This window comes from Homo sapiens, chromosome 14, assembly GCF_000001405.40.
Source record: "Homo sapiens chromosome 14, GRCh38.p14 Primary Assembly".
In the NCBI taxonomy this organism is placed as follows: Eukaryota; Metazoa; Chordata; class Mammalia; order Primates; family Hominidae; genus Homo; species Homo sapiens.
Window position 1 is genome coordinate 91,955,481 of NC_000014.9, and position 287,686 is coordinate 92,243,166.

The 287,686-nt window shown below is 41.5% G+C and overlaps 4 protein-coding genes, 1 long non-coding RNA gene and 1 pseudogene across 45 annotated transcripts, besides 17 other annotated features; 3 read left to right on the forward strand and 3 right to left on the reverse strand.

Annotated features, from left to right (window-relative positions):
• TRIP11 (thyroid hormone receptor interactor 11) lies at nucleotides 10,511–84,579 on the reverse strand. 5 transcript variants are annotated; one of them, NM_001321851.1, is made up of 21 exons: nucleotides 84,067–84,579; nucleotides 77,712–77,770; nucleotides 69,830–69,940; nucleotides 66,076–66,351; nucleotides 62,202–62,270; nucleotides 60,216–60,381; nucleotides 58,735–59,097; nucleotides 56,275–56,315; nucleotides 55,506–55,592; nucleotides 52,160–52,372; nucleotides 47,939–50,968; nucleotides 44,488–44,628; nucleotides 43,760–43,953; nucleotides 39,872–40,035; nucleotides 38,329–38,432; nucleotides 32,804–32,903; nucleotides 20,628–20,709; nucleotides 19,692–19,806; nucleotides 19,147–19,263; nucleotides 17,237–17,381; nucleotides 10,511–14,413 (listed from the first exon to the last, which is right to left on the reverse strand). In NM_001321851.1, exons 1-21 carry the CDS (start codon nucleotides 84,203–84,205, stop codon nucleotides 14,193–14,195), a joined length of 5,937 nt encoding a protein of 1,978 aa, NP_001308780.1. In that variant the 5' UTR covers nucleotides 84,206–84,579; the 3' UTR covers nucleotides 10,511–14,192. The 5 variants fall into 5 exon arrangements, 3 of the variants coding, with proteins under 3 accessions (NP_001308780.1, NP_004230.2, XP_047287891.1); NM_004239.4 differs by having other exon boundaries at nucleotides 77,712–77,773; XR_943560.3 differs by lacking the exons at nucleotides 10,511–14,413; nucleotides 17,237–17,381; nucleotides 19,147–19,263; nucleotides 19,692–19,806 and adding an exon at nucleotides 21,646–21,768 and having other exon boundaries at nucleotides 20,673–20,709; nucleotides 77,712–77,773.
• On the forward strand, nucleotides 70,942–72,087 carry PTMAP7 (prothymosin alpha pseudogene 7; annotated as a pseudogene).
• Nucleotides 84,321–84,630: an enhancer, noted in NCBI's record as "active region_8926". NCBI's record gives its function as "activates an Ori minimal core promoter by ATAC-STARR-seq in GM12878 lymphoblastoid cells {active_cell/tissue: GM12878}" and the evidence as "EXISTENCE:reporter gene assay evidence [ECO:0000049][PMID:35858748]".
• Nucleotides 84,321–85,366: a biological region, named in NCBI's record as "NANOG-H3K27ac-H3K4me1 hESC enhancer GRCh37_chr14:92506403-92507190".
• Nucleotides 84,579–85,366: an enhancer, noted in NCBI's record as "NANOG-H3K27ac-H3K4me1 hESC enhancer chr14:92506403-92507190 (GRCh37/hg19 assembly coordinates)". NCBI's record gives its function as "activates a minimal SCP1, AML or CMV promoter by ChIP-STARR-seq in primed H9 embryonic stem cells {active_cell/tissue: H9 hESC(primed)}" and the evidence as "EXISTENCE:reporter gene assay evidence [ECO:0000049][PMID:30033119]".
• On the forward strand, nucleotides 84,684–107,884 carry LOC124903363 (uncharacterized). The gene is made up of 2 exons (XR_007064308.1): nucleotides 84,684–84,823; nucleotides 107,751–107,884. It is a non-coding gene; the product is annotated as an uncharacterized LOC124903363 (long non-coding RNA).
• ATXN3 (ataxin 3) lies at nucleotides 89,295–151,102 on the reverse strand. 33 transcript variants are annotated; one of them, NR_187584.1, is made up of 14 exons: nucleotides 151,049–151,102; nucleotides 141,194–141,358; nucleotides 140,613–140,657; nucleotides 138,266–138,351; nucleotides 137,772–137,838; nucleotides 133,250–133,337; nucleotides 127,646–127,778; nucleotides 126,820–126,986; nucleotides 125,485–125,581; nucleotides 115,455–115,573; nucleotides 102,839–103,035; nucleotides 94,861–95,056; nucleotides 94,123–94,334; nucleotides 89,295–89,478 (listed from the first exon to the last, which is right to left on the reverse strand). NR_187584.1 is itself a non-coding variant. In NM_004993.6 (11 exons), exons 1-11 carry the CDS (start codon nucleotides 151,070–151,072, stop codon nucleotides 108,840–108,842), a joined length of 1,086 nt encoding a protein of 361 aa, NP_004984.2. In that variant the 5' UTR covers nucleotides 151,073–151,102; the 3' UTR covers nucleotides 103,072–108,839. The 33 variants fall into 33 exon arrangements, 12 of the variants coding, with proteins under 12 accessions (NP_004984.2, NP_109376.1, NP_001121168.1 ...); NR_187583.1 differs by lacking the exon at nucleotides 141,194–141,358; NR_028457.2 differs by lacking the exons at nucleotides 89,295–89,478; nucleotides 94,123–94,334; nucleotides 94,861–95,056; nucleotides 102,839–103,035; nucleotides 138,266–138,351 and adding exons at nucleotides 103,072–108,934; nucleotides 123,935–123,988; nucleotides 127,933–128,023.
• Nucleotides 90,512–90,712: a silencer, noted in NCBI's record as "peak2235 fragment used in MPRA reporter construct". NCBI's record gives its function as "represses an SCP1 promoter by STARR-seq MPRAs in K562 erythroleukemia cells {active_cell/tissue: K562}" and the evidence as "EXISTENCE:reporter gene assay evidence [ECO:0000049][PMID:32103011]".
• Nucleotides 98,831–99,031: a silencer, noted in NCBI's record as "peak2236 fragment used in MPRA reporter construct". NCBI's record gives its function as "represses an SCP1 promoter by STARR-seq MPRAs in K562 erythroleukemia cells {active_cell/tissue: K562}" and the evidence as "EXISTENCE:reporter gene assay evidence [ECO:0000049][PMID:32103011]".
• Nucleotides 115,531–115,572: a tandem repeat, named in NCBI's record as "ataxin 3 repeat instability region".
• Nucleotides 115,531–115,572: a repeat instability region, noted in NCBI's record as "repeat instability region; expansion of the (CAG)n trinucleotide repeat (CTG relative to the plus strand of the reference genome) is associated with spinocerebellar ataxia type 3". NCBI's record gives the evidence for it as "EXISTENCE:polymerase chain reaction evidence [ECO:0000082][PMID:7874163]".
• Nucleotides 138,042–138,111: a silencer, noted in NCBI's record as "silent region_6031". NCBI's record gives its function as "represses an Ori minimal core promoter by ATAC-STARR-seq in GM12878 lymphoblastoid cells {active_cell/tissue: GM12878}" and the evidence as "EXISTENCE:reporter gene assay evidence [ECO:0000049][PMID:35858748]".
• Nucleotides 144,317–144,853: an enhancer, noted in NCBI's record as "NANOG hESC enhancer chr14:92566141-92566677 (GRCh37/hg19 assembly coordinates)". NCBI's record gives its function as "activates a minimal SCP1, AML or CMV promoter by ChIP-STARR-seq in naive H9 embryonic stem cells {active_cell/tissue: H9 hESC(naive)}" and the evidence as "EXISTENCE:reporter gene assay evidence [ECO:0000049][PMID:30033119]".
• Nucleotides 150,391–151,325: an enhancer, noted in NCBI's record as "H3K27ac-H3K4me1 hESC enhancer chr14:92572215-92573149 (GRCh37/hg19 assembly coordinates)". NCBI's record gives its function as "activates a minimal SCP1, AML or CMV promoter by ChIP-STARR-seq in naive H9 embryonic stem cells {active_cell/tissue: H9 hESC(naive)}" and the evidence as "EXISTENCE:reporter gene assay evidence [ECO:0000049][PMID:30033119]".
• Nucleotides 150,742–151,201: a silencer, noted in NCBI's record as "silent region_6032". NCBI's record gives its function as "represses an Ori minimal core promoter by ATAC-STARR-seq in GM12878 lymphoblastoid cells {active_cell/tissue: GM12878}" and the evidence as "EXISTENCE:reporter gene assay evidence [ECO:0000049][PMID:35858748]".
• Nucleotides 152,530–153,340: an enhancer, noted in NCBI's record as "OCT4-NANOG-H3K27ac hESC enhancer chr14:92574354-92575164 (GRCh37/hg19 assembly coordinates)". NCBI's record gives its function as "activates a minimal SCP1, AML or CMV promoter by ChIP-STARR-seq in naive H9 embryonic stem cells {active_cell/tissue: H9 hESC(naive)}" and the evidence as "EXISTENCE:reporter gene assay evidence [ECO:0000049][PMID:30033119]".
• Nucleotides 160,643–166,226, reverse strand: NDUFB1 (NADH:ubiquinone oxidoreductase subunit B1). 2 transcript variants are annotated; one of them, XM_047431421.1, is made up of 4 exons: nucleotides 166,162–166,226; nucleotides 165,716–165,919; nucleotides 162,018–162,162; nucleotides 160,643–160,749 (listed from the first exon to the last, which is right to left on the reverse strand). In XM_047431421.1, the coding sequence occupies exons 3-4, from the start codon at nucleotides 162,155–162,157 to the stop codon at nucleotides 160,713–160,715; spliced, it is 177 nt and encodes a 58-aa protein (XP_047287377.1). In that variant the 5' UTR covers nucleotides 162,158–162,162; nucleotides 165,716–165,919; nucleotides 166,162–166,226; the 3' UTR covers nucleotides 160,643–160,712. The 2 variants fall into 2 exon arrangements, with proteins under 2 accessions (XP_047287377.1, NP_004536.3); NM_004545.4 differs by lacking the exon at nucleotides 165,716–165,919.
• Nucleotides 164,657–165,646: an enhancer, noted in NCBI's record as "H3K27ac-H3K4me1 hESC enhancer chr14:92586481-92587470 (GRCh37/hg19 assembly coordinates)". NCBI's record gives its function as "activates a minimal SCP1, AML or CMV promoter by ChIP-STARR-seq in naive H9 embryonic stem cells {active_cell/tissue: H9 hESC(naive)}" and the evidence as "EXISTENCE:reporter gene assay evidence [ECO:0000049][PMID:30033119]".
• Nucleotides 166,227–166,586: an enhancer, noted in NCBI's record as "active region_8927". NCBI's record gives its function as "activates an Ori minimal core promoter by ATAC-STARR-seq in GM12878 lymphoblastoid cells {active_cell/tissue: GM12878}" and the evidence as "EXISTENCE:reporter gene assay evidence [ECO:0000049][PMID:35858748]".
• Nucleotides 166,489–216,665, forward strand: CPSF2 (cleavage and polyadenylation specific factor 2). 4 transcript variants are annotated; one of them, NM_001322272.2, is made up of 16 exons: nucleotides 166,489–166,871; nucleotides 170,642–170,700; nucleotides 175,471–175,653; nucleotides 178,531–178,690; nucleotides 178,770–178,875; nucleotides 179,887–180,016; nucleotides 182,752–182,867; nucleotides 186,684–186,871; nucleotides 187,524–187,814; nucleotides 198,878–198,978; nucleotides 199,643–199,843; nucleotides 200,999–201,151; nucleotides 202,179–202,404; nucleotides 203,503–203,802; nucleotides 205,632–205,766; nucleotides 206,172–216,665. In NM_001322272.2, the coding sequence occupies exons 3-16, from the start codon at nucleotides 175,505–175,507 to the stop codon at nucleotides 206,262–206,264; spliced, it is 2,349 nt and encodes a 782-aa protein (NP_001309201.1). In that variant the 5' UTR covers nucleotides 166,489–166,871; nucleotides 170,642–170,700; nucleotides 175,471–175,504; the 3' UTR covers nucleotides 206,265–216,665. The 4 variants fall into 4 exon arrangements, with proteins under 4 accessions (NP_001309201.1, NP_059133.1, NP_001309199.1 ...); NM_017437.3 differs by having other exon boundaries at nucleotides 166,489–166,648; NM_001322270.2 differs by lacking the exon at nucleotides 200,999–201,151 and having other exon boundaries at nucleotides 166,489–166,648.
• Nucleotides 202,220–202,421: a silencer, noted in NCBI's record as "fragment chr14:92624044-92624245 (GRCh37/hg19 assembly coordinates)". NCBI's record gives its function as "represses an EF-1alpha promoter that drives an FKBP-Casp9 reporter gene in an ReSE screen in phorbol 12-myristate 13-acetate-treated (for megakaryocytic differentiation) K562 erythroleukemia cells {active_cell/tissue: K562(+PMA)}" and the evidence as "EXISTENCE:reporter gene assay evidence [ECO:0000049][PMID:32094911]".
• Nucleotides 251,266–251,872: an enhancer, noted in NCBI's record as "H3K4me1 hESC enhancer chr14:92673090-92673696 (GRCh37/hg19 assembly coordinates)". NCBI's record gives its function as "activates a minimal SCP1, AML or CMV promoter by ChIP-STARR-seq in naive H9 embryonic stem cells {active_cell/tissue: H9 hESC(naive)}" and the evidence as "EXISTENCE:reporter gene assay evidence [ECO:0000049][PMID:30033119]".
• Nucleotides 251,873–252,479: an enhancer, noted in NCBI's record as "H3K4me1 hESC enhancer chr14:92673697-92674303 (GRCh37/hg19 assembly coordinates)". NCBI's record gives its function as "activates a minimal SCP1, AML or CMV promoter by ChIP-STARR-seq in primed H9 embryonic stem cells {active_cell/tissue: H9 hESC(primed)}" and the evidence as "EXISTENCE:reporter gene assay evidence [ECO:0000049][PMID:30033119]".

Here is a 287,686-nt window from a genome sequence, read left to right on the forward strand (position 1 = left end):
CAGGATCTCATATCTTGAATGTTTGGTCTTGAAGACAGTTAAGGCTGTCTTAAAACCGAGGTTTCAAATGACAGAGTGCAACAGAGTCATCTGAGAGCTTGTTAAAATTAATAAACTAGGCCTTACACCCTGAGATTAAAGGGGTGTGGGGGTGAGGAATCTGTGTTTTACAAACACCCTCAGGTGATTCTGAGGAGAAATTGTTACTTTCTCAGCAGCTCTGAATGATTTTTAAGGAACAAGTTCTCCCAACACAAGCCTTCTCTATAAGTATTCTTGCCTAAAAGTATTGAACTTGAATTTAATCAAGTTTCTAGAATGGCAACGTCAAGCTGAACTTTCTGCCATGCTGGAAATGTTCTGTATCTGCCCTGTCCAATGTGACAGTGACTAACCACTGTGCCCACTGAGCACTTGAAATGCGGCCAGTGCAAATTTTTTGTTTCATTTAACTAATTTAAGTTTACTTTTTTTTTTTTTTTGATACGGAGTTTTGCTCTTGTTACCCAGGCTGGAGTGCAATGGCAAAATTTCGTTCACTGCAACCTCTGCCTCCCAGGTTCAAGTGATTCTCTTGCCTAAGCCTCCTGAGTAGCTGGGATTACAGGTGCCCACCTCCACGCCCAGCAAATTTTTGTATTTTTATTAGAGACGGGGTTTCACCATGGTGGCCAGGCTGGTCTCGAACTCCTGACCTCAAGTGATCCACCTGTCTCAGCCTCCCAAAGTGCTGGGATTACAGGCGTGAGCCACTGCGCCCAGCCTAAGTTGACATTTAAATAACCACATGTGGCTGGTGGCTCTCATATTGCCCAGCATGGCTCTCGATCTGACATGACTGCCAGTTTGCAAGAAGTATAGAGAATAGAGGAAAAAATTAAAAGACCCTCGAGGAAGAAACAATAGCAAAAAAGAATAAAAAAAGGGAGAGAGGGTGTAAAGAAATAGAAAGGAGGGGAAAAGCCTTTGTCATTCAGGACCTGTCCAGGAAAAAATAGCCTGTACCAGGTAGTTTGGCAGAGGAATTTAACACAGCGAACTAGTTTCAAAAGAGCTGAAAGAGCTGAAAAGCCAAATGGAATGTTGAGGCAACCCAGATCTATGCTCCTTCAGAAAGCCACCACCTCCCCTAGAGCTGGAAGGACTAAGGAAGAAGGAGATGATGCCACCAGAACCCAGGAGTGGGGGCTACCTACAAGAATTGAATCAGGTGGAGGTTGCTGGAGGGCTAGAGAAGTGGTCACTGTCAAGAGGCAGAGGCTGGAAGAAATGCCCTGGCTTTTTCCCTCCTCCCATCCTTTGAGTCTCCTCCGTGTACTTCCCATTGGCTGAAATCAACACGAAGCCAGTGGCAAAGAAGCTTGAGAAGAAAAATGTGCAGGGAACCAGCAGAACAAGTTGGAGACAGGACAGTTAATGGATCCAAGAGCAGAGGCAAATGACTGGTACTGAAACAGAACAAGCAAATGCAACATTTGCATGGCGTTTGGGTCCTGATTTGCGTTAACCAAGTGTGTGTAAAGACGCACCTTTGATACAATGAGAGAATTTGAATATAGACTAGGTATCAGAGAATAAAGAATTATTGTTAATTTTGTAAGATCTGTTAATTTCTAATGTATCTTTATCACTTAGAAAGGCCTACTAAATTAATGGAGCATAAATGAAATGAGATCAGCAAAACCGTGTTAACTATCAAAGCTGGAATATGGGTTCATGGACGTGTATTAACTCCTCTTTCGAGTTTTCTGTTTGTGAAGAATTATGTAACAATTTAAAAATGAGTGTCAATAGATTTTTTTCCACTTTATCATGTGTGATAAAAGTCTGACTTTCTTTTTTTCCCCTCTCCCTTAACCCATTCTCCTTTCCTTCAGGATACCTGTGAAAATTATCAGTAATACTTACAGGCATGGTGAGTTTTTTCACATTATCCTCCTTAATCTATGGACATGATCTCTAATTACTCCTGGGACTCCTCTAACAAACATTCTATTGTAAAATCTCAAATCTAAAGCTGCATTGGACATTGGTTTAGAATGAGAAATTGTGACAGCAAAAGTATGATAATTTAATTTCGAATTAGACTTTTTTGAGTCTACGATGAGACAACAGTCTTGAAACACAGGCTTTGCTAGAAGAAACGTTTCCTAAGGTCATAGGGTAGAGAAATTTAATGATACCAGAACAGCTTTTCTGTACCCAGGAAAATAAATGTGGGGCAGAAGTCAGGAAGTAGAGAGGATCAGAAGATGAAAGCAGAGTAAGAAACTCCCTGGGTTCAACCCAGGAGGTGAAGGTTGAGACTGTAGGATCGTGTAAGAGCCCTAGATAAGCTGAAGGAGAATCAGAGAACACCTGGGCTCCACTTCCCTGCAGCATCCAACTTAGCACCAAAAGAATGGGATGAGTGGTGAGAGGAGCCTCTGGAGATGGCTGGAGTGACGCCATTGTCCTACTGCCCTGAGCTTTGCACGTGACAGGTGCACAAGTTCCTGCATTCCTCTAGGGCAGTGTGGACACTGATCAAATAGCAGTTCACTTCAGGGCAAAGAGGGTGCAAAGTACAGAGGCCCCGGCTCAGGTCACAACCACAGAGGGTAGCACAGGGTCCAGGATCCGTCAGGAGACCCCTCACACCCTAACTGGCCCAAAGCCATGTAAACTTCTCTGTGTATACCGATGGAATGTCAGATTTCAATAACATTCCTGTACCAGGCCAGATACGGTGGCTTACACCTGTAGTCCTAGCACTTTGGGAGGCCCAGTCAGGAGGATTGCATGGACCGAGGAGTCTGAGGCTACGGTAAGCTATGATCGCACCATTGCACTCCAGCCCGGGTGACAGAGACCCTGTCTCTAAGGGAAAAAAAATTATATAAGTAATTTTAAACAATTGGTCTTAATTTAAATTATAGGTTGGGCACAGTGGCTCACGCCTGTAATCCAAGCGCTTTGGGAGGCCAAGACGGGCGGATCACTTGAGCTCAGGAGTTTGAGACCAGCCTGGACAACATGGAGAAACCCTGTCTCTACCAAAAATACAAAAAATTATCCCGGTGTGGTGGTGTATGCCTGTGATTCCAGCTACTCGGGAGAATGAGGTGGGAGAATTGCTTGAGCCCAGGAGGCAGAGGCTGCAGTGAGCCGAGATGACATCACTGCACTCCAGCCTGGGCGACAGAGTGAAACCCCCCATCTCAAAAATAAATAAATAAATAAATTATAAAGGCATTTTTCTTTTTTTGGCCCATGAAGTCCTACATATCATTTACATCTCCAATAAAGGTATTAAAATATCTAGGAATTTTTAAAAATCTACTTATGCAAAGAGTATGACTAGAAAGAAAAGTTTTTGTACACACGTGAAAATTTCTCGTGATTTAGTCTTTGAGCCATTGTAGGTTTGGTAGAAAATCAGTGCCATTTAAACTTCTCTCAAACATTATTCCATTTTGAAAAATGAATGAAAATACTGAACATATTTTAGGTAGATTAATTTACATACAGTTGGGTTTCATTTATAGTTCTGAGTTTTGAGAAAATCTGGATGAATTGAAAATAAATGGAGAATTTTTTCCTTTTTTTTTTTTTTTTTTTATAGATGGGGTGTTGCCCCGTATTGCCCAAGCTGGAGTGCAGTGGCTATTCAGAGGTGCCATCATAGTGCACTACGGTAGTCTTGAACTTCTGGCCTCAAGTCATCCTGCCTCAGCCTCCTGAGTAGCTGGAACTACTGGTGCACACCACCATGCCTGTCTTCTTTTTCCGTTTGACTTACATATATACAGACTAACAGACCGTGCTTTTTTTTTCAGTAAGCTGTGCGTCTAGGTTTGTCAGTTTTGTTAGCTATTTCATTATTAATATTCTATTTTGTTCTCCCTTACACTTTAGTAATAACAGCTTCATTTCTTTTGCCTTTTTTTTTTTTTTTTTGAGACCGCATCTTACTCTGTCCTCCAGGCTGGAGTGCAGTGGCGCGATCTCAGCTCACTGCAATCTCCACCTCCCAGGTTCAAATGATTCTCCTGCCTCAGCCTCCCAAGTAGCTGGGATTATAGGCATGCACCACCGCACCTGGCTAATTTTTGTATTTTTAGTAGAGACGGGGTTTTACCATGTTAGCCAGGCTAGTCTCGAGCTCCTGACCTCAAGTGATCCACCTACCTCAGCCTCCCAAAGTGCTGAGATTATAGGCGTAAGTCACCGTGCCCAGCCTTTTTCTGGTTTTTAATTTCTTAGACATAAACAGTTTTTAAGCCATGCTATACAGATGATGCTAGCATGGGTCCCTCTAGACTCTTTTAGCCTAGTATTTTCCAACATTTAAGAAGACAGATCAAATGGCACCTCCTCTATGAGATTATTAGAGACCTCCAAAATTGGACCTCCCAATTTTTTCCCATGGTGTCTTGACTCTGCCTCCATTTTATAACACATTTTATAATGCTGTGTCTCTTTCAGTAAACAGTGAATTCCTCAAAAGCACTGACAGTCCTCTTCACCATTATAACTATGTGCACGGCCTGACGAGTACTCAGTAATATCTGCTGAATAAAGACTGATTTTTCCTGGTAGATGTTATATCCTAATGAAATTACTTCAGCAAGTATTATCACTATAGGATAATATTTAAGCACGTTATTAAATATAAATCACATGAACAGTGTAGAGCAAGCTTGTCTGATTCCTGGCATGTGACCCAGGATGGCTCTGAGTGTGGCCCAACACACATTCGTAAACTTTCTTAAAATATTATGTTTTTTTTGGGATTTTTTTTTTTTTTAGCTCATCAGCTATCGTTAGTGTATTTTATGTGTGGTCCAAGACAATTCTTCTTCCAGTGTGGCCCAGGGAAGCCTAAAGATTGGACACCCCTGGTGCAGAGCGTCGTTTATCCGGCATATCTCAAGAATTAGACTGTAGAGGAATTCTGTTTTCCTAGATCAAATTTCAAATTAATTTTATAATAAATAATTGTGATCTACACACACACACACACACACGAGCTGAACATGTAACCTCCTTCCAACAGCACGGTCCCACGATCATTTTTAAGGGGCTGTTGGGGAAGTAATCGACCCTTTGGCTAATTTTTCTCAGGAGCAACAACTCATATCACTAATGATCAAAACAAAATTTTTGTTTTTGACAAATGTCACCAAACACCTAGATAGACTGATACATTAGTGCTTTAATAACCTAGGGGGGCATGTTTTACAGTCTGCTGTAGAAACAACAGTAGCTCTGACAATTTGGTTATGGGTAACTTCTTTCCTCCTTTGTGAAATGGGATCATAATACTAGTCTCACAGGTATGGTTTTTAATATATACAAAATGTTTATTTTAGCTTTATTTATACTGTCAAAATCTTAAACCAAACTGAAGGTCCAACTGGAAAGGAATAGTTGAATAAAATGGCTACACTCCTGAAAAACAAACCAAACCCAAAACAAACCCAAAAACATTCCTAAGAGTTCAGGACAGGAGAGACAGACATCATTTGATCATCTACATTGTCCTAAAAAGAATAACAAGATTTGTTACTCCTTATTTATTTGCTCCTTATGATAGTTTTAAGATGTTATGTAAAAATCCTTTCAAAATTTTAAAAAAGGAAGTAGGTAGGGACCCAAGATGAAATAAGAGTTGATAAGCTTGGGGCCAGGCATGGTGGCTCACGCCTGTAATCCCAGCACTTTGGGAGGCTGAGGTGGGCAGATCACCTGAAGTCGGGAGTTGGCAACCAGCCTGACCAACACAGAGAAACCCTGTCTCTACTAAAAATACAAAATTAGCTGGGTGTGGTGGTGCATGCCTGTAATCCCTGCTACTCGGGAGGCTGAGACAGGAGAATCGCTTGAACCCAGGAGGCGGAGGTTGCAGTGAGCCGAGATCATGCCATTGCACTCCAGCCTGGGCAACAAGAGCGAAACTCCATCTCAAAAAAAAAAAAAAAAAAAAAGAGAGTTGATAAGCTTGAATGGATAATTGTTGAGGCTGGTGATGAGTACACGGAATCACTATGTTACTCACTCTACTTTCATGTCTGTGTTCAAAGTTTTAAACAAAAGTATTTTTTAAATTCTTTAGAAAATATGGCATCCTGTTTGGTTGAAAATATGGCATCCTGATTTGATAAAGCTAGGGAATGAGTACGTTAGTGTTAATGTCTTACTCTGTGTTCTTTAGACATATGTTCCTTTAATACTTCATATTTACAGTTGCTGCTTTGAAGTTTTTATGGGTTAAATCCAACTTCTAGGCCCACACAGTTTCTTTGGACTGCTTGTTTCCTGAGTATGGGCCTCACTTTCTTGTCTTGCTCATAATTTCTGATTGAAAACTAGACGATTTAGCAAGTATTGATTCTGACATAGTTTCATGGTTTTTTTTTTTAAAGCTTGATTGAATGTAACTGCAGAATCTGTCTCCCACACAAGAGAATGTAGCTGCTGATGTCTCTGCTTACAGTCTTTTTTACAGTCTGTTTTACAGTCTTTTTATCTTTTGGTCTGGCTTCCCCAGGGTCACTCCTGCATAGCTAAATGTCAGAGGAGGCTGTGCTAGTTAAACACCTCGAGCCTCTCGGAGGGCTTCTATGCACCGCGGGTGGATCTGAGTGTAGGCTAAGCAGCTCACTCAATGGCCAGTCTCATGTTTGTCTAGGCTTTTCCGTCCCATGGGGCGCTCTCAAGTCTCAGCCATGGCCCTTCTATGCCTCTCTGTTTCAGGAGGTCAGCATTAAATTTCTGCTGACCACCACCTGTCCTATCTGGAATTGCAATCTCAGGCTAGCAAAACGGAGTTTTCTCCGTTTGTTTCCTTCCAAGCTCACCACTTTTAGTTGACATCATGGGTTCTGCACCACCTAACCTCCACCATTGTTCACCACCTCAGGCAACAAAGCTGCTGGTTTTCATACCAGCTCAGGGCTAGAAAAGCCAGGAGGTTTGAGGGGTGACAGAAGCCCCAGGTAGGAAGGCCACAGACTCCAGGTTCCCACCCAAAGCTCTAGAAGCTTTTCAAAAATAACCCAATTTCTTCTCTGCCTTTGGTCAATTTCTAGAGACCCCAAATGGTTGGTTTTGACAACTTTAGTTTTATACTTGTTTCTTGCAAGGAGAATTGGCTGACCTCTTCACATCATCATAGCCGGATGTCCCTCCTAATATCCAATTGTCTCCTTTGTATGTGTTTTAAACTTTTGACACATACACATGCATACACACAAATTAAAGAATGACATCAGGGCCAGGCACGGTGGCTCATGCCTGTAATCCCAGAACTTTGGGAGGCCGAGGTGGGCGGATCACTTGAGGTCAGGAGTTCGAGACCAGCCTGGCCAACATAGTGAAACCCCGTCTCTACTAAAAATACAAAAATTAGCCAGGCATGGTGGTGCACACCTGTAATCCCAGCTACTTGGAGGCTGAGACAGGAGAATCTCTTGAGCCCAGGAGGCAGAGCTTGCAGTGAGCCGAGATAGCGCCACTGCACTCCAGCCTGGGCAAAAGAGTCAGACTCCGTCTCAAAAAAAAAAAAAAAAAAAAAAAAAGACATTGGGGTGAAATTTATTTTCAGCAAGTAACGCTGATGTCTAAATGGGGGAAAAAAAGTGGAAAGACTCAGAAAAAAGTCTTAATTCCTCAAGTAGCAATTTTATGAAGAATTGATTTTTACGGTCATCATATTTTTCAACACAGGAGTTACCAAGCTGCTGAGCGCAATGCTGACGAGAGCAGTACAGGTTGAATGCAGGCAGCTGAGACTACCCTCGGAGTACATGTGCATGTGGCATGGAAACGCTTTAGGGAGAAGACTTTAAAATGATTCCAAAAAATTTCAAAAACTAAGCAGTCCATATAAATTTTCAAAAATAAAACTTACCTCATTAGATCTTGTAAGTTTATCACCACCACCGTCTTTTTACTCCGAGAGTGTCTGAACATACCTTTAGTAAAGTGATCCTTAGGTAAAAGGGATTTATGTGTTGACTCACAGATGATACCACAGTTTTTAAAATACATCTAAACAGATGAAGAGGAAATAAGAAGCAAATATATATTTTCTAATTCTTAAAAAATTCATGTCTCCCTTCACCATCTGGGGGTGGGAAACTTGTCCTTTGGGAAACGTACACATTTCGAGTACAGTACGTTCCCGTTTACACATGGGTTACCAAGGACTTGAGACTGACTCATCGTGTGAGGAAAACTCACAGGATGATATCCTTCAACATCTAAGTGCCTTACATTTTACAGAAAGAAATGATGTATCTTACCTTTTTAAGAGTCCATGGACACTTACAAAACAACTTTACCAAACTCTTATATTAAGTTCGCAAATATTTCCAAATCATTGAGATTTAATTTTTAAGGTCAAAAATAATTCAATGAAGTCAAAGAATGTTAGAGCTGAAAAGATTACTCTTGTAAAAATAGTCACAGCTGAAAATTATCACAGTTAAAATATCACTACAGTGCAAATTATTACTCTTAACCCCAGAAAGGCTAAAAGACTGATATACAGGAAGATTCCATTTTAGGAGCTAAGACACAAACCAACTAAAGGTTCAAATATTTGCCCTAAGTGATCCATTTTTTAAACATTTTTACATTTTTCTCTCAGGGACGTTTTTGAATTTTTCTTTATCTTCAAGACAAATATTGTTATAATTATAGTGGATTATTAATTTACTGGATGTACTAAATTATGACAATAACATGCTATAAAACCCTCAGCTATACCATTATTCACATGACCTAAGTCCCAAGGGCAGGAAAACAAGGTTCTGATTAGTGACATTTTGTATTCCAGTAGAATTGGTTAGGGCAAGAACCACTAGGCTTTTATGTGACATTTCATTTCCTAGCTTGCTAAGTGCTCAAACACTGTTTCTTTCAAGATTTGCTGAACAACCACTCCCCCTCCTCCCATCGGTCTGCCAGGCCCAACTCAGGGCCCCTAGTGCTTGGCATGAGCCCCCCCAAGCATTTCTCGTACTTCTTTAGTCATCTGGACATGTGTCTGTCTCTCCCTCCTGTGAATTTCTCAAGCCCCAAGCCCTACTCCCCTTGTTTTTAGCAGATAAGCTCCCCTTCAACTGCAGAGAAAAATTCCCGCAACTTCTCCCACCCAAATCCCCCCACATCTACATCTCCCCTCTCTTCCATAGTGCCAGCCCCAATAAAGGGGTCCTTCCCATCTAAGGCCAATCCCTTCAAAACTGTGCTCCGATCCTGTTTCCCTTTCTCAGGAACTCTTCTCTGTATACTCTCTTCAGCCTCTCCATCTAATCATGTCCTCACCATAAGAATTTACCATAAGCTCAAGTCTCTAAGCTTCAAACAACTCTCCTTCCACCCCCACTTGCCTCTCCTACTCATGCCCTCTTCCCCCTCTGCAATCTGGTTTCTCAGCAGAGTTGCCTACAAACACTATCTCCACTTGCTCCCTGCCCACTCAACAATGAGGCTTTGTTCCTACCACTGCATCTACACGGATCTAGTCAAAGGCAACAACCACCTTCTGGTCCTCGAGTCCGTACAGTCTTCTTAAAACTTACCTCTCCAGCCCTCGCAGCAGCAGGCACTTCATGCATTGACCTCTCCTTACCTTTTGGAAAGAACTCTTGGCTTCAGTAACTCCCTGACATTCTTATCTACCCTTCGACAGTGATAAACTTTTAACATCTGCATAGAATTTTGGACTTTAGAAGGCATTTCTGTAAGTGGCACATTTATTCGTTAATAAACATTGCAAATGAATGTGTCATTTGATCCTAACAACCCCATGGGATTTACTAGGTAGGTGTCAGCTCATTGCAGAGACGAGAAAAATAAGACCCATAGTCAAGGTAATTCTGTGACAGGTCACACAGAAAGGGTCAAAATCAGTACTCGAATCATGCTGTCAACTTTAAAAGCCATGATCCCTCCAGTATTGCCATCATATGAGCCACTAGAAGCACTCAAGATCCGCATCTAAGAAAAAATGAAGACATACTGATTATCTTGCAAAAGGACCAGAGGCCAATGATGTACAATACCCTCTGAAGGAAAAAAAAAAAAAAAGGCTGGTTAAAACCGCTCAGATCCTCTTTTTTTTCATCTTTTTTTTGGGATAAAGAGTCTCCCTCTATCACCCAGGCTGGAGTGCAATGGCGCGATCTCGGCTTAATGCAACCCCCACCTCCCAGGTTCAAGCAATGCTTCTACCTCAGCCTCCCGAGTAGCTGGGATTACAGGCACGTGCCACCACGCCTGGCTAATTTTTGTATTTTTGTAGAGACGAGGTTATGCTTGAGATTATGTATGAAAATCTTCTTTTCATATTCATACATAATCTCAAGCATCTTTTAAATTGTTCATGCTTAAAATTTCCAAGGCTCAAATAGTATCCTAATAGCAGACATCCGGTGAATAAAGACAGTAGCTTCAGTAGTTAATCAACTACTGCTACAAACAACATGTGTAAATCATTTCTAAAGAAAAAGTCAGCAGCTGTTTGCTAAAAATTTTTTTTATTGTGACTGAAGACATTGCCAACTTACATATATCATTTTTATTTGGAGTATTTTTTTGCCTTGCAGTGCTCCTGAGAAATTCAAAAATGCATTAACTTTAGCTCTATAAATAACACAACCTAATATTAAGGTTGCGTTGGAAATTTCCCACGTTTAGATATTTCCCTAAAAATCAAAAGACAATTTAAATTGTTTTACATAGAGAAACCTTAATAAGTATTTAACTTTTTAATAAGTTAAAAAGTAAAGACTGGCAAATAATCACAAATGTCAGAACATTAAAGTAGCATTTTTTCCATAGGAATATATAAAATAAATATCATCTATACTTACTTGATATTTACAAAACTTAAAGATAAATTTTTGTGGATGGAAGATGTCTTGAATACTTCAATATGTGGAAAACTTCATTATCTTTAAATATCAGGTCCAAATGCTTTTAAGTTTGATGGATAATAGTGTTTTCTAAAAAATTCTCATCACTCTACTGTCCCTGAAGACATAGCTTTTCCCCCCATTGATTGGATAAGTATTTTGATAGTTTCTGTACTCTTTTCAATTAACCATTAAGAGGTTAAAAGAAACCTAAGGCTTTATTTGGGGAGATACTGGACGTTTTAATTGACTAGTTGGAAAGAAGCCATTCTTTTCCTAGGGTTTTGTTGTTTAGTTTTGTTTCATTTTTTAAAAATCAAAAATGACAGGAATGAAAATTCAAACAATTTGATCCAGTATTATGCTAAAATTAAATTCAGTAGTTAGATGAATTTTCTACTACAGTATAGAGGTTGAAAACCATTAGGAATGTGGTAAAAAACTATGGCAGCGAAGGTGGAATTCAACCACAAATTCTACTGAGTGGATAGAGAAATAAACAGAAAAATTACTGTAGTTAAAATATTGCAGTTAAACGCACTGTTAGCAATGTCCTATTGCCAACATTAGAATTATATGCTTCATCACTGGTTACTAAGACGGTTCAGTGAGCAGGTGGTTCATCTCTGACACAACTAAGTTTCAGAAAAGTCAATGACTTATATCTGGTTTAGATCAACGAACACTTAGTATACATACCAGTCAGCTATAGTTTCAATGACACAATGAAAACATTAGGTACTATAGCTTTTTTTTTTTTTTTTTTTTTTTTGAGACAGAGTCTCGCTCTGTCGCTCAGGCTGGAGTGCAGTGGAGTGGTTGCTAACTGCAACCTCCACTTCCCGGGGTCAAGCAATTCTCCTGCCTCAGCCTCCTGAGTAGCTGGGATTATAGGCGCCTGCCACCATGCCCAGCTAATTTTTGTATTTTTAGTAGAGATGGGGTTTCACCATGTTGGCCAGGCTGGTCTTGAACTCCTGACCTCAGGTGATCCACCCACCTCACCCTCCCAAAGTTCTGGGATTACAGGCGTGAGCCACTGTGCCCGGCCAGTATTATAGCTTTAGGACAAGGTCACATATTTATTTAAATAGCAGCCATTTAATATCATGCTCTGTGATGTTTAGCTATGCAATCCACCCACAACAGCTTTTAAACTTACGTTAAACCATGGGATGAGAGGCGGACAAGTTGTTTTGGTCAGAGAAGGAAATACTCAAAAATGTCACAAAAGGCATTTCAAATATGATGACATACTACTTAAATACCAACCATGCATCTCTTTTTCAAATTAAAAGAGAAAACTTTTTACATATTCTATTTCTTAAAAATAAAGGACCATGTGTCTTTTTTAACTTAGAAACTAGTATTTCATTTCTCCACACTGAAATGAAATTTCAATGGCAAGCAGCAAATAATGTAGGATAGTCAGTGAAAGTATCTTTGTTAGGAGCATATAAAAACCAAGGAGTAACAACTCACAGAGAAATAATAATAGGCAAAAACCAAGAGGCAGTTTGACAGTTCTAATATAGAACTTGCATGACAACTTCCTTTAAAGTATAGTAAATAAAGAATGGCAATATAAATTAGTTATCTAAGGAGATACAAGACATTCTGAAGCAGCATTTTCAGTTACTTCATTTTTCAGAAAAACAAGTTTCACCCATCAACATGGAATTAAGACTTCCAGTCTTCCAAATACATTAGAAAGTACAGTTAATCACAGTAAAACTTGCAAATAACCAAATTTAGTTCTGGCCTCAGCCAGGACTATTCACATATTTGAATTTGTTTTATTTTCATCCTTCCTTGTTATACAAATGTTTCTATTTTAAAAGCATATAGAAATTTACAAAATTTGCAAGAAATATCTTTTTAAATGTACAACTTCAACAACTAATAAAAATATGAACATCCAGATACAGTTAAGTTTCAAGTCGGGATTTTTTTTTTATGATGGGTTTATGAAAAATTAAAGAAATACTTTCTTAAGTTTCAAACATCTGGGTACTGGTGCTATCAAAGTGATTTCACTGCCCTCAGTGGCCACCGTGATAACAGTTGACTCTCGGATTGCTGTACCTCATATGTCAACACCGCAGACGGAGGCAGGAAGTGGCATGTTCAGTGATTTTGCTAATTATACTTACGTAGATGCAGCTGTATGGTTTAATGCTTATATGAAAGTTGCATGAATTTGTGTAACATTTAGTTTTAAGATGGTATCTTTAAATAGATACCTTAGCTGTTAAAACTAAGTGATATATCTGCACTATATGCTCAACAATAAAAAGGAACAAACTAGTGATACATCCAAAGCCTTGGATGGATCTCAAGGGAATTATGCTGAGTGAAAAAAAGCCAGTCTCAAGAGGGTATATATTGATTCCATTTATATAACATTCTCAAAATAACAAAATGACTGAGATGGAGAACAGTAAGTGGTTGTCAGGGATTAAGGAGAGGGCCAGGGAGAGAGGTGGCAATGATTATGAGAGGGCAACACAGGGGGATGCTTGTAATGGAAGTCTTCCGTGTCTTGCCTGTGGTGGTAGTCACATGAATTTACACACAGGGCCAGGCGCAGTGGCTCATGCCTTAATCCCAGCACTTTGGGAGGCTGAGGTGGGAGGATCACTTGAGCCCAGGAGTTTGAGGCCAGCCTGGCAACATAGTGAGACCCCATCTCTATTTAAAACAAACAAAAAAAGAATCTACACACATGATAATATTGCACAGGACCAAATACATACTTCACCTCAGGGAACCTATGACCTTCCAGCAACAATCTTGTTGGCCTGTCTCCACAAAGTCCTCTAAAGATGATCAATATATGCTTCAAATCAACTTTCTGCACTATGCAGAGAAGCCACTACTAGTATTTTTTTATTCTTCGTTTAAAAAAAAAAAACACTCTCTTGATAAACCACAATCTCTAGCTTAAATGAGCTTGGAAATCACAAAAGGAAATAAAAAGCTGCCATATAGCTACTAGTATTTTTGTCTGTCTGTATTTTTGTAAATTAAGGTAAAAGATAAATTAAATGTTCCTAGCTTAAATTAGGTCAAATCAGAAGGAATAAAGCAGATTATATAGCAAACACTTGCTCCTGACACCTGCAGTTTCTAAAAGCATTAGGAATATTTTTATTAAATTCAGAGAAAGCATAATTGCGAACAAATACATGACTTTCTCCCCAAAGGCCACTTTGTGATAAAGTACATACATATAGTGTTCATGGTTTCTTTAAAGTGCTAGATTGTCTCTGGCTTGAGAATCATCTATTGCTTTAAAAGGTCTTTCAGCACAACCCCAGCACTGTTGTCAGGTAACGCTGGCAAAGGTGTAAATGTGGGCAAAACATCTGAGATGGGTTTCAGAAGAAGATGCCCGGGCCCACCAGGTCCAAGTCCAGCTGGGTTAATAAGAGGTACAGCTGCCGAGCGAGGAGCCAAAAACGGATTTACATCTGTTCTTCTACCAGACCTGGATTCTGCTGTATCTAAAGAATAAAATATGGATTTAGTCTCCTATCTTTCACAAAGAAGTCAAAATGAAATAACTCTGAATGTAATAGCATAAAGTTATCTGTGTAATATTGTTAAATTGATTAGCATAGATAAATAAAAATAATCAATGTATCACTTATCAACTTAAAAATTCTCCCTTGACGGTAATAACACTGGCATCCAGCACATCTTTTTGGACTGGTCTTTATTCAAAATGAAAACGCAGCCAGGCGCGGTGGCTCATGCCTGTAACCCCAGCACTTTGGGAGGCTGAGGTGGGCGGATCACCTGAGGTCAGGAGTTTGAGACCAGCCTGGCCAACATGGTGAAACGCCGTCTCTACTAAAAACACAAAATAAAAAATTAGCTGGGCATGGTGGCGGGCGCCTGTAATCCCAGCTACTTGGGAGGCTGAGGCTGGAGAATCACTTGAACCTAGGAGGTGGAGGTTGCAGTGACTGGAGATCGCACCACTGCACTCCAGCCTGGGTGGCAAGAGCAAAGCTCCATCTCAAAAACAAAAAATTAAAATTAAAAAAAAAAATGAAAGCACAAACAGGCCTCAATTCCTAAACACAAATACTAATTTGTATGGCTAAAATCTGACTAATGTTCACTCTTGGTAATTCAAAACATTTTCTGATAAAAAAACAATGCTATACATGTGTTTTAAGTTCCCAGATTTGGCCCCCAAGTAAATTTAATTCATATGCTGCGGGGTTCTGGATCCCACAAGCAAGGTCTATGAAATACAGGAGGATGAAAGAGGATAAGGAATAAGAGGAACGAATAGGGAAAGAAAAGGCAAGAGAAGAATATTTGTATGCTTATCTAATACCTTATTAAACACATTACAGCTCTTGTTTTATACTTAAATACCAGTTATGTAACTGATGAACTTCATTTACCATAACAACAGCTTTTTAAATGGTGTCATCTATGTTGCAAGGCAAACTCTTTACTTACCCATCTGAATAATGAAAGGCTTAAGGAGTTACGTTCTCCCCAAATAATTACAATAAAGAAAAACAAACCCATATTACAATGATAACAGTTGAATTAATATTTGCCAGAAGAAAAAACAATATATACATACCTTACCTGATCATCTTTTAGGCAGTCAAAGGTTTGAAAACAATCTTGATTAGATTATTTTTCTATGAAGTTGGGCTAATACAATTCCTTTTTATTGGAATAGGTAAATTCCTAATGTCTTAGTGGACAGATTCTGCTTTAATGCCCAAGACCTCTGACAACTTCAATGGTAACAGACAAGCAATCCTTTGAAGGTGCCTACTTCAGCAATGGGAAACTCAAATAAAAAAGACCTCCTAAAGCAAAGAAAGCACTAAGACAAATTTGTCAAATCTGCTTATCATTGAGCACTCTTAGGGTTCCCAAGCCGTACTTTCCTATGAATGACAACTTTCCGAACTCTGGGCAAGCTTCTGGTGTTACCTAGTGAGCTCTGACACACTTCCAAATTCAAGATTAAAGATTAAGCTTGCTTTGTTCATGCAAAGCCTATATCAACCCAAGCCATCACCAGCTTTTGTATCCTATCAATACAAATCAGGCTGGGCACTGGACTTGATACAAGAAAGGGGAAAGGTAGGAAAGAGGAAGAAAAGTGAGAGAAAAGAAGGGGAAAGGAGGGAGAGGGAGGGAGAATAAAGAAGGAGAAGGGAAGAAAAGGGAAAGGAAGGGTGGGAAAAGAAGGGGAAGGGAAGAGAGGAAGGGAAAGAGCCTGCCATAATGAATTTGGGAATCTGTTTCAAGATGCTACAACCTAGTGTAAAAGAAAAACTGTTTTCAGTATAGCCTACACCTCTTAGATAAAGTTATGACTTTTCACAAAATTTAGCAGGCAAAACTACTTACTACCTAAAGGACTGATAAATTTTACTACTTTCCCTTCCTATACAAGTTCAGAAAAATAGAAATATTTGTCTAAACGACAGAAGTTTCAAAAATTTCAGAATATAAATTCTTTATTATTTTATCCAAATTTAAGCATCTGATGTGTGATATGAGTATATAACATATACCTTTACAGTCCAATTAGTAAACATATTAGTCTATTAAAATATGAAGATTTCAGAAGAGCTCTTCCAATAAAGAATTTGTTTATAGTCCAACAGATTATAATTCAATTTCAATTGATAAATTTTCTTGCGTGCCAGTATATATGATATGAACATAAATAAAACCCTTACAATTTAGTGAGACAGAAAAATATGTACACGTTAACCACCACCAACCGTCCGCTCTAGGCAGATCTTTCAACATAAAAGAGTGCTTTCTACATTCTTGGAGTCTCAAGTCAGTTTGTTAAACTGCGCTTATATATATTAACATGCCAATGTTTGGTTACTGAGTGTAGCACTTAAATTTTCAAAGGAGAAAAACCCTTCTCAAACTATAAACTACACATCTAACTCGGATTAGCAAGAACCACCATTAGTGAGAAAGCAAAGCAGGTGGCCAAGAAAGATGTAACCAATTCCCCATCACTTCCAGAGGAATAATTCATAGCTGGTTAGGCAGACAGAGAAGAATTATTCTGATATACAAAGGGAATATATTTCTTACCATTTAAATTAATCTAAGTCAATTAAATATCAGATTGCTACAAGAATATATGAAGCAAAAGCCTGATGCCTTATTGGAAAAGCCTGATGCCTTATTGGAATTCTGGAAGTCCTGATTACACATTTCCAAAAATACTAAAAATTTAGTTAATATCACTGTGAAACATAATCATACATTAAACATTCAATTTTCAAATTATAGAAAAATTAAATCTCTAGTTTTACCTTTAAAACTTTCTGGTGCATTTGTATCTCTTTTTCTTCTTCCTGGTGAATCCAGAGGTTTCATATCATGAACAGAAAGCTTTGGTGGTGGAATGGATGGATGAGATTCTGTTTCTAGAAATTTAACAAAAAGTTCTGAAAAAGACTAAGAAAAAATATTTTGGTTATATTAGGCTAGATAATTAAGTTATATTCACTACAACTAAGGAAATGTACCAGCTTTTCTAATTAAATATTAAAAATTAATCATGCCACTTGAATAATTTTTTTTTACAAATCAGCTTTATGAACAATTGAAAATACTGGCACTTTTTTTTTTTTTTTTTTGAGACGGTGTCTTGCTCTGTCGCCCAGGCTGGAGTGCAATGGCACTATCTCGGCTCACTGCAACCTCCGCCTCCCAGGTTCAAGTGATTCTCCTGCCTCAGCCATCTAAGTAGCTAGGATTACAGGTGCACGCCACCACGCCCGGCTAATTTTTGCATTTTTAGCAGAGACGGGGTTTCACCATGTTGGTTAGGCTGGTCTCAAACTCCTGACCCTGTGATCCGCCCACCTCGGCCTCCCAAAGTGCGGGGATTACAGGCGTGAGCCACCACACCTGGCCTAAAATACTAGCACTTTAGATAGATGATCATCATTACAAAAATTTAACAATTTAATCAATAGTCTGATGGTAACACTCACTTCTAACACCTCATGGTCAGAATTAGCCAACTGATAATACTTATTTTTCTTGCCATCAATGAATAGCACTTAATGAATCTGATCATTTTAATAACTATTAACACAAACATAAAAAATTATATGAAAGGAAAACACACATTAGACATAATTTTCTAGTCAGGTCTAACCAATGAATATAATAACAAAAGATCACAAATAACATTGTCAGATTAAAATAATGTAGTGTAGACCTTTCCTTTAAATTAAATTTTATGCCAGCCAAGTAAAATAGGGTTTTATCTTTAACCAGCTCTGGGTAAATCACCTATCCTTCGTGTCCTCTTTATTAAAAAACTAAGAGAGGCCGGGCACAGTGGCTCACGCCTGTAACCCCAGTGCTTTGGGAGGCTGAGGTGGGCGGACCACGAGGTCAGGAGTTCAAGACCAGCCTGGCCAACATGGTGAAACCCAGTCTCCACTAAAAATACAAAAACTAGCTGGGCGTGGTGGTGGTGGGCGCCTGTTATCCCAGCTACTCGGGAGACTGAGGCAGGAGAACTGCCTGAACCCAGGAGGCTGAGGCTGCAGTGAGCCAAGATCGCACCACTGCACTCCAGCCTGGGCGACAGAGCGAGACTCTGTCTCAAAAAACAAAACAAAACAAAAGCTAAGAGAAAGAAACTCCACATTCTAACTGATACTACTACTCAATTCAATTAATATTCATCTAGAGCCTACAACATACCAGGCACTGTGTTTTCATGTTTATTAACTGCTTCCTCCTTCGAGAATCTAAGTTTTATGAGGGCAGGCGCCGTTTCTATCCAGTTTGCAGCTGCATCCTCAATGCTTAGAACAGTCTAGTTCACAGCAGGTACTCAGTAAGTATTCACTGGCTCAACGATTTGGAACATACATAGACGAATAAAATAAATCCTCTATCTTGCTACTATAATTTAGTAGCAAGACTGCCTATGGCAGCATGATCAAGTACAAAGGAAAAGTTAATATTTTGAAAAATAAAAGCACCATATAGAGTTAAAATAAAACCTATATGCAATAAAGTTATGAAAACTGGCTTGTTATCCTTAAGCTTAATCACCTCTCTGGAACTCAGTTTCTGCAACTTCAAAATAAAAGGGTTGTATAAAATAATTTTAAAAAAAAATCTGATTCTTTGCAAATGAATGTAATATACAGTCATTTTACTATTCACCTTAAGCAAGAATAAAATTGTTTCTTACACTATTAACCACAGATTGCTGATTTGGTCTCAAAGGTGTGTTGGGAACACTTTTTGATCCTCCTCCAAGCCACCCAGTCATCCACCTGGTAACACCGCCCTGATCGTCATGAAACAACTGAAAGATTATTTTAAAACAGACAAATATTATCAGTACAAGAAAAAAAAAAAAACAAGGACCACTTTTATATAATTTCTGATAGTTGTAAAGCATGCTTTTCAAGTTCAAGTCCTAGTAAATGTTTCCTACTGATAGAGTCTACAAATACAATAAAATGCCATCCCAAGCACCATCTCAAATGAAAGTCTGGGGATATTTCAACATTTCAGCATCCTGATATGAGTAGTTTGTAAGTTACAAAACATTTAAACTAATATCATACATATTGAACAAATCTGCCTCTTCAATGTTGTATGAAGTAATTCCATTTCCACACTGAGAAAATTACACTCAGTAAAAGTTACATACAGTAAAAGGAAGTAATTGTCTACAAAGCCACTATCTGGATTATGAATGTGTTCAGATGGCTTTCATCGTCCAGTCACCTGCTCCATCTCCTCCCTTCTGACGCCCAGGATGCTCCCCATTAACCGTAACACTTCATGACGCTGATTTTTCGGTGTGTGGAAATGACCAATGAAGAGGTTTCTCATTAGGACTCTATGAAAATAAAGGCAGAAACAGCTCAAGTGAACTCAACATTAAGTACACTCAAACACTAAGCATAGAAATATTTAATTATATTAAACAATTAAATATTTACTTATAAAAAAGTCTAAACAAAATATTTTAAAGTGTCTTTAAAAAATCTTGACAAGTCTAATATTTCAAAAAAAATAAAATAAAAAAGAATATTTCAAACATCCCAAAATGTGTATCTTTTAAAATCTCACTTACTAGCCACCCACTTTATTCAACCCAGTTACTGACCGAGGTGGCGCCTCCTTAGTAATTCCAAGCTCCTGACTGGGCTAATGTTCACCTGAAGCAGAAACTTAAATGGTGATGACTGTTGTGTTTAATGTTATGCTTATATTTCCCCATCCAAATGTATTAAAAATTTACTAATAATATATACATTTAAAAAATATTAAATGAGCTACTGTTGCATATATACTGAGGTTTCAGATCTAATACATTTGAGCAAGATTATGTTCATTTAAGGACAGTAAAAGAAGCAAAAAAGAATGGTAAAAATAAATTTTTTATTTTCTAAGTACTTCTTACTGAGGTGATATTTTAGCTCTTCTATATGGTTTTAAGAAAAAGAATGAGCTGGAAAAAAATCCACATTAAAAATAAAAGAAGGTAAGTGATTCTGCTGACTCCTCATTAAAGCTGCATCCTTCCTCACTAAGAGTGAGGGGAAAAAAGGCTTTTGAAAAATTTAATCACATATAAACATCTACATTTAGAAGTTTTTTTTTAACCATAAAAGTGATTTCCACAAAATATACAAACATTAAAAGCAAAAAGCATACTTGTCTACTTTTCCTTCTGAGCTGTTTGCTAAGCTCATCAATTTCTTTTGTACATCATCCAGCATTTCTTGTCGGAGCTCATCTGTTGTAAAATATGTGAATAAAGATAGCCATTAACTGATTAAAATAGTCTGGATGACTATATAATGAAATTTATGAGATCTTTATTATAACCTCTGAATATATACACTTATTCTAATTGGGAATATTCAATAACTTCTATCTCTTCTTTGGTCCAGGGAACTAGGCTCTCATATAGAAATCCTCTAAAAGCCAGAGTGCATTAATTCACATGGTTTACTCCCAAGAAAGTAATCAACTTTGTAATACAATACTGAAAAACCAAGAAACGTTTTCATCCTCTTTAAAAACTTAATAGCAAAGAAGAGATTTTCATCACTGCCTCCTTGCATGAAACATTTCCAGAGCCACTCTTATTAACAGGAGGAAGTAGAAAGGACTTTAATATTTTCCTTTTTCTATTTTCCTGGCCAGACTCTGTTTTTGGTGAGCTGACTAAGAAGCGTATCTAACACAACTAAGACCATGGCTCAGGATGCAGTGGATAGGACAAACTATTATGGGGGTAAGGAAATTGCAAAATATAATTCAGGTAATCGGCTCTAATATACAAATCAAGATACTATAGCTTATGACTGACTTAGAAGGATGCCTGGACTATTTTATTTTTAAATTATTATTTAAAAAGGAAGCAAAATCCATAAAATCTTGGTGGAATAGTTGGAATTTAAGCAGTATTAAAGGCAAAGTCTAGAATTACAACAGGAGATACCCTGTTCCTAAATTCAGCCATGCCACAGGGCAAGGATTTCTGGACTAAGGAACTCTCAGTCAAACAGAGTTTACACCTGTTCTGTTATGCCAGAAACGAATAGTTTGAGCTGAAAGAGATGCTCAGTAATTTTAAGCTAGATTATAAGTTTTTGTTCTGAAAGAAATAAAGAGGAGAGCTCTATCTAGAAACATTCACATCCAAACGCTAGACTCTGCCACAAACCTTTTCCTTTGAATTATGCTGCATTTTCCTAGTAGTAGCTGGATACAAGTTCCGTTATCAGATATGATTTACAAACATGTTTTCCCCATTCTGTGAGTTGTCATCTCACTTTCTTGATGATATCTTTTGAAACACAAAAGTTTTCAATTTTTATGAAGTCCAATGTACTTTTTCTTTTGTTGCTTGTGCTTTTGGTTTCATATCTAAGAAACTATACCTAACCCAACACCTGTTTTAAGCGTTTTATAGTTTTAATTCTAAAATTTAGGTCTACCAGCCATTTTGAGTTAATTTTTGTGCATGGTGTGAGGTAGGGGTCCAACTTCATTCTTTTGCACATGGATATCCACTTGTTCCAGCATTATATGGTGAAGAAACTATTCTTTTGGCAACCTTGTTGGAAATCAATTGACCATAAATGTATGGTATATTTCTAGACTCTAAATTCCCACTGTAAGAATTCTGCAAATGTTTTGTCATTCTTTTCTTTTTTTTTTTTTCCTGCCTGGAAAGCTCTTTTCCATCAGGACTGCCCTCACCTTTCATGTCTCTGTTTCCAACTCACTTTCTTAAAGAATTTTCCTTTGAGCCTTACAGATTAGGCCAGGTCTGTTTGCTTTATGTTTTCATTCTGCTCTGTACAATGCTTCTGCACAATGCCCAAAATTCCGATTTATGGTACTAAATTCGTATATAAAATGTCTCGTTTAACTGTTTACGATGGCTTGTGGTTTTCCTAAATTGCAAAAATCTAACTTGCAAAATGTCATTCATATAATAGGCCAATTTTACCAAAATAGAGATGGTTGCCATAACCATATTATAAAAGCAAGGTTTGTATTTGGAAAATCTACTACGAACTTTTCCTTTCCTGTCTTTCCAGTAAGGAATTTAAACTTGGACGAGAGAGGGAGAGAGAGAAGGGGAGAGAGAGGGCGAAAAGGTGGGGGTGGACAGGACTATTATTAAAGTCTGAGTCAGTAAAAGACACTTTAGATTCCTAATGTGCACATGTATACTACTAGCACATGGTGTTATCTGGGCCTTTTCTAGCACTATATTCTGAATGTAAATAGAACTCAGCAAATAAGTTAATCTCTCGTCACTGTTTTGACTTAACCGTCCCACTCACAAACTAAAGTAGGAGACAGAGTAAAGATGGGCATGGTCTTCTCCTCCTTCCTCCTCCATTCCTCCCCAAGGCTACAGAAAGATAGCAGAAAAACAGAGGTCAAGCTTAGCTAACCTACCTCCAACCCCCACCTTCCCTTTCCCTGAGACTTCCCTTCTCCTACCTACTTTCCTCTAAAATTAGTAATTTGTATATTGATTACATGTCTATATAATAATTTGGTTATACTGGGTTATATATAAAATATATATGTGTGTATATATATTTGAGACAGGGTCTTGCTCTGTTGCCCAGGCTGTGGCATGATCACAGCTCACTGCAGCCTCAAACTCCTGGGGTCAAGCCATCCTCCTGCCTCAGCCTCAGGAAATAGTTGAGATTACCAGTGTGCACCACCACAACCAGCTAATTTCTAATTTTTTGTAGAGATGGGGTCTCACGATATTGCCTGGGCTGATCTCAAACTCCTGCGTTCAAGTAATTCTCCTGCCATAGCCTTCCAAAATGTTGGGATTACAAGTGTGAGCCACTGTGCCTGTCCCTATATAAAACATATTATCAAACAATTTCACCTATAGCTTTTTACTGTTTTAACATGGCCACTAAAAAATTTAAAATTGCACGTGGCTCACAGTATATTCCTACTGGACAGTACTGCTTTTAGAACATAACCAGGATATAACACTACTCTATACTATCTCTTATTTTAAAAAGAGAGGCTGGGCGCAGTGGCTCACGCTTGTAATCCCAGTGCTTTGCGAGGCCGAGGTAAGCATATTGCTTGAGCTCAGGAGTTTGAGACCAGCCTGGGCAACATAGCAGAACCCTGTCTCTACAAGAAATACAAAAATTAGTCGGGTGTGGCGGCATGAACCTGTAATTCCAGCTACTTAGGAGGCTGAGGCGGGAGGATCGCCTGAGCCCAGGAGGCAGATATTGCAGTGACCTCAGATTGTGCCACTGCACTCCGGCCTGGACAACAGAGCGAGACCCTGTCTCCAAAAAAAAAAAAAAAAGAGAGAGAGAGAGAGAAAGTGAAATGACAGACATCTTCAGAGTAAAATTCACAAAGCAGAGCTGAGCCTGATAAAAATTTTAGTAAAATAAAGTAGAAAATTTTAACTTTGCTCTATGAAAAACTGATCAAGAAATCAAACTGCGTAGAAGTCCAAATCAAAAATACTTTCTTGATGAAAACTTACTAAGATTGGTATGGTTTTTATTAAAGTCTCTGTATTCAGAAAGGTAGAGTCAAAACATCCTTAAGGCGAAAATGACAGGGTTAAAATTTCCTAAACTCACTATCAGAACATACAGTTTGTCCCTGAGCTAATGTGATGTGGAATGCAAAGGGCTGTTGCAAACTCAAGCAGTAGTTAGAATGTACTCTGATATTTGAGTCTAGGGGGAAAAACTCAGAATTTAAGGGACGGTGCTAGAAGGATGGTATTAACTATGAGGGGTTTGGAAAGGAAAAGAAAGTCAAACACCTACTACAAAGGTCCCTACAGATGCCTCTTTTTCTTCAAGCACCCTTATTTTCCTCCCATCAGAGATTCTGAATATTTCTCTACAAAAACTGAACCCTAATTCAAACCACAATTTGAAATCAGAACTGTATTTATATGGGCAGGGAAAATATGGTTATTCAGAAATGAGTTTTAAGCCAAATAAAATATTTCTGTGAAATAATCTCACATGCCAAAATAATTTTTTGGAAGTTAAAAAAAAAAAAAGGTGGAGGGGGGAACTTTAAAAGTTCAGCAATAAAGCAACTGAGATTTAGTCTAGTTTGGAGAAAGAGTTACTCTACATCTGTGACATAGTAAAACTTGCCATATCAGAGTCTCTTCTCTGGAACACCTAGACATGGTGCCATGGTCTTCAACATTTGGTTTAAAATAAAAATTGAACATAAAATGTAATTGATTGCAACAAATTGGCACATCATAATTTTACATTTCATTTGTAATTAATGACAGTACACTACAATGCTGCCTTCAGAGAACATCTTAAAATGAATCATACTACATCTTAAAATGAATCATACTGCTTACAAAGTCATTTGGATATTTCATGAGTAAGCTCCTGTAGGCAAGATCCAAGTCAGATTTACTGAACAGTCACCTGACTGAGAAAAAAAAGGAACACAGAACTTGAGAGTCAGAAGTGGATATGAATCATGGTCCTATCACCAGGGCCAGACTTTGTTGCCTATTTTGTAAAATGAACATGCTTATCTCAAAGAATTTGATAGAATCAACTGAATGATCAAATGTGACTTTTCTAAATAGTAAAGTGCTACATAAAGCATTAGTACTTATCATCCAATTTCTTAAAATAACTAAAAAGTTCATATTTCAATCTAGCCTGAATCAGTATCACATATATTACTCTGTTTAATGTTAATATTTTGTGAGGTTTTCCCCCCTCCATTTTGCATGTTTGTCATCTTTGAGGCCAAGGAGTCAACAGAAGGAAGAAAAAAATGTTAGAAAGATGATTTCACATACATATATATATGTCAATAAATAAATTGCATCTGGTGTCTTATCTGCATCTGGATACCTTAAAACTAAATTTAAATCTGATACAATATTAAACCTAATAAGGAAATTTAACCTCTTCATTTAATTAAATATAATCAAAGCAAAAGCTAGAAATTAGATCTTTTTTATTACAGAATTTCAAGTTATACAAGATCACTTTTAACATCAAATTTTATATGTATATTATATATATATATATATATATATTTTTTTTTTTTTTTTTTTTTTTTGAGACAGAGTCTTACTCTGTCACCCAGACTGGAGTACAGTGGCGCCCCAGCTCACTGCAACCTCCACCTCCCAGGTTCAAGCAATTCTCCTGCCTCGGTCTCGCGAGTAGCTGGGATAACAAGCGCCTGCCACCACGCCTGGCTAATTTTTGTATTTTTAGTAGAGACGGGGTTTCTCCATGTTGGCCAGGCTGGTCTTGAACTCCTGACCTCAAGTGATCCACCCACCTCAGCCTCCCAAAGTGCTGGGATTACGAGTGTGAACCACCGCACCCGGCCCAAATAATATATTTTTAAAAGATATTATACTATTTGCAATTTGAGGTTAAGCTTTACAAGCATCTGTTTTGTCTTTTTTGTTGTTGTTTTTTTAGACAGAGTCTCGCTCTGTCACCCAGGCTGTAGTGCAGTGGCACACCCTCTGCTCACTGCAACCTCTGCCTCCCAAGGTTCAAGCGTTTCTTGCACCTCAGCCTGCTGAGTAGCTGGGATCACAGGCATGTGCCACCACACCTGGCCAATTTTTTTGTATTTTTAGTAGAGACAGGCTTTCACCATGTTGGCCAAGCTGGTCTCCAACTCCTGACCTCAAGTGATCCATCTGCCTCAGCCTCCCAAAGTGCTGGGATTACAGGCATGGGCCACCGTGCCCAGCCCTGCTTTGTCTTTTAACTCAATTATTTTCAACTGTATCCAACACAGAATTTGAAGGTCTAGAGTATATGGTAAATGTTTTGTTGTCCCATAATCATAATTGTTCACTGCTGAGTGAAAAGTATCTTTTAAAATTCTAGGCCAGGCCCAGTTGCTCATGCCTCTTGTAATCCTAGCACTTTGGGAAGCCAAGGCAGAAGGATCATTTGATGCCAGGAGTTCAAGACCAGCCTGAGCAACATAGACAAACCGTCTCCACAAAAAAAAAAAAATAAGATCCTGCCTCTTAAAAATAAAAATAAACTTCTACTTCTTAGCAATGAACTCACAGGAAAAGAATTATATTAATACAGTATAACTTCATTAATCTGAATTCCACTAGATCAGAATCTGTGATTGGTTGAGGTCTACTGGATTATTTGTAGACCAAATTTGGATTATTCACCAGAGTTACTATGTACACTTGATTTTATATAAATATTTTTAATATAACCAAATCAAATTTATTTTTCCTCACCATTCTCTTCCTTTAACCCTTTATTATGAATTCAGATAATCTGAACTATATTTCTCCATATTGAAACAGAACTAATTTTTTAAAAAGAGTAAATATTATGAGTGGTTATATACTTGTTACTCCTCTGGCATGTGAGACAGAATATATATTTAATTTTAAAAGTGTTACAAACTTTCTTACTTTCAGGCGGGAGCCACACATTGGGTACATACGGACATAAAGATGGGAACAGCAGACACTGGAGATACCAGAGGGGGAAAAGGGAGAGGGGGAGAAGGGCTGAAAAACAACCTAATGGGTACTATGCTCACTACCTGAGTGACAAGATCATTTGTACCCCAAACCTCAGTGTCAAGCAGTAATAAACCTATACAAGTAACCCTGTACAGGTACCCTTGAATCCACAAGTTGAAATTAATTTTTTAATGAGATATTTCATGAAAAAATTGCAGATATCCAGGGTCTCTTCAAAGATCTGAAGACATGGCAACACTGGGCCCACATTCCTGCATGGCAGCAGCTGGGCGGAGCTGAGAATCTGCTGCCTCCATAAGAAACACTTCAAATGATCAGTCTTTACCTAGTTTCATGTGCTCTTTTATATTATCATCATAGCCTCAGTTTACAATTTGTGTTTGTGATCCATACTAAGAGATTCTTATTTCCACACGGCAACCCACTTCTACCTCCACCTTTTCAGCACTCCACTCCAACACATGCATGTGCACACATACCCACCACCCTTGGTCATTACTAGTCAACTGTATCTTCAGCCAGTTTCCAGATTATGACACACAGTTTCACAGGAATTCCTCCCTCTGTCTAGAACACTTTTCCCCAACTTTCTGCCTTCTTAGCTATACCTATTCACCATTCAAGTAATTTCAAGTGAGCCCTTCACTAACCTTGTCTACCCTTCCATGCTACCAACACCAAGTACAAAGGATAGCTCTTTCCTTTCTAAACCATTTGTTTCATGTATTTGATGCATGTCATCTTCCCTTCCTGCCTGACTGTAAACCTCCTGAAGGCAGGACCCTTGTCTCCTGTCTTTATTTATATCTTTAGTTCTACTGCAGTGCTTAGCACACAGCAAATAAACAATGAATATTTGAGAAGTAAGTCAAATAATGATTGATTTTCTCTGGGAAAAGAGAATATCTGCAAAGAACAGAACACTGGACAAAAAGAACAATTTATGTTCTGAATTATGAACTCATCCATACATAAAGAAATAAGGGCAAGGACACAAAACACATTAACTCAAAACATTCTTATTGCTATATCATTTACTTTTCCCTTTAAACTTAGAGGAATTTTTTTAAACTGCAATTTCTAAAATACAGTTCAGTTGAAAAAGGTTTAATTATTTACCTAATTGACATACACTTTTTTCTTAACTCATATTTTGGCATTGTCTAGTATACCCAGATGTTTATATCATCAAAATAATTTTTTAACCATTTATGGCAACTCAGAAAACTGCATCTGGTACTTCTTATATGTTTCCTCTAAAATCACCACTTCTGCCAAAAACATCTATAAAGAAATCTCTCAAAAGGTTTGGGTAACAAAGCGTCTGGGAATGTATTTGGCCTGTGTTCAACAGGACATTATATGTTTTCTTGTATAAATCATGTCCTGGAAAACGGAATGTCTTTATTTAAAATAAAAACTTTACCATCCAGCACCGTAAAGGTAGTTCCACGAAAAATATTTTAAGCTTCTTTTATATCTGTAGCTTTAAAACATGTTTTTATGCTTCATATTACAGTAAGTTTTACTGGGACTCATTTTATACATTCTTCTAGATTTTCTTTTAAAAAATGGTCCAAGGAAATTTTCCATTCTCAACTCTTAGGAGACTTTTAAAAGTAGTCATTCAACCTTCTTAAAAAAAAAATCAGTTATGCTGCCCTTTCAGATACAGGTATAAACTAGCAGACAGACCAAAAGATCTTCCTGATGTTAGAACTAAATTTGTATTGCTTATGAAAACTCACTTTTCTTTGCACACCATAAAATTCACCACCTTTCTGAATCATAGTTATCAAAATAACAATATCTTGTGCTTTTTATTTCAATTTATCCAATCATTTTTTTTCTTTTCTTTTTTTTTTTTTTTTGGGACCAAGTTTCACTCTGTTGCCCAGGCTGGAGTGCAGTGGCGTGATCTCAACTCACCGCAACCTCCACCTCCCAGGTTCAGGCAATTCTTGTGGCTCAGCCTCCCAAGAAGCTGGGACTACAGGCATGAGCCACCATGCCTGGCTAATTTTTATATTTTTAGTAGAGATGGGGTATCACCATGTTGGCTAGGCTGGTCTCAAACTCCTGACCTCAGGTGATCCACCCACCTTGGCCTCTCAAAGTGCTGGGATTACAGGTGTGAGCCACCACGTCCGGCCAAATCATTTTCAATTAGCAGGAATTTATGTCAAGGATGATGGCAGAGAACAAGAAGGAAAGGAAAATGTCAAATTTGACCATAAATATAGCAAGATAATGCATTTTAATGGTTCAGTCACAGGTGTATAATTTCTCATCAATAGCAATTCCATGGAATTCTGAACTCTGATCAGCTCAGAGTAGTTAATGAAAACCACTGTCATATGTGCTTCATAGGCCACTCTACTGAGTTTGGATATGGGATGGCATGTGAAGTCTTTGGAACTGTATTGAAGAACACTTTCAGGTAAAATGCTGAAAGAATAATTTTTTAAAAGGAAGGATAGCAGTAATTCTTTTAACAGCCAACACTGTCTATTAAACTATAGTACTTAGGATCGTAGGATTTATTTTCTTCGTTACTTTCCCGGGAAGAGGGATAGAGGGGGAGGGAGACAGGGAGAAATATTTAAACAGTTCCCTACTGCTGGTTTATGTCTCTACTCAAGTTCCTTTTCTCCATGGAATGCTGCCTGACCCTTAATGGGATTCTGGAGGAACTAAATATGCCCTGTCTTATGATCACTGTTGTGCATCACTGTCTTCAATTACTAACCTACGGGGTATCTACACGATGTGTCATTTCCTTAGCTAAACTCCTTGGAAAAGGGATACTATCTAGTATCTCATATAGCACCTAATGGGAAGCCAAGTAGTTGGTTCTCATTAAATATTTAGTGCCTGATAAGCATCTGTCTTCATACTTTTCACACAAGGCCCAAAAATACTCTTAATTCATAAGCACAGATGCACATACATACTCTTAAGAAATGACTGAAATTATCAACAGTCTACTGTTTCAATATTGGCATTATTTGCAACAGCTCTCTTTTTCATATGTTTGACCAGACTGAATCATCTCATCTCTGGTAGCAATGATATAATCAACCATTTGGAATAAAATACTTTTAAAAGTGAGCTTCCTAATATTGTTTAAATGCTGAAACTGTGTATCAATTAATCATTAGTCTACAGATGCTTAGAAGTAACCAATACTTTGCCTTTACGATTCAAGTCTCCATGTACTTTCTTCCAACAAAAGGCAATCTGTCTTTTTCAAAATTGTTTCTCCTGGCAAATATTTTTGCTGTCTGGCCAAGTTTTGTGTTAAAAATAAAGTACAGTATTACAACATCAATCAACATTTAAAGTACTTAATGATCTAGGAGAGAAAATATACAGCGATTCTTTTGAAACAAGTGAGCTAATCAAAGTTTTGTTTACATTATCAAATCAAGAGTGCAGCTTTGAGAAAATAAAATTGCATTTGTATTTAGAGATATAAAAGTGATATTAAAGCACTTAGGTAATATAAGAAAACAGATTGTTAAGAAGAGCTGTAAATGGCAAGAATGACTTACAGACATAACAGAACCAACTGTCTCTTTACACCCCTTCCTGTTTGTGCAACACTGGCCTCTTGCCTGCCCTTTCAAATACCAGTTATACAAGCATAATCAGAGCTTTCTCTGTAGCTAATATTGATTCCACAAAATGAATCCAAAGTTCGTATACGTTTACAATGAATATTAGTATTTTCCACCTAAGCTTTATCATCTATAATCAAGAACATCTGAAAATATTCTACTAGTGGGGGCTTAAATGAGTGTCTGAAAAAGTACTAAATACAGGTTGAGTATCCCTTACCCAAAATGCTTGGAACCAGAAGTGTTTCAGATTTTGGATTTTTCAGACTTTGGAATATCTACATTATAGTACTACTGGCTGAGCATCCCTAATCCAAAAATCCAAAATCCAAAATGCTCCAATAAGCATTTCATTTGAGCATCATGTCACCTTTCAAAAAGTTTTAGACTTTGGAGCATTTCAGACTTTGGATTAGGGATGCTCAACCTGTATTTCAAGAACTCTGATAATATTTATTAACTACAATAAATCTTAGAATTTTAAATTTACCATCAACTATTGGGAATTACTTAGGTAGGTGTCTAAAAGAGGATGTGGCCTTAGATATTATAGTAGCATAACATATAGCACTGAGTTGTCACAAAGCAATGAGCTGGTTCACAACACTGCTGTTTCACCTCCATTAGTCTAGCCCAACCCGAAGATTATCAATTCCCAGTGTGTCTCCTCTCAGTTGCCCATATGTCTTCCAGATAATGTTGTAGTTGCACTGGCCTTCGATCTAACTAGACTGTTTTCTAAATAAATACTGCTCTTGGTAAAGGCAACCATTTCAACGTTAGGGCACAATACAGAAGATGCTACCATATTTTCAGGGGAAACTGGAGATATACAGAACAAAATACAAGTCAGACTATAAATAACCATTTTCCTGATAGGGCTACAATAACATGAAAAGACCACGAATTATGGTAATAGTTAAAAAGATCGGAGTTCAAATCTTGCCTCTTTAATCTATAAAATGGATAATACCACTTATTTTAGAGATGCTTATAAAAAGTAAATGATGAGAAGACTAAATACATAAATGTTATGTCAAATGTCCATAATAGACACTCAATACATAATTGTTTCCTTGCTGCCCATTTTCAGGCCCTCTACTAGATTTAGAGATCCTAGCCTGGTCAAGACTTACAAGGTAGAAGACTTTTGGTTTGGCAGTAACTTGCCTCAGAATCAAGTCATTTTGAGGACAATTACTTCACATCTATCTTTTTTTCTCTGTATTCCTAAAAATCTCCCCTGTCCTGTCTCCTGCTGGATTTAGGCCAGCTTACTTTGGCTTGTCCTTTGGTCTCCATGCGTCAGTGGTTCCTGCCGGCTTGCCTCCCTAGTGTCTAAGTCACTGCTTCTGTTGTTGACAGCTCCTCTGCTGTACCATCTCCTTCTATTTTTGCTTATTTCTAATTTCATGTTAGGTGGTATGTATTTCTTAACTACATGCCTTGTTACTATTGTGCCTAACCTAGACATCTAAAGTTGATGCATTTCTAGGCTCCGTTATCACCTTTCCAATAACCCTGAATCATTACCTACTAAATGCAGCCCTAGAATAGTTTTGACTTCCTGGTTGCCTCTAAATCAGAGATGAAATGAGGATATGCCATCTTTGTCAGCTGTTGGATTCAACAAAGCCCTGTAAGCCACCTGATCACTGAACCAATTAATAATCCTAAGCATAGGACATACCTTAGGGTATGGACAGGGCATATGAGGCACCTTATAAACATCAAAAAATACATGATGCACCTGTGGTAAAACACCATCTACAATCATAAAAATCTAGCTATACCCAGACATTCATTCTACAGAAAGTTGCTCTTTTATTTGAGAATTCTGCCTTCTCTAACAGATCAGATGGCCTTAGGCAAGATGCACGTGAACTGATAAGGGAGAAATCATATCCATAAAAAGTCAAATCAGTCCAATCAACCCCTCTGATGGTCAACAGGGTGACAGCCAATGCAATGGCATTGCCTCAACATCCAGGAAAACTAACTGGACAGCCAGGGCCAACTTAATGACTCTGGTTTCACTAGGACCATACTTAAATTGAAGCAAGTCAGTCAGGGAAGATACAAATGGAAGTCACACATCAATGAAGTTGGTCTCACTCAACTATGCCAATTTATGACAGAAGACTACATTTGATTTAATATCAGTATTGTAGTGGGGGAAAAATGAAAAGAAAAAAACCTACTTTGTCTTTTAAGTTCTTCAATTTGTTCTTCTTTTACATCTAACTGTTCTGTAAGTCTTGATGCTGAATCCAATGCAGCATTTGCTTCATCCAAACATTCCTGAGAAAGAAAACTTTATTAAAAAAAAGTATGCAAAAATTATTTCACAAACTATAAGGCTGAGAGACATCTTAGAGTCAACCTCTACATTTCAGCTGGTGAAGCTGCACCTCTATGACCTTGGGCAAATGTATCCAACCAATAAGTATCAAAGGCAGAACCCACATTCTTTTCAATACAATACTGCCTCATTTAGAGGAACTAAATAAAAAGAGCAGATGCCACTGAAAGACAACATGATGACAGAAGTAAAAAAAAAAAAAAAAAAAAGTAACAACATAAACTACAAAAAAACAAAGATACAGGAAGTCCAGAAATATAGCAACAAATGTTCTCTTTTTCATTTTTGAAAGTCTAATAAAGTGATGTTGATTATGACTTTGTTACTTTAAATTTTATTTCCCTGACCACTACTAGTGAATTTGAGCATTACTTTTCATGTTTACAGGGCAAGCTGGATCTGTCCTTCTGTGAAAACCTCTTTGCATACATTGCCCAAGATTCTACTGAGTTCTATTTCTCCTGTCCATCTGTAAGAGCACCTTGTATAGCAGATATGAAGCTTTTTCACCTGTGCTAAGCAAATACCGTTACCATATCTGCCATTTTTCTACTGACTCTATAATATCTTTTGTCATGTAAACATTTTAAATACTATATAGTCAAACATGTTCTACTTTGCTTTTACAGCTTCTTAAGTTTTAGTCTTGGTTAGGATCCTCCTTGCCCTTAGAATGTAAATGTAGTCTTCCAGATTTTATTACAAGATATTTTGTAATATAGTTAAATCTTTAACACAGTGTTTCTTAATGGGAGTGGCTTTGGCATTCCTTGCCCAATAAATGCCATCTATCCCCAGATAATCAGCACCACTCCCAGTTGAAAATCCCTGCTTTAATACAATTAGACTTTACTTTTGTTTATGATGTAAGGTGAGGGTCTGTTGTTTTTTTTTCCTTCCTTCCTATGGACAGCTGGTTTTATCAACATCATTAATTAGATAAGCTATCCTTTTTCTCATTAAATTAGTTTAGGTTTTAGTTTCAAATTCTCAAATATATCCTGGGCTCTATTTCTGGATTCTCCTTAATCCACTAATCTAGTCAATATTGTATCGATTTATGGCTCTATTATGACATCTAGTAGGCAGGTCTCTCCTCACTGCATTATTTCTCATAATTTTCTTGGCTATTCTCAAGTATTCTCCCATGTAAATTTAAGGTCAAGTTTTGCCATCTTCAATCAGTGTGATAGCCTTTTTACTGTGTCATCCTGGATAGGTCACAGTCCCCAGTTATTCAATCAAATATGATCTAGATGTTGCTGTGAAGGTATTCTGCAAATGTAATCAAAGTCCTTAATCAGTTGAATTTAAGAAAGGCACATTATTCTGGATAATTTGGGTGGGCCCGACTGAACCAGTTTTAAAGTTCTTAAAAGCCAGGGTTTAGCCTTCCCCCTAAAAAAGAAGAAATTCCTTCTTTGGACCGCAGGTTCCGCCTATGCCTATGGAGTTCCATCCTGCTTGTGACTTTCCTTTCCTGGCTGCCTGTGGACAACAGCTTTGGCCCATGCCTGCTGAGTTCCAGCCTGCCTTTGATGTGGGCTTCCCATCTTGACTGCCAACCCTACAAATTTCAGACTTGCTTATCCAGCGGCTGCAATCTTGTAGCCAATTCCTTGTAATAAATTGCATGTGTGTATCCATATATATCAATATATAAATTTGACACATATACATACACACCCTACTGATCCTGCTTTTAGGGGCTGAAACCTGATTGATATATAGAGGGAATGAAATTGAAAATTTTAAATAAAATATTTACTATTCAAAAATCCACAAAACTAAATTTAGTGTGAAGGAAATGTAAACTTTCAAATGATTTTTTTAACCCACACCATTTGTACTTATGAAGTTATTAAAGCTTAAATCTACGCTTAGATTTTTTCCAAAATCAGCATTTAGATTTTGTTATTCTTTCTACCAGTTGTTTGGTTTTTATTTCATTAATTACAGCTTTTATTTTTATTAATTCCCTCAATTTCTTCTCATTTATTTTGTTCTTCTTTTAAATGTATATTACACTTTAAATTTTAAAAAATAAAACTAGTTTTAAAAGAAGATTTGGCTGGGTGCTGTGACACATGCCTATAGTCCCAGCTAGTCAAAAGGCTGAGGCAGGAGGATTGCTTGAGTCCAGAAATGCAAGGCTGTAGTGCACTATTATGATCACACTGGTGAAGAGCCACTGCATTCCAGCCTGGGAAACATAGCAAGATTTCATCTCTAATTAAAATAAGAAAAAAATGCCAGGCATAGAGGCTCACGCCTGTAATTCCAACATTTTGTGAGGTCAAGACAGGAGGACTGTTTGAGCCCAGGAGTTTGAGACCAGCCTGGACAACAAAGCAAGACTCTGTCTCTAAGAAAAAAGAGAAGAAGATCTGGACTTCCATTCTAGCAGTTCCACAGACTGTATACTCTGGATCCACTAGAAACCACTAAGAGTATTAGATAAAATACATCTTTTAAATGTATTAATGAGCTGACAAGAAAGTAAGTATAAATGGTCAATAAACATATTAAAAGATGCTTGACCTCACTGGTAATTAGGGAAGTGCAAATTAAAACCACAGGAAGACAGCCCTTCTGCTATGGCTTGAATGTATACCCACAAGTTCATTTGCTGAAAACCTGATTCCCAATGTGGCAGTATTGGGAGGTAGGGCCTGATGGGAGGTGTTTGGTTCATGGGGGCACCACCCTCATGAATAGATTAATGTCCTTATTGTGGGAGTGGGTTCATAATCAAGGAAGTAGGTTCCTTGCAAGAGGAGGAGTTTGGCTCCCTCTTGTTCTCTCACCTTACCCTCTCTTTGCCACAGGATGATGTAGCAAGGAGGTTTACCAGTTGCTGGCACCTTAATCTTGGATTTCCCAGCTTCCAGAACCCATGAGCTACTAAGTTTCTGTTCATTATAAATAAACCAGTCTGTGGTATTCTATTGTATCAGCACAAAATGGACTAAGACACTTCCTACCCATCAGATTGTCAAAAACTTTGAAAGTCTGATAATGTCAAGTGTTGACAAGGATGTAGAACAAGAAGTCATGTGCCTGCTAGTGGGAGTAAATTAGCACAACCACTTCAGAAAACAATTAATCATCTAATAAAGCTGAAGTTGACCATATATGTCCTATAACTCAGCAATTCCAATCAAGATATACATCTAAAAAAACTCTTGTATGTTTAGAAGATATCTGAAATACCCTTTATTAATAAAATGGGTAAATTATATATTAATGCAATGCATACAGAAGTGAAAATAACAAATCGCCTATATACAGTAACACACAGTAATATGACTGAATCTCATAAACACTATGGTAAGTTTTTTAAAAAAGCAAGTCTCAGCCGGGTGCGGTGGCTCACGCCTGTAATCCCAGCACTTTGGGAGGCTGATGTGGATGGATCACCTGAAGTCAGGAGTTCAACAACAGCCTGGCCAACATGGTGAAACCCTGTCTCTACTAAAAATACAAAAATTAGCCAGGCGTGATGGTGTGTGCCTGTAATCTCAGCTACTTGGGAGGCTGAGGCAGGAGAATCACTTGAACCCAGGGCAAAGGTTGTAGTGAGCTGAGATCACGCCCTTGCACTCCAGCCTGAGCAAAGAGCGAAACGCCGTCTCAAAAAAAAAAAAAAAAAAAAAAAAGCAAGTCTCAGAAAAATTACTGAATTTACATATAGTTCAAATTCCATTTACATAGACTTCAAAAATATGCAAAACCAAACAATGGATTGTTTGGAGCGTCAAACCTATGTGATAAGAACCATAAAGAAAACAAGCAGAAAAAGAAAAAAGAAAACCAAACAAAATAAGGAAGTAATAAACATAACATTTTGGAATAGTGGTTGCCTAAGAGGTGGAAGATGAGAATGGGATGTGAAGGGGTGCATAAGGAACTTCAAAGGATGAAGTTTTATTTCTTACACTGGGTGGTGACAGTGTGGGTATTTGCTGCATTGTTAGTCTTATATTTTATACATATTATCTAAATTGTTTTGCAGCCATTTAATACTTAATTAAAATGTTAAAACTTTATTAGGAAGTATATCTTCACTTACTTGGGACGTTAATGTTCCTGAAGAACAGCATAATTACCTCCACTAATGTCAGGTAAATGAATTTTATCATTTTCTACCAGTTATTGACAGTCTATTTATGACATAGAAAAGCTTCTCCTAGGCCGGGCATGGTGGGTAATCCCAGCACTTTGGGAGGCCAAGGCGGGCGGATCACGAGGTCAGGAGATCGAGACTATCCTGGCTAACATGGTGAAACCTCGTCTCTACTAAAAATACAAAAAATTAGCCGGGTGTGGTGGCGGGCACCTGTAGTCCCAGCTACTTGGAAGGCTGAGGCAGGAGAAAGGCGTGAACCCAGGAGGGGGAGTTTGCAGTGAGCCGAGATCGCGCTACTGCACTCCAGCATGGGCAACAGAGCGAGACTCCGTCTCAAAAAAAAAAAAAAAAAAAAAAAAAAAAAAAAGACAAGTTTCTCCTAAATCTAAAAGCACGTTGTTTTGGTGTCCTATCTCTTCATAGGGGTTCATTTTTATATATTCCTTATATATAATTTTTGTCCTATGTGTGAAATATAGATGGAATAGAAAAATATTTTAAAGGATGTTATTATACAAAAAAAAAAAGATTTAATGGGATAATATATATTGTTTTAATCCATGTGAAATGAGTGCTCACAGAGGTACAAATTTAAAATTTTGTTGAAAAAAGAAAATTACACGCCAGGCGCAGTGGCTCTCACCTGTAATCCCAGCACTTTGGGAGGCTGAGGTGGGCAGATCACCTGAGGTCAGGAGTTCGAGACCAGCCTGACCAACATGGTGAAACCCCATCTCTATTAAAAATACAAAATTAGCTGGGTATGATGGTGCACGCCTGTAATCCCAGCTACTTGGGAGGCTGAGGCAGGAGAATTGCTTGAACCCGGAAGGCAGAGGTTGCGGTGGGTCGAGATCACGCCATTGCACTCCAGCCTGGGTAACAAGAGTGAAACTCGGTCTCAAAAAAAAAAAAAAAAAAAAAAAGAGAGAAAATTATAAAGTTAAATTATAGATTAATTTGGGTGTTTTTTCCCCGGAGACCTCTAAAATACCTCTATGTGCCAAAAAAATTTAAATGTCCTGTCATCTTACATTTGCCGTGTCTACTCTAAACTATGACACCTTAGGGAAATCCTGGGTATCTTGTTCACTGTCAGGCTACAGCAGAGGGCTGGATTCAGGGTAGAAAATTTACTAAATGAACAGTTTAGGAGATTATTTCCAAGACAAAGACTCTACAAGTAACTGTTCCATGAATAATAAAACCTACAAGAGAAAACTATTTTGTCCTACCTGTAATGATATCACTTTTCCTTCCAGATTTTCTGCGTTTTTCTTCCATTCAGCTATAAGCTGTTTTTGCTTTTCGAGTTCAGCAGAATACATAGCTTTTTCCTCTAAAGAGAAAAGAAAGTTAACATTAGTATTTTGCAATCGTGTGTTAAGTTAGAATGTTAAGCCATTTTAAATTTTAATAATCCAACGAAAACAGTTCAAATGTCTCAAACAGAAAAGAATATATGCCTTAGTGATAATGTTAAGCGGTACTAAACTAATGAGATCACTTTCCTCTGCCTAAACACTTCTCCATCTTGTCTATCTTGCAGATTCTTCTCTCCCTTCGTAACTCTTCTCAAATATTTCCTCTTTGGCAACACTTTCTCTACAGTCTCAGTTCCACACTGCTTTGTATACATACCCACTCTAATAATTACATTATACTGTAAAGTAGACCTCAAAAACTTTTTTTTTTTTTTTTTTTTGAGACAGAGTCTCACTCTGTCACCCAGGCTGGAGTGCAGTGGTGTCATCTCGGCTCACTCACTGCAACCTCCTCCTCCAGGGTTCAAGCCGAGTAGCTGGGATTACAGGCATCTTCCACCACACCTGGCTAATTTGTGTATTTTTAGTAGAGATGGGGTTTCACCACATTGGCCAGGCTGGTCTTGAACTCCTGACCTCAGGTGATCTGCCCGCCTTGGCCTCCCAAAGTGCTGGGATTACAGGCATGAGCCACCGTGCCCGGCAAGAATTCTTATATCTAAAATTTAAGATTTCAACCCTGAAGTAACACAGAGGTACAAATTTAAAGTTTTGCTTAGGCATAAAACTACAAGTCCTTGTTACTTCCTCATTCTCATATCCCCTAATCACCTCCGACAACTAGCAGTTAATTTACTGTCAATAATTACTGAATGCATGAATAAACAAATGGATGGATGAATGATCTAAAGTGAATAAATGTAAGGATAGGAGGTAGAATGTGAAAAGGTATATTTGTTTCTCAGGGTAGAACTGCTCTGGTTACTATTATTGTGTCTCCAAAAAAGCACCTTCCATATGGACTAGAAAATGTAGTTACCTCAAAGCATAGATGAATAGCTATGAACATGTGAATCACCATTTCAAAGAACAATAATTAATGATGATTATCTGAAGTAGGTTCAACCTCCAGCCCTTATCTTAAAACCTAACTATTCTTTGTATGTGCGTATCTCTCTTTCTTTGTATTCTCCTCTTCATTACTTGATCATCTTTCCTTGTATTCTCCTCTTTATTACTTGATCATCTTTCCTTGTATTTCCTCAACTCTCATCTCTCACTGGTAATAGGATACTAAAACAAATTTTTAATAATTACTAAATAAAGTTTATTTTCTCGTCTTAATTGTAAAAGGAGTCTAAATTAACTTTTTGATGGCTACTCACCCTTCCCCTCTACCAGTGGGTAACCTTTCAGAGATTTCCCCGTGCCTCATCTAAAATAGCTCTCAAATTAGGCAAAATTACCAATAACTACAATTTTTCTTCATTGAAAGAGTGACCGTAGAGCTTACCTTGTTGGAAATGCTCTAGTACCATCTGCAGGTTGGCCAGTGACAGAGCATACTGCTTTACTTGTTCCTGAGAGACAGAAAGCTGCAGCGCAGTTTCATCCCTTTGCTTGGAAACTACATTCAACTGTTCTTGCAATGACTCTACCTGCACACTGGCTTGATGGCTTCAAACAAAAAGAATAAAAGTCAAACTGCTTCATCTATTTAGATACTTTAACAAGAAGAAGCCACCTTCCCTACATCTTATTACTTTATTTTATTTTATTTCTTTTTTTTTTTTTTGAGACAGAGTCTCGCTCTGTCACCCAGGCTGGAGTGCAGTGGCACAATCTCAGCTCACTGCAACCTCCACCTCCTAGGTTCCAGCGATTCTCCTGCCTCAGCCTCCTGAGTAGCTGGGGTTATAGGCGTGCACAACCATGCCTGGCTAATTTTTGTATTTTTAGTAAAGATGGTGTTTTACCATGTTGGCCAGGCTGGTCTCAAACTCCTGACCTCAGGTAATCCACCCACCTTGGCCTCCCAAAGTGCTGGGATTACAGGCATGAGCCACCGCCCCTGGCCTCTTATTGCTTTAAATTCAAGTTAGATTTCAAAGTATTTAGATACTTTAATAAGATGAAACATCCTACATTTTTTATTATGGTAAAATATACATAAAATTTACCATTTTAACCAGTTTTAAGTGTACAGTTCAGTGGCACTAAGTACATTCACACTGTTGTACAACCACCACCACCATCCATCTCCAGAACTTTTCTCACCTTCTCAAACTGAAACTCCATACCCATTAAATAGTAATTCCCCTTTCCCTTGAAAACTACCATCCTACTATCTATCTCTGTTAATGTGATCTTTCCTACACTTTATTGCATTAAATTCAAGTTAAATTTCAAAGAAACTTGAAGAGTTCTTCTGGTACCTGTTGCCCTGTTTTTGTAAATTCAATCACTCTTCCTGTGAAAGTGACTTTGAACAAATGGCAGTCCTTTTAAAGACTAAGAATTAAGTTAAATAAGAAAAGTCAGCAAAATAAAAATGTAGTCCAGGTGAGGCGGCTCTCACATGTAATCCCAGCCCTTTGAGAGGCCAAGGCAAAAGGACTGTTTGAGCCCAGGAGCTTGAGGCTGCACTGAACTATGATCACACCACTGTACTCTAGCCTGGGCGACAGAGTGAGATCCTGTCTCTAAAAACTACAAATAAAAGAAAAAGGTACAAATGAATAGCCTGCAATTTTTGTGCTTCCAGGCTAAAACTCTAAGATGTAATTTATCATAAAATGTTTTGTAAGGAACCCTGGAAGTCATTTTGTCCAGCTCCCAATTTAATACAAAATGGATTCTATGACACTCCCTTGCCTTTGACCCCCTTGTATTCATGGTGAATTCACAACTTTCCAAAGGCTATCCCACTGATGAACTGCTCTGAATATTAGTTATCTTTTACTATCATCTTTCTGCCTATATTAAACACAATAACCTCTATCTCTGACTCCAGAGAGTCCTAAGAGGTAGATATAGATAAAGCACCTATCTAGGCTTATGTCACTGGTGTACTTCCTTAATGTATAATGATTACATTCAAAATACTGCAATAGTCTCCCAGGGGTTTTAATTTCCGGTTAAATTCTTATTCAAGAGCAGCCCATTAAAGCTCATTAGGATCAACTCATTTTGAAGAGACTTTACCCATTAGCACCCTCTTGTGGAAAGAGCACAAGTTGGTAATCAGAAGATCTAAATTCAGCTCCCAAATATCTCTGGACCTTGTTCAACTTTGTTGGTTAGCAATCACTCAGTGGGTGATTGTAGGAATGAAATGAGCTATGATGGCACTCTAGAAGTTAATAAATACCAGGTGTTACTATTGTTAAGTAAGGGCTCACACCACCATAATCCGGTTTGTAGATCTGAGTTACTCATACAACAAGTATTTACTGAATAGCTATTAAACTCTGTGTAATATATGCTATGTGATAGGTAGAAAATGAATGAGCCCATTCCTACCTCCCAGTGACTTTACATTTCATTGGGTGGGAGGCAGTATAGGACACGTCGACAATTACCTGTACCCTAAATTAAAATATAAGTGCCCTCAAACTATAAGACTCAAACTAAATATTATGCAAGTTCAAAGGAAAAACATCACACCAGGAAGATTTGTTTTTGGATATGACAAGTGGGGTGCTAAATAAAGCACCCTTTAGGAAGAAAATGGAATTGAAGAATAGGCAAGATTCATAGAACAACTTGCAGGGGATCAGGTTCACCCTTCAGGCAGAAGAAGGCATATGAAAAGAAAAAGCAGAAGAAAAAGAAACAGGAAAACAGTGGCTCTGAGAAAGTGAGTAATACAGTTTGGCTGGATGTAGCTGATAACATGAAATAAGGCTAAGGTGGTAGGAGCCTGGGACCATCCTTGAGTCAAGACCAGTTTTTGAAAAAAGGAGTAAAAAGATCACACCTCTATGTAAGGAAGGTTATTCTCAAAGTTATTATGAAAAATAAATGAAAAGTGCAGAGACTAGAAACTATTTTAATTAAGAGAAAATAAGGGCTTGAAAAGTGCAAAAAAAGAGTGAGAATACAGAATGTTACAGCATTTCTGCCAAACTGAAACATATAGCCAAATGATCACTCATTGTTTTAATCCCCGTTTTAAACAAGTTTTCCAGCTGAGTCTGAAGGTATAATAATATACTCTGCAAAGGTGGGGTAGGGGTTAATTCGCAGGAATATTGTCTCTACTAGCCTATAATTTATTTGCAGACAGATAGAAATGATTATCTCATTTTATCTCCCTTTGTGTCATAAATAGTAAAAAGATAAATACAAAGATGCATATACAACTAATAGGAATACAAATGGACACAATTTTTTGTGAAATAATTTGGCAGTATAATCTCAGAAGTTTTAAAATGCTTCTTGATCTAGAAGTTCCGTTTCTCAAAACTTACCCTAAGGATATAATCTGTCATCAACACAAAAATACATGTCTTGGGATATCATGTCAACACTCAGTGATTTTGAAAAGTTAAAACACATAATAAATGACTGCGTTAATCATGGCAAATCCAAATAATGGCATATTATGTAGCCACAAAATATTGCAAACATACATGGCTTAACATGTACTGACATTCATATTATTGATAGAAACAGATTACAAAACAGTATGAATATTATAATCTCAGTTTTGCTTTAAAAAGGGTATATAATGTATACACACAGACATAAAAGTATAAAAAGGCACACAAAAAGATTATCTCTGGGCATGTGGGGCTCTGTGTGATTTGTGTGATTTTCCTAAACATGAAAAATATAACCTTTTTACAACTAAAAAAAAAAAAACAAGAAAAAAGTTTTCTTGAGAGAAATAAAAATCTAAAATATATAAACAGGGACCGGGTCACTCAAGAGTGCTAATAAACCCAGTTAATTCTTCATACTGACCTTGGTCTCTACTCTGCTACTTCCTTTACTCTCTTCCTGCTAACATCCACATCCTGTTCAACTTAAGATCATTTGATGAAAAATACAACCACATAAATAGTTATTTTGGAGTTGAACAGAGCCAATTAAAATCAGTCAGAATTTCAAACTATACTCCTAAAATGGTAAGAGGCAGTGATCTAGGGTGATGGTCAAAACACAGACAGTTTGAATGCCAGATCTAAAGAGTCACAGACTCAAATGTGAAACCCCCACACACACTCTGAGTGCCTACCTTGGGCAGGTTATTTAATCTCTTTACCTTCAGTTTCTTCATCCATAAAATACAGATAATGAATTTTGCAAGGATGAGCTAACATACAAAAAATACTTACTGAGTCTGATATTTAAGAAGTGTTCAGTTAAAGTTAATGCAAAAAAATGAAAAAATTACCTTGCATTTTCCATTGCATTAGAGGATGAAACTAGCTTTTCCTCCAATACTGTGACTTTCTTTCTTAGTTTAGCCTCTCTATCTTCTGCAGCCAAAGCTTCACGGGTATAAGAATCTTCTGATTCTAAAAGATGATTACGCAATCTCTCTAGCTCTTGGTTTGAACGAAATTCTTTGTCACGTAAACGTTGAACCTAGGTAGAGGACATTATTTTTCTTTTACAAAATGCTCCCTTTCCACTGCTACAAACCATTTTGTTATCAAATCTTTTTCCCATTATTGAAGATATTAATTGTATACCAATTTCTCATACTGCAAAATGTATTTATGCTAGGAAAAAATTATCTTGAAATCATCTTGAATATGCATCTGGAAGCTTTACTTCCCAGAATCTTATTCCCCTGTGGCTATAATGGAAAATGGAATTATAAAATTCATTCTGTATAAAGTACTCTTTGTGACAGGCCACTTTTTCAGCAAATCTCATTTTTTTCACACTTTATGGGTGGGCAATTTTTCTTATATCCGAGATATGCCATGATTTTCACTTTTGAAGACTGAAATAAAATGCACCATGGGAGATTAAAATTTTACTACTGCACAGCAGAGGAAGAATAAGAAAAATCACCTAACAGAGAAATTCATTTTCACTGATCACCTTTCCAGTTCTCTTAATAGTTATTAAACTTATTGTTTGATTCATAATTCTTTTAAAGTGAAAGTATACCTCATTCTGTAGGGCAGTATTTTCCATTTGTTTTTGTTTCAGGGCCAACATGACTTGGTCTCTCTCCTGTTGAAACACAACTGTCTTCTCCTGCATTGATTTAACTGCATTTAAAAGCTGATTTAACTCTCCAGTCTTGCCCTTTTGGAAAGAAAAAATTTTAGCTTTAAAAAACACACACACACACATATTTTAAAAGAGACATTTTCTTCACTCAATTATTAATTCATTTAATTTTTAAATAGGGCAGCCTCCCGATTTACTCTCTGAGTAGGCTCAGAGAGACTCCTAGTTAATTTAAAAACGTAGTTAACTATGTCAAAGTCATGAAAAACCAAAAAAGTCAGAGAATCTGTCACAATCTAGAGAAGCCTATGGAGCCATGACATCTAAATATAATGAATATAAAGCGGTATCCTGCCGGTACAGGAAAAGGACATTTAGTAAACATTAAGGAATTCGAGTCAAGTATGAACTTTAGTTCAGTAACACCTCAATATTGGTTCATTAGCTGTGGCAAATACCTCATAACAATGTAAGATGTTAACAAGGAAAACTCAGTATGAGGTCTATGAGACCTATCTTTGCAAATTTTCTATAAATTTAAAACTATTCTAAAAGAATAAGTTTATTAGAAATGTTTTAAAAGGAACCCAAAGGACAAAAATGTCTTCAAATTTACCCTATACAACAAAGTATTCAGAACCCCCAAATCAACAAAAAGTGTACGTGTGTGCACACGTATGTGCGTGCTGTCCATTCATAAAGTATCCACAATTGTTATGAGAGAAAGTAACTTCACTGCAAAAGTAGGGCCACAAGTTTCAGACAATAGCTGAAATTCTAAAAAGCACAAAAACGTGTCAGGCTGCTTTACAGCCACTTTCTTTTTTTTTCTTTTTTTTTTTTTTGAGACGGAGTCTTGCTCTGTTGCCCAGGCTGGAGTGCAGTGGCGCGATCTCGGTTCACTGCAACCTCCGCCTCCTGGGTTCAAGCAGTTCTCGTGCCTCAGCCTCCCAAGTAGCTGGGATTACAGGCATGCACCACCACGTCTGGCTAATTTTTGTATTTTTAGTAAAGACAGGGTTACACCATGTTGGCCAGGCTGATCTCGAACTCCTGTCCTCAGGGGATCCACCCACCTCAGCCTCCCAAAGTGCTGGGATTACATGTGTGAGCCACCATGCCCGGTCTACAGCCGTTTCTTTTCTCCATTTTAAATATGCATATCTTATGAACCTATTTACAGTTTAGTATATTTTTAGTTTTCATGTAAACTTTCCACTTCTTTAAGAATATGTAATGTATCCCCCAGGATAAATCATTATAACCAAAATATAAAACAATCTGTTCCTTTAATATTAACACTTCTGGATAGGGAGGCCAATATTTTCCAAATAGTTTTTCAGTTTTTTTTTTTTTTCACACTACAAAGAAAGAGCAAATGCTTGAGAAATTAAATAGATCTGAATATCTCCTATTGAGAACATCCTTTTCTCCCTAAAAAAAGATGTTACTCATTATATTCAAGATATAATCTAAAGGTACTTTTATATTATATACAGAGTATTGGAAGAAATTAGTTTACACTAATTACCCTCAAGTAATACAATAGTTAAGTACCACTTAGCTAACTTAGGGAAGCTTCCTAAAAGTGAGGAGAGTGTTAATAATATCTGCACACTTTAGATCTGCAAAGGTCAATGAAATAGAACTAAATTGTACAAAACGCTAAAACTCCAAAATATCTATAAATGACAGAAGACATCATTGTACTTTATTCCTCTGTTCTACTCTTATAACCTTAAGAAGCTAGAGCCAATTTGGGCTAGTGAACAATAGGAAGCTCTAGCCTCTAGGACTCTCTTCACATCAATTATAGACCAGTACCATTAAAGCTAAGAAGTTATCTCAGAAGAACACCTTAACACTGATAATCAGTGTGCCTACTTCATCAGATGACAAAGGAAAAAATGAAGTTTTCACAACTTTAATCCAAGACTCTAAGAGGGAACCTAACTGGCAAATGAAGTTGAATCACTTTGTATCTTATGCCTGGCAGCAAGTAATGCTCAAGAAGTGCTAGTTGAATATTTTATTGTTTTGCCTATCATCTCTTTTCAAAATTTCTGCTACTAAAAGCATAGAAATCACAGTAAAAAGGCACTACTAAACAAACCCTACACAGCACCCTATACACTGCCAAACAAGCCCTACACTATACTATCATATAGTACAGTATAGTATACAGTGTAACAGGAAATCCTCAATAATTCTTACTAAAATGAATTGCATATAAAAATTTAAATATTATCAAAAGCTACTGGCACTATCCATATAACTGCTATGAACTCCTGTTTTATAGCTGAATAAACCAATAAGGTCAAAACATACCCAAAATCACATCAGTGACAGAACTGGGATTAGAATATTTACTGAGCCTACTATGAGAAAAGTATTACTCATGGCTAATACTTTTCAAATTCCAGGTTGTGACTAATCAATACATAAAAATCAATTTAATGAGTCACTCAGCACATTTTCTTATTATTTTAAAAAAATTTCTAACCCAAGTCACTCTACCTGAATAACACATTCTTTTTTTTTTTTTCTTTTTCTTTTTTATTGAGACAGAGTCTTGTTCTGTCACCCAGGCAGGAGTGTAATGGCATGATCTCGGCTCACTGCAACCTCTGCCTCCTGGGTTCAAATGATTCTCCTGCCTCAGCCTCCCAAGTAGCTAGGATTACAGGCACCCACCACCATGCCTGGCTAATTTTTTGTATTTTTTTTAGTAGAGTCGGGGTTTCACTATGTTGGTCAGGCTGGTCTCAAACTCCTGACCTCAGGTGATCCACCCACCTTGGCCTCCCAAACTGCTGAGATTACAGGCATGAGCCACCGCGCCCAGCCAGCACATTCTTTTTCAAACAGAGTATCACACGTAATAAGAGCAATTTCTGGTTCCTCAAACTTTTCAGTTAGACACACACGCACACACACATACATACTCTTACTGTGTCACAACGTGAAATGTATTTCTTACTGCAGATGGTTAAAGACATATGTGTATTTTACAGTGCTTTCCTTATATATAAGAATCTCTAAAATGTTAACAGCTACTGTAATACCTAAAATTTGATTAAATTGAAGTAACTTCAAAATTCTCTCATGAGACACATCTGTTTCCTAAAGAAAAATATTAAGTACTACTTAGCAATCTGTAAAAAATTAATTTACTACCAAAAGCATTTGGAAATATCTAACAATTTGAGGGAGAACTTCCAGATGTCTCTGAGGAAAATTTACTTAGAATGAATCACACCTTGAAATAAATATTTCTAAATGAACAAATGCACAGTCCCCTTCAAAGACAATATAAATGAAATAACATTAAAAAAAGTCTCCTCCACCCCCAACTTCCTTCTACAATACTCCATCCAGAACACACCTGTTCTTTCTCTTTCAATAGCTGTTCAAAAGCAAGAGCCTTCTCCTTCATTGAGTGGCACTCAAACTCTTTTTCTCGCAGCATCATAGAAAACTTCATGTTAGTCTCTTGTAACGCTTGATATTCTGTTTCCTTTCCCCTGTATGTTTCCACTATTTTTTCATTTTCTCCTTTTAGTTTGCCAATGTCCATCTCTAGAATTAATATTCTCTCCTTCAGGTTTGTTACTGCCTGCCTCAAAAGTTCGTTTTCATTTACTTTGTTAGTGAAATTTTCATTGGAAGAAAGTAGTTGATCACTTTTGGCTTTGATTAAGAGGTCTTTTTCCTTAAGTAACTTTTGCAAAACATCTTGTTTCTCCTTTAGCTGCTTGATTTCTGAATCGGTTTGTTCGTGTTCTTTTCTTTCTAGCTCTGAGGTGGCAGCAATCGAATCAGACAATCTGTGGTTATTTTCCTGGAGAGTTCTAATTGTTGCATCTTTTTCCTGTAGTGATTTTCTTAGCTCTTCTAACTCTTGCTGAAGCAATTCAGAAGATTCACTCAATACTTCAGACTTACTTGCTCTAAGACACTCTGCAGACTGGGGAGTAAGCAATGATGCAGAAGACAGCTGGGGTGAAATAATATCAAGTTTTCCTAAAAGAAGATCCTTGGTATTGCAAAGCTGCCCAATGCTGTGCTGAACTTGTGCTAATTCCTGCCCAAAATTTTTGAGTTTGGTTTCATTCTGCTCATAACTTTGGATCAGGCCAGTATAGTCCACTTGTAATTTAGAATTATTATCACTGTCAACCAAAACCTGTGCTTGAAGTTGGTGAAGCTCTTCCTGAAGCTGGGCTGACTCGTGTTGCATATTTTGTACTGTGGTCATCACCTGCTGCTTCCACTCTTCCATTTTCTTTACTTGCTGTTTTAACTTGTCACGTTCCTGTAGAAGCTCCTCAAATTGATTACTATTAACACCTCCAGCCTCATTACCAGTGCTGGATGTTTGTAAAACTGCCAATAAAGTCTGACATTTCTGACTTAGTGCATCTATTTCGATGTCTTTTTCTCGAATGATACGTGATAAATTCTGAATAGTTTCTCTAAACATATCTTGGCCACTACTTTCAAATCTAGTGGACAATTTTTTATTTTCATCTTGCAGTTTGATAAGAGCTGCTTCCTTGGCAGCAACAATATCCATCATTTTGTGATATTCTGTTTTTAGATGGCTATTTTCCCTAGTCTTCTCATTCAAAACAGCAAATACCTTTTCTCTTTCCATAGCATAAGCCTGCAGTTGCTGTTGAAGGTAAACAACATCTTGAGTATGGGAAGTTGAAGAAATTCTAGCATGAAGAGCTTGTATCTCCAAATCTTTCTGCTGAATAATCTGAGTTAGTTTACCAACTTCATCTTTGGACAACTGATCAATCTGTTTAGTTAAAGATATATTCTTTTCATTTAGAAGTTTAATCTCCAGTTCTCGCTCTTTTATTCCTTTCACTAATCTTTCCGTTTCAGCTTTAGATAAATCATGCTTTTCACTTCCATTTTCTATATTAAGGCTCTGAACTTTTGTTTCTTGAAAAATATCAGAGTTATCTGTTTGAATGTCCTGTCTTTCTTCATGCAACTGGGTTTTGATTTGTTCAATTGTTTTTTGCAAACTCTTAATTTCCTCATCCTTCTCTAAAAAGAGCTGGGTGTGTGTGGCGTTCATTTGCTCATGCTGGTATCTAAACTCATCCATTTCCTTCTTTTGCTCTTGTAAAGACTGAAGTAGTTGCATCTTACTCTGGTTTTGATCTTCAATTATCTTTTGATGATGTTTAATTTCCTCTTCAAGATGTTCCTTGATCGTGTTCAGTTGAGATACCTCAGATGCTAGTTCAGTAACACTATCAAGGGTTTTAGGGTCAGCCACAGGTGCGGTTCGACTCTGCTCTTCCCTGAGTCGTTCCAATTCTTCTTGCAGATGATTATTTTCCTCTTTCATGGATCCAAGACTTCGGTCTTTTTCCTCTATGGTCTGTCTTAAAATTTCATTTTTTCTTAAGGCCTGAGAATATTTATCCAATTCCTCCTGCAGCTTTGAACTTCTTTCTTTAAGCTTTTCAATAAAAATTTCTTTCTTGTTTATAAGTTGTGTCAACTGCTTCTGCTCTTCTAAACTAGATGACAAAACGTCCTTAGTTTCTTTATGGTCAGTATCCATTTGTTCAATATTCTTTTTGAGTTCTGCTATTTCCATGTCTTTCTTTTGATTGAGTTTAATTAAATGCTCATGTTCCAGCTGTAAGGCAGAGGTATTCAAATTACGTGCATTTGACAGTTCTTCAATGGTTTTCTCATACTTGTTTGCTTCTTCCAACAGCCTCTTTTTAGCCCAACACAATTCTGCCTCTATCTCTCCTTTTTCCATTTTTAGAGTCTCCACAATAGTGTTTTTTTCCAGAGAAAGCTGATTGTTACCAGCAAGACATTCTTCTAACTGATGCCTCACATCTTCACATGCTAAAACTAACTTTTCATTTTCCATTTTGACATCAAAAGCAACTTTCTTTAAATTTTCATTGAGCTGTTCTAATTCTGAAAGATTTTGCTTTAAGTTTCTAACTTCAGCTTCTCTTTCTTTAAGTAAGGTATCCTTAAAATTACTATTAGAGTCTTGATTTAGAGACTGCATTAACTCATTCCTTATTCTAGAAAGCTCCTCCTCATTTTGTCTAATATGCTCCTTAAGTTCTAAATTCTCCTTCTGGATGCTTACATTACTTTCTTGTGATTTATTTAGCTGATCTACTAAATTTTCTACTTTGTCCTCAAGTTTCTGCTTGGTTAAATGTAAATCATTTAGGGCCACTTCACTTTGAATTAGCTTTTCTTTCTGTACATCTAACTCTTTAGTAATGTCCATTTTATCATCTTCAAGTTGATGAACTCTCTTTTTTTCATCATTTAGATCTTGTTTCAGTTTACTGATGATGCTATCTCCTTCATTTTGTTGTTTTGATAGCTGATCTTTTATCAAAATCATGTGCTGAAAGAAAAATTTGCATGGTGACTTTACAACATGTTCTCATTTTAGTACTCAAAGAAAATTTTATAAAATCTCATACATAATAGAAAATAATCCTCAAATATTTCTAATCCTTCTTAAAAACATTGTTTTTCTATCAAAAACACCCACTACAAAATTACTTATTATTATTTTACAGCAAACCCATCTTGTCTTTTTTGTTTTTTGAGACGGAGTTTCGCTCTTGTTGCCCAGGCTGGAGTGCAATGGCACAATCTCGGCTCGGCGCAATCTCGGCTCACCGCAACCTCCGCCTCCACCTCTTGAACCTCCCAGGTTCAAGCAATTCTCCTGCCTCAACCTCCCGAGTAGCTGGGATTACAGGCATGCGCCACCACACCCGGCTAATTTTGTATTTTTAGTAGAGATGGGGTTTCTCCATGTTGGTCAGGCTGGTCTCAAACTTCCAACCTCGGGTGATCTGCCTGCCTCAGCCTCCCAAAGTGTTGGGATTACAGGCATGAGCCACTGTGCCTGGCCCCATCTTGTCATTTCTTAAAGCATTTTAGGGATAAGAATTTAAAACCAAAGATGGTAAATAGTATTTTTTTTTTTTTTGAGACAGAGTCGCTCTGTTGCCCAGGCTGGAGTGCAGTGGCATGATCTCGGCTCACTGTAACCTCTGCCTCCTGGGTTCAAGCAATTCTCTGCCTCAGCCTCCCGAGTAGCTGGGATTACAGGCACCTGCCACCACGGCCGGCTAATTTTTTGTATTTTTAGTAGAGACGGGGTTTCACCATCTTGACCAGGCTGGTCTTGAACTCCTGACCTCGTGATCCACCCGTCTCTGCCTCCCAAAGTGCTAGGATGACAGGCATGAGCCACTGCGCCCGGCATGTTGTTTATTTTTAACTCTACACTAGAGTAAGAGTCAACGAACTATAGCCATTGGCCAACTCAGGGATGCTGCCTGTTTTGTAAATAAAATTTTGTTGAAACATGGTCACACTCATTTGTTGGTATCACAACAACAGAGTTGAGTAGACTGAGACAATATGGCCTACAAGGCCAATGATATTTACTATCTAGCACTTTACCAAAAAGGTTTGTCAATCTCTATGAACTAAAATATTAATTAAATCACACCCACCATTTCTGTGTTTAGTTTACTTAGTAGAATGTGCTGCCTTACTGTATTTAATACAGTGTTACCTTTGTAGCTTCTTGATTCTGTCTGTCCAATTCTTCTATCTCAGCTATCAGTGTTTCCTTTTCACTAATACTCTGATTGAGTTCTTGTTCCTTTGCCTCCAAATTAAGTCTTAAGTCATGTAATTCTGAATCCAAACTTATGTCTCTTGTAGCTGTACTTTTAATTACTTCATATTCATTGTTCAATTTTAAAAGTGACATCTGAAGTTCTTCCTGAAATGATAAAAGGAAAAAAGCAACACATACTTTCAATTGGAGACACCAAAAGATTAAAAACATACATAGAAGCAAAACTTGGGATTCTATTTAAGTGCTCTATATTGGAAATAATATTGAACAATACCTCAATAATTGTATGTGAAATTCAACAAACCACATCCTTCATTCATGTGCAATTTTACTTGTAGCTTCAAGCAAAACATTTCTATAACCCTAGACAGATGCAGCGACTGTAAGTTTGTCCTCTAGCACCAAGTTCTTCTTTATAAAAAACGTTCCCATTTGAGAGCCTCTCCTATCCTGCTCCACCGTGGCTACCCTTTATCCATCCCCTGGCCCCACCTACCATACATACATACTTTCCAAAATGTCCGCAAGTCTTTCTGCCTTCCTCACTTCCATTCTCTAACATCCAGTCATCAACAGCCTCAGACTAAATAAAAATATAAAAAATCAACACTCCTTCACCCAAATGTTTAGCCTCTCTAATTAGAAAATAAAAGGTTTCTTTTCTCTTACTAAAGGAATTTCCCTTATTACTTTTGCTTCTGTTAGAACATGGAACTTTTTCTTGACCCTAGAAAGAATCCTCCTTCCTTCCTTTACCTTTTAACCAGACTAGGTTCCCCTCTGTCACACCTGACATTCCTAAAGATAGTATATATACATTTTATAGTCTACTACCTGGTATTTAATGCTTTCTCCAAAATCTCAGAAGTGGGACAGTTCTCTATGCTTCAACATTATTTCAGTCTCTAGTTATGATGTTTGTAATAAACTATATATTAAAGCCTTCTTTCATTGACAGATTTTTAAAAATCAAACCCATATGGAATCTACTTTAAATAGAGTATTGAACCAGGCATGATGGCATTTATCTATAGTCCCAGGAGGCTACTTAGGTGGCTGAGGCAGAAGGATTACTTGAGCCAAGGAGTTCAAGGCTGTAGTGCACTATGATCATGCCATGATCAGCCACAGCACTCTAACCTGGGCAATACAGCAAGACTCTCTCTCTCTAAAAAATAAAATTAAAAAAATAAGAATCTCAAATTCCTTCAAAGAAACAGCCTAATATAAACCTTATAAAAGAAACTCAACATTGCTATGGAGAGTTGGTTGAAAAAACAGAGATCCGATAAAAGCTATACTAGAGTATCTGTATCACAATTCTTATTTCCTTCTAATTCAAAAATTTATTCTAACTACAGCTGAAAGATGGAAACAGCATTCTCTTAAGTCTTTCTAAAGTTATCTGTTCAAATTAGGAGAATCACAGACATTTTCTTTAGGTAGATCTTAAAAGCACACACAGCCTCATAGGTACTTTTTAAAAAAATTATTTAGTGTTTTTTTGTAGATATGGTGTCTCACTATGTTGCCCAGGCTGGTCTCGAACTCCTGGCCTTGAGCAATCATCCCACCTTGGCCTCCCAAAGTGCTGAGATTACAGCGTGAGCCACCACACTCGGCCCTCATAGGCACTTTTGGTATTCTTAATCAGTAAGCAGACACAACTCAAGGAAGAGTTACAATGGACTACTTTAACATCAAAAGAAAGGAGAAACAGCTATCAGGACAAGCTACAGAAACCAAACACATCATGAAAAGGTTACAGGCCCTGCCAGGTAAGTGCAGAGAGTTCTGCAAACTACAAACGACTAGGTCAGTCAGGTAAAGAGCAGAATACAATGGGAGCAAAAACAGGAAAGATAAAATATATATAATATAGTAATTTTTAAAACGACTGGGAGATACTGCTGGCACATAGTGGGTAGAAAGAGTGGCAGCAAGAATCCCACAATACACAGTGTAGTGCCCACAACTAAGAATTTTCCTGCTTAAATGCCAATAGCAGTCCCTTTGAGAAACACTGCATATATACTAATGTGGAAAGATGTTGGAAATATGGTATGTAAAAAGGATATTTATAATATGCTGACATTTGTATTTTTTAAAGCTACTGATACATACAATCATACATGCATAGACATAGTCCAGAAAGAAACACTAGAAATTGGTAACAGAGACTGCCTCTGGGAAAGAGGCCAAGCCACAGAGGTACAAAAGATACTCTACTTGTACTATCCGAAGGTTTTCAGTATGTATGTTTTCTGAACACATATATCAGAAAATATGCATCACTTTTTAAAATTAGGAATTTAAATTAAGACACTGGCCTTTAACTTAATAATACTAGCTTACAACTCTCCTATATTTAAGCACCTGCCTTAGCCAAGAAATTTCCCCAAAGTGGTTCAAACATAAAAATACTTCTAAATACCTTTCCCTTTCAGAATCTTATTCCTTCCTTGCTATGAATACATACAATAAAGCCCTTCTTTCTACCACTGAAACTGTTGCTCTGTACCCCTATAAAGACCTTCTTTCACCAGGCGTGGTGGCTCACGCCTATAATCTCAACACTTTGGGAGGCCGAGGTGGGCAGATCACCTGAGGTCGGGAGTTTGAGACCACCCTGACCAACATGGAGAAACCCCGTCTCCACTAAAAATACAAAATTAGCTGGGTGTGGTGGCTGGCGCCTGTAATCCCAGCAACTCAGGAGGTTGAGGCAGGAGAATCGCTTGAACCCGGGAGGCGGAGGTTGCGGTGACCCGAGATTGCGCCACTGCACTACAGCCTGGGCAACAAGAGCGAAACTCCATCTCATTAAAAAAAAAAATAGAACTTCTTTCTACCACTGAAACTGTTGCTCTTTATGCCTCACCACTAAGAAAGTACTGTCCACCAAAATGGACACATTCTGAAGCACACAAGCAGCATATACAGTTATTACAGTATGCTACTCCAGACCTCCTGACCTACCTGTGTATGTTCCTGCTGTCAGGACATCATCAGAAACCAAAACAGGACCTCCACCTATCTTTTCTGCTTGATTCTGTGTGCCTACTAGCTTATTTCTAAATACGAACTCAAGCCAGCCACTTATACTCTGAACTTTACCCAGGTACTTCCACCTAGCCTGAAAAGCATCAGTGAGATCAGCTTTATTCTAAGGACTTGAGCTCAATTACTCAACATTCCATTTGGATATCAACTGGCCCTTGGCTGTGACCTGTTACACATACCATTTTAATTCTGCCCCCATTTTTACAGCACCCACCTTTTCTTGACTCAGTAATGACTTCTCTTTTTCTAAAACTTCGATACGCATTTTAAGTTTCAGATTGTCTTCAGCAAGACTGTTATCCTACAAAAATGTTAAAGCAGTGTTTTCAGGTAACAAGAAATTTCCAGTTTATAAAAAAGCTGGCAATCTATACAATTGTGTGTTTCTATTCAGTATTTCTTTAATGATATGTAGTAATTATAAGAATGCAATACTTGGCCAGACACGGTGGCTCATGCCTGTTAATCCCAGCACTTTGGGAGGCTGAGGCAGGCAGATCACAAGGTCAGGAAATCAAGACCATCCTGGCTAACACAGTGAAACCCCGTCTCTACTAAAAATACAAAAAATTAGCCGGGTGTGGTGGCACGCTCCTATCATCCCAGCTACTCGGGAGGCTGAGGCAGGAGAATCGCTTGAACCTGGGAGGTGGAGGTTGCGGAGAGCCGAGATCGCGACTCCAGCCTGGGTGACAGAGCAAGACTCCGTCTCAAAAAAAAAAAAAAAAAAAAAAAAAAGAATGCAACACTTATAAAAGTGTCTAAAACGAATGAAACCAGTCATGCATTTTCGACACTCTTACAGAAGACTTCCTTATTATGCTTGGAAAAATATAAAAATATATTTACAAAATAACTTCTAATTATTAGAAAAAGAAACAACTCTTTGAATCTCTTAAGGAAAATTAAAACTCATTTCTCACTTGGTATAGGATCTGCTTCCACTGTCTCTATGCACATAACATTTGTCAAAATTAATTTACCTGGTTTAAACTACTCAATCTCATTATTTCATTTTCGGCATCTGTAAAAACAGCAAATGAACTTGACATTAAAATTATTTAGAGTAACTTATTATCTTCAATATTAAACTCAGAAATGCAACCCAATTAAAGTGTATATAAGCACCACTGGCAAGCAGTAACAGTTCTGAGTGAAACATATATTTGTATTCCTGTTTTGTCATATCAAATAAATCATAATGTAAATGCCAGTTAAAAACCACATTAAAATCCAAGTCTATGGATAAGCATAAGAAAAAATTGAAATTGTATTGTAGATGAGTCACAAGTTATTGCCTTGATAAAAATGCTAATGACAACCAGGTTTCAAAATGAATTGATTCATTTGAGAAGCAGGAAATAGTACATGGTTTAAGATTGGAGGAAAACAATTTAAAAGTAGTATTTTATTATGTATATTTAAACCACCACAATACCATAATCTCTCAATTATCTAACGTGATTTAGATATGAATGCTGAGAAAAAGACCATTCAATTTGGTATTATAGATAGATCTATAAAAAGAAGAGGGTACACAAAAAAACACAGCTGAAATCATTGATTCAACATTCACTCAGGAAATATTTAGCATTTACTATGAGGCCAGGTGCTAGACAAAAAGCTGGTAAAATTTAGCCCTTGCTCTCGAAGAGCTTACAATTCAGAGAGGAAGAAAAACTAGTAAGCACAGGATTATAACATAGTATGACAGAGCAAGCACGAGGTGCTATGAGAACAAACAGGGTAAACACCTAATCTAGATTAGGAGGAGCAAATGGGGCCAAGAAGTGGCAGTGCTAGGTACTTCTCAGTGGAGGTTAATACCTGCACTGAATCAATATACTGAGAGTCGGCTAAAAGAGCCATAGAGACACTCCACACAGAGAAAGCAGAAAATGCAAGGGTAACAGAGTGAAGAGGTAACATTGCTGCTTTAAGGAGCTATAGAAAATTCAATATGGTTCAAGTTTAGAATGTCAGGAGCATGGGAATAGTTGAAACTGAAGAGATAGGCAGGAACTAGATCATGAGAGACATTATCATGTCTAACTAAGAAATTTAAACATCATCCCGAAGTTCACAGGCAGCTATAAAGTACTAAATGCAGGGGAGTAACCTGCTTTGCATTTCTGACAAATTATTCTGGCTGCAGAATGAAAAAAATAGATTGAAGGAATCATGGAGAACAGAGAATTTTAAAAGCTAACTCTTCAGCTGGGGGCGGTGGCTCACGCCTGTAATCCCAGCACTTTGGGTGGCCAAGGTGGGCAGATCATGAGGTCAAGAGATCGAGATCATCCTGGCCAACATGGTGAAACCCTGTCTCTACTAAAAATACAAAAATTAGCTGGGCGTGGTGACACATGCTTGTAGTCCCAGCTACTTGGGAGGCTGAGGGAGGAGCATCACTTGAACCCGGGAGGTGGAGGTTGCAGTGAACCGAGATCGTGCCACTGCACTCCAGTCTGAGCTACAGAGCGAGACTCTGTCTCAAAAAAACAAACAAAAAAAAAGCTAACTCTTCAACATTTACTATTGGCTAGACACTATCCTAAAGAGCGGCAGAAAGTAACTCATATAATCCTCATTACTAAAACTACAAGGAAGATACCATTATTATCCCAACCCTATAGATGAAATAACCAATGCATAGAGATGTTAACCTGTCCAAGGTCAGCTAATTAGTGATAGAGCTCGATTCCAACCCAGTCATGTCCTTAACCACTACGCTATTCTGCTCCATTCAGAGAGCTGCCATAGTTAACATAGGCAAAAAGCAATTATGACTGGCTGAAGTAATTCTGTGTCAATGGAATAGAAAAAAGAGGAAGGACTAAGGCAGTGGGTTTGTCTTTTAAGCACATAAACTCATCTGGATCACCCAATATGATAAGTAAGTAAATGTATTAGTCTTATGTAAGTAAATTTATTTTTTAAATAAGTAAACTTATTTTTTAAAACGTAAGTACAATTACTTTAAAATTTATTTTATTTACTGGTGTTTGGCCTATTTCATTTAGTACTAATTTTCTGTAACACAGAATACTGGTACAGTAACTAAATATCATCATGAGCATAGAAAATGGTGGAAGACCTATGGCTCTAAGCACTCAGGGCTTTGCTTGGATATAGGAGATCGTTTCAAACAGGTAACAACTGACTTTGAAGAAGAAAGGCTGTATTCCCTAACTGGAGGATGTGGGCTGTGATGAGTTACAGAAAGTATAGCAATACCTAATCCTTTTTAATAGGAAATTCCTATTTGCAATCTATTAACTCTTACACTGAATCCAAACCACACAATTCTACCCAAATGACACACAGTCATTTCCAGGAATATGCCATTTCCACTAAGTATTCAGTTAGTGAAGCATCTGTCTCTAAAAACAACTACTATGCAATGAAACAGCAATCTGAAATAAGTTCCAAAGACTGTATACCAGACAGTGCTTGTTGTAGTCTGAACACTTCTTCCACTGATGCACTCTGGGCAAGAATTCTTTCCTTTTCTGTCATAGTATCACTTTGCTTCACAGCAGAAGGCTGCAATTTACTACATTCCAATTTCAAGTTTTCACATTCTTCCATTATTTGTCTCTTTTCCACATTTAGCTGTTCTTGTTCTCTCCTCAAAATATCTCTGTCATTTTCTGCAGAAGATAATTTTTTATTTATATCTTTTATTTTATCCTCAAGTTGTTCCATTTTTTTGGTAGACTCCACTTTTTCTATTTGTAGAACTTGAATAGTTTTTTGCATCTCATAGATTTTAGAGAGATCAGTTTCTATAACTCCAGAGCCACCTAGAACATAAACACAAAACAATGACATCAAATGTCAAGTACCAAGAAATAAACGGTTTGCTATATACAACTAAGAGATATAAGACAGTTCAGAATTTGGAAAGCTTAAAAGTTAAATTACTATAATAAACTAAGTGTTTTAAAATAAATAAGTTGGGGGAAAATATTTGAATCAACTACATAAAGGCCTATGTATCTTAGTTTGAAAGAAAGTGATAATATCTCTAATCATTTATTACCAAAGTATCATCACCAAACAATGCAAAGAAATCTATAAATTATAACTATTTACCACAAAGGTAAAAAGGACATTTCCATTTTCACAGAATTTTTTTTTTTTTTTTGAGATGGAGTCTCACTCTGTTGCCCAGGCTGGAGGGCAGTGGTGCCATCTCGGCTCACTGCAACCTCTGCCTCCTGGGCTCAAGTGATCCTCCCACCTCAGCCTCCTGAGTAGCTGGGACCACAGGCGAGCACCACCACGTCCAGCTAATTTTTGTATTTTTAGTAGAGACGGGATTTCGCCATGTTGGCCAGGCTGGTCTCAAACTCCTGGCCTCAAGTGATCCACACACCTTGGCCTCCCAAAATGCTGGGGTTATAGCCATAAGCCACCACTCCCGGCCACAGAATCTTAAAAGCAGAGGTGCCACTGCAAATTTCTGGCAGATAAGCAGAACTAGTCATTTACACTTCCTTATAACTTAGGGCAAGTTTACAGCACTGTCCTGGTCTTAGAATGCTAGGTCTATCATTTAGTTATGTCATCTAATATGTTAAATTAATAAAACTATCAACTGGCCAGGTGCAGTGGCTCATGCCTGTAATCCTAGCACTTTGGGAGGCCGAGGTGGGTGGACCACCCGAGATCACGAGTTTGGGACCAGCCTGGCCAATATGGCGAAACCCTATTGCTACTAAAAATACAAAAATTAGCTGGGCATGGTGGCAGGCACCTGTAATCCAGCTACTTGGGAGGCTGATGCAGGAGAATCGCTTGAACCCGGGGGGCGGAGGTTGCAGTGAGCCGAGATCGCGCCAGTGCACTCCAGCCTGGGCAACAGATGGAGACTCCATCTCAAAAAAAATAATAATAATAAAGAAATAAAACTAATAACCTTGTTGTAACAGATTTTCAAGTTCTTCAATTCGTTCTTCATAGTCACTTAATTCTTCTCGATGTCGTCGACTTATTTCTGTCAATTTCTGTTGGTGTGCATTCTGCAGTACTGACATTTCATGTTGATGGTCATCAATTTCCTGACTTCGGTTCTGTTTTAGTTCCTTAAAAAATAAAAACAAAGTTATTCACATTTATAATCAATAAATTTATGTAAGCTATATATTTAACTGTTGTCCAAAAGTGTGCATTATTAAAAAGAATTCTCAGAACATGTTAAGGCTGAAAAGAATTTAAACACAGACCCAAAATTAGGACTATTCTGAACAACTTCACCCTTTCCTTTCTTAGGTCTCAAAAACAGTTTTTCTACTTCTAATGAGGGAACATCAGCAAGAAAAGGCTAAAACAAACGATAAGTAAAAATGTCTTTTCCTTAATATCTGTGACCATGAACTTCTCCTTTTCCTAATGACACTTTCTGCCAATACCAGTGTCACCCCTCTGACCAATCTGTACCTGCTGTTCCACTACTTCCATCCTCTCACTCAGCCTTTCCTTTCACCAGTCTTATTGGGACTCCCAAACTGTCAACCTGGCGCCTTCCTACCCAAGTTGAGCCCACTGTGTCTCTCGCAGGAACCTGGATCTTGAGCTGAGTCCATCGACTAGGGAAACTGGTTTGACGGGAAGCACCAGGACAGGTGCCCTCTCAAGAGTCTGTCCACTGGGTCCCGCCACCCAGATTCCTAACACTCTTCCCACTCCTATCCAACCTGAGGCCAAAACATTCAACTCCTCCTTCAATCCTGCGGATGGACTACCCTGGGTTCTTCCAGTAAATCCTCTTTTGCTTTACTTGGCCAGAGATGGTTTTTGTTGCTTGTAACCAAGAATCCTAATCTACAGAAAAATTGATGCTCTTATGGAAAAAAGAAAAAAAAAGATCCTAATCTATAAATTAACTTCTTACTTATGTGCCACCACTGGGCTAAGAGCTTTACATTTAAACCTCAAAACAATCCTACAAGATAGGTATTATCATGGTCTCCATTGATAATAAAACAGAAGTAACTTGCCCGAGATTAGCATAGCATGTAAATAATACAGCCAGGATTCAAACACAGGTCTGATCCGGATTCTATCCACTCTAGTATTGTAATAATAATGAACCCAAAACTAAAAATTCTATATCTGACAATAATTTTAACACTAAAAATAATTCACTGCCACAATAATATATGCAACTAAGACTTTTCTTTAAAGAAATAATAATTGACACAAACTAGCGAAATTCTACCGCTAAGGTAAAATAAGTATTTCCAATGCATGATATTAGTATTTTATTTTGTCCATATCCTTTAACTCTAAACCTTGAAACTTCAGCAACCCTGCAATTAGGTTTTAATAAAGACGGTTTTACAAGATACAATAGAGTATAGAGACTTACGAAAGATAAGCTCCGTAATAAATGTTCAAAACCAAATGATTCTGGAAAGACAGAGATTTTTATATACTTTACATAAATAATAAAGAATATTAAAAAAAAATATTTTTAAATGGACCAGGCGCGTTGGCTCATGCCTGGAATCCCAGCGTTGTGGGAGGCTGAAGCAGGAGGATGGCTTGAGGCTAGAAGTTCCAGACCAGCCTGGGCACCATTAGCAAACCCCATCTATACAAAAAAAATCAGAAAAAATTAGCCAGGCATGGTGGCATGTGTGCCTGTAGTCCCAGTTACATGGGAAGCTGAGGCAGGAGGATCACCTGAACCCAGGAGTATGAGGCTGCAGTGACCTGATCATGCCACTGCACTCCAGCCAGGGCAACACAGTGAGATCCTATCTCTAAAAGAAAAAGAAGTACCATAATCTATATAATGATAATGACTTTTATAACTGAGACTTTTACTAATTCAGGCCTATGCTTTTAATAAGCAGATTTAGATGTATAACTCCCATCATCAATCAACAATTTGACTTACCTTAATGATATTTTGTAGTTTACATATTTCACTTTGATCAGAGTTATCTGTTCCTTGTGCTTTGGAAGTCTAGATCAGAAAAAGAGAATTAGTAAATAATTATACTGATTTTCTTGTCAACAGAAAGTCACAAACTAACTTCATTACAAGAATACTTTTGTAAAAAGGGGGATTTTCACAGATTCCGACTAAAGAATGCCATGGACCTTTTAAAGAACCTAGTCTAATAGTGAATAATACACAATAAATAAAAGATATCATATTTAAGAATGTATTAACTAATGGGGGGGACAACAGTTTTACAAAATAACTAAAGTTAAGGTAGAAAAATTTATAGAATATTTTACTTAGCTTGACAAAATGTAAGGGTAAAGATAATTGAGCAGCTTTCTAAAAGGAAATTTCTTTTTCCTTTCTTTTTTTTTTTTTTTGAGACAGGGTCTTTCTCTGTCACTCAGGCTGGAATGCAGTGGTGTGATCATGGCTCACTGCAGCCTCCACCTCCTGGGTTCAGGCAATCCTCCCACCTCAGCCTTCCAAGTAGCTGGGACTACAAGCACATGCCAGCATGCTTAGCTAATTTTTTTTTTGTAGAGATGGGATCTCACTATGTTGCCCAGGCTGGTCTCGAGCTCCTGGCTGCAAGTAATCCTCCTGCCTTGGCCTCCCAAAGTGCTGGGATTAGACATGAACCACCATGCCTGGCAAAATCAAATGATTTTACCCAGAAGATCTCTACCCAATAGAGAATAATCTTTGGTTTAATAAATAAATAAAACAACTTTTGGATTCTTCTCATTCAAAGCTGTATGTTGTTCATTTATCTTTATTAATATTACTATGTAGCATTTTAATGAACCAAAAGCTACTCTAGGACTGAAAGAAAGAATAAAGTATAATAGAAAAAATACAGGATTTAGTCAAAACACGTGTGTTTGAATCATAACTTAACCACTGTGGCAATGGATTATATGACTTAAACTTTTAGTTTCCTAGGGCTGGGCACAGTGGCTCATGCCTATAATCCCAACACTTTGGGAGGCAAGGCCGCTGGATCACAAGGGCAAGAGATCAAGACCATCCTGGCCAACAGGTGAAACCCCGTCACTATTAAAAATACAAAAAAAAAATTAGCTGGGAGTGGTGGCGGGTGCCCGTAGTCCCAGCTACTTGGGTGGCTGAGGCAGGAGAATTGCTTGAACCTGGGAGGCAGAGGTTGCAGTGAGCCGAGATCCCACCACTGCACTCCAGCCTGGTAGACAGAGCAAGACTCCATCTCAAAAAAAAAAAAAAAAAACAAAAAAAAAACTTTCAGTTTCCTTATTTATAAAATAGAGGTAATACATCTATCTCATAATTATTAACATAATAATATATTGGGATAATACATATGGAAACATAAAATGTAATGCAAATATTAATTTTTATTACGTCTTGCTAGAAAATTAAGTCCTCTGAACGGTCCCAATTATGCCTTTTTCAACTTTATAGTCTAGTACAGGTCTGTCATGGAGTAGGCATTCAAGATATGCTGAAATGAACACACCAAAAACCATTCTCTTCCCTATGAAATCTTACTCTAACAATGTTTCTTAAAATGTGTTCCTTAGGTTATCAGAATCACCAGGGCTATTTGTTTAAATGCAGTTTAAGGCCCTAAAACTGGCTAACAAATTGATATCCCTGAAGGTACCACAGAAGATCTACAATACTGCCAAGTTCTCCAGGTCATTTCTTATACATAGAAAGTTTACTGCTTTTTGGAGATAAGATGGACAAACAGATCATCCTCTCTAAAGCTTATTTTGGGTACTGAGAATGTCTAGCAACTTGTGAAAGAAGGAGATAATTTTAAGTGGGAAGATTTCTCCTTTACATAACTAGATTACATTCATAAAAACACAAAAAATAATCTCTTTACTCATGTAATTTTTTTTTACATTGATGAAATTAAATCCAAATAAACAGTGTTCCAGTTTACTCCAGGTCTCATGTCTACAATTTCCATAGTATACAGGTTGAGAATCCCTAATTCAAAAATCCAAAATCTGAAATGCTCCAAAATCTGAAACATTTGAGTGCCAACATGATGCCACAAGTGGAAAATTCCACACATAAATATTTAACGCAAATTTTGGTTCACACACAAGTTATATAATATTACTTAAAATAGTGTATAAAATTACCTTCACAAGTACCTATGGGTATAAAGTTTATATGTAACATAAATGAATTCCATGTTTAGACCTGGGTCCCATCCTCAAGATATCTCATTATGTTTATGAAAATATTCCAAAATCTGGCCGGATGAAGTGGCTCATGTCTGTAATCCCAACACTTTGGGCGGCCTGAGGTCAAGAGTTTGAGACCAGCCTGGGTAACATGGTGAAACCCCATCTCTACTAAAAGTACAAAAAAACATTAGCCCGGTGTGGTGGCGGGCGCCTGTAATCCCAGCTACTCAGAAGGCTGAGGCAGGAGAATTGCTTGAACCCGGGTGGCAGAGGTTGCAGTGAGCTGAGATGGTGCCACTGCACTCCAGTTTGGGCAACAGACTGAGACTCTCTCTCAAAAAAAAAAAGAAAAGAAAGAACAAGAAAAGATTCCAAAATCCAAAATCTGAAACACTTCTAGTCTCAAGCATTTCGGATAAGAGATATTCATCCTGTATAAAATCTGATATATAAGACAAAAAAGGGCTCCTTGGAAGAAAGTTTACAGCCCCAAATAGCAAAATATTAATTTCTAGTGCATGAGAAACAACACAAAATGGTTTATCATATTTTATAATATCAATTACCAGATTTTCATTTTACATGTAACTAGAGCTAGCAGAAACCTCAGACAACATCTAAGCAAGCGGTTTCAAACATGGTGCCTCGGAGTCCTGGTGTTTACACCAGAGGAGTCTCAGGGACTCCAGAAGAGAAGGTTCTTGGTTCAACCACAGCAACTCAATTTTTTTCCTCTCATGTTTTATTAAAAAAAAAAAAAAGGATCTGTTGCTTTTTTTTGAAAATTTTTTCCAAATAGTGTACAGAAAGGGAAACTCAGACTAGGAGAGAAAGATGACAGGACCAAAATCACTTAGAAAGTCATTGGCAGAGAGGCCAGGCGCAGTGGCTCATGCCTGTAATCCCAGCACTTTGGGAGGCCAAGGCGGGCAGATCACGAGGTTAGGAGTTTGAGACCAGCCTGGCCAACATAGTGAAACCCCATCTCTACTAAAAATACAAAAATTAGCCAGGCATGGTGGCACGCACCTATAATCCCAGCTACTTGGGAGGTTGAGACGGGAGAATCATTTGAACCCGGGAGGCGGAGGTTGCAGTGAGCCAATACTGTGCCACTGCATTCCAGCCTCGGTGACAGAGTAAGACTCTGTCTCAAAAAAAAAAAAAAAAAGAAAGAAAGAAAGTCACTGGCAGAGGCCAGGCGCAGTGGCTCACACTTGTTATCCCAACACTTTGGGAGGCCGAGGTGGGCAGATCACCTAAGGTCAGGAGTTCGAGACTAGCCTGGCCAAAATGGTGAAACCCCATCTCTACTAAAGATACAAAAACTAGGCATAGTGGCGTGTGCCTATAATCCCAGCTACTCAGGAGGCTGAGGCAGGAGAATCACTGGAACCCAGGAGGCCGAGGCTGCAGTGAGCCAAGATCACGCTACTACACTCTAGCATGGGAGACAGAGCAAGATTCTGTCTCAAAAAAAAAAAAAAAAAGAAAGAAAGTCACTGACGGAATTAGAATACACCTTTTCTATTTCCTAGTCCAGGGTTCTTTCTGATATCAAAAGCTCTACATACAGTTTTTTATATTACACCAGTAATTTTACTCAAAGTTTTCAAAAACTCTAAAAAATTTTTATCTACCTGAGCAATATGCCTCCAATGGCCAACTTCAGACTCAAGTCTTGAAACTTCATTTGAGAGTCGGTTTATTTCTTGTTGGGATGAAATTATATCACCAAAGTCCATGTCATCGTCATGGAAAGCTGAAGGATGATGACTAATCCCATAAGCGAATGAAGATGATGCAGTGGTTGCTGGTACACCAGCTCCTGAAGGTACTGACTGAGCAGCTGACTGCAGTTTCAGCAACTGATCCTGGAGTGCAATCTGTCTGGCTTTAAGATGGCTGATTTCTACCTATATATTTATAATCCAAGTTTTAGAGAAGGTACTTTAAAACAATCATATTGACTTTTTATAGATTTGTATTAAAAGACACAATACAATAATTTGTCTAAGATTATCCAATGATGGTCCTCTATCAACTGAATCTAAGTCTTATATAACATTCTAACCATAACATTTTTATTTAAAACACACTCACAATTAAAGCATAAATAATGTTACAAATAGTAGAAATATCAGAATTTTGTATGTTAACTAAAGCAATGAATTTCTCAGTTAAACATGGGTTTGCTATCTTCTCTGCATGGAGTAGTATAGGCAATTTCTTAGGGTTCTGTTTGTGATTACCAAATCTTAAATGATGAGAAAATGAAAGCTGTGTCCGTCTATGCACTGGAAATTTTCTTAGAATATCTCCTGTTACAAGGGTGTTGTGTAACTGATTATGGCTGGATGTAGGCTTAAAATGCACCATGAATCTGAGGTAACTTTGTATTGACCTGCACAACACAGCTGGAAGAATGCTTTGATTTATAAATCCAATCTTTTTAGATAAGATAACAGTGAAACAGTGAGCCCATGGTTATTAGCCCATGAATCTTAAAAAGAAATAATATACTGAAAGTGGTCTTAGCTTTAGATTTGGCAAAGAGGAGCCAGCGAAAATCTGACCTATTTAGGAAGAGAACAGTTCTGAAGTTCTGAAATTACCAGCAGTTTTGACTAAAGGCGGGTAAGTCATAGCGCAAAAGAAATTATAAACACAGGACCTACCAAAATGCCACATCCATTCTTGTAAAAGATTATTCAAAACACAAAATCAAACAATATAGACAGAACTGAAAAAAGTTTTCTATAAAGTAGAGTAGTCCAGAAGACACTGCCACAACTGAGGAAAATTTGATATTAGGAAGACAGCCAACAAGTAACAGTATTTCTATATGCATAAAGTTAAGCAAGTAGACAAAAACCAAACACATTTATGTTGTATGTCATAACAAACAAGTTTTTCATATTGGAGCCCCTTCTCAAATGGAAATTTATAGTACTGTACAAATTTCATTCATTTTCCCACAAATGACATGAGATAAATTCCATCTTGGAGAATATGAACATCACAATGAGGGCCGCACATAGATTCAGGAAATAACAGATCTATATAATCATATATTTCATCCTCGTAAAAAGTACTAAAATCCACATCTTTTTCAAATGTAGCTATATTTAAAAAGCTATCATTATATGATATTTATATCAACTTGTAGTTATACAAGTGCAAGCTGTAATAACAGATATTTCCAAACCTGAATGCTTAATGTGCCCTCTAATATCGATAGTTAAGTAGAACATAAAATACCAAAATTTTCCCCACCAGTGTTTTCAACTGTGAGGTAGGCATCAGAATAACCTGTGGAGCTTTTGAAAATGACCAATACAGGTTGAGTATCCTTATCCGAATGCTTGGGACTAGAAGGGTTTCACATTTCAGGTATTTTCCAATTTGAGAACATTCTCATAAATGTAATGAGATATCTTGGGGATGGGACCCATGTCTAAACACAAAATTCATTTATGTTTCATATACACCTTATACCCACAGGTACGTGTGAAAGTAATTTTATAAAATGCTTTTAACAATTTTGTGCATAAAACAAAGCTTGTGTTCAGTACTTATTTGTGGAATTTTCTACTTGTGGCATCAAACTGGCACTCAAAGTTTTGGATTTTGGAGCATTTCGAATTTTGGTAGGAATGCTCAACCTGCACCAGGGCCTCTTTCCAGTACACTAAGTTAGAATCTCCTAGGTGGTGTAAACATGTATATGCTTTTAAAGTGTCATAATGACACAGCTGTAAACCCCTGGGTAGGAGGAACTACTGTTCTATCATAATGTTTATAACTCAATGCTACTCAAAATGTGGTCCACAGACGAATGCAGTTGAATGCTCACTACCAGTCCAGAGCAAGTATAGCAATGTGAAAAGTAAGGTTTAAGACTTTTAAAGCAATTTAGTAGTAATTTTATATCTGCTGAACTTTTTTTTTTTTTTTTGAGACGGAGTCTCGTTCTGTGACCCAGGCTAGAATGCAGTGGCGTGATCTCAGCTCACTACAACCACCGCCTCCCAGGTTCAAGCAATTCTCCTGTCTCAGCCTCCCAAGTAGCTGAGACTATAGGCATACGCCACCACGTCCGGCTAATTTTTGTATTATTAGTAGAGATGGGGAATCAAGAAAAAAAAAAAGTAGCCTTGTAACTTTAAGTTGAACTTGAGGACAGGCACGGTGGCTCACGCCTGTAATCCCAACACTTTGGGAGGCCAAGGCGGGCAGATCACCTGAGGTCAGGAGTTCAAGACCAGCCTGGCCAACGTGGTGAAACCCCATCTCTAATAAAAATTCAAAAATTAGCCAGGCGTGGTAGTGCATGCCTGTAATCCCAGCTACTCAGGCGGCACGAGAATTGCTTGAACCGGGATGCAGAGGTTGCAGTGAGCCGAGATTGCACCACTGCACTTCAGCCTGGGCGACAGAGCAAGACTCTGTCTCAAAAAAAAAAAAAAAAATTATTTGAACTTGCAACTTTGCCTTTTTTAGTATTCATTTTATTTTTATAGTAATTCATTTTGTATTGTATTTTATGAAATTATCACTTCCCAACAAATTGGAAATTTAAGCACTACTTTCAAAACCTATGTATATCTTTAACGTGCTATACTTTTATCTTTCACCTTAGCATGTCACTAAAGGAACTAGAAAGCATAGGAATTAGAAAGCATGACACCTAAATTTTAAAAACCCAAATATAAAGTTATGGTAGAAATGAACACTTAGTCAACAAACTGAAAAACATCCAAATGATCTGGACAATATAACAGGAAATGGTTCCATTCAATGTAAGTATTTATTGGGGGCCACTTAGGTACTAAACACTAAAGAGAATTCAGTAACAGCATGACACATGAGGACACAGACTGTATTTTAAGGATTCAGAGTAACATTAAATTATATAATATCTACTACCAGCACTGTAAAGCAAAGATAAATCAATTCCAAAGCAGCCATTTCAAACTAAAAAACCCAAAAACATTTATAAAGCAATTATATGTAAATTATCATATATTTAATAGTTTTTCCATGGAAAATCAAGCACATGCCAATACAACAAATATTAGGCTTCATAAAATCAGAAATTATAAGCAACAGATCCCTAAAGATATTTTATACAAAAACTTTTTCTTCTTCTTTGGAAAGAAAAAAATTATACTTCACACAGGTTGGTTTATATATGTAAACTTAATAAAGTTTACATTACCTTACAAAGTTCTTATTAAATAAGGGATATCAAACTGAGTCGAAAATCATTAAATTCATCACCTTTTCATATTTTTACAGATCTGAATATACCTCGATTTATATTCTAACTCTAAAAACATACCTAAATACATTACAGTGAAGTACATATGAAGTAACTGTGATAACATTTACCTCTTTTTGTTGAAGTTGATTTCGGTAACTTGTAGATTGCTGCTTTATTTGAATCTCTGATGCTTCATGTTTCTCTTCTAGATCAGTACAAAGTTTCTTAAGCCTTTCATTCTAGAAAAAAAAAGTATTTTCAACAAAAAGACTGCAAGTAAAACATGTAATTAGTTATGTGCACAGCATTATGAAAAACGTACTGCTTTCCCCCCCCAAAAATGTCAAATATAAAAGGTCTCGGACAGAATTCTGGACTTTAAAATATGCTTTTAAATTAAAGTTAAAAATGCACTGACCAGCCGGGCACTGTGGCTCACGCCTGTAATCCCAGCACTTTGGGAGGCCAAGGCAGATCATGAGGTCAGGAGATCGAGACCATCCTGGCCAACATAGGGAAACCCCATCTCTACTAAAATACAAAAAAAAATTAGACGGGCGTGGTGGCGTGTGCCCGTAATCCCAGCTACTCGCGAGGCTGAGGCAGGGGAATTGCTTGAACCCGGGAGGCGGAGGTTGCAGTGAGCCGAGATCATGCCATTGCATTCCAGCCTGGTGACAGAGCGAGACTCCGTCTCAAAAAAAAAAAAAAAAAGCACTGACCATGTTTATACAGACAGAATATGCATAATTCTAAACCAAACAGTGAAATATTAACATTTTGCTCAGATTGATTTTCTGCTAAGAAAAGGCCACGAATCAATGTTTCCCCATCTTTGTATACCCAGTTCTAGCACACAGCAGTCAATACATGTCTAGTAAATAAATGGATTACATGTTTGAACTTTTGTTTTCTTCCCCAAACAGAACTTTTTTTAAAAAGAAATCTTTCTGGTTGAAGTACAGGGAGGAGGCTAAAATCTCACATAATTTGCTTGTCTTTCAGGGTCCCTGAAGGACCTCGGAAAAAATCCAATTTGAAAACCACTACTAGAACTGTTTGAAAAAAGTTAAAAGTACACAAAATAGCCTAATTCAATGAACCTAGACATTACACACTGTCTTTTAAGATGTTGAAAAACATGAAAAAAATTACTCAAATTGTATGTACCTAAATATTAAATTATCTTAACCTATTATCATTCCTTATTTGAATGAAATAATAAGAACATAATGGGGCGCCCCACTGGCTGCTCTGAAAAGCCATCTTTGCATTGTTCCTCGTCCGCCTCCTTGCTCGCCGCAGCCGGCAGCTTTATCGCCAGAGTCCCTGAACTCTCGCTTTCTTTTTAATCCCCTGCATCGGATCACTGGCGTGCCCTACCATGTCAGACGCAGCCGTGGACACCAGCTCCGAAATCACCACCAAGGACTTAAAGGAGAAGAAGGAAGTTGTGGAAGAGGCGGAAAATGGAAGAGACGCCCCTGCTGACGAGGAAAATGGGGAGCAAGAGGCTGACAATGAAGTAGATGAAGAACAGGAAGAAGGTGGGGAGGAAGAGGAGGAGGAAGAAGAAGGTGAGGGTGAGGAAGAAGGATGGAGATGAAGATGAGGAAGCTGAGTCAGCTACCGGCAAGTGGGCAGCTGAAGATGATGAGGATGACGATGTTGATACCAAGAAGCAGAAGACCGACGAGGATGACTAGACAGCAAAAAAGGAAAAGTTAAACTAAAAAAAAGGCCGCCGCGACCTATTCACCCTCCACTTCCCCTCTCAGAATCTAAACGTGGTCACCTTCAAGTAGAGAGGCCCGCCCGCCCACCGTGGGCAGTGCCACCAGCAGATGACACGCGCTCTCCACCACGCAACCCAAACCATGAGAATTTGCAACAGGGGAGGAAAAAGAACCAAAACTTCCAAGGCCCTGCTTTTTTTCTTAAAAGTATTTTAAAAAGGAAATTTGTATTTTTTATTTTCATTTTATATTTTTGTACATATTGTTAGGGTCAGCCATTTTTAATGATCTCGGATGACCAAACCAGCCTTCGGAGTGTTCTTTGTCCTACTTCTGACTTTACTTGTGGTGTGACCATATTCATTATAATCTCAAAGCAGAAAAAAAACCTTGTAAAAAAAGCAAAAACGACAACAGAAAAACAATCTTATTCCGAGCATTCCAATAACTTTTTTGTGTATGTACTTAGCTGTACTATAAGTAGTTGGTTTGTATGAGATGGTTAAAAAGGCCAAAAATAAAAGGTTTCTTTTTTTTCCTTTTTTGTCTATGAAGTTGCTGTTTATTTTTTTTGGCCTGTCTGATGTATGTGTGAGACAATGTTGTCCAACAATAAACAGGAATTTTGTTTTGCTGAGTTGTTCTAACAACAACAACAAAAAGAACATAATGGGGCAAAAGAAATGGACACTAAAACTCTCTACAAAAAAGAATTTACAAATAATTGCAGATAACAATTTACTAAGCATTCTACTAATATACCCACAAACACGGTTTAACAACAATGAATGAGAAAAAGAAGACTGATAGTGAGAAAGAAAGCTCTTGCTAAAAGGTGAAGACTTTTTCACTTTGGGGATGTCATTTGTTTTCTTCTTAGATTCTAGGAACTTCTGATGTCAACAGATGTGAAAATAATGATCCAGGAAGATTACATAAATTCCCAGAGAAAACCAATGGAATAATCAAAGGAATAATTACAGCATCCACAAATCCTAGTTTGGGACTCTATCCCCAGAAATCTAACACAGACCTTAATTATCCTGAAGAACTAGTAGTAAGAAACAGGACCAATGGTCCCAACAGCTGATTACCTTCTATTCTACTGGCTGCTTTTGCATGACTTTCTGTAAGCTGTTTATATGAAAAACACCATACATAACTCAGCGATATAATATACTGAAGTCAAACCCTGGTTATAAAAGTTCACTTCAGGTTTTTTTTCACACAAAAATACCTAAGGTTATTTATTTAACTCTGATTAATAAATAGAACTGTGAAACTTTGAATATGGTCAATATCTACTTGGTTGTCTGCCCTCATCTCCATAGCCATATGAGAGTCAGAAAGATTGAGAAAGGGCTAGGCGTGGTGGCTCATGCCTGTAATCTCAGCACTTTGGGAGGCTGAGGCAGGAGGATCACTTGAGCCCAGGAGTTCAAGACCAGCCTGGGCAACATAAGGAACAAAAAATACAAATACAAAATTAGCTGGGCATGTTGGCTTGCACCCATAGTCCCAGCTACTCAGGAGGCTGAGGAGGGAAGACTGCTTGAACCTGAGAGGTCAAGGCTGCAGGGGAGCCATGATCACACCACTGCACTCCAACTTGGGTGACAGAGCAAGACCCTGTCTCAAAACAAAAAGAAAGGCTGAGAGAGCAAATGAAGGACAGTTTCTCTTCATGTGGCCGAACCCATAAAATATGAAAAGAGTTGCCAGAGATAATATTTTCTATTATATGGAATATTGAACAGAGGGGGCTGGTCTGAAAGGAGAAAAGAATAAATGCATAGAAAGAAGAAAAGAGAGTACAAATGAAAAGAGAGACAGACTCCTGATGGCCTCCAGTTCTAGCTGCAGTCCTTCTAAAGTCAGACTACATTTCTGCTATTGAAATCCATAGGACACTCACATCTTAAAATATTCCGTCCTGCTTAATCTTTGGTTATACCATTAGGGTCCACTGAAATCAACTTAATTTCTTTTTTAGGCAGTCCTAACTATTCGTAAAACTTGATATTTATGATTTTTATTCTTTCTGAGGGGTCTACCAACAAAGAGAAAATTTACCTATTTTCAAAAATAGAATAAAACATTCTATCTTACAATTACCATAGGGTACCGTGGATCTTTTTATAAATCTAAGAAAAATCATGGGAGCAAAATCAACTTGTATTTTCTGTATCTTAAAACATTTGGCTCTTTTACTATCATGGGAATTTTAAAAAATCATTTAAAAAATTATTCCCAACTATTTTAAAAATGACAATAACAAGAAAACGGAAAACTTATGAAATCACCTAGGAGAATGATGCAATGGTAAAATAACCAGTTTTCTGACTGCATTGCCCAAAGTATTATTTTTTTTTTTTTTTTTTTTTTTTTTTTTTTTTGAGATGGAGTCTCACTCTGTCACCCAGGCTGGAGTTTACTGGCACAATCTCGGCTCACTGCAACCTCTGCCTCCCAGGTTCAAGCAATTCTCCTGCCTCAGCCTCCTGAATAGCTGGGATTACAGGCACGTGCTACCACACCCGGCTAATTTTTGTATTTTTTGTAGAGATGGGGTTTCACCATGTCGGTCAGGCTGGTCTCGAACTCCTGACCTCATGATCCGCCCACTTCAGCCTCCCAAAGTTTACAGGCATGAGCCTGTAATCATGGATTACAGGCGTGAGCCACCATGCCTGGCCTATATCATCTTTTTAAAAGAAAACAGCTGTCTACAGACACCACTTTTTGTAGTTTTGTTTTTTCTCTTTCATCGAACACAGTTAAAAACTCAGAATTTTTAATTATTTGATGAAGAGAAGAAAACTGACAAAGGAAAACATTCACAATTATTAGACAACTTAGAAGATTAATGCAGAGACAGAAAGCAGCATCCTAGAGTCTAATGGTTATGGTGAAACTGACTGTAGAAGTGAAATCTTACACAAATCTTCAGATGGCAATATCCTGGAAGAATTTTCTAAAAGTCAAGAATTGATGAGTGGGCCGGGCGCGGTGGCTCACGCCTGTAATCCCAGCACTTTGGGAGGCCGAGGCGGGCGGATCACGAGGTCAGGAGATCGAGACCATCCCGGCTAAAACGGTGAAACCCCGTCTCTACTAAAAATACAAAATATTAGCCGGGCGTAGTGGCGGGCGCCTGTAGTCCCAGCTACTTGGGAGGCTGAGGCAGGAGAATGGCGTGAACCCGGGAGGCGGAGCTTGCAGTGAGCCTAGATCCCGCCACTGCACTCTGCACTCCAGCCTGGGCGACAGAGCGAGACTCCGTCTCAAAAAAAAAAAAAAAAAAAAAAGAATTGATGAGTGAATAATATATTTTTAAGAACAAAAAAGAAATATGGCTTTCAGATCAATTAGTCATTCAACAGGAAAATACTTCACTCTGCATTATTTTGTGACAAGGACTTAAACCATTTCATTTTGCTAAGCAGATACATGACAGTATTCTTTTTTTATTTTTATTTTTTATTTTTTTTGAGAGTCTCGCTCTTGTTGCCCAGGCTGGAGTGCAATGGTGGGATCTTGGCTCACCGCAACCTCTACCTCCCAGGTTCAAGTGATTCTCCTGCCTCAGCCTCCCAAGTAGCTGGGATTACAGGCATGTGCCACCACGCCCAGCGAATTTTGTATTTTTAGTAGAGACAGGGTTTCTCCATGTTGGTCAGGCTGGTCTCGAACTCAGGTGATCCACCCACCTCGGCCTCCCAAAGTGCTGGGATTACAGGCGTGAGCCACCATGCCTGGCCATGTGACAGTATTCTTTCATCATGTATATTTGTACACCAACATTTACTTGATATGTTCATATGTAGAAGGCTGAAAGCAGGTGTGTACACAAAGGCAACTGGGAGGAAACAGATGACACAGAAATGAAAAAAACTCAGTGGACTGATCATTCTAATTGGCATTTATAAATCTAAGAATAAACATGCTTTTGAAATTATAGAGCAAAGATGACAGCCATCATCTCTTCAATAAAATCATGAGCCATTAAAATTTTCAAAAGTATTGCTTTTAATGACACAATCAAGAACCAGGCTGGGCATGTGGCTCATGCCTGTAATCCCAGCACTTTCAGAGGCCAAGGTGGAAAGACTGCTTGAAGCCAGGAGTTTGAGACCAGCCTGGGCAACAGAGCAAGACATCGTCTCTACAAAAAATTTTATTTATTTATTTATTTTTTTATTTACTTACTTACTTACTTATTTATTGGAGATGGAGTCTTGCTTAGGCTGGAGTGCAATGGTACGATCTTGGCTCACTGCAACCTCCACATCCCGGGTTCAAGTGATTCTCCTGCCTCAGCCTCCCAAGTAGCTGGGATTACAGGCGCCCACCACCATATCCAGCTAATTTTTGTATTTTTAGTAGAGACAGGGTTTCACCATGTTGACCAAGCTGACCTCAAGTGATCTGCCCACCTCAGCCTCCCAAAGTGCTGGGATTACAGGCATGAGCCACCGTGCCTGGCCTATTACAAAAAAATCTTTAAAAATTAGCTGGGTGCGGTGTTGCATGCCTGTGGTACCAGCTACTCAAGAGGCTGAAGCAGAAGGATCACTTGAGCCCAGAAGTTCAAGGTTGCAGTGAGCTATGACTGTGCCACTGTATTCCAGCCTGGGCAAAAAAGCAAGACCATGTCTCAAAGCAACAACCACAACGAAAAGAACTAGAAGTAATAATAACCTGAAATCTATTAGAGAGGTAACTGAACTTTGGAATCAATATTTTACAAGATAAAGATATTCCAGGTTATACAATTAAGGGTTAAAAAGCAGTTCACTGAATTCAAAGAACATTGCTTATTTTGAGTCTTTATGCTTTCAAAACCAGAAAAAAATTAAATAAAAATTTGGATTTGCTGTATTTAAATTATTAAAATGTCTTTTTCTTTTTTTGATACAAGGTCTCACTCTGTTGCCCGGGCTGGAATACAGTGGCAGGATCACAGCTCACCGCAGCCTTGACTTCCTGGGCCCTAAGATCAGGTGATCCTCCCACCTCAGCCTCACAAGTAGCTGGGACTACAGACACCCACCACCACACCTTGACTAATTTTTTTATCTTTATTTTTTGTAACCGGTCTCAAACTCCTGGCCTCAAGCCATCCTCCCACCTCCACCTCCCAAAGCGCTGAGATTACAGGCATGAGCCACTGCGCCCAATCTAGACCCTAATAATGAATAAAACATTAAAATTAATTTGCTATTCCTGTATCCTTTTTTTCTTTTTTTGGATGGAGTTTTTCTCTGTCACTCAGGCTGGAATGCAATGGCGTGATCTCGGCTCAGTGCAACCTCCGCCTCCCAGTTTCCAGCAAGTCTCCTGCCTCAGCCTCCTGAGTAGCTGGGATTACAGGTGTGCACCACCACATCCAGCTAATTTTTTTGTATTTTTAGTTAGAGATGGGGTTTCACCATGTTGTCCAGGCTTGTCTCAAACTCCTGATCTCAAGTGATCCACCCACCTCGGCTTCCCAAAGTGCTCAGATTACAGACATGAGCCACTGTGCCTGGCTGCTATTCCTATATTCTTAACTTTTTTGTATCCAAATATTATTATCATTTTAGTGTTTAAAAAGCTCCAGGTTAAACAGAATTGCATTCTTAATATTATACTTAGCTGGGCGTGGTGGCTCACGCCTGTAATCCCAGCACTTTGGGAGGCTAAGGCGGGTGAATCACGAGGTCAGGAGTTTGAGACCAGCCTGGCCAATGTGGTGAAACCCTGTCTCTACTAAAAATACAAAAATTAGCTGGGTGTGGTAGCGTGCACCTGTAGTCCCAGCTACTCGGGGGGCTGAGGCAGAAGAATTGCTTGAACCCAGGAGGTGGAGGTTGTAGTGAGCCAAGATAGTGCCACTGCACTCCAGCCTGGGTGACAGAGTGAGACCCCGTTTCAAAAAAAAAAAAAAAAAATTATTCTTAAATAAATGTGCCACTGCAATTTAGTATGCTGTTAGAACACAGTAAACTCTGGATTATGATAAATTATTGATACTATTATTTCTACATTTGGCAGTTTTCCTACTTATACAGAAATAGAGATGGGAATATTAAAGAATAGCAAACTGCAGTAACAGGTAAATATATTTTTCATCTACAGAAGGTTGATAAAAGCTCAAAAAACAATCAAAATTAAACAAGAAGAGAAAAAAAGTGCTAAGCAGTACATTTAAAAAGAAAGGATCAAAGTAATGTTTGAGTAACCTTCATGACTTCAAAAAAGAAAAATCTAAGTAGTCTTTGATTTTTCTTACCTCTGATCTCAAGATTGCATGAATGGCTTCAATTTCCTTTGTCCTAGAATCAGGTAATTCTGCTACAAGAGAAATAACAAATATTGAATATTTAATCAATACCATATGAAGTAATAAATAGGTATTTTCAAGAAAATATATTTCACTGAGTTTACACAGAATAGTAGGCTGATATGAAAGCATTCAGAAGAAACAAATCGCTTTATTTCCATAACAACTTTTCACTGACACTAATGTTCTTCATTGTCATAAAAGTCATTCTTTTTGCCTATGCCCTGTATCTTAGGATGTCTACCTTTACCCCTTAGAAATGTTCATTAGAATTTTGTTGTGGGAAATTAAGCTTTAGAAATTAAAACTATTTCTCTGTGGGCTAATGCTGCTATAATTTTAGATGAAGCTTACTCAACTGGGGCTTTAGGCCTTATTTCTAACTGTAAGAATTAAAGAAAGAGGAGAGAAACACAAAGGGTGGCTTGCCAGTTAAGACAGGTTTATTTTAGAGAAAACAAACCTGAGAGGGGTGTTCGGCTGAGTTAGGTTAGAGGCACACTCTTTTCCAGACTAAGAGTTTTTAAGGATTTAGGGTGGGAGAATTTATTAGAGGCTTAGACTGCTTCTGTGTTTTTTTGTAGTGCTTATCTGGGAGGGAGAGTTGTGTATTTGTTCCATTTATTCTAGAGCTGCAGGCATACCCCCCGAGTCTGCTTTAGCTTCCCTATTTTAGTGCACCTGAAGGGAAAGGAATGTGCTTTCTAAGGCCCACTGCTTTACTGGGGCCCACTGTATGAGAGTGAAGTTTGGCAGTTACCCAAGAGACTTTACCCCCACCTCCCTTTGTGCCCGAGCACTCCCTCTGTATGTGTTTTACTGTCTGCTTTTTCTGGCTGCTTGTAGTTAGAAGAGAAGTGACTTCCTTGAAATGCATGAGGCTAGAAAGGGAGCTGGAGGTCAGGTACGGTGGCTCACCGCCTGTAATCCCAGCACTTTGGGAGGCCAAGGTGGGCGGATCACGTGAGATCGGGAGTTTGAGACCAGCCTGGCCAACAGGTAAAACCTCGTCTCTACTAAAAATACAAAAATTAGCCGGGTGTGGTGGCACACGCCTGTAATCCCAGCTACTCAGGAGGCTGAGGCAGGAGAATTGCTTGAACCTGGGAGGTGGAGGTTGCAGTGAGCCGACACTGTGCTACTGCACTCCAGCCTGGGTTACAGAGTGAGACTCTTGTCTCCAAAAAAAAAAAAGGAAAGGGAGCTGGAACTTAAAGTGGCACTGTTTGTCTGAGATAACAACAGTGCTCCTGCTCTGTCACTAACTTCTGCTCTCAATACTATCAAATAATAAGTGACCTATAAACGAAGAAAAATACACTGAGAACACTTATTTAAAGTAACATAGACACAATTTATTAAAAATGGGAATGAGCTCAGTCTGGTTTTCTACATTTTCATCTTTATTTTTTAATTTTCTTGGAAAGGGTCTCACTTCACTCTGCCACCTAGGCTGGAGTATAGTGGTGTGATCATGGCTCACTGTAGCCTCAAACTCTCTCGCTTCAGCCTTCCAAGTAGTTGGAACTACAGGCACATGCGACCACACCTACCTAATTTTTTTACTTTTTTGGAGAGATGAGGTTTCACTGTGTTGCCCAGGCAGGTCTCGAACTCCTAGCCTTAGGGAATCCTCCACACTCAGCCTCCCAAAGTGCTGGGATTACAAGTGTAAGTCACCATGCATGGCCCTTGGTTTTGTACATTTTCATTTAAAAGTAGAGTGAGAGCCCAGCAGTGTCAACATGGCACCACTAATGCTGTTAGAAAATCATCATCTGGCTGGTCTCGGTGGCTCATGCCTGTAATCCCAGCACTTTGGGAGGCCAAGGCAGGTGGATCACTTGAGGTCAGGAGTTCAAGACAACCCTGGCCAATATGGCAAAACTCCATCTCTACTAAAAATACAAAAAAAAAAAAACTGGCCAGTCATGGTGGTAGGTGCCTATAATCTGTAATCCCACCTACTTAGGAGGCTGAGGCAGGAGAAATTGCTTGAACTGGGGAGGCAGAAGCTGCAGTGAGCCAAGATCGTGCCACTGCACTCCAGCCTGGGCGACAGAGCAAGACTCGGTCTCAAAAAAAAGAAAAGAAAAGAAAATCATCATCCAGAGTTAGATTTTTTTTCTAAGTACTAGTATTTTTTTCATTACTCACAGCTCTTTAATATAAAAATAACTTATCTGGACTACAGTTTATTAGGAGTGTCCAATCTTTTGGCTTCCCTGGGCCATACTGGAAGAACTGTCTTGGGCCATACATAAAATACACTAACAATCGCTAATGAGCTTTAAAAAAAAAAAAATCGCAAAAAACCTCATTTTTTATTTATTTATTTATTTATTTTTTTTTTGAGACAGAGTCTCGCTCTGTCGCCCAGGCTGGAGTGTAGTGGCACAATCTCAGCTCGCTGCAACCTCTGCCTCCTGGGTTCAAGTGATTCTCCCACCTCAGCCTCCCCAGTAGCTGGGACTATAGGCCTGCGCCACCATGCCCGGCTAATTTTTGTATTTTTTAGTAAAGAGACGAGGTTTCACCATGTTGGCCAGGCTGGCCTTAAACTCTTGACCTCAGGTGATCCTGAGGCCCTCCTCAAAGTGCTCCCAAAGGGCTGGGATTACAGGTGTGAGCCACCGCGCCCAGCCAGAAAAACTCATAACATTTTAAGCACGTTTATGAATTTGTGTTGGGTCTCATTCAAAACCCATCCTGGGCCACATGTGGCCTGCAGACCACAGGTTGGACAAGCTTGGTTTAAATCAAAAGAAGCATGCAGTAATTACAGTGACAAACACTCTTGTTTAGAAAATCACCAGGTAGGGTTACATCTGTGGTTGGTTGTACATCTTGCTTGAAACTATGAAAGGACTGTTTAATTGCTACTCTGAAGAGGACAAGTTATAATCTAATTTGTTTAGGAAGGTAATTGTTAAAAGCAGCAACTATTTTAAAGAGGGATTTTACAAGTCCATGCAAACTCCACACCTCCCCCAACAAGAAAAACTTGGCCTTTTTAAGTACAAAGGGGAGATATTATGCAGACAAAAATATTCTGACTTTGTCAATAAGGGCAAATATGACATTTACCATTCATTAATGTTTACGATTCGGTAGACACAATTCCAGGCATTTTACACTCATGATTTCATTTAATCCTCTCAACCTCACAATAGGTATGATTATCCCTATTCAACATATAAGGAAACTGTGCTTTTGGAGGTTAATTTCTAATAATTTGCCAAAAATCCCACAACTTGTAATGCACAAAAGCAGAATTTCAACCCATGTCTCTCTGATTTAAAAGCCCAAGCTCCTAACCTTGAATAAATCAGTAGTGTTAGGTAAAACTGCAACCTTCTGATATTGTAAATATGGATGGCTTTCAAGTTGTCCACATAGTGCTATTTTGGAACTGTTTTATTTTTCATTACTGACACAGGGTAAACACTAATAAATACTTGTTCAATGAATAAAAGAACTGTACTCTGACCCTCCATTCCCTTTATTTTTTTAGACAGGGTCGTCTCTGTCACCCAGGCTGGAGTTCAGTGGTGCAATCGCAGCTCACTGGAGCCTTTAACTACTGGGCTCAAGCAAACCTCCCATTTCAGCCTCCCAAGTAGGTGAGACTACAGGCACATGCAGCCATGCCCAGCTAAAAACTTTTTGTAGAGATGAGATCTCCCTATGTTGCCCAGGCTAGTCCTCAACTCCTGGCTTTAAGCTATCCTCCCACTTTAGCCTCCCAAAATGCTGAGATTACAGGTATGAACCACACCTGGCCAGACCCCTATTTTTAAAAATTTACAAAATCAATAAATTAGGTGTTAAGCAAGTCCGATTGAAATACAAAGGGGAAAGAATAAAGGCATTAAGCAACTTTGCAGATTTCTAATCACGCACTTGTGCCATTTTTATTGAGCATCTACTATGTGCCAAAAGGAAGGTGTCACATATTTGGTAATATAAGGAGCAAAAAAATTCAGTCCTCACGCTGGGCATCAGGAAAACAGATAAATTATAACTCAACATGTTAAATGCTGTCAGGGAGAGATCCACAAAGTTCTGTTAGAACACAGATCACCAACATTCAACTCAACAACTCAACCTGTGTGGGAGTCAGAATGGTTCACCAAGTACTTAAGTACCTGACATATGAGCAGGGTTGTACAGGAGAATTGTTTTCTGGGTGAAGGAGGAAATAGAGAAGAAAGGGCTTTCCATGTAGAGGCTTGAAGTTGTGTAAGTGCCTGACAAAATCCCACACGACAGAAGCTGTGCGTACAAGCAAGCATATATATGTGCACATGTACAGCAACTGGTATGGCAACTAGAAAAGGTACATTGAAGGTCGGGTGCGGTGGCTCACGCCTGTAATCCCAGCACTCTGGGAGGCCAAGGCAGGAGGATCACCTGCGGTCTCAGGAGTTCGAGATCAGCCTGGCCAACATGGCGAAACCCCATCTCTACTAAAAATACAAAAATTAGCCAGGTGTGGTGGCACACGCCTGTAATCCCAGCTACTTGGGAGGCTGAGGCAGGAGAATTGCTTGAACCCGGGAGGCGAAGGTTGCAGCGAGCCGAGATCGCGCCACTGCATCCAGCCTACGCAACAGAGTGAGACTCAGTCCAAAACTAAGAGGTTTGGATTTTATTCTGTAACAGGGTCAAGAAATTTTTACGCAGGTTTGTTTTTAGAAAGTAACTGACAATACAATAGAAAATGGACTGGGGTAGGGAGAAATGGGTGACAGGACATGAAAGAGGAATAGTCCCTGGGAAAGATTATAGGGATCTAAAGAATAAGGAGTAATAAAGCAAAGGACAATTCTGGCATAGGATAAACAAGATATCATGACCAACTGGAAGTAGGAGATGAAAAAAGACATAAAACAAGGACACGAAGATTTACAGTTTAGGAAACTGAGAGTGAAGCTATTAAGAATGAGAAAACAGCACATTTGGCAGGAGAACAAAATGAACACCACCTTAAACCTGGAAGACATCCAGGTTGAGGGATGCATATTCTCTGGCTTAGGGTCTAAGGAACAGCCAACCGTTTTCCCCTATCTAGGATACAAGGAGCGACCAGTCATTTCCCATAGTTATCCAGCCCTTCTGTGCTTCTGACTGCCCTCAAGGTCCCATGCTTTCCCCCACACATAAAGAAGCCCTTTCATTTCTATCCCCAAAGCTGTCTCACTGATGCACCTTTATGGCATGGGGAACGTAAAGCGGTAAAATGGATTTCGGTAGCTCCCCAGTCTATTCTTCCTTCCATCTAAATAGACCCCACAGAAATTCAAAACATAAGCATTATCTTTCTATCAAACAATCTTTCCCGATTTCTACCAAATAAATATGAAGGATCTGTTAAATTAGCAATTAAAAAAAAAAACTAAGCCAGAATACTAATTTATTAAATTTATTTATAAGAAATACAATTGTCAAAGCAGCAGCTCTCACCCAAAAGAACAGCCCATTATCTCCCTGGAGCAGACTTAGATTGAAACTTAAAAACTGTTTTGATCCAAACATTGCTTACTAAAATGCCAAGAAATCAAAATAGTAATTAATGGATAGTAACTAATGTAGCCATTGATTACCATGTAACTCTGGGTCACTATTCATTAGTAAAACGAGATTGAGGACTTCAAAAATGAGTGAAGATTGCTAAGGGTACCTTAAGAATAGGGTTGTCTTCCCTATTCTACTGTCGAAATATGGGCGAAATGGGCGATTATACACAAAAATACATTCTCAGCTGGAACGCTATAATGTATCATCACAATAAGGAAAAGTAAAAAATAATTAAATAGAAAAACATGGCCGTGTTTCATAACATACTCAAGACAGAAAAGAGCAAAACTCACCAAGTGTTTAAATTATGAGTTATTTCAACTGTTACAAAAATAGAAAACAGATATACAATTCTTTAAACTGGGTCAGAATACAGGAAGATGTTAAGAATGAGATCAGCCCCCAAACTGAGGGCAAAGTGGTGGGCGTGGATCAACCAAACGAAAATAAACTCGACTTAACGTAGGAGCAGTTTCACTCTACTGTACTTTGAGATATCCAGAATATTTAAAGAGAGGAGAACCAGGACTCTTCCCCTGGCCCCCAGTGGTCTTTCATCATAGAAAATCTGTTGAGAAGAGGCAAGAGGAGGTGTGTGAAGAAAAAAGGGAGGAGCAGCATTCCTTTGCGACCTGTCCGCGTCTCCTGACTGATGGAAGTAGGGACCAAACGGACGTTCCCAGGGTCTTAGAAAAGCCCTCCCTTCCCTCGCTCCAGCTGTTACCTTCCACTTCCTCCGTGCCCTCCATCAGCATATCCTTTGTAAAGTTTGATATCTGGCCAGTGAGGGAAGCCAGGCTGCCCCCGACTTGACCCAGAGACTGGCCCAATCCGGAGCCGAGGCCCCCAAGCCAGGACGACATCGCGGCGAGTTTAGAGAACGACCCGGTCCGCTCGGAAAAAAGAAAACGTTTAGCGCCGCCGGGCGATCCGACCAAATATCCTTGAACGCCTGCCTTCGCGAGACAGGATACGATAACACAAAGCTGGGTTCTCAGGCAAGGCCGACTCCAGGTTCTGCCTAGAAACGCAGAGGCCTGGCCTGGAATTTTACCAGGGGCCCGCCTCTAGTGACACAGTCACCTACGGAGGGCCTTCTGCTCATTCCCACGAATTCCCACCGTCCAGATTGGGCCACTTCTTTCTCAGCTCTAATGACTTTCCTCAGTTCCGTGGGTTACTCCTGCCAACTCGACGCCGGCCGCCATGACACTCGCTCGGAAAGCGGCAGCGGATCATAGAAAAGCGCCGCGGTGGCGTAGACAGGCCCCGCGAAGCCGCCGGACGTGTCCTTGGCGCAAGGGAGGCTGGGATCGCGGAGGACCGAGCGCGGGCTGGATTAACCGCAGCCAGTGCCTAGCGCAAGGTTAGGTGCATGCAGGCGGCCAGCTTCGGCCGGGGAAGGAATGGCCTGGATAACTGGGGCATCGCGGCGCTCCTCGGCCTCCTGCAGCTGCGTTTCAAAGCAGAGCCGACCCTTGGTGGGTAGTCCGGGGACCCTGCGGACCCTCCTTGTGTTGTTGAAACCTAGTGTTTTAATTGGGACTACACCCAGCAGTGCCGGGAGACTTGGCGGGGACGTTCCACTGCGCAGGAAGTGGCTTCAAATAACTTACACGCGTCACTGTGTCGATTAGCTGCTCCGTGACAGGCACTATGGTAGGAGCTGAGGCTACAAAGATAGAACGGATGGGTTGCAAAAAAAAAAAAGGAAAAAGGAAAAAAGAAAGGATGGGTTGCAAATTCAGGTGTCCAAGCAGGAAACACACCTTCCTTCTATAGGAGAAATCTCCTCTGGTGGCTTTATAGCTCACAATTGAAACCCTACCTTCTTTAACATACGATGAGCTTTTTTCATGAAGCTGCCCTCACCCAAGTAGTTGAAAAACGGACAACCGTTTTTCAAAATGACTCGTTAGAAGACAGCAGGGCAACTTAATAGAGAAGTGCCGTTTAGTGTCAACGCTCCTATGGTATTGGCGGCACTAGCTATGCAAGTGCCCACACCTCCCTCAGTCCTTAGTTACCCACACTGGCTGTAACACACAGAGTCCTACCTTGCTTGCTTCCTTCCCTAAAGGAAGAAAGGTTGTCATGTGACTTTCAAGCAATTGGTGCAGGATACGTGGACACACAGCATCTAGCCAGGGAGACTTCCACATTTTTTGGTTTCAAAAGGATATGATAGATCTGCAGTTCTTTTAAGCATAGCAATAAGTATACTGGCATCTTTCACTTTGATTATATTCACAAGAGGGGCTATCACAGATTGCACAGTTTGTGAACAGAACATTGGGAATGCCTCCAGTATTTGGGATCTGATGGCACCAGGCAGTAGTAATTCTCCGTGAAAGCTGAATTTTTTTTTTTTAAATTTTATTTTTTGAGATGGAGCCTCGCTCTGTGGCCCAGGCTGGAGTGCAATGGCGGGACCTAGGCTCACTGCAACCTCGTCTCCCGGGTTAAAGCGATTCTCCTGCCTCAGGCTCCCAAGTAGCTGGGACTACAGGCGCCCATTCTTCATTTTACTAATGAGAAACCAGTGCCCAGAAATGTTAAGTAACCCATCCAAGGTCATACAGCTAGTAAGTGACAGACCCAGGCAGTCAGGCGTTGGAGTCTGCACATCTAACCGCTGGGCTGTGATGTTCACATGAATGCAGGGACAGCATTTAATAAACACTTCCAGAATGAGATGTGAATTTTATTTTAAGCACATTCAGATATCCAGTGTGACTCCGGGATGTAAAAAAAAAAAAAAAAAAAAAAAACAGGGCCGGGTGCAGGGGCTTACGCCTGTAATCTCAGCACTTTGGAAGGCCGAGGCAGGTGGATCACCTGAGGTCAGGCGTTCAAGACCAGCCTGGCCAACATGGTGAAACCCCATCTCTACTAAAAATACAAAAATTAGTGGGATGTGGTGGCAGGCACTTGTCACGGGCATCCGTGTGAAGAGACCTCCAAACAGGCTTTGTGTGAGCAATAAAGCTGTTTATTTCACCTGGGTGCAGGTGGGCTGAGTCCCAAAAGAGAGTCAGCAAAGGGTGTTAGGGGTGGGGCAGTTTTATAGGATTTGGGTGGGTAGTGGAAAACTACAGTCAAAGGGGGTTGTTCTCTGGCAGGCAGGGGCGGGGGGGTCACAAGGTGCTTGGTGGGGGAGCTTCTGAGCCAGGAGAAGGAATTTCACAGGGTAATGTCATCAGTTAAGGCAGGAATCAGCCATTTTCACTTCTTTTGTGATTCTTCAGTTCCTTCAGGCCATCTGGATGTATACATGCAGGCCTTGGCTCAGAGGCCAGACATTCCTGTCTTCTTATATTAATAAGAAAAATAAAACAAAATAGTGTTGAAGTGTTGGAGTGGTGAAAATTTTGGGGGGTAGTATGGAGAGATAATGGGCGATGTTCCTCAGGGCTGCTTCGAGCGGTATTAGGGGTGGTGTGGGAACCTAGAGTGGGAGAGATTAAGCTGAAGGAAGATTTTGTGGTAAGGAGTGATACTGTGGGGTTGTTAGAAGGAGCATTTGTCATATAGAATGATTGGTGATGGCCTGGATATGGTTTTGGATGAACTGAGAAACCAAACGGAAGACACAAGGTCCAAATAAGAGAAGGAGAAAAACAGGTATTAAAGGACTAAGAATTGGGAGGACCCAGGACATCCGATTAGAGAGTGCCCAAGGGGGTTCAGCATAATTACTTGCTTGGTTGGCAAGTTTTTGGACTCTGTCCTTGAGTTTTTTTATATTGTCATACACCAGGCCAGATTGATTTAGGTAAAAAGAACACTCTTCATTTAAAAATATACAGAGCCCGGCCGGGCGCAGTGGCCCACGCCTATAACCCCAGCACTTTGGGAGGCCGAGGCAGGCGGATCATGAGGTCAGGAGATCGAGACCATCCTGGCTAACATGGTGAAACCCTGTCTGTACTAAAAAAATACAAAAAATTAGCCGGGCGTGGTGGCAGGCGCCTATAGTCCCAGCTACTTGGGAGGCTGAGGCAGGAGAATGGCATGAACCCAGGAGGTGGAGCTTGCAGTGAGCAGTGAGCCGAGATGCGCCACTGCCTGGGTGACAGAGCAAGACTCCGTCTCAAAAAAAAAAAAAAAAAAAAAAAAAAAAAATATATATATATATATATATATATATATATACACACACACATACACACAGCGCCTTCCTTTTTCAGCAGTGAGTAAGTCAAGGCCTTGGCAGTTTTGGAGGACAACTGCAGCCAGAGAGTCAACTTGGGCCTGAAGTACTGATAAAGTTTAAGATATGTCTGTGATGCTAGTGGAGAAGTCATTAGAGAGGCTATGGAAGGTTGTGACAGAGGTTGAAATGCCTTCTATTCCAGTACCGAGAGCAATAGAGGAGGCAGAAAGTCCTAAACCGACAAGCAAGGGAATTAGTGGAATAACCCTTTTTTGTCATGTCGGTGTCATGAGAGGAACAGGAAGCTCTTTGGTCCCATTTGCAAATTGAATTTTGGGATTAAGGAAAATGAGTGTGCATGTGCCTGTCCAGTTAGCAGGTAGACACATGTAGGTAGAGGATCCACAGAGGAAGAAGAGAGCTTGTGCCAGGCAAAACTGGAAATGCAAAGTAAAAAGATGAGAAGGAGTGCTGAAAGGGGTGTCTTGTACCCAGACTCCTAGGGATCCAGCTAGGGCGGCAGCCGTCAGAGGTTGTAATGGGGACTGATGGGGTAACTGTGTAGAGGGAGAGGTTCAATTTTCATGGTGTATGAGAAAACGTCGAGTGTCTATGAGCAACCTTTCACTGTTATTTACGGGGCTGGGTATAACAAGAAGGCCTGGGAGGAGGGTCTGACGAGCAAGGGGAAGGTAGCCAAGGATGGAGTGAAATACAGGGTGTCTTCCTAAGCAATAATTACTTCTAATGTTTTTAAGTTTGCCTGTATTGATAAAAGGCTTATCTGTAATACGGAGCTGGAAGGCTCCAGTTGTTTCAGTGATGTGTGTAGTTGGGCTTTGGAGATGAAGAGTGAATGAACATCAAGAAGGTGAAAGGTTACCCAGGGGAATTCCAGTGGGTCTTTGCTGAGAGATACATAAAGGAGCAGCCACAGGAAAAGTAGTTTGTGTTGTGAGGGATCCAAATGTGGGGGGAGTAGAGTTGATATAAGGAGAAAGGTTTTTTAAGTAAGTGTGGAGGAGGGCGGCAGCTTGCTGATGTGAAATGTCTGGGGAGGCCTTGCTGGACCTGTCTAGAAAGTGAAGAAGTTCTTCAGGAGGGTAAAGATGAGGGCTGTTAAAGGAAATTTGGAGGTGTAGGGAGACAGGAGATGTTGCCCAGTCTGTATATAAGGCGGGGGCAGCTGTGTAGGTGCAGGAAGAAAGGGAAATGCAAAGCCAGCAATTATTCGCTAAGGAGGGATTAGAAACGGCTAGGAGAGAGTAAGATTGATAGTGTGGTGGAGATAGCTGGGGAGAGGTAGAGGGTGGCATAAGAATGGGAATGAGAATAAGAGTGAGTATAAAAGTAAAGAATAGAACTTCATCAGAGTGAAAATATTGGAGGTTGCCCTGCCAGCAAATATCATCTATCCACTCTAAGAGGGAGTTAAGAGTGGCGGTTTGGGGATAGCACCAGGAGATACCAGCTGTGATGGCTTAGAGAAACAGTGTAAACAGGCAATGTAAACAAGATTAGGGCATTTATGAGTAGTTGAGAATAGTGAATGGGAGTATGAGTAAACAGAAGATAGTAGGGATGACAAGTTTTTGGGGTTCAGTCCAAGTAGGGGGGGTGACTGTGTAAAGCCCTGTTGCAAAAAGTAGGGTAAGGATGAATAGAGCTAATAGAATGAAGGGATGTATTAGGCTCATAAGGGTTATTACTGTTCTTCAGAAATGAGAGTGACTTTAAGGGAAGTAGTGGGGAGTACTTGTGACTTCCAGGAGGAAGAAGAGAGATTAGGCTGGTTGTCCGATGGGCACAGCTTTATTCTGGAACGGTGAACCCAGTGGGGAGGATCCTGCAGGCGGACGGCAGTTGGGGTACTATAGATGACTAAGTAGGGTCCAGTCCATCGAGGTTGTAGAGTTTGAGGGGTCAGGTTCTTAATAAGAACTGATCGTCCAGCTAGGGTGTCTTCATATAGTTGGGAATCTGGAGTAGACAAGAGAAGATTAGCAGCCTGGTGGATTTCCTGTCTAGCCTGCCAGAGGACTGGAAGATAGTCGCCTAGAGGGCTGGTGTCTGGAACGAGGTTGGGGCTGAGCAAGAAAGTGCGTCCATATAAAAGTTCAAATGGACTGTACCCTGTAGCTTCTCGAGGACGGGCTCTAATTCTGTGAAGGGCAAGAGGTAAAAATACTGTCCAGTCCTTTTTAAGTTGGAGGCTGAGCTTGGTGAGATGTCTTTAAAAGACCATTAGTCCGTTCTACCTTTCCTGAAGATTGAGGACGGTAAGGGGTATGAAGGTTCCACTGAATACCAAGAGCCTGAGAAACTGCTTGGGTGATTTGACTAGTAAAGGCCAGTCCGTTATCGGACTGTATAAAGGTGGGAAGGCCAAACCGAGAAATTATTTCTGACAGAAGGGAAGAAATGACTGTGGTGGCCTTCTCAGACCCTGTGGGAAAGGCCTCTACCCATCCAGTGAAAGTGTCTTCCCAGACCAAGAGGTATTTTAGTTTCCTAACTCAGGGCATGTGAATAGAGTCAATTTGCTAGTCCTGGGTGGGGGCAAATCCCTGAACTTGATGTATAGGGTAGGGAGGGGGCCTGAATAATCCCTGAGGGGTAGTAGAATAGCAGATGGAACACTGAGAAGTGATTTCCTTGAGGATAGATTTCCATGATGGAAAGGAAATGAGAGGTTCTAAGAGGTGGGCTAGTGGCTTGTAACCTACATGGAAGAGGTTATGAAATGACAACAGAATAGAATGGGCCTGTGAGGCTGGAAGGAGATATTTTCCTTGGTCTAAGAACCATTTGCCTTGTGTGAGAAGAGATTGATAGGTGGAAGTTTCAGTCGGTGAATAGGTGGGAGTGACTGATGAGAAGAAGAAAAACTGGCCGTGAGGGACAGAAGTTAGAAAGCTAGCAGCTTCTTTAGCTACCTTATCAGCATAAGCATTGCCCTGAGCGATGGGATCTGATGCCTTTTGATGGCCCTTGCAGTGAATGACTCCAGCTTCCTTTGGAAGTAAAGCGGCCTTGAGAAGAGTTTTTATTAAGGAGGCAATAATGATGGAGGACCTTTGCGTACTGAGGAAACCTCTTTCTGCCCATATAACAGCATTGTGGTGCAGGATATGGAAGGCATATTTAGAGTCAGTATAAATATTGACATGTAGTCCTTTTGCAAGAGCGAGGGCTCGAGTTAAGGCAATGAGTTCAGCTTGCTGAGAGGTAGTGGAGGGGGGCAGAGCGGTAGCTTCAAGGATAGATGTGGAAGATACTACTATAGCATAGCCCACCTTTGCTGGTGAATGGCGATTAGGCCAGGTGGAACTGCCATCAATAAACCAAGTGTGATCAGGGTGAGGAATAGGAAAGAAGGAAGTATGGGGAAATGGAGTGAATGCCAGGTGGATTAGAGAGATACAGTCATGGGGGTCAGGTGTGGTATCAGGAATAATGTGGGGGCTAGCCTAAAACAGTAAGGTCAAGTTGTTTGGACAGAAAGGCTACAGGGCATGGTCCTGGCTCTTGTGTAAGAATTCCAACTGCACAGCCCTGCATTTCAGCTGTGTGTAATGAAAAAAGGGTTGGGATGAGTTAGGGAGAGCTAGTGTGGGAGCAGCTTTTAGGGCTGTTTTTTAAGGAATGGAAAGGGGAGTGGGGAAAGGATTTAGGATTTATGAGGTCAGCTAGGTTTGCTTTTGTGAGTTTATATAATGGTTTTGTTAGGATGGCAAAACCAGGTATCCAAAGGCAAAGGTATCCAACCATGCCCAGGAAGGAAAGGAGTTGTTGTTTTGTAGAAGGTGTTGGGGTTTGAGAGATCAGTCAGACATGATCAGCAGGGAGAGCACATGTGTTTTTATGAAGAATTATACTGAGGTAGGTAACGGATGGAGAAGAAATTTGAGCTTTGGAGGGGGACATCCGATATCCCTTGGAGAATAAATGTTGAAAAGTATCTTGTTGAGAAGATTCAAAGGAGGGGCTACAAAGTAGAAGGTCATCAATATATTGAATAAGGTGAGAAGCGAAGGGATGGAAAGAAAGTATATCATGAGAAAGAGCTTGGCTGAAGTAATGAGGGCTGTCCCTGAAGCCTTGCGGCAGTACAGCCCAGGTAAGCTGCTGGGACTGATGGGTGTCAGGGTCAGTCCAGGTAAAAGCAAAAGAGGCTGGGATGAGTGGTGTAGGGAATAGTGAAAAAAGCATCTGTGAGATCAAGAACGGAATAGTGAGTTGTGGAGGAAGGTATTGAGGACAAACAAGTGTATGGGTTGGGCACCACAGGGTGGATAGGCAAAACAATTTGGTTGATAAGATCCAGATCCTGAGGTAACCTGTAAGACTTGTCCGGTTTTTGAACAGGTAAAATGGGAGAATTGTAAGAAGAGTTTATAGGTTTTAGAAGCCCATGCTGTAGCAGGCGAGTGATAACAGGCTTCAGTCCTCTTAAAGCCAGTTGTGGGATGGAATAGTGGCATTGAGCCAGGTAAGGGTGATTAGGTTTTAATGGGATAGTAATGGGTGTTTGATCGGTTGCCAGGGAGGGAGTGGAGGTGTCCCATACTTGTGGGTTAAGGTTGGGGGATACGAGAGGAAGAGGCGAAGGAGGCTTTGGGTTGGGAAGAAGGGTGGCAATGAGATGTGGCTGTAGTCCAGGAATAATCAGGGAAGCAGATAATTTGGTTAAAATGTCTTGGCCTAATAAGGGAACTGGGCAGGTGGGGATAACTAAAAAAGAGTACATAAAAGAATGTTGTCCAAGTTGGTGCCAGAGTGGGGGAGTTTTAAGGGGTTTAGAATCCTGGCCATCAATACCCACAACAGTTATAGGGGCAAAGGAAACAGGCCCTTGAAAAGAAGGTAATGTGGAGTGGGTAGCTCCCATATCGATTAAACAGGGGATGGACCTACCCTCTACTGTAAGAGTTATCCAAAGCTCAGCATCCGTAATGGTCCAGGGGGCTTCCAAGGCGATCAGGCAGCATCAGTCTTCAGCTGCTAAGCTGAGAAGATCTGGGAAGGAGTCAGTCAGAGAGCCTTTGGCCAGAGTTCTAGGGGCCCTGGGAGTGGCTGCCGGGTTGGACAGTCCGATTTCCAGTGGGGTCCTGCACAGATGGGACATGGCTTAGGAGGAATCCTGGGCTGGGGGCATTCCTTGGCCCAGTGGCCAGATTTCCGGCACTTGAAGCAAGATCCTGGGGTAGGCAGTCCTGGAGGAATGCCTGGCCGCTGCAGTTCAGGCATTTGGAAGGTCTTGTGTGCTGGAGATGTGGCTGGGGTTTGTCTCACAGTGGAGGCAAGGAATTGCAACTCAGAAATACGTTACTACTTGGCTGCCTCTACTCTATTATTGTACACCTTGAAGGTGATGTTAATTAAGTCCTGTTGTGGGGTTTGAGGGCCGGAATCTAATTTTTGGAGCTTTTTCTAATGTCGGGAGTGGGTTGGGTAATAAAATGCATGTTGAGAATAAGACGGCCTTCTGGCCATTCTGGGTCTAGGGCGGTAAAGTGTCCAAGGGTTGTTGCCAAACAGGCCATGAACTGGGTTGAGTTTTTATATTTGATGAAAAAGAGCCTAAACGCTAACTGATTTGGGAGAGGTCAGATAAAGAAAAAGGAGCATTACCCTTGGCTATGCCTTCAGCTCCAGCCACCTCTTTAAGAAGAAATTGTTGGGCAGGTAGGGGAGGGCTAGTCACAGAAAGAAACTGTAAGCCAGACACGGTGTGAGGAGGGGGTGATAAAAGGATTATAGGGTGGGGGACCGGAGGCTGAGGAAGAATTGGGACCTGGCTCAGCCTGGTGAGGAGCAGCCTGGGGAAGAGGGGAGAGGTCAGATGAGTCCATAGAAAAGGAGGATTCAAAGGACTCGGAGCTTGGGGTGGAGACTGAAGGAACAGACAGGAGAGAAAGAAGAAAGATTTGGGATGAGTCGCACTGGGAGCAGAGACTAGGGAGGGACCAGTGTGTAAAAGAATGCCTGGATCTGAGGCACCTCAGACCATTTGCCCATTTTTCAACAAAAATTATCTAGATCCTGTAGGACAGACAAATCCAAAGTGCTATTCTCTGGCCACTTGGAACTACTGTTGAGTTTGTATTGGGGCCAAGCGGTATTGCAGAAGAAAATAAGGCTTTTAGGTTTTAGGTCAGGTGTGAGTTGAAGAGGTTTTAAGTTCTTGAGAACACAGGCTAAGGGAGTAGAAGGGGGAATGGAGGACGGAATGTTGCCCATAGTGAAGGAAGTAAGTTTAAAGAGAAAGGTAGAGACACGGAGAAGGGGGTGGGTGAGCAGCCAAAGCAGGCGTCCCCGCAATTGACTTGCCACCAAGGGAATGTGGGTGAATGACCAAGACAGGCACCCCCACGGTGATCAGACACCAATGGAGTGTGGGTGAATAATCAGGCAGTCGTCCCTGCAGTGATTAAACACCAAGAGAAGACTGTCTTCTTGAGTCCGTGACCAGCGCCGGAATTTTGGGTCCACGGATAAAATGTGTCTCCTTTGTCTCTACTAGAGAGGAAAAAGAACTGGAATTGGAAGGACAGGGAGATTGAAGGGTAGCGAGAGAGGGAGATTGAAGGGTAGCAAGAGAGGATGGAAAAGACCGCTTACCCGATTTGAAATTCATGAGATGTTCCTTGGGCTGGTTGGTCTGAGGACCCGAGGTCGTAGGTGGATCTCCTCACGGAGTGAGGGCAAGGACAGGGGACCCGTCTCCTGAAGGAGTCCTCCTGTCCCGGGTCTTCAGCACCAAATGTCACACGCGTCCATGTGAAGAGACTACCAAACAGGCTTTGTGTGAGCAACAACGCTGTTTATTTCACCTGGGTGAAAAAGAATGAGACATGTAAGTATCTGCGAAAGAGCAATCCAGGCAGAAAGAAACAAATACCTTGAGGCAGCAGAATCCTTGGCAGGTTAGAAAATTAGAAGGAAGGTAAGGATAGCTAGTGCAGAAAATTAGAAGGCAGGCAAGGATGGCTAGTGCAGAAATTAAGTAATTAACATAAAAGCTATGTCCTAAAAGTTTCTCATGGGGGATTTCTTTCTGTGAGATGGACTGTGACTGAAGAAACTTAATAAATAATGTGATAAATAATGTGATGTGATGTCTTGGATGTGCTTCAAAATAATGGAAGTTGACTTTGCTCTCGTGTGTGTGTGTGTGTGTGTGTGTGTGGTGTCTGTGTGTTTGTATGTGTGTATAATAGAGGTGGGATAGGTGAAACAAGAATTGTCAGGAACTGATAATTGTTGAAACTGGGTGGTGGGTACATAAGGTTCATTAAACTAGTCTTTTGCTTTTGCATATGTTTGAAATTTTTTATAATAAAAAGTTAAAAGACATACAAGTTTGATAGCATTTGAGCTGAAGACATCTCTTCCTTTTTCTGCAAAATATCTCAGTAGCTAATATGTTGCTCTTCATCACTCAATAAGCAGCAAAACCAACCCAGCACAATCTAACACAACACCTCAAACAGAGCCTGTGAACCTCAGTGGCTACAGGTGGTGGGATCGAAGCTGCCCAGCTGAAATTCCAAACCTAGGACAGTGGATAGAACAGGAAAAAAGACAAAAAATAACTATCAGCTGCAAGCTGGTTTCCATTACTCAAGCAGTGGGATCATCAATATTCCTCAAAGGAAAACAGTTCATCTGTTCTTTGTGTTTTTTTGAGACGGAGTCTCACTGTGTCACCCAGGCTGGAGTGCAGTCGTTCCATCTTGGCTCACTGCAACCTCCGCCTCCCAGGTTCAAGCGATTCTCCTGCCTCAGCCTCCTGAGTAGCTGGTATTACAAACGTGCACCACCACACCCGGCTAATTTTTTGGCTGGTCTCAAACTCCTGACTTGAAGTGAGCCATCGGCCTTGGCCTCCCAAAGTGCTAAGATTACAGGCATGAACCACCGCACCCAGCCAGTTCATCTGTTCTGAGAAAACCATCAAAATGAATTTATTTATGCAACTATAAAGCAAAGACTCAGTTTAAAGTAGACTTTAAAATTTAGTCTGATACTTTTCTGAATTTCTAAGCATTAGGCTTATGGTTGCCATTTTCTTATTAATTTTAGACATTACCAACTTATTGAAAAATAAAAGATTTAGCACTCTTGTATTTCCCTTTATTTCCCTTCCTTCTGGGCTTTCAATATGATGATATCATAATTTTTGGTAAAGTAAGTAATCAGTGTTTACCTTCTATGACTATGTAAGTCTTATTCATTGCAGCTAAGTCAAATGTTGTACCAAGATTATATTGCCTTGATTTTTCTACCTTTTGTTCTTCCTGAAGTTAACAGATTCCATTTTTTAAATTTGTACAATTTTCCATTACTACAGAATCTTTCTAAAACTTACCAAGAGAATTGTAAAGTGCTTCTGTTTTCAACAAAACATCAAGAATTCTATCGATTGGCTAGGCTCAGTTCGCTCTACCCAGGACTCTGTTTTCCTGCTCTACTCTACTCTGATTATTCTCTATGCCTTGTTTTCTTCCAAGAAGCTTGTCAGATCTTCTCTTTATTTCTGATGCTCTGAAATTAATAATGGTGTGCTTTGATGTGGGTTTGCTTTTGTTTCATACATTAAGCTGGGTACCCTGAGCCCTTTCAAAAAGGGCTTTTACTTCTGCGATTTATTTTAATTTTTTTTTTTTTTTTTAGTGATGAATGTCTCCTCTCTAGGGAATCTGCTGTTTCTTTTTTCTTTTCTTCTTTTCCTTTCTTTTTTTTTTTTTTTTTTTTTTTTTTTGAGATGGGATCTCTCTCTGTCGCCTGGGCTGGAGTCCAATGGCATGATCTCGGCTCACTGCAACCTTCGCCTCCCAGGTTCAAGCGGTTCTCCTGCCTTAGCCTCCTTAGTAGCTGGGATTACAGGCATGCGCCACCATGCCCGGCTAATTTTTGTATTTTTAGTAGAGACGGGGTTTCACATGTTGGTCAGGCTGGTCTCGAACTCCTGACCTCATGATGCACCCGCCTTGGCCTCCCAAAGTGCTGGGATTATGTGAGCCACCGCACCCAGCCTCTTTCAAAGAGTTTTAACCACACCTCCTGATTTCAGTCTACATCTAACCCCCACCTCTCAGGATACTTGTTGCTTTCCTTTCCTGCATATTGCTAGGAACTCTTTAACACTCAGTATTCAGCCTCCTGGTTCTGCTCATTCCTGCATCAACTTGTCATCCTCCAAAAAACAAAAAAAATGTTCGCATCTCTCGCCGGGTGCGGTGGTTCACGCCTGTAATCCCAGCACTTTGGGAGGCTGAGGCGGGCGGATCACCTGAGGTTGGGAGTTTGAGACCACCCTGACCAACATGGAGAAACCCCGTCTCTACTAAAAATACAAAATTAGCTGGGTGTGGTGGCCTGTAATCTCAGCTGCTCGGGAGGCTGAGGCAGGAGAATCACTTGAACCCAGGAGGCGGAGGTTGCGGTGAGCTGGATATAGCGCCATTGCACTCCAGCCTGGGCAACAAGAGCGAAACTCCATCTCAAAGAAAAAAAAAAAAATTAGCATTTCTCTTCTGTTGTTGTCTCACCTGGAAATGACTGCTAATTGTTCCCCAAAGTCTGTTCTCCCCTTCATATATAGTAATTGAGCCTCCACTTTTTACCTGGATGCATGACAGCCAAGATGCCAGTGCCCATATTGCACTCCCTCATCCCTTTACCACTTTTGTGCACACCAGCCAGCAGTCAGCAGACTGCCTCCAGGTTACTGGAGCCCATACTTTCCAGGTGCCCAGAGAGCTGAAATGCAACCTTATTCAGCCAGAGTTGAAAATTATGCAGCTTGCCTGTTCTGTTTTGGACAACTCTAAGATGTGAATATCCTGCCTCCAGACTGTCTGCAGGACTGAGGCTTTGCTTGATAGGCTCCTCTTGCTTGGCTTCCTTCTTTTCCTATTTCCACTTTCTTACTCCCCTATGCCCTTTCCATTTCCTCCTGGAACACTTTTAAAAAATCATTTTCAGCCAGGCACAGTGGCTCACGCCTGTAATCCCAGCACTTTGGGAGGCCGAGGCAGGCAGATCACCTGAGGTCAGGAGTTCGAGATCAGCCTGGCCAACATAGTGAAACCCCGTCTCTACTAAAAATACAAAAAAGCTGGGCATGGTGGCGCATGCCTGTAGTCCCAGCTACTCGGGAGACTGAAGCAGGAGAATTGCTTGAACCTGGGAGGCAGAGGTTGCAGTGAGCCGAGATCACGCCACTGATCTCCAGCCTGGGTGACAGAGTGAGACTCCATCTCAAAATAAATTAATTAAATAAGTAAATAATCATTTTCATAGGAATCATTATCTCAGGACCTGTAGGGTACTTAAGCTAAGATGCATGGCAACCCAGAATAAAAACCACCTTGTAGCTAGTAGTTGTCATGTTAAGTTCTGGCCAATGTAATGTAAACGGAAGTAGTATGCACAACTTTGAGAAGGTAACCCGAAAGAAAAGGTACATAGCCTTTTTCTGCTCTCCTTTTTTTTTTCTTTCTTTCTTTTTTTTTTTTTTAATTATTTGAGATGGGGTCTCACTCTGTTGCCCAGGCTGGAGTGCAGTGGTGCGATCATAGCTCACTGCAGCCTCAAACCTCCAGGCTCAAGGTATCCTCTCACCTCAGCCTCCCGAATAGCTGGGACCACAGGTGCATGCCACCATACCCAACTAATTTATTTTTATTTCTTGTAGAGATGAGGTCTCCCTGTGTTGCTCAAGCTGGTCTCAAACTCATGGGCTCATGTGATCCTCCCGCCTTGGCCTCCCGAAATGCTGGGATGACAGGTGTAAGCCACCAAACCCAGCCTCCTTTCTCTTTCTGATTGCTGGGCTGCAACATGAGCACCAACACAGCCATATTAGATCTATGAGCTGACCCTAGCCATGGAAGCCATGTACATAAAGCCATTATGTCAGAGGCCTGTAAACCAGAGCAACTCCATTTTGGTTTTTTTTTCCCCCGAGACGGAGTCTTGCTCTGTCATCCAGGCTGGAGTGCATGGCGCGATATCTGCTTACTGCAACCTCCGCCTCCCAGATCCAAGTGATTCTCCTGCATCAGCCTCCCAAGTAGCTGGCATAATAGGCGCACACCAACCACGCCTGGCTAATTTTTGTATTTTTAGTAGAGATGGGGTTTTGCCATGTTGGCCAGGCTGGTCTTGAACTCTTGACCTTGTGATCCACCCGCCTCAACCTCCCAAAGTGCTGGGATTACAGGCATGAACCACCGTGCCCGGCTGCAACTCCATCTTGAATAGGAGCTGGGTAAAATGAGGCTGAAACCTACTGGGCTGCATTCCCAGATGGTTAAGGCATTCTAAGTCACAGGATGAGATACAAGGTCAACACAAAATACAGGTCATAAAGTCCTTGCCGATAAAACAGGTTGCAGTAAAGGAGCTGGCCAAAACCCACCAAAACCACAAAGGCCACAAGAGTGACCTCTGGTCCTCCTTGGTGCTACGCCCCCACCAGCACCATGACAGTTTGCAAATGCCATGGCAACATCAGGAAGTTACCCTATATGGTCTAAAAAGGGGAGGCATGAATAATCCACCCCTTGTTTAGCATATCATCAAGAAATAACCATAAAAATGGGCAACCAGCAGCCCTCAGGGCTGCTCTGTCTATGGAGTAGCGATTTTTTTATTCCTTTACTTTCTTAGTAAACTTGCTTTCACTTTGCACTGTGGACTTGCCCTGAATTCAAGAACCCTCTCTTGGGGTCTGGATCCGGACCCCTTTCCTGTAACAATTATACAGAAAGAGCAGATTCCTGACACTGTGATGCTGTATCATCCCCGGACTGGCAGTCTCCACATTTCTTGAAGATGAGAGGAGAAAAAAAACCCATAGCATGTAAAGTCACTGTTATATTAGTTTGTTTTTGTTTTTGTTTTTGTTTGAGATGGAGTCTTGTTCTGTCACCTAATCTGGAGTGCAGTGGCGTGATCTCGGCTCACTGCAACCTCCGCCTCCCGGGTTCAAGCAATTCTCCTGTCTCAGCCACTTCAGTAGCTGGGATTACAGGCGTACGCCACCACACCCGGCTAATTTTTGTATTTTTAGTAGAGATGAGGTTTCACCATGTTGGTCAGGCTGGTCTCAAACTCGTGACCTCGTGATCCGCCTGCCTCAGCCTCCCAAAGTGCTGGGATTACAAGGTGTGAGCCACCGTGCCGGGGAGGATTTTTTGTTTTTTTTACAACCAAACGTAATCCAATGAATGCATCTCCTCTCCTGGTCCCTGTGTTCTTGTGGGTTTATATATTTTTCTTTACTTTAACCTAGGTGAGATTTTGGAAGGGAGCAAATATAGTGATCAATCCTCTATATTTTTTATTGTGATAAGATATATATAACACAAAATTTTGTAACCATTTTCAGTTGTTAAATGGTTATACGGTTCACCGGCATTAAGTACATTCACGTTGTTGTGCAGCCATTACAACTGTCCATCTCCAGAACTTTTTTCATCTTCCCAAACTGAAACTCCATACTCGTTAAACAACTCCTAATTTTCCCCTCAACCATCCCCCGGCAACCACCATTCTACTTTCTGTCTCTATGAGTTTGACTATTCCAAAGATCTTATGTAAATGGAATTATACACTATTAATCCTCTGCATTTGACTAGAAGCTCCTGGAAGATGTGTGAGACGGTGGCTCAAAGCAGTTAAATCTGGCCAGGTTAGGTGGCTCATGCCTGTCATCCCAGAACTTTGGGAGGCCGAGGCGGGTGGATCACCTGAGCTCAGAAGTTCTAGACCAGCCTGGGCAACATGGCAAAACTGCGTCTCTACTAAAAATACAAAACTTAGCTGGATGTGGTGGCCTGCGCCTATAATCCCAGCTATTCGGGTGGCTGAGGCAGGAGAATTGCTTGAGCCCAGGAGGCAGAGGTTGCCGTGAGCCAAGATCGTGCCACTGCACTCCAGCTTAGGTGACAGAACGAGGCCCTGTCTCAAAAAAAAAGGCAGTTAAATCTTCTCTGGGTCTGGCAAAAGGGGTTTCAGTGTTGGAGACAGAGATGCCCCTGTGCAGAATTCAAACACAGCTTTTGGAAAAAATGGATCTGGAGAAGGCACGGAAGCAATGGAGGTGGCATAGAATCTGCTCCCTCCTGGCCTCCTACGCTAGTTTGAGCCACTTTAGAGGGGTGAAGAACGAGCCTTAGCAGGACTCTGGGCACAAGAGCTCCTTGGGGCCCATGTAGTGACATGTGGCTCAGGGCTGAGACAAGGGCCATTCCTCTCTGCTCAGCTTGGATTATAGTACCTGTCTGGTATTCAAGAATTTGACATTTTCGGGCTTGGTATTTTCCATCTTATTTTTTTAACCAGGTTACTGCCGGTATGTAAAAAAGCTACTGGTTTTCTTTGATGGATAAATGAATAAGCAAAATGTGCATATATCATACAATGGAATATTATTCAGTTTTTAAAAAGAAGAAAATTTGGACGTATGCTACAACATGGATGAACCTTGACATGCTAAGTGAAATACACTAGTCACAAAAAAACCCTACAAATACTGAATGATTCCACTTATAGGAGATACTTAGAATCATAGAGACAAAGTAGAATGGTAGTTGTCAGGGGCTGGGGAAGGGAGGAAGGATAGGGAGCCATACTGACTGACTGAGCTCCTCTCTACCCTAATACAAGAGACTCTCATAGGCAGGAATATCATCACCCCTATTCAGCCTGAAGAATACAGAAGATGGATCTTCATCCCTCTGCAACCCTTAGGATTAAGGGTTTTCTTATAAAAGGGAGTAGGGAAATATCAGAGGCATTTGAACCAGAGCAACTCCATCTTGAATAGGGGGTTGGTAAAATGAGGCCAAGACCTACTAGGCTGCATTCCCAGATGGTTAAGGCATTCTAAGTCACAGGATGAGATAGAAGGTCTGCACAAGATACAGATCATAAAAACCTTGCTGATAAAACAGGTTGCAGTAAAGAAGCCGGCTGAAAAAGCCAAAATGGTGATGAAAGTGACCTCTGGTCCTCCTCACTGCTACACTCCCATTGGCACCATGACAGTTGACAAATGCCATGGCAATGCCGGGAAGTTACCCTAAATGGTCTAAAAAGGGCAGGCATGAATAATCCACCCCTTGTTTAGCATATCATCAAGAAATAACCAGCCAGGCGAGGTGGCTCATCCCAGCACTTTGGGAGGCCAAGGCGGGTGGATCACGAAGTCAAGAGATTGAGACCTTCCTGGCCAACATGGTGAAACCGCATCTCTACTAAAAATACAAAAATTAGCTGGGCGTGGTGGTGCACGCCTGTAGTCCCAGCTACTCAGGAGGCTGAGGCAGGAGAATTGCTTGAACGCGGGAGGCAGAGGTTGCAGTGAGCTATCATGCCACTGCACTCCAGCCTGATGACACAGCGAAGCTCTGTCTTAAACAACAACAACAAAGCGGGGGGAGGGGGCGCGGGGGTGGACATGGCAACCAGCAGCCCTCAGGGCTGCTCTACCTATGGGGTAGCCATTCTTTTATTCCTCTACTTTCTTAATGAACTAGCTTTCAATTTATGGACTTGCCCTGAATTCATTCTTGCACAAGATCCAAGAACCCTCTCTTGGGGTCTGGATCGGGCCCCGGTCCTGTAATGTTATTATGTTTCAAAATTTGTGCCCAATCCTAATTAAAGTTAAAATGAATAGTCAACCCTCATAAAATTTGAGGACAATATATTCCTCAATCAGTCTAGGTGGATTCCAATCACTACATTTGGATTCTGGTGTCCAGAGTTGGATAAAATGAGGAAAAGCAGCACTTAAAAATTTGATGTGCTTTGTTTGGCCCTCAGTATTAAAAATCAGTTGAGCAAACATTTATTTGACTTTTTTAAGGCAGCATTGTCTCTATTTTTTTTTAATAGAGATGGGGTCTCTTTATGTTGCCCAGGCTGGTCTCAAACTCCTGGGGTCAAGTGATCCTTCCACCTCGGCCTCTCAAAGTGCTAGGATTAAAGGCATGAGCCACTGGCACTGGGCCAGTTGAACAAACATTTAAAAAATATATTTCAAATAAAAATTTGGAATTCTTAGCTTCTCTTGGAAAAGACTGAGGATCCAGTAATAATGGACCTTTTGGCAGGCAGTAAGCTGGAATAGAATATCAATGGACTGTGCTGGCCTGCGTTATTCATATTCATCACTGCAGCTGGTTAAGAACAATCCACACAACAGCGCTTCTCAAGCTTCACTCTATACTTTAGTGTCCTGGGGATCTTGTAAAAAGTGCAAGTTCTGATTCAGTAGGTCCGAGTGTAGCCTGAAACTCTGCATTTCTGAAAGACTCACAGGTGATACAGATGCTGCTGGTCCTCCATCCATACTTTTTTCCTGTTTTGTCGCCCAGGCTAGAATTCAGTGGCAGGATCATAGCTCACTGCAGCCTCGAACTCCTAGGCTCAAGCAATCCTCCTGCTTCTGCCTCCTGGGTAGCTGGAACTGTAGATGCAAGCCACCAAGCCCAGCTCTAATCACACTTTGAATAGCTATGAATTAACAATAAACACAAATTCAAAAGGAAATAGAAAAGCAAACATTATCTTTATTTAATAATCTTTGATATTTAAAATACAACTCATTGAACATCCACACTAACAACAGAATCCTGTGTTCAACAGTGCTTTGGAAGCCCGGCTTTTCTAACGACCAGACAGGAAGGCCTGTGTGTGTAATAACAGCAAATGAACTTAACGAGGGAGCACACACAGAAGGGCTGCAGGGCTGGGTCCTGAGCAAGCGGCACTGCCACAGTGCACTTGTATCATGGCCAAACAACAATGCTTTTTGTTTCAGATATTTTCTGTACTTGAATTTCAAATATTTATACAGAACAGTAATTTTTAAAAAGTTATTCCTAATAGCCCAGTGTTGTAAAAATTAGATAATCACATTTAAAAATGTATGTTTTCCTCTTTCAAAAAAAAAAAAAGCATTAAAAAAATTCAGAAAACATTCCTTGAACTATGCAAGAGACAATTGAGAGCTTCCTAAATGCATCAGGAATATCCATTTATATTTTACTAATGTTTCTCATTGCTTTGTCTATGAATCCACAGGCTTAAAATGTTTTTTGATATGCTATTAAACATGCCAATTACGACAAATTTAGAAGTTACGTTATTAGCACTAATTCTTAAAATGCCAGACCACTTGGAAAAAATAATAATAGCAAAGATTTTCTTCAAATTAAAAAACAAAATCAAAATTCTAGAATTTACCAACGATGTCAATAATCTTCACTCATGAAAGCAAATTAGAACAAAAATATTTTTATTATGTTTAAGACTAAAAAAATACAAAGCCAGGTCATTTTTTAAAGCAAAAAGATGCTGGTTATAAAGGGGCCAGAAATAAAAGAAAGTTTTTATTTTGAATATGAAAAATAAAGTTATTTACATTGCTGACATGATTAGTTGATCCAATCTGGTAGTTCTTAATTAGGGTCACATATATATCCATACTTAAGGACTCGATACAACAAACAATTCACTTTGAAAACAGTGGCCCAAGGCCGGGTGTGGTGGCCTGCACCTGTAATCCCAGCACTTTGGGAGGCCAAGGCAGGCAGATCACCTGAGGTCAGGAGTTTGAGACCAGCCTAACATGGTAAAAGCCCGTCTCTACTAAAAAAAACAAATATTCGCCAGGTGTAGTGGCAGGTGCCTGTAATCCCAGGTACTTGGGAGGCTGAGGCAGGAGAATCGCTTGAACCCAGGAGGTGGAGGTTGCAGTGAGCCAACATCGTGTCATTGTACTCCAGCCTGGGCAGCAGAGCTAGACTCCGTCTCAGAAAAAAAAAAAAAGAAAGAAAGAAAGAAAGAAAAAGAAAATAGCGGCCCAACGCCTCTTCGTTTCCGGATTAAAAAAAAACAAACAAACCTTTAAGATGGAGTTTTACTCTTGTTGCCCAGGCTAGAGTGCAATGGCACGATCTCAGCTCACTGCAACCTCCACCTCCTGGGTTTAAACGATTCTCCTGCCTCAGCCTCCCAAGTAACTGGGATTACAGGTGCCCGCCACCATACCTGGCTTAAGTTTTGTATTTTTAGTAGAGATGGGGTTTCACCATGTTGGCCAGGCTGGTCTCAAACTCCGGACTTCAGGTGATCCACCTGCCTCAGCCTCCCAAAGTGTTGGGATTACAGGCGTGAGCCACTGCCCCCGACTGGGATAAAGTTTTTAATAGGAAGTCATATATATATACATATATATATACACACATATATATATATATATATATATTTTTTTTTTTCAGAAACAGTGTCTCACTCTGTTGGGCAGGCTGGAATGCAGTGGTGAGCCCTTGGCACTCTGCAACCTCTGCCTCCTAGGCTCATGCGATTCTTAGCCTCCTGAGTAGCTGGGATTACAAGTGTGTGCAACCACGCCCGGCTAATTTTTGTATTTTTAGTAGAAACGAGGTTTCACCATGTTGCCCAGACTGGTCTTGAACTCCTGGCCTGAAGTGATTCGCCCACCTCAGCCTCCAGAACTGCTGGGATTACAGGCGTGAGCCACTGCACCCAGCCGGGAGATCATCAATATTAACTATTGAATCCTCGTAAGAATTTAAAACATCAAGATTTATTTTTCTACTTAAGATTTTAAAATTATCATATTTTGATTATGCACTGAATCTATTTTTTATCTGTACAGGTCCAATGGGCCGGTTTTAAGAATTTAGTAGCTCTTGGCACTAGCATGATTTTTTTTTTTTTTTTGAGACAGAGTCTCACTCTGTCGCCCAGTCTGGAGTACAGTGGCACCATCTTGGCTCACTGCATCCTCTGTCGCCAGGGTTCAAGCAATTCTCCTGCCTCAGACTCCCAGGTAGCTGGGATTACAGGCACCTGCCACCGCGCCCAGCTAATTTTTGTAGTTTTTAGTACAGATGGGGTTTCACCATTTTGGCCAAGCTGGTCTCGAACTCCCGACCTCGTGATCCACCCACTTCGGCCTCCCAAAATGCTGGGATTACAGGCGTGAGCTACCACGCCCAGCCGCCACTAGCATGATTTTAAAAATAGTATCAAAAATTCAGACAATCAAAATGTGATTTAGGCTCTGACTGAAATAAAATTTATTTTATTCAACTTAATATTAAACAATATGGACTACTGGTAGTTTTGTCTGCAATGATACTCAACTGGTTTTGAGTTTTTTTCCTCATTTACTTTGGCATCATGAATAAAGTTAAGAAAAATCAAGTTTTAAGGACAAAAAAAAAAAGCACCACCTTAAATAAAATATTCTGTGAATTGTAAATTATTTGGCCAAGATCCTAGTATAGAGTTTACCTGCAGCAGCCTTTTCAAACAGTTTATATTACTGAAATATTTACATGATTACCGTAAAAAACATAGATTGATGGTTTTAGATCAGAGATTAACTATTCTGAATTTTAAAAACATAAATTACTCATTAAATCCATGACATCTGAAAATATGAAAGTGGTATTTCCAAGGCTTAAACTTCTACTAGCATCACCACTGTACATACTTGATCCCAGTAATACAAATTATACATTAGAAAAATGATACCAATAGTTTAAATATTAAACATTAAGATGTTCCCAATTAGTAAAACAAAATGGAAATCTTTAATACACTTCTTAGCAGGACAGTTCTTGTGAATTTAGTTGTTCCTGACTTTCTTGCAGGTGGTTTACAGTAAATGGCAGTACCTGATGTATAAACTATAGCTTTGAATAATTTTTAACTTTTTTGATACTATGGTTACTTGCACTGGCATCTTTTCATACTGGCCAATCAATTAAGAAATGGAATCTAAACAGTCAATTAAATTTAAGCCAACCCCACCAAGATGACAGTTCACTAGTGCTTCTGGATCTGCCTGCTAAATGTAACAATTTCACAACAAACTACACAAACACATTCAAACGCATCCAGTGTGTGCTCAGCTCTGCTTTAAAAACTCTCTAGCTGGCCAGGCGCAGTGGCTCATGCCTGTAATCCCAACACTTTGGGAGGCCAAGGCAGGCGGATCACCTGAGGTCAGGAGTTCGAGACCAGCCTGGCCAAACATGATGAAACCGCGTCTCTACCAAAAATACAAAAATCTGCCGGGTGTGGTGGTGGGCGCCTGTAATCCCAGCTACTCTGGAGGCTGAGGCAGGAGAATTGCTTGAACCCGGGAGGTGGAAGTTGTAGTGAGCCGAGATCATGCCACTGCCCTCCAGCCTGGGAGACATAGCAAGACTCCGTCTCAAAAAAAAACAAAAACAAAAACAAAAACTCTCTAGGAACTAAAAGTCAAACATGCCATATTTTCTTAAGTGCTTTAACTAGGGTATATATGAACTTTATAAACTCTAAAGTTAAAACTTTAAAATGCATATTGGTTTTCTCATTTTTATATTAGGTAGCTCATCAATTCAAGTGTATGAAAAGTTTAATGTAACTTTTCAATGGAAAAAGGTAATGAACAAATATCCATGGAAAATATGACAAACACACTGGTAATAATTAACATAAATGTTCAGTCTTAAAATATTTAGCTTTTTAAATCTTGAGGGAGTAGTACTAAACTCCAACATCCCTTGCAGTTTTAAAGTTTTATAATTCTTCTGAAACATTTTTAACTATTAAAAGAAACTTTAGATTTTAAAATAAAGCTATCCTTTTGTGTAAGGGAAACTTCAGAAAACTGATTGGCACAAAATAATGACTTAAAAAATCTGTTATATCGAAGAAAAAGCTATTTTATAATCATAAATAAAAGATATTTTTTCTTCTCTTTTCAGTTAGTTAGCAATAAATCCTAGATCAAAAAACTTTCCCTGATAAAATGTGTGCAGCCACACACCAGGAGGGCAATATACCATATTATAATTTTCGAAGTTGTCAGCTGAAATTTCTTGGATTTTAGCTTATGAACAATTCAACATTCAAAAGAGCTTCAAAAGGAGATGGAGAATGAGGGATAGGGAACACTGAAACTAAAACATCAATTTCAGAGACATGGTTTTCACCAAAATGATACTATCCTATTGACCCAGCAAGAAACTCTCTGTACATCTCAATTAAAGAGAATATTTATCAAAACTATGGACTTTCTTATTTATAGATCCACTAAGTACTGTGACTTCCATTGTTCTTAAGCTATCTAAACATGATGCAAGTGTCAAATCACAGTATAAATTTAAACATATTTTCATTAGTAAATTATTTTCATGTTCCAGATCACCATCTTTGACAAGCTATACCTACTAAAAGATGTGAAGCAGACACCTACATTCCATGACTCAACTGTAAAGAGAACACAAAGCTCCAGTCATAGGAGAAAAAATAAAATAAAACTGCTATTAAAATTGAAGGCCAAATTTCATGTATCATACATTCATGGTGGGTACGTATGTTTAGTCTTCTAACAGAAGGAGACTTGCCTGCATACTATGCTTCTCCTAGTTTTCTCAATTGGAGAAGAAAGGAAAAAATAAGGCGCAGGAAGAAGGGGTTGCAACAAAGCTGTAAGGTTTTGATATAAGTGAAAAGACATTCATAAAGCATCTGGGAAAGCACATGCTCACACATTTTAAAAAATGCTCATTTATTCTCAAGTACTTGTGCAAGGCTGATTTCAGAGTTTAGGAACGCACCAGTCATGAAATAATGATCCCATCGTAGGGCTTAAAACGCTAAACCTCAGAAAAGATTACCATCTTTCAAAAGAATTGTGGGAAAATAATGAAAACCAGGTAGCAGAAAAGTTGTGATCAGAGAAAACAACACAAGAAAACACTGGAGCACACGGTATACAGTTGAAGGGAGAACTGTTCATCCTTCTAGAACCATTACTATTATCAACATCAGGAAAGTAGAGATACTTTCCTGAAAGGTTAATTTGGTTAATAAGAAATGAAAGCCACTATTACATGATGTGAGCCAACTTACCTACAAGACAGAAAAAGAAAACAAACTATATGGAAAAAGCCTGAGGCGAGAGCTAATTAGCTAGTCTGCAAAAAGATCCAAGAAAAATGCCCTAACTTTAGACATGTTACATATTGCACACTCAAAAAAGAAAAAGAAACATTTAGAAAACTATTTTAAATGTCTTTAATTGCTGAATGCCTCTTTGGCTAATATTTGGAAGATCATTATTTAGTCCTACAACCGACGCATTGTTCCACTTTCCCATCATTTTGTTTGCAAACCGCTAAAAGTCTTATTTCCTCATCTCTTTGACACATTACCAAAGTGGACCCTATGCTGTAATCACACAGGATAATGTTGGAAAGTATGAATATCTAAATTATTTTTTAAAGGTATTATTTTTTTCCTTCTGTTTTCAAATCATTTCTGACAGTTTCTAAAGACATGGTCACAGCTGCCTGAAGCATGTCTTCTTCACTCATAGCATCACCTGTTGGGAAACAAAACCACATTTCTTTAAAATTTCCAGAAAATTCTCAAAGTCATCAAAAGGCAAGTTCTCAGAAAATGTATTTCTATTTGAGCACGAGTTTCTTTTTTTGATTTAATACATATAAAGCAAAATTTACTTTTATAGTTCTATATATTTTGACAAATACACCATCAAGATACACAACCATTCCATTGCCCCAGAAAATTCCCCCATGCTGCCCCTTTGTGGTCGATCCCCATTTCCTAATCCCAGATAGCCACCAGTATATTCTCTGTCCTACAGTTTTATCTTTTCCTGCACGTCATATAAAAGGCATCAGTAGGTATGTAGCCTTTTGAATATGGCTTCTTTCACGTAGCATAATGCATTTGAGATTTGTTGTGTATATCAACAATTCATGTATTTACAAAAACCCAACTTTCTATTTTGAAAAACTGTCAATTCAAAGGAAGTTGTAAAGATATTTAAGAGAGGTTTCGTGTACTCTTTTGCCCAATTTCACCCAATAGTTACATCTTATGTAACTAAAGATCAAACTAAAACCTAGATATTGACATTGGCACAACGTTATATGTAGTTCTACATGGCATTTTATCACACGTGTATTCATGTAACCACCACCACTACAATCAAGACATAGAAGTGTTATAATACCACAAAGATCTCCCTGCTATCGATTTATATTCCCACCCACCTATCTTTTACCCACTTTCTCTAACTAGTGGAAACCACTAATATGTTCTCTATCTCTATACAGCTGTCATTTTTAGTTGAACAAGTGGAATCATACAGTGTAAGACCCTTTGAGGCTTTTTTGCACTCAGCATAATGCCCCTGAGATCCAGCCACGGTGCTGCCTGTGCCAACAGTGGGTTTCTTTTTAATCCTGACAGTAGAGTATTACATGCTATGGATGTACTACAGTTTGTTTCACTGTAGGACATTTTGGTTGTTTCCAGTTTTTGATTATGACAAGTAAAGCTGCTATAAACATTCATGTACATGTTTTTGTGAGAATATAAATTTCTATTTTTGGCTGGGCACAGTGGCTCAAGCCTGTAATACTAGCACTTAGGGAGGCCGAGGCAGGCAGATTGCTTGAGCCCAGGAGTTCAAGACCAGCCTGGGCAATTGCGTCAGTGGAACAATGTGTCAGTTGTAGGACTAAATAATGATCTTCCAGGCTGGGCACAGTGGCTCACGCCTGTAATCCCAGCATTTTGGGAAGCCGAGGTGGGCGGATCACGAGGTTAGGAGATGGAGACCATCCTGACTAACATAGTGAAACCCCATCTCTACTAAAAACACAAAAAATTAGCCGGGCATGGTGGCACACGCCTGTAGTCCCAGCTACTCGGGAGGCTGAGGCAGGAGAATGGCGTGAACCCGGGAGGCAGAGGTTGCAGTAAGCCGAGATGGCGCCACTGCACTCCAGCCTCAGTGACAGAGCAAGACTCTGCCTAAAAAAGAAAAATAATAATAATGATCTTCCAAATATTAGCCAAAGAGGCATTCAGCAATTAAAGACTTTTAAAATAGTTTTCTAAATGTTTGTTTTTCTTTTTTGACTGTGCAGCATTGCCCAGGCTGGTCTTGAACTCCTGGGCTCAAGCAATCTGCTTGCCTCAGCCTCCCTAAGTGCTAGTATTACAGCACTTACGGAGTGTAATACTAAAAAAAAAATAAATAAATTTCTGTTTCTCTGGGATAAATGCCCAGGAGTATAGATGCTATGTCATATGGTCAGGGTATGTTCAGTTTTTAAACAAATAGTGAAATTATTTTCCAAAGTGCCTGCATCAGTACAAAAGAAATATAGAAAGGTTACCTCCCTTTATATCCTTTGACCCTCCTTCATCTGTAACATAATGCCTTAAATATTTCCAATATATATACTGAAAACCAAATCAGTGCTATAATTCTTGCTTCAACCATCATACAATTTAGAAAATTCAAAAGGAGGGGAAAGTCTATTGTGTTTACCCATATTTTACTCTTTTTATTGTTCTTTCTTCCTTCCTGATGTTCCAAAATTACTTCTTTTATCATTTCTTTTCTGTTTAGAGAAATTCCTTTAGCCATTCTTTTAGGGTAGGTCTCCTGAAGACAAATCGTTAATTTTCCCTTCACTCCTGAAGGATATTTCACTGGATATGTAACTCTGGGTTTAGAGTTTTTTTCTTGTTTTTTTTTTTTTTTTTTTTTTTTGAGACAAGGTCTCGCTCTGTCACCCAGGCTGGAGTACAGTGGCATGAGCTTGGCTCACTGCAACCTCCACCTCCTGGGTTCAACCAATTCTCTTGCCTCAGCCTCCCAAGTAGCTGGGACTATAGGCGCCCACCACCAAGCCTGGATAATTTTTTTTTTTTTGAGATGGAGTCTCGCTCAACTGCCCAGGCTGGAGTGCAGTGGCGCGACCTTGGCTCACTGCAACCGTCGCCTCCCAGGTTCAAGCGATTCCCCTGCCTCAGCCTCCCAAGTAGCTAGGATTATAGGTGCGTGCCACCACACCTGGCTAATTTTTGTATTTTTAGTAGAGACAGGGTTTCCCCATGTTGGCCAGGCTGGTCTCGAACTCCTGACTTCAGGTGATCTGCCTGCCTCAGCCTCCAAAAGTGCTGGGATTACAGGTGTGTGCCACCGTGCCCAGCCTAGAGTTTTTGTCTTTCAGCACTAGAAAAAATGTTGTATGTACCCCTTCCTTCTGGCCTTTATGATCTCTGATGGGAAATCTGCTGTCATTCAAATTGCTTAGGTAAGGTCATTTCTTGCTAATTTCGAGATCTTCATTTTTTGTCTGCAGTGTTCAGAAATCTGACTGTGATGTGTCTCTGTGTGAACTTCTTTGAGTTTATCATATTTGAGCTTCATTCAGCTTTTTCAATCTGTAGGTTTCTGACTTTTGCCAAATTTGGGAAATTTTCAGCCATGACTTCTTCCTCAATTTTTTTCAGCCCCACCCTTTCTCATCTCCTTCTGGGAATCCTGACACAAATTTAGATGGAGTCTTGCTCTGTTGCCCAGGCTGCAGTACACTAGTGCGATCTTGGATCACTGCAACCTCCGTCTCCCAGGTTCCAGTGATTTTCCTGCCTTAGCCTTCCCAGTAGCTGGGATTACAGGCATGTGCCACCACGCCCAGCTAATTTTTGTATTTTTAGTAGAGACAGGGTTTCACCATGCTGGCCAGGCTGGTCTTGAATTCCTGACCTTAAGTGTTTGGCCCACCTTGGCCTCCCAAAGTGCTGGGATTACAGGTGTGAGCCACCATGCCCAGCTTAGTGATTTTCAATTAAATCCTGAAAATTTGGGGTATTATGTTATGAGAATGTGAATCTTATTTACATCTTCCAATTTAGCAAGCCTCCACTGACACAGCACTGGCAACAGGGAAAAGGGAGTGCCACCTCGCTACAACCAGAGGGGAGTGAAAGTCCAGGTTTCTTCAAGGCCTGTGATGTCAAGGAGTGGCGGTCATGGGGATTACTGCTGAACGCACATGGGAGTTCTAGCCCCCTAGTCCTCCACTGACATCTCTCTGACTGGGAGGGAGAGCAGTGCCTTGTTACTGATCTCCACATGGCCTCCACGGACATTGTGGAGGTGTCCTTGTTACTGCTGGGTGTCAGCAACAGTCTGGATTCTCTACTCGGCCTCTTCTCCAACATCACCCATATAGGAGCCAGAGAGATGCCTATGTATTACTGGGTGGAAGTTCAGCCTCCCTGTGACCACTGACACCATGTGAAAGGAGTGTTATCACCTCCTGGAGGGAATGAGAATCCCAGCTCCCCAGTCAGCCTTCTCTAACACCACCTTGGCTGGGAAAGGGGAGAAGTGTACCTTATGACTTCCAGGTTGGGGTACATATCTTGGCTCCCACTTGGCCTTTGCTGACAGGGGTGAATGGGGCCAGTTTATTCTGTTTTGTTTGACTGGAGTCAAGTGCTTATTATCTAAAGGTTTTTATCTTGCTAGGTTGCCTCTTTTGGCTAGAGAGAGCAGGCTTTTCATGGGGTTTTCTCTTGGTCTGAACCCATAGCTTCTCCAGCACCAAGTCCAGGATAAATGAGGCAAAAAGAAAATCCAGTCCACTCCCCACCACACTGCTCCTCTGGTTCCAAGGTCCCTAGCCAGTCTGTCTTCTCTCTGCCTTTGAGATTCAGCTGAATGGTTTTTTTTTTCTTTTTGAGACAGAGTTTTGCTCTTGTTGCCCAGGCTGGAGTGCAATGGTGCAATCTCAGCTTACTGCAACCTTCGCTTCCCGGGATCAAGCAATTCTCCTGCCTCAGCCTCCCAAGAAGCTGGGATTACAGGCATGCGCCACCATGCCCGACTAATCTTGTATTTTTAGTTGAGACAGGGTTTCTCCATGTTGGTCAGACCGGTCTTGAACTCCCAACCTTAGGTGATCCACCCGCCTCAGCCTCCCAAAGTGCTGGGATTACACGTGTGAGCCACCGCACCCAGCCCAGCTCATGTTTTATACAAATGTTGAGGTGTTTTGGCTGTACTTAAACAGGAGGAATAGAAAAAAGTACCAGTTCATTCCTTTTTTTATTCAATTGTTTGGATATACCACAGTTTGTGCATTCATTAACTAAATGAAGGTCTACATTTAGGCAGTTTGTAATTTTGGGCAATGATGAATAAAGATGCTATAATCTTTTTTTTTTTTGAGAAGGAGTTTTGGTCTTGTCACCCAGGCTGGAGTTCAATGGCACAATCTTGGCTCACTGCAATCTCCGCCTCCCGGGTTCAAGTGATTCTCCTGCCTCAGCCTCCTGGGATTACAGGTGCCCACCACCATGCCCAGCAAATTTTTGTATTTTTAGTAGAGATGGGGTTTCACCATGTTGGCCAGGCTGGTCTTGAACTCCTGACCTCAGGTGATCCATCAGCCTTGGCCTCCCAAAGTGCCGGGATAACAGGCGTAAGCCACCGTGTCCAGCCCTTTTTTTTTTTTTTTTTTTTGAGACAGAGTTTTGCTCTGTCACCCAGGCTGGAGTATAGTGGCACGATCTCGGCTCACTGCAACCTCTGCCTCCCGGGTTCACGTGATTCTCCTGCCTCAGCCTCCTGAATAGCTGGACTACAGGTGCCTGCCATCACGCCTGGCTAATTTTTGTATTTTAAGTAGAGACAGGGTTTTGCCATGTTGGCCAGGCTGGTCTCGAACACTTGACTTCAGGTATCTGCCAACCTCGGCCTCCCAAAGTGCTGGGATTATAGGCATGGGCCACCATGCCTGGTCAGCTATAAGCATTTGATATAAGTTTTTATGTGAACCTAAGTTTTCTTTTCTTTTGGTTATATATACATGATTGGGACTGCTGGATCACATGGCTAAGTATACATTTATCAAAAAAATGCCAAACTGTTTTCCAAAGCTGTACACTTTTACATTCCCATTAACAGTATATGAGTCTCAGCTGCTTGGATCCTTGCCAACACTTGGTATTGTCAGTTTTATTTCTTCATTAAAGCCATACCTACAGGGGTGCCATGGTGTCTCACTGTGGTTTTATCGTGCATTTCCCTGTGACTAGTGATGCTGAGAGTCTTTTCATGTGCTTATTTGTCATCCCTATGTCTTATTTGGTGAAATATCTTTTCAAATCCTTCACCTTTTTATTGAGTTGTTTTCTGATTATTCAGTTTTAAGAGTTCTTTATATATTCTGCTTATAATTTCTTTGTCAGATAGTTACTTTTTCTCTCAACTTCTACTACTAATTGGCCAAAGTTTAAGACATATTTAAACCGAGACCTGGAAAGTAACTCTGCACTTCCCATTGTTATTTAGATTATACTCAAGTATTTTTCATTTTCCAGGTGGTAAAATGTGTTTATTTTTCACCTACTAATATTCATGATTTCTGGCCGGACGTGATGGCTCACGCCTGTAATCCCAGCACTTTGGGAGGCCGAGGCGGGCGGATCATGAGGTCAGGAGATTGAGACCATCCTGGCTAACATGGTGAAACCCTGTCTCTACTAAAAATACAAAAAATTAGCCAGGCGATGTGGCGGGCGCCTGTAGTCCCAGCTACTCAGGAGGCTGAGGCAGGAGAATGCCATGAACCCAGGAAGCAGAGCTTGCAGTGAGCCGAGATCGCGACACTGCACTCCAGCCTGGGTGACAGAGCAAGACTCCATCTCAAAAAAAGAAAAATATCCATGATGTCTAAGGAATTTTTGGAGACTGTACAAATTACTGTGAAGTTTAAATTATTATGTTAAAGTATTCATTAAATGTTCTAGCAATCCTCTCCTGCCTTGGTTTCCCAAAGTGCTGGGATTACAGATGTGAGCCACCACATCTAGCTTTTTTTTTTTTTTTTCTTTTGGTAACTGCTCCTTAATCCAGGGAAATTTAGTAGATTACAAATTTACTTAAGATTCTTAATATGATTAAAGAGGGAATGAAGAATAATGTAAAGCAAAAATCACATGGAGCTCGTATGTCAGATAAAGTGTGAAGGTAGCGAACATGATGAATGGTGAGCAGGCCTTACCTAGATCACTCCCAAGTGCTCCTGAACTGGTGGCTGGCCTTTCACATGGATGTGAACTCTGTCCTGATAGGTCCCCCTGCTGCTGCTGCTGCTGCTGCTGTTGCTGCTTTTGCTGCTGTCTGAAACATTCAAAAGTGAAGTATATTTAAAAAACAAAACTTAAAAGAATAAATACACCATGAGAAAAACTATTCATAAGGAAAATACATTGTTTCACGAATCAAAGTAGTCACTGGTATTAAAAGAATGCAAGAGCAGTTAGTCTGATACAGATTACTTTAAAATATGGAAGTGCTGATCTTAGGAAATCTAGACATAAAATTTAAATTTATCAGACAAATTAAGAGGTAGGTATTTTCATCACAAAATAACCTATCATGGCCAGGAGTGGTGGCTCACACCTGTAATCCCAGCACTTTGGGAGGCCGAGGCGGGTGGATGGCTTGAGGTCAGAAGTTTGACACGAGCCTGGACAACACGGTGAAACCCCATCTCTACTAAAAATACAAAAATTAGCCAGGCGTGGTGGCAGGCACCTGTAATCCCAGCTACTTTGGGAGGCTGAGGCAGGAGAATCACTTGAACCGGGGAGGTAGAGGTTGCAGTGAGCCAAGATCGCGCCACTGCACTCCAGCCTGGGCGACAGAGCGAGACTCTGTCTCAAAAAAACAACAAACAAAAAACCTATCATACAAAAAGATTCACTGGTAGTTATTCTTATGCAAATGAGTGTTGGTTTATAGACCCTTAATATTGTTGAAAGTCACCAAAAATAAGTACCTTTGATCAGATAAAGCATTTCAAACTACCATGTGAGTTAACATAATGTTTCCATGGCTGGCTCATTCTTTTCACTCAGGTCTGAGCTTAAAATTTATCTCCCCAGAGATGCCTTTCCTGACCATCCCACCAAAAGTAGCCACCTGACATTCCCATTATTTCATCACTTCATTTTAATTCTCAGCATAAACTTATCATCATCTGGTGTTCTCTTTATTTCCCTCTTTATGGCATGTAAGCTAATGAAAGTGCAAATCTTATCTTACTCATCTATTTCCCCAGTGCTGATAACTGTGCTGTTACATAGTAAGCATTCACTGAACACCTGATAAATGAAATAAATGAAAACTACTATTTAACACACATTATCAGATTTTAAGTAATACTGATTGCATTAAGCTCCTCTGTAATTTTTTCAAAAAGAGAAACAATGTAATACAAATCCCCATTTTAAAATGTTTAAACATGACGGTTATCATGTAAATATGTAGGAATATATTCTTGTACTTAGAAAATATACACTGAACAACTGAGACATAATGGAAAATCATATCTGCATATTATTCCCAAATGGTTCAGAAAGGCCAATAATTGGGGAATCTGGGTGAAGGATATAAGGAGCTCTGTGTACTATTTCTGCTTTTATGTAAATCTGAAATTACAGGTCAAGCATCCTAAATCCGAGAATCAGAAATCCAAATGCTCCAAAATCAGAAACTTTTTGAGCACCAACATGATACTCAAAAGAGGTGCTCAGTGGAACACTTCAGATTTGAAATTTTGGATTTGGAATGCTTAACTGGTAAGTATAGTGCAAATATTCACAAATCCTAAAAAACCCCAAATCTAAAACACTTCCAGTCTTAAGCATTTTGGATAAGGGATACTCAATCTGTATTTCATATATGTAAATACAAACACAGAAAACCAAAAACCAAAACTTACAAACAGCTGACAATCTCAGTGAGAAGCTATAGGTTAAAAAAAAAAAAAAAAAAAAAAAAGATTGCTTCTCGGTCTTTTGGCTAAGATCAAGTGTTTAAAAAAAAAAGGTATATAAGAATTTGAAAAGGAACAAGGATTTTTAAATTACCAGCAACAATTATTAATAGAATGGCACATTTTTTATAGAGTTCCTCTCAATTTTGTGTTTTAAAACTGTGAACAATAAAGAAAGTTCAACTAATGAGAACTGCAATTTCTCCCTGTTGGTCTCTGAGCCAGAATACTGACCTGTGTGTAGGTGTAAGACCTTAGTGTGCATGGCTAATGATGCACGTAAGGGCAGTATCCTCCCATTAGCAAATCCTGATGCTGCAACATAGCACAAGAGGGACGGACTGAGTTATGGAGAATTCCTGGCACATCTGCTATCACTCCATGCCCTCTGCCCCTCCACTCAAGAAGGTATGTGAGAATGCAAGGGAGTGACAGGTGAGATAGCAATTTTAGAGGAATAGCCTTTATTCTACTTTTAGTTTATGAAAAATGAGAAGTAAATCAATTGTCCACCTTGAAACAATGTAGACACCTTCCAGCTGTGAAGACACTGAGGTGGAACATGTTCAAGTGGTACTCAGCATCCACTCCCACTGTGCCATCAATATTATAGAGGTTACAAAGCTAAAAGCTACATGTCTTAGATTATTTTACAAGTAGGATTCTGGTTACAAATTAAGTGCTCACATGAGCTTTAAAAAGCAGAAACGGGTCAGGCACAGTGGCTTGCGCCTGTAATCCCAGCACTTTGGGAGGCCAAGGCAGGCGGATCACCTGAGGTGAGGAGTTCAAGACCAGCCTGGCCAACATGGCAAAACTGTCTCTACTAAAAATACAAACCTTGTCTGGGCACGGTGGCTCATGCCTGTAATCCCAGCACTTTGGGAGGCCGAGGCGGGCGGATCACGAGGTCAGGAGTTCGAGACCAGCCTGGCCAACATGGTGAAACCCCATCTCTATTAAAAATACAAAAAAATTAGCCAGGTGTGTTGGCGCACACCTGTAATCCCAGCTACTCTGGAGGCTGAGGCAGGAGAATTGCTTGAACCCGGGAGGCGGAGGTTGTAGTGAGCCCAGATCATGCCACTACACTCCAGCCTGGGTGACAGAGTGAGACTCTGTCTCAAAAAAAACAAAACAAAAACAAAAATTAGCCAGGTGTGGTGCTACACACCTGTAGTCCCAGCTACTCAGGAGGCTGAAGCAGAAGAATTGCTTGAAACTGGGAGGCAGAGGTTGCAATGCGCCAAGATTGCACCACTGCACTCCAGTCTGGGCAACAGAGTGAGACTCCACCTCAAAAAAAAAAAAAAAAAAAAAAGGGAGAAATGGGCCAGGCATGGTGGCTCATACCTGTAATCACAACACTTTGGGAGGCTGAGGCGGGCAGATCACCTGAGGTCAGGAGTTCAAGACCAGCCTGGCCAACGTGGCAAAACCCCACCTCTACTAAAAATAAGAAAATTGGCTGGGCACAGTGGCGGGTGCCTGTAATCCCAGCTACTCAGGAGGCTGAGGCAGGAGAATTGTTTGAAGCTGGGAGGCGGAGGCTGCAGTGAGCCGAGATCACACTACTGCACTCCAGCCTGGGCGACAGACAAGACTCCGTCTCAAAAAATAAAATAAAATAGGCAGAAATGAGGCCTAGCCATCTCCCTCCACTTTGGTTGTTCTCTGGTGGCAAGCAAAGCCATTTGGGAGATGCCAGTCCCAAAATTCTGCTTCACTGCTGTTGCAATGGGGGCCAGACTTCATGTTCCCATCTCTAGGCAATTGTGGTGGCAGCTTTCTATGCCAAGGATCATTGCTATAGCAGTATGTTCTTAAATTTAATATCCTCATTACCCATTGTCCCAACTGGGGCAGTGGTTACAGCTCTTCCTGCAAGTTGGTTTGTGGTACTGTGGAGGCCTGGCTAAGAGCTGCACCTTCATCCTTTCTTAAGATTATGTAAACCCCTAATTTCTATATTAAGTATTTTCCTCTTTAAAACATCCCCAGTAGTTTCTGTTTCTCAACACTGTTTGATAAATTATACCATATCACTGAAGTGGTGGCTCAAGTATTAGGCAATCAAACACTCATAGCAATCCATGTCCATGAAGATATTTGTGTCTCTCCTTGTTATAGAACATTTGCAACTTATGTTTTTTGTAACAGAAAGCATCTGCATCCATTTCAAAGCCACACCTAGAGAAGACATTAATAACTGCCAACATGTATGTATGGAATACTTTACAGTTTATAAAATAGTTTCACACACATTGCTTAATTTCATGCTTCTGTGAGTTAAGGCAGGTTTTACAGTGACACAGCTGATGTAGTAGAGTTTTGCTTGGGGTTTTATGATGGTAAAACAGATTTAGAGACTACTGCTGGAAAAAATGTCATGGCTTGAAAATATTATTTAATGACTCATAAATTATGAATCTGTAATAGGGAGTTTTTTTTTTTTTTTTTTTTTTTTTGAGATGGAGTCTTGCTCTTGTCGCCTAGGCTGTAGTGCAATGGCACAACCTCGGCTCACTGCAACCTCTGCCTCCCAGGTTCAAGTGATTCTCCTGCCTCAGCCTGCCAAATAGCTAGGATTACAGGCGCCCGCCACCATACTCGGCTAATTTTTTTGTATTTTTAGTAGAGAAGAGGTTTCGCCATGTTGGCCAGGCTAGTCTCGAACTCCTGACCTCAGATGATTCGCCTGCCTTGGCCTCCGAAAGTGCTGGGATTACAAGCGTGAGCCATAGCGCCCAGCCAAAACTAGTTTTTTTAATGCATGAAAACTATGATTACTTTATGCATTTATGCAATTACTTTATGATTTTCTTTATGCATGAATACTATGATTACTATATTCAGTATGAAGCTTCAAATACTCAAAAAGGGAAAAGAAAAACTAGAAAATCGTATGAATAACAAATCAGCACCAGGGTCAATTTGGGAAGGGTGAGAGGGAAGAAAGAGTTAGCTTGATAACCTTAGACCCAAGCTCCCAAAGACAGAACCTAGAGAGACAACGAACTACCTAGGCTAAGTAATCAGGAATTTTAGTGAAAGGCAAATATTAGCTTCTTAGCTCCTACTAATGAGCTCTACAAGGTTTTGAATGCAAGCCATTGTTAAAAATGAACATCAAGAAGTTAGTTCTTAACTCTTCTCAGCAACATGTGACTATGTAAGATATTCTCAAGCTCTTTCCAAATTCTCACCAGTATTTGCAAAGTCAAGCCAAGAGGCTGAAGCTGGTAACCATCACTGCACACTTTCCTCCTCAATCAATCCTCCACCAAGTAGGAAGGAGGTATATCGATATTCGAACATTTTTAAAAGGGTACAAGGTTGCCTGACCCTGTTTACTAAAAAGCACTAGTTATTGCTGACATTGTACTTGTTATAACTTACTTAGTCATTATTGGACATTACTGAATTATCGTTACTACTATAAAAAGTTCAGGCCGAGTGCAGTGGCTCATGCCTGTAATCCCAGCATGTTGGGAGACCCAGGCTGGCAGATTGCCTGAGATCAGGAGTTCGAGACCAGTCTGGCCAACATGGTGAAACCCCCTCTCTACTAAAAATACAAAAAAATTAGCCCGACGTGGTGGCATGCGCCTGTAATCCCAGCTACTTGGGAGGCTGAGGCAGGGGAATTGCTTGAACCAGGGAGGTGGAGGTTGCAGTGAGCCGAGATCGCGCCACTGCACTCCAGACTGGGTGACAAAAGCGAGACCTCGTCTCAAAAAAGAAAAAAAAAAAAAAAAAAGCTCAATTTGTTGGAAGTTTCATATTTTTAATCCAGTTTTTAAAAAATTTTAAGTAAAAGAGCAGTTTATTTTTATGCTTTAAATATACTTTTCTTTTCTTAGATATACCTGTAAATTTTGTATTATAGTTTCTCTATGATGTATGTCTTTAGACCATTTTATTTTGACAAAAAAGACTCTGATGGCTGGGCGCGGTGGTGCACGCCTGTAATCCCAGAACTTTGGGAGGCCGAGGTAGGCAGATTGCCTGAGCTCAGGAGTTCGAAACCAGCCTGGGCAACATGGTGAAACCCCATGTCTACAAAAGACACAAAAATTAGCCAGGCATGGAGGCACTTGCCTGTAACCGCAGCTACTTGGGAGGCTGAGGCAGAATAATCGCTTAAACTCAGGAGGCGGAGGTTGCAGTGAGCCGAGATCATGCCACTACACTCCAGCCTGGGTGACAGAGTGAGATTTCGTCTCAAAAAAAAAAAAAAAAAAAAGTCTGAAATAAACATGGTGAAAGTATCACATGGGAATTATTCTGGAAAGCAATTTAGAAATCTGTTCCAAGGCCTTAAAAATGTTCATATCCTTTAACCCAATAATCTGACATCCTCAGAAAAACTAGAAGAAATGATAAGACATTTGAGGTGTAGAGGCAATATAAGAATTGTTCATTGCAATATTAATTATAATAGCAGAATTCAAAAGGCTCACATATAAATTATGCCACATCCATTCATTTTATGAAATATCATGCAGCCTGTTACAAAGACTATTTACTGTCATAGGAAATGAGTACAACACTTACAAGGTAAGTGTGTATATGTCACAGAAAAAGAATGTGCCAAAATACTAACATCAGTCACTGAAGGAGGTGAGAGTATGCTTTCTTTTTTTTTTTTGAGACAGAGCCTCGCTCTGTCGCCCAGACTGGAGTGCAGTGGTGTGATCTCTGCTCACTGCAAGCTCCACCTCCCGGGTTCATGCCATTCTCCTGCCTCAGCCTCCAGAGTAGCTGGGACTACAGGTGCCTGCCACCACACCCAGCTAATTTTTGTGTATTTTTTAGTAGAGACGGGGTTTCACTGTATTAGCCAGGATGGTCTCCATCTCCTGACTTCGTAATCTGCCTGCCTCGGCCTCCCAAAGTGCTGGGATTGCAGGCATGAACTACCGCGCCCAGCCTTTTTTTTTTCTTTTTGAGACAGTATCTCGCTCTGTCACCCAGGATAGAGTGCAGTGGCACAATCTCGGCTCACTGCAACCTCCACCTCTGGGTTCAAACGATTCTCCTGCCTCAGCCTCCAAAGTAGCTGTGATTACAGGTGTGCACCACCATGCCCAACTAATTTTTTTGTATTTTTAGTAGAGACAGGCTTTCGCCATGTTGGCCAGGTTGGTCTTGAACTCATGGCCTCAAGTGATCTGCCTGCCTCAGCCTCCCAAAGTGCTGGGATTACAGACATGAGCCACTACGCCTGGCCATGTATGCTTTAATTTCTATATTTCTTTTCTCTTTTTTTTTTTTTTGAGGCGGAGTTTCACTCTGTCACCCAGGCTGGAGTGCAGTGGGGTGATCTCAGCTCACTGCAACCTCTACCTCCTGGGTTCAAGCGATTCTTCTGTCTCAGCCTCCTGAGTAGCTGGGATTACAGGTGCCCATCATCATGCCTGGCTAATTTTTGTATTTTTAGTGGAGACAGGGTTTCGCCATGTTGGCCAGGCTGGTCTTGTACTCCTGACCCTCCTGACCTCAGGTGATCCGCCCACCTCAGCCTTCCAAAGTGCAGGGATTAGAGGCGTGAGCCACCGTGCCCAGCCAATTTTGATATTTCTTAAAATAAAATTTTTAGAATGTTAGTTTTTCTAATTAAGTAGATTTAAGTTATTTTTTATTATTTATTTATTTATTTATTTGAGATGGAGTTTCACTCTTTTTGCCCAGGCTAGAGTGCAATGGCACGATCTCGGCTCACCGCAACCTCGCCTCCCGGGTTCAAGTGATTCTCCTGCCTCAGCCTCTCAAGTAGCTGGGATTACAAGCATGCGCCACCACGCCTGGCTAATTTTTTGTATTTTTAGTAGAGATGGGGTTTCTCCATGTTGGTCAGGCTGGTCTTGAACTCCTGATCTCAGGTGATCTGCCCACCTCAGCCTCCCAAAGTGCTGGGATTACAGGTGTGAGCCACCGCGCCTGGCCTTAGATTTATTTTTTACATTAACTAGATAATTGATGATATAGAATTACAATTAATTATTATGATTATTATTTTATGACAATAGCATTTAACTATGTTAAAAATAAAGCTAATATATTTTAGAGACACATATTAAAATGGTTATAGAATAATATGATGATTGAGATTTGTTACAAAATAATCCAAACTTGCAGGTGGGACAGTGGAAAGAATGGGAGATGGGAGTATTATAAAACGAGATTGGGCCGGGCTCAGTGGCTCATGCCTGTAATCCCAGCACTCTGGGAGGCCGAGGCAGGTGGATCACTTGAGGTCAGGAGTTTAAGGCCAGCCTGGACGACATGGTGAAATCCCGTGTCTACTAAAAATACAAGAATTAGCCAGGCATGGTGGTGTGTACCTGTAATCCCAGCTACTTGGGAGGCTGAAGTGGGAGAATCGCTTGAACTCAGGAGGCAGAGGTTGCAGTGAGCAGAAATTGTGCCATTGCACTCCAGCCTGGGCAACAGAGCAAGACTCCATCTCAAAAAAAAAAAAAAAAAAAAGCAAGATTGGCCGTGTGCTAGTATTTGTTGAATCTGGGTCATAAACAGGAGTATGCTAGTTTTTCTACTTTTGTATAAATTTGGAGTTTATTATAATAAAAAAGTTAATTTTGAAACTTAAAAGTAAAAAGCACTAATAAGCACTACTTTGAAATTTAACATATAATTAGCCATTAATCTATACTGAATAAAGACTAGAAATATCTCACATTAAGAGGATGTCAGCTGATCAGAATTTTCCTTCATCTACTTCTGAGTTGTGACTTAAAAACAAAACAGAAAAAAAGGTAAATATTTTCTTCATTATACCATCAAATGTAAAATGAGCCAATATTTATAGGTGCTGCTAATATACTGTCAATTATGACTGTAAGATGCTTCTCAATTTCAGAGACATTGAAATGTGAAACTATGTGCATCTCAGAATGGATGAAATACAGCAAATAGTAAGTCAGATTGAGCTATGACTCTGTTTTCTGACCTAGGATCAGTGGGTCTGATTATTTATCTTGTAATCTTTAACATGAAGTTTTCTTTCTCTTTTTTTTTGAGACGAAGTCTCGCTCTTGTCCCCCAGGCTGGAGTGCAATGGCGTTATCTCAGCTCACTGCAACTTCTGCCTCCCAGATTCAAGCGATTCTCCTGTCTGAGCCTCCCAAGTAGCTGGGATTACAGGCACCCACCACCATGCCCGGCTAATTTTTGTATTTTTAGTAGAGATGAGGTTTCACCATGTTGGTCAGGCTGGTCTTGAATTCCTGACCTCAGGTGATCCACCTGCCTTGGCCTCCTAAAATGGTGGGATTACAGACGTAAGCCACCGTGCCCAGCCTTTTATTTTTCTTTAAAAAAAAAAAGTGGGGGACAAAAGTCTGAATGATAGTTACTTGAAAAGAATGTATTTTCATATGGTGGAATTCCTATTTAGCAAGCACTTACAAGGCTGGGCACAAGGTAAGGTTTTAGGAGTTGATCCAGATTTATGGTTTGCATCCATTCCCCTGATGCTAACAGGCTTACAGGACTGCCTGAAGCGGCCATGAGCAGCTAAATGAACTACCACGTCTATTTGGGAATGCGCTCCCATACCTCCAAAGCTGTTTTTCGTACTGATTGGTAGAGGAATTTTGCAGGGTTAATCAGGTAAGCAAGAAGTACATCCAAAGGATCAATTGGCATTCTTCTTGTCTTGTCCTAATTTCATTTTTCTTTTAATAAATGAAATTTTATAAGGTTTCCTTCACTCAGTTTAAAAAATTTATCCAGTATTGGGGCAAGGTTTTTTTGTTTCATGTTATTTGCCGTAAATTTTTATTTTTATTTATATATATATACATATATTTTTGGAGACGGAGTCTCACTCTGTCACCCAGTCTGGAGGGCAGTGGTGCGATCTCGGCTCACTGCAACCTCCACGTCCCGGGTTCAAGCAATTCTCCTGGCTCAGCCTCCCAAGCAGCTGGGACTACAGGCGCACGCTTCCATGCCCAGCTGATTCTTTTGTATTTTTAGTAGAGATGGGGTTTCACTGTGTTGCCCAGGCTGGTCTCGAACTCCTGACCTCAGGCAATCTGCCCGCCTTGGCCTCCCAAACTGCTAGCATCACAGGCGTAAGCCACCGTGCCCGTCCTATTTGCTGTAAATTTTTAAAAAATACATTCAAATATTCACAGGATTCAGGCAGTAACCATTTACAAATAGACAAAATAGCCAAAGCAAATATTAAACATGCTACTTTAACTTGTACCAACTACTTTACTTTTCAAAGTAGGCTTCTCGTCTCTTCCGAAGCTCTTCTGAAGTAAGATTTGTACCTGATGTCTGTGTCATATCTTGAGATATGTTTCTGGAACTACCTGAAAACAAAACACAACACAACAAAAACCAATCACTGTATTTACCAATTCAAGCAACAATATGTTTGTTTATACTCATTTGAGTAAGCCTTTAAAACGTTTTCTCTTTAAGAATATTCTACTCTTCTGGCTGGGCGTGGTGGCTCACACATGTAATCCCAGCACTTTGGGAGGCCAAGGCAGGTGGATCACCTGAGGTCAGGAGTTCAAGACCAGCCTGGCCAAAAGGGCAAAACCCTATCTCTACTAAAAGTACAAAAAATTAGCTGGGCGTGGTGGTAGGCGCCTGTAGTCCCAGCTACTCAGGAGGCTGAGGCAGGAGAATCGCTTGAACCTCGGAGGCAGGGGTTGCAGTGAGCCAAGATCACTGCACTCCAGGCTGGGCGACAGTGAGACTCTGACTCAAAAAAAAAAAAAAAAAAAAAGAAAGAAAAAAAAAAAAGAAAGAAATCTAAAGCTGATTTCTGTCCCTGCTAATCCAGCAGGACTCTATTAATCAAAAATGGGATTGCACACCATATGGAGTACTCAGAGGCATGCATAGAGGCAAGAAAAGTTCAGGATAAAAATAATCTTCCCATTAATGAAATTTCAATTTTATTTAGATATCTAAGGAAATCAACTGATAAATAATTTCATTAGAAAGTAGAAGCAAATACATATGAGTTAGAAAAAAATAAAACAAAAAACCCACTTCAAACTTTTAATTAAGCTACTTTGAGCTATGTCTTAACATTTTTCTTTGCCTAGATTGTCTAGGGGATATGTTTTCGCTTTTCTCTATTGATAGTTTATATCACTAAAAAACTGGGCCCACCAAAGTGGGCTTACGGTTTAAGTTGCATAGCCAATAAATGTTGGGTTTTTGTAAAATCAGTTTATATTCCCTGTCCAGGCCCTTCCATAGTGTCTAATGGCACATATTTATGTAACAGCTGATTTGGATAAGGGTCAACTGATACCCACAAAGATTAAAACCACAATTTACTATTGTGTTAGTACAGTGTTGAAACCAAATAAAATAACCAGGAGTAAAAATATAACTACTCCTAATAAAATATAGGTTGTAAAAAGTGATTTCCATTATAAGAAATCTAAAGGGAAAGCCCACTATATAGCTATTGCTTCTGCAGTAATTGTCAAAACACCTCTAAGAGTACATTAACTTCCATGAAATCTAAGAATAATTGGAATCAATTCTTCAGCAATGAATACAACACACATCAGAATGTCTTTACCTTGCATACTTAGCTGAATAGCCCTGCGGAGATCTGCTTCCTCATCTTCCATGTCAATTTCTTGGCGACTTAGTGCCAGAGCCCTCTGCAAATCCTCCTCATCTTCGTCTAACATTCCTGAGCCATCATTTGCTTCTAACACTCGTTCCAGGTCTGTTTTATGGACTCTAAAGAACAAAAGCACTGGTAATAACTGCAACCAATCTTCTATTTTAGACATAACATAAAGGCATTTGTAATGTAAAGGCTTTAAGTAAGTCAAAACTTAAAATGTTTTCTGGCAAATAAGCTCTAGTAATATAATGATTGTGTTGCAATTTGAATCCAACTAAGTTTTTTTTTTCCGTTTCTTTTTTTTTTTTTTTTTGAGACAGGGTCTGACTCTCTCGACCAGGCTGGAGTGCGGTAGTGTGATTATGGCTCACTGTAGTCTCTACCTCCCCAGTTTCAGGTGATCCTTCTTCCTCTGCCTCCCAAGTAGCTGGGACTATAGGCATACACCACCACATCTGGCTAATTTTTGTACTATTTGTAGAGATGAGGTTTTGCCATGTTGCCCAGGCTGGTCTCGAACTCCTGGGTTGAAGCAATCAGCCTGCCTCAGCCTCCCGAAGTGCTAGGAATATACCATACCAGCTAACTAAGTTAATATATTTAAGTATTTCAAAGAGTTGATTCAAGTTTAAACTAATAAACTTCACTAAAATATAAGGTCCAAAATAGAGTCGCCAACAACACAAGGACCACATATTCAATCTAAGCATGAAAATTTAATTCTCATAATGAAATACTACCATATATTCCATACTGCAGGCCTCATTTTTACCTTTGCTCTTTTAGTTGTGCTAATTCTTCTCCAATAAGTTTTGGTCGATGCATCTGTTGGACCCTAATCATCTGCAGGAGTTGGTCAGCTTCGCAATCTGGCAGATCACCCTTAACGACAAATATAGAATAACCTAAAAAAAAAAGGCAAAAATCAACCTAACCAGTTAGTAAAGAGATTCAAAATTGATGTAAAACACTAGTAGATAAAAAGGCAGCACAGAACACTGGAAAAAAATACAAGCTGAGGATTCAGAAAGACTTTAGTCCAAATAATGATTCTTATACTTACTAGTAAAGTCGTCTAAGGTAAGTTACTTAAAGTCTCTGAGCCTCACTTTCTCCATTGTAAGACTGGAAGAGCCGTCTCATTGAGTGACTGTGAGAAATAAATATGTCTGTAAAGGGCCCTACTAATATAGTACTTGACTGAGCAGGCTACTCACTTACTGTTGTCAGAGTGGGTAACAGCAACTGATTTAGAATCAGACTGCCTGCATCTGATCCCAGTTCTCCCACTTCCTAGCTGCATTTGTCTTGGTTTCTACTGTTAAACATATGATACTAGTACCTTCCTGTGATGGTTAATATTATCAACTTGATTGGATTGAAGGCTACAAATTATTGTTTCTGGGTGTGTCTGCGAGGGTGTTGCCAAAGGAGATTAACATTTAAGCCAGTGAACTGGGAGAGGTAGACCCACCCTCAAACTGGGTGGTCACCATCTAATCAGCTGCCAGCTCAGCTAGAATAAAGCAGGCAGAAATAAGAGTGTGGAAGTACTAGACTTGCTGAGCCTTCATCTTTCTCCCATGCTGGATGCTTCCTGCCCTCAAACATCAGACTCCAAGTTCTTCATCTTTTGGACTCTTGAACTTACACCAGTGGTTTGCCAGGGGCTCTCAGGCCTTTTGCCACAGACTGAAGGCTGCACTGTCAGCTTCCCTACTTTTGAGGTTTTGGGACTTGGACTGGCTTCCTGGTTCCTCAGCCTGCAGAGAGCCTATTGTGGGACTTCACCTTGTGATCATACGAGTCGATACTCCTTAATACATTACCCTTCATATATACATCTACCTTATTAGTTCTGTCCCTCTAGAGAACCCTAATACACTTACTCACAGGGCTGCTGTGAGGACACAGATAATGTGTGCAATAACTAGTAACATGGCTAAAACTAATCATCTGCGGAAAGAGCTACCCCCACCCTGACCCACACATGTACACCCCTTGTAACTAAAAATAGGGGCTGGGAAGCCAAATACCTAAAAGCTATTTAAGGTGTCAAACGTGTGGTTTGCATCCCAAAAGAATTACATTAGTCTAGTGTGACTGTGTCTAAATATGATTCCAGAAATCCAGGGTTTCCCCAAGCTAGATGCTACACACAAAAACCAAGGATGGGCTATACCTAAAACAATCTAACTGATTTAAGTTTCTCTATCATTAATTTTTTTTTTTTTTTAATTTGAGATGGAGTCTCACTCTGTCACCCAGGCTGGAGTGCAGTGGTGCAATATTAGCTCACTGCAACCTCTGCCTCCCAGGAGGTTCAAGCGATTCTCCTGCCTCAGCCTCCTGAGTAGCTGGGATTACAGGCACCCACCACCACACCCAGTTAATGTTTGTATTTTTAGGAGAGGCAGGGTTTCACCATGTTGGCTGGGCTGGTCTCGAACTCCTGACCTCAGGTGATCTGCCCACCTCGGCCTCCCAAAGTGCTGGGATTACAGGTGTGAGCCACCGCGCCTAGCACATTTTTCTTAAACTTTGGTGTTTGTTATTGGATATCCTTTGTTGGATTAACACATAATGGGACAAAGATTATAAGAACTATTAATGGAAAACCTCAAAATAGTATGTTGAACATTTTTTATGAGGACAACTGTATTCAGAGTTTAGACGGTTTAATGTGTTTTCTGCCAGTAAAATTGTTTCTGTATTGTATAATAAATATGCCAGCTCACCATGGTATTCTATGAAGAGTGTCTGAAGAATGGATACTCTGCCCTGTTCAGGGGCCATGGTAAAGATCTTGGGTTTTATTCAAGACTTCACATATTTTTTTTTTTTAATTTTTTTTTGAGAGTCTCGTTCTGTCACCCAGGCTGGAGTGCAGTGGTATGATCTTGGCTCGCTGTAACCTCTGCCTCCCGGGTTCAAGTGATTCTCCTATCTCAGCCTCCCGAGTAGCTGGGACTACAGGTGCACAACACCACACCCAGTTAATTTTTGTATTTTTTGGTAGAGACAGGGTTTCACCATGTTGGCCAGGCTGGTCTCATCAACTCCTGACCTCAAGTGATCTGCCCCCTCATCCTCCCAAAGTGCTGGGATTGCAGGCATGAGCCACCAAGCCCGGCCTAAGACTTCAGATTTTATTCTAAGTGTGCTGGGAAGCCACTGAAGGACAAAGAGTGAGGGTGGGACATAACAGGCCTTACACTGGTTAAGAAGCACTCTGGGCTGCTCTGTCGGTATAATATATAGGAACCAGAGTACAAGAGTCACCCTTATGGAAATGGAAAACCTGATGGATAGCATGGATAGAGAGAAAAAAATAAGTCTTTCATAGACATGTTCAGTTTGAAACACTTTTTGGATTTCCAAGTGGAGATGCCAAAGCTAGGAGTTAGTCAAAGCTAGGTGTTCAGGGTAGATGTCAAGACTAAAGATAAAAGTTTGGTAATTATTGACACATAGATCTTATTTACAGATGATATTTAAGATCCATGAAAGGAATCTGAAAAGTGCAGGCAGCAAGTTAGGAAAACCACAGCATGGTGGGCTGAAGGCCAAAGGTAGACAGGGTTTCTAAGAAGGGATATCATCAGGAACCAAGGTTTTAAATATAAAAGAAAAAAGATACAAGTATCTAAAATCAAAGAATTAAAAACCCTATATTCCTAAATGTGAATTCACAATAACTACATAACAAACCCAGCAGCAATAAGCATGCCAGCACTCAAATTGTGATCTCCAAATACCATTACTAAAAGATGGCTAGGCAAGGTGACTCACGCCTGTAATCCCAGCACTTTGGGAGGCTGAGGCAGGTGGATCACTCGAGGCCAGGAATTCGAGACCAACCTGGCCAATATGGTGAAACCCTGTCTCTACTAAAAATACAAAAAAAAAAAAAAAAAATTTAGCCGGGGCCAGGCGCAGTGGCTCATGCCTGTAATCCCAGCACTTTAGGGGGCCGAGGTGGGCGGCTCACCTGAGGTCAGGAGTTGGAGACCAGCCTAACAAACATGGAGAAACCCCTTCCATCTCTACTAAAATACAAAATTAGCCAGGCATGGTGGCACATGCCTGTAAATCCAGCTACTCGGGAGGCTGAGGCAAGAAAATCGCTTGAACCCAGGAGGCAGAAGTTACGGTGAGCCGAGATCACGCCATTGCACTCCAGCCGGAGCAACAAGAGGGAAACTCCATCTCAAAAAAAAAAAAAAAAAATTAGCCGGTCATGGTGGTGCACGCCTGTAATCCCAGCTACTCGGGAGGTTGAGGCAGGAGAATCGCTTGAACCCAGGAGGCAGAGTTCAAGAAAAGGAGAAGGCACACTAGAGACAATCCTAAGGAAAAAATAAAAATGGGGAGGCAGCTGGAGTTTCATGGAATTAAGAGAGGATTTTTATTTTTAATCAATGGAAATAAAAAGCTTATTTTACTGCTTATAGGAATATTACAAAAAAAGGGGGGGGGAACTGATTATATAAGAGAGTGGAGAGATGAAAGCAGGAACATCTTGAGTAGGTGAGAAGAGCTGGGATCCAGCCCACAAGTGAGGGACTGGTTTTGGTTAGAGGTAGGGGACCATTCATCTATTTAAATAGGCTCAAAGCACAGGTGAAGATATAAGCAAATTGATAAATTTGCTGGTAGAAAGAACATAATTTTAATTGCTTCTATGTTCTCAGCAGAATGTAACGGAAAGCCACAAGGAAGGTGTGTAAGGGAGAGGAAAGTGCTTAAAGGTTTAAAGACATAAGCTGTGAAATTAGTCACCTTGGAGGGTGGCACATTATTTTTTATAAACTTCTTGGAGAGTGGTACATAATTTTTTATAAACACCTTGGAGGGTGGTACATCACTAAGAAAACATAGTAGAAATATCAGACAGCACTAAAGGCTCATCTGAATTTTGTGATTATAATAAATTTAAAGTAAAACCTTAGCTAGGTGTGGTAGCACAAGCCTGTAGTCCCAGCTACTCAACAGGCTAAGGCAAGAGAATCACTTGAGCCCAGGAGTTTGGAGCTGCAATGAGCTGTGATTATGCTGCTGCACTCCAGCCTGGGCTTCAGAAATAGGCCTAGTCACTTTGATAGATGGATGGGTGAATGGATGGATAGATCATTTAAGAAAAAAGTAAAACCAATCATCATGTTTTATGTTATTTTTTAGCCACGTCCAGCTACTCTGGTACAGGAATGGACAAGGCCAAGATGTGGTTTAACCAGGGTTGAGATTTTTGTCATTCAAGTATGATGGAGGGAGAGAGGGGAAACACGTTGAAGAATGCAATGGAGTGATTATGATGACGGATTACAGAAAATAAGCAGTAGAAGAAAGGAAGAATGCGTATAAAGGAAATGCTTGGGCCCCACAGTAGGGTTTAAAGAATGGCTGGAATAAAAAAACAGACAAAACATGGTTTAAAGATAGGAGGTGGTAGTTAAAGAGTAATATGCTTGCAATTGAGATTTGACAGTGGTTATGATTACTGGTAATAGCTAAGCAAGAGTAAGTGATTTTGAAACTAAGAGGCAGGTACTGGATTGATTGACGATACAGAAATAATTAAGAATGATAAAAGTAGTTGAAGTAGAGAAAAAGACAACGAGTCAGATCCTAAAATCACTGATGAAAAGAGACTTGTGGATGAGTGCAAAAGGACAAGGGATAGTTTAATCTAGGGGCATGTATTTCTTTTTTTTTTCTTTTCTTTTTTTTTTTGAGACGGAGTCTCGCTCTGTCGCCCAGGCTGGAGGGCAGTGGCGCGATCTCAGCTCACTGCAAGCTCCGCCTCCTGGGTTCACGCCATTCTCCTGCCTCAGCCTCCCGAGTAGCTCGGACTACAGGCGTCCGCCACCACACCCCGGCTAATTTTTTGTTATTTTTAGTAGAGACAGGATTTCACCGTGTTAGCCAGGATGGTCTCGATCTCCTGACATCGTGATCCGCCTGCCTCAGCCTCCCAAAGTGCTGGGATTACAGGCGTGAGCCACCGTGCCCAGCCGTTAGGGGCATGTATTTCAAAGAAACTGGAGTTTATAAGGAAGAACAGTGGCCTAGAAGAGGCAAAGAAGAAAAACATCTATCCCTCCTCTCAGCCGTGTGATATGTGATGTATAAAAGAAAAAGCCATTACTTAGAAGGGCTGCAAAGAAAGCAGCATCCTCAGAAGAGGAAGGGCCAGGTGTCAGTGAGAACTCTAACTGAACAGCGTCACCCAAATCACAGCCTATCACCACGTCAAAACTAAAGATTGTTTCACTGCCACTGCCAGAAAAACAGTTTTATCACACTGTCATCTAATGTGCCTGGTTATTTAACTACTTCGAAAGGTAACATTACAAAATGTTCAGCCGTTACTTACCTTCCTGTTGTAATTGAGCCAAGAAAAGTGCAAGATATGTATCTGATATTAATTCTGGACCCGTCAAGAGAGAATTCAAGTTAAACCACTGGAAAAAAATTGTCAATATTTAAGTTAGTGTATATTATAGGTAATAAGGAAGTTTCACATGTTAAGAATAGATACAACCCATCAAAGCTTAGTAAGATTGTTTAAACTCTGGAAATATTTCAAGTTGAGCTCTTTTCTTTGACTGAATAATATGATCTTAAAAACTACAAGAGAATACTGCAGATTTATCACTATTAAATACTTTTTTTTTTTTTTGAGAAGAGTCTCACTCTGTAACCCAGGCTGGAGTGCAGTGGCATGATCTCGGATCACTGCAACCTCTGCCTCCCAGGTTCAAGTGATTCTCCTGCCTCAGCCTCCCAAGTAGCTGGGACTACAGGTCTGCACCACCACACCCAGCTAATTTTTGTATTTTTAGTTAGAGACAGCACATTTGCCACATTGGCCAGGCTGGTCTCAAACTCCTGACCTCAAATGATCCGCCCGCCTCAGCCTCCCAAAGTTCTGGGATTACAAACATGAGCCACTGCACCTGGCCTCTGCTAAATACTCTTTTTTTTTTTTTTTTTTTTTTTTTAGACAGAGTATTGCTCTGTCGCCCAGGCTGGAGTGCAGTGGCGCGATCTCGGCTCACTGCAAGCTCCGCCTCCCGGGTTCATGCCATCCTCCTGCCTCAGCCTCCCGAGTAGCTGGGACTACAGGCGCACGCCGCCACACCCAGCTATTTTTTTGTATTTTTAGTAGAGACAGGGTTTCACCATGTTAGCCAGGATGGTCTTGATCTCTTGACCTTGTGATCCGCCCGCCTAGGCCTCCCAAAGTGCTGGGATTACAGGTGTGAGCCACCGCGCCCGGCCCTGTTAGATACTTTTTTAAAAACAACAGTTTGCTTTAAACTATAAACATTAAACCCTCCCAAAAGAATAAAAATGCATAGTCAGTAGTTTAAATGTCTTTATTAATAGCTATAATTAAATCTTTTTTCAAAATATCAGTCCAACATAACTCCAATCATATCTATCACACTGATGGGAGGAAAAATGACAACTACACAAAGTTTTCCCATTACTGATAATTTTTGTCAAAAGATTCCAATTGTGAGAAAGTCAGAAGTTCCAGGAAGAGAATTTATAATTACCAGCTCAGTTTTTAAAAATCACTAAATTAGCTGGGCATGCAGCTCATGCCTATAATCCGAGCACTTTGGGAGGTTAGCTAAGGTGGGAGGATTGCTTGAGCCCAGGAATTTGAGACCAGCCTGGGCTGTAACATAGTGAGACCCTGTCTCTATAATTTAAAAATGTTTTTAAAAAGCACTATCACATATAACATATAAACACATTTTTTTAAAAGAGATGGTCATCTAGTCTGGAGTGCAGTGGTGCAATCATAGCTCACTGCAGCCTCGAACACCTGGGCTTAAGTGATTCTCTCGCTTCATCCTCCCAAGCAGCTGGGACTACAGGTGTGCACCAAGATGCTTGACAAATTTTCTAATTTTTTTGTGTGGAGAAGGGGTCTTACACTATGTTGTACAGGCTGGTCTCAAACTCCTGGATTCAAGACATCCTCCCACCTCAGCCTCCCTACATGCTGGAATTACAGGTGTTAGCCACTGCACTCGGCCCTAATTAACATCATTTATCACTACCACATAGTAATCCTAATTTAACCCACAAGATACAAAAAGTTTCTAAAGTTAACGATCAATATCATGACCAACTACTTTTCCTGGATTTTGACAATGTTAATACTTTTTCCAGCCTTCTTTTTCATTATACAGGGACCTCGAGAGACAGAAAGAGTCTATAGTGAAAAATATAGTTTTAAACAAAAATATAAATTAGAACCAAAGAAAATAAACCAAAATTTGACATCTTCTGTATTTGTCAAAGATAACGTAATTCAAAATGTGAAAATGCAATTTTGAAGAACTAAAATTTTTTAAATCTCTCAAAATAATAAGATAGACATTTATTTGCAAATTAATACAACCTTAAAAATTCAGTGCTTACTTTATACAAAAAAAAGTAAAAAATACTGGATCATAATTTTTAAAAACACATAAATAAAACCCAGAGGTTAAATAATCTCAGCAGTACGCTACACTGGTTTTTACCTAGAGGTGATTCCCACTCGCATCAGCCTCTACTGCTGTAAGCTGCCTTTTTTTTTTTTTTTTTTTGTAGAGACAAGGTGTCACTGTGTTGGGCCAAGCTGCTCTCAAGCTCCTGGCCTCAGTGATCTCCCTGCCTCAGCCTCCTAAAGTGCTGGGATTACAGGCGTGAACCACTGCACCCAGCTAGCCTCCACTGTAAGCTTCTAGGTTACATCTCCTTAACTTGCTCTTGGCTCCTCAGGAAGAACTTTAAGAAAGAACCAACTTAGGGCTCGGCATGGTGGCTCACGCCTGTAACCCCAGCACTTTGAGAGGCAGAGACGGACGGATCACCTGAGGTCAGGAGTTCAAGACCAGCCTGACCAACATGGCGAAACCCCGTCTCTACTAAAAATACAAAAATTAGCTGGGTGTGGTGGTGCGTGGCTGTAGACACAGCTATTTGGGAGGCTGAGACAAGAGAATTGCTTGAACCCAGGTGGCGGAGGTTGCAGGGAGCCAAGATCCCGCCACTGCAATCCAGCCTGGGCGATAGAGCAAGAATCCGTCTCAAAAGAAGGAAAGAAAGAAAGAAAGAACCAACTTAGGATGAAGCTAAGTAGGTGACTTTTCCCAAATTTGATTTGGGTGACTTAAAAGATAACAATAGGGTTTTTGTTTTTGAATTATCTCTTACAGATTTAATTCAATATATTTTCTTGACTTATACCTTTTTTGGCTTGTATTTACATTTTAAAAAAAACAGATTTATTGGGGTATAAGTGACATATAATAAACTGCACATATTTAAAGTGTATAATTTGAAACTTTTTTTTTGAGACAGGATCTCCTTCTGTCACCCAAGCTGGAGTGCAGTAGCACGATCATGATTCACTGCAGGCTTGACCTCTGTGCTCCCTCCTCAGCCTCCCTAGCACCTGGGACTACGGCCATGCATCACCACGCCTAGCCAATTTTTTTTTCTTTCATTTTTTTTTTAGAGATGGGGTCTTGTGCCATTGCCCAGGCTGGTCCTGAACTCCTTGAGCTCAAGCAATCCTCCTGCCTTGGCCTCCAAAAGTGCTGGGATTACAGGCATGAGCCACTGCATCTGGCCTCTGAAATGTTTTCACATTTGTATACTGTACTCCCATGAAACCATTACTACAACCAAGATAGTGAACACATTCCTCATTGCCATGTTTCCCGTGCCTCTCTGTAACCCTCCCCTCTCACTCCTCCATAGCCTTCTCGTCCCCAGGCAACCGCTGGTCAATCTGCTTTCCATCACTACAGATGAATCTGCACTTTTCTAGACTTTTAATAAATGATACCATACAGCAGGTAGTATTTTGTTTGTGGGTTATTCTTTCAGCATAATTATTTTGAGATTCATCCATATTGCTGCATGTATCACTAGTTTATTCTTTTTTACTGTCCTAGCTGGTTTTCAATAACCCTCTTTCAAAGATTCAAAATTCTAATAACAAGGACGTTAAATGATTGTTTCTTAAAATAGCTTGCTCAAGACATATTTCATGTTTTATTTAAAAAATAGAAGTGATTTTCTGTAGACGTACGTATTACATGGCTTTTGGAATCATAATGAATAATCTTACACTAAAGCAAACATAATTGAATGCTTTATTCATGCTTGACACTATTTCAGGCTTTGTGACAGCACTATGCTAAATACAAATCTATAAATGTAATAATTAACTGACAGAACATAGTCATCACATAAAAACCCACTTAAAAGTAACCACATTTGTATTATCTTTAATATAGAATTTTTCTTATGATATAGTTAAATTGCATATACTTGTCACAAATAAATTTATAAGGAAAACTGATATTATCTTTTAAAATGACAATTTCTATCTATCAAGAAGGATAAACCATGCTACACACACACACATTACTGGTCAGTTTCCTAATTTTAAAGTCAGCAATCCTTTTTTTTTTTTAATTTTTAAATATATTTTTTTTATTTTTATGTTTTATAGAACAGTCTTACTCTGTCACCCAGGCTGGGGTACAGTGACAAAATCATAGTTCACTGCAGCCTCAAACTCCTGAGCTCAAGTGATCCTTCTGACTCAGCCTTCCAAGTAAGCTGGAATTACAGATGTGAGCCACCATGCCTGGCTCTTTGTTTTTTTTTTTATTTATTTTTATTTTTATTTTTATTTTTTTTTTAAGAGACAGGACCTCCCTTTGTTGCCCAGGCTGGTCTCAAACTCCTGGCTTCAAGTGATCCCCCCACCTCAGCCTCCCAAACTGTTGGCATGAGCCACCACACCTGGCCCACATTTTAGTTTTAAATGGGGTACAATATAAGAAAAAAAGACAAGGAAGGGTAAGAAATGTTACCTGTTTTCCTAATTTTCTAACTGTAAACCAGTGTTCCTTATAATTGCATATAAATGATCTTTCATTTCTAAAAAAGAAAACAGACAATATTAACTTGAAATATTGAATTCATATTTATGTTGTCTACTGGCAAATATTATATAAAATTTGTGATAATTTAAGATTATATTTATAGTTAAGTGTCACTGATGTTTTTAAAAGATCACACAACCATATGAACGTCTCTGCAGCAGCTTAGTGATGCTGTGCCACAAGATGGCCTCATGCACCACTTATGGGGTCAGCTCTGTGCTGCCACAGACACTGGGGTGCCAGGAAGGCTACAGGGCAGATGCTCATGGACATCACAAAGGTGAAATAGGAAAGTCTGAGTGAATGAAACAGGGAACATCAAAACAAAAGTATTCAAAATGTATTTCTCTTCTTTAAGAAATTACAACTTTAAAAATCAAATTTGGGAAAAGAAATGTATGAAATGCAAAACAGAATCTTACATAGGATCGATCCTGAGCCTCTGATACTCTGGACTGTTGAACAGGATTAGTTCTAAACCCCAAACTTTCAAGGCATTGCTTATAACCTGTTAAGAAAAATAGCAACTTTTCATAAGCTAAACCACTCCATTCCAAATTTAGGAAGTGTAGCTATGTTAGTTGTGTACTTCATATATAAATTTCTCTAGAAGGCTATAGGTTTTTTTTTTTTTTTTTGTGACAGAGTCTTGCTCTGTCGCCCAGGCTGGAGTATAGTGGCACGATCTCGGCTCGCTGCAACCTCCGCCTCCCAGGTTCAAGCGATTCTCCTCCTGAGGCTCCCGAGTAGCTGGGATTACAAGCACACGCCACCACACCCAGCTATTTTTGTATTTTTAGTAGAGACAGGGTTTCACCTTGTTGGCCAGGCTGGTCTCAATCTCCTGACCTTGTGATCCACCCGCCTGGGCCTCCCAAAGTACTGGGATTACAGGCATGAGCCACCACGCCCAGCCGGCTATAGGTTTTAAAAAGTGTGTGTGTATAGATATATCACTAAATCCATAAAAAAAAACACATATATATTAGAAGAGTGCTTTTCATACCAGGTCTCTGAGATGTTCCAGAAAACCACACAATTCCTAAATAAAACTGCCTCAAAAATCCAGATGTATATTCTACCCATAAGTGCTTTTCTTAAAACTAGTCTACTATATACATCTGATAATTTGGCTGCTGTGGGTGCTACTTTAGAAAAATTATATTCAACTTGCTACCTGCAATGTCAGAAATCATATCTACCAAAATAAGTTCTCCCTGGGCATTTAAACTGAAGGTTCCATAGATGTCAGACTTCTAGGGTCATGGGCTTGCCGCTTGTAGAAAAAACAAAATGCAAACCTGTTTATTTCAATCTGTCTGACAAAAAAAGGGAAATTTCTGAAAATTCACTATCTGCCCTCCAAGGTAGCCAACAAAGAAGCAAGTGAGCCAGGTACCAGCAAAGACAGAAATTGAGTGCAAGGTAGTGGGCACACATGAACAGGCACCAAGAGCAGCAAGGCACAAATAGGAAACGCCAAGTGCTGGGCCTACTCTGGCCTCTGATTTCAGCCCTGCAGTAGCCATTACCTGTTAGCAGTGGCACGGTAAAGCACTAGATGGAAATGCTGGTGGATGAGGAAGAGTCCAGGAGGGCAGTACAAGGGAAACATAAACAAAGATATCTGCAGAGATAGGTCGCTCAGGAGAGGTTCCGAAAGTACTCTGGATACAACTCACAGTGTTAGAAAAAGAATGAAAGACCCACAGATAAAAGAATCTTGCGAGTACATATATATATAACCACCAAAGAATTCAAAGAGAGCTATACATTAAAAAAAAAAAATCAAAAGCCACAAACCATAATAAGGAAATCCAGTCTGGTAGGCTGATTTAAAAGGATGGTAGCAAGGTATTGCATTTTCTCAAATTTACCCAACAGATGGTAAGTTTGAGACATTGTGACTTATTAGAATTAAGGATTTCTTTTTTTCTTTGAGATGGAGTCTCGCTCTGTCACCAGGCTAGAGTGCAGTGGCGCGATCTTGGCTCACTGCAACCTACGACTCCCTGGTTCAAGCGATTCTCCTGCCTCAGCCTCCCGAGTAGCTGGGATTACAGGCACGTGTCACCACGTCCAGCTAATTTTTGTATTTTTAGTAGAGACGGGGTTTCACCATGTTAGCCAGGATGGTCTCAATCTCCTGACCTCGTGATCCGCCCACCTCGGCCTCCCCAAAGTGCTGGGATTACAGGTGTGAGCCACCGCGCCCGGCCAGAATTAAGGTTATTATTAGCATCCAGATGCAAATTAATCTTTCTCAAGAAGGAATTTTTAAATGCCCCACTCTAATATGAAGATTCTACAATCCTTTCATGTTTATCTATATAAAAATCTAGTACTCTAGTTGGCCAGGTGCAGTGGCTCACACCTGTAATCCCAGCACTTTGGGAGGCTGAGGTCAGGAGTTGGAGACCAGACTGGCCAACACGGTGAAACCCCACTATCTCTACTAAAAATACAAATATTAACTGGTGTGGTGGCGGGTGCCTGTAATCCCAGCTACTTGGGAGGCTGAGGCAGGAGGATCGCTTGAACCCGGGAGGCAGAGGCTACAGTGAGCCAAGATCACGCCACTGCACTCCAGCCTAGGTGACAGAACGAGACTCTGTCTCAAGAAAAAAAAAATCTAGTACTCTAGAGTATAATCTATACTCTGTAGACAGAAGAACTTCCGAAGGTCGCCTTGTTACAGTGACTATTGAAAGGCTGTGAAACGGTGCCTGGGATGTAAGCAACACATAGTACATGCTTGTGACTACTTACCTGAATAGAGAAAAAACCACTGTCATCCATATTTCCAGAAGGCTGCTGTTAATTTTGACAGGTAGTTGAAGCAAGGGTGGGGGTGGGGAAAGAAGGATACAAACTGTCATTAGCGTGCATATTTAAAACAATATCTTGTGCATTCCCATTTCCAAAGTTAACAGCACAGTTATAATTCACCAGTCAGATCCCTATAGGAAGAATGGCCCATCCTTTTCTAAATGGTATCCACATTTTTAAAAGAAATGTAAGCCGGGTGTGGTGGCTCACACCTATAATCCCAGCACTTTGGGAGGCCAAGACAGGTGGATCATAAGGTCAGGAGTTTGAGACCAACCTGACCAACATGGTGAAACCCCATCTCTAACAAAGATACAAAAAATTAGCCGGGCATAGTGCCGTGTGCCTGTAATCCCAGCTACTTGGGAGGCTGAGGCAGGAGAATCGCTTGAACCCGGGAGGCAGAGGTTGCAGTGAGCCGAGATCGCGCCATTGCACTCCAGCATGGGCAACAGGGCGAGACTCCGTCTCAAAAAAAAAAAAAAAAAAGAAATGTGACTTAGTGAGTTTAAAATCAGTACCTGTAAAAACGTGCGATAATCTTCACTAGTAACTCCTCCTTCTGCCATTCTCATCCTCTCCTCCTCATCCAGCTGATGTGCAATTGAGGATAATTCCACAGGGCTAAAATATTCTCCTTGCAATAAGTTATTCAGGCAATGTTGAGCACAAAGTGAGCCTTCTTGCTAATATTTCCAAAAGAAAAAATTAAAATGTGACTTGTTAAACAGAATTGTATAGTATCTTCCCCTAAATAATTTTTTTTTTTTTTTGAGACGGAGTCTCACTCTTTCACCCAGGCCGGAGTGCAGTGGCGCTATCTTGGCTCACTGCAAGCTCCGCCACCCGGGTTCATGCCATTCTCCTGCCTCAGCCTCCCGAGTAGCTGGTACTACAGGCACCCGCCACCACGCCCGGCTAAATTTTTGTATTTTTAGTAGAGACGGGGTTTCATCCTGTGTTAGCCAGGATGGTCTTGATCTCCTGACCTCGTGATCCGCCCGCCTTGGCCTCCCAAAGTGCTGGGATTACAGGCGTGAGCCACTGCGCCCGGCTCCCCTAAATAATTTAATCATTAATTTTTTTTTTTTTTGAGACAGAGTCTTGCTCTGTTGTCCAGGCTGGAGTGCAGTGGAGCAATCTCAGCTTACCACAACCTCCGCCTCCCGGGTTCAAGTGATTCTCCTGCCTCAGCCTCTCAAGTAGCTGGGACTACAGGCATGCACCACCATGCCTGGCTAATTTTTGTATTTTTAGTATATACAGGGTTTCACTCTGTTAGCCAGGCTGGTCTCAAACTCCTGATCTTGTGATCCGCCTGCCTCGGCCTCCAAAAGTGCTGGGATTACAGGTGTGAGCCGCCACACCTGGCCAACTTTTTTTTTTTTTTTGAGATGGAGTCTTGCTCTGTCACCCAGCCTGGAGTGCAGTGGCATGATCTCGGCTCACTGTAAGCTCTGCCTCCTGAGTTCACGCCATTCTCCTGCCTCAGCCTACCAAGTAGCTGCGACTACAGGTGCCCACCGCCATGCCCGGCTAATTTTTTGTATTTTTAGTAGCGATACGGTTTCACAATGTTAGCCAGGATGGTCTCGATCTCCTGACCTCGTGATCTGCCCACCTTGGCCTCCCTAAGTTCTGGGATTACAGGCAAGAGCCACCCTGCCAGGCCCCTACTATGTTTTAACATAGTTGAACTGAACTTTCAGCTTTAGATAAGGATAATTAACATAGGTACATGCATTTTCATTTGGTAACATTTATTTTACAAATCTACCATTAATGAAACTATAATTACATGATCAAAAATTTAAGAATTATTTTAAACAAACATCATCTATCAAATGCATCAAATCTCATATTTTACTAAAAACTACTGTATAAAACATTTAGTCTCCCTCATTTTCAGTACCTAAAATAAGTTCATTCTTGGAGATTCTACAGTAAATTACTAATGGTGAAAGGAAATTTTAGTCCCTAGAACAGTTATTTATTTATTTAAAAAAAGAGATCTCACTATGTTGCCCAGGCTGGACTTGAACTCCAGGGCTCAAGGGATCTTCCTGCCTCAGCCTCCCGAGCAGCTAGAACTACAGAAACATGACACTGTGCCCAGCTCCCTAGAACATTTATTCTTTTAACATGATGATGTCAGTCAAGCATGGTGGCTCACACCTGTAATCCCAGCAGTTTGGGAGGCCGAGGTGGGTGGACTGCTTGAGGCTGGGAGTTCGAGACCAGCCTGACCAATACGGTGAAACCTCGTCTCTACTAAAAATACAAAAATTAGCCAGCATGGTGGTGTGTACCTGTAGTCCTAGCTAATCAGGACACTGAGGCATGAGAATCGCTTGAACCCAGGAAGTAGAGCCTGCAGTGAGCCAAGACCATGCCACTGCCACTCCAGTCTGGGTAACAGAGCAAGACTCTGTCTCCAAAAATAAAAATAAAAAAATCTCCACACAATCTAAATGCTTGTTGATAGAACTTCAAATCTTAAGAATTAATACAGGTGAGAAAAATTCTGTTCCATGTTAAAACTTGCAGTTACAGTGCTGAAGTTCTCTTCATGGAACTCTACAGATAATGTATACACAGTGTAAAGCAATGAGCAGAACTGTCCCAAACAACCCTGGAGCTCACTCCTGGACAAGCCAGCAAGAGGGACTGCACCCAAGCTCAGCTCCCATGGGATGACAGGATTCCTCCTCATGGGAGGTAGGTACAACTTCTCATGGGTTCAGGGCCTTCAGGTGCTGGGCAGTTTCTCACACAACTGGCAACCTGAATCCAAGTCCAGGGTGCCTGGTACTAAGTAGCCTGCGTGTGACCCTCCTCCCCGCAACAGTGTAGCTTTCCCATGCTACCTGATAAGAAGGGAGAATCACAGATGGATGGATCCCTCCCTGTGAACACAGACACCAGGTTTGCCCCTCCCTGAATTGACGGCAGATGAGAGAACATTTCCTTCTCCTGCTAACCTTGGCCCTCCAAGTTCTCTCTTTCCCCAATAAGGTCTATTCCTTAACCCAACCTATCTGACATCACACAATTTGTCCTGAGCTATGTCACACAGCAGACTCTAAAGAGAACCACCTTGCAAGACGGATATTTTTCCTGATGAATCAATTTTCTAGGAGCAAAATTCAGCTGGTGAAAAAAATATGGGTTATATGTGTATAATGGAATAGGAAGACAACATTGAGACAGCCTCAGTCTGAGATAAGTTTATCTTCAACTTTTCGTAAGGAATAAGTAGCTTGGAGCTAGAGAGAACACTATCCCCCAAGTCTTCTCATGAGAATAGACTTTTTGTTTCCACTTCTTTCTCCTCCTTATATATTTCTACTACCAGAGTGCAACTCTTACTGAATAATATGCAAATTGAAGGGATATACAGATGTTCTACTTATATCCTTTTGAAAAATAGCCAAGGCTGGCTGCGGTGGCTCATGCCTGTAATCCCAGCATTTTGGGAGGCCAAGGCAGGAGGATTACTTGAGCCCAGAAGTTTGAGACCAGCCTGGACAACATGGTGAAACCCCATTTCTACAAAAAATAAAAAATTAACTGAGCATGGTGGTGCGTGCTTGTAGTCCAGCTTCTTGGGAGGCTGAGAAAGGAGGATAACTTGAGCCCCAAAAAGGTCGAGGCTACAGTAAGCTGAGACTGCACCACTGCACTCCAGCATGGGTGACAGGGCAAGACCAAGAAAGACAGAAAGACAAGAAAGACAAGAAAGAAAGACAGAAAGAAAGAAAAGAAGGAAGGAAAGAAAGAAGAAAGAAAGAAAGGAAGGAAGGAAGAAAAAGAAAGAAAGAAAAGAAAAATAGGCAAGACAAACAAGCACTTCACAAGACAGTCAAATGGCTATAAAGAACACAAAAGAGGTACTCAACTTTATTAGTCATCAGGGAAATGTAAATTAAAACCACAATGTGTTAGTACACAAACTCTAAAATGGCTAAAATGTTGGAGATTAGAGATACAGAAACTGTTGTATACTACTGATGAGAGGATAAATTGGTATAACCAATAATAACTAATAATTATGTAATGCATCCACTAAAGCTTAATATATACATCTCCTATGATCTAGCAATTCCATTACTAGGTACATAATGTAAACAACAGCAATGCAAACATACATTCATCAAAAGACATGTATAAGAATGTTCACAAAAGCAGTATTTTTGTGCCACAAATAGCATTACTATTTGTAGTAATACAAAATAGCATTACAGATAGCATTACTATTTGTAATGGACCCCAAACTGGAAACGACCCAAATGGATAGCTGGGATCACAGTAGAATGGAAATTGTGTTTACTCACAAAAGAATACTAGATAACAATGAGGATGAATTAACTACAACAGTAGTTAATTAACAATAATTAACAGTAGTTAATTCTGGAACAGTATGGATAAATTTCTCAAACAATGGTAAACTAAAGAGGACAGAATCGAAAGGGTATATACACTGTACACTTCCAGTCACAAAAGCTCAAAATCAGGCAAAACTCATTTATGATGTCAGAATTCAGCATAGTGGTTATATTTGGTGGGAATGCAGTGGAGAGACAGTACCTAGAAAAGGGAATAATGGGAGGTTATAGGATGCAGGTAAATCTTTTGTTACTTGCTGTTTACACATGTTCACTGTGTGAAAATTCGCTGAGCTGTACTCTTAATGATTTGTGTGCTCCTCTCTGTATTGTATCTAATTTTTAAAAAATTCAAACAGTAAGAAAAAAGCCTTTGCTAACACAAATTTCCTGTCTTGCTGTCAGTTTGGAGTTTACAAACTATGGTCACCATACTTAATACCATATATAGCAATAGTGACATCCAAATATTTGATTAAAATTCTCTCTATAAAAAATAGCTTTAAATTATGAAAAATAAGTACTTGAAATCAAACTTCATCAAAGAAAAACTGTATTGCTACAGGAAATATCAAGTTCTGTACTTCTAATATGATTTAATGGAAGGAAAGGACAAACTGTTCAGTACAAATTTAAAAATCACTTAAGGCTAGGCACAGTGGTTCATACTATAATCTCAACTGTTTGAGGGGCTGAGGTGGGAGGATCACTTGAGCCCAGGAGTTCAAGGCTACACGGAGCTAAGATTGTGCCACTGTATTCTGGCCCAGGTGACAGAGCAACATCATGTCTCTCAAAAAGACACAAAATAAATAAAAATAAAAACAAAAATAAACATAACTTAAGTCATAGGACGGATCAAATTCCACATGGACCAAAAGAATTGTACAATGACAATGAGCCCACGTAAGATTATGCATTTTCCTGCCTTGCCCTTATCTCAAACTATCCCCAGCCACCTCTCTCATCAAGCTTTAATCAAAGCAGAAGTTCACTTTGCCATAATCAAAGTTCAGCGGTATTGAAATCTCATGATTTGGCTGGGCATGGTGGCTCATGGCTGTAATTCCAGCACTTTGGGAGGCCAAGGCAGGTTGATCACTTGAGATCAGGAGTTCGAGACCAGCCTGGCCAACATGGTGAAACCCCGCCTCTACTAAAAATATAAGAATTAGCCAGGTGTGGTGGCAGGCGCCTGTAGTCCCAGGTGCTCAGGAGGCTAAGGCAGGAGAATCACCTGAACCCAGGAGGCGGAGGTTGCAGTGAGCTGAGATTGCACCACTGCACTCCAGCCTGGGTGACAGAGTGAGACTCTGCCTCAAAAAATAAAAAATAGGCTGGGCGTGGTAGCTCACGCCTGTAATCCCCGCACTTTGGGAGGCTGAGGCAGGTGGATCACGAGGTCAAGAGATCAAGACCATCCTGGCCAACATGGTGAAACCTCGTCTCTACTAAAAATAAGAAAATTAGCTGGGCATGGTGGCACATGCCTATAGTCCCAGCTACTCGGGAGGCTGAGGCAGGAGAATCTCTTGAACTCAGGAGACGGAGGTTGCAGTGAGCTGAGTTCGCGCCACTGCACTCCAGCCTGGTGACAAAGTGAGACTCTGAAGAAAGTTCGTGCCACTGCACTCCAGCCTGGTGACAGAGTGAGACTCCAAAGAAAGAAAAGAAAGAAAGAAAAGAAAGAAGGAAGGAAGGAAGGAAAGAAAGAAAGAAAAGGAAGAAAGGAAGAAAGGAGGGAGGGAGGGAATAAATAAATTAAAAACAAAAAAAAAAATAAAAGAAATTCTATGATTTTAGGCCCAGACTTCATTGTGTTGGGCTCAGAGAATTAGCAAACTGCAGTTCTACAAAGATAATGTATAAAATCACAAAAGAGAACTGCTACCAAATCATTTACCCCCAACCTCCCCAGGTTTTCAAGACCAACCTGAAACTAGTTCAAATTACCAGAGACACTACTAACTACAACACAAATCAGGTATAAACCTAAGGTGCTCTCGGGAATGGGCTATCTGGGGACAAGCTGTCAATCTAGCAGCATTTCTCACCTCCTCTTAGTGCTCTCCGAGCCCTTACTATGAGGTTCAGCAAACACAAGCACCTGAGTAATGGCAATGGCCAGTACTTCTACAGCACTATCTGCCAGGGAGCCTTCTCTACACTCTAACTCTCAGGTTATGTCTATGTTATTATCCCCACACTACAGAGGAGGAAACTAGAGGACAGGGATACTAAGTAACTTGCTCAGGATCACACAGGTAGTAAAAGGCAGAGCTGAGACTCAAACCCAGGCAGAGGTTTCAAAACCTGTGCTATTAGCACTTCAAGTCATTTATACAGAATTTGGCTTCTCCTAAAGCTCAAATGTCCTAAAGATGGCTAAAATCCAGCAATCACAAAAGGGCATAATGAATGCCACAGAGTCAATGCTCAGCATCTTTTCAATCTTTTCAATAATTTTATGTACAACCCCAGCAAGTTTAGATATTATTACCAGTTTGCATTACATTAAAAGCACCAATACAAATGGCACAGTAACTGCACCAAGAAACATCAGCAAGAGGATTAAAAAAAAAAAAAAAAACAAAGCAGGCACCAGAACTAAAACAAACAACAACAAAAATCCAGTAGTGGTCATAAAGTTAGTACAAAGGTTTAAGTTAGGGGTTGGCAAACTCTAGCCCATGGGCCAAATTCAACCTGCCCCAGTAGCTAAGAATGCACTTTACATTTTTACATGGTTGGGAAAAACATGCACAAATAAGAATGTGTGACAGAGACTACAGCTGGCCTGCAAAGCCTTAAAATATTTACAGAAAACTTGTTTACTTTAGATAAACAGCACCATATATATCTCAGAAACTCAAAGCCATCTCTTTATCCATTCAAATATATACATTTTTTTCTTTTGAGACAGGATCTTGCTCTGTCCCCTAGGCTGGAGTGCAGTGGTGCGATCATGGCTCACTACAGCCTCGACCTCCCAGACTCATGCAATCCTCCCACCTCAGCCTCCCAAGTCTACAGGCATGTGCTAACACGCCCAGCTAATTTTGTTCATTCTTGTAGAGACAGGTCTCACCACGCCCGGCCCCATTCAAATATTTATTGAGTACTTACTCTGTGCCAGGCCCTCTCTCAGGCACTGCAGATATATCAGTGAGAAACTGTTTTTACATTCTAACTTAATAAAGGGTACTCAAAGTGACTACTCAGAAAGAGGAAACCAAGGTTCCAAGAGGAAATGGTTGCAAGGCCCTTCGTAGGCAGATATTGCTACCTACACAGCTTCTTTAGGGCCAAAGTTGGTTCTCTGGCTCTCCAAACCCAGGACCTAGCAAGGGTTAAAGGTATATTGCAGAGGGGAAGGCAGTGAACGGAAAAATGGCACAGTAAGCCCAAACATTCCCAGAATGGACTGTATAGGAGATTAACAATTGGGCCATATGGTTATAGGTGCGTACTCTTGAGGACGCCCAAAAAACTAAATTGTTGAATCTTCACATGCTATGTAGATACAAGTTGATGATAATGGTAAAGGTATTCCTGAAGTATCTGTAGGCCTATACACATGCTGATAATTAAGAGGGACTCTTTTTTCCTTTTCTTTTTTTTGAGACGGAGTCTCGCTCTGTTGCCCAGGCTGAAGTGCAGTGGCACGGTCTCGGCTCACTGCAACCTCTGCCTCTCGGGTTCAAGCAATTCTCCTGCCTCAGCCTCCAGAGTACCTGGGATTACAGGCGCCTGCCACCACACCTGGCTAATTTTTTGTATTTTTAGTAGAGACGGGGTTTCACCATGTTGGCCAGGCTGGTCTCAAACTACTGACCTCATGATCCGCCCGTCTGGGCCTCCCAAAGCACTGGTGTGAGCCACTGCACCCAGACTAAGAGGGATTTCTTTCGGGTAAGTAGATTTTCACTAGGCTAGCACTCAGCTTTTTTTCATCCCATGGGTCAGTACAAATGTGTCCCAACTAGGTAACAATATTGTTAAAAATCTTGTCTAATTCTCAGGAAGTAGTGTGGAACATGTTTAAGGCCTTCCATGTTGAAATGTGGTCCCACACCAAAGCCTTTGAAAATTAATAACAAAAATATGGCCGGGTGCGGTGGCTCACGCCTGTAATCCCAGCACTTTGGGAGGCCGAGGCGGGCGGACCACCTGTCAGGAGTTGGAGACCAGCCTGGCCAACATGGTGAAACCCTGTCTCTACTAAAAATACAAAAATTAGCTGGGCGTGGTGGCGGGCGCCTGTAATCTCAGCTACTGGGGAGACTGAGGCAGGAGAATCGCTTGAACGGGGAGGCGGAGGTTGCAGTGAGCCATGATGGCGCCATTGCACTCCAGCCTGGGTGACAAGAGCCAAACTCCATCTCAAAAAAAAAAAAAAAAAAGTACGTGTGTATTTTTCACGCACTCTACTCAGCCAAGCAACCAAATCTCTATTGTCTATGATTTACGAGTCATGTCAATCAAGTCAAAAAATTAGTGACAACTATACGACTGAGTCCTTCCTCCCCCACTGAACATCAGCCTATTTCAAAAGTTTCCGAGATGTTTTCTACAATGAAAAGCATTGTACTTAACAATTTGTTCCAGGCACAGTGGCTCACGCCTGTAATCACAGCACTTCGAGAGGCCGAGGTGGGAGAATCACCTGAGTCCAGGAGTTCGAGACCAGCCTGGGCAACACAGCGAGACCCCGTCTCTCCCAAAAACATTACCTGGCCCTGGCGATATGCACCTGTAGTCCCAGCTACTCTGGAGGCAGAGGCGGGAGGATCGCTTGTGCCTAGGAGATCAAGGCTGCAGTGAGCCATGATCTCTCCATTGCACACCTGCCTGGGTGACAGAATGAGACCCCATCTTTAAAATAAAAATTAAAAAAAATTTATGCTACAGATTTACATTTGGTAAATGTATTCTTTTGTCTTTGCTTTATTTGTTGTGTGTGTGTGAATTTTAAATGTCTGGGATAAATGATCATTTATAAGTATTTAATAAAACAAAAACCCTTTGCTCCTCCTATTAAATAACAGCCTTACCAGCAACTCTTTCCAAACACGAAACTATTATGAAACATGATACCATGTGCCAAAGCTGTCCTGGGGAAGGCTTCACTCACACACAAATGGCTGGATAATAGTATGAGAGAAACGAGGAGTTTCTTTACATATCACAAACAGTATCTTCAAGTGCATGGTCACGGAAGAGTTAAAGGGACAGCAGGCTAGGCAGACTACAACAAAATCATCCCAGTCCACTCCTAATACCTAAAAACAAAGCTGGCCGCCTGCTCCGGAAAGATGGGAGTACCAAAAGAAACCAAACCCAAACATCCCGTAATAAAAACTCTTGTGACGACTTCCCTGTTTAGGGGCACGCCGGGTTTCCTACTTCACTTCCTAAATGTCAGGCCCTACAGTGGGCGAGCCAAGGTCTCCTCCCTCGGGAGGCTCGCGGACCTAGTGCAGGGGAAAGACACGAACAAGACCCCAAAGATCTACGTGTAGGGAAGACTCCAATATAGAATTGAGCAGTCCGGAGGAGGAAAAGTTAATTCTGCCAGGATTAGGGTAGGAGGGGTTGAGGGAGGTGTCCCAGAGATGACTCTAGCTAGACCCTAGGGAGAGGGAAGGATTGGGGAGGGGTGAAGGAATCCTCCGAAAAGCGATGGAAAGTGACGGAGAAAGGCAGAAGCAAACCCACTGGGCGCCACCCCACTCCCGTGTCCCGAGACGCCCCCGGCCCCGCCCATACTCCCTCCCGGCTCCCAGGGCGGGGGCCGCGGGGGAAGTAGGGGCGTAGGTGATGCTCCCCTCCTCGAGCCGAGGAGGCGGGAGGCTGCGGCGTCGCCCCTCGCCGGGCGAGATCGGCATGGGGGCGACTCGGGCCCCACCCAGCCCTCCGAGAGGCGGTGATGCCGCGCTCCACGCCCGCCACCGCGCGGCAGACAGCTCCCCACCGAACGCGGACACTCACTTTCTCGTGGAAGATGGACTCCATGTTTATTTGTCTGGAGCCAACGGCCCCCACGCCGAACCACCCCCTCCAGCTCCGCCCCCTGCCCCTCTCCTCCGCCCACCCCGCCCCTCCCCGGCCCGCCCCGGTACCCCGCCCACGTGCCGCACGCAGACCAATCACCCGTGAGGATGCGAGTGTCGTGAAGCGAAGAGCGAGTGAACGCCGGGGACACGTGACCTTGGTAGCGCGTCCTCCTAGCTTCTGTTAGCGGGCCTTCTGGGGGATGCTACATCGCCACCTGCTGTCTGGAGGATCTTCTCCGCTTCCCACCCATTTCTATGGATTCTTAGGTTTCTGGGGGGAGGTCTGGACCGCTCACCTGGGTTCTATGTTCTTTTTGTTTTCCACTTTGACTTTCTACTGTGTTCATATAACTATTTACTTTCTTTCTCCTCCTCCTGCACTGAAAGTTTAGTAAGAAAAAAGCCATCATTACATTCTCCCAAAACCCAGCACTTGTATAAAAATGATAGCTAGGCCGGGCGAGGTGCTTCACGCTTGTAATCCCAGCACTTTGGGAGGCCGAGGCGGGCGGATCACCTGAGGTCGGGAGTTTGAGATCAGCCTGACCAACATGGAGAAACCCCGTCTCCACTAAAAATACAAAATTACCCGGGCGTGGTGGTGCATGCCTGTAATCCCAGGTACTCGGGAGGCTGAGGCAGGAGAATCGCTTGAACCCGGGAGGCCGAGGTTGTGGTGAGCCGAGATCGTGCCATTGCACGCCAGCCTGGGCAACAAAAGCGAAACCCCTCCCCCACCACCCCAAAAAAGAAAAAAAATGATAGTTAATATTTACATAAGGCTTTCTATGAGCTAGGCACTTTTCTAAATGCTTTGCATATATTATCAAATTTAATACAGCAAACTTTGATGTAGGTGTTGATGTTATTCATACACATGAGGAAACCGAGGCACGGAGAGGTTAAGAACAGCACAATGTCCAAGGTCAGATAGTAAGTTGTCTTGCCAGGATTCAAATCCAGGTGGCTTGTTACCAGTGTAGGTGTTCGGACCCTTTAGAGGGAACTTAGAAGTCCCATAAATTGTGTGGGAGACGGGGAGGTAGCAGCGGTTTGATGAAACTTAAATGGAAGGATAGGTGCAGATCTTGCACCTTGAAACCAGATTAAGGTGTACTTTTTTTTTTTTTTTTTTTGAGACGGCCCTCTCTCTGTCCCCCAGGCTGGAGTGCAGTGGCACAATCTCCCCGCTCACTGCAACTTCTGCTTCCTGGGTTCAAGTGATTCTCTTGCCTCAGCCTCCCAAACAGCTGGGATTACAGGCGTGCACCACGAAGTCCAACTATTTTTGTATTCTTAGTAGAGAAGAGGTTGTACCATGTTGGCCAGGCTGGTCTCGAACCCCCAGCCTCAGGTGATCCACCTGCCTTGGCCTCCCAAAGTCCTGGAATTACAGGCGTGAGCCACCGCACCTGGCCAAAGTGTACCTTTTAAAGGATGTGGGGAGCTATATAAATATTTTAAAAGAAGACATGTGGTCATGTTTGCCTTTTAGAAAGATCACTGGCTGCAGAAAAAAGCAGTTGCTGTTGAAGGAATCTTGGGAGAGACGATGGTGGTTTAAGAGAGTGTCTTAAAGATGGAAATAGCCCATTTTGAGAGATTCTTTGGACGTAAAGAGACTCAACAGAATGTGGTGATGATACCGAGTGGAGGAATACTAGCCTTTTTCGTCTTGAGTCGAATTACATAAAACGACATGGACAAACGTGGAGTGGTTTTAAGGAGCGGAGAGTTTAATAAGCAAGAAGGAAGGGAGAAGAAAGAAAGAAGCAGCTCCCCTGTACAGAGACAGAGGGATGGGTGCTCCAAAGCTGAGAGAGGAGACCCAGAGTGCGTGGGAGATACCAGCCAGTTATAGGAGGAGGATGCAGGAGGCGGTGTCTGATTTGCATAGGGCTCAGGGGACTGGTTTGACCACGCATGTCATTCATGTAGCCCCCTAATAAAACTGGCCATTCCACCCTAGCCTTTTAATATGCAAATGCAGGGCGCTATGATGTTCTACTCATGTGGGGATATGTGGGGGTGGCCATGTTGCCAGGCACTTGTGAGAACAAGGGCAAGAGGACGATGGTGGGAATCACCGTGTTGGTGGACCCAGTTTCTAACTGCCGGCATTTGCATATCAAACGTTGCCAGCTCGGGTCTAAAAGTCAGGGCTTTTATGCTAGACAGGAAACGTCTCAGGAGCTGCTTCAAAAGAGACAAAAACTTTTCAAGGACCCCTTTTCCTCTCTATCTGCCTAAAATAATTTCTTAATAACTCCTACCACAATGAGGGATTGGGGAAGGTAGGAGACAGAAATGTGAAGGTGACTTCTGGGTTTGTGACCTGGGCAGCCACTGTGGCAGGAGTGGTATTGAGAGCAGAAACATGGGAGGAGCAGCAAGGTTTTGGGAAGAGAATAAGATAGAGTTTACATTTTGGAGATACTGAATTTGAAATATCTATGGACATTTGAGTAATTATGTTGAGTAATGGTTGGATACCGAGTCTGAAGTTCAGGAGGCTGCTTTGAACTCAATGAGGAATTGTCATTAAAAAACAGATAGCTAAGGCCATTGTGGTGGTGCATGCCTGTAATCCCAGCACTTTGGGAGGCTGAGGCAGGCAGATCTCTTGAGGCCAGGAGTTCAAGACCAGGCTGGCCAACATGGTGAAACCTCATCTCTACAAAAATACAAAAATTAGCCGGGCGTGGTGGCTCATGCCTATAATCCCAGCTACTCAGGAGGCTGAGGCAGGAGAATCACTTGAACCGGGAGGTAGAGGTTGCAGTGAGCCAAGATCGTGCTATTGCACTCCAGCCTGGACAACAGAGTGAAACTGTGTCTCAAAAAAAAAAAAAAAAAAAAGTAACTGAAACCATAGGAGTGAATAAAATCATTTTAGGGAAAAGGAAGTGATTGAGAAGAGGGCTAGAGCTGAGCCGTGAGGATAGGAGAAGCAATAACCAAGGAGGAGGGAGGAGAAGCAAGAGAGTGTGACATTGTGGAAGGCCTGGGCAGGGGATGCTTCAAGGGGTAGTCAGTGTCAGTTGCTGCCAAGAAGTCAAGCAATATAAGGTCGTATAAGAGCCCACTAAATTTTGTTGCTATGGAGACCATTGGTGACTTTGGGGACTGCAGGTTCAGAGAAGTAGAGGGGGCAGTGAGAGGTAAGAGAATGGAGACTGCCAGAGAGGACCAGGTGCTGAAGGAGAGGATTCGGTACCATTTATCGAGCATCTCTGTGTGCACGGTTCACAGCCTTGTATGGGGGAAAGTCCATGTTCTTAAGGATTTGTGTGGCCTACCCAGGGAAATAAATTATAGTCTCATGAAGTGAAAAAAATTGCAAACCACCTTTTCTGTTTTTGTTTTGTTTTTTTAAATTGTAGTTGATGTCTTTCAAATGAATTAATGAAGTCGAAGGTCTTAGTCTTTTTGGGGCGCTTTAACAAGATATCTTAGAGTAATTTATAAACAGAAGTTTATTACAGATCTGTAATAAATTTACAGGCTAGGAAGTCCAAGATCAAGGCTCTAACGGATTTAGTGTCTGGTGAGGGCCCATTCCTCATAGATGGTGCATTTTTTTGTCCTCACATGGTGGAAGGGGAAAAGGGGCAAACAAGCTTCCTCTCTGCATAAGGGCACTAATCTCAGTCACAAGGCTTGGCCTTATGATCTAATCATCTCCCAAAGGCCCCATCTGTTAAACCAACACACTGGAGACTACATTTCAACAAATGAATTTTGGAAAGATACAAACATTCAGATCATAGCACCAAGTATCTGGGAATCATTTTTTATTCTCTTCCCACAACTTCTCCACGTCACCCCTTATTCCAATCAGTCCTCAAATGCTATAAATCCACTCCTAACTCTCTCTTGCCCTTGTCTTCATTGCTACTACTTAGTTCAAGCCCTCTTGGTATCTTGTGTACTCTAGTCCAAGGATCTTTGAATTGGTCTTCTGATTCCAGTCTCAATATGTCTAATTCATGGTGCTGTCAGTGATCTTCCAAAAATGCAAATCTCACAAGATTTTCTTTTGTTTAACAAGAATAACTGCATATCAGGCCCTGGGACTATAACCATGAAAAACACAAACAGTCCCACCTTCAGGGGACTTACATTGGCAGGGATTCTTAAATGATTACACAACTCTGACTTCAAAATCCTTCAGTGATGGCCGGGTGCAATGGCTCATGCCTGTAATCCCAGTACTTTGGGAGGCCGAGGCGGGTGGATCACCTGAGGTCAGGAGTTCAAGACCAGCCTATCCAACATGGTGAAACCCCATCTCTACTAAAAATACAAAAATTAGCCGGGTGTTGTGGTGGGCACCTGTAATCCCAGCTACTTGGGAAGCTGAGGCAGAATTGCTTGAACCTGGGCGGCAGAGGTTGCAGTGAGATGAGATCGCAACAGTGCACTCCAGCCTGGGCAACAGAGTGAGACTCTGCCTCAAAAAAAAAAAAAAAAAAAAAAAATCCTTCAGTGACTTCCTATTGCCATCCTATTGCTGGCCTGAAAAGCTCTGTGATCTGGACCAACCACCTGTCCTGTTCTGTTCTCCCCAAATTCTCTCTGCCCCAGTCACTCCAGACTCTAGTCATACTAGCTTCTTCCTTTTACTTCTGGAAAGTTCACTAAGGAAAAGTATTTTGTGCCACCGCTACACCTTGAGCATGCCTACATTACAGCACCATTACATCATACTGGAAGTATTACTTTATATACTACTGAACTATCAGCTTTTGAGGGGCAGAGGAATCTTACTCTTCTTTTTTTTTTTTTTTTGAGACAGAGTCTCACTCTCTCGCCCAGGCTGGAGTGCAGTGGCGTGATCTCAGCTCACTGCAACCTCCGCATCCAGGGTTCACGCCATTCTCCTGCCTCAGCCTCCCAAGTAGCTGGGACTACAGGCGCCCTCCACCATGCCCGGCTAATTTTTTTGTATTTTTAGTAGAGACAGGGTTTCACCATGTTAGCCAGGATGGTCTCGATCTCCTGACCTCGTGATCGGCCTGCCTCGGCCTCCCAAAGTGCAGGAATCTTACTCTTTAGGTCAAGGGTTGCTATAGAGCAATGAATTAATGCATGAAGTCTTTTTGATTGACTGGCACAAAAAATTACCAATAATTCAGTAGGAGAGAGAGAAGTTACTGAGCTAATCAGGAAAGAGTTCATGGAGACAGAATAGACCACATAGATGCACTTCCAGTACACTTTCTATGTCATCTTAGGCTACTCACCTTTTCTGTAATCTTCTTCATTGAAATCTTGTGTTGGCCGGGCATGGCAGCTCAACTCCTAGCACTTTGGGAGGCCAAGGCAGGCAGATGACCTGAGGTCAGGAGTTCAAGACCAGACTAGCCAACATGGCAAAAACCCGTCTCTACTAAAAATACAAAATTAGCTGGGTGTGGTGGCATGTGCCTGTAATCCCAGCTACTCGGGAGGTTGAGGCAGGAGAATCACTTCAACCTGGGAGGCAGAGGTTGCAGTGAGCCGAGATAGCGCCATTGCACTTCAGTCTAGGTGACAGAGCAAAATTACATCTCAAAAAAAAAAAACAAAAACAAAAACAAAAAGGTCGAGCGCAGTGGCTCACGCTTGTAATCCCAGCACTTTGGGAGGCCAAGGCAGGCCGATCACGAGGTCAGGAGATCGAGACCATCCTGGCTAACACGGTGAAACCCCATCTCTACTAAAAATACAAAAAAATTAGCCGGGTGTGGTGGCAGGCGCCTGTAGTCCCACCTACTTGGGAGGCTGAGGCAGGAGAATGGCGTGAACCCCCGGGAGGCGGAGGTTGCAGTGAGCTGAGATCGTGCCACTGCACTCCAGTCTGGGCGACAGAGCAAGACTCCCGTCTCAAAAAAAAAAAAAAAGAGTAAGATTCCTCTGCCCCCTCAAAAGCTGATAGTTCAGTAGTATATAAAGTAATACTTCCAGTATGATGTAATGGTGCTTTAATGTAGGCATGCTCAAGGTGAAACCCCATCTCCACTAAAAATACAAAATTTAGCCGGGCGTGGTGGCGGGCGCCTGTAGTCCCAGCTACTCAAGAGGCTCAGACAGGAGAAGGGCATGAACCCGGGAGGCGAAGTTTGCAGTGAGCCGAGATCGTGCCACTGCACTCCAGCCTGGGCGACAGAGTGAGACTCCATCTCAAAAAAAAAAAAAAAAAAAAAGAAAAAAAAAAAGAAATCTTGTGTTAACAAGAGAGATTGCATAGAGCTATTTCCATCTTCTTGAACACTGTACCTATTAAATCCAAACTCGCATGAATTTTGTTACCCAAAATGAAATAGTTTAACAGAATTTCAAATGTTTGGCATTTTAAAAATTATGATGTGTATTAATCAACACAAATCAGTGGTAACTAAATGGTATCGTTTCAGCGTAATCTTCTCCTAAATTAAATCCTACCTAAAACAATTAATAAAATTTGGCTTCCAAGAAGAGGTAGTAGAACTTGGCAATTTATTTACTTACTTATTTGTTTGTTTATTTAAGATGGGTCTCACTCTATCGCCCAGGCTGGAGTGCAGTGGTGCAATCTTGGCTCACTGCAACCTCTGCTTCCCGGGTTCAAGTGATTCTCCTGCCTCAGCCTCCTAAGTAGCTGGGATTACAGACATGCACCACCATGCCTGGCTAATTTTTGTTCTTTAGTAGAGATGGGGTTTTACCATATTGGCAAGGCTGGTCTCAAACTCCTGACCTCAAACAATCCACCTGCCTCGGCCTCCCAAAGTGCTGGGATTACAGATGTGAGTCACCGTGCCTGGCTATGTTTTTAAAAATTGATAACTGAATCTTGATGATATTGTGTTATAAAAAATGAATCAAGAGAGAATCCAATTTACTATTACAGATCTTGGCATTAGCAATTTATGTTTCATAAAAAATACTACACGTATTTCCAGGAAAGGGAGGTAGAAAAAAATACACACAACAGCATTGTGTTGAAACTCTCCATATATCCCTTAAGGACAAAAGACTTAGGTGTAATATTGCTTGCAATAAAGTATATATGCTTGAAACAAACCAAAGAAAACAAAAGAAATAAAACCTAATGTTTCTGATTAGTGCTATTTTTGTCCTTTCTAAAAATATTCTGCTCTTCCTGATTACAGATTTTTCAAGTATTATTCATCAATCTCCTCTTTCATATATTGAAGGCAAAGGAATATTTTTAAAAGAGTTTACTTCTCTATTGTTTTTATTTTATATTTTATTTTTTGACACGGGCTCACTCTGTCTTCCAGACTGGAGTGCAGTGGCACAATCACGGCTCATTGCAGCCTCATCCTCCACAGGCTCAGGTGACCTCCCACCTCAGACTCCTGAGTAACTGGGACTACCCACCACACCGCACCACACCCAGCTAATTTTTATATTTTTAGTGGAGACGGGGTCTCACCATGTTTTCCAGGCTGGTCTCAAACTCCTGGGCTCAAGCCATCTGCCCACCTTGGCCTCCCAAAGTGCTAGGATTGCAGGCATTGCCACTGCGCCTGGCCCAGCCTCCTTGTAATTCTTTATAACACCTTCCAGACCTTGATCTCTCAACCACTGAACTGCTTTGTTACTGCAGATTGCTGTTTATAACATTTTCTATTTATATAAACAGAATCCTATAGCATGTGTTCTTTTTTATCTGGCTACTTTCATTCAGCACTGTTAGTTTGAAATTCATCCATATTATGTATCAATAGATCATTCCTTTTCATTGCTGGGTAGTAGTCTATGATATGGATTCAACACACTTTATCCATTCCTATGTTGATAGACATTTGGGTTATCTCATTTTTGGCTGTTACTAATCAAGCTGCTATGAACATTCATGTAAAAGTCTTTGTGTGGATATATGCTTTCATTTCTCTTGGGTAAATAAATCAGACTGGGATGGCTGGGTCAAGTGGTAGGTGTGTTTTACCTGAAACTGCTAAACTTATTTCCAAGGTGGGACAACCACTGGTGGCTACATTTTATATTCCTGCCAGCAGTGTGCCTTCTAGCTGCTCTACATCCTTGCCAACAATTGGTAGTCAGTCTTTCAAATTTTAACCGTTTTATTTTTACTTATTTAAATCTATTTTTTGAGACGGAGTTTTGCTCTTATTGCCCAGGTTGGAGTGCAATGGCATGATCTTGGCTCACTGCAACCTCCGCTCCTGGGGTTCAAGTGATTCTCCTCCCTCAGCCTCCCAAGTAGCTGGGATTACGGACATGCACCACCACACCCGGCTAATTTTGTATTTTTAGTAGAGACGGGGTTTCACCAGGTTGGTCAGGCTGGTCTTGAATTCCTGAGCTCAGGTGATCTACCCGCCTCAGCCTCCCAAAGTGTTGAGATTACAGGCGTGAGCCAGCCTAATTTTAACCATTTAATAGGTGTGTAGTGCCATCTCATTTTGCTGTTAATTTCCATTTCTCTAGTGACTACTAATGTTGAGTATCTTTTCATGTGCTTACTTGCCATCCTCTTATCTCTTTTGGCAGTGTTTGTTAAAATCTTTTGCCCATTTAAAAAGTTAAGTTGTTGAAGGTGGGTGCAGTGGCTCACGCCTGTAATCCCAGCACTTTGGGAGGCTGAGGTGGATCACGAGGTCAGGAGATCGAGACCATCCTGGCTAACATGGTGAAACCCAGTCTCTACTAAAAATACAAAAAATTCGCTAGGTGTGGTGGCAGGCACCTGTAGTCCCAGTTACTCGGGAGGCTGAGGCAGGAGAATGGTGGGAACCCAAGAGGCGGAGCTTGCAGATCACACCACTGCACTCCAGCCTGGGCGACGTAGCAAGACTCCGTCTCAGAAAAAAAAAAGTTAGGTTGTTTATTCTTAAGCTATAAGGATTGTTTACATATTCTGGATGTGTTTTTCGAAGAGCAAAATTTTAAATTTTGATAAAGTACAACTTATTTTTTAAATTAATTCATGTTTTGTGTGTTGTATTTTAAAAATCCTTGCTTCCTGTGTGTATCCTACATTTGGAAAAAGGAAAAAGCTTTGCCAAAGCTAAGGTCACTTAAAATTTTCAGTATGTGATTTTTATCAAATAAAATCTTGGCATCATCCTTTTTAAGTCCCGTTGAAGCACAAGGTTTGAAATTTTTTTTGAAAAATATATGATAAAAAATTTGCTCCATGATTTAATAATACTGTGGTTCAAAATGAGAAACAGCAAATTAAATGCTAATTATAAATTTAATACCACGGTATACAATCAGGTACCTAAGAGTTATTATTTTATTTATTATTTATTTTTGAGATGGAGTCTCACTCTGTTGCCTGACAGGACAGGTATGCACCACCATACCCGGCTAATTTTTTGTATTTTTAGTAGAGACGGGGTTTCACCATGTTGGTCAGGCTGGTCTGGAATTCCTGACCTCAGGTGATCTGCCTGCCTCAGCCTCCCAAAGTGTTGGGATTACAGGTGTGAGCCACCGCGCTGGGCCCTAATAATTATTTTTTAAGTATGCTTGTTACCAGAAGGGCTACCTTTGTATGAAAAGAAAGACATTTCAGATTCTTCATGTTTTTATTTCTCTCAGAACTTTAAAATGTGAACATTCGATAATCTAGCCAGTCTTTACTTCCAGGTAACTTCTTCACTGGGTTGCAATTCCCTGTGTGGAAAGCAAAAAAGGAAGAAATGGAAAAACTGTAAATAAAACTGTGATACGAGATAAAAGGGGAAGTCAGAAGAATGATTGCAATATTTCATTTTCTTTTTTTTTTTTTTTTTTTTGAGACGAAGTCTGGCTTTGTAGCCCAGGCTGGAGTGCAGTGGCACGATCTTGGCTCACTGCAAACTCCACCTCCTGGCTTCAAGCGATTATCCTGCCTCACCCTCCCAAGTAGCTGGGATTACAGCTGTGTGCCACCACACCGAGCTAATTTTTTATATTTTTGGTAGAGACGGGGTTTCACCATGTTGGCCAGGCTGGTCTCGAACTCCTGACCTCAAGGAATCCACCTGCCTCGGCCTCCCAAAGTGCTAGGATTACAGGTGTGAGCCACCGCGCCCGGTCAATATTTTATTTTCTATTACACCGATCCATTTAAAAAATTTACATATTAGATTCATCATATGTATTCTTTTCATTCATGATTTTAACTTTTACCATATTGTTAGCTTCATTTTTCTGGGTTAAAGAATTGTAATTACTTAGTTTATCTTTATATGAAAGCTATTATCTCTGCTCAGTGAGTTCATTCGAAATGTTTTCTAAACCCTTTCCAGCTTATTTTCTTTCTTGAAATCCCTGATTTGTGAATCACTTCTACCATCTCTCCATACCCACTGTGGATGCTGCTCAGTTCTCTTGCCCCTCAGGCTTCCTCCTACCCAGCTGTATGCCCACTGGCAGGCATCCTGTCTTGCTAACTGGAACTCTCTGCTGCCAGAGGAGCCATCTCTAGAGGCACAATGGGACCAGGCAGCTGCCAGTTGCTATCACTCTACCACCAGGTCTAAAGCTCTCAGGTAGTGCTGCTAAGAACACAGCACCTAGCTGCTGTTATTACTATTTATCTCAGCTATAGCATGTCTTAAGTAAGATAATATATGACAATATATGTGGAAGCTGTATATAAGCTAGGTTTTGGCCAGCTACTTTTAAACTGTTTCTATATTAAAATGCACTTTGAATTAAAAAAAGACGATACTTTCAAAGACCTGAAACAGCCTATTCATTAAATGAAGACTTTAAATTCTAGAGGTAATCATACTGTTTTATCCAAGGATTCAATAACAAACAAGACTAAAAACAGTATCATTTGAATCTAAGTCCTCAAGGGGGAAAAATTACCCCTTCTGTTTATTTTTGGCACATATCAAAAAGAATATTCCCCAAATTTGGCCAATTGCTGGTTTAAAAAAATGCAGACTAACCTTTTAAATAACATACTCTTGTTCCGGAAGGCAGTTAGCCGTTCATCACTCTTTCTGTCTAAATAACATCCAATGACAAATCCCATAGGGACAAGAACATGAACCCAGTGGTCCCGCACAATCTGAAGTAAGTTCACCATGATAGCTAAAAGAAAAAAAAATTATCAGAAATACAACTGCTTTGTTTTTTTTTTGAAATAGCTTTTAAATTGCATCTGGGCCAGGTGCGGTGGTTCATGCCTGTAATCCTAGCACTTTGGGATGCTGAGGTGGGCAGATCACTTGAGATTAGGAGTTCGAGACCAGCCTGGCCAACATGGCAAAACCCCATTTCTACTAAAAGCACAAAAATTAGCCGGGTGTGGTGGTGCGCGTCTGTTATCCCAGCTACTGGAGAGGCTGAGGCAGGAGAATTGCTTGAACCCAGGAGGCGGAGGTTGCAGTGAGCCAAGATCGTGCCACTGTACTTCAGCCTGGGCGACAGAGCAAGACTCCATCTCAATAAAATAAATAAATTGCATCTGAAACAAGAAGATGATAGACATAGATGTAATAGATGTTAAAAGCCTAATACGCCTCTTTGTTTGCCTGGCATCAGAATGTAGTATAATACTTTAAAATCTAATTGATGAAGATTACATACGGGACAATGATTAATATAAAATTACACCACACTGGGTCTATTTATTACATTTTACTACTAGCTTCAATAGTGATGTGATACGATACAGAGCAGAGAAACAGAGATGGTATGTAAAAAAATTCTACCTGCAACAGCTGATTGTTTGCACCCTCCTCATGTTGTTTTGGAACTTTTTTTTGTAAAAGAGACAAGGTCTTGCTATGTTGCCCAGGCTGGAGGGCAGTGGCTATTCACAGGCACTACAGCTCTCAACTCCCGGGCTCAAGCATTCCTCCTGCCTCAGCCTCCCAAGTAGCTGGGACTACAGGCATACACCACTGCACCTGGCTCTCATTTAGGACTTTTACTTGTGTAAAACATATTTAGAACCTCTCACAATGCAAAAACAAATTTAATACAATTTTGCCAGAAATGGAATTCTTTAGGTAAAGCTGTAATTACTGAAAACTAAATTTAGAAAGGAAATTAAAAGATATGAGAGAAAAAAGAAAACTATATTCAATAATGTCACTGTAGATATGAATATAAATTACTCTAAAAAAGGTAAAGGGGCCGGGTGTAGTGGCTCACGCCTGTAATCCCAGCACTTTGGGAGGCTGAGGCGGGTGGACGACAACAAGGTCAGGAGTTCGAGACCAGCCTGGCCAACATGGTGAAACTCCATCTCTACTAAAAATACAAAAATTAGGTGGGCGTAGTGGCACATGCCTGTAGTCCCAGTTACTCAGGAGGCTGAGGCAGGAGAATTGCTTGAACTCGGGAGGCAGAGGTTGCAGTGAGCTGAGATGACGCCACTACACTCCAGCCTGGGGGATACAGCGAGTCTCTGTCTCAGAAAAAAAAGAAAGAAAAAAAAAGGCAAAGGGAGAAGAAAATTTACTTTTATAGAGTGACTACTAGGTGGCTCATGCCTGTAACCACAGCACTTTGGGAGACTAAGGCGGATGGATCGCTTGAGCCTAGGAGCTTGAGACTAGCCTGGTTAACATGGCAAAACCCTGTCTCTACAAAAAATCAAAAAATTAGCTGGGTGTGGTAGTATATGCCTGTAGTCCCAGCTACTTCGGAGGCTGAGGTGGGAGGATTGCTTGAGCCCAAGAGACGGAGGTTGCAATGACCTGAGATCACACCACTGTACTCTAGCCTGGACGACAGAGCGTGATGCTGTCTCAAAAAAAAAAAAAAGACTACTAGGTTACTAGGTACCAGAGCCATCATCTATTTCTATACGTAATGTGAAATAACTATTATTTACATTTTACAGATAAGAAAACAGCTTAATCCAAATAGCTATTAAGTACAGAGCTGGAGTTCAAATTCAGCTTCACTCTACAGCTCTGGCTGCTATTATAGCCCATGCCTAAGAAACCCCTTCCTGAATTGATGTTTATGGTACTTAAAAGCTTTTAAATGCTGAGTTTCCAGAAGGTAGATGAGGAGGAATAGAACTATAGGTTTTTCCTTATCCGAAATGCTTGGGACCCGAAGTGTTTTCGATTTTTTGATTTTGAAATATTTGCATGCACATAATGAGCTATCTTGGGGATAGGACCGAATTAAAACATAAAATTCATTTGTGTTTTATATATACCTTATACACATAGCCTGAAGGTAATCTTATATGAAACTTTTTTTTTTTTTTAAATAGTCTCGCTCTGTCACCTAGGATGGAGTGCAGTGGAGTTATAATAGTCCACTGCAGTCTTGAACTCCTGAGCTCAAGTGATCTTCCCACCTCAATCTTCTGAGAAGCTGGAGCTACGGGTGCTAATTTAAAAAAATTCTTTAAACATTTTTTTTTGTAGAGACAAGATCTTGCTATGTTGCCCAGGCTGGTCTCAAACTTGTGGCCCCAAGTTTCACATATGGGGGCATTTTGGATTTCCAACATTCTGATCAGGGATACTGAACCTGTAATAGACATCATGTGGAAAATAAATTGCACAATTCAATAAAAACATAGTTGGATTGCCAATTTTCTGTAAAAATTCGTGCATACAGATGAATTCAAAATACACCTGTGTGCGTTTGGACTAAACTAATAAATCATGTACAATGACTAAGAAGACATATGACAACATCCTAGAAAGACAATACATTATTGCCAACAAAAGTGCTTAGCACTAAGCTGTGCTAGGACTATGTAGACTGAATTTCTGCCTCTCCTCTTACACTGGCATGCTTATACAATTCATACTTTTTTCTTTCCTTTTTTTTTTTTTATTTTGAGACGAAGTTTCGCTCTTGTTGCCTAGGCCGGAGTGCAATGGCGCAATCTTGGCTCACAGCAACCTCTGCCTCTCGGATTCAAGGGATTCTCCTACCTCAGCCTCCCAAGTAGCTGGGATTACAGGTATGCGCCACCATGCCCAGCTAATTTTGTATTTTTGGTAGAGACGAGGTTTCTCCATGTTGGTCAGGCTGGTCTTGAATTCCCAACCTCAGGTGGTCCGCCCGCCTAGGCCTCCCAAAGTGCTGGGATTACAGGCGTGAGCCACCGCGCCCGGCCGTTCAAGTGATTTTCTTGCCTCAGCCTTCCGAGTAGCTGGGACTATAGGCAGGTGCCACCACGCCCGGCTAATTTTTGTATTTTTAAGTAGAGATGGGGTTTCACTGTTGGCCGGGCTGGTCTCAAACTCCTGACCTCTTGATCCGGCCACCTCGGCCTTCCAAAGTGTTGGGATTACAGGCGTGAGCCACTAAGCCTGGCCATACTTTTGTCTTTTAAAAGGCAAGGTGGGCCAGGTGCAGTGGCTCACGCCTGTAATCCCAGCACTTTGGGATGCTGAGGCGGGTGGATCACGAGATCAGGAGTTCGAGACCAGCCTGGCCAACATAGTGAAACCCTCGTCTCTACTAAATATACAAAAAATTAGCCGGGTGTGGTGGCGGGCGCCTGTAATCCCAGCTACTTGGGCTGCTGAGACGGGAGAATCGCTTGAACCCGGGAGGCGGAGGTTGGAGTGAGCCGAGATTGCACCATTGCACTCCAGCCTGGGTGACAAGAGTGAATCTCTGTCTCAAAAATAAAAAAGCAAAGTAAAAGGGTAAGCACATCATTTAGGCGCAACGGTGTCGGCTCAAGAGGATTTGCGATTTGGAAGAGAGCGAGGTTAGCGAGAAGACAGAAGGCTGGAACTTGGACGAATGTAAGCTGCTCGCGGAGGGGAGGCAGCGTCTTCCCTGCTTCAGGCCAGGCGTGGGATCCGGGCCGGTCTTCTCTCCAGTCCGGTTAGCGGGCGGTCACTGGGTCACATCTCTACGGACGTTTTCCTGTTATGACAGCCTCAGAAAACCCTTTCCAAAAGCTCCGGCCCGGAAATCCCATCCTCCACCCGAAGAAAACCCCATTTTCCTTTCCCGTCACCTTCGTTCGGAAGCCCCGGGGAAGCCCAGACCACCCCTCCACACATGCACAGCACCGAGGGCTTGCCTAGAACCCTCCCCGCCACCGTCGCCGTGATCCTCGTCGCGGCGGCCCCCCGGGCTCCCCAAACCCACCTGCAGCCTCAGCGCCTACAGCGACCCCGAGACCAAGGGCAACAGGGAACTCAACCCGCGCCAGTGGAAGCTGCGACCTCGGGACCTGCCATTCGCCGCGCCCGCACGGAGCAGAGGGGTGACGCCAGCAAATCATACTACTTTTTCCTCCTCAGGGTTGACTCCTCTCATTTTTTTTTTTTTTAGCTTCCAAACATTACCAATAATTTCTGAATAAAATTTCGCTCCAGACAGACGAGGCGTGCAGGCGTGACCGCCGTCGCCTTCCGACAGCACCGTGCCCACCCCCCGGAGATGGTCTCGCCCTGGTTCCTCCTCGTCTCCGCCGCTAGTCTCCAGCTCCAAAATGGCGGCTGCCACTGTGGGGCTTCTGCCGGCCGGTAGTCCCTGGCGCTGCTGACCCAGCATCGGCTTTTCTACGTCTTGAACCTGGATTCGCCTAGGGGTTGGGAAGGGCTGTGGACGGCGTTGGGGGAGGCCTGACGAGGCAAGTGAGGGCGGGAGAAAGGAGCGAGCCTCGGGCTGGGGAAGGCGGCGTCATTGGCCCTCCGGGAGCACGGGGCCCCGACTCCGACCCGGTCTCCCCCGAGGACTCGCCCCCGCCGCTTCGGCTGCGACTGTCCCGGTCGTTCCCGGCAGAAGTGGTCAGCGAGGGAAAGAGAAGTGACTTCTCCATGGGTTTCAAGCTCCCAGCTGTTTTGCGGCAGCCCGTACGGTTCCCTCCCGGGATCTTCTTCCCTCCTTTCTGCTTCCCTCTGCTTCCCCTTTCATCTCTTGGCGCTGGAAGAGTTAAACCGACGCCAGCTTTAGCTCCTTGGCTTCGTGGCTACGGCGTTCTTAGCCTCCCCTGCTCGGGCTCTTCCCGTCGTTTTGGGTTGAGAGACCACGAGGTTGCTAAGCTCTGGACACCGCTTAGGCGTCCTTTTAGTTCTTCGACTCCAGAGACCTTTCGGTTGTTTGTACCACACTGTACTAAAAGGGTCTTGGGCCTTCGCGCCCTCCCGCCATCGCCCTCCAGCGCTTCCACTATCACTGCGAAGTTCTAATTCTTTTTTGACTTCGTACTATTTTACGTGCTCTTTAGAAAAGAAGAGGTCAGATTGAACCCCGGCAAGTCTGGCTTCCTGTGACCAGGCGAACCTGAGCTATCATTTATACCCATCCCCTAATTTTTAATTTTACAACCCCTTTAACCCCTTTCTTTTTTCTTTCTTTTTTTTTTTTTTTAATAAAGACGGGGTTTCACTATGTTGCCCAGGCCGGTGTCGAACTCCTGGGCTCAAGAGATCCTCCCATTTTGGCCTGTGCTGGGATTCCAGGCGTGAGCCACCATGCCCGGCCTTGCAACCCCAGTATGAAACTGGGGCTCTCCCTCAACTGACCGAGAAGAGCCTTCCCCACTCAGTGAGCTCCAGGGCTAACCCAAACTCCTCTGTTTTCCCTTGGATTTTGCTTAGTTCACCTTAGTTGTCATCAACATGCACGGTAATTATTTTTTATTTTTGAGAAGGAATCTCGCTCTGTCGCCCAGGCTGGAGTGCAGTGGCACGATTCTCGGCTCACTGCAACCTCTGCCTCCCGGGTTCAAGTGATTCTCCTGCCTCAGACTCCCGAGTAGCTGGGACTACAGGCGCGCACCACCACGCCCACCTATTTTTGTAGCTTTAGTAGAGACAGGGTTTCACCTTGTTGGCCAGGATTATCCGCCTGCCTCGGCCTCCCAAAGTTCTGGGATTACAGGCGTGAGCCACCGCGCCTGGCCGATTTATTATTTGAGACCGGGTCTCGCTCTGTCCACCCAGGCTGGAGTGCAGTGGTGCCATCTCAGCTCACTGCAACTTCCGCCTCCTGGGCTCAAGTAATCCTCCCACCTCAGCCTCCCAAGTAGCTGGGGTCACCAGCGCAGCCACCGCGCCCGGCTACTTTTTTGTGTTTTTAGTAGAGAAGGGGTTTTGTCATATTGCCCAGGCTGGTCTGGAACTCCTGAGCTCAAGTGATCTGCCCTCCTCGGCCTCCCAAAGTGTTGAGATTAAAGGCGCAAGCCACTGCGCCCGGCAACATGCACGATTATTATTAAGAGGGCAAGTAACTGTGAGATATTTGCGATGAAGTAGTATCTGTCAAAACCAGTGCTCTGAAGGAATTTATGATATGATGAGGCTTCATTCCTTCTTGCAGTACCCATTTATGCTGCCTTGACCACTGAAGTTGGTATTGGATATACAAAGATGATCACTTTTACTCCTCTATACATTGAACATCCATTCAACAAATACTTTATGTGCCTCCTTTATAACAAAATAACTAACTTTGCCTAGGGCAACAAAAAGGCTTTATAAAGGAGTAAATATGTGAGCTGGGTCATATAGCATCAAAAGGAATTTGCTGAGCTCAAAAGGAGAAGGTAATTTCGGGATTCAGTACAGGAATACAGAGCTTTGAGAAGCTTTAGCATACTTAGGGAGAGTGGGATAATCAACCTGCCTGAGCATTTAGTGCACGAGTGATTGGTGAAGCAAGAGGTAGGTTAAGATCAGCTTGTGAAGGATCTTGGTTTCCAATAGGGAGTTTAGATTTTTTTCAGTAGTTACCAGGAATCCAGTGGATATTTTGTGCAAGGAGTGAGCAGGAGGATATTTGTTTTTTTAGGATGGTCTCTGACAGCTATATGGAGGATCAACTGGGAACAGAAAAACTAGATGAAAGGAAATGGGCAATCATTCAGGTAAGGCAATGAGGGCCTCCATGGAGGCAGGACATAAAGGAGGTCAGAGAGACACTAAGTAAATGTCAAATGGGATTCACCTGCTGACTGCTAAGTTAATGGTAAGAAGGTGACTTGAGTTTTTAGTCTGGGAGAGTAAATGGTTGGCAATACTATTAAAACTTAGTCTGAGACATGTACATAAACATAGGATGGTGCCAACCTGCACTTTAGGGGTGACAACATGATGCTCTATAGTGTAAAGCATTGGTTTTTATGGTCTGGAGTCTAGATCTGCACTGTTATGGTAGTCACTAGCCACATGTAGCTATTGAGCACTTCAGATGTCGTTAGTCTATTTGAAATGTGCTGTAAATATAAAATACACAGTGGATTTTGAAGATTTAATATGAAAATGTAAAATATTCAACATGATTACATGTTGAAATAATATTTTGGTTCTATTGGGTTAAATAAAATTCATTAAAATTCACCCGTTTCTTTTTCACTTTTCCATGTGGCCATGAAGAAATTAAAAAGTACATTTGTGGCACGCATTATATGTCTGTTGACAGAGCTGTTCTAGTCTAGACTAGATGTGGGAATTTGTAAGGAGGTGGAACATGAGCTGGGCCTGAAGACATTGAGCAGTGATGTCAGGGTGGCTTCCTGGCAACCTCCATTGCCAGTTAAGGCATTTGGTTTGTCTTTTCTCAAGCAGTAAGAAGCCTTCAGAGATTTCTGAGCAAGGGGTAATAGGTGCAGGGTATTTCTGAAGATGAATCTGGTAGCAATGTTTAGGTTGGATGAAGGGAGGAAATACTGGAGGCAGAGAAACTGAGAAACCCAAACATAAGGTAGTGAGGCCCTTCCTGTATTAGGGTACTGGCAGTGGGATAGAAAGGGAATGATGTGCAAAGCGTTCCTGAGGGAAGAATAATCAGGAACTGGTAATAATAGACTGTCCCAGAAGTGAAGAATCAGCATGTAGCATTTCAAACCTTGGTTACTTAGATAACAACTAATATATTCATGTCGCAGAGCTATAAAATACAATTTGAGACTGAAGAAATTTGGTCACAAGATAGAATCAGTAACGTTAGGAAGGGGTGGTCCACTAAATACTTTCGCTTTTTATCTCCCTGCTTTCTGTATCATCTCATCAATCATACACACCAGCTAATATCCCCAAAATACAGAATTACCTGTATCATGCCATCTTTCTACTTGATAATGAGTCTTAAAATGTTTCTGTTGCCTGCAGGACTAGGTTCACAGTTTCCAAGGCCTTTCACTATCTGGCCCCTTTCTGTTCATTAGGCCTTATCTTTTATTTTTTGCTTTTGTGAATGTTTTCCAGGCTAGTTTTTTCACTGGTACTTTAAAACTTACTCAAAAGTGTAGAGATCTGAGATGTCTGGTATTCCTTTACTCCTGTTACTCCTCTGTTTTGAGTACCTTCTCTTTGTTTCTACCCATGTCTTACCAATCCTTAGTGAGTAATCTTAAATCCCACCTCTTCTATGATTCTCAATAACATAAGGTAATGTCAACTTAAAAAAAAACTTCCTAAATATTTTTATGTCTTTTATTATCTGTTATGTAAGCTTAAGATTCCTAAAATTAATGACAGATCTCTTTTTTAAAAAAGGACCACGTATTATACTACTTGCTGCTGCTCCTGATGCCTTAGGGCAAGATACAAATTAAACACCATAATTATAAACAGAATGAAATCATAATACCACATTCATAAGGCTTTTATTTATTTTTTAGATTAATAAAGAACTCTTCAGAATTCCTGGTGTTTCATCATATATACGACTAAGATATCAGTAAGTAGTGAATGTTTGATAAAGATATAGCTTTATTATGAATAATTGTAGTGAAAATATCTTTTCATCTGTTGAAATCTTGGTCTGTCTGCAAAACAGTTTTAATATGAACTTACTCAGTTCTAGCTGCAAGATACCTTGCATGTTACTTCATAATCTAAATGAAGAAAGTGGGAATTAAGGAAGACTTAAGTAGAAAAGAGTTTCCCTTAGGCCATTAATATAATTGTGGTACAGTAAGCTTTTTGACAGGGATAATTTCCAAGGTCCTTTCCAAAATTGTATTTATAAACGTTTTTCATCAAATAGAGAATTAATGTCTTTGTACCCCAAATAAGAACACATGAAGGCCAGGCGTGCTGTCTCACACCTGTAATTCCAGCATTTGGGGAGGCCAAGGTGGGTGGATCACTTGAGCCCAGGAGTTAAAGACCAGCCTGGGCAACATAGTGAAACCCTGTCTCTACAAAAAATTAGCCGAGTGTGGTGGTGCGTGCCCGTAGTCCCAGCTACCCAGGAGGCTGAGGTGGGAGGATCACTTGAGCCCAGGAGGTTGAAGCTGCAAATGAGCCATGATTGCACCACTGCACTCCAGCCTGGGTACCAGAGCAAGATCCTGTTTCAGGAAACAAAAACAAGTCAATATATTTTAAATTTTAACTTACCAACAGTTATTTATTGAACAACCACTATGTGCAGGGATGTGCTAATGTACTAAGGATAAAAAAATGGATCAAGCCAACTCCTGTACTCAGAGAGCTCTCCCAAGCAAGGGCAAATACATGTGGATGGGTTCTGGTTTATGGTGTGGTAAGGACAGTGAGCTTATTTAATACTAGCCATGCCCCATTCCTTCCTTTAAGAAACATTTATCGGCTACCACTGTATATTAGGCACTGTGGAGGCGCTGGAATGTAACTGTGATGAAAACAGAGAAGGTCTTTACCTTCATGGAGTCTGCATTCCAGTGTGGGCACAGGAGGGGAGAAGGTGACAGACAAAGCAAGTAAATAAATAAGTAGCAATTAGAGAGCACTAAGTATTTTGAGGGAAATAGAATGATGTTGTAATGGATGTGAAGAAGGACTTTAGGGTGGTCAGAGAATGACTACCTCTGAGAATGACTCAGAATAAATTAGAGACAGGGAAAATATATATAAAAGTTAGAGGTTTTGGTCACAGTGAAGAGAGAAGAAAATTTGAGAAATATAATGAGTTGTTATGAAAGTATATCACTGGAAGTGTTTTATAAAGGTCATTGATAAACCTCTATACAACTTAAGCCAATGGACATTTCTCTGGCTTCTCAGACTTAGTGCAAATGGGAGGTGAGGAAGTGGAGATATATCTGTGGACAAATATTCTGAGAACTTTTGCTGTGAAAGGGAAACCCAAAAATGATGTAGTGGTTGTTGGGGGTTGAAGGGTTAAGAGAGGGTTCTTATAAGTTGGGAAATTCTAGAGTATTTTTATAAGCTTGTGGGAATGGTACATCAGTGATACGTTGATGCAGGGGAAAGAGCGAATGACTGAAGATGTCAAGTCTTTCAGAAGGTGAATAAGAATGGGATCAACGGCACACATAGAGGGATTGGCCTTGGATGGGAGCAGGACTATTCTATACAACAGGAGACCCAACAGTGTACATGCAGATAGGTTAATAGATGTAGTATCTGGAAAATGAGAAATTATTGTCTAATTTTATTTTCTGATTGAAGAATGAAATGAGATTATCAGCTGAGACTAGGGTGGAGGGAGGGATGGGTGATCTTTGAACAAAGAGGAGGAGGTGTGGAGTAGTAGTCTCAGAAACTGAAAGTCAACCTACTAAGAAAAGTCAGATTGAAGGGTAATACTTACGGCCTGTTTGAGGCCTTTGGCCATGAATTTAAAGAGCAAATAGCGTTAGCCAGGTGTGGTGGCAGGTGCCTGTAATCCCAGCTACTCGGGAGGCTGAGGCAGGAGAAATACTTGAACCCAGGAGGTGGAGGTTGCAGTGAGCTGAGATCTTGCCACTGTATACCAGCCTGGGTGACAAGAGTGAAACTCTGTCTCAAAAAAAAAAGAAAAAAAATGGGCCAGGTGGATCATGAGGTCAAGAGATCGAGACTATTGTGGCCAACATGGTGAAACTCCGTCTCTACCAAAAAGAATTAGCTGGGCGTGGTGGTGCATGCCTGTAGTCCCAGCTACTCAGGTGGCTGAGGCAGGAGAATCACTTGAACCCGGGAGATGGAGGTGGCAGTGAGCCAAGATCGTGACACTGCACTCCAGCCTGGCAACAGAGTGAGACTCCGTCTCAAAAAAAAGCAAATAGCACAGCTGTAATTCTCCTCCATATCCCATCCCCCCGCCGGCCCTGCATGATTGGAGTTAATCAGGACTGGGGTTTTGCCAGCCTAGTAGAGAGAAGTACCTAGAGGAGCAAGACATTTGAGTGTTTGCAAATAATGTTAACAGATCATGAATTGAAGGTGAGGACCTGAGTAAAAACAGGAGGGGGTCATGGATAGGGAAAAAGTAGTCAGCGAATTAGAGAGATACCACTGACCCCAGAGGATTTTTGCAATGGGAATACTAGAGTAAGTAAGGTGTTAGAGAATGAGATGCTTGAAGTGAAATTTTGAAAGTAGAACAGTTACTGGTAGTGATAAGGTCTAGGGTGTAATCGTAGTGGTGGGTGGCTGAAGTGAAATGATTATTGGAGTTGAGGAAGTCAAGGAACCAACAGGTCAGTATTGAAGTTACTGAGAGGAACAACGGGTCATGTAAAAGTCCTCAGTGAATGAGGCCAGGTGAATAGATGCCATAGTGAAGAGGAAATGTGGAAGACTAATAGTGAACTGCTGGGTGGCAAGAGCTTTAATGGGACTAGACTATTTGAAAGAGGAAAGAGAAGACATGGTTTAGAAGCTGCAGTGAGGAGCAAGGAACACATACCTCCTGCTTTTCAAGTACAGGGGGTACAAGAAGTTAAAACAACAACAACAAAAAACCTTGAGAAGGCCGTAAGAGGAAGAGTATGATGAGGGAACAGCCAGGTACCTGGGAAGACAAGCAGGTGAAGAGAATTTTCAGAGAAGCAGTTGCAGTTACAGGTGAGTATGATCACAGTTCCAGAGAGCATCCTGAAAGGATTTGAGAGGGAGAAGAGGTAGGGGATTAGGTCTTACTGGGAGACGTACACATCGTTGATAATTGATAACCTAGCAGTCTTGTGATTTTGGCTGTCACTCAGATAAACAAGGCTGGGAGATGTGGTGGGTTTAGCAGCCCCTGTCAGCCTCTTATGAAAGGTGGATATTCAGTTTACCTTAGTTTGTTGATGGCCTTGAGTAGTGGTAAGAAATTATTAGGTAACTCGGTGGCCTTCTCTCCTACTTGCATAGTTAGCCAGGAAAAGCTCATTTATTTTAGGGAGCTAAAATCTGAAATGTTGCTGTGGAGTTGAACTTTGCTAATGAATATTTTCATAACTTCTGCTTAATAGCACACAGTTCCAGGTTCTAAATCCCATTTTTAAAAAATGTATATATTTTATTTTATTTATTTTTTAGATACAAAGTCTCACTTTGTTGCCCAGTCTAGGGTACACTCTAGGGTCTCACTCTGTGCCCAGTCTAGTGGCGCACTCATAGCTCACAGTAACCTCGGACTCCTGGGCTCAAGCAATTCTCTCATCTTGGCCTTCTGAGTAGCTAGGACTACAGGTACATGCCACCAGCCAGTTTTCTTATATTTTTTTTTTGTAGAGACAGGGTCTCACTACATTGCCTAGGCTGGTCTCAAACTCCTGAACTCTAGCAGTCTTCCTGCCTCGGCTTCCCAAAGTGCTGGGATCACAGGCGTGAGCCACCGTGCCTGGCCTGTAGATGTGTTCATGTTATATTTTCCTGAAATATATGTAGTAGGCATCCCAATTTGCATTTCATCAGATATATGTTGAAGCGTGCATCAGGTTCTATTTAGGGAGTTGCAAACATATGCCACCTATGTTTTTCAGTTGCTCACATTCCAATGCAAGGGTTCTTAATGTTAAACTCCCTGAAAAGTTTGTGAATTTCTACGTGTATATGTACTCTTGTTTTTTGTTTGAGTGTGTTGAGAGTTGGTGGGGGAGGGGGAGGGTCCATAGGTTTTTATCAGATTCTCAAGGGGATCTATTTAAGGACCACTGGTCTAATTAATGGGAGAGAAAGACATGTAAACTAATCATTGTAATACAGTGAAATCAGTGCCATCACAAAGCAAGATAAAAGAGGAAGAGATTCACCTTGAAGGATGAGTTCATTAATTCCTAAACATTTATTTATTGAGGAACTTGGATGCAGTAGTATCTGTTATAGGTAATTTATACATTATTTGAAATACTTCAACATTGTTTTTACATGTATACTAATACTAATGTTTTATAGACTGAGATACATAGGTGAGGAAAGTTTAATTAACTTGCTTCAAATCACATAGAAGTAGATTCATATATGGGTCTATTTGATTGCAACATTCACTACCCCACTAGGGAGCCACTAAAGGGCTCATTGTGTCTAAGATTATCTTTGTGCTTTTAAACTTGGCAGTGACTTAATAAACTTGCTTTCACTTAAAAAAAAAAAGTAAACTTGGCAATGATGGAAATGGGCCTTTAAACTGCTTTTCGTGTTAATGGAATTTCTATGCACTTAAAGATTTGAAATAATTTTAATCAATTTGTTTATTATATATGCCAGACTGTGCTTTTATGTTTAATTATGTTTTCATTTCATTTGAAAGACTCTTCTAGCTTGCTGTTTCTGGACCAAAAAAAATGACGTCTATTATCAAATTAACTACCCTTTCTGGGGTCCAAGAAGAATCTGCCCTTTGCTATCTTCTCCAAGTTGATGAGTTTAGATTTTTATTGGACTGTGGCTGGGATGAGCACTTTTCTATGGATATTATTGATTCCCTGAGGAAGTAAGTTACATTTCATAATTCTATGTTTTTATTAAATCAACTTCTCTTTTCTGTACTGTAATACCATTTCGATGTGATAAATACTGCCTTTTTACACTAGTTTATAGCAAAAGGCTTAATTTTACTTATGCCAAAAACCTATAGTGACATTTTAACTTGTAAAGTTTTGATTGACTTATAAGCTTTGCTTGTTGAAATTCAGCAAAATCTTAAGCTAATGGATTTCAGTAGAAACTTTTGCATGCTAATTTTTGGAAAGAACAAGAATACATAAGAATTTGAGAAGAGGAAACATTTTCCATGTGAAAGTTCTGTGGTCAGATCACATTAGCTTACTTTCTACATCTTTTGATGCTTAACATTGTCAGCTGGTTCTCAGAATGACCATGAGATACTGATTCATCAAAAAAAAAATCAATTATGGGCTGGGCACAGTGGCTCACGCTGGCAATCCCAGTACTTTAGGAGGCTGAGGTGGGCAGATCACTTGAGTTCAGGAGTTCGAGACCAGCCTGGCCAACATGGTGAAACTCCAACTCTACTAAAAATACAAAAATTAGCCGGGTGTGATGGTGTGCACCTATAATCCCAGCTACTTGGGAGGCTGAGGCAGGAGAATTGCTTGAACCCAGGAGGCAGAGATTGCACTGAGCCGAGATCGTACCACTACACTCCAGCCTGGGCGCAAAGCAAGACTCTGTTTCAAAAAAAAAATAAGATAAAATAAAAAGTCAATGATGTTTGCAGTATTATACTAATTTTGCAAGAAAAGAGGACTTAAATATTTAAAAAACTTTAGAACTTGAGAAAAAAAATCCAAACCATTTTATTAATTTCTTGTGTTGATGAGAACATATGCTTCCCTGATTAACTGAAGTTTTACTATTCAATTAGCAAAACTGTCTGTGGTTACTATGCGAAAAAGCTGGGACAAAAATCCATTATAAGTATGTGGCCATATAAATATCCTCTCCTTAATAATTTCTGAAATTCTTCTCTTTTATTATTATTTTTTTTTGAGATGGAGTTTCACTTCTGTTGCCCAAGCTGGAGTGCAATGGCGTGCTTTTGGCTCACTGCAACTTCCGCCTCCAGGGTTCAAGTTATTCTCCTTCCTCAGCCTCCCAAGTAGCTGAGATTACAGGCATGCACCACCCGGCCGGCTAAGTTTTTGTATTTTTAGTAGAAACAGGGTTTCACCATATTAGCCAGACTGGTCCCGAACTCCTGACCTCAGGCGATCCACCTACCTCGGCCTCCCAAAGTGCTGGGATTACAGGCCTGAACCACCATGCCCAGCCAATAATAATTTCTGAAATTCTAAGCTGAGTTCTTGAACTTAAATTAATAGTTTGCGACCAGGCACAGTGGCTAATGCCGGTAATCCCAGCACTTTGGGAGGCCGAGGCGGGCAGATCACTTGAGGTCAGGAGTTCGAGACCAGCCTGACCAAGATGGTGAAACCCCATCTCTACTAAAATTACAAAGATTAGCCAGGCATGGTGGTGCATGCCTGTAATCCCAGCTACTCAGGAGGCTGAGGCAGGAGAATCACTTGAACCTGGGAGGCGGAGGTTGCAGTGAGCCAAGATCGCACCATTGCATTAGAGCTTGGGCAACAAGAGTGAAACTCCGTCTCAAAAAAAAAACAAAAAAAACAAAAAGAGTTAAGTGAGGCTGGGTGCGGTGGCTCATGCCTGCAATCCCAGCACTTTGGGAGGTGGAGGAGGGCAGATCACCTGAGGTCAGGAGTTTAAGACCAGCCTGGCCAACATGGTGAAAGTGTGTCTCTACTAAAAATAAAAAAATTAGCCAGGTGTGGTGGTAGACACCTGTAATCCCAGCTACTCAGGAGGCTGAGGCAGGAGAGTTGCTTGAACCGGGCGGTGGAGGTCGCAGTGAGCCGAGGTTGCGCCAGTGCACTCCAGCCTGGGCAACAGAGCGAGACTACATCTCCAAAAGAAAAAAAATAGTATGCAGGATAGCTATTAAAAATCAACTTATGGCCGGGCGTGGTGGCTCACCCCTGTAATCTCAGCACTTTGGGAGGCCGAGGTGGGCGGATCACCTGAGGTTGGGAGTTCGAGACCACCCTAACCAACATAGAGAAACCCCATCTCTACCAAAAATACAAAATAAGCTGGGAGTGGTGGCACATGCCTGTAATCCCAGCTACTCGGGAGGCTGAGGCAGGAGAATCGCTTGAACCTGGGAGGCAGAGGTTGTGGTGAGCCGGAGATTGCGTCATTGCACTCCAGCCTGGGCAACAAGAGCAAAACTCCATCTAAAAAAAGAAAATCAAGTTACTTGTGTCTACTGTTCTTTTTTGTTTTTGTTCTTGTTTTTATTTTTAGGCAGGGTCTCACTCTGTCACCCAGACTGGAGTGCAGTGGCATGATCTCATCAAGGTCAACCTCCTGTGCCCAAGTGATCCTCCCATGTCACCCCTCAAGTAGCTGGGACTACAGGCTCATGCCACCACCCCTGGCTTTTTTTTTTTTTTGTATTTTTTATAGAGAACGGTGTTTTGCCATGTTGCCCAGGCTGATCTTGAACTCCTGAGCTCAAACGATTTGCCTGCCTTGGCCTCCCTAAGTGCTGGGATTACAGGTGTGTGCCATCACACATGGCCTTCTTTTCTGTTTAAAATGTGTGTACACACCATATATTTAAGTGTACCTTATACCACATTTTTTGTAGCTATGGAGAGCACAGGTAGTAATAATTGAAATTCATAGGTAATCATAATTTTAGCTCTTAGTTTTGCTCTTCTGCCCCAGTGTAGTCTTCAATCCAGAATTGGTGAATAATTTTGAATATTCTGTCTTTACCCTTAAAAAGATTCAAGAAGTAGTCCTTTGGATTGTGTTCTTGTAGGCATGTTCACCAGATTGATGCAGTGCTGTTGTCTCACCCTGATCCTCTCCACCTTGGTGCCCTCCCGTATGCTGTCGGAAAGTTGGGTCTGAACTGTGCTATCTATGCAACCATTCCTGTTTATAAAATGGGACAGATGTTCATGTATGATCTTTATCAGGTAATTTAAGCAATTAAAAAAATTTTGTTAGCACTCCTTCAGTGATTGTTTTTCACCTTTATTTGTGTTATTCTTTTAGTCTCGACACAATACAGAAGATTTTACACTCTTTACATTAGATGATGTGGATGCAGCCTTTGATAAAATACAGCAGCTAAAATTCTCTCAGATTGTGAATTTGAAAGGTAAAAAGAATTTCCAGTAGTAAGTATTTAGATGAATGGGGTTTAACTTGCTGGAAAATACCGAGGAGAATTCAGAGAGAAAATTATAGGCATTATAGGCTGAAGAATAAAAAAGTTAGCACATTCTGCCTTGATACAGAACTCTTAACTTCCATTTGAATTTTAAAATATTTCAGAAAAAATGCTAACAGAATGTTAATAGCTCAGGCCTTTTCATATTTAACTTGGGAAAAACTCATTTAGTGTTTACTGTGTACAATAAACAAAAGATAATGTGGCCATTTCCTCTTCCTCAGAGCTTACAGTTAGATTGAGGCAACAAAGTAGCTGAGATGGCTAAATGTAGTGATTGGGGTAAATGAAGTGCTATGGCAGCAGAGTAGATAATGAATTCTAGCATTGGACGTTAAAAAGTTTATTATTGAATTAGGAAGTCCTATACTAAGTCTATATTTATCATCTACAGAGATAATTGTATTAGATATTTTCATAGATATGAACCCTGGCATTGATAAAATGGTGCAATAATGGACTCTGAAGATTTAGCCCAGAAATAACAACAGTCTCAACAGTTTTGCTTCTAGTTAATTTTTCTGCAGGATAAATTCTTTAGCACAATGAGATTTAAATTATTCTGTTAGTTTAGACGTTAGCAAAAATGGAAACATTTGGTAACTGTATATACAAAATACACATTAAAATTTGCTAGTTCATACTAAATAATTTAATAGTGTACTAGCTTTTAAATCTAATCTCTAGCCTTGTACTTATAAGCACAAATAACTCTACAAGATTACATAATATAGTAACAAGAATGTTTGCCTCTAGTGAGGGAGTGGAGTAGGTGGGGGACAGGAGAGTGAAGCCTGCTTTCACTATATGCATTTTTACTTTTGAAATTTGTATTATTGCATATACAGTATTACCTATTAAAATATTATAGTTGAGAAATAAATAACCTTTCTTTAGGGTTGTAAAAGAAATCTGAGTATTGTTATCTTGTTGACATAGGTAAAGGACATGGCCTGTCTATCACACCTCTGCCAGCTGGTCATATGATAGGTGGAACAATATGGAAAATAGTCAAAGATGGAGAAGAAGAAATTGTTTATGCAGTTGACTTCAACCACAAGAGGGAGATGTAGGTATATCAAGAGAAAAGCTAAAGGCAATGCAATTGGTATTATTTTATTCTTTGGAGAAAAAATAAGAAACACAGTTTTTGTTTTGGTTACCAGAAATTTAGAGCAACTTAAAACCGTCAAATAGGGAGTGTTTTCAAAATTAATTATTTGCATAGTAAGGGGGAAAGTATGGTATAAGACATAAGAGATTTTAAAAATTTATAGGTTAAGTATACACTCTACAAAACGGGTATCTCCCTGGAGATGTTGCAAAGGAGATGAATTTTTTACGTATCAAATTACATGTTCTTGACCTGCTATTTAACACAACTTTGTGGATGGGTTGTTCTTTTGTTTTGTAACGTGATATGGTTTGGCTCTGTGTCCCCACCCAAATCTCATCTTATAGCTCCCATAATTCCCACATGTTGTGGGTGGGACCCGGTGGGAGATGATTGAATTATGAGGTTGGGTCTTTCCCGTGCTGTTCTTGTGATAGTGAATGGGTTTCACGAGATCTGATAGTTTTAGAAACAGGAGTTGCCTTGCACATAATGTAATTACCATCTAATATAACTGCCCTGTATGTTTAAAGTTAGTCCCTTTGAAAGGGAACTCAATTCTAGTTATGATTTTACACACTTCATGTGGCACTCAGAGCATTACTATATAATATTTTGGTGTTTAGTCTCTTACAGGCTCGTTTTGTTTTATCTGTACATTAAGTTCATAGCTATTTTGTGTTACATTACAATAGTCTCAGGATCTTTATATTAAGAAATATTTAAGACAAATAGACTGAATTTTAGACACTTATAACCATAGATTAATGAGGAAAGGATGGCTATGTTGCAGGGCAAAAGAGTGAGGGTCGTGATCAACTCAGTATACCACTGGAGGCTATATGAGTAAACAGCAAACTGTTCGCATAAACGCAGAAAATTGGCAAACTGACAAACTGTGTCTGCCACCCAGAAGGAATGCTGAGGGCAGTCAGGCCTCAGGTGCAGGTGTTTCTTGTGATTAGACACATCTGAAGCCTGTTAGCAGTAATGTGAACCTGTGATCAATTAAGCAGCTGACCAATTGTTACCTCGTCCTCCCTGCTCTTTCTACCCAATAAATATGAAGGGCTGTAGAAGCTGAAGGCAGCTCCCTTTGCTCACTAGAAGCAGGGAGCTCTCTTCTTCTTCTCCTGACCCCTTCCTTTAAAATAGTTACTTTTGTTTTAAGTTTTCATTTCTGCATTCGTCCTCCTTCGTTCAGTCTCGTAGTAACCGTGGCAAACTGCAGCATGGCTATTTGAGTAAATGGTATTGAAGGATTCAACCATTTTGGAAAAAAATCAATTTGTGTCCTTTTAATTATATAACAAAAGAAATTTCAGATGGATTAGAACTAAATAGAAATGAAGCAATATTGGTGAGTCTGATCTCTGATTTGGAAAAGACTTTGTAAGCATAAAAATAATGAACCAAGTTACAAAGTAAAAGTTTGATAGATTTGATGACATACAGGTTCAAATGTCTGAAACAACAAATAAAAAAAAAAATCAAAGTAGGAAAATATTTGCAGCAAGTTGCCCAAAAACTTACAACATATATATAAGATCAAGTATTAATTTATTAATAAAAATATACCAGTTGCAAGATGGACAAAAGTTATAAAGTCAAAAGAGAAAATTTAAATGATCTTTTTTTGTTAGATACCATTAAAATTATTATTATTCTTATTTATATTTTTATGTATTTTTTTGAAACAGAGTCTCACTCTGTCACCGAGGCTGGAGGCACAATCACGGCTCACTGTAGTGTCGACCTCCCAGCTTCAAGCAATCTTCCCATTTTAGCCTCCCAAGTAGCTAGGACTACAGGTGCGCTCTAACATGCCTGGCTATTTTTGTAATTTTAGTAGAGATGAGGTTTTGCCATGCTGCCCAGGCTGGTCTTGAACTACTGGGCTCCAGTGATCTGCCCACCTCTGTCTCCCAAAGTGTTGGGATTACAGGCATGAGCCACTGCACTAGTCCAAAATTATTTTTAAATGGTGATTTTCTTCTGGGAAGTATGTAGAATTGGTCAGTCTTTTTGATTGAACTTTTCTGGATGAGGTTAAATCTTGCTGGAAAGCCTTTTAGCAGTACTATGTATTAACAGTAAATACATTTTTAGGAATGTGACCTAAAGAAACAATCAGAAATGCAATTGAAGCTTTTGTAAAAAATGTTCTTTGGAAGATTATAATGGCAAAAATAAGTGACCGAAATATCAGTAAAGGGAAAGGATCAAATACAGTGTAGACACAATAAAATGTTTTTATAACTGTTAAACATTTAGTTTAGAAAAAAATTTTTATGTCCTGGGTAAAAACCAGGATATAGAACTGAGCGTATAGGAATGTATATGGGATATCAGCTTTGTAAAATACATATGTATATCAGTACTTACCATAAGACAGGGCAAAAAGAAAAATAAAAAAAATACATATGTGCATAGAAAAACTTATATGGTTAGCAGGATGTACACCAAAATATTATGTCAGTTATCTCTGAGTAATGGTACTCTGGAAGATTTTTATTTTCTTCTTTATACTTTTTTGAAGTTACTGGATTTCTTATCAATGAGCATGTCTACTTTTATAGTTAGAGGAGGGAACACCTTATAAATGAAGCTGCTTATTTTTTAAGTAAGAGAAGCTATTATTGTTTACTTGAAATGATATAAAATATTCCTCTTCTTAAACTTTCTTATAGCCATTTAAATGGATGTTCCCTGGAAATGCTAAGCAGGCCTTCCCTACTTATCACAGATTCATTCAATGCTACATATGTACAGCCTAGAAGAAAACAGAGAGATGAGCAGCTTCTGAGTACGTATTCTTTCACGTCCTTATTATTATTATTATTTTGTAACTTTTTGTATATTTAGGGAATATAAGTACATAAAAGTACAGGTTTCTTTTTTTTTTTGAGACGGACTTTCGCTCTTTCACCCAGGCTGGAGTGAAGTGGCGCGATCTCGGCTCACTGTAACTTCCGCCTCCTGGGTTCAAGTGATTCTTGTGCCTCAGCCTCCCGAGTAGCTGGGATTACAGGTGTGCACCACCACGCCCAGCTAATTTTTGTATTTTTAGTGGAGACAGGGTTTCTCCATGTTGGCCAGGCTGGTCTTGAATTTCTGACCTCAGGTGATCCACCTGCCTTGGCCTCCCAAAGTGCTGGGATTACAGGCATGAGCCACCACGCCCGGCCACAAGTATAGGTTTCTTAATGCATACGTTGCACAGTGGTGAAGTTTGGCCTTTTACTGTATCCGTCTCCAGAATCGTGAATGTTGTACCCAATGTATAATGTCCTTTTCAAGGAGCTGTGGAAATGCATGGTAGTGGGAATGACTGTATTCTGTTTAGCACTTTTCTTGGTCATAAGAGATTGGTTAACTTTAGTATTTTTGAAAAAAATATTATGTGACCATCAGTTTTTGTATAAGAAGAAACTTAGCTGGTTTGAATTTAACTTTTGTGGAACAGTGTGTAAAGATTGGCTTCTTTTTGCCAGTCAGTACATAGCTAGCTATCCCTGGCACTCACTGGCATATGTCTGTATGTAAAGACCTCGTACAAATCTATTAGAAAAATATACTCTAAAAGAAAAATGAGGCCAGGTGCAGTGGCTCACGCCTGTAATCCCACCACTTTGGGAGGCTGAGGCAGGCGGATCATGAGGTCAGGAGATTGAGACCATCCTGGCTAACACGGTGAAACCCCGTCTCTACTAAATATACAAAAAATTAGCCGGGCGTGGTGGCGGGTGCATGTAATCCCAGCTACTCAGGAGGCTGAGGCAGGAGAATGGCGTAAACCCGGAAGGCGGAGCTTGCAGTGAGCTGAGATCTGGCCACTGCACTCCAGCCTGGGCTACAGAGTGAGACTCCGTCTCAAAAAAAAAAAGAAAAATGAACAAAGAGCTAAGTGGATAAATGAGGCTGTAAATATTCCACTAATTTTGGGTGTTTTACACTTTAATATAGTAGGCCATTGCTGCTTGCTTCATCTTACATTCTTTTTTTTTTTTTTTTTGAGATGGTGTCTTGCTCTGTTGCCCAGGCTGGAGTGCAGTGGCACAGTCTCGGCTCACTGCAACCTTCACTTCCCGGGTTGAAGTGATTCTTCTGCCTCAGCCTCCCAAGTAGCTGGGATTACAGGCATGCGCCACCATGCCCAGCTAATTTTTATATTTTTAGTGGAGATGGGGTTTCGCCATGTTGGCCAGGCTGGTGTTGAACTCCTGACCTCAGGTGATCCTCCTGCCTCAGCCTCCCAAAGTGTTGGGATTACAGGCGTAAACCACTGCACCTGGCCTTATATTCTTTTTAAATAAGCTATAAGGGATTTCAGCAGGGAAAATTGGATTCCATTTTTAAACATGTTTTCAACCATTGTTTTTAGTTCATCTACTTTAAAAGTACAACTATTTTTTTTTTTTTTTTTTTTTTGAGATGGAGTCTTGCTCTGTCGCCAGGCTGGAGTGTAGTGGCACAATCCCGGTTCACTGCAACCTCTGCCTCCCGGGTTCAAGTGATTCTCCTGCCTCAGCCTCCCAGGTAGCTGGGATTACAGGTGTGCGCCACTACGCCCAGCTAATTTTTGTACTTTTAATAGAGACGGGGTTTCACCATGTTGGCCAGGATGGTCTTGATCTCTTGACCTTGTGATCCGCCCACCTCGGCCTCCCAAAGTGCTGGGATTACAGGCGTGAGCCACCGCGCCCTGCCACTAAAAGTGTAACTATTAATAATATACCGTGTTGCACCAACTTTAAGAAGCTCAAGCCAGACACTGTGGTTCACGCCTGACATTGTGGTCAATGGTCAACACTTTGGGAGGCTGAGGCAAGATGATGGCTTGAAGCCAGCAGTTCAAGACCAGCCTGGGTAACATAGTGAGACCCCCATCTCTTTTTTTTTTTTTTTTTGAGATGTAGTCTCGCTCTGTCGCCAGGCTGGAGTGCAGTGGCGCGATCTCGGCTCATTGCAACCTCCACCTCCTGGGTTCAGGTGGTTCTCCTGCCTCAGCCTCCCGAGTAGCTGGGATTACAGGCGTGTGCAACCATGCCCGGCTAATTTTTTGTATTTTTAGTAGAGACGGGGTTTCACCATGTTGGCCAGGATGGTCTCGATCTCTTGACCTCATGATCTGCCTGCCTTGGCCTCCCAAAGTGCTGGGATTATAGGTGTGAGCCACCATGCCTGGCCGCAATCCCCATCTCTACAAAAAAAAAGAAAATTTTTGCCAGACGTGGTGGTACAGGCCCGTAGTTCCAGCTGCTTGGGAGGCTGGGGTGGGAGGATTGCTTGAGGCCAGGAGGTTGAGGCTGCAGTGAGCTATGATCACACCACTGCACTCCAGCCTGGGTGACAGAGCGAGACCCTGTCTCAACAAACAAACAAACTGAAAAACAAAAAAAGTAGCGGCTCTTTAAGTCTTAGTTTTGCTAGAGTTCAGTTTTACCACATATTTCCAAGGGGACTTTCATCTAGAGGAAGGAAATCCATAAAGATATACTTGTTGGAAGGGAATATGATCTATATTTTATTCTATAGGCATACATACATACAAACTATGTATCATACATAGTTGGCCTTTGTAGCTGCTGTTCCACATCTGAGGATTCAACTAACTGTGGATTGAAAATATTTGAAAAAACAATAAAAGAAGATAATGCAATAGTTTAAAAAATATAAGTAAAAAAAAACAGTGTAACAACCATTTACATAGCATGTACACTGTATTAGGTATTATAAGCAATCTAGAGATGATTTAAAGTATATAGGAGGATGTACGTAGGTTATATGCAGATATATTGTTTTTTTGAGGCAAAGTCTTTCTCTGTTGTACATGCTGGAGTGTAGTGGCACAATCACGACTCTCTGCAGCCTCAAACTCCTGGGCTCAAGCAGTCTCCCTCTAGCTTCCCACATAGCTAAGACCACAGGCATGTGCCACCATGCCCGGCTAATTTGTTTATTTTTATAGAGACGGGATCTCCCTATGTTGTCCAGGCTGGTCTTGAACTCCTGGACTCAAGCCATCCTCTTGCCTTGACTTCCCAAACTGCTGGGATTACAGGTGTGAGCCATTGCGCCTGGCCACCATTTTATTTGAGGGACCTGGGCATCTGATGGTTTTGGTATTCGTGGGAGTCCCGGGGCCAGTACCCATGGGTACTGAGGGATGGCTGTATATATAATTATGTGAGTGTATATATGTATGTATATAAATTTGGGAATTCATCATAACGGAGTTCACTGGGGTGGATAGGCGAGACCAGGGTAGCCCGGAAACACCAGGCTGGTTACATTTGGCCTGGTCATACAATTTTCTCAGTGATACACACACCATTTTCTATGTGTATTATGATGTATAAAGTGTTGAGGACTACTGATTTATAATTTTTTAATGAAGAAAGATTGAGAGTTAATGACACTGAATATATGAAGAGATATTCAACAGAATCAAAAGCAGTTGTAATGACCTGAACAAAATTCCTTCATTTTGTACTTGGCCTAGTAGTTGCTTATTTGTAAATTATAGTCTTTCTAATAAAAACAGGGAGATAAAATTATCTTTAATTTTGTAGCATAGTATTGTTACGTTCTATGGGGATTTTACATTCTTGTTTTCTAGCAAATGTCCTGGAAACACTTCGAGGTGATGGAAATGTGTTAATAGCAGTGGACACAGCAGGCAGAGTTTTGGAACTTGCTCAACTTCTTGATCAGATTTGGAGGACTAAAGATGCAGGATTGGGTGTTTACTCATTGGCACTCCTAAATAATGTCAGTTACAATGTGGTGGAGTTTTCTAAGTCCCAGGTTTGTTCTCATGTTGTCACTTGTAATAAGTTTGCTACAGTGATTGGGTCTGTGGAAGTGGGCGTCTTAAATGTTTTTTGGATTTTATTTTTCTCTTGAAGAGATTGTTAATAAGATGATAACTTGGCATTAACCATTTACTGTCCTGTGTGCTTTAAATGTATTATTTAATTTAATCCCTATTTATTCTATTAAGTAGTTTCCATTGTGTCCCTGTTTTAAAGATTAGGCAAATTGCTTCCCTTCTAACTCTTAGTATCCCAGTCTGTAAAATGGGGACAAAAATAGAACCTACCTCATAGCATTGGCATGTTAGAATTCATTGTTCTTTCTTTTAAATAAGCTTTTTGCCTTGAAATAGCAATCTTTGGGAGTAAGATTTTCATTTAGAACATATACCTTGCCTTTTCAAAAAGATTTAAGGTGATTTATATGTGAAATATAATGCAAAATTGGTTTTCTTTGGGATGAAAGTGAGGGTGGGATAATCTAATGGGAAATGGAAGCAGAAAATAAGCTGCTTGTCAAAACAGTACAAATTTAAGCAACCAGTGGGGGTAAAAGATAGAACTTGAATTCCTTGACTATTAGAGAATATATTGAAGTTATAATATAGTATTTCTAATTCTTGTCATCTTTCCCCCCATGTTAGGTAGAATGGATGAGTGATAAATTGATGAGATGTTTTGAAGACAAAAGAAATAATCCGTTTCAGTTTCGCCATCTCTCTTTATGTCATGGTCTTTCTGACTTGGCCCGTGTACCTAGCCCTAAAGTTGTACTTGCCAGCCAACCTGACCTGGAATGCGGATTTTCAAGGGATCTCTTTATTCAGTGGTGTCAGGACCCTAAAAACTCAATCATTCTAACCTACAGAACTACTCCTGGGACTTTAGCACGTTTCCTAATTGATAATCCTTCTGAAAAAATTACAGAAATAGAGGTAAGCACTTGTATGTGAACTTTATCTTAAAACTGTTTGGGGGATACATTGTGCATGATGTAAAAAAATAGTGACCAAAAATAAAACTTGAAATTGTTTTAGGATTTTTATCAGAATTACTCTTGAGAGCCAGGAGTGGTGGTGTGTGCTGTAGTGCCAGCTACTCGGGAGGCTGAGGCGGAAGGACCACTCGAGCCCAGGAATTTGAGGTCAGCCTGGGCAACATGCCAAGACCCACCCCCCATCTCTTAAAAAAAAACTACTGTGGAAGAGAGCCTTTAATAGCACAAATTTCAGAGTTCCTTAACTGGAGGTTCTCATTCTTCTTTGAGATGGGGTCTTGCTTTGTTACCTAGTCTAGAGTGCAGTGGTGCTATCATAGTTCCGTGCAGCCTCAAACTCCTGGGCTTAAAGGATCCTCCTCCCTCAGCCTCCTAAGTAGCTGGAACCATAGACATGTGCCACCATGCCTGGCTATTTTTTTATTTTTATTTTTTGGAAAGACGTTGTCTCATTATGTTGCCATGGGTGGTCTCAAAAGAAATTCTCATTCTTAAACTTTTCCGTGGTACCCTCTAGTTTACCCAGAGGGTAAGCATATACAGGGTTTTCTCAATCTGTGAAAGGTTCCTTTCCTGTCTCTTGCTTAATTTAAATCAGACTCTTTCCTAAAGACGTTCTTTATCCTGTAGCCCCCTGAAGTAATTACTCTTTCTTTCAGTGTTTCATGTACTTTGAATGGAGTACACGTCTTCCTTGTTCTGTATTGCAGCTTCCTAGCTACTTATCTTCCATTTGCAGTTTTTGCCTTCAGACCTGCTGATATGCTGACCCCTCCTTGTTTCTGACATTTAATGATCTCTTGGTCATTCTGTTACTCATTCATCATTTGACCCTGATTCACAGTCTTCCTGTCCACTTGTGTTCAGGACTTTATTCTCATTGACTTTAGCATCCATGTGTATGATCTGTCTGGTTCTTCTCAGTTACTTGGCACCTTATTTCTTAATCTTTTCCTTCGTCTTACCTCAGACATCCATTCCTGCTATCATGCTATCTGCTCCTGTGGTCATTGCCTGTAACCTTCTTATGGCTGAACGGTCTCCAGTTCTCCACCTCAAGCATATCATTCTGAATTTACAGCTGACTTTCCCTATTATTCCCATGACAACAACTCTTCTGTTCCATTGGGACTTTCAGTTCGTGAACCTCACCTTTTACAGTCTGTCATCCTTCCAGCCTTAAACTCAGTGGTCCACAATTAAGCAAAATTTTGCAAATACATTTAACTCTCCTACACTTCTGTTTTAGTTGCCTGGAAAGGCTTTGACCTTAGTTAAACCATTTGCTTGGTTTGTGCCTGTACTTAAGCAGCTTTATGTTTCTGAAGTTAAACATTATGGTGTAGACAGATTTGTTTTCACATTCATAACTTCACATCTCAAAAGGGGACCCCATACCAGTACTCAGCATTTGGTAGGATGTTCCCTTTCTCACGGTAAGGTAATTGTATATCTTCTTTCTCCTCAAACATCCTACAGCTCACTCTCAGCCTTCATTCATAGCACATGATCTTGTCTCAAACTTAATGTAGAAGTCAAAGCAGTGAGTCAGGAATTCCTTTATCTTTCCACCACTAAATGTACTAACTTGATTCTGCATCTGCATTTGCTGCCTTATCTCTTGTTATAGGAACAAGACTATTAGCTCACTAACCAGTATACCCAAAGATCATTTGCTTAATAACCAGCCCATCAAATCTATCGATTTTTCAAAATTAGTATATCATTAAAGTTTGTAGCAATTGATATAGTGGGATGGTTAATAACTGCCAGAGTTGTACAAAGGTTTAGCTGACTAAACCTTAACATAGAACTGTAACAAACCTTAACATAAAGCAGTATCATAAAGCTGCTTCTCATTTTGTCTTTGTAGCACTCATATAATTATTTAATTAGAGACAGACTCTCACTCTGTCACCCAGCCTGGAGTGCAGTGGCACCATCATAGCTCACTGTACCCTCAAACTCTTAGGCTCAAGCTGTCCCTACACCACCCCCTAACCCACTCCACCTTCCAAAGTGCTGGGATTATACATGAACCACTGCACCTGGCCCTTAGCAGTCATTTTAAGGAAAGTTTAGTTTGTTAAAAGCTATGTGGTAGAGATATCTGTCTGCCAACTCTACTTAAGAAAATCATAACATCAGTAACTAAAATCTGAGATATATGTACTATAATTATAGAATTGTTGAGCAAGGATTCTGAGCAAGTATAGCAAAGTAAAATGGTGTCTTTGGGGTTATTTAGTAGCTCAGAAATACAAGGTTAAAAGAACTAAGAAATACTTGAAACAATTTCATCAGATAGGAAATACTGAATTTGAAAATTTTAATTACTAGAAATTCAATTAGGTCTAATAAACCATTTGAGGAATTAGTAAAAGAAAAATGGTTTAAGTTTGGAAAAAAATAGACAATGATGTTTAGAAGCATGCTAAAGAAATGAGAAACAGCCAAAACATCAAATGTTAAGTTTTTGACCTTTTTAATAACTAATGCTGATGCTCAGGGACCTTTTCTTGCTCACCTTCTTAGCGATAGTTCTTTTGCAGTTATCCCTCCTATCTTCATTATCTAGCAGTTTTCCCTCTACTTGATCACATCCAAAACAATTTTTATTCTTCCCCTACTCCCAATACTGTTCTGTCTTATCTCAGACAGCACTTCCCACATATTCAAGCCAAAAATTTGGAAGTTTAAAAAATGTTCACTGAATCGTAATATGTACCAAAACCTACGTTAAGTGTATAGCATGATGAACTTTTACAAAAATTGAATGCACCTGTCTAGCCTGTACCCTGATCGAGAAATAGAATATTTCTGTGGCATGTTGGGCAGATCCAACTAAGGTAAAAAATAGAAATGGTAAAAAAAGAAATAGAGGGCTGGGCGTGGTGGCTCACGCCTGTAATCCCAGCACTTTGGGAGGCAGAGGTGGGCGGATCACGAGGTCAGGAGTTCGAGACCAGCCTGGCCAACAAAGTGAAACCCTGTCTCTACTAAAAATACAAAAAATTAGCCTGGCGTGGTGGTGGGCGCCTGTAATCCCAGCTACTCGGGAGGCTGAGGCAGGAGAATCGCTTGAACCTGAGAGGTGGAGATTGCAGTGAGCCAGGATCGCGCCACTGCACTCCAACCTGGGTGACAGAGCGAGACTCCATCTCAAAAAACAAACAAAAACACATACAGTTCACTCTCTTAACCATTTTTATGTGTACAGTACAGTAGTGTTAACTATATGTACATTGTTGTATGACAGATCTCTAAAACTTTTTCATGTAGCAAAACTGAAACTCTGTACCTATTGGATAACAGCTCCCAGAGAGAGCTTTTAAACATTCATCATTTCATGTCATTCACTTGCTTAAATGGCTCCAAAGCCTTCCTTCTTCTCTTTCAATAAAATCCATGCTACTTACACAGGCTTCTTAGATCCCATATGATCTAATCCCCACCTACCTTCTGACCTTAGCTTATTCCACTTTCTCTATGCCCTACGGTGCATCAGGATCTTTGTACTAGCTGTTCTTCTGCCTATAGTGTTCTTTCCTGGCTTTGCGCATGGCTGGCTCCTGGTCATTCAGGCCTCAGGTTTAACCCCCTCAGGTAGGCCTTTGACTACAGATTTAAAATACCTGCCTGGTTTAGCTGCCCATCACCTTACTTGAAGTATTTTTCCTAGCACTCATCACCATCTGATGTATTTCTTTTTTGTTGTCTTCCTCTTCCCACCATCAACTAGAATATGAATTCCATGAGAAAAAGGCCCTTGTTTTTTGGTATCCCTAGCACCCAGAACTGTGCCTGACATATTGGAGGGCTTCAGTGAGTGCACTGGTTGAATTCATGAATAATCAAAAAAGTGAATATGGAATAAACTAGATTTCTGATTATGTTAGATAAGAAAAGTTTACCAAGTATGGTATTTTTTCATCTATATCTAATGCCCTTCTAAGTCAAGTCTTACTCATTTAGAAAAAGCAAAAATGAACAACGAAGGATTAATAGGTTGGAGTAGATTTGGATTAGAAAAAGGAGTAAGTTGGAGGTAATACGGTGAAGGAGTAGGAAGAAAAATATTTTTGAGTTGGTTATTCTAGAAATCTGTTTCTGAATAAGCCATTAATCTTACATATTTTAAATGAAAAATAAGATGGAGATAAAAATTTATTATAGCAACAGGCATAAACTAAATCACAGAGGTAAATACTTTGTTAAAGATTATTGGTGGGTAAAAGGCATCTATGTAGGTTGCTAACTGTTTTTAAAAAAAACCCACTATTTTCTGAATGAAACTTATTTTCAAATAAGTTATTAGGCAAATGTGAGATGCCAAATATAAACATGTATTTATTTGTTTATTTTAACTTTTTATTTTTTGAGACAGGGTCATGTCATTCCCTGTCACCCAGGCTGGAGTGCAGTTGCATGATCATAGCTCACTGCAGTCTTGAACTCTTGGGCTCAAGCGCGCCTCCTGCTTAAGCCTCCCAATTAGTTCGCACTGCAGGCATGTGCCGCCATGCCCAGCTAATTTAAAAAAAAATTTATAGAGATGGGAACTTGCTGTGTTGCCCAAGCTGGTCTTGAACTACTGGCCTCAAACAATTCTCCCACCTTGGCCTCCCAAAGTGTGGGTATTATAGGTGTGAGCCACTGCTCCTGGCCTTAAACATGTAAATCACCCATTTATTTTATACATGAAAATAATCTGATTTTGGTTTAATTTTTTTGTTTTTACTTGTCTCCCCTCCCCTTACCCCACTGGGCAGCCCCTGAACTAGAATAGTTTCAGAGAGATTCCCCCTTTTCCATTACTTTTAATTTTGAAAAAATTTCAAACAGGAAAGTTACAAAAATATTATACCCAGATTCCCCAATTGTCAACATTTTACTGGATTTGCTTTATCACTTATATACACATAAACACAATATTACTTTTTCTGAACCATTTGAAGAAAAATTGCAAATATTTTATCATTATCTCTAAATATTGCCAGTGTGTGTTACCTAAAAACAAGGGCAATCTCCAGCAAAACTGTGTTACATCCATTGAAATCAGGAAATCAACATTGATACCATCCTACCATTTCACCCATTGACCCCATTCAGCATTCACCTTTTACCGATGACCACAATGTCCTTTATAATTACCCTTTCCTTTTTTGTCCAGGTTCGCATCCATGACTACATACTGCATTTAATTGTCATAACTGTTGACATTTTTGAAGCATATATATTCTGGGTTTTTTTTTTCTTATTGATATACTAATACCTGGTTTTTATTTTATTTTTTTAAAGAGATGGGAGCAAGGTGTGGTGGCATGTGGCTGTAGTCCCAGCTATTGAGGCAAGAGGATTGCTTGAGCCTAGGAGTTTAAGGCAAGCCTGGGCGATATAGCAAGGCCTCTTCTCAAAAAAAAAAAAAAAAGAAAGAAATGTATATATATATATGTAGAGAGAGAGAGATGGGACCAAATTATCATGTATTCCACATACCCTGAGACTTGTATTTTCACTTGAGTCCTTCTTGAACAATGTAAGAAGATATGGGTCTACCTTACATAGTACCTGGTATATTACAAACATTTAAATGTTTTTGGATAAATAAATGTAAGCTTTTTAGTAATTTTATAATAGTACATTGTATATGTGTGCTGTGATTATTTAATCTCGTGGTTCTCAAAAGTGTGGTTTGAGGACGCCTGGGAGTCCCTGAGACCCTTTCAGGGAGTCCACAAAGCCAAAACTATTTTTCATAATACTGGTAAGATGATATTTGCCTTTTCACTGTGCCTACATTTGTACTGATGAGTAAGATCAGTGGTGCATAAAGTGCTTACACCTTGGCCTAAAACTCCACTAGTAGCCACTGCATTTTTCACCACCGTACATACACGTCATTAAAAAAAAAATGCTAGTTTCACTTAAGAATGTCCTTGAGAGGCTGGGCGTCATGGCCCATGCCTATTCCTAACACTTTGCGAGGCTAAGATGGGAGGTTCACCTGAGGCCAGGAGTTTCAGACCAGCCTGGGCAACAGCAACACTCTGCCTCTACGAAGTATAAAGGTATATTAAACAAAAGAAATTTGAAAGAGAATGTCTTTGAGGGGCCAGACATACTGGCTCATGCTTGTAATCCCAGCACTTTGGGAGGCTGAGGTGAGAGGATTGCTTGAGGCCAGGAGTTTGAGACCAGTCTGGGCAGCATAGCGAGACCCTGTCTCTACAAAAAAGAAAAAAAAGTCCTTGAGGGAATAGTAAAAGTTACTAATATTACTAAGTTCTTTCAGTAAAAGTTTTTTTGTTTTTTTTTGAGATGGGTCTTGCTCTGTCGTCTAGGCTGGAGTGCAGTGGTACGATCTCGGCTCACTGCAACCTCCGCCTCCCAGGTTCAAGTGATTCTCCTGCTTCAGCCTCCTGAGTAGCTGGGACTACAGGTGTGTGCCACCACGCCTGGCTGATTTTTTGTAGTTTTAGTAGAGACATTGTTTCACCATGTTAACCAGGATGGTCTTGATCTCCTGACTTTGTGATCCGTCTGCCTCAGCATCCCAAAGTGCTGGGATCACAGGCATGAGTCACTGCGCCTGGCCTAGTAAAAGATTTTTTAAAATAATTTGGGTGACAAGATGGGAAGTATTAATAAAGAATTTGCGTTGTGTACTAAAGTACAATGGCTATCTCCAAGAAAAACACTTGTATGTTTATTTGAGTCGTGAGTTAAACTAGCCACTTTTTTCTGGGAACACCTTTTTTTTGTTGGTATTTTTTTTTTCTTGTGTTTGAGACGGAGCCTTGCTCTGTCGCCAGGCTGGAGCGCTCGGCTCACTGCAACCTCTACTTCCCGGGTTCAAGCGATTCTCCTGCCTCAGCCTCCCAAGTAGCTGGGACTACAGGTGTGTGCCACGTTGCCCAGCTAATTTTTTTTTTTCATATTTTTAGTAGAGATGGGGTTTCACTATGTTGGCCAGGCTGGTCTCGAACTCCTGACCTCAGGCGATCCACCTGCCTCGGCCTCCCAAAGTGTTGGGATTACAGGCGCGAGTCACCGCACCAGGCCCTGTTTTGTGTGTGTGTTTTTTTTTTTTGAGTTTGGGTCTCTGTTGCCCAGGTTGGAGTGCAGAGGCACAATCATGGCTCACCACATCCTTGAACTTCTGCGTTCATGTGACCCTCCTGCCTCAGCCTTCCTACCAGCTAGGACTACGGGTGTGTTTCACCACACCTGTAATTTTTAATTCTTTTTTGTAGAGACTGGGTCTTGCTACGCTGCCCATATGGTCTCGAACTGGCCTCAAGCAATCCTCTCACCTCCGACTCCCAAAGTGCTAGAATTACAGGCATGAATCACTGTGCCCAGTCTGGAACACCATTTTTATGTGAAATAATGACAGGGTTATTCAGATTTGGGTATTTGGCAGACATTTTCTTGAAAATTAATACATTGAGCCTGTCACTCTAAAGAAAACAATTGACAGCATTTGTTGGCTTAAATCTGATAAAATTCTAATTTTCAAATGAAAATTTAGAATTTTGGAAAACTTATACCCAGCACTGTGAGATTGACAACTTAAACTGAAAAGACTTCTGATAAGATTGGTGGTGATATTTACAAATGTGATTTTAAAAATATTGTCAACATTTGTAAGATCTGGATAACTTGGTGAACTAGTATTTTCCAAATAACCAATTAATTATGTTAGAAAATAATGCACAAATTAAAAGATCCATTCAAAATTTAAAATACAGGCTGGGCACAGTGGCTCACACCTGTAATCCCAGCACTTTGGGAGGCAGAGGCAGGAGGATGGCTTCAGTTCAGGAGTTCAAGACTAGTCTGGATAACATAGCGAGACCTTGTCTCTACAAAAAATTAAAAATCAGCTGGGCATGGTGGTGCACATCTGTGGTCGCAGCTATTCAGGAGGCTGGGAGGTAGAAGGGTTGCTTGAACCTGGGAGTTCGAGGCTGCAGTGAGCAGTGATCATGCCACTGCACTCATCGTAGGCAACAGAGTGAGACCCTGTCTCAAAAACAAAACAAAACAAAACAAAAAACAAGAGTGTAAGATACATAAAAAAAAAAAAAAATTAACACAACAGAGTATAAAAAGTCTATTAGTATGGTTTCAGGTTCTGCGTTAAAACTAACCTTGAAGAAACTACCACTTTCTGAGTTTTAATGTAGTATCAAAGAATAATATCCATGAAAGGACTATTTACATATTTTTCCCTTTTCAACTATACATGCGTATAAGCCTGGATTTTCTTCATATACTTTAACCAAAACAACATATTGCAAGAGACTGAATGGAGAAGCAAATGTGAGAATCCAGCTGTCTTCTGTTGAGCTAGACATTAAAGAGATTTGCAAAAATATAGAATAATGCTATAGGCCAGGTGCGGTGGCTCATGACTGTAATCCCAGCACTTTGAGAGGCTGAGGAGGGCAGATTGCTTGACTCCAGGAGTTTGAGACCAGCTTGGGCAGCATGTCAAGACTCGGTCTCTACAAAAAAAATACAAAAATTAGCTGGGAGTGGTGGATGGCTGAAGTGGGAGGATCGCTTGAGGCTGGAAGATTGAGCTGCAGTGAGCTATAATTGCACCACTGCACTCCAGCCTGGGCAATGGAGCAAGACCCTGTCTCAAAAAAAAAAAAAAAAATGCCGTTCTTCCCACTATCTTTTTTTTGCTTTGGAAAATGTAATTATTTTTTGTAAAAATCTGTTAATGTTGCCATGTGGTTTTATTTATTATTTATTTATTATTATTTTTTCATTTTTGAGATGTAGTTTCGCTCTTGTTGCCCAGGCTGGAGCGCAATGGTGCCATCTCGGCTCACTGCAACCTCCGCCTCCCAGGTTCAAGTGATTCTCCTGCCTCAGCCTCCCTAGTAGCTGAGATTACAGGCATGTGCCATCACGCCCGGCTAATTTTGTATTTTTAGTAGAGATGGGCTTTCTCCATATTGATCAGGCTTGTCTCGAATTCCCGACCTTAGGTGATCTGCCCGCCTCGACCTCCCACAGTGCTGGGATTACAGGTGTGAGCCGTCGCGCCCGGCCTATTATTATTATTAATTTATTTATTTTTGAGCTGGAGTCTCACTCTGTTGTCCAAGCTGGAGTGTAATGGTGCGATTATGGCTCACTGCAGTTTCCGCCTCCCAGGTTCCAGCGATTCTCCTGCCTCAGCTTCCTGGGTAACTGGGATTACAGGCATGTGCCACCATGCCTGGCTACTTTTTATATTTATAGTAGAGACGGGGTTTCACCATGTTGGCCAGGCTGGTCTCGGACTCCTGACCTTAGGTGATCTGCCTGCCTCGACCTCCCAAAGTACTAGGATTACAGGTATAAGCCACCATGCCCTGCTGGTTTTATTATTTTTTAAATGAACAGATAAATATTTTAAAAATTGCTCAGTTTTAATTTCTGATAAGGTAGACATTGATAAATATAACCCACAAAAACAAAAAGCTCTTTGGGGTTCTCTAATTTTTAGGAGTCTAAGGTAGTCCTGAGATAAATATATGAGAACTACTGATTTAATCATTCCATTTTGATGGATTTTAAAATTTTGTCCAGTTTTTTACTACTATAAGCATTGCTGCAATGTACGAATGTACTTTTTTTTTACACATTTGTGATTGTTTCAGTAGGATAAATTCCTAGAAGTAGAAATACTGTGTCAAATGTCAAATTTTATTTTTAGATGTTAGCAAATTGCCTTTTAACATAGTTGCACTAATTTTCCAACAGATAATGGAAGAAGGTACTCTTTCCCCATGTATGGCATTGCCAATCTCATAGATGAAAACAATTATGTTTTTTATATTTTGTGCTTTTCAAAAATTAGTAAAATTAAGGATCTTTTCATGGCCAGTAGTTATTTGTCTTTCTTATTTTGTAAATTGCCTTTTTAAGTATCTTGTGCTTTTTCATGTGTTGATCATCCTTTTCTTAACTAATTTGGAAGAGCTCTTAGGAAAAAATCATTTTTATTGGTCGTAGTGCTGAAAATATTTTTCTGTTTCTTTTTTGTTTTTCTTTTCAGTTTCTTATTTTGAGATTTAAAATGTCAAAGGGAGTTTTTCTTTATTCATGTTGCTGTATTTATTTATGTTTCCCATTATGGCTTTTGGGCCTCACCTACTCCAAATTATAAAAATGCTTATCTGTATTTTCTTTTCCTGATTGGTGATTTTTAACCAGTTTGATTGTTTGGTTGATTGAGACAGGGTCTTGCTCTGTCAGACTGAAGTGATCCTCAGTCTCAGACTCAAGTGATACTCAGTCTCTGAGTAGCTGGGACTACAGGTGCATGCTACCACTACTGGCTTTTTTTTTTTTTTTTCTGAGACAGAGTATTGCTTTGTCACCCAGGCTGGAGTACAGTGGTGTGAGCACAGCTCACTGCAGCCTTGACCTCCCAGGCTCAAGTGATCTTCCACTTTAACCACCTGAGTAGCGGGGACAACAGGCACATGCCACCACTCCTGGCTTTTTTTTTTTTTTTTTTTTATGTGGAGACAAAGTCTCATTATGTTGCCCAGGCTAGTCTCAAACTCAAGTGATTTTCCTGCCTTGCAAAGTGCTAGGATTATAGGTGTGAGCCACCGTGCCCAGCCTCCCAGCTAATTTTTAAATTATTCCTAGAGACAGAGTCAACCTATGTTGCCCAGGCTGGTCTTGAACTCCTGGCCTCAAGCAGTCCTCCCACAGTGCTAGGATTATAGGTGTGAGCTACTGTGCCTGGCCAACCAGTTTGATTTAAATTAAACCCATTCTAGATGATGTGTGACAGCTCAATTTTAATACTAATCTAAATAGGACCTATAATTGTATGTAATGGAAACTTGATTAATTTCAGAGGAAACAATCAGTTTAAAGATGATAGAGCAATTTAGAGATGTGATGTATCTCATATCCCACTGCTTTAACCCCCTAATATTAACATATTAACATTTCCTTTTGTCTTTTATTTTTTTTTAGTTGAGGAAACGTGTGAAGCTTGAAGGGAAAGAACTTGAAGAATACTTGGAAAAAGAGAAACTAAAGAAAGAAGCTGCCAAAAAGCTTGAGCAGTCAAAAGAGTGAGTCATTTTCAGACAGATTATAAATTTATGGATGCAATTTGAGAAGAATGTGTCCTTGACTTAAATGTTTCATTGAAAATATTTTTAAATTTTCGTAAGACTTAATTTTGTTACAGACATCTTTCAAATGTCTAGAATACCAGATCCTGTCAGTGCTAATATTATTATGCATTTATTTGTTATGTTTTATAAAATGTCAGTCCAATAAAGTTGAATGTTATTCCAGTCATGCATCACTTAATGATGGGGACAGTTCTGAGAAAAGTGTCGTTAGGGGATTTAGTCATTGTGCAAACATTAGGATATATGTTTACACAAACCTTGATGGTATAGCCTACTGTGTATCCAGAGTATATGATATGGCCCATTGTTCCTAGGCTACAAACCTGTACAGCATGTTACTGTACTGAATACTGTAGGCCATTGTAACACAATGTTAAGTATTTGTGTATCTAAATGTATCTAAACATAGAAAAGGTACAGTAATCTTATGGGACCTCTGTTGTATATGTGGTCTATTGTTGTTGACCGACATAACTGTATATTATCATTTAATATTGAATTAATAATATTGAGTATGGATTCAGTAATAAATTGATAAATATTAATTTAAAATATCTTTGAAACTTTATGACCTTGATCTATTCTAAAATCCTCCTAGGGCAGATATAGATTCCAGTGATGAGAGTGATATTGAGGAAGATATTGACCAGCCATCAGCTCATAAGACGAAGCATGACTTGATGATGAAAGGTGAAGGCAGTCGTAAAGGAAGTTTTTTCAAACAGGCAAAAAAGTCCTATCCTATGTTTCCTGCCCCAGAAGAAAGAATTAAATGGGATGAATATGGAGAGATTATCAAGTATGTGAGCAAAACAAACTTTTCTCTCTTACAAATTGGAGGTATTAACTGTGTTATCATTTCATTTCAGTGAATTTGATCTTTCACTTGATCTTTCTAGTCACATGTATGGGGTTAGCTTCTGAGTACCTCAGCCTGAAGACACAGAAGACTTGTAACTTGAAACATAAAAATAGAGATGCTGAGAAACATCTAGAGAATATTGAGAGAAAACTGGCAGTTTATGACTTAGTTGTGTAAAGGTTTAAAAACATGATCACGTGATCAAGACTTTTTTCCCCCACTTAAAAAGAGAGGAAGATGTAGGATAGGAAGAACTTTGGGGCTGTGTGTGGTGGCTCATGCCTGTAATCCCAACACTTTGGGAGGCCGAGATGGGAGGATCACTTGAGCTCAGGAGTTTGAGACCAGCCCAGGCAATATAGTGAGACCCCCATCTCTATCTTTAAAAAAAAAAAAAGAACTTTGGATGGCTGGTGATTGCATTTCCAATGGATTATGTCTTAAGTATTATACAAGTTTTATGAGATTAAGAGGAATGTGAGATAGCATGAGTGAAATCATGGAAAAATCTACAAAATCTATACTGACTATTAGAAAAACAACTGCAATCACATGTTGTAATTGCAAATTTGAAAACACTACTATCCTGTGTGGAAAATAAAAAAAGAAAAACATGATACAGGCCAGGTGTGGTGGCTCACGCCTGTAATCCCAGCACTTTGGGAGGCCGAGGCAGGTGGATCATGAGGTCAGGAGTTCAGGACCAGCCTGGCCAAGATGGTGAAACCACATCTCCACTAAAAATACAAAAAAATTAGCCGGGCGTGATGGCAGGCACCTGTAATCCTAGCTACTCTGGGGGCTGAGGCAGAGAATTGCTTGAACAGGGAGGCGGAGGTTGCAGTGAGCCGAGATGGCGCCACCACACTCCAGCCTGGGTGACAGAGGGAGACTCTACCTCAAAAAAAACCAAAAAACGCAATACATACAGCCATCTGGTAATTGATATGAAATTGCATCAGCTTTGGATGAAATGTATATTTAAATCTTGAGATATGTGAGGACTCCAAAAATTATGCCACCTACTAGTCATATATGTTATGTAGTATTAGCTTGCTTTTTACTGCTTCTAATTAGAGACTTATTATTTAGACCAGAGGATTTCTTAGTGCCAGAGCTTCAAGCTACTGAAGAAGAAAAAAGCAAATTAGAATCTGGTTTGACAAATGGAGATGAACCTATGGATCAGGATTTATCTGATGTTCCTACTAAATGTATTTCTACAACAGAGTCTATTGAAATAAAGTAAGTGCTTTTGTGACATTTTGAAAATAGATTATAAGATAAAATTTCAAGCATTTGAATTATATAATTTACATTATGTCAAGCAAAATTTCTGAATATTCTTTAGTAAGTTTGTGCTTTTAAAATTTATTTTTGTATGAAGAGACTTGTGAAGTATGGTGGCATGATATTTTCTCTTCATTAATGGTATTTGAATGCCAAAGTAATTGAATTGGTGGTGGTGGGGGGTGCTTAAATTGTAACATTAAATTGTACATTTATATGAAGAAAAATTATTTTTGGCCTTTTTATTCTGTAAGCAGGTGAAAGGGAATAATGTGACTCACAGTTTAATTTTTCTGAGTAACTGCTTGTTTCATAAAATATACTCCTTAACTTAAACATCTCTAAGACCCTAATGTCTGGAAAATACTGTTGTGATCTGAAGTAGTTAGAAACCTTTTTTCTCCCGCTTTCTACTTAGTTAAATAATACCAGTAAGTGATCATTTTGGAATTTCTTTTAAGTCATCAGAGAACAAAGTTTTTTATTTGTCCAGTAATATCATTTAGTATATATTTTTGGGTGTAGATAAAATCTAAATAATACAGATAGGGCCGGGCACGGTGGCTGATGCCTGTAATCCCAGCACTTTGGTAGGCCGAGATAGGCTGATCACTCGAGATCAGGAGTTTGAGACCAGCCTGGCCAACATGGTGAAATCTCATCTCTACTGAAAATGCAAAATTATCCCTGCGTGGTGGTGCATGCCTATAATCCCAGTTACTTGGGAGGCTGAGTCAGGAGAATCACTTGAACCTGGGAGGTAGAGGTTGCAATGAGCGAAGATCATGCTACTGCACTCTAGCCTGGGCAAAAGAGCGAGACCCAATCTCAGAAAAATAAAAACAAAAATAAAATAAATCATACAGATACTATAACATGTGTATTTCTCAAATCCTAGTGTTATATATTGTATACATGATAAAAGCCATTTTTTTTTAGAATTATGAGAAAAGTAATCTTGAATAATCATATCTAATTACAGAGCCCGGGTTACCTACATAGACTATGAAGGACGCTCTGATGGGGATTCCATTAAAAAAATCATTAATCAGATGAAACCACGACAGTTGATCATCGTCCATGGCCCACCAGAGGCCAGTCAAGATCTGGCAGAGTGCTGTCGCGCCTTTGGTGGGAAAGATATTAAAGTGTACATGCCAAAGCTACATGAAACAGTTGATGCCACTAGTGAAACTCACATCTACCAGGTAAACATGCCAGGAGTTGCCATTGAGTAGAAATAAGTACTTTTTGTTGCAGGTTAGGACAGATAACATTAGAAATACCGAGATGTGTGAGACAGACATGGATGGTCTCCTGCCCTAGCAGACCTCATAGGGTATGGGGCTTAGAACAAGGAAATACCATTTATCATGTTGTTGTGCCACTGAGAGAAGAAGTACAGGATGCTATGAGAGTATCAAGAGGGGAAACCACCCACATTTAGAGGTTTAGAAAAGGTTTCCTACAGGAAGTGATAACTAATCCTAACTGATGTTTAGATGGGTTGTCAGGACAGACAGAGTAGGAAAGGGGGGGAAGAGCGTTCTAGGCAGAGGGAACCATATTTGCAAAAGTACAGAGGTGAGGAAAATGATTAAGAATTCAAAAGTTTTAGAAGAATTCCCGGATATCAAGGTTCTACTCCTAATTGGAACAAATGGAGATGGATACCAAATATAGGACTAGCACAGTAGAGAGATAAATTTTGTCTGGTAATGGGAGATGGTGTCAGTTTAAGGCCAGAGTGATGTCTATATCTGGAAGAAATGGATGTGCACATACCAGGCAGGAAATTTATTCTGGGCAGAGTAAGAAGAAGCAACCTTCCAAGAATATGGAGATGTGAAATTCTGTGGTATATTCAGGAAAGGACAAGCAGTTCAGTACCTACTGAAGTATGCCAAGTACTAGAGGATGGGAGTGATCAGTGGTTCTCAACCTTGACTGCACATAAGAATCATCTGGGGAGCTTCGTGAGGGTCAGAGGGACTCAGTTTTTCTGGTCTTAATCTTACCAGTTATGTTAGAAACACTGGATATGACGCTCTGATATACTTTTTGTTTTAATTGCCATGTGATTCCATTTTGTAGTCAGGGTTAAGAATCTCTATTTTGGAAAGTAGGCAGGGGCCCAATGATCTGCAGGTAATGAGGTCATTGCAGGTCATTGTGGGACTCAGATGAGTGAAAGATTTTCCAATTTTAACATATTACCAGAGGTAGAAAATGATAATAGGTTATATTTAATTTGTTAATATGTATTCTGTGGGTTTTATTTCTCTCCCCCTCCTTTGCATGTCTAGGTGAGGTTAAAAGACTCACTTGTCAGCTCTCTTCAGTTTTGTAAGGCAAAAGATGCTGAATTAGCTTGGATAGATGGTGTCTTAGATATGAGAGTTTCCAAAGTGGACACAGGGGTTATTTTAGAAGAAGGAGAACTAAAGGATGATGGAGAAGACTCAGAGATGCAAGTGGAAGCTCCCTCAGATTCTAGCGTTATAGCACAACAAAAGGCCATGAAAAGTCTGTTCGGAGATGATGAAAAAGAAACAGGTGAAGAAAGTGAGATCATTCCTACTTTGGAACCCTTGCCACCTCATGAGGTAAAAAAAGCATGTGCTTTTTTGATTTCTTCCTGAATTTGTCATCCTTCTAGTTTTCATGTCTTTTGGTTTTTTTCCCCCCTTCTAAAACTAAGTGGGTCTGTGGAACCTTTTATATTTTTAACCATTTAAAATATATGTCAGCTGGGGGCAGTGACTCACGCCTGTAATCCCAGCACTTTGGGAGGCTGAGGTGGGAGAATTGCTTGAGGCCAGGAGCTCTACATCAGCCTGATTATAGGGACACCCTGTCAGAAACCTAGTCGGCATGGTGGCATGCACCTGTAATCTCAGCTTAGAAGGCTGAGGCAGGAGGATTGCTTGAGCTCAGGAGTTCGAGACTACAGTGAGCCACAATTGTGCCACTGCATCTAGCCTATATGATAGAGTGAGACCCTGTCTTGAACATAAAATATGTCTCACATTTGGGCTGATTTTGGAGTTTTTAAAAAAGAGAACTTGTGACATGCTTCTGTGTGTATGTCTCTGTGTATATATTAATTCTATATAGCTAAGGAATGACATATCTTTAGCAAATCTTTTAAGGTACATAATTGTTTCATGATTTTTTTTTTTTGGTCTGGATTTTTAAATTTTAAGTTTGATGATTGTGAGGATCACCTGCCTGCTTCCAGTCAGGAGATTTATAGTTTTCTAAGAAAGTCATACTGTTTTTTTTTTGTTTTGTTTTGTTTTTTGAGATGGAGTCTCGCTCTGTTGCCCAGGATTGAGTGCAGTGGTGTGATCTTGTCTCACTGCAACCTCCGCCTCCCGGGTTCAAGCGATTCTCCTGCCTCAGCCTCCCAAGTAGCTGGGATTACAGGCATGAGCCACTGGGCCCGGCTAGTTTTTGTACTTTTAGTAGAAACGGGGTTTTGCCATGTTGGCCAGGCTGGTCTTGAACTCCTGACCTCAGGTGATCCACCCATCTCAGCCTCCCAAAGTGCTGGGATTACAGGCGTGAGCCAATGCACCCAGCCAATAGTCATACCTCCATTTTTTTATGTTATTCAGTTCAAATAACTTTTGGTTTTGATATAGTTAGAAATCTTTAAGTATAGATATAATTTAGTCTAGCATTTACATATTCTTGAGAGGTATCTAGTTAACTAGCAAGATTCTAGGTAATTAAACTTGGAAAAATATTAAAACTATGAATCCTACATGCATGTCAAGTGATGTCTTCAGCCCTACTATGAAATTAAGAATAGAGAGACAGCCTCTGTTGTTGGATTCCCTTCTAGTACAACCCTCAAAATTGGGAGGAGGAATAAGAATATTTTTTTCTTCTGTGCTAAAGCTAATGCTCTTCAAAGTAATGTCAAAGCAGAAAGCAGCAGCATTAGGCAAGAACCACTTTCGTTACTGATTGTAGAACCTATGGCATCCATTACATTTGCTCTGAGGAAGGAGGGACAGGGAAAATGGGATTGGGGAGGAAACGTCTTTTGAAGTAAGCAAATGACTGGGATCTAGAAAATGAATTTTTGGTTCAGTCCTGCCCATGGCACGCTAGTTGACCCCATTATGCAAGTGGGTGAGTGAAGAGCCTAACATTACCAAACGTCTCTGTTATGATGAGGCATGACTAACAAAACTGATTGTGAAACAGAAAATGTGAAGGGCTTTGTTAAATAATGTTAAATAATGGGGTAAAATTTAGAATAACAACTTGGAATGTGATTTACAGTCTTGAAATGATCTGTCAAAGGACTTCAGGGAATAATAGAAAATCTCTTAGAGATAATGTAGTATTTTACTTTATTCAGTACAGTTGTATGTCTGGTGTTTTACTTGAAGTTATTCTTTCCCCTTTGACCTTATCTAAGGTTCCTGGACATCAGTCAGTTTTTATGAATGAACCAAGGCTGTCAGACTTCAAGCAAGTTCTCTTACGGGAGGGGATTCAAGCTGAATTTGTAGGAGGTGTACTTGTTTGCAACAATCAAGTAGCAGTCCGCAGAGTAAGTGTGTTTTCAATAAGGGCTGAATTGAACACATACGTCTGATGTTTTGTCATTTTGAAATTCTGTAATTCTTGTTTGGTATTTTCACAAAACTGAAGATCAGTAATTTATATTCATGATCATGACCTCAAAGGCTTACAGAAGTCTTATTGACTTGAAGGCTTATGAAAGACTCTTGAAGAAATGATATATAATTTTATTGTAAATTTTAATTATTTGAATCTTCTGACATTTATGTCTATGTAAAATTCATGACTTCAATATTATATCCATATGCTGTGAATCAGAGCAACCCATGTCCTGACCAATCATAAAGTAATCTATTTCATATATTTCGGTTATTATGTCTGCATATTAATGAATAGAAAATGTACTAAAGAATTTTTTTTATTTGGTTTCTAGACGGAAACTGGACGCATTGGATTAGAAGGCTGCCTTTGTCAAGATTTTTATAGGATAAGAGACCTTTTATATGAACAATATGCCATTGTATAAAGGACATGATGTCAAGAAGTATCTGCTTGACCTTTCTAAGAAAAAGGGATTCTTATCTTACTCTGAGCTTTTGATGTTTTGTTTTGTAACATACAAAAAGAATCTGCCAGAAAAACTTACATGTATCAGATTTTTAAAAATATAAATAGAGAACATTTTGCAAATGCTCAAATGAGCATTCTATCTTTTGGCTTTCAGAGTGATAGAGCTCCTAACAGGTGTACAGGCCCAAGAGTTGAAGGTGATTGGTTTTCTTTACAGACTCCTTGTTCTCTAGAAGGGCTTTTTACTTGAATAAAACAATGCAACTTAGCAAACCAATTTATGGCCTTAGAGAAACATTTTTGCATGAGTTCTTACAAACTGTTTGTTATATTTTCTGGAATGATAAGTGAGAATTATTTAGAAAAGACATGCTCCAAAAAAAAAACAAAACTGATAAAACAGTTTTTCGAAACTTACTTTTAAAAGCATACGTGCTATGACTCTCTCCAGTTTGAATATGCAATTGTTTTCACAGGCAGGATGTCTGTTTTCTGCCTGTATTTCCCAGTGATTTACTCTAGGGTAAGGTAGTACACATTTGGTTCAGAAATTAATTTTTATTTCTCCTATATCTTGTTTTATCAAGATTTTGTTGTGGCATTTCAATGTAAATTATAACACCATCATTTGAGTATACATAATTCAAAAGAACTACTTGATGCAGTATAGTCTTAAGGGTTCTGCATACATTTTAGAAACATCTTAGCCGTAAGTTAGGTCCTGTGTTAAACTGTTTAGTGCTCTGTTTTTAAGAAAACAAATGTTGAACCTCACACTTTTATGTGGTGACAGTGTAATTTAATTAAAAGGTGTAAATGTTTTCATCTCTTAGGCTTGCTGTCTCCTAAGGTCACCCAAGCAGTGGTTGGATTTTATACACATTACTACTAAAATAATACTGAAGTTGGATAAGGTTATCCTTTCTGTATTTGCGTCTTTCTTGTGACTAACCACCCTGATATAGTATTAACCACTGTGTTCAAGAGTAAAAACAATATATGCAATTTTCATTGAACTTAAAGAGTGAAAACCATGTAAACTATTGAAACTATTGTAATCCATTAATGCTTTTTTAGAATGGCAGACCTTGATGTTTATTTCTCAAATGGTTAAGCCCTCTTCTTTACTCTTAATTTTTTTTTGAGACAGAGTCACCCAGGCTGGAGTGCAGTGGTGAGATTTTGGCTCACTATAACCTCTTCCTCCAGGGTTCAAGTGATTCTCCCACCTCAGCCTCCCAAGTAGCTGGGACTACGGGCACATGCCACTGCACCTGGCTAATTTTTATATTTTTGGTAGAGACAGGGTTTCACCATGTTGGCCAGGCTGGTCTCAAACTCCTGACCTCAAGCGATCCACCCACCTAGGCCTCCCAAAGTGCTGGGATTACAGGCATGAATCACCACAACTAGCCTACCCTTAGATTTTTGGAAGGATCGATCTTATTTAACTATGTGTGGAACAACCCAGTAATATCAGACTCGAATTACTATTTCATTCTATTTCAAATGCTTATAAAGCTACTATTGTAGATTATAGTGTTAATGCAAAGTTTACAGACTTTTGATATGGAAAACCAGATAAAACAATGTTACAAAAGGCAAATATAAAGAGTATGTTTTCTTTTTAGTGCTTTGGAAAAATTTCACTTAAACTCTTATTACTGTATAGATTAAGCCCTATAATGCTATTTATATTCCAGGGGAACGAAAATCTGAATTTGTTTTATGATTTAAAGCATCTGGTTTGCATATTGTATTGTAATACTGATACAGTTTGGCTGTGTCCCCACCAAATTGAATTGTGTTAATAGTTCCCATAATCCCTACGTGTTGTGGGAGGGACCCAGTGGGCAGTAATTTAATCATGGTGGTGGTTACCCTCATGCTGTTCTTGTGATGGTGAGTTCTCATGAGATCTGATGGGTGTTTTTTTTTGTTTTGTTTTTTGTTTTTTGAGATGGAGTTTTGCTCTTGTTGCCCAGACTGGAGTGCAATGGCACACGATCTCGGCTCACCGCAACCTCTGCCTCCTGGGTTCAAGCGATTCTCCTGCCTCAGCATCTCGAGTAGCTGGGATTACAGGCATGCACCACCACGCCCAGCTAATTTTGTATTTTTAGTAGAGACGGGGTTTCTCCATGTTGGTTAGGCTGGCCTCAAACTCCCGACCTCAGGTGATCCGCCCGCCTGGGCCTCCCAAAGTGCTGGGATTACAGGCGTGAGCCACTGCTCCTGGCCCAAGATCTGATGGTTTTGTAAGGGAATTTTCCCCCTTTGCTTGGCACTTCTTCCTGCTGCCATGTGAAGAAGGATGTGTTTGCTTCCCCTTCCACCATGATTGTAAGTTTCATGAGGCCTCCCCAGCCTGTGGGACTGTGAGTCAATTAAACGTGTTTACTTTATAAATTACCCAGTCTCAGGCAATTCTTTATAGCAGTGTGAGAACAGACTAATATGAATACCAATACTGAAAAATTGTTTCTTGCCTCACCTTGTCCTATGAACAGGAATTAAATTTTAAAGTATTGCCTTAAGATGGCTGTGCTAAATAATAATCATTGCAAGAGCAATACTTTTACCTGTTTCTAGATGACAATATTACTAAAATTTCTCAAATGAAGACTTTGTTTTAGCTTCAATTACTTCAGAAAATATAAATTTTAAAGATGACTATGAGATAAATCATGAACTCAGTGGAATTTTCAGATGAGATGGGGCGCGTTCAGGGTGGTATGACTGTAGACGGAATTTTCAGATCTTTGTTATTTAGAAGCAAGTATAGGTATAACGTGGACTATCAACTGATATCTGCAAATAATTTGGTTAAAATGAAATTTGATTGTAGTATTTGTTGCTGTAGGATTATAAATGTCAAATATCATTGTAAACATTTCTATATTTTTAGAAATATCTTGGGTGGCCTGAAACAGAAGTGAGGAAATCAATTTTTTAAGGTGAGCCATTTGGCTTTTTTAAAAAATTGAGATTCAACTTACATACCATAAAGTTCACTCTTCTAAAGTGTACAATTCATTGGTGTTAGTATATTTACAGAGTTGTACAACTATTACCACTATATAATCCCAGAACACTTTCATCACTCCAAAAAGAAACACCATACCCACTACCAGTCACTCCTCATGCCCCCTTCCTATGACCCCTGGCAGCCATTAATCTACTTTCTGTCTCCTTGAATTTGGATTTTCTGGACACTTCATAAAAATTGAATAATACAATATATGAACTTTTATGTTTGACTTCTTTCACTTAGCATAATGTTTTCAGAGTGCATCACTGTTGTAACATGTATCAGTACCCTTTTTGTGACTGAATATTATTCCACCGAATGGATATACCACATTTTACTTATCCATTCAACCGTTGATGTACATTTGAGTTGATTCCAAATTTTGGCTATTAAGAATGCTGCTCTGAACATTCATGTGCAAGTTTTTTTTTTTTTGTATGTACATATGTTTTCAATTTTCTTGGATATATATCTAAGAATTAGAATTGCTGGATCATACAGTAATTCTGCTTAACCTTTTGAGGAGCTGCCAGGCTGTTTTCCAAAGTGGCTACAACATTTTGCATTTCCACCAGCATGTGTTTGAGGGTTCCATTTTCTCCTCATTCTTGACAACATTTATTACTCCCTTTTTAAATTTTAGTCATCATAGTGTGGGTGAAGAAGTGTCTCACTGAGGTTTTGATTTGCATTTCCTTAATGACTGATGATGTGGAGCCTCTTTCCATGTGTTTATTGACTTTTTATATATTTTGGAGTAATATCTGTTCATATCCTTTGTCCATTTTCAATTTGTTTATGTTCATATCCTTTGTCCATTTTCAATTTGTTTATCTTTACTGTTGAGATGTAAGAGTTTTTTTATATATTTTCTGGATACTAAACCATTATATATTGATTTGCAAGTATTTTATTCCATTCTGTGGCTTGTCTTTTCACTTTCTTCGTAGTGTAGTTTGAAGCACAAAAGTTTTTAATTTTGATAAAGTCCAGTTTGTTTTTTTCCCTTCAGTTCTTTGTGCTTGGTTTTATATCTTTTTTTTTTTTTTTTTTTTTTTTTGAGATGGAGTCTTGCTTTGTCACCCAGGCTGGAGTGCAGTGGCGCGGTCTCAGCTCACTGCAACCTCTGCCTCCCAGATTAAAGGGATTCTCCTGCCTCAGCCTCCTGAGTACTGGGATTACAGGCACCCACCACCATGCCTGGCTAAATTTTTGTATTTTTAGTAAAGACATGGTTTTGCCATGTTGGCCAGGCTGGTCCTGAACTCCTAACCTCAAGTGATCCACCAACCTTGGCCCCCAAAAGTGCTGAGATTACAGGTGTGAGCCACCTTGCCTGGCCTTGGTTTTATATCTTAAAAGCTATTCCTTCATTCAAAGTCACGAAGGTTTACACTTAATTTTTTTCTATCTAAAAAACCATTGCTTCATCTAAAGTCATGAAGATTTACACTCTTTTTTTTTCTAACAGTTTTACAGTTTAGGCTCTTATCATTAGGTCTTTCATTTATTTTGAATTATTATCATTATTATTATTTTCTTTTTGAGGCAGGGTCTCACTCTGTCACGCAGGCTTGTGTGCATTGGTGCAATCACAGCTCACTGCAGCTTCAGCCTTCTGGCCTCAAGCAGTCCTCCCACCTCAGCCTCCCAAGTAGCTGAGATTACAAGTGTGTGCCACCATGCCTGACTAATTTTTAAAATTTTTTTGTGAAGACAGTTTCTCACTCTGTTGCCCAAGCTGGTCATCTCAAACTTCCAGACTCAAACAATACTCCCACTTTGGCTGCCCAAAGTGCTGGGATTACAGGCATGAGTCACCATTCCTGGCATTAATTTTTGTATATGGTGTGAGGTAGGGGTCCAGTTTCATTTTTTTGCATGTGGATATCCAGTTGTCCCAGCATCATTTGTTGAAAAGACTATTTCTTCATTGATTTTTTTCTGCCACCCCTGTTTAAAATCAGTTGCCCATGAGTGTATGGGTTTGTTCCTGGACTTGAAATTATGTTTCATTGATCTATATATCTATGCTAGTACCACATGTCTTCATTACTGTAGCTTTGTAGTAACTTTTGAAATTGGGGAAGTGTGAGTTCCCCAACTTTAGTTCTCCTTCAGGATTGTTTTGGCTATTCTGGGTCTCTTGCATTTTCATGTGAGTTTAGATTCTGCTTATCGATTTCTTTTTTTTCTTTTTTTTTTTTTTTGAGATAGCATCTTGCTTTGTCACCCAGGCTGGAGTGCTATGGCTCAATCTCAGCTCACTGCAACCTCCGCCTCCTGGGTTCGAGAGATTCTCCTGCCTCAGCCTCCAGAGTAGTTAGGACTACAGGCGCGTGCCACCATGCCAGGCTAATTTTTGTATTTTTAATAGAGATGAGGTTTCATCATGCTGACCAGGCTGGTCTCGAACTCCTGACATCAAGTAACCCGGCTGCCTCAGCCTCCCAAAGTGCTGGGATTACAGTCGTGAGCCACCATACTCAGCCTAAGATTCAGCTTACCAATTTCTGCAAAAAAGCCCACTCATTTTTAATAGGAGGTAAAAAGCAGTTGACATTTATAACTTAGAGTCTTTTAATGTTAGTGCTGAAAGGGACTAGAGAGCTCATCTAATTCAACCCACTTATTTTAGTATTGAATGAATGACCCTGTACAAGGAAAGGGATTTGCTTGAGATCCACACAGCTGTTTAAAGGCAGAGTTGGGATTGGAACCAAGTCTTAGAGAATCCATTGTTGCTTCTACACTGCATTATTGCTTTGGTTCCCTAGTGTACATTCACTTTGCTTAGGAGTGATATGTTCAGTTTATCTTCTCTAAGAATGGCAGCTGTTATTTAGGACAGTGGCATGCTGAGAAATAGATTGATTTCTATTCTATACTGTGTCCAGTAAAGGTCGGGGGAGAAAGAGTAAATCTTATCTTCTTCTGTACTTTTCTTTGATTAATGTAAGAGTCTAGAGTTTTATCAGAAGATTATTGTCCTTTAAAATATTGATGGACTGATTATCACTTAAAGGGTATAAACAGTGGGTAGTAATTCAGTGATTGAGAGGTTAATTGCAGGTTTTTTTTTTTTTTTTTTCTGGTAACCATAGAATGAATGTAGAATGAATTTGGATTCAATAATGGGAACTAAGGTCAGGCGTGGTGGCTCACACCTGTAATCCCAGCACTTTGGGAGGCCGAGGCGGGTGGATCATCTGAGGTCAGGAGTTCCAGACCAGCCTGGCCAACATGGTGAAACCTCATCTCTACTAAAATTACGAAAAATTAGTCAGGTGTGGTGACGGGTGCCTATAATCCCAGCTACTTGGGAGGCTGAGGCAGTAGAATCGCTTGAACCCGGGATGCGGAAGTTGCAGTGAGCCAAGATCACGCCACTGTACTCCATCTTGGGCGACAGAGCGCAACTCTGTCTCCAAAAAAAAAAAAAAAAAAGGGCAGGGGGAGCGGCTAGAGAAGGAACATTCAAATCTTCCCACGTGGGCAAGTTCCAAGCAAATGTTTATTTTTTTACCTCCTCTTTGGTTTTTGTCTCACTTGAAGCACTTTGTGTTTATGGGAAAATACCAAAAATTACCAAAATTTAAAAACCCAGGGCTTTGCTGGAAGTGAGGGTATCTTCTTGGCTTTTCCCTTTTCCTCCCCACCACTATACGCACATGCACACACAGCTCTATTTTTTGGTGCTTTTCGTTCATTATTCACTCCATTTCATTTTAGCTCTTGAAGTCAAAATGGGATTCCAAAGAGCAAAATAGAAGTTTGGAGAGTTTGAAATCTCTCCTCGTGGCTGGACGCCGTGGCTCACACCTGTGATCCCAGCACTTTGGGAGGCCAAGGCAGGCATACTGCTTGAACTCAGGAGTTCAAGACCAGCCTGGGGAACATGGTAAAACCCTGTCTCTACAAAAAATAGAAAAATTAGCTGGGCATGGTGGCTGTAGTCCCAGCTATTTGGGAGGCTGAGGTGGGAGGATCACTTGAGCCTGGGGAGGTTGAGACTGCACTGAGTCTTGAATGAATGAATCCATCTCTCTTTCTCTCTCCATATAGTCAAAGAGAACCAAAAATGTATGTGCTTTTTTTGTGAAATTGTTAAGGATTCCATGATCCTACTAAAATTTTTGATAATGATAATTTCAAGTGGAGAATATATAAAGGACTCGTGAGGCCTTCCTACCTCATTTTCTGAGGTTATGTTGACTTTAATATCCAATGTATCATAGGTGTTTTCTTTTTTCTCTGACAATTGTTATGTTAAAAACAAAAAGAAGCACATACTGTACAGTCAAAACTATCAGACGTAACTCTGTGGGAAACTTTATTCCAAGGGTGCTGCCACTGCCCTTGTTTTAAATATTTTTGGAACTTCATTTCTCTTCAGGTCTATTTAATAAGCTTGTTAGGAATATTGTAAATTATTTTAGAAACACATTGTGGTCTCAGCCTCATGTGGCATTGCCACTTGTTACTACATGACCCCCCCACACCCCCTAAAAAAGAAAAAGGACTTTAAAAACCCTCTCAGGACAAACATTTGCTACCGTGGTTGATTTTTTAATTTTACATTAACTATTTAATATCAGACTATAACTAAAATACAAGTAGTGGAATTATACTTTTATAAAGTATCAAATTATGTAGATGATGACGAAGTTATAAGGTTACTATAATTTCCAACTTCACCCATAGGTCATGGTATAGTTGAAATTTCATATTTAAATATCAAAACATAAATGTCTAAAGAGATTGTGTAAATTCTTTATCAGTTATAAGGAAAAACCAAATTCAAATTCTTAAGGTTTTTCTTATATGTGATTTTTTTTTTTTTTTTTTTTTTGAGACAAACTTGCAGGGAGAGAATTATGTGGCATGAGGAGGATTGAGAATGTTGTTCATTTTATCTAATTACTGCCTATTAAGAAAAGCTTCACATTTATTTCAGCTATTCTATTGAATACTTTTACCTAAGATAATGAAACCGTTAAGTAGAGATTTTTCTAATAGTATAAAAATCAGTGTAGGCCCAGCACAGTGGTTCACACCTGTAATCCCAGCACCTTGGGAGGCTAAAGGCAGGAGGATTGCTTGAGCTCAGGAGTTTGAGACCAACCTGGGCAACATAGTGAGAACTCATCTCTATTAAAAATCAGAAAAATTGGCCAGGTGTGGTGGCTCATGCCTGTAGTCCCAGTTACTCAGGAGGCTGAGGCAGGAGGATCCCTTGAGATTGAGGCTTCAGTGAGCTAATGATCGCGCCACTGCACTCCAGCCTGGGTGACAGAGTGAGACCCTGTCTCAAAAACAACAAAAATCTCAGTGTGACAAATTCCTAACAGCTCAAATACTACTTGTCTTATTTGTTAACTATTTTGAAATAATTTTAAACTTACAGAAAAGTAGAATAGTTCAAAAGATCCTGTATATCCTTCCCCTAGATTCTTCTATTGTTAACATCTTGCCATATTTTCCATACCACTCTCTAGCTATGTATTCACATTATTTTTTGAACTGTTTGTTACTAAGTTGCAATTGTGATGTCCCATTAGTACTAAATACTTAAGTGTATACTTTTTAAAAACAAGGACACTCCTACATAACCACAGTACTTAAAATCAGGAAACCAGCATTGATAAAATTCTACCATTTGATCCACGAACCCCATTCAAATGTTGCCATTTACTCCAAAAATATCCTTACAATAACCCTTTCCTTTTTTGGTCCACAGTCCAATCAGGATGAAGCACGCATTTAGTTACATTTTCCCTTTAGTCTTCCTCAATCTGGAGCGGTTCCTTGGTTTTTCCTTTTTTGTGACCTTGACATTTTTGAAGAATGCAGGCCAGGTACTTTGTAGAATGATGTGCACTTTGGGTTTGTCTGATATTTCCTCAAGATTAGATTCAGGTTGTGAATTTTTGGCAGGAATACCAGAGAGGTGATGCTGTCTTCTTCTCTGCATTGTATCAGGAGGCACATCATGTCAATTTTTTCCATTACTGGTGATGTTAATTTTTAACAGTTGGTTACGATGTTTTCAAGATTTCTCCACTGTTAGTATTTTCTCCACTTGTATTTGTTTTTTGGTATAAACTTAAAAAGTACAGCATGATGTTTTGGTATATGTATCCATAGTGAAATGATTATTACAGGTATTAATTAATGAGGAATTACGTATTTTGTGGGTAGCTATTTTGAGACTCTCAATATCCTATTTCTCAAAATTTTACCCTTTACTTTTAGCATCCATTGATGATCCTTGTCTGGATCAGTTATTGCCAAATGGTAGTTTTCTTTTCTTTTCTTTTCTTTTGAGACAGTGTCTTGCTCTGTTGCCCAGGCTACAGTGCAGTGATGAGATCATAGCCCACTGCAGCCTCAAACTCCTGGGCTCATGCCATTTTCCCCTCAGCTTTTGGAGTTAGCTGGGACTACAGGCATGCATCACCACACCCAGATTATTTTTAAAGTTTTTGTAGAAACGGGGTCTCTTCTTCCCCATTTATTCAATATTTATATCAGTATAGAACATGGGTCCCTGTTTTATCATCTGTAAGTTATGATTTATTTTGATGCCCCCATTGTCCAAGATTTGACTAGCGAGAGCACTTTCCAGCTAGCTCCTGTGTCCTTTGGACATACCCCATGGTTCATTGAGCACTTCCTTGCTTTCTGGCACCACAAGATGTTCCAGGCTCGTCTTCTATTTTCCCTACCCCGCTCCTGACATCAGCCATTTCTCCAAAGAGTCCTGGTTCATATTAGTGGAGAATGGTATTTAAAACCAAGATCCGGATGCTAAAGGCTGTGCTCATTGCCCCTGTGCTAGCATTGCCACTGTGCGTTCTCCCAGTGGACAAATTTGGAAATATATGCGTCTATGCTTGTTACCTCATCCATCCATATATATATTAAAAACAAGTACACACTGATACCTATTTCACATCTACTCCACAGAGTTTATTCTAGTCTTCTCCCTTTCCACAATTGTATCTTCTCCACCCTATATTTAAAAACTGGACTTCCAGAGTCTCCAATACATTGGCTTATTTGTTCATTTTCCCTGTGATTAACCAACCTCCTGACCACGTGGCTGGCTCCTTTGCTCCATCTCTGCCCCTCACCCCCTACCGTACATCACTGCTGTGAGGACCAAGTTTCCTCCCTTTCCTCGATCCATGACAGCACCTGCCAGTTGAACCCCACAGTGGGAATTTTAAAGAAGGCACTTTTGGCTCAGATGGCAGTGCCAAAGCAGGCATTCCAATTCACATGGTGCTCTAGCAATTGTGAAATAAACAGATTCTGAAGGTCTGTCCTGGACTGTGTATAGTCTTTGGGTTTTTGTCTTGCTTATTTTGTTAAAATGTTTTCCTGATGACTTTCTATTCTATAGTAAAGCCTTATACATAATGTTCAAGCAGGCGTCAGACAAAATAATGATCATTGTGGAGAGGAGTTAGGAAGGAAAAGATGAAAAGGAAGAAGGCGTAAACCCAATATTGAGAGGAGAAATGGGTACGGCAGGAGTAGCCGTCTGAATCCGAAATGCTGTCTGAGCCAGGACACATTCACAGTTAGAGATCTTAAGTAATGTGTTAATATTATTTTATAACTGTCCTTGCAAAAACAAAACAAAACTGCCTGTCAGTTCATTTGGATCATCCACCCACTTAAGTTTTAGGAGTGTCAGGACCAAGTTAGCTGTATTGAGTGCTGAGGTGTTCTTTTATTAAACAGTCAGCTATTCAATCTTAATAATTTGTAGTGGGAGGAATAATATGCCCCTGGACAAATAATTCCTTGGAAAGCTCAGGTTGGAGTCCAGTTACGTAACAACTGTGGGCAACCTGCATAATAATCATTCGAACTTATCTCTACCTGTGGGAAAATGGAGTCTTTGGCCATAATTATTTCCATTTCAGAGATTTGGTTCACCTAATGGGAATAATTGCTCAAGTGCCCTTTTTCTAAAAAATAACTGAGCACTTAGCAGTAGTAGGTGTCACGGAGTATTTTCTACCTACCAAATGCTGTGGTAAGCACTTCACATGCATTGTCTTATTTAATCATGACAGTTGTGGGCAGTTTGGGTACTGTTATTTCCACTTACAGATGAGGAAACTGAGGCTTATAGTCGTTGGTAGTCCTCCACTTCTCACACATGATACGCATTACAGTGTGTAGTGGTTTTGACATATCAGTTCTTCAGTTTTGAGCAAAAGAAACGATCTCTAGCTAACTTAGGAAAAAAGGGTTTATTGGGACAGTAACCACAGGTAGCTCTTTGGATCCAGGCAGCAGGCCCAATAGTCTTTTCTTTGAGACACAGTCTCACTCTCTTGTCCAGGCGGGAATGCAGTGGCACAAACATGGCTCACTGCAGCCTCAACCTCCTGGACTCAAGTGATCCTCTCACCTTAGCCTGTCGAGTAGCTGGGACTACAAGCATGTACCACCATGCTCAGCTAATATATATATATATATACATATATATATACGTATATATATATGTATATATATATACGTATATATATATGTATATATATACGTATATATATATATACACATATGTATATATATATATGTGTATATATATATATATATATATATATTTTTTTTTTTTTTTTTTGAGATAGAGTCTCACTCTGTTGCCCAGGCCGGAGTGCAGTGGCACCAATCTTGGTGCACTGCAACTCCCGCCTCCTGGGTTCAAGCGATTCTTCTGCCTCAGCCTCCCGAGTAGCTGGGACTACAAGTGTGCACCACCATGCCCTGCTAATTTTTGTATTTTTAGTATTTTAGTAGAGATGGGGTTTCGCCATGTTGGCCAGACTGGTCTTGAACTCCTGACCTCAGTTGATCCACTGTGCCTGGCCTAATTGTATTTTTTGTAGAGACTGAGTCTCACCATGTGGCCCAGTTGGTCTCACACTCCTGGGCTGAGTGATCCTGCTGCCTCGGCCTCTCAGTGTGCTGGGTTACTGGTGTGAGCCACTGGGGCCTCCCCCAGTAGGCTTTCAAGGCATTCCTGAGGGAATGAATCAGGTCCCTCCATGTATAATGTCACGAGGGAAATCCAGCCTGGCTTTTGTCATGGCTAGAGAGATGAACATCCTGATTGTTAGTCTTACCAGGATTAGACACAGATAGGGGGACTCTAAGAATTTAAGGATCTATTACCAAAAGGTGGAAGAATGGATGCTGGGAGGCAAAAAATAAATACTAACTCTGTAGATGTAGTCCTAAGAGTGCAGGCTCTGGAGTCAGGGGCTTCAAATGCCAGGGCCACCACTTTCTGTGTGGATCAGGCCAGTCACTTTATATCTTAGCATGTCGAATATATGGGGATGGTCATCATAGCACTTCCTAGGGTCATGTGAGGACTAAATGATGTGAACCGTGCAAAGTAGTAGAGTGTGGCACACAGCACCTTAATATATGTTAACAATTATTAATTGCCTCATTCTGTCTTTAGTACATCTCCTAAGGCTAGGTATCATCTCCATTTTTGCAATTTAAAGAAGCTTGCTCTTGGGGCAGGGGGTCCAAGTGGCTTTTTCAGTCACACAGCTGACTACTGGTGAATCAGTACCTTTACCATGCTATGTTACCTACCAATAAGTGCTCTAGTATTTATCCTTTTAGCTTATAGATAAGAATCCTTTAAGATAACTTCCAATGTATTATAATTTCCTCTAGATAACAGTGCAATTTATACCATATGACCTAATAGAGGTCTAACACATTTTTATCTTTAGACATTTTCTAAGACAGTTTTTTTTTTTGAGATAGAATCTTGCTATGTTGCCCAGGCTGGAGTGCAGTGGCACAATTTTGGCTCAGTGCAACCTCCACCTCCTGGGTTCAAACGATTCTCGTGCCTCAGCCTCCCGAGTAGCTGGGATTACAGGCACCCGCCACCACACCCAGCTAATTTTTTGTAGTTTTAGTGGAGATGGGGTTTCACTGTGCTGGCCAGACTGGTCTCGAACTCCTGACCTCAGGTGATCCACCTGCCTCAGCCTCCCAAACTGCTGGGATTACAGGTGTGAGCCAACATGCCTGGCCCTAAGACAATTTAAATACAGCAAACTTTCTGGTTTGGTCAATGTGGTAATGCATGAATCTAGAGATACTGAATCTTATCTTTACTGCTGATTTTATGCTATTTCCCATAGAATAGCAGAAAACAAGTATCCCTTAGTCAAAAATAAGAAAATCCACAGGCTGTATGAGAATCTTATAACATGTTTATCCAGGAATGCTTATATGTTGGTTCCAAAGAGTCATTGAACAATTTCTCATAAAATCTTTGGATAAGAGGGAGAGATGAGGGTTGCGTAGGGATTTAATGAAGTGGGTGTCTAACCCTTCCAAAGCTGTTTTCAAAGGTTGCTCATTGATGGATCTATGCTGGTGTGAAATCACAGTTTCTGCCCTCATTTTACCTTATGTGACATTTTAATAAATTTCTGATTTGAGGATATTGGTGGCAGGTTAAGAAAATTTGCAAGTGACCTGCCACTGGAAGAAGTAGCTCTTGTATGAGAAGACAAAGTTGGTACCAAAAGGGATCCTGACAAATTTGGACAATGGGCTAAACCTAATAAAATGAAATGTCACCTGTCTTTCTAAACCAATGGTACAAAATAATGGAGAGATAAAGTCTAGAATTTTAGGTTTTACAAAAAAGGTTTTGTTGGACTATAAGCTGACTATAAAGATAGCAGCCGAAAAAGGTAAAGGACTTAGGGCCACATTACTAAGAAACGAACAGACTCTGTAATTGCTAATACACTGTTTAAAATAAAGGTCGTGGTGGTGCTGCTTCATTCTACTGATAAGAAAGACCCTGAATAAAGCCCTTCCTTCAGGAAACACTCTTCCTTTATTTTACTTTCCACTCTAACGAGTAGTAAATGCACATTATGGAAAATTTAGAAGGCATAGAAAAACAAACAGGAAAGTGCCACTAAATGTAGTACTTTTATCATTTTGTTGTATCTCCATCTTTTTTTCTGCGAAATGTTTATATAATATGTATATAATTTTGTATCATGTCTTTAAAAAAATCTTCCATGTTTATAAACATTTTTTGTCTTTAAAGCATCTTTTAATGGCTGCAAATACTCCATCATGTGGCTATATCGTTATTTATTCAGTTCTCTTCAATTTTTGGATGGTTTCCAATTTTTTCTCTGTAATCTGAAATGCAGACATTTGTGAATAAAATTATGCTTCATGGTGTATACTAGCAAATCATTGCAAATAGGGTAAATCCCACTTCTTTTTCTTTTTCTTTTTTCTTTTTTTTTTTTGAGATAGGGTCTCACTCTGTTATCCAGACTGGAGTGCAGTGGCTCAATCTGGGCTCACTGCAACCTCTACCTCCCGTGCTCAAGTGATCCTCCCACTTCAGCCTCCTGGGTAGCTGGGACTATAGGTGTGCATCACCAAGACTGGCTGATTTTTGTATTTATTTATTTTTTTTTAGAGATGGAGTTTTGCCATGTTGCCCAAGCTGGTCTCGAACTCCTGGGCTCAAGCGATCTGCCCACCTCAGCCTCCCAAAGTGCTGGGATTATAAGTGTGAGCCACTGTGCCCAGCCCCTGAGTCCCACTTTTTAGGAACATTAATAACGGACTTAGGCCCAGAGGGGAGAAACTAGCTTGTTGAAGGACCTGGAAACAATAACAAATAGGAAGTAAGGGTATTTGATTTAGGTTGGAGTAGGCAGTAGGGTTCATTTTTGGAAGAGAGAGAACCTTATGAAGGAATGAGCTCAGGGTCACTAAAAGCATCCACGAAGCTGATCAGGTAAATTGCAGCATTCCTTCATGCCCAGTCATGCCCTGGCTTTGTGTGTTCTACATGTAGTAAACTCTCTTTCTTTGGGAAAGAGGAGGTAAGTCTTCAACATTTACCAACTAAATGAGAGCATCAGTAGTCTACCACCGTCATCCCCAAATACATCACTGCTTGAAGAATTTGCTTCCTGTGCCAGCATCTTATATGTTAATTATCTCCATTTGCCTTTCCTCCTCCTATTTTTTAAATAAGGTTTCTTTCTCTCTCTCATAAAACTTATGAGACCATATTAGACCCTGATCAGCCGGGGAAAGACAGAACAAGGTTTTAAAAGATTTGTTAGAACTGTCACTTTCCTCATTACCTTATTGCTAATTATTATTACTATTTTTTGAGAGAGCATTTCGCTCTTGTCACCCAGGCTGGAAGGCAACAGCACTATCTTGGCTCACTGCAACCTCCGCCTCCCAAGTTCAAGCTATTCTCCTATCTCAGCCTCCTGAGTAGTTGGGATTATAGGTGTCTGCCATGATGCCCAGCTAATTTTTGTGTTTTCAGTAGAGACGGGGTTTTGCCATGTTGGCCAGGCTGGTCTCAAACTCCTGACCTCAGGTGATCTGACTGCCTCAGGCTCCCAAAGTGCTGGGATAACAGGTGTGAGCCACCGCACCCAGCCCTAATTATTATTTAATATGTTTCACAATGGGAACAAGCAGGGCTGTTGTGGAACTATCCAAAACTCACCCATAGGCTTTAGCCTCAAGCAGACATCCCAAGAAATGCCAGTGCTCACGTTTTGGGTGAATTCTTCATTCTATAACTTAGGTTTCCTTGGATGTGAGGCCAGTGTCAGCTTAGTTAGCTCTGGAGTGCTCTCAAAGGATTAACTTCTACTGGCAATTCCATGGAAATCAAAGGACAGCAAATGCATTGTAAGCCATGTGATAGGGCACGTTATACACTCTTTAATACGCTAGGCCCAGTGTTTCCATTTAGTTGCTGGCCTAGACTGAAGAGCACTATTACTGAGCACTTACTATGCATCATATACTTACCATCCATTACTTTGGTTTAATCCTTTGCTAGTAGCCCATGCCAGATCTAACCAGTTATCCCCACTATACAGATGAGTAAGTGAAGACCCAGAGAGGCTGAGCATTTCTCTGGGTATCAATCACTAGTAAATAAGAGCCATAGCCAGGATATGGATTCGAATATTTGTGTATTCCAAAGTTCACACTCTTGGGCTATGATAGTTAAGGTTTTCAAGGGAGTAACTACAATTGTAGACCTAATGTGGCAATAAATAGGCATTCAAAAAAGAGGAATCATTTGCATAGATTGAAAGGAGACTCATAAAACAAGACGAGTGTATTTCCTATACTTCTGAAAAGGAAACCTCCATGCTTCTCTGGTCGTTGGATTGAGAATTCAGGATCTTTTTATGTCTAGGGCTTTGACTTGCTTTTCCTCACCACCCTTTCAAAATAGAAACAATGGTCACCTTAGTTAAAGCTGGGGTTTAATCCAGAATTGCATGGTGTTTTCTTTGTTCTAAATGCTTTCACAGCGTGATGCTGCTCTACCTGTCCCGCTTCTGGAGCATTTTTCTATTGCTGTTAGAGCTACTCCAGACAGATGTAAAATTTTGAGATCTCTGCCTTTGAAATAAAGTAGGGAAAGGACTAGTGCCAAATGCGAATTCAGAAACCAAGGAAACTTCCAGACTCAGCAAGGGGAGATGTACAAAACAATTAGTAGTGGGGTATTTGGAGTTGCTAACCTCAGCGTCCATTCTAATTCCCTTTCTGACTGTGAAGGCGTCAAAATAGCTAAGGAAGATAGGAAACCTAACATTTGGGCTTATTATATGGCAGATGCAGGGCTAGGCACATTATTACGGCATTGTTTGCAATAGCAAGCCCAACTACATTCATAAATAGGGGAGTAGTTGAGCTGATAATGTATATCTATATGCAGGATATCTAACACATTAAAAATAATTTAGATTGAGAGATGGATATTGCATACTAATCTGGAAAGATGTTTATATTAAAATGACAGTAAGTTGCAGAATAACATATTTTCTTTTTTCTTTTTCTTTTTCTTTTTTTTTTGAGACAGGGTCTCACTCTGTCACCCAAACTGGAGTGCAGTGGTGTGATCTCGGCTCACTGCAACCTCCACCTCCCAGGCTCAAGCGATTCTCTGGCCTCAGCCTCCCGAGTAGCTGGGATTACAGGTACATGCCACTACTGCCTGGCTAATTTTTATATTTTTAGTAGAGACAGGGTTTCACCATGTTGGCCAGGCTGGTCTTGACAGAGTAATATATTTTCTAAAGATGTGTGTGAGGCTGGGTGCAGTGGCTCATATTTGTAATCCCAAAACTTTGGGAGGCCCAGGTGGGAGGGTCACTTGAGGACAGGAATTCAATACCAGCCTGAGCAACAAAGTGAGATGCCCATCTCAGAAAGAAAGAGAGAAAGGGAGAAAGGAAGGAAAGAAGGAAGGAAGGAAAGGAAGGAAGGGGAGGAGGGAAGGAAGGAAGGGGAGGAGGGAAGGAAGGAAGGGGAGGAGGGAAGGAAAGAAGGAAGGGGAGGAGGGAAGGAAGGAAGGAAGGGGAGGAGGGAAGGAAAGAAGGAAGGGGAGGAGGGAAGGAAGGAAGGAAGGGGAGGAGGGAAGGAAGGAAAGGGAGGAGGGAAGGAAGGAAGGGGAGGAGGGAAGGAAGGAAGGGGAAGCAAGGAAGGAAGGAATGAAGGAAGGAAGGAAAGGGAAGCAAGGAAGGAAGAAAGAAAGGGAAAGAACCTATATATTTAAATGGCTGAGGAAAGATTCTAACCCAGGTCTGCATTAAAGATGAAAATTTTCCACATGTTCAATGAATTTTACTAATTCTTTTTCCTCAATGAGTACCTAAAGCTGAAAGAAAATGATATGGATGTCACACGAAAATCCTTACCTCCTCTGTCCTCAGTGCCAGTATACAATGGAGCTGAAGAGAGGCAGTAGAGGAGGTGATGGAGAAAGAGGGGAGGAAGAAGAATGAGCAGGAGGCAGAGGAGACTGCCTGGAGGCATTTCCCCAGGGTCCCCCACTGCCTAGCCTTGCATGAAGTGGACCCCTGTCTCTGAGGACATCGCAATGTAGTCCAATCTATGCCCCTCTCATTTCCAATACATGATTCATTGCATTTTTAAAAGTCTGGACAAGTTCTGATATTAAATACGGTTTTATGTGAGATGATTTAAGAACATGTACACTTTCTTTGGCACCAGTATGTAGGGTCTTGTAGGCCTTGGCTATCCAAAATGAATGGCAGTCATGGTGAGTGAGAACAGATGAGTACTTGGTGTAGAAAGAACACTGACTAGAGATTTGGAAGGCTTGATGCTCCCACTTTCTATGGGATCAAATCTCTGCCGTCTCTGACTCATGGTTTATTTATCTGTAAAATGGACCTTGGGTGATGATATGGTTTGGCTGTGTCCCCAACCAAATCTCATATTGAATTGTAGTTCCCATAACCCCCATGTGTTGTGGGAGGTAATTGAATCATGGGGCTGGTTACCTCCATGCTGTTCTCGTGATAGGAAGTGAGTTCTCATGGGATCTGATGGTTTTATAAGCATCTGGCATTTCACCTGCTGGCACTTCTCTCTCCTGCCACCTTGTGAAGAAGGATGTGCTTGCTTCCCCATCTGCCATGATTGTAAGTTTCCTGAGGCCTCCCCAGCCCTGTGGAACTGTGAGTCAATTAAACCTCTTTTCTTTATAAATTACCCAGTCTCAGGTATTGCTTCATGGCAGGTGAAAATGGACTAATACAGGTGGGGTTAAACTGGATAATTTATGAGATCTTTTTCTACCTTATGATTCTGTCATCTAAGACAAATATATTGTGCTGCTTAGGGCATGCCAAAAATAGATAGGGCACGTATTTTTTAGATCCAAGACACTGGGGAATAGGTAATAAAAGTGAAACCTGGTAAAAGAGTGCCTTTCTGGGTCTCCACAGCTGTCATCCTCCACACGGCCCTCCCCTTCCTCATTACCATCATAATTTACTGAGTAGAAAACAAATACTACATTAATTCAGCCCACTGTTCTCAGCAAAGAAGAAAGCTGTGTACATAATTTTAACACTTACAAAGAACATTCCTTTGTTGGATGGATTTACTATAGATCTCCTCAAACCTGAACAGGGGAAAATCTTGTACAAATGGCTGTCCCCTGGAGGTATTTTCATATTGAAACCATATTCTCTTCATAATACATTGGTTTTATTGGTAGTTTTCAATGGTGGTAAACCTAAAGGTTTCAGCCTGATCTTAAGAAGGGTAATTAGTTGGAGTTACTAAAAATGCACCATCCTACAGATTTTTGAAAACTCATGCAGGGCTTCAAAAACATTAATTCCCCCTTTAAACTCTTTCTTTCTTTTTTTTTTGAGACAGAGTCTCATTCTGTCACCCAGGCTGGAGTGCAGTGGTGTGATCTTGGCTCAGTGCAACCTCTGCCTCTCAGGTTCAAACAATTCTCCTGCCTCAGCCTCCTGAGTAGCTGGGACTACAGGCATGTGCCGCCATGCCCGGCTAATTTTTGTATTTTTTAGTAGAGACAGGGTTTCACCATATTGGCCAGGCTGGTCTCGAACTCCTGACCTCATGATCCATCTGCCTCAGCCTCCCAAAGTGCTGGGATTACAGGCATGAGCAACTGTGCCTGGCCCTTTAAATATTTGAGAGAAATGAAATATATCAGTTCATCAATATCCCCTTCTGGAAAGGATGTAGATATACAAAAGAAGAGCTTTTTATTGGGAAGAGCTAGGCTAAAGAAGGACACCATCCAGAGAAATTGCTGTTTAAAAAATACCATGAAGCAACCAAAGGATGCTTTGATTAACAAAACAGCCCGAAGACAGATTTGCTTCCTATGCAATGCCTATGGAACTGCTCCCATCCACTCTGGAACAACCTGTTATCAGAAAATCTAGAAATAGAAATGACTAATGTCTATCTTACATTGTGCCTCTTAACCCTCAAGTTACCCCAAAAATGGGGCTGGTGCAAGTTAGAACCATTTATTGAAAGTGGCCTACATGCAGAGTGCTGGAATCTGGGGGAGGAAAAACAAATCAGGCACAGTCTTGGCACTGAATAGTTGTATGTGTAAGAACATGGACAGAGCAGTCTCTTCAATCAATCAGAACTGGACAGATAGATAGATGCTCAAGAGCGGGGCAATGGAAACAAACAGGGAAGCAGGGAGAACTATTAAAGTACCTCGGTTGGGGTAACCTTAGAAGTAGAAATCAAGGCTGGGCCCTGGATGGCTTTCCCTTTGCCTCCCAGCAAATCTAAAGGAAGAACTTAGGGAGGCTCGACCATTGACTTACTGTGTACCTGGGAATATGTTCTTTCTAAATGAAAGGTGTTGCTTTACAGGGGCGGTCGTGGGTGATTTGCCAGAAATGCAAGGCATGGTAGGATGGGGGCAAGCTGGGATTTCTGACAATGAGTGTGAATTTAAAGCCAGAGAGCTGATGGACTGAGTTTTGCTATCAGTTCAGCCATTTTAAGGCATGTGAATGAATTTGTCTCCACCCATACAGAAATGGGCCACGAGATCTGGAGTCTGCGATCTGGTTATGGGACCCAGGGCAATGCTGCTTTGCTTCAGCTGAATGGTGAGCATGGTGACTGTAATGGACATCTGCAGCTTCTGCCTATCCAGCATCCATTCCTCCTCCTGCTAGTAACAACACCTGGTTTTCCTCTGAGAAACCAATCCTTTCCCTGCACTGAGGGGAAGGACCACACCCCCAGTGCCAGCGGTGAGCCTGCGACAGACACAAGGCAGAGCTGCCTGGTTGGTTCAGGGCTGAGAATGTGACTTGGTCCAGGCCAAGGAGTCCCAGCACCAGACCTTTAAAAACAGTGGTGGGTGGGCTGGGCACGGTGGCTCATGCCTGTAATCCCAGCACTTTAGGAGGCCGAGGCAGGCAGATCACCTGAGGTCAGGAGTTCGAGACCAACCTGGCCAACATGGTGAAACCCCTTCTCTACCAAAAATACAAAAATTAGCTGGGCATGGTGGTGCACGCCTGTGGTCTCAGCTACTTGGGAGGCCGAGGCAGGAGATTCGCTTGAACCTGGGAGGTGGAGGTTGCAGTGAGCCAAGATTACGCCACTGTACTCCAGCCTGTGTGACAGAACCAGACTCCATCTCAAAAACAAACAAACAAACAAACCAAAACAGTGGTGGAAGAGGACCTTGTCTTCCACCAGGCTGCAAAGCTGGCAGGATCCAATCCTGGGGGTGGTGATCATCTTTGCCTCTTTGTCACATCTTGGGGGCAGCCTACCTGAGAATGTCACCCACACAGGAGACAGGGAGAGAGTATGATATTGTTTGAGGTTCCCTCAATCCACCTCTTGAACTTATTATATGAACCAGTGAATTCCCCCGGCCTTTGTTTGTTTGTTTGTTCGTATGAGCTAGTTTGAGCTGGTTTTTCCAAAATTTGCAATAGAAGAGTTCTCACTAAAAAGTGCCCACCCCATAGAACCAAACAACTGTGAGAGCCACACAAATGTTTGTTAGTTTTTATTTTTTTCTAAACCTAAGCTTCCTCTGACCTGTAAACTGGAGATAAGTGTCCTGTTTACCATGCAGGGTTGTTGGGGATGGGAATCAAATATGACAGACCAACAAGCACTTTGAAAAATCAAAACATCACACAACAATAGTGGTAGATAATTTGCAGTCAACTGTTCTCTCTAACCAAAAAGTCTTCAGAGAATTCTAAGTAGAGCAGAAATATTGCCAAATCAGATATTTTCCATATATATATATATATATATATATTTATAGTTCAAAAGATGAAACCAAATGTCTTTTTTTTTCAAGACAAAGTCTCGCTGTTGTCCCCCAGGCTGGAGTGCAATGGCACAATCTCGGCTCACTGCAACCTCCGCCTCCCGGGTTCAAGCAATTCTCCTGCCTCAGCCTCACCAGTAGCTGGGATTACAGGCGCCTGCCACCACGCCTGGCTAATTTTTGTATTTTTAGTAGAGACAGGTTTCACCATGTTGGCCAGGCTGGTCTCGAACTCCTGACCTCAGGTGATCCGCCCACCTCGGCCTCCCAAAGTGTTGGGATTATAGGCGTGAGCCACCGCAACCAGCAAAACCAAATGTCTTAAAAATAATTTTTTTCTTTTCTTTTTTTTGAGACGGAGTCTCACTCTGTTGCCCAGGCTGGAGTACAGTGGCGTGATCTTGGCTCACTGCAACCTCCGCCTCCTGGGTTCAAGCTATTCTCCGGACTCAGCCTCCCAAGTAACTGGGATTACCGGCACATGCCACCACGCCTGGCTAATTTTTTTTTAATTTTTTAGTAGAGACGGGGTTTCACCATGTTGGCCAGGCTGATCTCGAACTCCTGACCTCAGGTGATCCGCCTGCCTCGGCCTCCCAAAGTGCTGGGATTCCAGGCACAGGCCACGGTGCCTGGCTGACATCAGCATCTTCATCCTCATTCCCTGGAGTCCTCTAACAGTTTCATACCTCAGTACACATTGGTTGAGAGGCCACATCTTTTGAAACTATACATGATGCTGTCATCAGATATACAGGGAATGATTCTTCCTGTGGAAACATATTTATGACTTCTATATCATAAGCACTATAGTCTTTTAAAAGTGTGTGTGTTATTTTGTTGTTGTTGTTGTCGTTGTTTTGAGATGGAGTTTCGCTCTTGTCCCCCAGGCTGGAGTGCAATGGCGCAATCTCAGCTCACCGCAACCTCCGCCTCCCAGGTTCAAGTGATTCTCCTGCCTCAGCCTCCCGAGCAGCTGGGATTACAGGTATGAGCCACCATGCCTGGCTAATTTTGTATTTTTAGTATAAATGGGGTTTCTCCATGTTGGTCAGGCTGGCCTCGAACTCCCGATATCAAATGATCCACTTGCCTCGGCCTCCCAAAGTGCTGGGATTACAGGCATGAGCTACTGCGCCCGGCTGTGTGTGTGTGTGCTTTTTTTTTTTTAACAACTTCTCACAAAATTGTAAGGCCCTTCCCTGTAAGGACTAAATCAGCATTAAGTATTTCTGTCTCCTTTTTCATTGTTTCTATCGTGCGATTATCAGAATCTTTACAAGCATTTCAAATTGTCATTGACTGATTTTCTTCAGACTAATGTATCTTCTTAGTATTTTAATGTTCAAGATAACAAGAGAGCTTTTTCTGTAACATGCTAGATTTTGTAAGGACTTGAATATAAGGCAGCTCCCTTTTTCTGAGGGATAGTTTGGGGAGAAATCTTAAGTTTGTGTGTCCATAGAAATAGCTTAAAAACAGTCACTGGGAGAACTTAGACCTTGCATTATTCCTACCTCCCAATCAGGAATCTGACAGCTGCCCTGTGACAGGTCAAGAGATCCTTGATGCTTATGTTTATATGCCAGGAACAAGAAGTATTAACATGCTCCCCACACCCTCGCCTAGTGGGCAGCTTCTGGGCCTAGGTGGTTGGTGTGCTAACTATGATGGTGGATGAAATCAAATAAGTTTTAAGGGTCAAAAAAATGTAGATTGAGACTGGGTGCAGTGGCTTATGTCTGTAATCCCAGCACTTTGGGAAGCCGAGGTGAGTGGATCATATGAGGTTAGGAGTTCGAGACCAGCCTGGCCAACATGGTGAAACCCCATCTCTGCTAAAAATACAAAAATTAGCTGGGCGTGGTGGCGGGCGCCTGTAGTCCCACCTACACAGGAGGCTGAGGCAGGACTGTCACTTGAACCCGGGAGGCAGAGGTTGCAGTGAGCCGAGATCGCGCCACTGCACTCCAGCCTAGGCGACAGAGCGAAACTCTGTCTCAAAAAAAAAAAAAAAATGTTGGTTTTTTTTCTAAAGGGCAAAAATCTGCCTGCAAGAGAAAAAGGGTAGATTCTGAAATGTGAGGAATTGTGAGAAAGGCCTTCATAAGGTTAGGTTAGGTTAGGTTTTCTTTTAAGTTTTGGGAATTCAAGGTGAGAAAAAGAAGGGAGGGAGGGAGACACAGATTGAGCCTGAATGGAGTTTCAGCACAGCTTCCGGTTGATGTTGCAAGAGATACAACTTGTGTCACACAAGACAAGCAAGAGAATGTAATTTCTTTTTGGCAATTTTCAAAAGATGAGAGTAAATAAAGACTTAACTTGGCCGGACGCGGTGGCCCACGCCTGTAATCCCTGTACTTTGAGCATTTTCAGAGGCCGAGGCAGGCAGATGATGAGGTCAGGAGATCTAGACCATCCTGGCCAACATGGTGAAACCCCATCCCTACTAAAAATACAAAAAATTAGCCAGGTGTGGTGGCACATGCCTGTGCCACCAGCTACTCAGGAGGCTGAGGCAGAAGAATCGCTTGAACCCGGGAGGTGGAGGTTGCAGTGAGCTGAGATCGTGCCACTGCACTCCAGCCTGGGCGACAGAGTGAGACTCCGTCTCAAAACAAAAACAAAAACAAAAAAACTTAACTTGCATTCCGGTTCATTTTGGGGTTTCTTTTAAGAGTGATAGCGTGCTATCCTCCAGTTCATTTTGGGGTTTCTTTTAAATGTGATAGCGTGCTATCCTCCAGTTCGTTTTGGGGTTTCTTTTAAGTGTGATAGTGTTCTATCCTCCAGTTCATTTTGGGGTTTCTTTTGTGAGATGGGTCCCATATGCTGCTTGGGTTTGTGTATTTTTACTTATTATTTTAGGAAACTTAAATTTGCTGACTGCTTTATAATTTTTACTTTATTTTTTATTTTTATTTATTTATTTGTTTATTTTGAGATGGAGTTTCACTCTGTCCCCCAGGCTGGAGTGCAGTGGTGTGATCTCGCCTCACTGCAGCCTCCGCCTGGGTTCAAGCAATTCTCCTGCCTCAGCCTCCCGAGTAGCTGGGATTACAGGTGCCAGCCACTGCACCCAGCTAATGTTTGTATTTTTAGTACAGACGGGATTTTGCCATGTTGGCCAGGCTGGTCTCAAACTCCTGACCTCAGGTGATCTGCCCGCCTCGGCCTCCCAAAGTGCTGGGATTACAGGAGTGAGCCACCGCGCCCGGCCAGAATGCTTTATCATTTTTACAGTGCATTGTTATTCAGCATCTCATTGAAGATTCTCCTCAAATGGATTTCCCGTGGCTGTTTCTGGTTTTTGTTTGTTTGTTTTGTTTTATATTGAGATAGGGTCTTGCCCTGTCACCCAGGCTGCAGTGCAGTGGTGCTGTCATAGCCCACTGCAGCCTCGAACTCCTGGGCTCAAGTGAGCTTCCCACCTCAGTCTGTGGAGTAGCTGGGACAACAGATGTGTGCCGCCACACGTGGCTCATTTTTAAGTGTATCTTTAGAGATGGGGATTTCTTTTTTTTTTTTTTTAGTATTTATTGATCATTCTTGGGTGTTTCTCAGAGAGGGGGATGTGGCAGGGTCATAGGATAATGGTGGAGAGAAGGTCAGCAGATAAACAAGTGAACAAAGGTCTCTGGTTTTCCTAGGCAGAGGTCCCTGCGGCCTTCGGCCCTGTTTGTGTCCCTGGGTACTTGAGATTAGGGAGTGTTGATGACTCTTAACGAGCATGCTGCCTTCAAGCATCTGTTTAACAAAGCACATCTTGCACCGCCCTTAATCCATTTAACCCTGAGTGGACACAGCACATGTTTCAGAGAGCACCGGGTTGGGGGTAAGGTTATAGATTAACAGCATCCCAAGGCAGAAGAATTTTTCTTAGTACAGAACAAAATGGAGTCTCCTATGTCTACTTCTTTCTACACAGACACAGTAACAATCTGATCTCTCTTTCTTTTCCCCACATTTCCCCCTTTTCTTTTTGACAAAACCGCCATCGTCATCATGGCCCGTTCTCGATGGTCGCTGTCTCTTCGGAGCTGTTGGGTACACTTCCCAGACGGGGCGGCCTGGCAGAGGCGCTCCTCACTTCCCAGATGGGGCGGCCGGGCAGAGGCGCACCTCACTTCCCAGATGGGGTGGCGGCTGGACAGAGGCGCTCCTCACCTCCCAGATGGGGTGGTGGCCGGGCAGAGGCGCTCCTCACATCCCAGACGGGGTGGCCTGGCAGAGGCGCTCCTCACTTCCCAGATGGGGCGGCCGGGCAGAGGCGCACCTCACTTCCCAGATGGGGTGGCGGCCGGACAGAGGCGCTCCTCACCTCCCAGATGGGGTGGCGGCCAGGCAGAGGCGCTCCTCACATCCCAGACGATGGGCGGCCGGGCAGAGGTGCTCCTCACCTCCCAGATGGGGCGGCTGGGCAGAGGCGCTCCGAGATGGGGATTTCACTATGTTGCCTAGGCAGGTCTCAAACTCATGGCCTCAACTGATCCTCCTGACTCAGCCTCCCAAGTTGTTGGGATTACAGGCATGAGCCACTATGCCTGGCTCCTCTTCTGTTAATGGGGCTCAGGGCAGGGATCACCCAGTTGATGAATGGGAGAGCTGAGGGCGGGGTCCAGGGCTCCACCATCTCTCTTCTCTTTCCTCCCAGGGCTCTTCCTGCCTTTCCTCCCTGCTCTTCAATCATCCCTTCCTGGCCTTGCCTGCTGCATGCCAACCCCATTCTATCTGCTGTCTGAGTTCGCTGCAATTACAGTGTCCCAAGGTAGCCTGAGGCAAAGTCTGATTCCCCATAAATAGCCCATCACTGATGTGTGTGTCTCTGCAAAGCTGGCCTGCCCATTTCTTCTGTCTTACACACCCCTAAGGAAGGCGGGTCAGGTGGTGGAAGACATGGGATTTGGTGGCAGAGCAAAAACCTCAAAAACTGCTTGCCCTTATTTTCCCCATGAACTTGACTCAATAACCTATACCAAAGTTGTAGTTTCCTAATCCATAAAATAGGGATTACACCACATTTCATCCATTCCAGGAAGCGCATATGCCCATATTACAGCACCTCTGAAACTGGGAAAGTGTTACAATTGTTTGCACATCAAAGTTTCATTAGAGGTTCTCACTCCCTTTTCTTAGTGGTATATAAAATAATGGTGCGTCGTAGAGTTGATGAGAAATGGTAATGTATTTACCCCTTAGGGTTATTATGTGGGCTTGAAATCACAAGAGTGTGACAAAAGAAGAATTCATCTGATATTTCAGTCCTCTCCAGTCTCACCAGGAGAGTGTGTCCTGGTAGTCAGAGAAAGGCCTGTGACTTACTTGAATTCAGAGATTTTTGTTTTGTTTTGTTTTTAATAGAGATGGGGTCTCGCTGTGTTGCCCAGGCTGGTTTTGAACTCCTGGCCTCAAGCAATTCTTTCACCTTGGCCTCCCTAAGTGCTGAGATTACAGCCTGAAGTCAGTTTTAAGTAGTGGAACTAACATGAAGACCCTAACTCAACAGGAACTCTTATCTACCCTTCTAGGCCCCTAAGCTGTTATGCAAGACTTGGGGGTCTCTGAGCTGGTGGGATCATCCTGCAGGAAGCCTGGCACCCCTGATCTTGAGGGGATGCACTTCTGGTGGTGGGGTATGGATCCTGGCTGGGGACTGGGCCTGTGTGTGCTGCAGGGAAGCGAAGTCTTCTGCCTTGCCTCTGCTGGTGCCTGGGGAGGAAGCTCTGGGTCCCAGACTGCCCCTGTGGCCAGCAGACTTATGAGGGTGGCACCAGGCAGAGTTGGTGCAGGACAGTGGGGAACCCCAGGGTTTCTAACTGGAGAAGCCAGGGGGCCCGAAGCTCAGAACTTCTCTGGCCCCATTTGGTGTGGAGGACTCTGACTCTTGAGAGAATGATGGAGGTGGGGGCACAGGTAAACAGTGCCCTCCTCAGTAATATCATAGCCAGGGGATACTCTGGGCTCAGTGCCATTCTGACTACCATGAAGCAGTACTGGGAGTGTTAGCCCATGAGCTCCGAAGCAAGACTACAAGACTAGCCTTAGATGTTTCTGTGCCTCAGTTCATCATCTGTAAATTGGGGTTATAATATTACCTACTTTATATTATTGCAAGGATTAAATGAGCTTATAGTTGTAAAACACAAAGAACAATGTCTTCTGGAAAAATAAGTGCTCAATAAATGCAAATTATTTATATTATTAAAAGTTTGAATAATTCTGATTGTGTTGATTTCATGTGGATTCTGTAATTTACCTTTGGAGGTAAGTTGAGTTACATCCTTTGCATGTCCTTGGGAGGAAAGTCTGTTGCTTGTTAGCGGTCAGTCCTGTACATCATCCTCATCTCCTCTTTTATGCATTTGTTAATTCATTCATCATTTATTCATTTATATTAGTCCACTCTCACATTGCTATAAAGAACTACCTGAGACTGGGTAATTTATAAAGAAAAGAGGTTTAATTGGCTCACGGTTCTGCAAGCTGTACAGGAAGCAAAGTGGCTTCTGCTTCTGGGGAGGCCTCAGGAAACTTACAATCATGGCAGAAGGCTAAGGGGAACAAGGCACGTCTTACATGGCTGGAGCAGGAGTGAGAGAGAGAGAGGAGGGAGGTGCCACACACTTTAAAACAACCAGATCTCATGAGAACTCACTATCGCGACAACAGCACCCGAAGGGAGATGTGTTAAACTATGAGAAACTGCCCTCATGAGCCAATCACCTCCCACTAGGCCCCGCCTCCAGCATCGGGGATTACATTTCAACATGAGATTTGGGTGGTGACACAGATCCAAACCATATCATTGTTCAACTGTGAATTCTGTCTCTTCGCAGGTGACAATTTGGTCTCTTTTTTTGTTGTTACTGCCTTGAAACCTGGTAGGAATTCCAAATGGATCCTTTCTTCTCAATCTTTTCCCTTCCCATTTGAATCATGCTGTCTCAGAGCATGCAATCTAGGCAGCTGAACAGGTCACTGGCCCAGCACTCTCATTATACAAGTGAGGAATGAGACCCAGAAAGGGAAGGTGGATTGCCCAGGTCTCCTGGTGAGTGGCAGGGCAGGGACCCAGCCAGGTCTCCTCATTTCCGGATGACACCAGCCATCGTCTGCAGAACTGGTGCATGCTGGCTGTAACCCTGCTGGTGAGAGGTCCTGGAGGAGGGCCAGGTGGGGAACAGGGCAGTGCTGGCCTTAAAGGTATTGCGTCCTTAGGTGAGGGTATCCCCTCAGCTGGCTTCTCTACCTCATGACTGACTCTTCCTCCTGTCAACCATTTGTAAACATTTAGAGCAGCAAGTGCCATTCTCAGCTAAAGGGAGCACCAGTCCTTTGCAGATGGGAGCTGCTGGGCCTCTGGTTGGAAGGTTGCCCTAATCCTGCTCTCTCCCACTCTAATTCCCTGCAAATCTTCCCAGGCTGGCCTTAGCCTACTTCCCTGGCTGGCCTTAGCCTACTTCCCCGGGCCTGTAAGGCATATGAGGTAAGCCATTCAGCTTAACGCTGGTGTGGAGACACTCAGAACTCACAACATGTTGCTGGCACAAACCACCCAGAAGGGCGAGTGCTGGCACTCCCGTTTCACAGACCAGGAACTGAGGCTGTGCTCGGCTAAGTCGCTGCCCTGGGCCATGCAGTTCTGAGATTTGGATTCTGACACTGCACTACGAAGCTCTGACTGTGGCAAAAAATCTCTCGCTGTGAGGTGTTAATTATCAGTGAGGCCTGCTTCTGCTCCTGAAGCCTGACTGCCTTCCTGGGGATGTGCTGGCTGTGGAGCTGGCCTCCCTGCAGCCCCTGAGGGGAATGTCTGCTTATTTTTCCTGAAATGACAGGTGCAGCATGCCTGCTCATCACCATTGTAAAGGCTCACTTGGGAACATGCGCCATGGAGCCCACTTTAGCCTGGCTCCTGTGCACGCTTGCGCTGGCCAGCCTGTGGGTGGGTGGCTTCTACATGCTGGCTGGACCACCTGCAGCAGAAGAGCTGACTCAGGTTTGTCAGAGGCTTCAAGAGCTGTTCACTCATTCAACAAACACTGATCTAGCACCCACTATGTGCCAGGCACTGTTGTGAGAGGGTCAGGAATGTTAGTTCTCATAAAAACTCTAGGAAATTGGTTCTGTGATTATCCCCACTTCCTCTGTTTATGGGTGGGGAAACTGAGGCACAGAGAAATGAAGTTACTTCCCAAGGCCACACGGTTGGCAGATTGGCAGAGCTGGGATTTCACCCACAGTATCTGACTCCAGAGCCCTCATGCTTGGAACCGCCACACTGTGCAGTCACTGTTGAAAGTCTGCTCCCACGCAGCCCTTAGAGATGGCTGGGATAGAAATGGCCAATCCCCCAAAATATATACTGACCAGAAAATCAATACCCGAAGTACAAGGGAGAAAGGCAACAGTGCCCAAAGCAAAGCACAGCTAAAGCTTCTGGGACTTCGGAGCAAGGGAGACACATTTAATTAGCTAATTCAATATATATGTGTGTAAGTATATATATATTGCTTGTTTTTTTAGTAGTTGTTGTTTTTTTGAGACAGAGTCTTACTCTGTCACCCAGGCTGGAGTGCAATGGCACAATCTTAGCTCACTTCAACCTCTGCCTCCTCTCCTGCCTCAGCCTCCCGCGTAGCTGGGATTACAGGTGCCCGCCACCATATATGGCTAATTTTTTGTATTTTTAGTAGATATGGGGTTTCACCATGTTTGCCAGGCTAGTCTTAAACTCCTGACCTCAAGTGATCTGCCTGCCTCGGCCTCCCAAAGTGCTGGGATTACAGGTGTGAGCCACTGTGCCTGGCCATATATTGCTTGTTTAGCTTTATTTGTTCACTTCTCTATTGTCTGTGGCCCCACACTCAAATGTAAGCTCCATAAGAGCGGGAACTTTGTCTTGTCACCTCTGTATCCTCAGCACTTGCAATAGTGCCTGGCAGGTAGTAGGTGCTCAATACATACATATTGTTTGATAAATGTGGCAAGTTAAAGATAGCCATAAATTCTTTGCTAATTCTCTCATTTGAAACATGGGTCTAATTCTCCTCCCTTTGAATTCAGGCTTGCCTTAATGACTTGCATCACCAATAGAACATGGCAGAAGTGATGTTCTGGGACTTCTGAAGCCAAGTAGCAAGAAGCATTGCAGGTTCCATTGGGGTTTCTTAAAATTCTTATTCCAGGAATGCTCCCTCTTAGAACCTGGCCTTCTTGCTTTGAACAGTCTGAGGCACATGAAGAGGCCACATGTAGGCACGTCAGTCAACAGCTACAGCAGAGGTCCCAGGTGACAGCATCAACTGCTAGTCACAATAGTGAGCCAATTTGGACATCCAGCCCAGAAGAGAATTCAGATGACCACAGCTCCAGCCAACATTTGATTACAACTACATGAGAAACTCCATATGGGAACCACCCAGCTGAGCCCAGTCAATCCAAAGGACCATGAAACAGGCAAGTGGGGTTCTGATGTGGGATGGGAGGGGAGGCGGCAACACACCGAGGATAAAACAGCATGTATATCCTGGGCTCATTTAAGTAAGATCATATATGTATGTGTGAGCATGTATGAAGAGGGGCTTGGAAGATAGATGGTCACCAAATTGTTAATGGCGGTTATCTCAGGATGGTGACATCCAGGTGACCTTCGCTCTCTTTATATCTTAATGAACTGTTCAGTTTCTTTACAATGGGTATATATTATTTACATAATTACATATAATCAGTAAAGTGACTGAGGGTGGAGTGGGAGAAAAATAATAAATTGAAGTCAAGCTATTTATACAACACAATGGATACGTTTGAAGATTGTTATGGTGACTATGTTTGGGCGGTAAAATTAAGAGGACTTAAAATTTTCATCATTAGGCTTCTGTTCAGATCAGGTGAGGTTAAGGAACTTACCCAACATTGCAAGGCTGGTATATCAGTCAGGGTTTCTACTTGAAACAGACACCATCTCTGGCTGCTTTAAGCATAAAAGAAATGTACTAAAAGGTTGGACATCTATTCATGATAAAAACTAGAGTTTACTAAAGTGAAATTTCCTCACTCTAATAAAGAGCATCTAAAAAAACCTATAGCTAACATCACATTTAGTGGTGAGACACTGGACACTTTCCTTCAAAGACTGGGGAACACGCAAAGATGTCTGCTTTTACCACTCCTAGTTAATATCTTAGTCAGTACAATGAGATCAGAAAAAGAAATAAAAGGCATAAGAATAAGGAAGAAATAAAACTATAAACAATATGGTTTTCTACATAGAAAAGTCCAGAGAATTTCCAGACACTATTAGATGTAACAAGTCAGTGTAGCAAGAATGCAGGATACAAGATAAATATACTAAAATCTATGTATTTATTTAGTTGGATTTTTTTATGCTAGCAATGAACAATTAGAAATGAAAGTTTAAAAAAAGGTACCATTTACAAGTACCAAAAAGCATGAAGTACTTAAAGATAAATAATGTGCAATATTTGTAAACTGAAAACCACAAAACACTGATGAGAGAAATTTTAAAAAGACTTAAGTGGGCTGGGCGAGGTGGCTCACGCCTATAATCCCAGCACTTTGGGAGGCCGAGGTGGGAGGATCACCTGAGGTCAGGAGTTCAATATCAGCCTGACCAACATGGAGAAACCCCCTCTCTACTAAAAATACAAAATTAACCGGGCATGGTGGCTCATGCCTGTAATCCTAGCTACTTGGGAGGCTGAGGCAGGAGAATCATTTGAACCCAGGAGGCGAAGGTTGCAGTAAGCTGAGATTGTGCCATTGCACTCCAGCCTGGGCAACAAGAGTGAGGCTCTGTCTCAAAAAAAAAAAAAAAAAAAAAAAAAAAAAGACGTAAGTGATATATACCATGTTAATGGATCTGAAAACTCAACACTGTCAAGATGCTAGTTCTCCCCAAATTGATCTCCAGGTTCAATGCAATCTCAATCAAAATCTCAGCAGGCTTCTTGGAGAAACTGACAAGCTGATTCTAATATTTATATAGAAAAGCAAAGGACCTAAATTGGCCCAAACAATGTTGATAAAGAACAAAATTGTAGGATTCATACTACCTGATTTCAAGACTTATCATATAACTATAATAATCAGTACAGGCCGGGCACGGTGGCTCACGCCTGTAATCCCAGCACTTTGGGAGGCCGAGGAGGGCGGATCACCAGGTCAGGAGATCGAGACCATCCTGGCTAACACGGTGAAACCCCGTCTCTACTAAAAAAATACAAAAACTTAGCCGGGCGTGGTGGCGGGTGCCTGTAGTCCCAGCTACTCGGGAGGCTGAGGTAGGAGAATGGCCTGAACCCGGGAGGCGGAGCTTGCGGAGAGCCGAGATCACCACTGCACTCCAGCCTGGGCGACAGAGCGAGACTCCATCTCAAAAAAAAATTAAAAAAATAAAAAAATAAAAATAATCAGTACAGTTTGATATTGGTGAAAGGGTAGATGCATAGATCAATACAACCAAAAATAGAACCCAGAAATGGACCCATACATATATCAATTGATTTTTGTCATAAGTGCCACAGCAATTCAACAAAGAAAGCATAGTCTTTTCAACAATGGTGCTGGGACTGTTGGACATCTATAAGCAAAAAAAAAAAAACCTCCATCCATACCATACACAAAAATTAATTTGAAATAGGTCATAGATGTCAATGTAAACTACAAAACTTCTAGAAAACAGGAGAAAATCTTTGATACTTTGGGTCAGGTAAATATTTCTTAGGAAACAAAAAGCATGAATCATAAAAAAATAATAAGATGAACTTCATCAAAATTTAAAACTTCTGCTTTTTGAAAGACTTCTGAAAATAAAAAGGCAAGCCACAGACTGGGAGGAAGTATTTGTAAAAAAAAATCTGATAAAGGGCTGGTAACAATAATGTATAAAGAACTCTTAAAACTCAAAAATAAAAAAAAAAACAACCCAATAAAAAATTACCAAAAGATTTGAACAGATATTTCACCAAAGAAGATATGAGAACAGCAAATAATTACACGAAAAGATGCTCAACAGCATTTGTAATTAGACAAATGCAAATTGAAATCATTATGAAATATCACCACACACCTATAAAATGGCTCAAAAATGTTTTTAATTTTTAATTTTTTAAAATTTCCATAGATTTTTGGGGAACAGGTGGTATTTGGTTACATAAGTTCTTTAGTGTTAATTTGTGAAATTGTAGTGCACCCATCACCCAAGCAGTATACACTGTACCCAATTTGTAGTCTTTTATCCCTCAGCCACCTCCCACCCTTTCCTCCAAGTCCCCAAAGTCCACTGTATCGTTTTTATGCCTTTGCATCCACATAGGTTAGCTCCCACTTATGAGTGAGAACATATGATGTTTGGTTTCCATTCATGGGTTACTTCACTTAGAATGATGGCCCCCAATTCCATCCAGGTTGCTGCGAATACCATTATTTTGTTCCCTTTTATGGCTGAATAGTATTCCATGGTATATATATATACACCACAATTTATTTATCCACTCATTGACTGATGGGCATTCAGGCTGGTTCCATATTTTTGCAATTGCAAATTGTGCTGCTATAAACATGGGTGTGCAAGTATCTTTTTTGTATAATGACTTCTTTTCCTCTGGGTAGATACCCAGTAGTGGGATTGCTGGATCAAATGGTAGCTCTACTTTTAGTTCTTTAAGGAATCTCCACACTGTTTTCCACAGTGGTTGTACTAGTTTACATTCCCACCAGCAGTGTGGAAGTGTTCCCTTTTCACTGCATCCCTGCCAACATCTACTATTTATTTATTTATTTATTATTTTTGAGGCGCAGTTTTGCTCTTGTTGCCTAGGCTAGAGTGCAATGGCGTGATCTCAGCTTACTGCAACCTCCCCCTTCTGGGTTCAAGCGATTCTCCTACCTCAGCTTCCCGAGTAGCTGGGATTACAGGCGCCCACCAGCACATCCGGCTAATTTTTTGTATTTTTAGTAGAGACGGGGTTTCACCATGTTGGCAAGGCTGGTCTCAAACTCCTGGCCTCAAGTGATCCGCCCACCTCGGCCTCCCAAAGTGCTGGGATTACAAGCGTAAGCCACCGCACCCTGCCTATTTTTTTTTATTTTTTGATTATGGCCATTCTTGCAGGAGTAAAGTGATATCGCATTGTGGTTTTGATTTGTATTTCCCTGAACATTAGTGATGTTGAGCATTTTTTCATATGTTTCTTGGCCATAAAATGGCTCAAATTTTTTAAACCTGATGATATCAAATACTGGTGAGGATATGGAACAACTAGAACTCTCATATATTGCTGGTGGAAATGAAAAATGGTACAGCCATCTTGGCAAACAAACTGTCAGTTCCTTATAAAGTTATGTATATGTATATATTTACTATTCGATGCAGTAATTCAACTCCTTGGTATGTATCCAAAGGAAATAAAGAAGTGTGCACACCAAAACCTATATGTGAAAGTTTACAGCAGCTTCATTCATAATCACCCCAAGCTGGAAACAACCTAAATGTTCATAACGTCCATCGACTGGTGAAAAGATGAACAAATTCTGATAAATTCATAAAATAAATGGAATTACTGCTCAGCAGTTAAAAGGTACAAGCTACTTACATATGCAACAATGTGAATGGTTTAAAAACATGATGCCAAGTAAAAGAAGCCAGACTCAAAAGGCAGCACACGGCATGATTCCATTTACATAACATTCTGGAAAAGGAAAAACTGCAGGAAGGAAATCAGGTCAATTGTTGCAAGGGTCTGGAGGCTGGGAGAGGGGAGTGACTGCAGAGGGGCAAAGGGGAAGTTTTTGGTGTGAAGGAAATAGTCTATACCTCAATTGTGGGGGTGGTTATGCAACTGTATAATTTTGCCAAAATGTATAGGACTGTACACTTAAAAAGAGTGAATATCACTTCATATGAAATATACTGTAATGAACCTGAAAAAAAAGAAAGGTTGTTGGGTGGGCCAGAGAAGCCACAAAGGCCATGAAAATGCCTGAATCACAGTGCACACAGGCTCAGCCAGCATCATTGAGTGTTCAGCCAGGAAAGCAGAAAACACCCCAGGTTTTCAAGCAGAGACAGTCAACACACAGGCTGAATTCAAGGAATACATGGGGCCTGGGTCATGTTCCCGTGCCTTAGAAGTGAGGGAGGCAGGGACTGGAAGAATCTGGCATTTTCTTCCTTTTTTTTTTTTTTTAGATGGAGTCTTGCTCTGTTGCCAGGATGGAGTGCAGTGGTGTGATCTCAGCTCAATGCAAACTCTGCCTCCCGGGTTCAAGTAATTCTCCTGCTTCAGCCTCCCAGGTAGCTGGTACTACAGGTGCACACCACCACACCCAGCTAATTTTTTGTATTTTTAGTAGAGACGGGGTTTCACCATGTTGGCCAGGATGGTCTCAATCTCTTGACCTCGTGATCTGCTTGCCTTGCCCTCCCAAAGTGCTGGGATTACAGGCATGAGCCACCACACCCTGCCAGAATCTGGCATTTTCAACTGCTAGAGTGGGAGGCAGGCTCCACCTTTTCAGATGGGAGATTCACCATAAAATAAAGGGGTTTGGATGCTGGGAAACAGAATAATAAATGTCCACCATGGCCAGTAAGTATGAAAGTTGGGTTTCCAACTGTATCTTTCCAACAAGGACCAAGCAGTTAACTGCATGCTACGTAGCAGATCTTAAGGCAATGCCTAAATGATGCTCCCAGTATCCAGAGCCACTTAGTTCCAGGTTAAAAACTGTGGACAGACAACCACATGCCACAAACAAAAACTAATTTGAGGCCGGGTGCAGTGGCTCACACCTGCAATCCCAGCTCTCTGGGAGGCCAAAGCAAGCAGATCACTTGAGGTGAGGAGTTCGAGACCAGCCTGGCCAACATGATGAAACCCTATCTCTGCTAATAATATAAAAATAAGCCAGGTGTGGTGGTGTACACCTGAAATCCTAGCTACATGGGAGGCTGAGGCAGGAGAAATGCTTGAACCCGGGAGATGGGCGTTAACAGTGAGCCAAGATCACACCACTGCACTCCAGCCTGGGCGACTGAGCGAGACTTCATCTAAAAAAAAAATTAATTTGAAATAGGTCATAGATGTAAATGTAAAAGCTAAAATTATAAAACTTCTAAATAACAGGAGAAAATCTTTGATACTTTGGATTAGGTAAAAAAGCATGAATCATAAAAGAAAAAAATAATAAGTTGCACTTCATCAATATTTAAAACTTCTGCTCTTTGAAAGACTTATGAAAATAAAAAGACAGAATTTCCTCCCAGAAAAGAAATACTTCCTCCCAGTCTGTGGCTTGTCTTTTTATTTTCATAAGTCTTTATGAAATATACACATGCACTCTGTCCACCATGAGAGTGGAGAGCTCGGGGCTTCCCGATGGCTTCAGCTGGTCCTGTCAGCCCTGCCCACACTGAGGTCTCATCAGGGCCCTTCATTACCATGTAAGGAATGTCCTTTCCTAGGCCAGGCTCAGTGGCTCACACCTGTAACCCCAGCACTTTGGGAGGCAGAAGTGGGCAGATCACTTGAGGTCAGGAGTGTAAGATCAGCCTGGCCAAATGGCGAAACCCTGTCTCAACAAAAACTACAAAAATTAGCCAGGCGTGGTGCGTATGCCTGTAATCCCAGCTACTTGGGAGGCTGAGGCAGGAGAATCACTTGAGCTCGGGAAGCAGAGGTTGCAGTGAGCCAAGATTGTGCCACTGCACTCTAGCCTGGGTGACAGAGTCAGACCCTATCTCAAAAAAAAAAAAAAAAAAAAAAAAAAAAAAAAAAAAAAGAGGTATGTCCTTTTTTGGCTTAGGAGCAGACAAGTCCCCTAATAACAGAAGGAGGAGCAGGAGAGGCACCTCCTCCCTGCACCCACATGCCTGAGGCTGGAGCTTTGAGTCTAATCAGTATCCAGAAGGAACAGGAAGGAGGAGACGAAGGGCAGGGTGGTATGAGGAGGAAGAGAAGAGGCCAAATTGAGGTTTTGAAATAAAAGGGCTTTCCTCCCCTCTGTCCTCCTTAGCCTGTTCCCAGAGAAGCTCTGGCTTAACGCTGGCCAGGCTTCTCCCCCTTCCTCAGGTCTCAGCCTCTGTTGACCCCCGACGCTGCTTAGCGATCTGTCTGCTTCCTCCCTCCAGCGATACCTGGATTTCTTTCTGCCTAATTCTTTCTATCCCTCAGCGCATCCTCTCAATACTCAAACAGTCCTGGGCCTCATTCTCCAAACGCCCACACACCTACAAAACAACACCTGCAGCCTCCCTTTTCAAACAGAATAACACAGCTGTGAGAAAGGTGCGGACTCCCTAATTCAAAATCAACAGAGCCTGAGCGTGCCTCGGGAAAAGGGAACCCAAGAAGAGCAGAGAGGAGAGGGAAGAAAGATGCAGGGAAGCGCTTGGATGTACCATCACCTCAGCCCTTCTTCCTCTCCCCCAGCAGAGGGCTGACATGGCCAAATACATGACATTACCATCCTCCTTTGCAACAAAAATAGGCGCATATGCTCTAATCTTGGCCAATGGGACCCATAGGAGGAGGGGTTTCTTGGTGTCCTCTGGGTAAGCTTTTCTTCCCTAATTCAAGGAGATGCCTGGGTGGAAATGCTCTTCCTCTCCAGCCAAATACTGTCATATCCATACATGATGTTGGAACCATCGTCTTGGGACCACAAGGACAAGCTTAGGACCAAGCCATTATGCTGAGGAAGGCTGAGCAGACACAAGGAAAAAGAGTCTGGGTCTCCGATGACATCCTTGAGAACCAACCCTGGAGCTTCCCTAAGGTAGGTTTTCTGATTATGTGAGACAGCAAAGCCCCTTATTGTCTAATCTCCTAGCAGTTGGGTATTTTGTCCCAGGCTGGAGTGCAATGGCACCATCATAGCTCACTGTAGCCTCAATCTCCAGGGCTCAAGTGATCCCCCTACCTCAGGCTCCTGAGCAGCTGGGACCACAGGCATGTGCCACCACACCTGGCTCATTTTATTTTTGGTAGAAGCAAGGTCTTTTTATGTTGTCAAGGTTGGTCTCGAGCTCCTGGGCTCAAGTGATCCGCTTGCCTCAGCCTCCCAAGATGTTGGGATTACATCCCCAGAACTTGCAGGGTGCCCAACATCATACAGGAAATGCTTAATACACGTTTTTTAGAGCAGACGTTTCATTATATCTCTCTTTTTTTTAGTTTTTTGCCTAAAAAACTACAAAGATGTGTGAGACACCATGCTCGGCCAGTTGAAAATATTCTGACAGACACAGAGAAAAACAGTATTTGCTAAATTTCCTTGTTTGTAAGACTGCCCCAGGGCTTTATATAAGGTAATTGGCACATTACCCCTGTTTTACATGGGAGGAAATAGAGTCTTAGGTTAAATAGCCTGCACAAGGTTACAAATTAGGTGCCAGAGGCAGGACTCTAAGCTATTGTGACTTAAAAAACAGAACAAAACAAAATGTATTGTCCATCAACAAATGAATGGATAAACAAAGTACAGTTTATCCATACATGGAATACTATTCAGCCTTAAAGAGGAAGAAAATTCTGGTACATCTTACAACATGGATGAAGCTTGAAAGCTGAGTGAAATAAGCCAGATACCAAAGGAAAAACATTGTATGATTCCATTTATATGAACTATGTAGAGTAGTTGAATTCATAGACATGGCAAGTAGAATAGTGGGTACCAGGGACTAGGGGAGTGGGAACGGGATGTGATATGGTTTGGCTGTGTCCCCACCCAAATCTCATCTTGAACTGTAGCTTCCATAATCCCCATGTGTTGAGGGAGGGACCCAGTGGGAGATAATTGAATCATGGGGGCAGGTTCCCCCATACTGTTCTCATGATAGTGAATAAGTCTCATGAGATCTGATGATTTTATAAGAGGTTTTCCCTTTTGCTTGGCTCTCATTCTCTCTCTTGCCTGCTGCCATGTAAGACGTGCCTTTTACCTTCTGCCATGATTGTGAGGCCTCCCCAGCCATGTGGAACTGTGCGTCCATTAAACCTCTTTTCTTTATAAATTACCCAGTCTCAGGTATGTCTTTATCAGCAGCATGAAAACAGACTAATACAGAGAGTTACTTTTTACAGGTACAGAGTTTCAGTCTGGGAAAATAAAAAAGTTCTGGAGCTGGATGGTGGTGATGGATGGGCAACACTGTGAATGCACTTAATGCCACTGAACTGTCTGCTTAAAAATGGTTACAATGGTAAATTGTATGTTATGTATATTTTATCTCCAAAGAACTAAAAAAAGAGATGAAATGAAACTTCTGCTCTAAGGAAAAGCAAAATGTATTAAGCATTTCCTGTATGATGTTGAGCACCCTCCAAGGGCTGGGGAGGTAATGCAAAGGAGACCGATGAATCTGGGGTTTTGTGGAGCTTCCATTCCAGTAGGAGAGGCTGGCAATAAACAAGTAAACTAACAGGACCATTGCAGGTTAGTGATCATTGCTAGAATGGTAATAAATAGGTGCTATGATGGAAAATAATTGGGGTTTCTGGTGTGTGTTAGGCAACATTTTAGATAGGGTAATTAACTTCATTGAGGAGTCACATTTGAACGAAGCCTTGACAGATGAGAAGCAACCACCATGATTATGTGAAGGCACAGGGAAAGGCTTTCCAGGCAGAGAGAGTAAGAACGGCAAAGTCCCTGTGGCAGGAAAGAACTGGGGACACTTGAGGCCATTGTGATTGGAGCTCAGAGGCTTGGGTTGGAGAAAGTCAGAAGCCAGATCCTGTGGGGCCTGGTGGGCCATAGTGAAGGGTCTGGATATTATTCTAATTGAGATGAGAAGTCACTGAAAGGCATGATCTGATTTACATTTTTGGCAGGTCTCTCTGGACACTGCAGAAATTGGATTATAAGGAGCAAAATGGAGGCAGCAAGACCTGTTGGGAGGCCATTGGTGTGGCCCCAGAGAGAGCTGATGGTGGCTGGGAATTGGGGGTGGTTTAGAGAGAGGTGAACAGATTCCACCCAGGTTCTCAAGACACAAACAACAGGGCCTGCCAATGGGTTGGATGTGCAGGCTGCAGAAAAGGGAAGAATCAAGGCTGTCTCCTGGGGGTGGGGCTTGGGCAACGGGACAGGGGATAGGGGTATGGTGAGGCCTCATGGAGAGGAAGAGGTTCAGAGCAAAATCAAGAGTTCTGTTCTGGAGTCTCGAAACAGTGCACTCTTTTCCTCTTTCCACTCCACTCCATCCTCTTCCTAAAGTTAATAAAATCAGAACGTTAAACCTGGAGTTATTACGGCTCTGTAGGCAAATCTAAGTGGTGGGCGATACAACGTGGTACTAAGAAACATGCGAGAGTCTCATGGACAGCACAAGCTCCAAGGGAGCATTTTCTCATCACCTCAATAGTGTTTAGAAAAGAGAGGTGCTACCATTTGACCACTGGGGTTGGTACATTAGCACAGTGTCTTGGATAGGGCTTTCCCAGGAGCAGATCCTGAGACGAGGGTGTGCGCGCAAGGAGTGTGATTGGGAGGTGACCTCAGAAGGCACTGGCAGGAGAATGGGTGCATGAGGGAGGGAAGGGATGAACCTAGTCAGGATTTGCTAACAAGCAGGTTATACTGTGGACAGCTGGGTGTGGTCCTGCTGGGACATCTGGGAGAAAGCATAGATTGTGCACTGAATTGTCTCCCCTGGGACAAACACTGGGCTATTTATCTTCCAGGTCCTGCTCGTCATTGACTGAAGTGTGGACCTGGGGGCATCAACTCTCCAGCATCTGTTGACCCCTCGTGCTGGGCCTCGGAGAAAGGCAGCAGGTGGAGCATCGCAGGTTTTTCGGGAGAAACCTGCCGGTGAGTGCCAAGGGGACGTGGAGGGGGCCTTGATGGTTTCTGTTATTGCTATACCAGTATCATGCTTTTACTTCTGCTAATTCTTTACAGCAAGTCTCAAAGCTATTAGATGGTACTGTTCAAATTGTAGTCAATAGATCTGTGTCAACAACTGTTTGTTACCATTTGAAATAAAGAATTTGTAAATCACTCCCTTGCTTGCTATAAAAAATTAGCTGGTCTAGACGGTGTGCCTAGTGATGAAAATGAATTTACATTCTAGTGAAAGCTCCTTATCATATTGCATACTGGGAACAAACACCTCACAGACTGGCACATTCTGCAGCACTGTGCTCAACTGTGAGATCCCTGAGGACAGGTCCCATGCACATTCATCTCTGCTTCCTCAGGGCCTGGCACAGTGTCTAATACGGAGGAGGCACTTGGTGGGTCTGTATTGTCCCATTGTACAGATGAGGAAACGGAACACGGAGGCAGTTCTATAGTCAGGATGTTTGTCCCCTCCAAGTCTCATGTTGAAATTTGATCCCCCATGTTGGAGGTGGGTCCTAAGGTGGGGTGTTGTTTGGGTTGTGGGGTGGATCCCTCATGAATAGATTGATGCCCTCCCTGTTGGGGGAGGTGGGGGAAGTAGTTCTCAGTCCGTTAGTTCCCTTGAGAGCTGGTTGTTAAGAAGAGCCTGGCACCTCCCCGCACCTCTCTTGCTCCCTCTCTTGCCATGTGATCTCTGCACACACAGGTCCCCTTCCACCATGAGTAGAAGCAGCCTGAGGCTTTCACCAGATGCAGAACCATGAACCATGTAATCCTCTTTTCTTTATACGTACCCCAGCTCAGTTTATGTATAGCAACACAAAATGGACTAAGACAGGCGGCCTCTCATCTCTGGGGCTTGGTGCCTCCAAACCTCAGTGCTGCTTCCTGCTGTGACAGATCCATTTGGTATGAACTCTCTCCTAGGAGAGTGACACAAATCGGATTCAAGTTAAGTGTCATTCCCTCTCCCACTCTAAGAGTTGTGTCTTAGGCAGTGTCTATTTCTAGGGACAACTCAACAGCCAAAGATCTTTACCATCTCTGCTTCTGCCTGACCAGGTTTCATCCTGTTCCTAGGTGGACACCATTGAACACTCTCTTGATGAGACTGATGCTGATTCTATGATTCCACCATGAAATGGGAAATCCCAGGTACTGAGGCATTGCCTTTTGGTGGTTATTCTTTTCAACCACACAAGGCTGGCAAAGGACTCAGAAACTCCTGAGAGTTCCCAAAGAAGCAAAACTTTAATAATTGTCACAGTAACTCATGGACAGATGAACGAGAGAAAAGTCACAGAAGTGGTGATGGGAGAAAGAAGGAGGGGATAAGGGCAGAAAGAAGAGAAGCAGAAAGATGGAAACACTGTTCACTGGTAAGTCATCTGTTGGGACCTTTATGGTTCAGTATCTAGGACTGTTATTTTCCTAAAGTTGAGACAGCTGACTGAGATTCAGTATTTTCACAATTTCTAGCCAGGGGTGATAATCTGACTCTGCCATGGGCCAAATTCCACCACTACAGACTTTTGTTTGGCCAGCAAGGCATTTAAAAAATATTTGCATTTCCAATGGCTAGGCTAGGTTAGGTTACACTGCAGTAACAAGTAACTCCAATGCCTTAGGAGCAACACAACTAGAATTTATTTCTTGTTCATGTCACATGTCCGAGGATGTATTCTTCTCACAGCATCCACTCACGGACTCAGGCTCTTGGCAGCTTTCTCTTGACATGGGCTTGCAGGGCCACTGACACAGTGAAGGGAAGGAGGCAGAGTGAATGGCTCACTGGTTCTTGAATCTTTGTCCTGGAAGGCCACGTGCCCCTTCTGTTTAGACTTCATTGTCGGGGCAAGTTGCATGACTCTCCTGACTTCGAAGGAAGAGGGGAAGGTAAACCCTAGCAGATGCCTGGAGAGCTGATCAGCTCTAATGGGGCACAGCACTGATGACAATCACAGCTGTGCCCTCTGCAGCTGGCATGATCCCACCCCTCCCTATTGTCTTGCATTTTATGTTACCTGTCAGTTCCAAAAGGCACTCTAGTTTGCTAAGCCCTGAGCAGGAGAACTTGAAGCATTCCATGCCCAGCTCTCTGGCACTCACCATTTAATAACTCAATCTCACTCCTCAGGCATAATCACTAGCCTGTTGTTCCTTTTAACTTGCCCACTCTACCAACTGTTCATGTTGGGTTGTTAGCTATTTACTGCACCTGCACCTGGGTCCTTCCATCAGCATCAGCATCAGCATCAGCATCACCTGAACTTCCTTATTCCCTCTTTTTTTTTTTTTTTGTTTTTTTATGGAGTCTTGCTCTGTCGCCAGGCTAGAGTGCAGTGGCTCGATCTTGGCTCACTGGAACCTCTGCCTCTCAGGTTCAAGTGATTCTCCTGCCCCAGCCTCCCGAGTAGCTGGGACTACAGGTGCATGCCACCACGCCCAGCTAATTTTTGTATTTTTAGTACAGACAGGGTTTCACCATGTTGGCCAGGACGGTCTCGATCTCTCGACCTCATGATCCACCTGCCTTAGCCTCCCAAAGTGCTGGGATTAGAGGCTTGAGCCACCGCATCCAGACCCTTATTCCCTTTTTATCTGGACTACTGTCTGTTGCCAATCAGTGTCCTCTTCAGTCACCATGGTCTCTCAGTATAGGAGGGCTTTTGGAGGGCACCTTCCACTGCTTCCTTCCCCTGGCCTAACCCCAGCCTCCATTCCTCACAACTCCACCATGGGCAGGTCTAGAACCAGCCCCTCTCCCCTCCCAGTCCATCTGTCCAATTAGACAGGACCATGAACATCCCTCCTGAGATGTTCGCATTCCAGACTACACTAAAGCTATAGCCACATAAACGATACAGCCATCCACTGTTTCCATACGCTTAGCCCCCCAGGAGGTATATCTAAGGTTGACATAACACCTGCATCCAGGCCAGGTGCGGTGGCTCATGCCTGTAATCTCAGCACTTTGGGAGGTGAGGCGGGCGGATCATGAGGTCAAGAGATCGAGACCATCCTGGCCAACATGGCGAAACCCTGTCTCTACTAAAAACACAAAAATTAGCTGGGCATGATGGCGTGCGCCTGTAGTCCCAGCTACTCGGGAGGCTGAGGCAGGAGAATCGCTTGAACCTGGGAGGCGGAGGTTGCAGTGAGTCAAGATTGTGCCACTGCACTCCAGCCTGGTGACAGAGCGAGACTCTGTGTCAAAAAACAAACAAAGAAACAAACAAAACCCATAAAACACCTGCCTCCGTTCTGCCCCAGTAAGTGTAGAGATATTATCTGTTCCTACTTGAGGTGCTGACCTGAGCACCACCCACAGCGGGTGAAGGGTGGAAGTGAGGGGCATTTCCAGAATAAGAGGGTGTTGGGACCCAGATGAGCTGGTGAACCATTTGCTAATGACAACACAGCAGGGCGTGCTGGGATGTGAACCTGAAAACTGTCAAGGGGAGCCAAAGTCAAGGCCAGGAAGACAGTGCTAAGTGCAAGGGGCAAGGAGAGGATGGGAACCCAGGGCGCAACCCGGGAGGGCCTATGCCAGGAGGCTCAAGAGTAGAATGAGAGGGAGGGTGTGGGTGGACAGGGCAAGGTTCAGACCCAGGCTGTGAACAGCCCAAGCACCCTGGGCCACCTCACTTGCCTCCCTGGCCCTCCACACCTTGCAAGCACTTCTAATCCAGTGTCGAGAAAAGCTGACTGAAGAAACAGAGGCAAACAATAGCTGAAAATCTGTGGGCCTGTTGCTGTGGTGGGTCGGCGACGTCTGAGCAAGTGCAGTGAACCAAAGGGCGGGACCAAGAACCACGCCCCTGAGGGAGTTTGGCTGGAGGGGAGGGGTTTGGAATGGGCTCCGGGCTCTGCAGAGGAAGAGAACACATGTGGAGTCTCAGGTCCCCCTTGGCCTGGCCCTGCCCAGGCAAAGCACAAGGTACTCTTTAGGGACACAAGGGCACTGGCAGGGCTGGTTTGATGCCTGATGTGAGCCTAGGTGAGGGGGAGGGGAGGAGGAAGAGAAGGAGGAAGAGGGGGAGAACTCTGCTCCCCGCTGGCAGATCCCAGGGGGGCTCCATGAGGATGCCCCAGAGCAGCACGCTCTGTGGCCCTTTGGACCGACCGGCAGCTGGGGAGCGCTGTGGGACAGCTCCCTGAGTGACATTTCCCCATGGGTGCCTGTGAGAATGGCTTCCCAGGGAGCAGGCCTCCGCAGACCTCATCTGGGTCCCAACACCCTCTTATTCTGGAAATGCCCCTCACTTCCACCCTTCACCCGCTGTGGGTGGTGCTCAGGTCAGCACCTCAAGTAGGAACAGATAATATTCCTACACTTACTGGGGCATGGTATGGAGTATGGAGGGGTCGCCTCCGGAGCTCCCCAGGCTGTTGGAGGTATTGCACAGGGGTGCTGCTATGATGCTGTGGTGAGTGGGGGAGCAGCTCTTTGCAGTGGGGCTATGTCCTACTGGCTGAGGAAACCTCAGGTAACGTGAATGCCTCACCTGGAGCCTGCAGTTTCCCTAAGGAGGTGTGGAGCCTTCACAGGCAAACCTCGGCCTCTCAAGGGTCTTTGTGCATCCTTTGTGGTCTTAGGGTTGGAGGGTGGGGGGAGACTTCTGTCTAAAAGGTTGTACTGCATCCAACATCAGGGCAGCACACCTGGTTCTCTGCATGCCGGGAACGCCCCAGGGCTCTGGCTTGTGCTCCCAAGCTCCCTGCATGGTCCCATCCACCAGGCAGTGGGCCGTGCACCACATGCACTTGGGTTTAGAGGAGGGGTGGGTGAGGGCTCTTCTGTTCTATCCCCGTGTGCAGTCAATTTTCCTTCTCTCGGTTCCCTTCAGCCACATTTTTCCTTTTGTCTTCTTACCATGAAGATGGGAAGATCACAGAAGCTCTGTGTGCTGTCCGAAGGCGATGTCTTTTAGCAGTGTGCCCAGTGGAACCTCGCAGAATTCTCAGCATTATCCCTTTTCCCCCATCTCTTGGAACCAGAGCAGAGTGAAGAAGTCCTGTCTCCCATGTTCTGCCCACCCGTGGAAGGCCCCAGGGATGCCTGCCGCCCACCGTATGCAACACCTTGAGCTTCACTGACCCACCTAGTTCCTACTGTCTTCAGTGAAGCTTGAGACAGGTCCTAGAATTCCCCCTAACTTTTTTTTTTTTTTCGGAGTCTTGCTCTGTCACCCTGGCTGAAGTGCAGTGGTGTAATCTCAGCTCACTGTAACCTCCACCTCCCAGTTTCAAGCGATTCTCCTGCCTCAGCCTCCTGAGTAGCTGGGACTACAGGTGTGCACCATCACACTCACCTAATTTTTGTATTTTTAGTAGAGACGGGTTTTCACCATGTTGGCCAGGCTGGTCTCGAACTTCTGACCTCCAGTGATTTGCCTGCCTTGGCCTCCCAAAGTGCTGGGATTACAGGCATGCGCCACCGCGCCTGGCCTTAGAATTCATTTTATTTGCATCTCTTTGAGTGTATTTGCCGTCTTTAGGGCTTCAGCAGGTAAAACTCCAGTCAGCAGCCCCCTTGCTTTTATAAAATAAAAGGTGCAACACGCCTGCTGAAACAAGGTTATTTTGCATGCACAGTTATTTTTGTTCTTGTTGTTTCTTTTTGGCTTACATTTTTAGCTACATTTCCAGAACCCTGAGAGAAAGTGGCAAGAAACTCTCTGGTGACCGCCATACTCATTTTGCCTGAGAGATGCTATAGAGAAACTCCCTCATCTCTGTAGGTACGGTCTTGTCATGTTCTGATGATGCGCGTTTTCGAGGTGAGATGCTGCTAAGCTCGTACAGAACAGAAAGAGGTTGACTCAGAAGCGATTTACGACAGGACTGGAAGGAAGCCTGCCGAGGCAGTTGCCGAGGGCCTGTGAAGAAGTGCTGAATACGGAAATCTTATCATTGTTTAAAAATGAGCAAACTCAGAAACTCCGGCTTCATAGAGCTCGGCCTCAAACAGCAGTGGGAGGCAGCTGGGAGAGGCCCGCCTGTGATCATAACACCCAGAAGGGGCTCGGTCACTCTCTGAGATCCCAGCCATGGAATACAGCAGATTACAGGCCCAGCTCTGGCTGTAGCCTGGAAGGCTGGCACTCTGGATGCCAGCACAGGGCCAGAGGGTCTGGCAGCAGAGGCCAAGTAAGGGAACGAAAACAAAGGGGCAAGGAATGAGGATGAAGGCTGTGTTTGCCTAGACAGTGCCTGACACATTGCAGACGTGCAGTAATGTCTGTGGAATGGAGGCACAAATGGATGAACACCTCCTCCACCATCCAAGTACATGCCACCATTCTATGTACTTGGGATACATCCAGAACAAACCAAATAGTCCAACATTTCTGCCCCTGTGGAACTTCTATTCTAGAGGCAGGGGAGACGGATGGCAAATATAACAGACGCACATGCGATGTAGTGTCCTAGAAGGAGACAAGTGTTCTGAAAACAATCAAGAAGGCTAAGGGGGCTTGGACATGCTGGGGGCTGGTGGGTGTTGCAAGTCTTAGTGGGGTGGTCAGGGCAGGCAGTGCCTCACATGCCAGAGCTGAGTGAGGCCTTGCAAACGGGTGAGAGAGTCAGTTGTGTGGATAAGAGTATCAGGCAAGAGGAGGTAAGAGGAGAAAGCCTGTGCAAAAGCAGGAGTGATCGAGAGGGAGAATGATAGAAGACACAGTCTGAGAGACAAGAAGGAAATCAGTCAAAATCCTGGCAGGAAGCAGATGGCCTGCTCACATTGGAGGACTGGGGGGACTTTACTTAAAGGACCATTGCAAAGAGTAGGCAGATATAGAGACACCCCAAGGAATAGCACAGCACCCCCCACCCCAGATGCCATGGCCACCCCTGGAATTAAAGGGGCAAGAAAAGAGAAGCTACAGGAACCTAGGGAGAGAGGAGAGGGCTGCTTCCTGGTTGATTGACAACTGCTGGCCCTTGGGGACCCCTGCAGGGAGAAAGCTGGGGGGAATAAGTACCCCAACTCCACTGTCCTCTCACCCAATCTGTTGCCCAGGTTCTGTTATTGTTGGAGCCCAGTGCAAAGCTAGAGAACCCATTGCAGGTTGGCCTCCTAAGCCAGAGACCTGCAGAGAGCAGAGTGGAGAAGGGTGGGGGGTGGACATGGAGAGGCTAACCAGAGGCACCCAGACGGTGTAGGGCGCTGGGGCCAGCGAAGGACTTTGGCTTCCCCTCTGAGTGAGACACAAGCCCCTGGGGGTGCTGGACAGAGTGACAGGATCTGACATCATAAATAAGCACCAGCTGCCAATCATTAGTGACCAGGAGCTGAAGAAGGGAGGTGGGTGGAGAAGGAGGCGCAGGGAATCAGAGCGGGTGGTTTGCGCAGGCTAGGTGGGGAGGGAGAGGTGCACAGTGCCCAGCACCTCCAGCCCGAAGCAGCTTGGATCTACCAGGGCTGTTCTCCTCCTCCCCACTGAGAGGAGTGCTCTGGATCTAAGAGTTTACTCTCCACCCAGTGAGGTAGGCCTGGGCCCCACAAAGGACTGCCACAGACACCAGGTATGTGGCTGTGGCCCTGAGCCATCCCAAGGGGACCTTATGAAGCCCCCAGTGCCAGCATGAGTTGGACTATGTGTTGCCCTTTGCTTACTGTTGTGGGCTCAATTGTGCCCTCCCAAAATATGTTGAAGTTCTATCCCCCAATACCTCGGAATGTGACCTCATTTGGAAATAGGGCCATTGCAGATGCAATTAAGATGAGGTCACCCTGGAGAAGGGTAGGCTCTTAATCCAATATGACTGGTGTCCTAATGAGAAGAAGGAAGAGAGTGTGGAGATAGACATGAGACATGAAGGGAGAAGGCCGCGTTTAGTCAGAGGCAGAGACCTGAGTGATGCTGGAGGTTGGTGGCTGCCATCAAAAGAAACCAGAAGAGGTGATGAAGGATTCTGCCCAGAATTTCAGAGAGAACACAGCCCTGCTGACACCTTGATTTTGGACTTCTGGCCTCCAAAACTGTGAGAGAATCAGTTTCCATTGTTGAATCCATCCAATTTGTGGGGCTTTGTTCTGGCAGTCCTAGTGTGCTAGTCCATTTTCAGTTGCTGATAAAGACATACCTGAGACTGGGTAACTTATAAAGAAGAAGAGGTTTAATGAACTCATAGTTCCATGTGGCTGGGGGGGGGCCTCACCATTATGGTGGAAGGTGAAAGGCATGTCTTACATGGTGGCAGACAAGAGAGAATGAATGAATCAAATGAAAGGGGAAACCCCTTATAAAACCATTAGATCTCGTGAGACTTATTCACTACCACGAGAACAGCATGAGGGAAACCGCCCTCATGATTCAATTACTTCCCACCAGGTCCCTGGCACAACACGTGGGAATTATGGGAGCTACAGTTCAAGATGAGATTTGGGTGGGGACACAGCCAAACCATATCACCTAGGAAACTGATATGCCCACTCTCTCAGTTCAGATGCCCAGTGAAGGGCTTTCAGGCTGCTTGGCTGATGTCTGGCTAAATTGTGCTGACTTCCCAACTTGGGTTCTTTTCCTGGGCGCCTGTGATAATTTCACAGCCAGACTGACCAGGAAGAGGTGGCCCTTTGCTTGGCAAGCCCTGGCCCTCCCCTATTGGTCAGGGCCCTGGGTTGCCTGGGGGGCGACAACTGCAAATAGCTGCCTGGCCAGGCACTGACTGCAGGATGAAGGTGCAGTAATTGTGCAAGATGCTGTGAGGCCTCCGGTGGGGGGCTACAGAAGACACTGAGTCCAGCATGAATCTGGCATAGAGTTGGCATTCAATAAATCCTTCATGAACGACCTTTTCTGGACTTTTGAGCTGGTGTTGTGGTTGAACAGTGGCCTCCAAAAAGATACGTCTGTGTTCATATCCTGGGAATCTGTGAAAGTGACCTTTATTACAAAATAGGTATTTGCAGATGTAATTCGGTTAAGGATCTTGAGATGAGATCGTCCTGGATTAACTGGGTGGCCCTAAACCCAATGATAAGTGTCCTTATAAAGAGACAGGAGAGAAGTCACAGACATCATGCAAAGATGGAGGCAGAGATTGGTGTGATCTGGCCACAAGTGAATGAGGCCAAGGATGGCTGGCAGCCACCTGGCGCTCGCAGAAGCAAGGAAGTCTTCTCCCCTGGAGCCTTTGGAGGGAGCCTGGCTCTGCTGACACCTTGACTTCAGACTGCTGGCCTGCAGAACCAGGAGAGAATAAATTCCTTCAGACACGAGTGGCTTCTCCATCGTCATCAGAGCTGGTCTTTCCTTTAGCTAAGGTTACCACCTCTGTGGAAGCTAACAGAATGTCTGAAGAAAGCCCAGGGGTGGGACTGAGTTGGTGGACTCTGGAGGGATCCATTCTAAGGAAGGTCAGAGAGAGTTGGATGAAGCCAGGGGCGAGCATAGCGCATTATTAAGCATGCGTGGGCATTTGTGCTCCTGTCTGCCTGGCTCTGGTTTGCTTCTCTTATTTGTTATTTGTCTTGATCCTGGTTCATGCCCCTGATGAAAATGTTCTTTAATGAAGAGTTTCACATGGAGAGAAATGGCCTAGTTATGGGTCCATCTCAGGGGGACATTCTCTTCACAAAGACAGTTTCTCATCTTCCTGGGATCCCATTGGCGGTGGCACAGGCTCCCTGGGCCACCAGGAGGACTGTTTACTTCTGTTTCCTGGACAGCTGGCTTGGCCTGGATGGACCAGAGCAGGTTCCTCACCTCTCTGCTGAGCGGCTCTTCCCAGGGACAGCAGGCTGCAGTCCTGATAAGGTTTGGCTGTGTCCCCACCCAAATCTCATCTTGAATTGTAGCTCCCGTAATTCCCATGTGTTGTGGGAGAGATCCGGTGGGAGATAACTGAATCATGGGGTGCTTTCCCCCATACTGTTCTGGTGGTAGTGAATGAGTCTTATGAGAGCTGGTGGTTTTATAAGGGGAAACCCCTTTTGCTTAGCTCTATTCTCTCTTGCCTGCTGCCATGTAAGATGTGCCTTTCACCTTCTGCCATGATGGTGAGGCCTCCCCAGCCATGTGGAACTGTGAGTCCATGAAACTTCTTTTCTTTTATAAATTACCCAGTCTCAGGTATGTCTTTATCAGCAGTGTGAAAATGGACAAATACACTGCCATCTCAGGCATTCATAACGAGGCAGCTTGAACCAAGGCTGGGGCCTCTTTCCCATGTTCCCATCCAGCTGGCCTTGCCGATCTTGCCAGACTTGGAGCCCAGTGCAGAACATGAGTTCCCCGCCTCCACCCTCCCCACCCACATCTGCTTTTTTGGACTGAGGGTTCTTCTGACCAAACGAAAACACAAGCATGGTATGAAGAAGAGATGAAGGACCTGAGGATGTTGATTTAGTCTAGAAAGGAGAAGACAGAGGGACCCACGAATGCAGCCTCAGGTATGAGAAAGTTACTCTCTTCCCATAGCCGAAGATTAACTAGGGCTGTTCTGGAAGGTTCCTGACCCAGAGTGGGTCAGACTCAAGAGATACATTTTAGCTTCATATGTAAACACAAACTTGACAAACTCTCAGAATGCAGTGGTTGTGCATGGAGAGCTTTCCCCATGCTCTGCCGGTCTCTGTGGTGACTATCGAAGCCCAAAGCCTCCGTGGAAGGGGCAGGTCCTGACACTTCCATAGACCCTGACCACCGAGTGGTGGATGGATGGGATGAGAGCCACCAGCTGACCTGGGGCCAGCCCGTCCTTTGGCTGACAAGTGACCAACCAGGTGCTTTCCCTTAAGAATTTGAACTAAGAGACATAGATTTGTCCATGGAGGGGCCGGGGAGGCGCTCTTGCAGGAGGTGATGCCATCAGTGCCCCATGCATGTCCCCTCCAGTCTCACCTCTGCACGCTAAAGGTGGCTTCGTGGCCATGCCAGTGTGTGCTCTATCAAGTTAATGACCCTAGAAGTAGCCCTTGCCATGATGAGCTGATTTAGTGGGTAAATGCCGGCTTCCTCATCCCTTGGTTGGGATAACTCTCTTTTCCAGAGTTTCCCGGCAGGATTGAGTTTCAGTTGTCCGTGGTGGTAATTCGTTTGATAATGTCTTTTTATTGATGTCCATCTTCCCTGTCTCACTTCCTCACTCCCTTACAAAGGGATTCCTTTCAAATAAACTACTTGCCTAAAAGGTTTTTTTTTTTTTTCAGGGTCTACCCCTGGAACAACTCAAACAAAGATGGGATTGGATCTACTAGGTCATGTAGACTTGAGGCTGGTGACCATGTTGGGTCAGATATTAGTGGGAAGGCAAGCCTGGAGAAAGATGGGGTGGAAGGAACCTGACTGTGAAGGTCCCCATGGCCTCTGAGAGACAAGGAGATAGAGGCCAGAAGTCACCTGCGAAACAGAGGGAAGAACTCTGAGCCCACACACCCACAATCTCCTTGTCTTCTGCTACATGGCTTCTGTTCCTTGCAGTCAAAGCATCTTAACAACAGTTAACTCTATAAAACTTACTATATGCCAGGCACTGTCTTAACCTCCATGCCAGCAGGGTAGCCAGATTTAGCAAACAAAAATCCAGAATGCCCAGTTAAACTTAGGACATAGTTATACTAAACAAAATATTTGTAATCTAAAATTCAAATGTAATGAATTTAAATTTAATCTGGCAACTCTACATAGTATCATATAAGGCATATTCTCTTATTGTTTTACAGCAGAGGAAACAGCAATTGAGTAACTTATCCAGGTTCACACAGCTGCTAAACAGTAGGGCTGGGCTGGGCCCCAGGCAGTCTGACTCCAGAACTTGGCCTCTGAGCTGCCTCTTCAGTACCTTTACTGGTCCCATATCAACCAACAGTGAGGTGAGCTGTCTCTCAAAGGAGTGAGTTTCTCATCACTTGTTTTTTGTGGCCAAGCAGTTGAGGAGCATCATGGGTTGGTGTTTGATTTCTACCTGGGAAATCTTTAAGGCAAGAGAGATGAATCTTAGTGTTGCCTTGGCAGAGGAGCAAATGGGAATTGCTGCTCTGCAGGGACCAGAGCTTGTCCGAGCAAAGGATGTGTGCGTTTTCCTATGAATCGGTTGTAAGCCATTGGTATGCAGCCACTGTCCCTAGTTTGCCCAGGATGGCTCCCGCTTAGGCGTGTCATCTTGTAGTTCCATCCGGTTCGCCATTTTACTTCCAAGCCAGGTGTATTATAATAATAGTTGCATTCAAGCAGACTGGATAGGTTTGGTAGACCACTTGATACTTCTAGCTCCACACCATGGCCTCATCTAGTTGTGTGGACCACATGTGAACCCTTTGCTCTGTGGTTAAATTCAGAAGCTTCCTAGCAACATCTCTCTTTGTTGCACAACATAACCAACACCTCTCTTGTAAGGACAGCACACAGGGCGTTCCCAAATGACATGAGTGACTCGGTAAATCTAACTGCTGCCAGGCGTGCCTGGTGGGAGGAGAAAGGATCTGACGTGATGCTGCTGACCTCATGGGCAGTTGGCATGCCAGCCGGTTGTGCCAATGGCCTGTACCAATAGCTTGGACTATGGCCTGCAAAATGCTCAAAGCCACCAGGCTGCCAGTTGATGGTGTCAGTGGGAAGATGGGAAATCGTAGATTAGATATGTATAAAATATGTGTGGGAAATTCAGGCTAAACAGTCCTACCTGGGGCGGGGGGTGCTATATAGAGAGAAGACTGAGTGCTTTTGCTACAGTTGCATTGTCATTTATCACATGGTGCCACTCCCCTTATTCATTGTATTGTTTGTTGATGATTTTTACATTTTTCAATAAACCCTTCAGGCCACAACGAGCTCAAAAACATTTCCATGCGTATTTAGTAGAAACTCGAGTATCACATTTCTGTTTCTCAAGCAAGTTGATAATGAACGTGACCTAGCACAAAGTGTTGATGTTTGCCAGCGCACCACAGTGGCTAAAGTCACCGACCATCTGAAAACCAGTTAGTCACAAATCTACCGCAGAAGCATCAACATCTAAGGTGAAAGACAGTGGCTGTTTGTAGGAGACAGTGCCCAGAGGAGATGATTTAACACGTGCAGTTACAGAAAAATACACTCACACACCACTTTGCACACCGGGATTTTTTGTTTATATCAAATGGTTGTTCTTTAAAATTAATCTTGTTCATTTTGGGGGGAAAATATTTGAATAGACATTACTCCAAAGAAGATATACAAATGGCCAATAAACGCACAAAAAAGATGCTCAACGTCTCTAATTTTTAGAGAAATGCAAATCAAAACCACAGTGAGATACACCTCACACCTATCAGGATGGCTTTTATCAAAAAACAGAAAATAGCAAAAATAACAAGTGTTGAAGAGGATAGGGAGAAATTGAAAGCTTTGTGCATGATGAGTGGGAATGTAAAATGTTACAGCCAGTGTGGAAGTTCCTCAAAAAGATAAACCTAAAATTATCATGTGATCCAACAATTTCTCTTCTAGGTATAAGCCCAAAAGAATTGAAATCAGGAACTCAAATGGATACTGTACACCCATGTTCACAGCAGCATCATTCACAACAGACAAAGCGGAAGCAACCCAACTGTCCATCGATGGATGAATGGATCAACAACATATGGGATATACAGAGAGTGATTGTTATTCAGCCTAAAAAAGGAAGGGAATTCTAACACATGCTACAACATGTACGAACCTTGAGGGCATTATGCTGAGTGAAAAAAGCCAATAACAAGAGGACACATATTGTATGATTCCACTTATATAAGGTACCTAGAGCCGTCAAATTCATAGAAACAGAAAGTAGAATGGTGGTTACCAAGGGCTGGGGTAAGGGAAATTGGGAGTTAGTGTTTAATGGGTACGGAGTTTTAGTCTGGGATGATAAATAAGTTCTGGAGGTGAATAAAGGTGATGGTTTCATAACAATGTGAATGTACTTAACGCAACGAACCATAGTACACTTGAAAATGGCTACAGTGAGGCCAGGCGTGGTGGCTCACGCTTGTAATCCCAGCACTTTGGGAGACCGAGGCGGGTGGATCACCTGAGGTCGGGAGTTTGAGACTAGCTTGACCAACATGCAGAAACCCCGTCTCTACTAAAAATACAAAATTAGTCAGGTGTGGTGGGGCATGTTTGTAATCCCAGCTACTTGGGAGGCTGAGGCAGGAGAATCGCTTGAACCCTGGAGGCAGAGGTTGTGATGAGCTGAGATCATGCATTGCACTCTGGCCTGGGCAACAAGAGTGAAACTCCGTCTAAAAAAAAAAAAAAAAAAGGCTACAATGGTAAATTTTATGGTATGTGTATTTTATCACAATAAAAAAAAATCAATCTTGTTCATTTTATATTCCAAGTTTTCTTGTAGATGTACAAAGAGAAGTGGTCAACTTAATGTGTTGGTTTCATTGGCCGAACAACTTTGCACACAGATAAATGACGCTAATTTGTCATTAATGTTATCCGATGTTCCAAGTATAAGCTAACTCTCATAAGGGTTTGATATTTTTCAGCCAACTCACAGAACCAAAATAAAGCTTTGGGAAGTTCACTTTGTCAAAGATGAAACGTTCAAAATAAATGTAAACACTATTTTAAATTTAGTTAAAATGTTCAGCCTTGAAGATAAGATTGTTTTTGTGGTCTTAATACAAATACATATTTTGCCAAATCACAGCTTCATGATAAAAACAGCGTTTTGCTAAATTTAACTACCAAGTAGCAATGACCTTGGAATTGGTTGTAATGAACATGTAATTTCTATTTTATTCAAACCAGCTGTGATAATCTACCAAGTGAAATACAAGCTGCAGTTGTTAAATGTTACAAATATTTTTATACCTACTCAGAGTAACTATGATTAAGCTGAAGTAGTATTTTAAAAAAAAACAACTTTGGCAACATAGTATATGTTTTTTTCTTTGCTGCAAGTCATTAAACAGATTTTAGAAATGTTTCAGCTTTTGCAGAAGTACTTTGTTAATCAGCCCAACAGCTTTCTGATGATACCAAACTTTTTTTTTTTTTTACATTTTGGTTAAAAATACATATATTTTGGTTAAAAATCATTTGGAAATATTTAATCAAAGTACTCAGTGGATGGCGCACTAAAATAAAACATCATATTTTAAAACTTTTAGCACATTGCAAGGATTGAAAACAAAGCTTGCAAGAAGAAATGGAGACTTATCCCCCAAAAAGCAAGAAAGGAACTGGACAAATTGAAGGGTGAGAACATCCGTAGTATAATCCACTATTGTGCTTTAGCAAATTGTAACTTGAAAAGGTGCTCAACATCATTGATCATTAGAGAAATGCCAATCAAAACTACAATGAAGTATCATCTCACCCCAGTTAAAATGGCTTCTATCCAAAAGACAGGCAATAACAAATGCTGGCGAGGATGCAGAGAAAAGGGAACCCTCGTACACTGTTGGTGGGAATGTAAATTAGTGCAACCACTGTGGAGAACGGTTTGGAGTTTCTTCAAAAAACTAAAAATAGAGCTACCATATAATCCAGCAACCCCACTGCTGTGTAGGTACCCAAAAGAAAGGAAATCAGAATATTGAAGAGATATTTGCATTTCCATGTTTTTTCCAGCACTATTTACAATAGCCAAGATTTGGAAGCAACCTAGGTGTCCATCAACAGATAAATGGAAAAAGAAAATGTGGAACATATATTCAAGGGAGTATTATTCAGCCATAAAAAAGAATGAGATCTTGTCATTTGCAACAACATGAATGGAACTGGAGATCATTATGTTAAGTGAAATAAGCCAGGCACAGAAAGACAAACATCACATCATGTTCCCACTTATATGTGGGATCTAAAAAGCAAAACAATTAAACTCATGGAGATAGGGAGTAGAAGGATGTAACTGAGGCTGAGAAGGGTAGTGGGGGAAGGGGGTAGGAAGAAGGTGGGGATGGTTAATGGGTACAAAAAAATAGAATGAATAAGACCTAGTATTTGATAGCACAATAGGGTGACTATAGTCAATAAAAATTTAATTATACGTGTTAAAATAACAAAAGAGCTGGCCAGGCATGGTGGCTCATGCCTGTAATCCCAGCGCTTTGGGAATCCCAGCACTTTGGGAAGCCCAGTTTTGTACCCATTAACTTGAGATTTGGAGTTCACCTGAGGTTAGGAGTTCAAGACCAGCCTGGCCAACATGGTGAAACCCTGTCTCTACTACAAATACAAAAATTAGCCATGTGTGCCTGTAATCCCAGCTACCTGGGAGGCTGAGGCAGAGAATTGCTGGAACCCAGGAGGCAGAGGCTGCAATGAGCTGAGACTGCACCACTGCACTCAAGCCTGGGTGACAGAGGGAGACTGTCTCAATAAATAAATAAATAAATAAAGAGCGTAATAGGATTGTCTTTAACACAGACATTCTCCATTATGTGATTATTACACATTGCATGCCTGTATCAAAACATCTCATGTACCCCATAAATATATATACCTCCTATGTACCCGCAGAAATTAAAAATGAAAAAAACACAAAATTTTAGATGTCAAATTAATAAAGGCAGAGTAAGAAGTTTTTTAAAAAAGAAAATCTTAACTTGAGGGGAGAGGGGAGAATCTTTTAATAGAGCTGCTGCTTCTTCTTTTTTTTTTTTGAGACAGGATCTCACTGTCTCACCCAGGCTGGAGAGTGCAGTGGCACCATCTCAGCTCACTGCAGCTTCCACCTACTGGGTTCAAACAATTCTCATGCCTCAGCCTCCTGAGTAGCTGGGATTACAAGTCTGTACCACCACACCCAGACAATTTTTTTATATTTTTAGTAGAGACAGGGTTTCGCCATGTTGGCCAGGCTGGTCTCAAACTCCTGCCCTCTAGTGATCCACCCACCTTGGCCTCCCAAAGTGCTGGGATTATAGGCATGAGCCTCTGCACCTGGCCAGAGCTTCTATTTTTAATTGTATAAATTTATATTATGTACCAGAATGGAATAAAATTAAGAAAGGCCTACAATTTAAATTCGGCAAAACATTAAAATACTCATGAACAGAAATCTCTTATTTGATGCTTTTTCATCTTGTAACAACGTTTATCAAAGAAAGGTATTCTGAAAGAATACAAAAAGACCCTGGGAAAATATTTGGGCTGAAATACATATACATTTCAATATGAGATAAATAAGAAATGAGAATATCTTTCATTTAGCAGAATTTCCTTTAAGCTCACCAGGCACCTCAGCACCAGTAAATAATATTTTTTCTCAATTAAAAATATCATAGGCCAGCTGTGGTGGGTTTCACCTGTAATCCTAGCACTTTGGGAGGCTGAGGTGGGTGGATCATCTGAGGTCAGGAGTCCAAGACCAGCCTGGCCAACATAGTGAAACCCCATCTCTACTAAAAATAAAAAAATTAGCTTGGCGTGGTGGCGCACACCTGTAATCCCAGCTTCTCAGGAGGCTGAGGCAGGAGAATCACTTGAACCCAGGAGATGGAGGTTGTGGTGAGCCAAGATCACACCACTGCACTCCACCCTAGGTGAACAAAGCGAGACTCTGTTGGCCAGGCTGGTCTTGAACTCCTGACCTCAAATGATCCACCTGCCTCAGCCTCCCAAAGTGCTGAGGTTACAGGCATGAGCCACTGCACCCGGACCGAATTTTATTTTACTTTTTTTTGAGATGGAATCTCGTTCTGTCACCCAGGCTGGCGTGCAGTGGCACAATTTCAGCTCACTGCAACCTCCGCCTCCTGGGTTCCAGCGATTCTCCTGCCTCAGCCTCCCGAGTAGCTGGGGTTACAGGCATGCACCACCATGCCTGGCTAATTTTAGTAGAGATGAGGTTTCACCATGTTGGCCAGGTTGGTCTCGAACTCCTGACCTCAAGTGATCTGGCTGCCTTGGCCTCCCAAAGTGCTGAGATAACAGATGTGAGCCACCACGCCCAGCCACATTTTATTTTCAAACACAGTTTTTGAATAGAATGATTTCATAGGTCCATTAATGTGATAAAACCAATTTGTTTGTCTCTAAATACTTCTATGTAATTTCAATTATGTTTAGGGTCTCCTACTCCCATGGCAGAGCGATAAGTCTGTAGAGTTTAAAATCCTGCTCAAGAAGGCTATTTGGAGGGGCCATGGGATGTTCCGGAGACTGTGTGAAGTCCGTGGGCAGCAGGAAAAAGGGGAAAATGCATTGCCCACCTCAAGATGTTTGCAACTGCAGGGCCGCAGTGGGCGTTGCCAAAGAACACGAGGCCGACGTTGGGGAAAGGTTGTCAAATTCCATCAGACTCAGAGAGCTTAGAGCCACTTTACTACAGTACCAATCAAGTGCAAATTTTCTTCCTCTTTCTCCCTGCTTTCCCTCCTCATGCTCCATCCCAGATGGGCCAGAAACCAGAAACAGAAGTGAGCAAACCAGGGAGGAAAAAGGAGGGAGAGAAGGACACTGTCTGCTGTCCCCAAGGGGGGTGATCTTCCTGCAGGTGGCTGTGGCAAGAGCAGGGGCAGAAGGCTCATCTGTGAGTCAAGACTTAAGCGTGGATTGGACTGGAGATTTGATTTTCTGAGTGGAGACCATGTTTGCAAACAAAGCTAGCTTCAGGTGAGGCGCAGCGGCTCACGCCTGTATTCCTGGCACTTTGGGAGGCTGAGGTGGATCAGCCTGAGGTCAGGATTTCAAGACCAGCCTGGTCAACATGGTGAAACCCTGTCTACTGAAAATACAAAAATTACCCCAGCATGGTGGCCGGTGCCTGTAATCGCAGGTACTCGGGAGGCTGAGACAGGAGAATCGCTTGAACCCAGGAGGTGGAGGTTGCAGTGAGCCTAGATTGTGCCACTGCACTTCAGCCTGGGCGACAGAGGGAGACTCTGTCTCAAAAAAAAAAAAAAAAAGGAAAGTTACTCTAGGACTTTTTAAAACCAAAGAGTAAACCAAAATCAAAGGGCTAATTAACAGGAATGAAGTACTGATCCATGCTACAATGTGAATGGACCTTAATAATAATATTGTCCTAAGTGAAAGAGGCCAGACACAAGGCCACATAGTGTATGGGTTCATTGATATGAAACATCGGAAGAAGTTAATTCATAGGGACAGAAAGCAGACTCATGGTTGCCAGGGCCTGGGGGACGGGGTAAGGGGACCACTAGTGGGTACATGGTTTCCTTCCAGGATGATGTAAATGTCTTGGAACTAGACAGAGCTGGTGGTTGTATATCACTGGGAATGTCCTAACTGTCCCTGCATTGTACCCTTGCAATCGTCAATGTTTAATTTTATGTCATGTAAATTTTTTCTGAATTAAAAAAACAAAACCAAAGGCTGCCCCAAATGTTCATCCAAGTATAGGAGAAGATGCTCCCTATAGGCAAGATTAAAGGACAGTGCCAGACAAAAAGTTGTAAGGAGAGTACCCCATACACTCTGCATCTAGCATACATTACTACATAGAGCTACATGCATAAAACCACATCAACAGTACTCTCTGGAGATTTAAAGAATTTCCAAGGGCAAATCTGGACTCTACTGGAATTTCACCTAATATGCTGACTTCAGAAAAATAACTTTATATCCTCTGAGCAGCAGTGAGGCATTAGGCAGGCGGTGGCAAGACAGAAACTCCGAGAGTGTGTCTCCCTGTGAGCTAGGTCTCATTAGTAGGAGAGTTCTAGACTGGGGTAAAGTTCTGCAAAACTGTTGCTGCGGACCCTGGGCCACTTTGGACCCAGAACCAGCCAGACCTCCCTGAAGTTCCTCCTGAGACCCAGCTCTTTGCTTTGTACTGAGTTCTCCTTCCTGTGAATCCTGGCCATAAATCCCCAAATTCCTACAGGGGTTCTGTGCCTAGCAACCAAAGTCGCTGGACGGCATAGTCTAAGAAGCCTGCTGACTTGGAAGAAAGCCCTTGCTCCAGAAGAGAAGTGACTGGCAGCTGGCAGACATCCTGGGTATCTGCACTGGCTGTTGTATGCCCAAGAGAAGATATGCAGACTGTTTTAAAAACTGGCAGGCAGATGCTAAGTTTTAAGCTTACAAATGTGCATCAAAATAGGAAAGGATTAAACCAGAGAAGCAGGGAAATAATTAGGATCCAAACTCTACTACTAACTTAGATGAAGAAATCACCTCTTCATGCCTCAGTTTTCCCTTCTGTAAAGTGGGAATCCTTTTGATTTCACCACATGGTTAGTGATGTAACATGTATAAAATGTGAAAAATGATCTATCATGTATCATTTATAAAATGACACACATACATATGGAATGGCATTGAAAAGTACAAAGTGTAAATATAAAATGCAAGAGTTTTACCCAGGTAGATTTATGCAGGAGCTTATTCAGAAATACACCTACCTTGGTCAGGCACGGTGGCTCATGCCTGTAATTCCAGCACTCTGGGAGGCTGAAGCAGGTGGATCACCTGAAGTCAGGAGTTCAAGACCAGCCTGGCCAACATGGTGAAAATCCCATCTCTACTAAAAATACAAAAATTAGCTGGGATGGTGGCGCATGCCTGTAATCCCGGCTACTCAGTTGGCTGAGGCAGGAGACTCACTTGAACCTGGGAGTCGGAGGTTGCAGTGAGCCAAGACTGCACACTGCACTCCAGCCTGGGTGACAGAGCGAGACTCCATGTCAAAAAAACCCCACAAAACAACAACAACACCAACAACAAAAAGCCTACCTGGTGGCAAGACAGGGCTGTCAGTGTTTTGGGATAAGGGGGCCAGCAGATGGATCTATAGTCAGGCTTGATTAATTTACACAGGACTTGCACATCTGTCTGGGATGCATACAGATCCCATGTTCTGAATTTGTCAAGACCAAATTAGCTAGAATGGTAAGCCTAAATGAGAAAAATTAATCATCAGCCCCTCATTATGGTTGCTTTTGCTTTTCAGCATTAATAGACACTAGGATTACAAATAATACAACATATGCAATTTTTAAGTTGGGTATTAATTAGTGCAAAGAACAAGTTTGGGGGTATTTCTTCTTTCTTTACCAAGCTAGGAAGGTGAAGGATTTCTATGGCAGTTTGCTGATTTCGAATTGAGAGTTTGACCTTTATGTTCCATTCTGTACCACTCAGGATGACATTCAATTCAACTCAGTAGTGTTAAAGCAAACTAAATACGGCCTGAGAATGACTCAGTACTTCTATATTTGTGAATGAACTGTAACCTAGCTTAATAGTCATACATAATTGAAAACCTAACTTAATAGTATGCATCTGTAACGATAGCCAAGTGTTAGCCAATCCCAGCGGCCATACTTCAAACACTCATAGACTGCTGAGTGTTCAAACTGCCTTCATATAAGGCAAATGCTGAGCTGTAACCAGTCTCGCTGTTTCTGTACCTCACTTCCGATTCTCGTATGTCACTTTACCTTTTTTGTCTATAAATTTGTTCTGACCCCAAGGCAACCCTGGAGTCTCTGTGAATCTGCTGTGATTCTGGGGGCTGCCCGATTCATGAATGAGTCATTGCTCAATTACACTCCTTTAAATTTAATTCAGCTATCAGTAGATAATGAGTTTCTACTCATTATCCCCAGCCCTGGGGATCTCGCACTGGGAACAGCGAGGTGAATGAGACAGTTTACCTAAACTTCAGGTTGCATGCCGGCTCTTGGAGATAATCCCAGACTTAGCCCTGGAGTTTGAAGAAGGTGGATAATCCAGACCTGCAACAGACATACTTACCATGCTCCACCATGTATTCCGGCCAAGGATTTTCATGGAGTTAGCACTAACAGAGGTAGACACCCAAGCTGGAAACTGTTTCTTTGAGTAGCTACAAAACTCCTTGTGTCCCTTAAGGATATCCCGAATTGAGAGTCTGGTATTTAAACTGACAGTCACTCATCTCATTGAAGGGCAGACATCTGAAATTAGAATGCAGAAAGATCAGGAAAGCAGAAGATGACATTTTGCATGCTTTCAGGAGTCCAGGCAGTGTGTTTTAAGTCGCTACACTCATCTGCATGATAGTTAAAGGAGTTTTGTTTGTTTTTTAAACAACCACCCAAACTCCAAACCAATTTTCAGCCTGAGTACTCCCCATGAGTTTGCTCCAAATACTAAACAGATGGGCTCTGAGTTGAGTTTTCCTGAAGCTATGCCTTGTCCAGCTCAGAAATACAATAAGCAAGACTCACCCAAAAGTCTAAGAACATTGATTAAAAAAAATTTCCCCCAAGGACCACAAAATACCTGCCCTGATTTGCCTGCAAATTGCGGTGTTCTTCAGGGGCTTCCAGTTTCCTCTTGGCTAAATAAGAGACCAGCCAAACCCAGAGATTCTCAGGTGTTTGTTTCCCAAACAGTTCTGGTCAGCACAGGCTGAAAAAGGCTGAGGATTCAATTTTGCTATTTGGTGAAGGAAACGAGGGAACATCCTCTTATGTTGTGTCAAGTACTGAGAGGAATCAAATTTTAGAGCTGGATGACACCTTAGACGCAGTCCAATGACCCCTCTTTATTTTTTATTGTGGTAAAATATACATAACATACAACTTAGCATTTTAGCCATTTTAACTGCACAGTTCAGTGGCATTAAGTACATTCACATTGTTGTGCAATCATCACCACCCTCCATCTCCAGAACTCTCTTCATCTTCCCAAACTAAAACTCTGTACTCATTAAACACTCACTCCCAACTCCCTCTGCCAGCACCTAGTAACCTTCCTTCTTTCCTTCTTTCTTTCCCTCTTTCTTTCTTTTCTCTTTCTTTTTCTTTCTTCTCTTTCTCTTTCTTTCTCCTCTTTCTTTCTCTCTCTTTCTTTCTTTCCTCTTTTCCTTTCTTTCTTTCCCTCCCTCCCTACCTTCTTTCTTTCTTTTCTCTTTCTTTTTCTTTCTTCTCTTTCTCTTTCTTTCTTTCTCTCTTTCTTTCTTTCTTCTTTTCCTTTCTTTCTTTCCCTCCCTCCCTACCTTCTTTCTTTCTTTTCTCTTTCTTTCTCTTTCTTTTTCTTTCTTCTCTTTCTCTTTCTTTTTCTTTCTTCTCTTTCTCTTTCTTTTTCTTTCTTCTCTTTCTCTTTCTCCTCTTTCTTTCTTTCTCTCTCTTTCTTTCTTTCTTTCTTTCTTTCCTCTTTTCCTTTCTTTCTTTCCCTCCCTCCCTACCTTCTTTCTTTCTTTTCTCTTTCTGTCTCTCTCTTTTTTCTCTTTCTTTTTCTTTCTTCTCTTTCTTTCTTTCTCCTCTTTCTTTCTTTCTCTCTCTTTCTTTCCTCTTTTCCTTTCTTTCTTTCCCTCCCTCCCTTCTTTCTTTCTTTCTTTCTTTTTCTTTATTTCTTTTCTCTCTCTCTCTCTCTTTCCTTCTTTCTTTCTTCAGACAGGGTCTCATTCTGTTGCCCAGTCTGGAGTGCACTGATGCAATCATGGCTCACTGTAGCCTTGACCTCCTGGGCTAAAGCGACTCTCACACCTCAGCCTCCTGAGTAGCTGGGACTACAGGTGTGCACTACCATGCCCAGCTAATTTTTACAGTTTTTGTAGAAACGAAGTCTTGCTATGTTGCCCAGGCTGGTCTCAAACTCCTGGGCTCAAGTGATCCTCTTGCCTCAGCCTCTCAAAGTGCTGGTATTATAGGCATAAGCCACCATGCCTGGCCCAATCTACTTTCTGTCTCTATGAATTAGACTACTACTCACTTATATAGGTACCTTACATAAGTGAAATCATACAGTATTTCTCCTTTTGCGACTGGCTTATTTCAGTCAGCATAATGTCCTCAAGGTTCATCCATGTTGTAGCTTGTGTTAGAATTTCCTTCTTTTTTTTTTTTTTTTTTTTTTTTGACAGAGTCTCACTCTGTCACCCAGGCTGGAGTGCAATGGCACGATCTTGGCTCACTGCAACCTCTACCTCCTGGTTTCAAGCAATTCTCCTGTCTCAGCCTCCCAGGTAGATTACAGGCACAAACCACCATGCCTGGCTAATTTTTGTATTTTTAGTAGAGATGGGGTTTCACCATATTGGTCAGGCTGGTCTCGACTCCTGACCTCAGGTGATCCACCCAGTTTGGCACCCCAAAGTGTTGAGATTACAGGTGTGAGCCACTGCGCCCAACCAAATTTCCTTCCTTTTCTTTTTTGATTATACTTCAAGTTCTAGGGTATATGTGCACAATATGCAGGTTTGTTACATATGTATACATGTGCCATGTTGAGTGTGCTGCACCCATTAACTCATCATTTACATTAGGTATATCTCCTAATGCTATCCCTCCCCCCTCCCCCCACCCCACAACAGGCCCCGGTGTGTGATGTTCCCCACCCTGTGTCCAAGTGTTCTCATTGTTCAACTCCCACCTATGAGTGAGAACATGTGGTGTTTGGTTTTCTGTCCTTGCGATAGTTTGCTCAGAATAATGGTTTCCAGCTTCATCCATATCCCTACAAAGGACATGAACTCATCCTTTTTTATGGCTGCATAGTATTCCATGGTATATATGTGCCATATTTTCTTAATCCAGTCTATCATTGATGGACATTTGGGTTGGTTCCAAGTCTTTGCTATTGTGAATAGTGCCGTAACAAACATACGTGTGCATGTGTCTTTATAGCAGCATGATTTATAATCCTTTGGGTATATACCCAGCAATGGGATGGCTGGGTCAAATTGTATTTCTAGTTCTAGATCCTTGAGGAATCGCCACACTGTCTTCCAGAATGGTTGAACTAGTTTACAGTCCCACCAACAGTGTAAAAGTGTTCCTATTTCTCCACATCCTCTCCAGCACCTGTTGTTTCCTGACTTTTTAATGATCGCCATTCTAACTGGTGTGAGATGGTATTTCATTGTGGTTTTGATTTGCATTTCTCTGATGGCCAGTGATGGTGAGCATTTTTTCATGTGTCTGCTGGCTGCATAAAAGTCTTCTTTTGAGAAGTGTCTGTTCATATCCTTTGCCCACTTTTTGATGGGGTTGTTTGATTTTTTCTTGTACATTTGTTTAAGTTCTTTGTAGATTCTGGATATTAGCCCTTTGTCAGATGGGTAGATCGTAAAAATTTTCTCCCATTCTGTAGGTTGCCTGTTCACTCTAATGGTAGCTTCTTTTGCTGTGCAGAAGCTCTTTAGTTTAATTAGATCCCATCTGTCAATTTTGACTTTTGTTGCCATTGCTTTTGGTGTTTTAGTTATGAAGTCCTTGCCCATGCCTATGTCCTGAATGGTGTTGCCTAGGTTTTCTTCTAGGGTTTTTATGGATTTACGTCTAACATTTAAGTCTTTAATCCATCTTGAATTAATTTTTGTATAAGGTGTAAGGAAGGGATCCAGTTTCAGCTTTCTACATATGGCTAGCCAGTTTTCCCAGCACCATTTATTAAATAGGGAATCCTTTCCCCATTTTTTTGTTTTTGTCAGGTTTGTCAAAGATCAGATGGTTGTAGATATACAGCATTATTTCTGGGGGCTCTGTTCTGTTCCATTGGTCTATATCTCTGTTTTGGTACCAGTACCATGCTGTTTTGGTTACTGTAGCCTTGTAGTATAGTTTGAAGTCAGGTAGCGTGATGCCTCCAGCTTTGTTGTTTTTGCTTAGGATTGTCTTGGCAATGCGGGCTCTTTTTTGGTTCCATATGAACTTTAAAGTAGTTTTTTCCAATTCTGTGAAGAAAGTCATTGGTAGCTTGATGGGGATGGCATTGAATCTATAAATTACCTTGGGCAGTATGGCCATTTTCATAATATTGATTCTTCCTATCCATGAGCATGGAATGTTCTTCCATTTGTTTGTGTCCTCTTCTATTTCGTTGAGCAGTGGTTTATAGTTCTCCTTGAAGAGGTCCTTCACATCCCTTGTAAGTTGGATTCCTAGGTATTTTATTCTCTTTGAAGCAATTGTGAATGGGAGTTCACTCAAGATTTGGCTCTCTGTTTGTCTGTTATTGGCGTATAGGAATGCTTGTGATTTTTGCCCATTGATTTTGTATCCTGAGACTTTGCTGAAGTTGCTTATCAGCTTAAGGAGATTTTGGGCTGAGATGATGGGGTTTTCTAGATATACAATCATGTCATCTGCAAACAGGGACAACTTGGCTTCCTCTTTTCCTAATTGAATACCCTTTATTTCTTTCTCCTGCCCGATTGCCCTGGCGAGAACTTCCAACGTTACGTTGAATAGGAGTGGTGAGCGAGCACATCCCTGTCTTGTGCTAGTTTTCAAAGGGAATGCTTCCAGTTTTTGCCCATTTGGTATGATATTGGCTGTGGGTTTGTCATAAATAGCTCTTATTATTTTGAGATATGTCCCATCAATACATAGTTTATTGACAGTTTTTAGCACAAAGGGCTGTTGAATTTTGTTGAAGGCCTTTTCTGCATCTGTTGAGATAATCATGTGGTTTTTGTCTTTGGTTCTGTTTATATGTTGGATTACGTTTATTGATTTGCATATGTTGAACCAGCCTTGCATCCCAGGGATGAAGCCAACTTGATCGTGGTGGATAAGATTTTTGATATGCTGCTGGATTCAGTTTGCCAGTATTTTACTGAGGATTTTTGCATCGATGTTCATCAGGGATATTGGTCTAAAATTCTCTTTTTTTGTTGTGTGTCTGCCAGGCTTTGGTATCAGGATGATGCTGGCCTCATAAAAAGAGTTAGGGAGGATTCCCTCTTTTTCTATTGATTGGAATAGTTTCAGAAGCAATGGTACTAGTTCCTGTTTGTACCTCTGGTAGAATTTGGCTGTGAATCTGCCTGGTCCTGGACTTTTTTTGTTGGTAGGCTATTAATTATTGCCTCAATTTCAGAGCCTGTTACTGGTCTATTCAGGGATTCAACTTCTTCCTGGTTTAGTCTTGGGCAGGTGTATGTGTCCAGGAATTTATCCATTTCTTCTAGATTTTCTAGTTTATTTGCATAGAGGTGTTTATAGTATTCTCTGATGGTCGTTTGTATCTCTGTGGGATCAGTGGTGATATCCCCTTTATCATTTTTTATTGCACCTATTTGATTCTTCTCCCTTTTCTTCTTTATTAGTCTTGCTAGTGGTCTATCAATTTTATCTTTTCAAAAATCCAGCTCCTGTATTCATTGATTTTTTGAAGGGTTTTTTTTGTGTCTCTATTTCCTTCAGTTCTGCTCTGATCTTAGTTATTTCTTGCCTTCTGCTAGTTTTTGAATGTGTTTGGTCTTGCTTCTCTAGTTCTTTTAATTGTGATGTTAGGGTGTCAATTTTAGGTCTTTCCTGCTTTCTCTTGTGGGCATTTAGTGCTATAAATTTCCCTCTACACACTGCTTTAAATGTGTCCCAGAGATTCTGGTATGTTGTGTCTTTGTTCTCATTGGTTTCAAAGAACATCTTTATTTCTACCTTCATTTCGTTATGTACCCAGTAGTCATTCAGGAGCAGGTTGTTCAGTTTCCATGTAGTCGAGCGGTTTTGAGTGAGTTTCTTAATCCTGAGTTCTAGTTTGATTGCACTGTGGTCTGAGAGACAGTTTGTTATAATTTCTGTTCTTTTACATTTGCTGAGGAGTGCTTTACTTCCAACTATATGGTCAATTTTGGAATAAGTGTGATGTGGTGCTGAGAAGAATGTATATTCTGTTGATTTGGAGTGGAGAGTTCTGTAGATGTCTGTTAACGTCTGCTTGGTGCAGAACTGAGTTTAATTCCTGGATATCCTTGTTAACTTTCTGTCTCGTTGATCTGTCTAATGTTGATACTGGGGTGTTAAAGTCTCCCATTATTATTGTGTGGGAGTCTAAGTCTCTTTGTAGGTCTCTAAGGACTCGCTTTATGAATCTGGGTGCTCCTGTATTGGGTGCATATATATTTAGGATAGTTAGCTCTTCTTGTTGAATTGATCCCTTTACCATTATGTAATGGCCTTCTTTGTCTCTTTTGATCTTTGTTGGTTTAAAGTCTGTTTTATCAGAGGGATTGCAACCCCTACTTTTTTTTGTTTTCCATTTGCTTGGTAGATCTTCCTCCATCCCTTTATTTTGAGCCTATCTGTGTCTCTGCACATGAGATGGGTATCCTGAATACAGCACACTGATGGGTCTTGACCCTTTATCCAATTAGCCAGTCTGCGTCTTTTAATTGGAACATTTAGCCCATTTACATTTAAGGTTAATATTGTTATGTGTGAATTTGATCCTGTCATTATGATGTTAGCTGGTTATTTTGCTCATTAGTTGATGCAGTTTCTTCCTAGCATTGATGGTCTTTACAATTTGGCATGTTTTTGCAGTGGCTGGTACTGATTGTTCCTTTCCATGTTTAGTGCTTCCTTCAGGAGCTCTTGTAAGGCAGGCCTGGTGGTGACAAAATCTCTCAGCATTTGCTTATCTGTAAAGTATTTTATTTCTCCTTCACTTACGAAGCTTAGTTTGGCTGGATATGAAATTCTGGGTTGAAAATTCTTTTCTTTAAGAGTGTTGAATATTGGCCCCCACTGTCTTCTGGCTTGTAGAATTTCTGCCAAGAGATCCACTGTTAGTCTGATGGGCTCCCCTTTGTGGGTAACCCAGCCTTTCTCTCTGGCTGCCCTTAACATTTTTTCCTTCATTTAAACTTTGGTGAATCTGACAATTATGTGTCTTGGAGTGGCTCTTCTCGAGGAGTATCTTTGTGGTGTTCTCTGTATTTCCTGAATTTGAATGTTGGCCTGCCTCGCTAGGTTGGGGAAGTTCTCCTGGATAATATCCTGCAGAGTGTTTTCCAACTTGTTCCATTCTCCCTGTCACTTTCAGGTACACCAATCAGACGTAGATTTGGTCTTTTCACATAGTCCCATATTTCTTGGAGGCTTTGTTCGTTTCTTTTTACTCTTTTTTCTCTAAACTTCTCTTCTCGCTTCATGTCATTCATTTGATCTTCAATCACTGATACCCTTTCTTCCACTTGATCAAATCGGCTACTGAAGCTTGTGTATGTGTCACGTAGTTCTTGTGCCATGGTTTTCAGCTCCATCAGGTCATTTAAGGTCTTCTCTACACTGTTTATTCTAGTTAGCCATTCGTCTAATCTTTTTTCAAGGTTTTTAGCTTCTTTGCGATGGGTTCGAACATCCTCCTTTAGCTTGGAGAAGTTTGTTATTACTGATCGTCTGAAGCCTTCTTCTCTCAGCTCGTCGAAGTCATTCTCTGTCCAGCTTTATTCCATTGCTGGCAAGGAGCTGCATTCCTTTGGAGGAGAAGAGGGACTCTGATTTTTAGAATTTTCAGCTTTTCTGGTCTGGTTTCTCCCCACCTTTGTGGTTTTATCTACCTTTGGTCTTTGTTGATGGTGATGTACAGATGGGGTTTTGGTGTGGATGTCCTTTGTGTTTGTTAGTTTTCCTTGTAACAGTCAGGACCTTCAGCTGCAGGTCTGTTGGAGTTTGCTGGAGGTCCACTCCAGTCCCTGTTTGCCTGAGTATCACCAGTGGAGGTTGCAGAACAGCAAATATTGCAGAACGGCAAATGTTGTTTCCTGATCCTTCCTCTGGAAGCTTCGTCTCAGAGGGGCACCTGGCTGTATGAGGTGTCAGTCGGCCCCTACTGGGAGGTGTCTCCCAGTTAGGCTACTTGGGGGTCAGGGACCCACTTGAGGAAGCAGTCTGTCCATTCTCAGATCTCAAACTCTGCACTGGGAGAAACACTACTCTCTTCAAAGCTGTCATATAGGGACGTTTAAGTCTGCAGAAGTTTCTGCTGCCTTTTGTTCAGCTATGCCCTGCCCCCAGAGGTGGAGTCTACAGAGGCAGGCAGGCCTCCTTGAGCTGTGGTGGGCTGCACCCAGTTCGAGCTTCCTGGCTGCTTTGTTTACCTACTCAAGCCTCAGCAATGGTGGGCACCCCTCCTCCAGCCTCACTGCTGCCTTGCAGTTTGATCTCAGACTGCTGTGTTAGCAGTGAGCGAGGCTCTGTGGGTGTGGGACCCTCCGAGCTGGGCGCGGGATATAATCTCCTGGTATGCCATTTTGCTAAGACCGTTGGAAAAGCACAGTATTAGGGTGGGAGTGTCCCGATTTTCCAGGTACCATCTGTCATGGCTTCCCTTGGTTCGGAAAGGGAATTCCCCAACCCCTTGTGTTTCCTGGATGAGGTGATGTCCCGCCGTACTTCAGCTCACACTCTGTGGGCTGCACCCACTGTCCGACAAGCCCCAGTGAGATGAACCCGGTACCTCAATTGGAAATGCAGAAATCACCCATCTTCTGCGTTGCTCATGCTGGGAGTTGTAGACTGGAGCTGTTCGAATTTGGCCATCTTGGAACCTCCCCCCAATTTCCTTCCTTTTTAAGGCTGAATAATATTCACTCTACGTATATACTACATTTTGTTTATCCATTTATTCATTAATGGACACTTAGGCTGCTTCCATCTTTTGTTTATTGTGTATGATGCTGCTGTGAACATGGGTGTATCATATCTGTTGGAGTTCCTGATTTCAATTCTTTGGATATATTCCCAGAAGCAAAATCGCTGGATCATATGGTAATTCTATATTTAACTTTTTCAGGAACTGGCATACCATTTTTCACACTGGCTGCACCATTTTCCATTCCCACTAGCCATGCACAAAGCTTCCAATTTCTCCACATCCTCCCCAACACTTGTTGTTTTCTGTTTTTTGGTAATAGCCATCCTAATGAGTGTGAAGTGGTATCTTAATATTGTTTTGATTTGCATTTCCCTAACAATTGGTAATGTTGAGCATCTTTTCATGTGCCTATTGGCCATTTGTATATCTTTGGAGAAATGTCTATATTCAAGTCATTTGCCCATTGTTTAGTTGGGTTCTTTGTTTTTGTTGTTGTTGTTGAGTTGGTACCTTGTTTTATGTAGGAGAAAGATGGGTCATAGAAAGGGTACACTCAATCAACAACACTTCGCTGGATGTTGTCAGAGCCAGGGCCAGAATCTAGGGGCCCCAGCATCCCAACAGGGCTCTTTGTCACCCTTTGTTCATTACAGGGGAGGAAACAAGTCCAGAGGGTGAGGAGACTTTCTTAGGGCTGTAGCCTTTAGGGCACAATCCACTGCATAACAAACTCCAGTTTCTGTATTTTGCCAAGTGATTGCAGCCTGGTTTCTCATCCCTAGTGTTATGGACTGAATTGTTTCCCCTCAAAATTCATCTGTTGAAGCCCTAACCCTCAATGTTACTGTATTTGGAGATGGGGCCTTTAAGGAGGTAATTAAGGTTAAATGAGGTCAAAAGGATGGGGCCCTAATCAAATCAGACTGGTATCCTCATAAGAAGAGGAAGAAACACCAGGAGTGCGCACGCACAGAGGAAAGGTCATGTGAGGACACAGCAAGAAGGCAGCCATCTGCAAGCCAGGAAGACAGGCCTCCCTGAAAACCAACCTGCTGGCACCTTGATCATGGACTTCCAGCTTCCACAATTGTGAGAAAAGAAATTGTTGTTCAAGTCAAACTGTGATATTCTGTTATGGCAGCCCTAGCAAACTAAGATGCCTGGATTAGAAAAGCTACAGATGGAGGAGAACTCAGAGATAAACGCCAGGGTGCATGGATGGTCGTTTTGGCCAAGAGGATCCCATATAGGCCAGGGCCACGTTAAATTTTTCTGGAAGCTTATAGGCTTCGATCTGATGTGCAAATAATCCTCTTCTGGCAGAACACAACTTCCTGATGTTGAAAATAAAGAGCTTAACAAAGCCTAGTAAAATAATTCCAAAGGCTTCCTGGATATCAAATAGCCCTCACTGAAAAGCACTTTGATGATTTAAACGTCCCAGACATGTGCATATTAGATATTTCCCTCAAAGTGCAGATGGTTTTGCCACTGGTATTGAACTCTTCCTCTTCTGTTCTCTTCTCCTCATTCTCCTCATACTCAATTTGGGTGGTTTATCTTGGCCATTTCTGATGTCTGTATGTCAATCTTTCCCTCCTTGTCCTCCAGATTAGCTGCTTTTCTTTCTCGCTTTCCTCCTAAGATTGCTTATTTCTGTAAGATCTAGTTAGTCTTCAGATGGTCCGGGCTGCAGGCAAATAGAATCTAGCAAGCAAGGGTCAATGGATGGAGGAAGTTAAGAGCAATTGCCAAGTGCACATGGGTGGGGCAAACTGGGCATTGGCTGGCTCTTAAGGATGGGCCTAGGGTGGGATCTGGCATTCCCAGTGGGACACTGAGGCAGAACCCTAATCAAGGAGTAGGAATGGGTTCAATACCATGGAGGTTGCCCAGCATGGTGCAGTAGCCCATGTCTGCAGACTCCATTTTCTAAGCCACTGACTTCATCCCTCACCCTTTGCTCTATTTTCCCAGGTTCTAGCCCCTGGCCTTGCTGCCAGCCTTCCTGCTCACCTCACTCACCCGTCCGGTTTCTTTGAGTTTCATGCTAGGTAGTCTTTCATCTCTTTCTTGGCTTTCTCTTCTCACTGGAGACTCTCAAGGCAATTTCACCATCCCAAGACTTCTCTCAGGGTCAAGAGTAGGATCCCAATAGGAGGCAGGGGATGGCAGAGACTCACCTGTCTAAGCTTCTTAGAGTAAGCTCTGGCACATGCCACATGAGCTCGTGGTGATGTTCCACACCCAAGGGTCTCTGAAGGTTTTACCTGCTGAGTTAGTAACTGGGTGGGATGGGAAGACCTAAGGAGGTAGTAAACTTGGAATTTGTACTCAGCAATGAGGACTCCAAATTTAGAGCTCACTCTACTATAGCACTTCTCAACTCTTTAAGGTGCGCCGGAATCTTCTTAACACACAGATTCTGATGTAGTAGGTCTGGGGAGGGGTCCTGAACTCTGCATTTCTAACAAATCCCCAGGTCTTGCCGAAAAATTCCCAGCTGCTAAGAACAGCTCAAAGGTAGTTCATGCACTTTCGGGCCCCACTGCATCATGTTAAGGGATGGGTACCCATGCTGGAATTTCAGGTACCATGAAAGCCTGGAATATTTTTGAGTACCGTGGGCCTCTAGTCAGACGTGGTAGATATCTGGTACTCCTTCCCTGCATCTCATCAGGCTTGGATCTGTAGAGAGAGGTTTGCAAGCTCCAGCTGCATTAGAATCGCCTGGAGAGCTTGTAAAACACAGCTGGCTGGATCCCCCTCCCAGACTTTCGAATTCAGTAGTTCTGGGGTGGGGCCCAAGATTTTGCATTTCTAATAACTTTCTAACCACTGCTGTAGAATAACTGAACCAGGGCACCACGTGGGCCCTACAATAGAGGACCCGACAGTGCTGAACTTGAATCTGACTCTGCCCTTTACGAACAGCATGATCTCGACCAAGTCACTCCTGTTCTCTGAGAACACTTTTTCCATCTACACAAGGGTGATAATGCACCTCACTCGGCAGGGTTGCTGAGCAGATGAGAGTTAATGTTTGTGAGGGCTTTCCCAAATGTTTGTCCTTAAGGCTGATTTCCCAGTCTGTACTCAAGGGTCCAGCTGCCGCTGTCACACCAATTAAAAAGCTGCTTTCAGTCCATCAGTTGTTTTACTTGCTTGACTTACCCTGTTCATGGAATCAAGTGGATTCACCAAATGAATTGAAATTTCTTTTTTCAAGACACTGTTTGGGAATGTGGGGTCTAGAAGACTCACATCCTAATCACCTGGGGCTTCTCAAACTTCAGTGTGCACACATTGCCTGGGGATCTTGTTTCAATGTAGATTTCTACACAGTATATCTGGGATGGGGCTTGAGAATTTGCACTTCTATTGATTGATTGAAACAGGGTCTTGTTCTTTTTCCCAGTCTGAGGTGCAGTGGCACGATAGCTCACTGCAACCTTGACCTGTGGGGCTCAAGCGATCCTCCCACCTCAGCCTCCTGAGTAGCTGGGATTACAGACATGAGCCACTGTGTCTGGCCAAGAATGTACATTTCTAACACACTCCTAGGCGGTGCTGATGCTGCTGGTCCCAGGACCACACTTAGAGTAGTAAGAATTCTAGAACAATATCAACACAAAAATTTCCTTTCTTTCTTTTTGAGACACAGTCTCTGTTGCCCAGGCTGGAGTGCAGTGGCATGATCTCAACTCACTGTAATCTCTGCCTCCCAGGTTCAAGTGTTTCTCCTGCCTCAGCCTCCCAAGTAGCTGGAATTACAAGTGCATACCACCATGCCCAACTAATTTTTGTATTTTTAGTAGAGATGGAGTTTCGCCATGTTGGCCAGGCTGGTCTCGAACTCCTGATTTCAAGTGGTCTGCCTGCCTCAGCCTCCCAAAGTGCTGGGATTATAGGCGTGAGCCACCACGCTTGGCCCAATATTAACATAAAAATTTACTGGCCCTGCCTGGACCTATCCTGTAATTTCCTCAGGTAATCCTTTGGTGAACTAAAGTAGGAAAGCCATTCTCTCAGTGGTCACCTTACTCTTTTGCTTTTTAAATTTAAGCTACAGCCCAAACAATGGGAGACTTCAACATCACACAGCAATTCTACACCATTTCAGGAAGCACAGGTGGCTCTGAGTCTCACTTCTGTCACGTACCAGCTGTGTGATGATGCTGGCAAATCATTTCACTTTCATTTAATTCTTCTGAAATAATCTGCTCCTCTGCAGAGTGGGAAAAATACCTGTGCTTATAGTGGGTCATTGTGAGTCTGGATGACCCACTGTCCAAAAGTTCTTTGGAAATTGTTAATTTGCAAATGCGAAGGATTATCTTAAAAAATGGAAAAACTTAGGCAAAACTTCCTGTCTCAGCTTATGAAAAACTCATTTTATGCGGGCCCTTTGCCTACAGTGAATGAATGCAGAGAACAAGGAAAACAGTAAAACATTTGGGTGTTGGTCCTAACTTAATCCAGCCATAAAGTTACAAGACTTTTGAATTTTGACCACCTTTAAAAACAGACAGTTGGGTGTGAATATATCTCACTTAAAGGTTGTTTAAATCGTTAGAGGTACATTACGTTAACACGTGCAACAGCTAGAGAGTAACTGGTAACAGCAGAGGCCTTCTCCAGCTTAAGAGTTAGTAAGGTTTCAAAAGCAAGTCTCAAACCCCTGACCTAAAGTGATTCACCTGCCTCGGCCTCCCAAAGTGCTGGGATTACAGGTGTGAGCCACTGTGTCCAGCCCAAAAGCAAGTGAGTTGTTTGAAGTTTCAGAACTAATTTCACAACACAATTCATGTTGTAAATGTTGTTTGAATTCCTAAGATAGCTCACAAGCCAATTTGCCTATTACCATAGCTAAATTCAGCAATTAAAAAGTAATATTAATAGTAACAATGTGTAAAGAGCATTATGGTTTACAAAGCATTAAATTTTTTTTAGAGATGAGATCTCGCTATGTTGCCAAGGCTGGTCTCAAACTCCTGGCCTCAAGCGATCCTCCTCCCACCTCAGCTTCCACTGTAGCTGGGATTACAGGCATGGGCCACCATGCCTGGCTACAAAGCATTTCTATGTCCAGTAACTTGAAACCCTCAGCTATATTCTATGATAGGATCTTACTTTCTTTCCATTTCAAAGATGAGAAAACTGAGGCGTAGAGAGGCCAAGACCTTGTGCCTCACCTGCCGATTTCAAGATGTACATCTTTACTGTCTTCTAGAACCAGTCCCAATCAGCATCATTCTAAGTGTTCCACCCTGGATCCCCACGGGCACACTTGTGCCTGCATGTGCAGGATCTGGGGATTCCCCTATCACCTGCACAGACTCCCACCTGGGTCAGTGGGAGATTCAGCAGCACAGGGCCAAGGGCAGAAGTATTAGGAGAGAGAGAGGCAACCGTAGTATTATAGTTTTTGAGGGATGCCTGTTGCCCCTTGGGCTCCTAGTTACACTTCCTTTAATTCCAAGGAAACGGACTCATCTGTAATTAGAAGCAAAGTTACTGATTCTAATTTAAGCAAAAGAATGGGTGTATTGCTTAGGATTCATTCTGGCTGCTAATGACTGAGACCCGTAATCATATTAGCCTATGTAGGATGGAAGACTTTTTTTTCCCTCTCTCCTAAAGCCAGAAGGCAGGCGGTGCAGGGCTGGTATGGCAGTTTCATAAACTCCTTAGGAACCAGGCTCCATCTACCTTTCTCTCCACCATCTTCAGGGCTGGTTTCCATCCTCAAGTTCACTTTACAGCTGCAATACAATCACTGTAGATCCAACCGTCACATCGGTATTCCAGGTAAAAAAAGGAAAGAGAATAGACAAAGTGCATCTCCCAGAGGAGTTAGTGCCTTTAAAGCTGGGGGTACATTTACACACACAGTAAACTCCATCTTGTTTCTCTAAGGAAAAAGGGAGACTAGGTACTGGCATCTCTGCCTTGTTGGAATTCTGGTGTCTCCTGGAACTGAAGGATAGGACCAGGGTGAATCTGAACATCTCAGGAACCCACGGAATGTCTCTATAGGGGGCTGCTGTGGGATAACTCTGCCTTCACTCCTGGAGAATATCTACTCAAGACTCAAATTCCCAGGAGAAGGAGAGCCTAAATTTAAGTTTAGCCTAGCTGCCCATTGGATGGTCAGGGAAATGAGGCTTCACAGTTGACACGCCTCCAATTCTATGGACTGGGGCAGGATCCTTCCCGAAAGAAAGGGATTTGGGAAGGAAAAAGTCACAAGTGTCTTTCTAGCTTCATCTGTTGTTCCATTTCATCCTCCCTGTTCCAGCTCTAGACTCTTCTGAGCAGAGAGAAGGCTTGTAGGGGTGTGGCACAAAAAGAACAGGGCTCTTGAGGTCTACATATCGGGTTAATCACGGTTCGGCCACTGGCCAGCTCTGTGATGTTCCCATCACTTTGCTGGGCCTCAGTTTCCTCAGCTATTAGAATGAGAATAATCCTAGCCACCAGGCTGTGGGTTGTGAGGATTAATGTAGGAGTCATGGCGTTTTCCCAGTCTCTTTAGTTTTGAGTATGAACGGGTCACTTTGACAGTGGCAACCTAAGTCTTGCAGATTGTCCATGACGTGTGATGCCTCCTTCCCCTGCTTCAAGGACTAATGAGGGCATCTGGGGATGCCTTGCACATGTGCTTACTCCCGGCATCGGTGCTGCCTTGCCAGGCACCTGGACCATGGTCCTTCACTGGGCCCGGGAGTCCTCAGAATATCAAAACGGAGCTATGGTCTGAGGACACTGTAGGTAAAAAGCTCTTCTACCCTCTTTTTATGTTACTCTCAGTAGGAGGAACCCCAACTTAGCACTCAGGCCCACAACTTTTAGAGTTTTCTTATAGCCTCTTATCTCCCCAAGACTCAGACATGTATCCATGGGGCAGGGCGTGGGGCAGAGCTGAGCTTAGGTTTCTTGGCTGGGTCACGATGGCTAAAGTTGTTCGTTGCCTAACCAAAAATCTGCCCTCTCAGTTCTCCTTAAGAAATGAATTTTGATTCCCAGTTGGGCCTCTTGCCGCCTGGGGCAAAAGAGAAGATTTCTCAGCCTCCCATGGAGCTTGGTATGTCCATGTGATCAAGTTCTGGCCAACAGGATGTAAGCAAAACTGCTGTGTGTAAGGAAGTCTGTTTAAAGAACCGACTCACCTCGAAGCATGTCCCTTTTTGCGCTCTTCCCTCTTTCTTTCAGCCAGCAGCCTGAGATGCAATGGCTGGAGCTCCAACAGCCATCTTGGACCATGAGGAAAGCTTGTGGATGGAAGCTATGTTCTCAAACAGTGAAGCAGAAATATTGAAACCTATGTTCTTAATGACACGGTGGGATCAGACCAGTACTGGGCCATTGGTTCTGGACCTTATTTGCCTGAAAGAAAAATAAATTTCTTTTTCTTTCTTTCTTTCTTTTTTTTTTTTTTTTTTTGGAGACAGGGTCTCATTCTGTTGCCAAGGCTGGAGTGCAGAGGGGCAATCTCAGCTCATTGCAACCTCGACCCGACCTCCCAGGCTCAAGCAATCCTTCCAACTCAGCCTCCTGAGTAGCTGGGACTACAGGTGTTTGCCACCACACCCAGCTAATTTTTGTGTTATTTGTAGAGATGACTTTTTGCCATGTTGCCTAGGCTTGTCTTGAATGCCTAAGTTCAAGTGATCCTCCCATCTTGGCCTCCCAAAGTGCTGGAATTATAGATGTGAGCCACCACATCTGGTCAGAAAATAAGTTTCAATTTTGTTTTGTTTAAGCTATAGTTAATTTTAGGGATTTTTGCCCCCTGCTATATTCAGCTGAAGTGAATCCTAATGGATAGTACCCTACTTATGCCATGTAATTCCTTTTTTCACTTCGGATGGATTCTCTCCCAGGAGACCTCTTAGTCCATGTGCAAATAGATTTCTAATGGGTTCCTACCCCATGGTATTCCAGACACGTCCAGGTCCACCTGAATCAAACTGGGACCCTCACATCAGAGTGGCATATCGAATGTACCCATCACATTTTAGCTAGTATTATAATACATGGTCAGGCACCATTCCTAGCACAAAAGGCTCAAAAAAATTAGTCAGCTCTTTCTGCTTCCTTTATATGTGTAGGGAGTCACCTCCTTCTACCTGTTAGGTCTGGGCTGTAACCTAGGGGAGCTGAGCTAGGAGGTAGAGAAAATTCTAGATAAGCAGCTATGAACTGATTTGTTCCCTAAAAGTCAGTTTCTACTTTTGCTTCCCCTTTAGGATGCTGCTGGGCCAGATCCCAAGCTCATCAACACTTCCTGTGTAGCTGTGGGAGTGGGAGTCCCAAAGGAAGATGATAAAGCCTCTATCCTCAGTGGTACTTTGCCAAACGGGGACTAATAACACCAAATGATTTGTGTTGGGACTGGGAGAGTCCCAGGAGCACCATGTCAGCTCAAACCATCGCTCCAACAATTCACTATGACCCTCTGAGGTCTGACTTGTCCCAAATAGCCCATAGGTTTCCTGGGTTACCTACCTTGGACCTCAGGACTCAGAGAAACTCTCCACTTCCATCCCCCACCCCCTGCTGACCTGAATCTAGGCAACTGCTGAAGCAGAGGTGCCTCATTGCTATTAGGCTCATGGGTGGTTAGAGTGACTTTTGTTGTTTCAATGTATTATTTTTTTAAAGCAGGAAATCAGATCTCAGCCAATTGTAGAAATTCAGCTTGTTAAATGAACTTGAACTAAGGAAAAGGGGAATAAAAAACCATCCCAAACAAATGGAATGAATGGGGCCAAGTCAAGAGATGGCTTCCTTCCATGTCTCAGCTAAATGCAGGAAGTATGCTTCTCCCGGCCCTGGATCCTGAGGCTGGGGAGTCGTTATTCCCCCCTACCCTAGTCCCCATCTCCCTCTCACTCCTCACCCCAGGCCTGGCTGAGGAGTCTGGGCTTTATCTTCCACCAAAGTCACCTGAGGAATCTGGGGACCAGGCTCAATCAGGGGACCCCAGTGAGTGGCTATCCTGAGGCCCTGCAGCCCTCCTTCCTTCCTGGAGTCTTAAGAGTTAAGGCCTAGGAAGGTCTTTGCTTTGCAGAGACTCTCAGACAACAGAAGGGGAGGCTGAGGTGTGGAGATCCAGAGGAGGCTCAGGCAAGGGGTCCCAAACCAGTGTTCCTAAGGAAAATGCTCCTAGAAGCATTCTTTGTTGTTCCCTTCACAAGGTGCTGGCTTAACTGTGGAGTCCCTTCACCAGTTCCACTGAAATAGACATAGTTCCCCTTACTCATTCCTCCAAGGGAACAAGATTTCCTGGTAGCCACCCAGCTGTATTTCCTAAAGCTGGCCCTGGAAGACTTTATGGACTAAGTGTTAGAAAGTCTTGGAAAATTCTAGCATGCTATCATATTCTGCGCTATGCACACACACTCTATAAAAGTAAAAATTAGCTGGTACCTGGGGAGACAGCGCCTTGGGGTGTCTTGCACCACAGCCCAAGAGAGCTCACAGGTTTTCTTCATTATACATAGGACTCATCAGGCAAGATTTGTTTTTATGGCATCTAACTCTCC

Bases quoted from the DNA above. Each gene is read 5' to 3' on its own strand.
- TRIP11 (NM_004239.4), bottom strand. From the start codon at position 84,205: ATGTCGTCCTGGCTTGGGGGCCTCGGCTCCGGATTGGGCCAGTCTCTG. The intron at 77,774-84,066 runs GTAACAGCTGGA...TTTCTCTTGTAG, and splicing joins GGGCACGGAGGAAGTGGAAG to CAGAATTACCTGATTCTAGG. The intron at 38,433-39,871 runs GTAAGCTCTACG...TTTTCTCTTTAG, and splicing joins ACTAGAGCATTTCCAACAAG to AGGAAAAAGCTATGTATTCT.
- ATXN3 (NM_004993.6), bottom strand. From the start codon at position 151,072: ATGGAGTCCATCTTCCACGAGAAA. The intron at 141,359-151,048 runs GTGAGTGTCCGC...TGGAAATATTAG, and splicing joins AGTCCATCTTCCACGAGAAA to CAAGAAGGCTCACTTTGTGC. The intron at 127,779-133,249 runs GTAAGTAACGGC...TTTTTTTTTTAG, and splicing joins GGCTCAATTACAACAGGAAG to GTTATTCTATATTTGTCGTT.
- NDUFB1 (NM_004545.4), bottom strand. From the start codon at position 162,157: ATGGTGAACTTACTTCAGATTGTGCGGGACCACTGGGTTCATGTTCTT. The intron at 160,750-162,017 runs GTTAGTCTGCAT...CTTTCCACACAG, and splicing joins AAGAGTATGTTATTTAAAAG to GGAATTGCAACCCAGTGAAG.
- CPSF2 (NM_001322272.2), top strand. From the start codon at position 175,505: ATGACGTCTATTATCAAATTAACTACCCTTTCTGGGGTCCAAGAAGAA. The intron at 175,654-178,530 runs GTAAGTTACATT...GTGTTCTTGTAG, and splicing joins ATTATTGATTCCCTGAGGAA to GCATGTTCACCAGATTGATG. The intron at 201,152-202,178 runs GTAAGTGCTTTT...ATCTAATTACAG, and splicing joins ACAGAGTCTATTGAAATAAA to AGCCCGGGTTACCTACATAG.